This window comes from Hemicordylus capensis, chromosome 4 (assembly GCF_027244095.1).
Source record: "Hemicordylus capensis ecotype Gifberg chromosome 4, rHemCap1.1.pri, whole genome shotgun sequence".
NCBI classification, from domain to species: Eukaryota; Metazoa; Chordata; class Lepidosauria; order Squamata; family Cordylidae; genus Hemicordylus; species Hemicordylus capensis.
Genome location: NC_069660.1, coordinates 80,802,597 through 81,069,309, shown reverse-complemented (window position 1 = coordinate 81,069,309; position 266,713 = coordinate 80,802,597). Strand labels below are relative to the sequence as shown.

The 266,713-nt window shown below is 44.6% G+C and overlaps 4 protein-coding genes and 1 long non-coding RNA gene across 8 annotated transcripts; 3 read left to right on the top strand and 2 right to left on the bottom strand.

Moving 5' to 3' along the window:
- The first annotated feature begins 119,257 nt into the window (after nt 1-119,257).
- Nucleotides 119,258-120,894, top strand: KCNA10 (potassium voltage-gated channel subfamily A member 10). Its single transcript, XM_053248148.1, has one exon. It carries the CDS (start codon nt 119,258-119,260, stop codon nt 120,809-120,811), a length of 1,554 nt encoding a protein of 517 aa, XP_053104123.1. The 3' UTR covers nt 120,812-120,894.
- Nucleotides 120,895-139,055: 18,161 nt separating this feature from the next.
- On the top strand, nt 139,056-214,110 carry LOC128321918 (adhesion G protein-coupled receptor E3-like). Of its 3 annotated transcripts, XM_053242453.1 has the most exons (17): nt 139,056-139,124; nt 140,599-140,631; nt 154,729-154,791; nt 156,988-157,134; nt 157,926-157,996; nt 170,028-170,123; nt 179,773-179,944; nt 189,927-190,046; nt 193,002-193,198; nt 193,991-194,161; nt 196,276-196,470; nt 199,430-199,665; nt 200,701-200,767; nt 201,915-202,006; nt 206,369-206,537; nt 212,214-212,312; nt 213,787-214,110. In XM_053242453.1, exons 1-17 carry the CDS (start codon nt 139,094-139,096, stop codon nt 213,868-213,870), a joined length of 2,043 nt encoding a protein of 680 aa, XP_053098428.1. In that variant the 5' UTR covers nt 139,056-139,093; the 3' UTR covers nt 213,871-214,110. The 3 variants fall into 3 exon arrangements, 2 of the variants coding, with proteins under 2 accessions (XP_053098428.1, XP_053098429.1); XR_008305417.1 differs by lacking the exon at nt 206,369-206,537 and having other exon boundaries at nt 213,787-213,801; XM_053242454.1 differs by lacking the exon at nt 196,276-196,470.
- A 3,837-nt stretch (nt 214,111-217,947) lies between these two features.
- On the bottom strand, nt 217,948-235,768 carry LOC128323759 (embryonic pepsinogen-like). The gene is made up of 9 exons (XM_053247469.1): nt 235,713-235,768; nt 233,700-233,862; nt 231,403-231,520; nt 229,790-229,908; nt 226,399-226,598; nt 223,743-223,856; nt 223,130-223,274; nt 221,458-221,571; nt 217,948-218,070 (listed from the first exon to the last, which is right to left on the bottom strand). The coding sequence occupies exons 1-9, from the start codon at nt 235,766-235,768 to the stop codon at nt 217,948-217,950; spliced, it is 1,152 nt and encodes a 383-aa protein (XP_053103444.1).
- LOC128323761 (uncharacterized) lies at nt 219,605-220,355 on the top strand. Its single transcript, XR_008306456.1, has 2 exons — nt 219,605-219,742; nt 219,920-220,355. It is a non-coding gene; the product is annotated as an uncharacterized LOC128323761 (long non-coding RNA).
- A 12,274-nt stretch (nt 235,769-248,042) lies between the features above and the next one.
- Nucleotides 248,043-261,746, bottom strand: PROK1 (prokineticin 1). Of its 2 annotated transcripts, XM_053248932.1 has the most exons (4): nt 261,509-261,746; nt 257,545-257,562; nt 249,863-249,988; nt 248,043-248,920 (listed from the first exon to the last, which is right to left on the bottom strand). In XM_053248932.1, exons 1-4 carry the CDS (start codon nt 261,578-261,580, stop codon nt 248,801-248,803), a joined length of 336 nt encoding a protein of 111 aa, XP_053104907.1. In that variant the 5' UTR covers nt 261,581-261,746; the 3' UTR covers nt 248,043-248,800. The 2 variants fall into 2 exon arrangements, with proteins under 2 accessions (XP_053104907.1, XP_053104908.1); XM_053248933.1 differs by lacking the exon at nt 257,545-257,562 and having other exon boundaries at nt 261,509-261,742.
- Nucleotides 261,747-266,713: the final 4,967 nt, after the last annotated feature.

Sequence of the window (266,713 nt, the reverse complement as noted above, 5' to 3'; positions counted from 1 at the left end):
CTCTCAGCCCTATCTTGGAGAAGCCAGGGAGGGAACTGGAAACCTTCTGCTCTTCCCAGAGCGGCTTCATCCCCTGAGGGGAATATCTTGCAGTGCTCACACATCAAGTCTCCCATTCAGATGCAACCAGGGCAGACCCTGCTTAGCTATGCGGACAAGTCATGCTTACTACCACAAGACCAGCTCTCCTCTCCTCTAAGATGATAGAACACTGCTGTGTAGGAAGAATTAAGATGCCCTAATACACAATGATTTTTCCCCCTATAACACCTCTCCAAAGTGAGTAATTTTAGGCTGCTTTGAACTCAAGAGGGATTTGCTTCAAGAAAAGATGTAGTTATAACTAATCCAAATGAAAAATCAGGAGCAGCCCTTGACTGAAAAGGATATCTACAAACCAGGACTCATTATTTCCCCTAGCCACACCATTAAGTCTGCATGGGTGTTTACAAAGACACAAAGATTTTTCTTCTCTTTTCAGTGTCTTTTTGGATTATGAGATAATAAATATAAAATTGTAAATCTGTATAAGGGGACGGGGTTTACAGCTTGCAATAAACCTGCCAAGGCCCAATCTCAGAGAAGTGTAAGAAAAACTCTGTAAGATGTGTATGTAATTATTGTAAACAGCTGAGCTATTAGCACTGGTATAAGCAGGCTTCAAATACATGGAAATGCAGTCAGTAATCCATGTCCTACTGCTAATAAGGCGGTTTGGCACATTTACATAATTTAAAATAGACAGCAATATTTGCAGGCTAATTATTCTGGCAGGCAAACACAAAGGGCTTCCTTCGCTTACACAAAAGGCCTTTTGGCCCTACGATGCACAGTGGTTGCTCAGGGCCAATGAGCTTGATTGCAGAGAACAGCTGATCCCCTACCGAGCACAGGCTGGCTGGTTATGCTTGTGGTAGGTGACCTACTTTCCTGCATTTCCTTCTCTGAGCTCTTCCTTGTTGTCAACCCAAGGCCCAGGAGACACCCTCTCCCCGATCAACAGCCGCTCATATATATGTAAAACGCTCTCAGACAAATTACAAAGGATCCTTCCTGAGCTTCATCCTGCTTTGTGCTAAAAATCCATGCTGTTTAATGTTTTGTGGTTTGGCTTCCATTTGCCTAGGTCCTTCCTTTGAAAATGCCACTGTCCTGTGAGCCACCCAGAGGTCCTACTAGACTTGGAAAAGAATATTCTCCTGCATTATTTAGAATAGGAGAGAATTTTTCAGAGAATTATTCTACCCATTCTAATAAATGCATTGGAGAATATTCTTTTACAAGTCTAAGTTCAACAGCAAAGTACATCAGAGGTTGTCACTGATGGATGTTATGTGTTATAGTATAATAATAATCTTGTGCCCTTGTGTGCCTTATTGAGATATCACCTTTTTCATACTGTTGTGAGCCATGAGCTCATATTTCCTTTAGGCTTTACCTGGTCAAAGATGGGGGAACTGATGGGCAATTTTGGTTGCCCTTTGTGAAGAGTTTGTCTTGGGCTGCATGCATCACTAGGGTAGGAGAAGACTGAAGGTACAAGAAAACCACAGGGCTCTGTGGGCACCAGGAGTCAAAAATGACATGATGGCACACTTTACCTTTTACCCAAAAAGAAGAGGACTCTGAATTTAAGATGCCCCCCCCTTCTAATATCAAAGAACTTGGGAGGAAAGCTAGTCTTGGATTCAGGTAAATATGGTTATATACCAGTTTAACTGTCATGGCTTACCCAAAGAATCCTGGGAATTGTAGTTTGGTGAGGCTGCTGAATATTATTTGTTACAAATTCCTAGCCTTCTTCATGGAACTACACTCCTGGAAGAGAGAATAACAGTTAAGCCAGCTCATATATGCTATGAGAAATTAGTTTATACAATCTGAACTGTGGGGTGGAGGATAAGGGACCCAAACTGGAACTGTTTGATGTTATCTGGCAGAGTAGCTAAAGGTCAAACTATACACTACTTAAGAACATAAGAACAGCCCTGCTGGATCAGGCCCAAGGCCTATCTAGTCCAGCATCCTGTTTCACATAGTGCCCCCCCAGATGCCTCTGAGAAGCACACAGGCAAGAGGTGAGGGAAAGCCCTCTCTCCTGCTGTTTCTCCCCTGCAACTAGTATTTAGAGGCATCTTGCTTCTGAGACTGGAGGTGACCCATAGTCACCAGACTAGTAGCCAGTGATAGAACCGTCCTCCATGAATTTGTCTAAGCCCCTTTTAAAGCCATCCAAGTTAGTGGCCATCACCACATCCTATGGCAGAGAATTCCATAGATTAATTATGTCCTGTGTGAAAAAGTACATCCTTTTATTGGTCCTAAATTTCCTGGCCATCACTTACATGGGATGAGCTCTGTTTCTAGTGTTGTGAGAGGCAGAACATTTTTCTCTCTGTCCACTCTTTCTACTCCATGTATAATTTTATAAACTCTATCATCCCCTAAAGGAAACCAGTCCTCTGAGGTGAGCAGACACACCAAGTCTGGAGTGGAGGGCTGGTCTACCCGCCGATCCCAATTGGTAGACGAACTCTCCCCAGACAAATGGGCCTCAAAATATCACCATTTTCCTGGGGAGAGCTGATCTACCAATTGGTCGGCTGACTTCAGAGGACTGGTCTACCCAGTAGACCAGTCCTCCAAGGTGGGCTGACACACTAAGTCTGGAGGGGAGGGCTAGTCTACCTGCCAACTGGTAGACCAGCTCTCCCCAGAAAAAAAGCATCAATTTCAGGCCTGTTTCCCCAACACAACAGGCATCAAAATGGTGCTCAAATCACCCAGATTGATTCAGGTTGAATCAGGGGTGATTCTCTTTGATTCTGAATCAAGCCCTTTATTTTGAGGGTGATCTGATTTGACGTCAGATCACCGAATTGCCACCGATCTGAGTGGAATCGATTTGAGGTTGAATTGAATTGCACAACCCTAATATCCAATGCTGCACAGTGAGAAGGAGGGAGTAGGGGTGGGACAGAATTAAGAACAATGCCAAGGACTTTTGACTCTTGTGCTGTAGCCAGAAAAACAAATGTCTCCCTTTCGTAGACTATTTTGAAAAAGAGATCAGTGTCTCCAGTCAGATGCCAGGTTTTTTGAGAGGCTATGTACTTTGAAGCGGCAGCCTATTGACAGTGCCATCCTATCCTTAACTAATGCTCACTGGATGAGGATAGATTACCTATTAAAACCCTTTGCACCAGCAAAACATAAATATGTGCTGGCACAGTGAATTTATGCTGGTGTGGTGAGGGATGGTCCTTCCATGAGACAGAGTGATGCAGTCAACTCAGTAGTGGGGATGAACACAGGCAGTGGCAAGTGACCATGTGAGTCCACTGCTGTCCACTGCCACGGCCACTGCCCTCCCTCAGTCCCACTGGGGCATGCTGCTGTGGAAGAAACAAGCTTCATGCTCTGTTTTGGGTACCTTTGACAGGCTTTTGTTAAAAGCTTTTCAGCTGAGAAGGACCAAAGAGTTATAAGCTGCCCCCACTGGCTTTCTAAGCACAAGTGCTTTAGGTGCATCTTGAGGCAGATGCAAGGCTCAACAGCAAAGGTAGTACACCAACTACAGCCCATTTATACACTTTCCAACAGTATTATCAGCAGTTTAATAAAACTCTGCACATGCTTTTAGAAATGGAATTCTCCACTGGTCAAGTCATATAGCTTATACAGCAGTAAGAGGATGTTTTAACCAAATGTCAACATGTTTTTAAGTTTCCTTGCAGTCTTCTGCTGATGGAGCAGTAACTGTTTACCAGAGACTGTTTACCAAGAGCGTAACACCTTAGCTCACCCCTCCTATTCTCTTTTGGGCACATACAGCCAGGTCAAGAGAAGGCTTTTGTGGTCTTTGTTTTCATTTGCTTCCACACTGTTCATTCCTTCCTGCCACTTACTCCACCGGAGAATAGCTCTTCTTTCTCTTTCCCTGACTTGAGCTAGGTGACTACATGTGAGCACTGTATGATATTCCCTTAGGGGATGGGGGTCATAGCTCAGTGGAAGGGCATCTGTATACTTGTATGCAGAAGGGCCCAGGTTTACTCCCAGGCATCTCCAATCATAGTATCAAATCACAGGACACCATCGTCAGTATATACGCCCGAGTCAGGGAACATACTTCTCAAATATGGAAGCATGTAGATCTTAGATTACACATGGGGTAATTCTGGCAAAAGGGCACTTGGCACAAAGCTCAAATAACTAAAGCTAACAACACAGTATGAAGGACAGATTACTAACACTTGTTATCTCAGTATCCATTATAGGTACTCTGCTTCAAGACTCTAGACATAAACAACTATCAGGAATCTCAATTCCACTGGAGCTAAGAAGACAAGGCGTACCACACAGGTAAGCAAGGGAGGGAGCTCACCAGGGAGGGGTGAGCAAAACTCCTGTGCAGCATCCCTGTGTGTTCCCACCCCTAATGCTATGTGGATCACAAGCATGGCCTGCAACAGAAGCAGAAGGGACCTGTGCAAAGCCAGTTTGTCCCTGTGTGGGGTTGTCACTGTTGTCCTTCCAGGACTCATGTGCCTTTCCAGAGTGCATGACATATGGTGATGTAAGAGTGCATCAGTGCCCTTAATGGAGATGCAGTGATGGGGGTATTGCAGATATTGCTCCTCTGCCTGTCAGATTTCCTGGGCAGAGGGCCCTTGTGGGAACAAAAAGGTTGGCCACTCCAGGCCTCCACATTGCTTTTAGAATTTCAGCACTGATGCTGTTCAGTGAAAACGCCGATTGTTCCAGCTTTCCTGCTCTTCTAATGAGGGTTAGCAAACAGGGTCCTCAGCAGCACTCCCTCGCCCCACTTGCCGTTACTTACCTTGGGTGGCTTCAGGATGGGACACAAGGATGACTTCAGGATGGGAGGGAATCTTAGGAAGGCGACTCTGATTGTGGGAATTAAAAAAAAAATGCTTAGAATGGGCCATATCAACGTCTCTGCCAGTATAGCATCCTAAACGGAGTAAGTACTTTTTCTCTGGACAGAGATGCTGTGCATTTAACAGCTGCATGACAGACAGACTTCAATAAGTATAGCTTTTCCTGTCATGGAACTAACAGGAAACCCTAATGAGGGTTATCAAACAGGGTCCTCAGCACTCCCCCACGCTTGTTGTTGCTTACCTTGGCTGGCTTCATGATGGGACACAATGGCAGGGGAACCTTAGGGAGGGTACTCTCCCCCACCCCCGCTTTATTGCACTAAGATTAGAGTGTATAGAAATGATCAAGGATAGTAATAATACATGTGAATATAACTGGGGGGAAAGAAAGAAAAATCTCTTAAACATTGCTTAAACATAATGATACAACCAACACAGGAGAGAAAGTGAAGAAACACACACACAAAAGATTATAATACAACATTGGAAGGACAAATCCACTCCTGAACTGCAACTTTGTTTATGCTTTGGAACATTCTATACCCTTGAAGAAAGTGTGTGTGTGTACACACACCTTCTTCAAGGATATATAATGTTCCAAAGCATAAACAATTCATTAAAGTTTGACCAGATTGCTGAAAATTCCTCTTTGCCTTGCTGATGAAAAATGATCAGTTCAAATGCTGACAGGGAGCACATATCAGTGATCCAAAGTTGCAGTTCAGGAGTGGATTTGTCCTTCCAATGTTGTATTATAATCCTTTTGGCAACACCCCAAGTGCGAAGAGTCCACAGTTCTTGATGTAATTCTAGATCCCATATGCTGGGGATGTACCCCAACAAAATGTGAACCTCCTTAACAGGCAACGATAACTGCAATGTCATATTAAGTACCTTATGAATTTCAAGCCAAAATAGTGCAATAACTGGACAGGACCAAAACATATGCATAAGCGTATCCTCATACAGATTACACCTCTAACATCTAGAAGTCTTCAGCCATCCCTTATTAAACATTCTCTGAGATATCCAACAAACACGGACACCTAAATAAAGGTTTCTGCTGTATTTGCTGCATTTTGAGATATAAAGAGGTGTGTTTCTTTGTCTTCAAAGCAACCTACCATTGTTTTAATAAGTTAGGTAATCAAGGTCATTGTTCCAAAGATCTTGGATATAATCGATATCAATCATCAATATCTTTAAGTTTCTGATAGGGCAGGTTTACAGGCTTAGGTGCATCCAACAGCTGTTCCAAGTCTAATAATAAAAATGGAGTTTCAGAAGCTGCAATCACATCAGGACCAAAAAGCCATGATAGTAAATGCTTTAGCTGAATAAACTGCCAGCTAACATTTGAGGGTATATCAAACTCAGCTCTCATAGTTTAAAAAGATTTAGAAACGGCTTTATAAGTTATCAATTGATCTAATGTAATGACCTTTCAGGAGGCCCAACAGAAAGATTTATGAGCAATCTTCAAACAGGGATTCACCCACAACGTGAGCTTTCATGCCAGAAAGGATCAAAACCATTCTAGAACTCAGACACATTCTCCATATATGCCTTGTGGCTTTAACCACCGGTAATGACTCAGATCCACTAACAAATGATGAACCGAGCACCTGCTAAGGTTTCAGTGGGGTCAAATAATAACTCTTGAGCTGTGCCCAAGGTGAGGCTGAGACCTGGGACTCATTGTTCCAGTCAAAGACTGAAGATAAAATAAATGCCAAATGATAAGCCTGAAAATGTGGAATATTAAATCCGCCTTTTTCAATAGGTAGCTGAAATTTACCAAGTGAAAATCTGGGCAGGTGTCCTTGACATAAGAAGTTATTGACTAATTTATAAACTTGCTTAAAATATGATGAAGGTATAAGAACTGGAAGACCTCTTAAAATATGTATGAACCTCAGTGTTAGATTCATCTTAACCAAATTTATTTTGCCCTAGATACTCTTGGGCAGAGGGCCCTTGTGGGAACAAAAAGATTGGCTACTCTAGGCCTCCACATTGCTTTTAGAATTTTAGCACTGATGCTGTTCAGTGAAAACACTGATTGTTCCAGCTTTCTTGCTCTTCTAATGAGGGTTAGCAAATAGGGTCCTCAGCAGCACTCCCCCGCCCCACTTATCATTGCTTACCTTTGCTGGTTTCAGGATGGGGCACAAGGATGGCTTCAGAATGGGAGGGAACCTTAGGGAGGCAACTCTGATTCTAGGAATCAAAAATAAATGCTTAGAATGGGCCATATCAACGTCTCTGCCAGCATAGCATCCTAAAGGGAGTAAGTACTTTTTCTCTGGACAGAGATGCTGTGCATTTAAAAGCTGCATGACAGACAGACTTCAATAAGTATAGCTTTTCCTGTCATGGAACTGCAGATGAGGAAAGCAGAACTTGTCAAATTCCTGCCATGTTCAAGGCATGGAACATGTCAGGAAAAAGGTAGCAACCCCAGTCCCAAAACACGCTGGCATTGCATGGATCTTAAACCATGTTGCAGCCTGGTAGGCCCGTGCAAATGGCTCTGATTTACCAGTTAACTGGCAAATGAACTTTCCTCCACTCTTATTACCTCCTGCAACATCAGAGCACCAAAACTGAATAGTGAAAACTGCAAGGAATCCTCTACACCTAGGAATGGGAAATGGCTTAAAAGAATGCAACAAACAATTATCAGCAGAATCTGTACCAGAGGCATGAGTAGTATTAAGTCAAACATCTCCTAGATCTATATGACTGAGGAGCAGTACAAAGCTATTCAGCAGTTCCTCATGAATAACGTATAAGGCTTTGCCCTGCACAGCATCTTTGCTCTTAGCTGCTTTGGTTTTCCTTCTTGATTCCTGTGCACCTGGAATTGTCATATCAGAACTAGATTCCTAAGGACATGTTTTACACAGGAGAGTAGAATAGGCTTAATTCACAAAGCACCTGCTCCTTTCCTTGCAAAAATGCAGAGTGCAGGGGATTTGAAGTGGATCTTCTTTTCATTACACTCAGGATTTGACTTTAAAAAAAACACAACACTTCACATATGCCCTTTTCTCCTTGGTTAATTTAAAGTTTCAAGCTGCAGCATTAAACATGCTTTCCTGGGAGTAACCACCATTGAATACAATGGGATTTACTTTTCAGTAAACATGAAATGGTTTGCATTGCCCATATCCACACAAATAATGCACTTCTGCAAATGAGCCCATCCATACAACCAGACAGGCACCAGGGGGAAGGCTGCTCTCCATGTACCTTCCCCCCAGACAATTATTTTAGGAGTCTTGGGCACACTGCTGTGCGCCCTCACAATCTGTGCGTCCTGACGATCTGGATACCTCTGGGTATCCCACAATGCACCATGCACTGAGCACTGTCAGTGTGGTGTAGTGGTTAGAGTGCTGGACTAAGACCAGGGAGACCTGAGTTCAAATCCCCATTCAGCCATGATACTAGCTGGGTGACTCTGGGCCAGTCACTTCTCTCTCAGCCCAACCTACTTCACAGGGTTGTTGTGAGGAGAAACTCAAGTATGTAGTACACCGCTCTGGGCTCCTTGGAGGAAGAGCAGGATATAAAATTAAAATAAATAATAATAAAAACTGGGCTAAAAAGCTGGGCTAAGTGAAGCTGCCCCACAGGGATTGGGCCCGATTCTGGCAGTTCTCACGTGCAGCCTAACCCAGGCTGGGTTTCCCTAGCCTGGGTTAGGTTGCTCACAAGAACAGCCTTAATATGAACAACAAGAAAGAAAATTAGGCCTTAGAATAAATATCAAAGGAAAGAATAAGAATGTTTAGATCAAATCACTATGAGTTTAACAAAAGTGGTTGTAGTAGATTACTCCAATTTGCAGAGAAGATAACGGATATCTTAGAAGAAAGACTATTTTAGTTTCAGTAAAGTGTTTGTATGAGGACCACATCGGTGGCCCATATAGCAAGTTACGTGAAAAATTAGTTACCAAACGGAATAGTGGAGGAAGGGGCCAAAGAAGTCCCATTTTGCTTTTTAAAATATGGTATGAGGCTTTTCTGAAGCTGGTGAGCTGAGCTGGCCAAAGTGCTGAAATGTGAAATCCCTGAAGGAAGACTTTTAAAACATGGAGCTGCAACCAATACTGCACACAGCAGCAAAGTCCTCCCTGCCCTCTTTCTCCAAATACTTGAAGGGAAGAACAGTGACTTAAGCTGCATGTATCTTTCCTTTATAAATAAATTACCGTATTGATGTTACTTTATGTTCCTATAAATAAATAGCTGTTTGTTGAGAAGCAAGGATTTCTGCACTGAGTTAATTCTGATGATTCTACATTACTCCGCATTGCCTCATGGCTTGGTCTGGTTACAGGAATAAGTACTATATATAATTTAATGTATTTAAAATATATAAGGTTGCTTTTCAATATGGATTTTGAAAACAATGTACAACAATATGTGTGCATATGTGTATATACAGACAGACAGACAGACATACTTGGAAGTACATATTCAGGATGAGACCGGAGGAAGGCAGAAAACTTGGGATGCAAACCTAGTAATATGACATAGGTTGTCTTTCAGGAGCCAAAGCACTCCTAAATACAACTCATTTGGAAAGGTGGTTGTTGTTCAGGTGTGGGGTGTTGGAAACAGTCGTCACTTTCATCTATTTCCCTCTTCATGGCCATACATTAAATATCCAAAATGTTGGTCACTTGGAAAGGCCTTTAGAATGTGAATGCTGCTAGGGACCACTCAGTTTCCCAAAAAATCTTCACCCAATCATGGTGACTGAAATCTCTAAGACTATGTAATATACTGAATAAATTTAAGGTAGAAAACAGCTGCTGCTTATTTCCTATTGGCATGTGACTCTATGTACACTTGAAGCAAACATGCACTGAGTTTCTGGACTGGTATATCATTTGTACAGCACATACAGTACATTTCAGGTCATCAGTGGACATACAGTGAACTTCTATTTCAATGGCAGTTGGTATTTAGGCATGTCATGACAGCTAATAAATTTGCTTTCCTTATCCATAAAATGAAATAAGAGGATCTCGGGAAACCCCAGTGTGTGTGTGTGTGTGTATCTATATACATTTTGTACCTGGGTGGAACTGCAGAATGTTAACTACCCTAACATTATTGTAAATTTTTATTTCGGTGTTTAGCCTTCAGACTTCTGTGGGAAGCTCCTTATTTGGACTTTGAAAACTGATTACAGATTAGAATTGCCTGGATCAAACCCAGCTCTTTAGCCATGTCCATCAAAAAAACAAACAAACAAACAAACAAAAAACAGAGCTAGACAAAACAAAACAAGCAAGCAAGCAACACATGTGTCCTTACAGCTCCCTCCCTCCTTCCCTGCCTCAGACAGACAGACAGACACACATACACTGCATGCATAAGATGCACCGCCTCCCTCTATCATACACAAGTGCAGAATATACCAAAACTGCCTTTATGCATTCAGCAGAGTTAAACAAGCTCAACCAGTGCTTTTGGTTTGCTTGTACGTTGTGTGATTTCCGAAGGGGTTAAATATGTTGTTCTGCACTGCAGCTGCCACTGCAGTCCGTGATGTTCAGGAATCCTCTTCCCTTTGCTCTCATCAATACCAATACTGCCACCTGCTCAGTGTGAAATGCAAAGTCATGGCTTGAAAATTAGATACTTACTTCCCATAAAAAGAGATGTGCAAGAAATAAGATTACACGATGCCTTGGGGGTGAGTTAACATTGGTAAGATTGTTTACACCATTCATTGTCATGTCACTTTTGGCTAATACAGATTCTTGCTTGTTAGACAATCTGATGAAGGTCCTAATCCTGAGGAGAGATTTTTCATTTTGAAGCAAACCTGAGACTATCCCGCACAAGGAGATGGTGCTGATTATATCCCATTGTGAACCAGCAGCATGTTTGGATAGGCAAGTCCATCAGATGCCTTAATGGAACTTGTATTCTGGGGATAACATGGCCTTGGGTAGGCAGGCAGATCCATACACTGAAGGACTCCTGTAAGAGTTGCACAGAAAAGAAAATTCCACCAGTTGTGGCTTTATACAGTGCGTTCTATTACTGCACATTTGATCACATTCTAGTAGTATGAAAAGCCATATAAGGAATTTTCCCTTCTAGAGGTGTGTATTTATTTTTGGAATGAATGAAAACCAAATCAAATGCTGGCCAAAACTAATGTGTGCTGGGACTCAAATTATTATTATTATTTAGAATATTTATATACCACTTTCCAACAACAACAACAACACTGTTCACAACATGATTTACATAGCAACGGGAATGAGAAGATGGTTCCCTGCCCCAAAGAGGCTCACAGTCTAGACAGAGACACAAGGGAGATACCAACAAGAGCTGCTGGAAGGGATGCTTCACTTGACTGAATAAGGACAGTTGTTCTCCTTCTGTTTAATATAAGAGAGCCACTGCTTTAGTTCAGGGTTCAACCATTTTGGGGGTGGGGGAATAGGGTTTGTTTGTTTTTTAAAGCACCCCCTTCTTGTTTTTAATTTCTAACTCTTACCATAGGGTTTTGCCACCACTTCTGTAATTTTTTCATGGCAGTGGCCATTTTATATTTTTACTCATACTGCCCTGCATCTCAGGAGAATGATGGGTTAATGAAGTGGCAACCACTTGGAGGTAGCGTGCAGTGGAGCTCCTGTTGCCACTGCCACAGGTGGCAGTGAAAACTGTTTATATAGTTGGGACCTTCTGAATGGGTCCCAAGATAGAGGAGACCTAAAAAAATGAAAAATGTTGGAATGAACACTCTTACTCCCTTCTATGAAATTTCCACAGACTATCCTAAGGGCAACTTTCATATTTCAGCTCCCAGCTCTTCTTTTTTGTGGTGAAATGCAGGCTTAAGACTGGCACCTCTGCTGTAAGAATAGAAATTGAGTGCTTGCCCTTTCTAAGACATCCTCAATTTAACAAAGGAGGATTCGCATACCATAAGCAGAATTCAGGAATGAGATCTTCTTCCCTGCACAGATCCTATGGTCACATGCTTCCAGGAGCACAATCCAACATCTGCACAATTTCACATCTGTGTGTGCCCTGGTGTTTGCCCTCTGCAGGGATGTGGTGGATGTCATACCCTAGGCTTATCACCTCCCTAATGAGTATGGTATGTCTTTGATTACAGGAGAGCAGATTCTTTTAGATGTTCTCTTTTGGGATTCACGCCCTTAGTACACACATTAAATGTTGGCACATTGCTTTTTGGCTTTCCACATTTCCAGTCATCTGTTAAAATGGCATTGTGCCCAGTCACACTTTCAAAAGTTGCAATAGAAACTCACCAAATATACACAGTCATTCAGACAGGCAAGACAAGCAGGAAAACACAGGAAGTTTTCTCTCTTGGTCGATAAAAAAGCCTGGCATATGGGGGATAGACAAACTTTTGCAATAGGAGGAAATGTCTCATGGCAGAACATAAGAAGGAAAACAGCAAGAAACATGATTCACCTAGTATTTCCAGAATCATGCCTAGTCAGAATACAAGATGTGGACTTGCCACTTATTTTTATATGGTTGTATTATGTTATTCTCAGTATTAATATCCATTTATTCCTAACTTTTAACAACAACAACAACAACAACAACAACAACAACAAATAACAATTCAATTTATATACCACCCTTCTTAAAGTGGCTCAGGGCAGTTTACACTAAAATAAAAAATCAAAATTGATTGGTTCAATTTTGAACCAATCTTTGAAAACAGATTAAAATTACAATTAAAACTAAATATCATTAAAAGCCAGGTTAAAAAGATGGGTCTAAAGTTCCCCTGAGGGCCTCCAAGGAAGACAATCCTCATATCCATGGGGAGTGTGTTTCACAACCTAGGGGAGACAATAGAGAAGGCCCTATTCCAGTTTGCCACCAGATGAACCAGTGGCATTCGAAGATGGACCCCTCCTGATGATCTCAATGAGTGATGGGGATCTTGTAGAGAAAGGTGCTCTTTGTACCTTGTATTCTGGTGCTCTTTGTACCCCATGTATTCTGCTTTCCTTTTAATTTTTTATAACTTATTGCACTGAAATTTTCAGAAAGTAATTCATAATGGCTGACATACAGACTAACATTGCACTGGACAAAACATGTTCCCTGCATGCAATGAGGGAGAGCTTATTTCTGCTGATGTCCCCTTCCCTCTGCAGCCTCTTGAAAATATGTCCTGGAGAGTTGTGGGATCCTCAGGTGTTGGAAGTGAAGGACTATGCACTGTCTCTTGTCTCAATGACATAGGAGGACAGACTAGTGAGTCAGAGGGGTAGAGGGTCAAGACATTGGTCATCCCTTCTCTACTACTCTGACACTATTCCTTTGATATGTAGATTGCTACTCTCAGGGACTTCCTTCTTTCCTTCCTGCCACTTCTTCTTCCCTTCTCTTCCCTTCCTTCTCCCTTGCAACATGCAAGCTCCTCTCTCCCTGCACCATGTGTGCAGAGATGCAGAATCCATCTGCATCCAGCTAGTTAGATAGATTAGAGATCCTATCTCTCCACTTTACTATCTAGAATGGAGTTCTCTAATAAATACTCCTTATATTGATTTGAAACTATGAACCGGCTCCAAGTTATTTTACTCTCAGCATACATGCATGCCTAGCCAAATTCTGCTGTGTTGTGCCTCTGTGCACTCTGCTATAATGAAAAAGGGTTTCTATTACCAGAGAGAATTCCCAACATCAGGGACATATTTTCAGGAGGCACAGACATACAGTAGGCTGCCACTGGACATCCACTGAAACACAGTAGCCCCTCACTGGTTATCCATAATTCTATGGGACATGTCCACACTGCATATTTACAGGTATGTGCCTCTGCTCTGTATTGCTCACAATGGCAAACACGCACATGACACACGGCATGGCTGCCATATGCCATGGGAATATCACTTTTACTGTCCTGCTCAGTGGGAACTGGCCAGCTTTTGCTTGCATTGCTTCCTTGTAGCCAGTTGCTAATTCACGAGGATTTCCCTACTTACAGGCTTATGGTATCATTTTAAATGTTTTGAAGGTGAAGGTTCTAATCAAAGGCTTTCCTACCAGGGCTGGCCCATCCATATAGGTGGCCTAAGTGGTCACCTAGGACATCAAGTTTTAAGGGGCACCCCAACTGCCGCCCCCACCAGGACCCTTCAGTGATAAGGTGGCAGTGGAGAAGGAGTCAGAGCGACTGGGGGAGGGGGGGTGGGCCATGGCGAGCGGGCGCCCCAGTGAAGGGGCACCAACTCGCCTCCAGCACTCAGGTACACGTGAGTCGTATACCACCTTCCTGGCGCTGAGGGTGTGGTGCAGAATGATTCAGAACTTGAGGGCTATAAAGGAGGAGGAGGAACTCGCCCCTGTGTATGTGCACTGATCCTGGTCACCAGGCATGCACAGGGCTCCGCACTGCTCATCTGGGGTGAGGGGAGAGCGCCAAAGTAACAGTTTGCCTAGGGCACCAAAAACCCTAGGGCTGTTCCTGTTCCAGATTACACGAAACGCTCTCATCGATATGATACCCTGTGCTTGTCGCTTCCCCCCACTGTGTGGATAACTTTGTGTGGAATATGTGGTATGGGTGATGCCATATAAGTGGGCCATGAGGCAAAGATGTCTTGACTGAAAGTACCATTGTGGAGAAATAATTAAGGGAATCCCAGCTGCAGCAAGCACATATAGATGTAAGCCAAGCAATGTGTGTGGCTCTGAGCTGAATACCTGCTGAAAGAGGCAAGGCAGATCTGATTCCCTGCAATGCAGCTTTCAAACTCTGCTGCGGAGTATCAGATAGAGGAATAACAACAAGTGAAGAAGAAGAAAAAACGCATAGAGCAATCAAGTCTTTTTCTCCCATATGCATTGTGGCATAAGCTCTCTTTCCATAATGTTAACCATACAAAGCTGTTATTTCCTATAGCTTCTGTAAATGATCAGCTATAGCTGGCTTGTGGCAACGAAGTGTTTTAAGCGTGACATCAGTTTGCCATGAATACTGAAATAAAATCATCACCCCATCTTTTCTTAATTCATTTGATTCAGCTAGGCCTAGAGATGCTGACCTTTTTAGGTTTCAGGACCTTTGCTCCTGAAACCTAATGTTTTCCAAAGACATTTACATGATCTAGATGTTTCAGGCTGTTTTTTTGCCATCTAGTGCCCCTGCTCCTCAAACATAAATGAAAGTGGTGAATCATAAATTTGAGTTAAAGCAACAATAAAGCAGAGCAGCAGCAACAAATGTGTTCAGTACATGACAATACGTTTCCTATTAAGAGAAGACTGGAATGCTGACATGTTTCTCTAAGTTATTATTCTATATAATCATACAACATTTTAGGATTCAAAAGACAAACATTTTGCTTTCGGGCTCCCCCACTTGTCTCTTTTCTTACGTTACAGTGTGGAAGAAAATACAATGCTGCTTGAAACTATTTTTCACAAAATGCCTTGTGTAATCAGTGCTATGTTGATGTCTTATGCTTTGTCTATGCTGCTGTGCCTATGTATGCTATGCCTATATAGCTTCTATGTACTAGAAGCTATATAAGCTTTTTCTCTCGAGTTCTTATCTCATATTAATTGTCATTATAATACCCTCGTGAGCACAAACTCATGATGCAGCATAATTTTTGAATTTGGAGCCTTGCACACGACAGTTTCCTCCTACAGCTGTAGCAAATTTAGCCAAGCCTTTGTCGTAGAGCAATCTCACGTGTGGAGAAGAAAAATGCTGAATCATCCTCTCTCACACTTTCACCCACAAAGGCTGTTCCTTTAAAACTTTCCTGTTTCCCCAGTAGCTTAGTTGCTGCCATCACACCCACTTTATAACGCCCCCCGTTTAATCCCGCCCCCCCCGGTGGGGGCGAAATTCCAGGGAACCCTCTTTCTATTTACCAATTGAAAAGTACAAAACAGATAAACAAACAACCTTCCACATGCAGGCCTACACGTAATGAGAAAACTTGGTAGAGTTGCTGAGCAATCAAATTTGGGACATGTGTTGCACCAGAGCAAACCCCTTCCCAGCCCGGCTTTCCTGATTTAAAAATCCACTCAAGAGGCTGGTTAAAAGTGCACAGAACAAAAAGAAAAATAAACTTTATTCAAACTATTACAGACTGCTTCCATCTGAGGCTTTCTCAGCTTTTAGTTACAGGTAAAAGGAACACTCAGTAGCTACAAGAATACTTCAAAAAGCACCCTCAGATGATATTGGGGCAGCACACTTTAAAATGTGTGGTTACCCAGTTGCAAAGAACATAGATGTAAGAAAAGACAAAAAGTACCTTTAAGAGTTTACAGAGACTTTTGCAATGCCCTGTCGGAATGGCAGAGGTTCAGCATTTCTTAGCTTAGTTGCATTACAGACAAAACACCCTAGAACAGTTGTAAGGATATGCAAGGCACACAATAGCAAAAATAAGTTTCTGATGCAAACTGACAAGCAAACGGTTCCCTAGACCAAATTTCCAGAAGCCAGAAAGCCCTGGCTTCTTTCTTCCTTGAACTCACCCTAACTCCGTGATTAAGAATTCAAGCCCTACAGCCATATCTTCCGAGGGCTGCAGTCATCCCTTTTACAGCCATTTCCACTGGCTGCATGTCCTGTTCTCTCCTCCAGCCTAGCTTCTTCACCCTAAAGGAACTCTCTCTTCCTGCCTCATGGCCCTCTAGGACCCACCCACCATGTGCTGAGTGGCTGATATCTAGATGTCACCGTCTGTCAGTCAGGACAGGGTTCACTTCTGGTTAACTCTTTAGGGGAAAGGAGGGCTGATCAGTGCCTGATAGTTATAGGGACATAGCGAGCTTCCTGGGGGTCATGGGACAAAGTGCAGGAAGGGGCCCCCATCACGTGCACAAAGTGTGTGCACGTCCCAGCACGCCAAGCCATGCCCCCCAAGCCATGCCCCCTATGTCTGACATAAGACACAAGGGGGTAGGGCAACCTACCTACCCCCAAGCTCCTAGTTGCCCCACATCTCCCCATCATCAGCACCACCACTCACCAGGACTTCCCCCTGCTTTCGCGAGACCGCCCCCTAGTTTTTTTTAAAGATACCTTGCCACGCTGCTGCTCCTGCCTCCTTGGGGGGCTTCAAGTTATCTGTGGATTTGCCCCGCTGCTGCTGCTCCCACCACCCCGCCGATATTTCTCATCTTCACTGCCGGGGGGGTGGGGGGAGCTGAGCGGAGCAGGCCACCCCTGTGGTGGTGGCAGCAGGCACTGCGGCTGGTGGGCCTCTTTGGCCTGCGCAGTTTGAGTACAGATGTCACATGCCTGTGATGTCAGGGGCATGCGACATCCATACTTAAACTGCACAGTCGTGCAGAAGAGGACTACCAGCCACAGTGCCCACCACTGCCGCCACAGGGGGGTGGTGGCCTGCTCCACTCAGCTTACCCCCCACACCCCGAAAGTGAAGATGAGAAATATCAGCGGGGTGGCGGACAGTGGTGGCATCGGCGGCGGAGCAGCAGTGGCACTGCGGAAGATATGACGAGGAGGCCTAATAGTGTGATCCACTTTTACCCTCTGCACATGCAAACATCTATACACTGCTTATATCCATGCATTAAAAGGATTCATCTTAAGCCTCTCTAGCTTTAAACTTTAATAACCCTGTACTCCTGTTTTTTTATTGAAAACTGTGTATCCATCTGCATTCCTGTATTCGTATTTTGAGTTTATATTACTATGCCAATTAGTACAGCTAGGCACCGATAAGGTTTACTTAAAACATATGCGTTAGTCACCCACCTGGAGCAGGGAGGATGGGAAGAAGCGCTGCCTGGGATGGGAATGTGCTTGGCTGCTGGCCAAGCGCCTTGGTCTCACGCAGGCTACTGATAAGCGGGGGGGGGGGGGGCAACAGCCCCTTTCTCGGTGCTGCTTATGAGAGATGTAACAGTCTAAGAAAGACACACAGACACCCTAGTGATTTGGAGCTTCAGCGTAGACCGAGATCCGGGAAGGTGCTACGCACCAACCGGCGTTACAGGGGCCACAACCTTTTCCTTGCCAAGGGGGCTCCCTGATGAAAAAGATCACGTCAGATCAGGGATGTATGCTTTATCATTTGTTCTGTAATCCTCTTTAAACCATTATTCAGCTTTGTCTAATAAAACCACTTTGGCATTTATTTTTTATTTTTACATTTTATATCCCGCTCTTCCTCCAAAGAGCCCAGAGCGGTGTACTACATACTTAAGTTTCTCTTCGCAAGAACCCTGTGAAGTAGGTTAGGCTGACAGAGAAGTGACTGGCTCAGAGTCACCGATTTGAGCTTATTGCCTCCGAATCCCACCAAAAACGTGTGGACACCAGGCCACCGGTGCCAATACACCCCACTTGTCAAATGGACGCTACGCCTATGCCCCTAACCTAACTACTAGGTTGTGAGAGGTTGTCTACCTGAAGCAATCTGCAACAAGTTGAAATTTACAGTTTAAATATTCTTGCTTATGTTTGCTTTTTAGAGCTTGAACCTAGCTGTTTCACTTGATCACTTGGGGGTGAAGAGAGACAGAACATAAGCAAATACTCTAAGTGCATCCTTCAGCTGCTGGTTGAACCCAGCTTTCTCCTAGCTTTGTAACTGGGCAGACATGCACTATGGCAAATCAAATGCTGGCTCAGCCATCAGTCTCGCCCTTCCTCCATGTTTCAGGCAGGCTAGCCACCCCTTCCCCCCACCTCAAGGTGTTGTAGGTACATCTCTCAACTTAGCTATTCATTTGCTGCCTTACTAATTAAAACAATCAGTAATGTTCTTTTAAATATATATATATTTATATATATATGCAAAACTGCTGTGGGGTGGGTGGGATATCTTGGTGCCATCATAAATGCTAGCCAATCAGCAGCGTGCACAGCCAGTTTCTGCTGCAAATTCGCAGAACTGCTTTGAGAACTTTTGTTGAAAGATGGTATATAATATTAATAACAATAACAACAACAATGATAGCAATAACAACAAAAGCAATGATCCTGGAGAAGAAAGGTATGTTTGGATTGAATGCAATAAGAGTGCTTCTAAATTGGCCTCATTGCTCTAAAACTGTTACATCAGTCTTCACTCTCATTTGCTTAAACTTGTACAGGCAGGGACATAGGAAACTAGGCATAGGAAGCCTGGCAGCAGCAGCCCCAGAACAAGATGGGAGGGGTGGATGCTGCCCCTGCCCTCTTCCTTGCTGGGTGCACTAGCCTGCGCTGGCCAAACTCCTTCTGGTTGCATGGAGAGCTGGTCTTGTGGTAGCAAGCATGACTAGTCCCCATAGCTAAGCAGGGTCCAACCTGGTTGCATTTGAATGGGAGACCACACATGAGCACAGTAAGATATTCCCCTCAGGGGATGGAGCCGCTCTGGAAAGAGCAGAAGTTTCCAGGTTGCCTCCCTGGCTTCTCCAAGATAGGGTTGAGAGAGATTCCTGCCTGCAACCTTGGAGAAGCCACTGCCAGTCTGTGAAGACAATACTGAGCTAGATAGACCAATGGTCTGACTCAGTATACGGCAGCTTCCTTTGTTCTTTTGTTCTTTGTTCCATGCAGGGTGTGTGGTTGGTGCTGGGTACCAATGCACAGACCATCCAGCCGGCCAGCCTCATTCTCCCTTGCAAATGAGGGAGAGGAAGAAAGCACTCCACTGGGCTGGTGAAGAAAGCACTGGCCAGCTGGATGGGGCCTGTGTGTGGCAGCAACAACAAGAGGTGGGCCTGGCAGCAGATAACAACTCTGGAAGGGCAGGGTGGATGCAGTACAGTCTTTTAAAGCCACTGTGGCTAGGGATGATGTAGTCCAACATCTGGGGACCAAAGGTTAGGAACACCTATTATCTATCACAGGGCTGCACAACTGTGGCCCTCCTGCAGTTGTTGGACTACAACTCCCATCATCCTCAGCCACAGAGGCCAATTGTCAGGGATGATGGGCAGGACTCAGGAAGTCCACTAGTCTAGTAGTCTGTGATGAGTGAAAAATAATGCCTGATGAATGAAAAAATCCTGGCAAGTAAAGTACTAATATAGCTTGACAAGTTTCTGTTTGATTTGTGAACAAAGACAACATTTCTTGACCCCAGATGATGGGAGTTGTAGTCCAACGTCTGTAGGAGGGCCAAAATTGTGCAGCCCTAAATGCTTGACTAACAAGCAGAAGGTTGCAGGTTCGAATCCCTGCTAGTACTATATCAGGTAGCAGCGATATAGGAAGATGCTGAAAGGCATCATCTCATATTGCGTGGGAGGAGGCAATGGTAAACCCCTCCTGAATTCTACCAAAAGAAAACCACAGGGCTCTGTGGGTGCCAGGAGTCGAAAACTGACTTGATGGCACACTTTGGGGCTATTCTCACGACCAACAAAAATCGGGCTAGCCTTGTTGGTCGTCAGAACCACCGGGCTCGCAGCCGAGCCCAGTGGTTCTAGAGCGGCTAAGCCGCTCGAGAACCCCTGGCAAAAAGCAGGTTTGTGGAGCAAGCGCTCCTGCAAACCTGCTTTTTGCAATTGTGAGTAGCCATGGCGTGCCTTCGAGCCACGCCTACTCATGAATAGACCCCTGGCCGGGAGGTTTAAAAGCAGCCTCCCGGCTTCGGGGTCTCCCCAGTATGCCCTTCGCGCTCACGCAGAACATACTGGGGCTTGCGAGGACCGCACAGCCCCCGCTCCCCCCACCCCCCTGCTGGCTCTGTCTCGGGGCCGGCCATCATGTGGGCGGCCGATCCGGCCGCCCAGGGCTCCCTGCCCGCTCGTGAGCAGGGAAAGCGGGCTTAGCCCGCTCTTCCCGCTCACCAGACGAAAACGGGTCTCACTGATCGTGAGACCCGGTCCTTTACCTTTTACTTTACCTGTACTCTATCACTATTGGAACATGATTGCTTGTAGTTACTGATGGCTTTTTTGTGTGCAGTGCAATTCAGAGCAATTTTTGAACCAGACTATACAACTTGCCCTGCTGTGTTATAAACAGCTTGCTCTGCATTTCTTCTCCTACAGCAGGAATATCATCTCAGATATTCTTATGGGGGCACTTCTTCATTATACTGTTCTAATGACAGGTGGAAAGATTGTTTTGTCTGCAAAAATGCATAGAGACCATTCACATGATCGAGTGGATGGGTGGGCTGCTCAAACTCCCCTTATCCCCAGACAAGCACAAACATGCTGCTGAGAGCATGGACTCGTGCTCCCAGATGATCCATGCTGTGCCATGCAGGGACACATCTCAGCCTCCAGATTTCCCGCCATGCACTGTGCCACGAGCATGGTGCATTGACAGGATCCAGTCAGATGGGTGCTCTAGGCACCCGTCTCTGTGTCTCCTCGAGTTGCGTACAGCTAGAGGAGACACACGAGCCTGCTTGCTCCCTTAACCTCAGCTTAGAGATGGGCTTGGGAGCAGAGTAAGGCTGGGCGGGAGCACCGGGATCCATGTGGATCCTGGCACACCACATGAACAGCCTAGCCCAGGCAAGGCAGCCCGAGCCTGGACTAGGCTGCTCATGAGAACAACCTCATACTCTTTTTGGTGTTCAGGTCTCTCACTTATATTGGTGGAGGCTCCAATGAAGTCTATGGAACAATTGTTTTGTATTTGAGCAATAGAATAGGAATCTGCAGTGTAGAGCAGAATCAAATGGACTCCACTATATTTTAAACTAAACACTCTCTTGAGAGCCAGTCATTCTGCCATCCCATCTCAGACCAAAACAATGATGACGGTGAACAAACTATTTGGTTTATCCTTTGCAAACATTCTGCATTAATGCATAAAACAGGAAGGGTTCTGATACCCCATAGGAGATGTTATAGCCCTCTAGAGCCCTTTTCTCATTGATCCAAGAGAGAACAAATAATTTGTGAAGTGCATCATCATCCAAAAGCAATTGCTTCTCTTCCCCACCCCATCTGTTCAACTTAGGTTCAAAATGGATGTCAGACAAACAAAAATACAATTACAATAAATTGCAATACAGGCCTCAGAAAGAAACATCTCCATCTATGCCAATGCTGTCTTGAGCAATAATGTAACCAATCAAGAGATCATACACTGGACTGGAAAGGAATTGTCTGTAATCAATTCTGATATAAATAAATCTTTGTTTGTTTATTTATAGTGGCTGGAATATGATCCAGATTACCAATGGCATCTTGAGGTAGTTGTGATATAGGAAAGAAAGAATGAAATAAGATTTTACATTGCAGATGTGTAACAGTCACCCAATAATTTTGCCATGTCTGAGCTACTAATGAAAAACTGTCATGGGAGGCTGCACATTATATTGGATAAATGGCCAGGGATGGGGAAAGGGCATCTTAGCTGTTTTCTTGTGAACAATTTTTCTAATCAAAATCACCTCCAAAATGGTGTTGCATCTGCTGTCGGGAGCATATGGGTACTACTTATATCTTTCCCCCTGGATACAAAGCCAGACCTTTCCCTTCTCCTCCCACTATCAACACAAATCGCAATCTTTCCCCTTCATCGCCCCTTACCTGATGTGGAGGTGGCAGCAAGTGGCACTGATGTTCGAGCTTCTGCTCATCTCTCTGCTCTCACTGCCTGAAGTGAGCATAGAATGTAGCAACAGGAAGTGTGAGTTCACACTTCCTGTTGCTCTGTGCCTCACTCCCTACAGGCAAAGTGGAGAAGATGGCAGCAGTAGCTGTCCACTTCATTCCACCACCCGAGGCGACTGCTTCACAGGGTAGTAATGGAAGGATTGGCCCTGACCACATAAACAAACAATATCTGAATTGTTTGCATTCTCATCTATGACCTCTTGATTGTGATTGTATTATTGCTCAAGACAATGACATTAGTGGAGATGTTGCTTTCTGAGGCCTGTGTTACAATTTCTTGTAAATGTATTTGTATTTTTATAATGCAAACCTGAAGATAAATTCAGATCCGCCCCCCCCCCCCCGCCAAATCTTCACTGAATGGCAGTTAACATGTTCTGGGGGGAAATGTAGGATTCAACTTATCAGAATCAACCAGTGCTAGTTGGACAAAGTGTAGAAATCTGATTTGCCCAAAGAGCATTGGCTGCAGAGATTATGATGAATTGGAGACCCTGAGACAACCTCGTTCTGCTGGATCCCCACCACATGGCAACTACAAACATTAGTTTGTATTTCTTAAAAATGTTTGAATGTTTACCCTTTTTTTTTTCAGTCTGTGGGTAGTTTTGAAGCATCCTACAACTGTACTTCATTGGCTTATTTATTTTATTACATTTTTATACTTATCTTCCTCAAAGGAGCCCAGAGCAATATAATAAAGCAGCGTGGTGTGGGGGCGGAGAGTAATTTGGATGGGGTCATGAGATCACCCATAACCCCTGGGTAAAGAGGCACCTTTTAGAGTGGTTGCTCTCTTATATTTAGTGCAGGTGGGATTGGGGGTGGTACTGAACCTATTCAGCCCAGCATAGAGTCCCTCCCAGTGGATGTTGCAGGCATCTGTCTGGTGTTTCTTTTTAGACTGTAAGCCCTTTGGGAACAGGGAACAATCTTGTTCCTTTTCCTTTGTAAAACCACTTTGAGGTTGTGTGTTTTTTGGTTGAAAAGTGATATATAAATTACATACATACATAATCTTATTCATAGATCTAAATATTTGTGCTAGGAAATTCTGAAAATTGCATTGTTTTGGAATTACTGCAAATAAAAATTTTATTTTATCCCCTGCTACTGGGCAAAGAGGCTCCTTTTACCGTGGTGATTCTCTTTATTTAGCAGGGGGAGAGTAACTTGCCCTATCCACCCCCAGCACGGTACTTCCAGTGACTGTTGCTGGTGTGTGTTCTATGTTTCTTTTTAGAATGTGAGAGCCCTTTGGGGACAGGGAGCCATCTTATTTGTTTTATTTCTCTTTGTAAACCGCCCTAAGCCATTTTTGGAAGGACGGTATAGAAATCGAATTAATAATAATAATAATAATAATAATAATAATAATTATTATTATTATTATTATTCTAACAATAAGTATTGTCTAGATAAGAGCTACCCAACTTCAGGCCCCACGGTTTATTTTTATTTATTATCATATTTCTATACAACTTGATATAGACATTTGTTTCTATACCACCTGATTTGTTTCTATACCGCCATATTTCTACACACTTGTTGATATAGACATATAGACAGTTATTGAACTATAACTCATGTCATTTCTGACTATTGGCCACTGCTGGTGGGGATGATGGGAGTTGTAGTCCAACAATAGTTGGAAGGCTGAAGTTCTGTTCTAGATGGTAGGAAAATGTGCATTTTGAACTTGGGATTTCCAAGGCTACGAGGTCACATGAAACCATATAAGGTGCCTAGAAATGAAAGTTTGGGGTGGTATACAGATTTGACAAACAAACAAACAAATAAATAAATATATAATTCACCATAGTCCACAGAACTTTACTATATTCTAAGAAACAAGTTCGTCTTTCACATAATATTGCTGTGATGGTGTTTTAAAGTAGCATTTCCTGAAGGTGAGCAATACATGTGTGAACAGAACTATAGCAGCCGTTTTAGATTTGGATGGGAAGCCGGGCTTGAGTGTCAGGATCTTGACCTCATATTACTTCAGGGTGGTTGATTTCTGTTTGTGGACTTGCTTCTGCACCCATAATGAGCTTGTCTGCATTTTCAGTGAACTTGTAGATCAATGGTTAGAAAGATACCATAAATCTCCACTGCCCTCTATAGAAAACTGTCTGGTTCTCTATAGAAAACTGCCTCGTACCTGTTCTGATGAACTTCCCACTGCTTAAAAGTGGGGAGCATAATACAGTCCAAAGCCAATGTACATGTTTTCATCTGTCAGATACTGGAGAGGATGGGTATATATATGCATGCTCTCCTTTTCAAGCAGAAAAAAGTCTCTTGAGGGCTACTTATTCAGGAGGTGTTCTATTTCTGAAAGCACAACAGACTGGAGATTAATCCACCAAGCATCAGCCTATCCTGCTTGAGAGCCAGCATCAAGGATGAAGAGCCTTTGTTTTGGGGAGGTAAAGAGGCATTGCAAATAGCAGCAAAGAGTCTCCTCTCAGATGGTTAATCAGGACAAAGCCTGACTGTCTTCCCTTGCCTGCATGTTGGGACTTGCCATGTGAGTCTGTGGAAAGGGATGGAAATGGAACAGAATAACGGAGGGGACAAGGCAGGCAGCAGCTTCCTCCAAGGAAGGGAGAGGAGCTGGCAGCTGGGATTCAGCCTTGAGTCAAGATGCTGCCATGAGAACTGTTGATGAATTCTTTAAGTGTAAACAGAGCCGGTGCTCCATGCTGCCCAGCAGCCCCTGTAGCAGAGGCCTCTGCCACTCACATAAGAACATAAGAACAGCCCTGCTGGATCAGGCCCAAGGCCCATCTAGTCCAGCATCCTGTTTCGCACAGTGGCCCACCAGATGCTGCTGGAAGCCACAGGGAGGAGTTGAGGGCGTGCCCTCTCTCCTGCTGTTACTCCCCTGCAACTGGTACTCAGAGGCATCCAGCCTTTGAGGCTGGAGGTGGCCCACAGCCCTCTGACTAGTAGCCGTTGATAGACCTCACCTGGCTCCTACAGAGGCGAGCCCCTGCCAGTGGCCAGGTGAGTTGCAGAGGCAATTCCCTGCTGCAGGGGCTTCTGGGTGGCATGGAGCACTGGCTCCGTTTACACTTAAAGATGCCACCTGCCTGCCCCCCCGGAGGTGTGTTCACGGGCCGTGCCTGCCCTGTAGAGATCATGTTTTTGTTTGTGTGTGTGTGCGCGCGCATGTGTGCATGCGTACACACATACTTCAATATTACTCTTGAGACAGACTATTAGTCACTGGCATACACTCAGACTACTGATTTCAATAGCACTACTCATTAGTAACTTGTTTTATAGCTGCTTTCCTAATACACACAAGGAAATTTTATGTTGTTTGTAAGGAGGCTGGCACCACCAAATGATAAAATCCTCAGCACCAACTCCTTGAGAAGGGACAACTCACTTGCTATGTGCATGTATTGAAGATGTTCAGCTACCCTGTTTGTGCATGGCCATCCATTAGTTATGTAAGGTTTAAGTTCAGTAAGCACTTGATCAGCATTGAAGACGTGATCCCTCCATGAGTGGAAGAAGCTATTTGAGCAATGACTACTCCTTCATCCTCATTTTCTGGTATCTCCTCTTGGCCTGGAAATGGAAGTCAAGATAAACAATCTGCAGTTGCATTCCGAAGATCTGGAAGATATTCCACCTGGAAATCAAAATCTATAAGTCTGCCGATCCATTTGGTTATTCTTGGGGTTGCTTGACTTGATCCCCGAGTAGTAAATAAAGCAGATAGCGTTTATGGTCTGACCTTACAGTGAATTTTCTGTCCCACAAGTCAGTCCTGAAGTGCCTCACTACCCAGAAACATGCTAGAGCTTCTTTTTCAGTGACAGAATACATCTACTCTGAAGCAGTAAGCACTCTGGAAGCAAAGACAACAGTAACTTCGCTGTTCCCTTTTTGCTGGGTCAAGATGGCATCCAAACCATATTCAGAAGCATCAGTGGTTACAATAGTGTGCCTGTTGGTGTCAAAATGAGTGAGAGAAGGGCTTTCAGCGATAGCCTTTCAGGATGCAAGGAAAACTAGCCTTGCAGGATGCATCCCAGTTAAATGCTACATTCTTTTTAAAAAGAAGATGCAATAGAACAACTTTGGAGGCAAATTGTCTAACAAATTTAGACTAATACTCACACAGGCTGTTCACATGCGCAGCCTAGCCCATGTGTGAAGTGCTGGGATCAAGTCCGATCATGGTGCTGCCCCCATCCAAACCCAGGTTTTTAACCCAGCATTTAACTGAGGTTAAGTAGACCTATGGTCTGGAAACTTCAGTTAGTTCAGAATGCGGCAGCCAGATTGGTCTCTGGGGCAACCCGGAGAGACCATATTATGCCAGTTTTGAAACAGTTACACTGGCTGCCGATATGTTTCCGGGCAAAATACAAAGTGCTGGTTATTACCTTTAAAGCCCTGAATGGCTTAGATCCGAGATATCTTAGAGAGCGCCTTCTTTTACATGATCCCCACCGCATGTTAAGGTAATCTGAGGAGGTCCATCTCCAGTTACCACTGGTTCGTTTGGTGGCAACTCAGAGGTGGGCCTTCTCTGTAGCTGCTCCCAGGCTGTGGAATGCACTCTAAGCAGAAATCCACAATCCTAATTCCTCACTGACCTTCAAGAGAGCCCTTAAAACCCATCTGGCCTGGCCTTTCAGGGTTTTTAATTAGTTTTAATTGTTTTAATGTTAACCTGGTTTTCAGGGTTTTAATTGTTTTGTAAGATCTTTTAAAATTGGTGTTTATATTTATATTTCTGTTTTTAATTGTAAACCGCCCTGAGCCATTTTGGAAGGGCAGTATAACAATCAAATAAATAAATAAAAATAATAATAAATAATTGAAAGATATGAAAGACAAGAAGCTGAAGAATGAAAACACCAAACAGTATCTGATCCAAAAATATCACCTAGATTCAAGGAAAATTAGAGAAGTCCTGGAAATAATAAAGCAGCAAATAACAGCAGTGTCAAAGAAGATTAGCAGATACAAAGCCAGAATTACACAACACAAGCAGAATCTCCAATTCCAGTCGAATCAGAGACGTTTCTACCAAAGCATAGAAGGAGAAACTGCAAGAAACACAGAAACACCAAATAAAGAAGAAACAGTGCAATTCTGGGGGAAATTATGAGACAATGCAATAGATTATAATAAAAAAGCAGGCTGGGTGAAAGAGGTCAAAAAATGTAACCAACAAATGCAAGATCTAATAATAACACCAGAATTAATAAGTGAAAGAGCAAAGAAAATTAAAAATTGGACTGCATCAGGCGACGATGAACTTAATGGCTTTTGGCTTAAACACCTAACAATAAACAACTATCAAAACAGTTCAATCACATTTTGCAAGGAGGTGATATTGAACAATGGCTAAGAACTGGGAAAACTCATCTCATAATTAAAGACCCAGCAAAAGGATCCGTTCCAAGTAATTATAGACCAATAACCTGCCTGCCAACCATGTTCAAATTATTAACTGGAATAATAGCAGATGAAGTGATGCAACACTTATTAACTAACGAACAGCTGCCTGCCTACCATGTTCAAATTATCAACTGGAATAATAGCAGATGAAGTGATGCAACACTTATTAACTAACAAACAGCTTCCAGTTGAACAGAAAGGAAATTGCCCGAACACCAGAGGCACAAAAGACCAGCTACTGATTGACAAAATGATTTTAGAAAATTGCAAGAGAAGAAAAACAAATCTAAGTGTTGCATGGGTTGACTACAAGAAAGCCTTCGACTCATTGCCTCACACATGGATACTAAAATGTTTAGAAACAACTAGTGTCAGCAAAAACATTCAGATATTTATTTAAAAAGCAATGAGCATGTGGAGTACACAGTTAACAATCAATGGTGAGACACTTGGACAGGTTAGCATTAGAAGAGGCATTTTCCAAGGGGACTCACTATCCCCTTTGTTGTTTGTAATCGCCATGACTCCACTTTCACAAATACTAAACAGAACAGGCCTCGGATACCAAACATCTAAAACATCAAGTAAAATCAACCATCTCCTGTACATGGACGATCTGAAGTTGTATGGAAAGTCCCAGTCAGAAATCGAATCACTGCTAAACACTGTCCGTATACTCAATAGCGATTTAGCAATGGAGTTTGGACTAGACAAGTGAGCTGCATTAATAAGGAACAGAGGAAAAATAAGAAAAACAGGAATCGAACTGCCCAATGGAAGCAACATCCTTTTTGTGACGCATACACTTTCCCTTCTGCAGTATGTCCTTTGTATGCCAGGACAGCAGTGAATTATCAATTTGTGGCAACAGAGGAACCTTCATACCCCCATGGATGGATGGATGGATGGATGGATGGATGTCCTATGCCCCATGGGTGGATGTACATCGGTGCAGATCTGATGTAGTGAGCAGTTTCTTGTAAAGTAGATGGGGAATGATAGTGTATGGATAGCCAGAATCAGCCAGCATCCGTACTTCATGGCCATTAAGTTTCACTTGACCATGTGGAGAAGCAGGCTCTGACTCTGTCACACTTTGTCATGAAGTGGTTCATCTGCCTCATCGTTATCATTTAGTGAATGATGAATGGAGTGGACAGCAAACTTCCAAACTTTAGCAAAGTGTCCCCCACTTTTGCACCTGTTGCAAGTGGCCTTCCATGCAGGACATTGAGCAAAACTGGCTTTGTGGGCAGAGTCTCCATATTGGTAGCATTCGTAGCTCCTCCTCTCTTGTGCTTCCACTGTCTGGGGCAGTGCCATGTGAGAAGATTAGGTTTGGAAGGATTTAGACTGAACAGCCTGGATTTCAAGAAGTGGGTTTTGGGGTAACAAAGAGAGCAATTGGGCACAAAGATAATTTCCCTCCTTCCTGGCCATCTCTATAACTCCATCCAAGTTAAGTTCCCACTCCAATAGCAGTTTTTCATGCAGCTGGGAGCAATTTGTTTTCATAAGAATCTGATCTCTGATAATTTCATCAGTAAAGTTGGCAGACTCAGATTAAGGCACACCGTGCTGTATATACTGATCAATAGATTCATCAGAGATCTAGAACAGAACTTGTAATATTCAGTAATCACATTCCAAGTAGGGTTGAAATGATCATCGAAGGCTTGAAGAGCAACTTCATAGGAACTGGCATCCCCTTCCAAGTTGGCAGGAAAGGGCAAGTGATTCTCTGGCCTTCAGGAGGGCCCAGGCAGTGAAGCAATATAGCCTTCTGCTTTGCTGGAGTAAAATCAGGGCTCTGTATGGTGAGGAGGTAATTGCAGAAATAGGACCTCCATTGTTTCCAGGGAAGAGCAGACTCTCCTGGGCTGGACAGAAAAAATGGTGCTGTTGGGATCTAAGCCATGCTGCAGTGGGCATCTAGTGAACAACAGAGTCCAGGAACAGAGTCCAGGCTAGGCTAGGCAGGCTATGGGGTGGGGACTGCCTTGGTTGGGCTGATGGATTATCTCCAATTGGGAATGGACAGAGGAAGTGTGGCTCTGTTGGTCATTTTGGACCTCTCGGCAACTTTCGATCCTATCAACCATAGTATCCTTCTGGAGCGTCTGAGTGGGTTGGGGGTGGGAGGCACTGCCTTGCAGTGGTTCTACCTCTTGGGCAGATTCCAGATGGTGTCCCTCGGGGGCAGTCATACTACAAAATCTGAACTTCGGTGTGGTATCCCTCAGGGCTCCATATTGTCTCCAATGTTTTTTAACATCTACATGAATCCGCTGAGAGAGATCATCAGGAGATTTGGTGCAGGATGTTGTCAGTATGCTGAAGACACCCAAATCATTTTCTCCATGTCAATATCATCAGAAGAAGGCATAACCTCCCTGAATGCCTGACTGGTGGCGGTGATGGGCTAGATGAGGGATAACAAACCGAGGCTGATTTGTTTGTTTGTTTAACACATTTGAATACTGCCCAAAACACAAGTCTCTGGGCCAAATGTTTTATACCTGCTTCCCTCATACAGACAAGGAAATCTTATGTGGATTTAACTAAAGGTTTATTCAGCAACAACTCCATTTTCTCTTTTCCTTTCCCTCCCTTTCCCTTTCTGACTCCTCCCCCACACCCTCTACTACAGGATCCCCCTTGGGACAAATGCCCAAACAAATGGCAGAAGGTAACTGGATAGGATACAGCATAACTTAATCTGGAAGTAAGCCAGTAACTAATAGCCTCTGATCAGGAGGCAATGGAGCTATGTCCTAATCACTAGCCAGTGAGTTGGGAAGGCAGGAGGGCCCTGAGGATACCTTACAGGCCGTAAAAGTACTCTCAGGGGGTTGTTTACTCCTAGTTAGGAACCACTGCCTTAATGCAATATTAAACAACGAATCTTTAGAAAAGTTGCCTTCAGAAAATTGTTGATAGGTTTTCCAAACGTATCCTTTATTTTGGGGGTCATTTTGATGGTCTGTAAGAGGATACTATGAGATTAAAAGAATGAATGTAACAATAAAATGAAACAGAATTCTAGAACAGCCCTAAGTGCTTCGAGGAGCTTCTCTCTCTCCCAGACTAGAATATCATTTTATGATGCTGTAGCTCAGTCTCTAAATATGTCCTATAAGTTACATATATGGTGATCTCACTGCTAAAAGACTGCGTTTGACCTTGAGATTATATTTTATTATTACCACTAATTATTCATACTTATGGAACACTGTACATATAAACATATGTCAAGACTTGCATAATTGTGACAGTTGAACTTTAAAAACCCATTGAAATAATCAGCCATTCGGAGGTTGGGGACCACACCACTAGCAAGCTTATTTATGCAATACATTAATTAGCTTAATCAAACAGTCAGGTTTTAGGACTCAAGAAGATTCTGAGGCCCCTTACTTTAGTTTCCTGATCAAAGCAGGAGCCAGCTTTTCTAATGTATGTACATATGACTACCATATGGAGACCACCATATTCAAGTGGGAGCCATTGAATTAATGGCTTACAGGAGTACCTGTTGAATTAATGGCTTAAGTGGTACTAGTCTCTTAAAGGACTACCTTCAGGGAATACATGGTTTTTGGTACTTGTCCTTGGTAAAATCATTGTCTCTGTTTTGCCATTTGGAGAATGCCTTGTTAAAATATTGTGTGAGTCACACATGAAAGTAAATGCCTGTGCATGAACACTAGTGCCATGCATAGCCTCACATTTCACAAGCTGCAGACGTTGTGTGGTATATATACTGAATTTGTTGGTAACATATTGTACAATAATTATCCTTATCAAGTAAATCTGTACCAAAATAACAATTACCTTCCTGGCATTCAAATTAGCTGAGGACAGGCTGCCGCAGAATAAATGCACCATACTGCAGGCAGTCAAGAGCCTTCAACAATGGGCAGCATCCTGACTTGTAGTTTTGTAATGGAAGACATTACAATTGTGAATGGAAGACATTCCACTTGCACAAGGGGCCATTTTCACCAATCCTCCCTTCCCTCTGCAGCCTGCAGTGACACTGAGCTTGGGGGACCCTCAACAGGAATTTTTTTGAAGGTGCAAAGAGCATCAGAAGGAAGAGACGATTGTCAAGAATTGCCCCTATCCCCTTGCACAAGCGGAACATCTTCCACTCACTACTATTTAGGAAGCTGCTCAGTGTGCAGTAATGGAAGGCACACGTGTTACGTGTCATGTGTTATGTGGTTTTGCTTGAAGTTTTAATTAGGGATGTGCGAAACGTTTCGGACACAAAACATTTTGTACCCAAAACAGCCTGTTTCGGGTGTTTTGTAGACAAAACAAAACACCCATTTTCCAGATCCAAAAGTTTTGTATACAAAACAAAACGTCCCTCTTTCGGCTACAAAACGTTTTGTTGTTTCGGACCTCCATTTTGTGGTGATCTCTGAGTCAGTCTCCATTTTGTGTTTGACATCTTTTTGAATTTCCCACCCTTCCAGCCTTCTGATCGGTGACCTAAATCATGGCCTGACCTGCTGACAATTCCCTCCTTGTTCCACATTGGCTCTTTTGCTTCTTGCCACTCTTTACTGACCCCACATTGGCCAGGGGAAGGGTTGCTAACCCATGGGGTGCTGGGTTCTGTTGATTCTGTGGTGTTCTGAGTGTAGATTTTCTGGTAGCATATGAGAGTGGATTCTTGTTTTTCACTGAAAATCTCATATGCTACCAGAGAATCTACAATGAACACCTCAGAACAACAAAACCCAGTGCCCCACGGGCTTGTGGGTATGGGGGTGGTTGGCACCCTCTGTGCACTACACAACCCCTCACTCTGGGCAACCCCAGTGCCCCCCAAGTGGAATTATGGGGCTGCTGAAACCTAAACCTCCATTATTCCCTATGGGAGAAATCTTAGACACGTAAACTTCATCAAATCACAAAAGATCAGCCCTTTGCCCAATTTCTTTGAAATAATTCTGGAAGTTTCCTTGCCCCCATTGGGCACTACCACCCACCACACTCCACTCTGGGTCATCCCTTTCCCCTTGATTTGAAGCAATACGTTTGCTGGAAGCTCCATTATTCCCTATGGGAAAATTCTTAAAGATGTGTAAACTTAAAAAACTCACAAAAAATCAGCCCTTTGCCTAATTCCTTTTAAATTTGGCTGCTAGCTTCCACCCATTGGACGCCGCCACCACCAGCCACTCTTTTTGCCCTGGGACCCTTTTTAAAAATCCAAATCGATTCGGATTTGGATTTGGAAAATTCAGCTGCAAAACAAAAGAGGGCTGATTCGGATTCAGAAAATTTGGGTACAAAACAAAATGGGGGTGTTTCAATTCGGATACAAATCGAAACAAGAAAATTCCAAAATGCACACCCCTAGTTTTAATGCTGTGTTGTCAGCTGCCCAGAGGACAATTTGTTATGGGGCAGCTAACATATAGAGGCTATTCTCATGATGGGGAAAAACTGGACTAGAGGAGTCCAGCCCGGTATCCCCCCATTGTGAGAACCACTAGGCTTGTGGGTGAGCCCGGTGGTTTTCTGGTGGCTAGTCCACCAAAGTAGCCCTCCCCTTAAACGGGGTTAGTGGAGTGAGCGCTCCGCTAACCCCTTTTTCCCAGTCATGAGTTGCCACAGTGTGGCTCCATGCCACAGCGACTCACAAGGATACCCCCACCAGGAGGTTAAAACAAGCCTCCCAGTCTCAGGGGTCTACCCAGGATGCCCCCCACACTTGTGTGGGGCATTCTGGGACTTTTGGGAGCCGGGTGGCCTCTGATCCTTACAGCCCCTACCGGCTCCAGTAGTTGTGTGGGCGGCTGATCTGGCTGCCCAGCAACCAGCAACTGCTCGTCTGCGAGGAGAGCAGGCTAAGCCCCCTTCCCTGCAGAGCATGGTAAGGCTCTCCGCCAGGGGCGTAGCAAGGCTGGAGTGGGCCCAGAGACAAGATTTTAAAATGGCGCCCCCTCACTGAAGCTCAGCTCATGAAGTAAAGAAATCTTAAATGAGGCTGAATAGTGGTAACAAAAAGCAGAGTAAAATTTATATATATATATAATCTCTGTGCCACAATAGAACATCATCCTAAATTATTTTTTAAAAGGTTTTGTAAATTGTGGACAATAGCAATAGCACTTACATTTATATACCACTCTATAGCTGGAAGCTCTCTAAGCAGTTTACAATGATTTAGCATATTGCCCCCCAACATTCTGGGTACTCATTTTACCGACCTCGGAAGGATGGAAGGCTGAGTCAACCTTGAGCCCCTGGTCAGGATCGATCTTGTAACCTTCTGGTTACAGGGCAGCAGTTTTACCACTGCGCCACCAGGGGCTCATTCGATGCAAGTCATTTAATGGTACTAGAGAAAGACATGCTGTTCTGGTAGCTCCAGGTCTTAACACTCACATCAGTTTGGGAGGATGAATACAACTGAAGGAAGCCCGGGCGGGTGCGCGGCTGGGGGAGTCAGTCATATGACTTGCCTCTGGGGGGGGCTCCCAAGGCAGTGGGCCCCCAGACAGCTGTCTCCCCTTGCCCTATTATAGTTACGCCCCTGTTGGCAACCCTAACCTCAGGGGTGTAGCAAGGTTGGAGTGGGCCCAGAGATAAGATTTTAAAATGGGCCCCTCGCTGATCTACACACACAAACACACTTCACAATATATAGTGCACTCACACTCACATCCCCATTATGAATACAGTAAATATCTAGTTCACATTTAATCTAGTTCACAGGGGCGGATCTAGCAGGAAATTACAGGGGGTGCAACAAGAATTTTCCCCCTATAAAAGATTCCTCCCTCGCCATATAATTATTGGGGCTTGGATTTTCTCTTTCTTCCAAATGGGGGGCGGGGGGTGGAGCACAAGACACCAGGAGAACCAATAGGGCTGGGAGAAAAGTTAACACTGTTTTTACTGTCTGCTACTGCTGATCTCCAAGAGACTCAACATAATTCATAGGGAGTGCAGGTGGGGAGTCATATGATGTGCCTCTGGGGGCCCCTCAAGGCAGTGGGGCCCTGAGACAACTGTCTCCCCTTGCCTAATGGTAGTTACGCCCCTGCTCTCCACACTGCTCGTGTGGAAAGCCTCATAAAGTTGTATGAAGAAGAAGAAGAAGAAGAAGAAGAAGAAGAAGAAGAAGAAGAAGAAGAAGAAGAAGAAGAAGAAGAAGAAGAAGACGCTGCTCTTGGTATACTAACAGAAACATCACAAGCACTTCCCTATTCCTATCTCTGAAATATTGGTAGGTATGCCACGATATGTCACACAAGCCTGAATAAGACTGTGGTCTGGGTTGCAACTTAGTTGCATTCTGAACTGATCATGTGACCACTTCACCACATCTGAACTCCTCAAGGATGTGCTCAACCCACATTTTTACTTTCCAGTTTGGAATTCTGAATCTAAACTGCATCAAGCCCCCAATCTACCCCAAGTGTAGTGCTGATAAATTTGTGCTCAGAGGTTTTGCTGCATAAACAATAACTGACAGGTGGCTTTACACTGGATGAAGATCAATAAACTGAAGCTCCATCCTGGCAAGGCAGAGGTATTGTTGGTAGGAGGTATGTCATGGTAAGTGGAAGTGTTCAACTTTTCTGGCTGGGTTTACATTGGGGCTTTCTCCATCCAGTTTATTGTCCTTGTCCCTTACCAGCACCAAGGCTATTATGATTCAACGTCTTAGAGACATTGAGTACCAACACCTTGTCTCCCTAGCGAATATATGTTGTTCTCCCATATATCTTGGTATTTCCCTCCCTGCTTGAAATCATCCTGCTAAATATCTCTCCACCCTCCATCTGGTTAAATTGAGGTCAGCCTTTGCAAGAGCCAGGCTGAATGTCCTACCCTCTGCCTTGCTCCTTAGAAGGTTTTATAAGGATTCCTCTGTTTCGGGGCTATGTTCTTGTGGAGAGGGCTGCTTAGAAACAGTTGCTCATGTGCTTTTGTACTGCCCCCTGTTTTGCAATTCAAGGAAATAATTATTGATCCCTTTATTTGTTCAGTTTAAAGGCAGGCCTGACTCGTTTTACCTTAATTTATGTCTTGCTGATGTTAATGTGGGTATTACTAAACTGGTTGCTAAATTTTTATATGGGGCTATGAAACTGACCTCTTGTCATGGGGTTCTATGAGGCCGATTGTATATCTTTTAGTTATTTTATGCTGTATACTTATGCCTGGTAATAGTTTAAAGTTTTAATTTTGTTTGGCTTATGGCCATAAATAAAATGATTCTGATTCTGGCTGGGTTTACAGGTTATTCTAGATGGTTTTCAGGTTATTCTAGATGGTTTTTTGGCAGTCTTGTGGTACTCATAGATCCAGGTTTGCCACTGGCTGCCAATGTGGTGTTAGTGGCATGGAGCACCTTTCACCAGCAGAGGCTGGTGCACCAGCTGTGGCTCTTCCTGGCCAGAAGCAGCCTGGTTACGGTTGCTCTGGTAACCTTAACCTGCAGATTAGACTACTGCAGTGCGTTGTATGCTTTGAAACTGCAGCTGTGGGGTTGCATGGAAACTGCAGATAGTTCAAAACACAGCTTCCAGGCTACTTAATGGGATTGGGCCTTGGGAAAATATCTGTCCTTAAACAGCTCAGCTGGGCCCACTTCTGAGCACCATTCAAAGTGCTGGTGCTTACCTTTCTAGCACCATATGGCTTATCACCTGGGTACCAGAAAGAACATCTCCTACATCAAGTTGCTCATTTACTGAGTTCAACTTTGAAAGCCCCGCTCTGGTTGTTCCTGCTGTCTGAGGAGAAGGGAGTGGTGACTAGGGAGAGGGCCTTCTTGGTTTTAGCTCTCTCTTTTGGAATTTTCTCCCCAATAAGTTTTTAACATGGGGCTTTAACTTGCATCTCCTCCAGAATGGAGGTGTGTGTGTGTGTTCACATATTGGCCAGATTTACCCCGAAGTCCCTGTGATTTATTGGGGAGTAGTTCACACACAATTTGGGTTTTTCACTGTGTGTTAGAGTGTAGCCCAATTTATATCTGGGGTTGCATCAGTTTTTTGGGACTACTTCGAGTTCGCAGTAAAGCCTCCCAGTAAACTCGTGGTAAAGCCTGCTGTGTGTAAAAGTCCCAGGGAAGAGTGCCTGGCCCTCACTCCAAAGTCATTTCAGCACCAGGCATAGACCCTTTCCTCCCTGCCTTTTCATTTTGATGAGGATGTTTTAATGCTGCCATGTTTTTATTTTATCCACTGTGTTGTCTTACTGCTCCTTTATGATTATGAAGATCAGAAGAACAGAAGGACAGTAGTAACAATATTACAAATACTTCACATTGTTGTGCATTTTGCTTTGTAAGGGATCATTTCATGGAATAGTTTTTCACCCAAATGTAATCTTTTCTTCTTAACAGATCATAAAATAAACCCGGTAAAACACCCCCCCCCCCCGCAAAAAAAAAAACACAACTCATGCTTTTTTTCTGGCTCTCTAAACTTTACATATAATGATATCAAATTGATTTTGCAACATTTTTTATACTCTGCAGTCCTTTGGAAACATCATACCTGTTATTTACCTTCGCTGTCTCAGCCACCTTGTTGAAGAGTCTGTAAAAAATAGTTTCACAAAGAATGGTTTTCAAGCTAAGAAAGGCATTCAGCTCTCCTTGGCATGGATTCTGCACTTTATTTTTCAGGTCAGTGGGTTAAAATTACACCAAATCACACACTGCTAGTCCAGAATATAGTGGCTGCATGCATTTCACTCAAGACACTAGTTGTGAATTTGTTTCCATCACAGTTCAATGTGCCGGTTAACCTTTTAAACCCTAAACAGCTTATTACACAGCACTGACACCCACCAAGAGGATGCAGTGGAACAGTTCAACCAGTTGTGGCCCTTAATACCTTGGTAGAACTTCCAACAACTGAATGCATAACATTAATTGTACTGGTGGCGGGGGGGGAGATATGACATATTTATATATCCTTGTTTTCAGACTCAGGGGTTATTTAGATAGGAATCTCTTGAATTTCCTGATGTCCACCAATGGTAATCAAATCCTATGTCTCTTTCCTTGAAAAAATTGGCATGTCATTCTCAACATTTTATTACAAAATTTTCCATGATTTTCATAGGCTGACTGACTACTTCCTATTTATAAGTATTTCTGCTGCTCAGTTTGTTATCTGCTGGTTGTTGTTTTTAGCTATTGATGTTTTGTGATTGTATTGATTATTTTGTATTTGTGCATTAAATTCTTCATCAAGTTTCTGTTGTGCAGGATATATATTTTAGAACGGCATTCCAGTTTCCTTCTAGTGCTACAATGCTACCGTACTCCTGCTATTGTAACTAGCCTCATTTTGAAGGAAGAAATGGCTTCAAGGACACCTGATGTGTGTAGTCAGTTTTGTCAATCTTTCATTAATTTGCTGCAGTTCTGGCTGCGATATTTCGCCCTTGTCTTTGGTGAAGTATAGAGGGCAATCACATATTGATATTTTTCCCAGCCAGAACAAACCACCAACTAATTATGAGCCAGATTCCTTGGAACCATCCCTGCTTTCTCAGCAGTATCTTGGTACCTAACTTCTCACATTCTATTTTATTTTGTTCCAAGTTCACATTGCCAAACAAACTTTGCATATTCCATTGAACAGAACATACAACCGCCCCCGCACCGACCGCTGGCTTTCATATTTTCTTTCCAAATTGGGCCAACTTTTCACCCTGATCAAGCAACGACTATGGATATGCAGAGGGAAACTGCTTGATACATGTATCCTTCTGGGCTGGGGTATGTATCACAACAGTCATTTGGGGGTGGTTGATCTATAGCTGTGGGAGATAACTTGCTGGGAGCCTGTGTGTGTAGAAGCTAAATGTAGAACCACTTACATAAAATATAGGGCAGGCCATATAAAAACATGACAATCTGATATTGAGGGAGAAGTGTTTTGATTGTTTTAATGTTGTTTTTAGAATATTGGTTTTTTTAAAAAAATTAAATAGTCGTGTTTTAAATTTCTTGTTTTTGTTTTTAACTAAAGTTTTACCTTTGTTTGTATCTTGTTGTAAACTGCCCAGAGACGTACGTTTTGGGCGGTATAAAAATAAGTCAAATAAATAAATAATAAATACCACTGCCTCATCTACACGGTTAAAACTGTGAGATGTTTTTGAAATATGAAGATATGAAGCAAAACCATCACACTGAGTAATAAATGAATAGTTCCTCTCTCAGGCTATATTTAAACATCATTGTATTCAAATAAAGTTAGTCATGACTAAACACCATTGAAATCCAAGTTAATTATTACGTATTTAAATCTTGTTAATTTCAATGGGATTTAGTTACAACTAGCTTTCTTTGAGTGCAAACTTTTATAAAGTGCTCCCCACTCCTCCAAGCAGTGAGGGACTCAGGGGGGCAGTGCTACTAGATTTATTTTCCTTTGGATGGAAGCAGAGGCTTATTGAGCCCTTTCACATTATCATATGGGGGTGGTTGCAGAAGTAAAGAGCTCCTACTCTAGCAAAACCTTGGATCTGCAAACTCAACATACAGATGATCCAAGCATCAGTGGTCTCCATTACTGAAATCGGGAGCTGGGTCATCCAAGGAGTGAAAGAGAATGCATTGTGCTACTGGTAGACTGGCAATCCTGATTACATCATCAGCTGCTGCCCCCTGATTGGCTACTGTCATGGCCAGGTATCAACCAACCCCATGATTTAAGAGGCTTTAATGCTGCCACCAAGTCTGTCTTACTCCAGCTTTCTCCACTATGATAAATAATTAAACAGTCCCCCAGACCTTTGTCTCATACCCAACTTGGGTAAAGTGGTGGGGCAATTAAGTGTGGGGTGGGGAATACAACACGGTGACCGCATGAGATCTGAATTAAATATGTAGTTTTATTTGCAGGGGAGTAATCCAATCTTATATGTCACCTTAAGTGGCGCAGAGGGGAAATGCTTGACTAACAAGCAGAAGGTTGCCAGTTCGAATCCCCACTGAAACACCTATATCGGGCAGCAGCGATATAGGAAGATGCTGAAAGGCATCATCTCATACTGCACAGGAGGAGGCAATGGTAAACCCCTCCTGTATTCTACCAAAAGAAAACCACAGGGCTCTGTGGGCGCCAGGAGTCGAAATCAACTTGACGGCACTCTTTACCTTTACCTTTAATCCAATCTTATAAATGTGCTGAGGTATTTCTGTTATAAAAGGACAATAACCATAAGAGCAAAGGACAAAATAAAATGGGATAAGCACATCCTATTCTGAACTGAACTCTAATAGTCAGTCTCACCAAGAGCTCCCTTAGTCATCTCTTCCTCCTCCAGCTCTTCTGTTCCTTCTTCCAACATCACTTCTGGCAACAACCCTGTCTCTGGCAATGGCAACCCTATCTGACTTGCTGTCCCTAAACTCTGCCTTTTTATCTTCCCCCCACCTCTCAAATAGTCAGTCAGGAGTTTCGATTTTGTTTGACCTTTCCCCTGCTTTAACTGTTTGTTTTGGGCAGCAACAACTCCCAAACTAAACTTCTGACCTTTTTCTTGTTTCTGGCTTGGTCACCGAAATTTACCAGTTTGAACTTTTAATCTTTGTATAAACAACCAAAAGAAGAAAAACATCCCTGACCTTTTAACCTCTGCTTTTCTCTCAAGCAAGCATTTTGAAACACAACACAGAATGTGGGATTTAGCTCAAACCTCCCCAGCCACAAAGGGCAGGAGGCGGGACCAGCCCCACTGAAGGCATTGCAAGCAAAGGATCATAGACTGTGCTTTGAAGAGCAGCACATTCACAGATGCCAAGCCCTGTAGCCACAGCACTCTATTACAATCATGGCTGCTGCTTCCCGAGATCTGCTACCCAAAGTAAATGCACCCAAATTACCAAAACATTGTGGTAGGAGTGCTCACTTTTTGTCCTATTTGGGTAAAAAGCAGGATAGAGGATGTAGGTTACCCAGATTTGAGTGAGCTTGGTTGGAGGGATTCCCATAAGTTCACACAACCATGAACCCCTGGGTATACTGCCTTCTACCATCTTTTTCACGATTGTGTGAATGGTCTCGTGATAGAAGTCTCATTGCAGGTTTATGATGAGGCTCTACACATGATCAGTGTGCAGAGCTGGTGCGGGTTTGGCAGGGAAGGCGGGTCAAGCCCACTCTCCTCGCAGATGATCTAACAACGAACCCTGGGCAGCCGGATTGGCTGCCCACATGACTGCCAGCTCCGTCATGGTAGCCGGTAGGGGTGGCGGGGATTGGGGGCTGCCCAGCCCTGGAAGTCCCAGGTTGCCCTGTGCAATTGTGCAGGGCATTCTGGGGAGACCCCCTGAGGCTGGTAGGCTGGTTGTAGCCTCCTGATCGGGGGTCTACTCACGTGCCACCACAGCACAGAAGTGTGCAGCGGCGGCAGCACACAATCAACCAAACAAGGTTAATGGAGTGCTCGCTTCATTAACCTCATTTATGGGGAGGGGTTGGTGGGCAGGCTAGCCGCTGGGGAGCCACCAGGCCCACCTGTGAGCCCGGTGGTTCTCACGGTGGGGAAAAAATGGGCTGCGCTCTCTTAGCTCGGTTTCCCTCCATCATGAGAATAGACTTCATGTATTTGTAATGTTTTCTTCATTTACAGATATGAAAGCAGAGTATCTGTGGATAGTAACAGGCATTCCTATACAGCAGAAGATTCCCCAGAAAGCAAATTGGAAGGTCCTTGGGCTGCACCCCCAGTTTCAGCTAGCACCAGCAAGAAACTCTCAGTTATCCCCACCTCTTCAAAACAAAAAAAAACAAAAAACCCAAAGAACTCTGCGAACCCCTATTTCTGCTAATCTGAAATTGCCTGTCCATTGCTCTCCTTGCTGATCCATAGCTCTCCTCTCAGGGCTGAGCTGTAGTCAGCAGTCAGGGTGGAGCCAGGAGTTGTCAGATGACTTGTCAGGTGAGCCCAGGGGCGTATCTAGGGTAGGGCAGGCAGGGCACGTGCCCCGGGCACCACTTGAAGGGGGGCGCCATTTTGTAAAATTTTTAAAAAACTAAAAATGGCTACCAAAAACAAAATGGCCACAGTGCATGCTCAAATGGCCTCTGTGAGGCCCTAGGTCATGCCAGGCCTTGCAGAAGTGATTTGAGCATGTGCGGTGGCCATTTTGTTTTCAGTGGCCTTTTTTTTTTAAAGATTATTTTTAAAAATGGCCACAGCACATGCTCAAATGGTACCTGCAAGGCCCTAGAGGCCAGCAGGGTGAGGGGGAACCTTTGCAACCCCCCCCCCAGCCTTTGAACCCCCCAAAAATATTTTATATTATACACTGTACACATATTCACATTGGCACTATGTACAGAGAATCAGGGATTGTGAATACTGAGCTGACGCTTATGACCTAGGATTGTATTCATTTGCTCTTACTTTGCTTCTTGTGATAAGTGAGTTAAATGTGATGTCTTGCTAATATGGCTATTAATGGTGAGTTTGTCTTTGAATCAGTGTGAAATCCTTAATATTAAGGCCCACTGGGAGTTTCTTGCTCTCTTTCTCTCTTTTTAACTGTCTTTCTGAAATACTAGAATATATTCCAAGCAGTGACACAGTTTACTCTGCAAATCCTTTAATTATTTTCAGAGTTTCTGGGAAAAGTCAAATTCTCCATTTATTTTTAAAACTTATGTAATAGTGATGCTACAATGCATAGTAGAGAATTAGACAGGCACTTCTGTTTAGTTTTCCAAGTACACCTCCACATAGTATTTGGGTATTTCATGAGCCCCAGCATACTGAAATTTGTAGTTTTCCAGCATTTTTTGGTCTGGCTACATCCACTGCTAAATAGTTTTTGAAATATTAAAAGATTAACGAGCCTGACTTGTATTTTTGAGCTGATATTATGGTAAAGTTATCTGAAAGATGGGTGTCAGATGTTTGGACAGGGGGCGCAATTTCAGTGTTTGCCCTAGGTGCTATTTTCCCTAGATACGCCTCTGGGTGAGCCTCTAGGCAGGAATGAGATCAGGGAGACAACAGTTGTCCAGGTAAGGTCCTGGCCCAAACTGGAAGCTTCTACAGGCCTTCCTGTGTAGGGAGGCCGAATGGCCAGCCGGGATGGATAGAATCAGCCCAGAACCTAGGAACTCTTATAGCCCCAACAGATACTTGGGATCTCTCCCAGTGGCAGTTGCTGGTGTCTACCTTGCGTTTTGTTTTTAGATCGTGTACCCTTTAGGGACAGTGAACCACTTTATTAATTATCATTAATTATTATTCTCTATGTATACCACTTTGACAACTTTTTTTGGTTGAAAAATGGAATATAGATAACAATAACAACATGCCTTCTTGCAGTCAATCTTCACTCTGCTTGAAAGTTAGGATCCAATTTCTGATGGTCATCACATCAGTGAGCATAGTGATTTTGTTCTGCAAAATTACCAAGGATTCTACTGTAGGAATTCTCCATGGTAAATAAAATCGCCATTGCCAAGATAAAAGGAAAGGCATGAATAATTCAAACCTCAGTCTTTTTTATCCAGCCCTGCTGTAAATATTTTAATAGTTCTAGGCTAAGATATGATCTGTTCAGTGCTAAGGCACAGATACACAGAGGGAGGCTATTCTCATGGTCATGCAAAATCGGGCTCAGGGAGCCTAGCCCGATTTTGCATGCACGTGAGAACCAACGGGCTCGCGGCCGAGCCTGGTCTCACAAAAGTGGGTCACCTGCTTAAACAACCCTTCCCTAAGCCCAGCCTAGTGGAGTGAGTGCTCCACTAACCCGGGCTTTCCGATCATGAGTTACTGCGCCGCGGCAACTCATGAGTAGACCCCCAACTGGGAGGCTCAGGGGTCTTTCCAGCATGCCCTGTGCACCCGCGCAGGGCATGCTGGAGCTCCTGGGGCTGCGTGGCCCCCGATCCTCCCAGCCCCCGCCAGCTCCGTAATGGAGCCAGCAGTTGTGTGGGCGGCTGCTTCGGTCACCCGGAGCAGACTGCCTGCTCGTGTGTGGGGAGAGTGGGCTAAGGCCGTTCTCCCGGCTAACCCTCCCCAGGTGGTTCCCACTGATTGTGGGAACCACCTCTGTAAGTGAATGAAGAGGAAAACATCACCGAGTACAGAATGGTGAAAATCAGTCACTCACAAACCCTCTTACTAGTTTATTCCACAGCCCTAACTTTGGGGGGAATTCTGAAAAGAATGAATTCCAGATGATAATAGAATTGTCAACTCTTTTAATCAATTGCTTGAGTTGCAACCTGTCTATCTCTTGATTTACCTATGTTATTGTGTTGGTAACAAAAGGAAAGAACTGGCAAGAAGTGTGGGTGCAACTGGAAGTGTAGTTTTCAGGAATCTTCACTGGGACTTTAGCTTATCCATCCAAGTTTCTTATGGGACCCTACCATAAATATATCATTGGGCACTGTGGACCTTCTTGATGCATCTGGAGTTGCAGTACCTCTTTGTCTGTGCTCTGACAGCTAAATTTTTGCATTGCATGGCAAAAGGTAGACTTAAGAATTAGGGTTGTTGTGGTTTTTTAAAGGCAGAGTGTTCCTGCCTCCCACTCTCATGAGATTATGATGATTTACTATATAGGGACATAGGAAGCTTCCATATACCAAGTCGCACCATTGGTCCATGTGTCTCAGTATCGTCTGCACCAGTGCTTCTCACCCTTTTGCATTTATCAAAGAACCTGGGTGCCACTATGATAGAAACAAAAAGCCCACTTTCCCCAAGATGGATATTTACAGGCATTTTGTTATTATATTTATTATTTATGGTAATTTTTAAGGACATAAAGATCGCAGTAGTATTGTTGGGAGTAAATTTCATTGCTATGACTTTAAAACAAACAAAAATAATAATTCCATTAGTAGTTTATGGAGAGGTGAACTCAAATCACTTTAGTCCTTACTGGCTCATTCTCATAGGGCAGACTATACTGGCAGGTGGACATGGGAATTGAGGGAAAGGAAATTCCTATGCCTCCTTCAGACTTAGAGCCTCCATTATTTCTGGAAAAGAGGTGTAAGTCCCACCCAGCTATCAACTCTCCTGCTGGACAGTTGCATCATGCTTACAGCCTTCATCTGAAGCAGTGAAGTCTGTAAGCATGTTGGAAGGCGACTGCGTAAGCAGGAGGCTCCTGCACCCAAGTGCGCCTGAATGATTGACAGTAACATGGGAGTTCTGCATCTTTTTTTGGAGGCTGTAATCAAGTACAGCCTCCATTTTATAACATCTGAAAGAGGCTTTAGTAATTGTCATGGAAACCTTGCATCCACCTAAACTACTTCTGTGTCCCACCAGTGGTACATGAACCATCTCTTGAGAACCACTGGTCTACACTGACTGGTAGTGGCTCTCCACGTTTTCGGACAGGAATATTTCCCAGTGGGGATGTGCACAAATCGGAAATCTCAATTCGATTCAAGTTTGAATCAAAACATGTTATTTCAATATGAACACGAATTGAATCAGCCCTAAACAGGCCAATTCGATTGGGACTTGGTTCGATTTGAATTGAATCCAAATCAATTTGACGTGTATGGTGGAAGGGAAGGGGAGGAGAGCCTCTTTTCAGCCTTATTTTTAAAAAGAAAAGAAAGAGGCACTGGGGCGCCAGGGAATTATCTTTGCAGTGCAGAGCGCACTCTGTGTGTGGGGGGGGGGGGGGCGGGGCAGTGACCTGACCCGCCATTCCCCTGCAGCCCACTGGCTGCTGTACACTCTGCAGTTACTGCTCCCAGGAGTGGTTCAAAGGTTCCTCTGTGCCTCTTGTTTTTAAAAGCAGCAGCCAATAGGCTGCAGGGGGATGGTGAGTTGGGTTGCCACCTTCTCCACCCACTATGGGCTCTGCTCAGCAAATGTGATTTCCCGGTAAACCCCCCCCCCCGTGCCTCTTTGTTTAAAAAACAAACAAACAAAAAGATGAAAGTAGGTTCTCCTCTCCCTCCCTCCCTCACCATTTCCCCCATACAGGTTGAATCAATTCAGATCTGTTCAAATCGGGCTGATTTGATCCGACCTCAAATCAAATCAGCCCTTTTAGTGCTTATTCTTTTTTAATCACTCACATTGGCCAGATTCGAGTCAAATCGATTAGAATATGAATAGATTTGCACATCCCTATTTCCCAGCCCTACCAGGAGATGCCAGGGACTGAGCCTGGGACCTTCTGCATCCAAAGCAGATGTCCTCCCACTGAGCTATGAATCAGTCTGCAGGGTTTTTTCCCCTTCGCTAGACTCAAACTAAACATAATGATCATGTTCTCATGATCAAGAAAGTGGATAGCTGAAGAGTGGTCAGCTGTGCATGTGGCAGTGGAAATCCTGGTTGGAGGACGAGGAAGTGATCTTATGTGAGGCATGATAATAGTTGGGTGCCACACTGAGCACCCAATCAGCAATCTTAGATTTGATGTACAGCAATAGCTGTAGTTGCTCAGTGCAGTGCCCAACTACAATCACACTTTGCACACAATTTCTACCAGGATACCTGAGGGACTGCCTGCTCCCAAGGGTTGCTGCCCACTTGACGAGGTCATCTGAGGGTGCTCTGCTCCAGGTGCCGACAATGAGGGAGGCTCAGTTGTCGTGCATGCAGGACAGGGCCTTCTCTGTTGCTGCACCAAGACTCTGGAATGCTCTCCCAGTGGCTATTTGCTTCTCAGACTCCATCACAGCTTTTAGAAAGCATGTTAAATCTTGGCTTTTTACCCAGGCTTTTATATGATTGTCTCTGCTGCTGCTCTTTGTACTTTGTATTGCTTTTATGCTTGTGTTTTAAATTTTTAATCAGATTTGTTTTATATTTTTAGTTTAATATTTTAATTGTGCCTTTTTTACAATCTTGTTTTTAAATTTTGCTGTAAACAGCCTTGGGTTTGTTTTAATGAAAGGCGGTATATAAATTTAAAAATAAATAAATAAATAAATAAATACTGCCACACAAATGGTTTTTGGGAGCATGCATAGCTCTGAATCTTAGATGGCACCTCCTCAGACTAACTTTCTTGATTGTAAGAACATGGCCAATGGCTGACATCCACAGGTGCTATGTGAGTGCACATGTGCTACAGATATGATTGAATAACTCAGCATTGGTGATCACACACAGGTGATGCAAGTTTCACCAGTTTCCCCTTCTCCTGGAAGCACTCTTTTCCACATGAAAATATGTCCCTGAGGGAGGCTTGGCACACAGGGACATATTTTTAGTTGGCACCAGGGAGGCCAGTGGGGAGGGTGGGAACCATTGGAGACCTCCCATGGTTGCGGTAGAACCCATTGGAGGCCACCAGACCTGGCAGTAATTTTTTTTTAAGTTTTTTTTTTTAAGTTTTAGGAACCCTTGAGCTGGACCTGAAATGGTTTGGCCTCAAACTGAATTGGGGCCCAGCTTGATGTGCATGGAACTGAACCAGGCCTGGTTTGGTTTGATTCTGTTTTGATTCAAACCAAACTGTGCTCCCTGGTTCCAAGCACACCTGTACTCAGCGTGAGCACCAGTGCTGTGTTAGTCTGGAATTCTTTATGTAGCATGAGTATTGTGTTAATCAGGATGTTGGCCAACATATAAGAGCAGTGAACAAACATATAACTTACATCAAAATATACCTAATGTCAACATATACCTAATATCAGAATGTATGATCATACACATATGTAATCACTTTCATATATATCTGCAAGTTTCACATGCATTTGCTATTCCAAATAAGGATTACTTTGTATCTCAGAAACTTTGGAATTCAGTGACACATATTTTCCTTTCTGATCAAAATATGACTGCATCATCCATTTGCAAAATCTGAAAAAGAAATCTAAGGTTTGCAAATGTTCAGTACATCTGTGCATCCGCCTCTCCAACATCAACATCCATATTCCAAAAAACATGTCACAAAAAAGCTTTTTGGCTGTCTTCATGCCCAGCAATGTCAAAATATAATTTCCAGAAACTTCTGATGTGCTGTCCTGAAGTTCAGTTTTGAAGTCTCTATACATACCAGAGCTGTAAGTAGGAATATTTCCAATATATTATGATACCCACCCCAATTATAACTCAGCATGTTTGTAAGTAGGGTGTACATTATGTGATTCATAAGCACAAAACTGCATACCTTCCATAGATTTCCATAGCATGGAATAGAGAAATACCCCTGAGAAATTAGTACCCATATATAAGAATCACTAAGCAGGAATATCTATATCTATATCTATATCTATATCTATATCTATTTCTATTTCTATTTCTATTTCTATCTATCTATTCCAGAAATATGTAGGGTTGCTAGAAAATTTCCAGAGCATGGCTGTAGCAATGAACATTACAGCCCACAATGAAATACACAAAATAAAGGGAAACACATAGCAAGGGACATCCCTACAAGTATGGGTGACAATAGACATCTCGCAGCTATTCAATAACAATTGTGTTTCATGGTCAGTGTAATGGAGGACATCACCCTACTCCACCTCTCCATATTTATTTTATTTTTTAAAATGTCTATCCCATTCTGTCAGGCAGAAGCTTCTTAGAGCAAACTAACAACATAATTTAAAGCACAACAACTATGCATAATAAGACAGCATTAAAAACCAAATCAGGAAAAATATAGAAGTCAGGTTAATAAGAAGGGTTGAAATACAGTGGCTGACATCCAGACTAGTGCGGCACTGATGCTTTGAGGGAGGGATGATTTTCACTGATTCCCCTCTTCCCTCTCAAACCAACTACGCTCCCTCCAAATATGAACCAAGTATCACATATTTTCAGGAGGCACAGTGAGATTCAGAGGGAAAGATAGATTTTGAAAATTGCTCCTCCCCCATAGCATCTGTCTGGATATCAGCCAACGTGTAAAAGGCCTGTGCAAATAAAAAGGGATATCAGGCTTGGTGCCAGGCAAGCCTCTGTAGGGAGGAAATCCAAAGCCGAGGTGCCACAACTGGAAAGCCCAGATCCACACCCGTACCTCCCTCTACTACAAAGGTAGACAACCTTAGCTCTCCAGATGTTGTTGAACTACAATTTTCATGCTTGGGATGCTGGGAGTTGTAGTTCAACAACAGCTGAAGAGCTGGTTGCCTATCCATGCTCTAGTAGGTCCCCACTCATCTAACTTCAGAAGGCATGGGGACGCAAAGCAGGGTGAGCTTATTAGCTGAGAAAGTTAATGTGGGAGAATGAGCCCTTGAGGGAACCCTATTGCCAAGACATTTAGGGCTTTAAAGCTTAAAACCAGCACCTTGAACTAGGCTTGGAAATGTGCCAGGTGTCAGTGTTTAACACTGACAAAATAAGGTCGTTTTCATGACCACTTACCCTGGCAGTGGGAAGGTGGGCTGAGAGGCAGGTTCCTACCTGACTCCTTGCAAATGAGCAGGACATTCTACAGAATGTCGCCACTCGCACGCCCTTAGGCACGTGGGGCGGCGAGTGGCAGAGCGCTGGCAGGAGGGTGGAAAGCTGCACTGGGCCCTCTGGGAGCCCAGCATGAAGCACACGAGCCATCTTGCTGCCTGAGATGGTGGCAGGCCAGTTGGGAACCCTGCTACCTGGGGTGGTCATCCACACGATTGCCTACTGAGGTGGAACAAATGGCAAGTTCATTCTACCTAGATAAAGACCCAGGTGGAGGACCTGGGCTCCCCAGGTCTGGAGCAGCCAGGACCAGATGACATGAGGTGCCTGGGTTATCCCAGGGTTATCCCAGGCAGCTTGTGTCATGTGAATAACTTTGATGTGTTCCATATGCCCAGTCCCAGTCAACAATCCAGTTGCCATCTTTTATACTAACAGTTGCTTCCAAAACATCAAGGGTAGCCCCATTTACAGCACATTGCAGTAATCCAGTGGAATGGCTGTCACTGAAACTAATTTTGCACATACCCCAAAAATGTTCTACAATACATGCACAACAGAGGAGGAGCAATTTTTGGCAATCTCCCCTTCTCTCTGTAGCCCACTGGGCCTCCTGAAAGTAAGTCCCTGAGGACTGTGGAGCTCTCAAGAACATATTTGGGGAGGCAAAATGGGCTACAAAAGGAATGGGAGATAGCCAAAAATCATCTCCCGTCTGTTCACAAATAATGTTCTTCAGTGTGCATGCAGTGTTAGTCTGGATGTTAAGGCTAAACATCCATGTTACCAGAGTATGAATAATTGTGGCCAAAGTGTCCTTGAATAGAGAGATCAGAGCTGGTGCATCAGCCTTAGGTGGTATAAGTGCCTTATGTCACTGAGGCCATTTCAGCCTGCAAAGACAGAGCTGGTCCTTCAAAGGGAGTGGAACCCTGTCCAGACACATCTTCCAAAACCAGTGGATCACCTTCCAACAGAATCTCCATCTTATTGGGACTGAGCTTTAGTTTATTGTTCCTCATGTAGTCTGTCACTGATTCCAGACATACAATGCATTAATTTAGAGTAGAGATTGCATTACAGTAGTAGAGATTGCTCCTATACATTTAACAGATGTATAGATGAGAGAATTTCAGTCAGTGCACACCACAGCAGTGATCAGGGAGCTGAAAACCACCTGCTAGAATTCTCCCATCCACACAAGTGTTAAAAGTTATAAAGTTCTCATGTTCAAACGGTGGCTATCCCTGTTACAAATGCATTTGCTTCTGCCATTTTCAGTGCTCTGAAATGAGCCATCTCTTAAAAAAAATAAAAAAAAACTCTTATAATGCTCTGACATGGCTGACAGCCATAAAACCTGACACAATGATGCTGTAAGGATAGTTTTGAAATTTTGTTGACAGCATTTCCTAGGAGTCAATAAACTGTAAAATAAAACAAGCAATGGTCTCTCATCCCACTGTGCTGAATCTTATCTCCAAAAGCTTTTGCTTTGCTATCATCAGCAAACATTGCTGTACTCTGTTGAGTATTCCCTTTCATCCAGAGGCAGTTTTCTACTGGTTCTCCCCCGTCTGCTCCAGAGAGCTGGAAAAGGCACACTCACCTTCTGTGCTGCAGCATCTACAATGCATTGTTTCTGATGTACCATGTAGGAAGCTGTCAGGCCATTGGTCCATCTAGCTCAATATTTACACAGACTGCCAGCAGCTTCTTCAGGGTTACAGGCAGGAGTCTCTTTCTCAACGCTATTTGGAGATGCCTGGGAGGGAACTTGGAACATTCTGCATCTTCTTTTATCAGTTATCACTGGAGAGGCAGGGGAGGAGACATTGAGCTGCTGCTGCTCAGAGTGGCAGCTAGTTACACATTTGGAAGTTGTCTACTAACAAAATTCCAAAACTTCTACTAATGACAACATTATCATTCAAATCCATTCCACAAAGTTGGTTATTTGGCTCCCCCTTCAGATGCCATCTTCACCTCCTTTTACCGAAGCTGTAGACAAGTGATAGGTTCCCGGCCACAAAAAAGTTGTAGGTAGTTGCAAGAGGATTGGGATAGGACTACTGCTTGTTGTTGTCTGTACTCACCCCACATTCACCTCTGGCAAACAGCATTTTGTACTGTTTCAAAAAAAATGCAAAATATGTTTGGTCATGGGCATTGAGGGCAGGGGGATGTATATGCACTATGGGAAATCAAAGTTCTCTGACATTACTTTCTTAGCAATTGTTTATCTCCAGCCTGAATTAAAAGTTGTTCCTTCTTACTCTGAAGACATGAGTTGCTCATAATTTTTGTGCCGGACATGATGGTTTAATGCTCATATTGAAAGCAGTTAAACTTCATGAACAGCTGAGGAGTTGGCAAAACTGTTTCTGGACTACAATACAGACTGCAGGTGGTGGCTCACATTAGAAATGCCTCCCTGGAAGAAATGTTGTGCATACAGAAAACTAGCATGTAAAGAAGGAAGTGAAGCTAAAGTCCTTCTCTTTGACATACTGTATGTATGTTTCTATATGCAGGGTGTGTTCTGTTCAAAATGAAGGATCATGAAATCACGACGATACCACCTGCATCTGACATAGCTGTTTTAAAGCTGCTTCCCTCATAAAGAGTATATAAAGTTATATTATCTAGATTTAACTAAGACTTTATTCAGAACAACTCCATTTTCTCCTCTTTTTCCTCCCTTTCCTTTCTGACTCCACCCCACCCCACCCTCATCCCACGCACTCTCTACAGGATCCCCACTGGGACAAACTTCTAAACAACACAACATACAAGACTATTAGGTAGGATACAACAATAGCATAGTTTATAAATAGGAATTATAAATAGGCCCCATCCACCCCCGGCACAGTACTTCCAGTGACTGTTGCTGGTGTCTATCTTATGTTTCTTTTTAGATTGTGAGCCCTTTGGGGACAGGGATCTTATTTTATTTATTGATTATTTATCTGTGTAAAGTGCCCTGAGCCATTTTTGTGAGGGCAGTATAGAAATTGTATGTACGTATGTATGTATGAATGAATGAATAAATAAATAAATATGTTCAAGCATGCTCCAGCTGGGTACCCAGTTCATGGGAAATGGAAGCATGCTGGCTAATTGTGCCCTCCAGTGCCAACATGCTCTGTGACTACACCCTCTACTCTACCTGGGATCAGTGCTTGTCTGTAGAGGCAAGCCCTGAACTCAAGGACCGTTTCTCCCCATTATTTGGAAACTTGGCTGCCTAGCTTGCCAAATCATGGGATAGAGCATCTGCTTTGCATGCAGAAGGTCCCAGGTTCAATCTCTGGCAAGACTCTTGCCTGAAACCTTGGAGAGCCACTGTCACTGTCAGAGTAGACAATGCTGAAGTGGATGGATCAATGGTCCACCTGCCAAGATGTCCCTATTTTCTAGGGGTGTGCAATTCGGGATTTCGGGTGATTCGGCTCGGACCCGAACCGAATCACCCCTGTTCTGTTTTGTGCCCGAATCTGTGTCACCTGAATCACCCTTGATTCGGTTCGGATTCGGATTTAATCCGAATCCGAATCCGAATCGATTCAGGGGGGTAAAGTTTTTTCGAAGTTTTTTCTGAGGTGTGAATTCTCATTCTATCATAGCAAATGAGATTTTTTTCAATTAAACAACTCTCATGACCCCACATTCACTTTTTCACACTTTCCTTTACTATGAATAATATGAGGAAGTAATCAATTTAGCACACTTCACCTTATGAAGACAAACCTCATACAAATAAATTCACCATAATTCACCCCTCTGCCCAATCACTCTTAAATTGGGGATGGGTGGTAGCCTCCACCCATTAGGCACTATCTACCAGCCCACCCCACTCCTTTGGGGCAGATCCACTTTCTGCCCCCAATCTGCCCCAAAGACACCCAAACTTCAAAAATTCTCAAAAAATCAGCCCTCTGCCCAATCCCCCTGAAATTGGAGTGGTAGCCTCCACCCATTAGGCACTACCACCCCACCCCACTATTTTGGGGCAGATCCACTTTCTGCCCCCAAACTGCCCCAAAGTCACTAAAACTTCAAAAATTCTCAAAAAATCAGCCCTTTGTCCAAACCCCCTGAAATTGGGGTGGTAGCCTCCACCCATTAGGCACTACCACCCCACCTCACTATTCTGCCCCAGGCCCCACTTTCTGCCCCAATATGCCTCAATCTGCCCCAAAGATATGAAATTTTCAAAAATTTACCAAAAATCAGCCCTTTGCCCAATCCCCCTGAAATTGGGGTGGTAGCCTGCACCCATTAGACACTACCACCCCACCCCACTCCTTTTGCCCAGATCCCATGCTATGCCCCCGAACTGCCCCAAAGTCACTAAAACTTTAAAAAATCGCCAAAAATCAACCGTGAACCCAATCACCCGAATTTTTTGTGCCCGAAATTCGGGTGATTCGGCTCGTGCCCAAAAAATATTGGGGGATATCGGGGGTGATTCAGTTCAGCCCCGAATCACCCAAAATTGTTCGTTTCGGGCACAGATCGTTCTGTGCCCGAAATTTTTTGCACATCCCTACTATTTTCCCATTCCACAGGGACATGTTGGCAGGTATGCAGGGGTCTAACTCAGAAAATGGCAGCTTCCTATCTATTATATATTTACATCAGAATATGCTGTGGATAAGGTGTGGCTTTTTCTTTTTCTTTTGGTTTTTCTTTTCTTTTTCGTATTTTAAAGAAGAAATTCTGGATATAATAATCAGACTTTAACTGTTATTGTTCTGAACAGGTTTTTAATACTTGGTAATCAGATCAATAATTTAAAAATGACATGATGCCCAAGAGAAGCAGATCTTTCTCCGATTCAGATTTACCATAAATGGACGGGAAATTATTCAATAAAATGAATAATGTTGGAAGCTGGCACTCTACGAATTTCAAACTGTGCTTTTTAAAAAAACTTCCCTTTTGCAAGCACAATAATTTCCCCGCCCCCATATATATGTTTAAAAAATGTTCTATTATATATTTTAAGTTTGTTTGTGGATTTGTTTGTGTAAAATAAAGTTGCACTTCCTACCTACAAATACCAAGTTTTGCATATACAACCCCGCCACTTAAAGTCACTGAATGCACTACTATTTATATTGGGAATATAATGGGGGAAAGCTGTAAATAACTTTTTAAAACATTCAAATGACTTTGCTGGGTCAATAATGGGCCTCACCTACTCGTGTTCTATAAAGTGTCCCTGGGTTATGCTCTTGCCTCTGCAGACAAGTGCTGAATTTAGGGAAAACAGAGAGTGTAGCTACAGAGTGCATTGGTGCTGAGAAATGTGGCTAAACTGTAGACCCATTCATCACAAAATGAACTAAATGAAGTTCAGTTGTAGCCTTTCATAAAGTCTTTCATTTACCTATTTATTTTAGACTTGTATCTTTCCCACTGAAAGCTCAGGATGAGAGAATGAAGCTTAATGGAATCAGATAAAATGAAACCCAAATGCCTTCTTGCATCTCAGGCTGAGGTCCCATTGTTCTCAATTGTCATCATTAGTCATGCTGCTATGTAACAAACCAGAACATCACTGACAGATCAGGATATGATGGGTCATAACAATGATTCACCATAGTAGGAGAATTCACAGGAGATCTGGTTTATTTTGAGCACTGAAGTTGGGAAAGAAATATTATTTAACACAATTCTTTAAAATGTCACCTCTTGGGGACTGCCTGAGATGACAGGTTGAGAATATGCTGTTTATACATTATAGTGATATAACTGACAGGGGAAGTTAGGTGAAATTTCTGTGCAGTCATCCCCATATGAAGTTTCATGTGCAGACTATTTAAGTGAGGTCATGGTTCACCTGGTGTCCCCATGCTTTTATTCTGCCCTGTTGTTTGCACTTATTTCAGGGACAAACTAAATGATGCACAGATTGTGTTACTGAGGCTTGCATGTTAGTTTTTTGATATGTAAATTATAGCTATGCAGAGCCGTGATCTGGATTGGGACCATGGCAGAGGGAAGTGGGGCTTTTAACCCTTTGCCTTCATCATGGCCTTGATCCAGATTGTGTCTGTCCACCTCTTCTCCTAGCTGGTATTTGCTCTGGGAGTTAAGCTCTCATTGGCACCACTGATGAAAAATGAGAGAGATCGAGAGAGAGATAGAGATCCCATGCTGTATTCTACTGATGACTCTTACTACATAGAGCATTTTGCCATATGTGGATGAGACTTTTGCTTGAATATACTTCTCATATTTAAGTATATCAAGTATATCAGTGGATATACTCCACTGATTTCCACAAATTCAAGGTACCAGACAACATATACAATATATGATATGTTCCAGGGGAAACTAAGCGTATTTAGCCTCTCCTGATTTCAGTGGGTTCACTGAGCAACAAGGGCAGCAGCAGCCAGCTACCCCACCACCAGAGCCAAGCCAAAATAAGAGAAGCAGCATGGTTCACAAACATTATTCCAATTAATACCAAAAGCACTCTGAATATTTGTTTTTTGCAGGGAGAGAATGTGTAGTCGATTGAGGAAACCAGGTGACATTTCCTGTCTTCTTGTTCTGCACTGACAGGCAAGAAAATGCAAAGAAACACAGGGCAGGAAACCAGGAGGACTTGGAACCTGGAGATTCCCCACCCCCACCCCTTCCATTCAATTTGAAGGTCAAGAAAGCCCTTGCATTGCTAACAGTTTGAAAGGAGAGGGAGATTTGTTGGATAGGTGAAGTGCCTGTTTCTGCCTAGACATTTACTACAGCCGCTGACATTTTTGGGGAAATTTTGCATTGAAGAGATTGATGTTGTAGACATATTGTGTTGTAGACATTTTGTGTTGTAGAGATGTACTAGACAGAAATTAATGATGTGCATCTCTAGCAAGTGATTAAAGGGGCTACATCTATTGAATTTCTGTCTGGATATATCCCTCTCCAGCCCAATGTTAAGCTAAAAAATTAAGGCAAAGTGTGAATTTATAGAACCCAACTTGTACAGTCAGCATATATGCTAATTCCCCATTGGTTCATACCTATGGGTATACATGAAAATATGTTATATTGGCAATTCAAAAGATATAGGGACTCAGAGGAGTATTGCCAGCTGCACTGTAGATAACTATCAATGCCAATATGCATGAGCAACTTTTAAGAAGGAATTGTAGGTCCCAGCTCCACACTGGTATAACGTTGCTAAGTTTATATTGTTTTAATAAACTTGTAGTGAGTTTAATCACACTAATTGGTAGGGGTGTGCACGAACCCATAATTGCGGTTCGGTTCAAATTCGGACCACATTCAAACCAAACTGCCTCTTCCCCAAACCAGTTCAGTCAAACCAATCGGCTGGTCCAGTCTGTTTGACTGAACCAGTTCAGCTGTTCGAGCGGCTACACTTGTAAAGGGGAATCCTATAAGGATCCATTTTACAAGCAAAGGGATGGGGGAAACTTTGGATGTTCTAAACGGCAGTCTGGGGTGGGGGTAGCAGCGAAAGAAGTTGTTTAATGTTCTTACAGGCCTGGCGGCAGCCACCAACACCACAGCTCACCCCCTGACACAGCCCAAGCATGCAGCACTCCCTTTGTAGCAAGCCGCCTGCGCAGTGGTGGTGGGAATGACCAATGTCTTGACCCCTCTAGCCCTCTGACTCACCAGTCTGTCCCCCTCTGTCACTGAGACATGAGACAGCGCAGAGTCCTTCACTTCCAAGAGCAGCTGGGCCAGTAAGAACATTAAACAACTTCTTTTGCTGCGCCCCCTGACTCCGGCCACCCTTTTGATCCTGAATCAGTCCACTTCAATTGGACTTTGTTCAGTTCAATCACAGACGGAACCACCTCCAGTTCAGTTCATGATTGAGCCACCAAACCGGCCTTCAAGGCAAGCCAGTTTGGGATTGAATGGTTTGGGCATACCCCTACTTATCGGTGTCTGTCTCTTTTCTTCCTTACTGTCCACAAAGTAATATATTTTAAAAGCCATTAGAGGGCACAGATTCTGAGTGTACACAGAGTGTATTTCTCTTCATCAGACAATATGGCTGACAAGGTTCAAAAAAGGCTACCAGTTACTAGTGTCTGGAGGCAGAACAAAAAGAAAGACAAAGTACTACATTCTAAAAGCTGACAGAACATAGCCTCTGTCATCTGTGTCATGTGCTCTACAAAATAGGAGGAGAGGGATTCTTGGCATTCTTTGAAAAAACAAATCTCTTATGGGAGGCTGTAGATGTCAGAATTGTATGAGCGGATTATGCATGATAATATGGGGGTTATTTCCTCCTTTTAATAAGAAGCATTCCATTATGCCATCTCCATTATTTCAAAATATATATCCATTATTTCCCTCCTGACACATGTTTACAGTAAATTTTCCATGATCTTCTCTCTCTCTCTCTCTCTCTCTCTCCCAGATTGCAAAGGGAGCTTTCAATTACCTCCACCTCCATTTTGCAATGGACATTTCCACAATTTCCCCCCTCCATTTACATGGATATTTCCAGTATTCTTCCCCTCCATTCCTCAACATGATTTTCAAATATCACACCTCCCCCATTTTAAAAAAGTCCCCCCACTATTCCCTTCATCTTCCCCCCGGGATCTTTCCATTACTTCCCACACCTTAATTAATTAATTAATTAAATGCTAGTTGATATTTAATTAATTAAGTGCTGGTTATTTCCTTTAAAGCCCTGAACAGCTTAGGCCTAGGATACCTGAGAGAAAGCACCTGTCTCTGCAAGATCCCCACCACTCATTAAGATTATTAGCAGAGTTCTGTTTCTGGGTGCCATCAGTACAACCGGCAAATTGGGATCAGGCCTTCTCAGTAGCCCCCACTAGGTTATGGGACATGCTCCCCATGGGTATAGGAGGGTTATCCCTGGAGGCTTTCAAGAGAGTAATAAAGACTCCTTTAATTAATTAATTAATTTCATTTATATTCCACCCATACACAGATTGCTCACGGCAGTGCACAGCCAGAAATAAAACCATTTAAAATATTAAAATATTAACATAAAACATAAAATAGGACAGATGCTGTCTGCATCTCTGTGCACACATGGTGCAGCAGCGAGAGGCAAGTGTGTGTGTTAGGGAGAAGAGAGGAAGAGAGGAAGGGAAGCAGGAAGTAAGTAAGTCCCATTTAAGATATCAACATAAAACTCATTTAAAACCATTAAAACAACTTATTAAAAACCAGGCTGAAGAGGTGGGTCTTTATGACTCCCGAAAGCCTCCAGGGATTACTCTCTTATACCCATGGGGAGTGTGTCTCATAACCTAGGGGCAGCTACTGAGAGGCTATGCTTTTAGAATGTAGTCCTTTGTCTTTCTTTTTGTTCTGCCTCCAGACACTAGTGGTTCATGGGCTGGCTTGGGGACTCTACTTGTAAAAGGGAATAAGGCGAAAGGGGGAGGGTGGTGAAAGGGGAATCCTTTACCTTGAAAATGAAGCCTACGTCTTCCCTCAAGCCTGACTATCACTAGACACTGAATCCGAGTCTGAAGGCAGTGAGGTATCATCTGGCTTTATGAAGAAGGGCTGGATGATGTCTTGAGGGTTGTTAAGGGTCTTGGGTCCTCTTGGTTGGTTCTGCATCCTGTTTTCCTCCTAATATGTGGCCTCAACCAGGGTTGACAGAGAGCCATGGCTGTGGGCCATGACAGTAGGGCCCTAGTAGGGATGTGCACAAAACAGATTTTGCAATTAATTTTTAGTTCAAAACAAATTGCAAGATTCTCGAATCAATTCCAGCTGTTTTGACAACTCAACCTTGAAACACTCGAAACGTTTTGAGTGTTTTGAGCACAATGTTGACTCCTGGGGAGAGCTGGTCTACTAATTGTTCGAGGGACAGCTGGTCTACTAATCGGGGTTGGCAGGCAGACCAGTCCTCCAAGGCTGGCCGACGCACTACGTATGAGGTGGAGAGACCTGGACTTCCCCCCACCTCACATCTGGTCTTCCCACCTCACATGGTGGGTCGACCAGCCCTCCACCCTAGACTTAGTGCATTAGCCTGCCGTGGAGGACTGGTAGACCAGTCCTCCGAGGCAGGCCAATGCGCTAATTCCAGAGGCCCATTTCAAGCTTGAATCAATTCGAGCTCGAATCAATTTGCACATCTCTAGTCCCTAGTATTGCCATTTTGCCCAGCACCTCCTAATGAATCCATGGCTGAGGAAGGATGGATCCAGGTCTCATGTGTCTAAATTCCACATTTGAGTCCCTCAACCATGCCAGTTGTCTTCTGCGATACACTGGCCCTTCTTCTTTCTGCTTGTACTTGTTCACTTTGCTTACTGCATTTTATTTGCACAAATTGCAGTGACAGAGATTGATGTGAAATGTGTACAGCTAGTTTTAAGAAGAATTAAATCATTCATAACTCTCTTGGGTTTGTTTGCCCCCCACACCACCACCTGCCACCAACAGCTCATTTGTTCAAAAAGCATGAGTTTATATTTCTAGCCTACCAACATATTTGCCACTAGAGGTCACCACATACCTATCTGAATCAGAGTCTGTATGCGACATTAACAAGATCCTTGGGGGTTTACATATTACATTGGATCTGCTGATCATGCTGTGGACAAACCCTGAAGAGCATGAGTTTCAGTGCAAGATCACCTATAGGCCAAAAATAAAGTTTTTTTTAATGGTATGTTTGTAAATTTGATTTTACACAGCAAAGGGTAAAGGAATACAGTTGACTAGAAAGCAAAGCTACAAAATGTGAGATAGACAGACTCCTAATGGGGTAACTAACTAGCCTAGCTTTTTACAATACGTGTTGGGCTTGTTCTCATGATCTGCAGCTAGATAGGAAGAGTGTCAAGCCAAACTTTTTGAGCTATGTGCACTCCTGAGAAATGGGCATGTGTCAGCAAACGTCAAGGTAGGAGGGGCAGGAAGAGATTGTCTGCTAGCCTATATCTGGTAGGATGGCAGGGGACATTTTTTTTCTGCCGCCCTCGTTACTAAGGGTGTGCATTTTGGAATTTTCTTGTTTCGATTTGTATCCGAATAGAAACACCCCCATTTTGTTTTGTACCCAAATTTTCTGAATCCGAATCAGCCCTGTTTTGTTTTGTAGCCGAATTTTCCAACTCCAAATCCGAATCGATTTGGATTTTTAAAAAGGGTCCCAGGGCAAAAAGAGTGGCTGCTGGTGGTGGCGTCCAATGGGTGGAAGCTAGCAGCCAAATTTCAAAGGAATTAGGCAAAGGGCTGATTTTTTTGTGAATTTTTTAAGTTTACACATCTTTAAGAATTTTCCCATAGGGAATAATGGAGCTTCCAGCAAACGTATTGCTTCAAATCAAGGGGAAAGGGATGACCCAGAGTGGAGTGTGGTGGGTGGTAGTGCCCAATGGGGGGCAAGGAAACTTCCAGAATTATTTCAAAGAAATTGGGCAAAGGGCTGATCTTTTGTGATTTGATGAAGTTTACGTGTCTAAGATTTCTCCCATAGGGAATAATGGAGGTTTAGGTTTCAGCAGCCCCATAATTCCACTTGGGGGGCACTGGGGTTGCCCAGAGTGAGGGGTTGTGTAGTGCACATCGGGTGCCAACCACCCCCATACCCACAAGCCCGTGGGGCACTGGGTTTTGTTGTTCTGAGGTGTTCATTGTAGATTCTCTGGTAGCATATGAGATTTTCAGTGAAAAACAAGAATCCACTCTCATATGCTACCAGAAAATCTACACTCAGAACACCACAGAATCAACAGAACCCAGCACCCCATGGGTTAGCAACCCTTCCCCTGGCCAATGTGGGGTCAGTAAAGAGTGGCAAGAAGCAAAAGAGCCAATGCGGAACAAGGAGGGGATTGTCAGCAGGTCAGGCCATGATTTAGGTCACCGATCAGAAGGCTGGAAGGGTGGGAAATTCAAAGAGATGTCAAACACAAAATGGAGACTGACTCAGAGAACACCACAAAATGGAGGTCCGAAACAACAAAACGTTTTGTAGCCGAAAGAGGGACGTTTTGTTTTGTATACAAAACTCTTGGATCTGGAAAATGGGTGTTTTGTTTTGTCTACAAAACACCCGAAACAGGCTGTTTTGGGTACAAAACGTTTTGTGTCCGAAACGTTTCGCACATCCCTACTCGTTACAGAGCTAGAGACACATTCCGGGTTGGCTGCCGCTGTCCTATTAAGATCAAGGCCTGCAGAAGACCACTTATTCCTCCTCCTTCCTCAATGTTTGCTGACACACACCCATTTCTCAGGAGCACGCACAGGGCTTGGGGCCTGGCCTTGGAGGAGCTAATCCCTCCTCCCCTGATTTAGCTCGTGAGAACCAGCCCATTATTTGTTGTAGTCAAAGGCTGTACAGTACCAACAATATTCGAGTGCAAGGATGTAACACAGGCAATTAATATCACTGTGCAGAAACAACATTGTTACATAAACCCCCGAAGTATCAAACTATAAGAATATGAGAACAGGTTACAATAAGTGCTCAGATTACAACACAGGTATCGCCACTGCAGCCAATTAAAAAACAACAACACTGAGGTGACCTTTTGCTGCAGCAACAGTGAACAGAGCCACCCTCTTTGTTATGTATTTATCTGTTGCATTTACATGGGATTTGATCTGGTACAAAGTAGAGTTTTTGAACAATAAATGAACAAATCCTTTTAAGTGTCTTGGTATAAATTGCAAGTTAAATAATACAGAAGGTCCTCTGATACTCTAAATCAGGACACACACACACACTTTTTGGATTGATTCACACTTTTCCTAAATGGGCAGGTTTGGAGTTTGTGAGTATTCCTGGAACCAGCATTGCTCCTGGATTCCCAGGTAGTGGCTGTGCCCCAGAGTACCTTTTACCTGCATTGTTTGGTTTAGTTTGCCAGTTATGTCTCTTCTAGAATATGTAGGCTCTCATCATACATGCCTTAGTGACTTCCAGACTAGACTATTGTAAGGCACTCTACATGGGGCTGCTCGGGAAGAAGATCCAGAAAACTCAGCTAGGCCAGAATACTGCTACTCAGTTGCAGATAAATGTAGCTCATTGTAATTATATTATACCAATTATAATGCAGCTGCACTAGTTACCAAATTGTTTTCAGGCTCAGTTCAAGGTAATATCTTTGACCCATAAAGTCCTAAATGGACTAAGGCCTGATTATCTCAAGGAACACTTCTTCCATATGATTTTTCTTCCATATGTTTCTGAGTTATAGCACTCAGTACTGTTCTCAGAGGTACTGCTAAGCTCCTTCTATCTCTCCAAAAAGCAGAACTTTTTGTGGGGCAGTCTCAGAACTCTGAAATGTCCTCCCACAGGAGGCCTATTTGTCCTCTTCCCTGGTGTTCTCTTGGAGACAGATGAAAACACTTTCCTTCTGCTGAGCTTCCGGGATCTAAGCTTTTAATAGCAGTGCATTTTGCTGCGGTTTCAGTTTTGATTGATTTTGTTTTATTGATAATTTAATTGGACTTTAGGATTTTATTTCGCATTTTAAAAGACCAACTATAAATATCATGAATAAATAAAATTAAAAAGCCACACATAACCTATCCTCAGATGGAATATTGACACAGTCTCCAGTTACCATACTCTATGTTGGCTGGAAGTGCAAGTGTAAAAGTCTGACATTCCAGGTGTTTAGCTCTGTTCAGCCATTTACACAGCCAATTTGAAGTGTAAAGGTAAAGTTGTGCTGTCAAGTTAGTGTCGACTCCTGGCTCCCACAGAGCCCTGTGGTTGTCTTTGGTAGAATACAGGAGGGGTTTACCATTGCCTTCTCCCCCGCAATATGAGACGATGCCTTTCAGCATCTTCCTATATCGCTGCTGCCTGATACAGGTGTTTCCCATAGCATACCAGTGGGGAGAAGTGTGCTGCCCCCCATTACATGGAGATATGTTCAAACTAGACAGTGGAGCTTAATCATCTTGAGAGCTTATGTTCCTAGTTCTTTCTTTTTGCTGGGCTTTTTTCTCAAGAGGATTGCATAAAGAATCCTAAACCAACATTTCAAATAGGACAGAGTATGTTTTGGAAACATAAGTGCAAGAGTTTAGCTACAATTGAACAAAGGGGACAAATGTTCCTGGGTCCCTGGGTGCGGGGGGTGGGGCACATTGTCTAGATGACAGCATGCTCTTTGCCCTTCTAGGGTTGCTACATTCCATTGCCTGAATATGGGACACAAGTGGGTGGGTGTGTCTTGGGGGCAGTGTCATTTGTGGGTGTGCTCATCCTAGAAGCCTGAATAGCAATGCATTTGTAACAACAACAAAACAAGCCCCATGAGTACACAAAGCATCTTGTTCACACAGACCATCTCATGTAGACATAGAGCAAGTGTCAGGTGAAAAAATAAGAGACTCTCCCAGGTTTACACACACACACACACACACACACACACACACACACACACACACACAGAAAATATCCCCACACCTTCCCCACTGAAAGCCTCACTGAAAGGCTTTTTTAATCTGCCCAAAGTGGTGAGTCAGTTAGCAGGAGTCTGTAGGTCTATTTACATTTGATAAGTAAACAATCGGCAACTTGCAAGATGTAAATAAAACCAGGCAATTGCTCCTGCAAGTTTGCAGAGCAACTGGGGCTTGCGGTTGTTGTTTCTTTTACATTATAATATGGACTTCACCCAGACTTCAAAGGGCTCAATGCAAATGCATTGAGGGATGAGGGAGAGCCAATAATAGGGGGGGGGATGGCATAACAAGAGATTTTGGCCTCAGATATACGGACTTCCCATTTAACATGGGACTGTTGGCCCTGACCTTTGTGCTTCTTTGAAGAAGATGGTGGAGGTGGTGGGAGGGCCCATCTTCACCTTTTGTCCCAGGGCCCATGCCAACCTTGCTTCAGTTCTGCATTAGTATTTAGAAGTGTTCACACAAACAACAGGTTTGGGGTTTTTTTAGATTGGGTGTGACTTGTACTCTGCTTCCAGAAAAGGAATGAGTTATTGTGCTCTGTAGCTGGATATGAACATATAAGCAATCTTATGTTGTCAGATCAGTTCATAAAAATAAAAATAAAAATTTGTACCCTACTTTTCCATCTCAGAATATACCCAGTGAGACTTACATCAATGCATTTTTTTAAAAAAAGGAATATCATAAGTTTCAACTTCAAATTTCAACTTTAAAGTTCAAAAATATCATAAATACACTAAAATAGAATAGTCAGTGCAACCCCCCTTCAAAAAAAAAAAAATCCAATATACAGCAGGTTTAAAAAAACACAACAATTTTCTCAAGTCTCAGAGAGAGAGAAAAGAAAGTTACAGCTCAGGTAAACCACAAGCCAGGCCAGACCAAAAGGTCTTAACTCTCCATCCCTCATGGAACACCATGAGGGCTGGAGCCAGATGGATCTCACAGGGTAGGGAGGAATCATCATTCTAATGGTGTTAGTACTCAAAGCAAAACCTCCTGTCTTGATCACAGTGGATGGGCAGGATTATAATGGAGAAGATACTCTTTTAGGAACCCGGTCCTCAAAGGCAGTATGCCCAGTACTTCAACTGTGCTAGGAAACAGATCAGCAGCCAAGGAATTGGATATAATTGTAGAATGATATACTTCAAAAATTGGCTTAAGTCAAATACTTCACTGTTGAGATTTTTACCTGTTGCAGGTCCAAAACATTTTTCAAAGCTGTGCATTACGGTAGCCCAACTCATGATGTATTGTTCCAACTTTCCCTGTACTGTCTATTCTGACTGGCAATGACTCTTCAAGACTTCAGGAAAAGGTCTCTCCCAGTCTTGATATTCCAAATCCCTGTAACTGGAGCTGTTGGTGCTTAAACTTGGGACTTTCTGCATGCACAACATAACCTTTCCAACTGAGCTATATGGCTTCTTCCCATTTTTTCAGAGGTGCCAGTTCAACCTCCTTGCACACGGCAAGAAGCAAACCATCCTATTTATTTACTTTATTTTTCTATGTAAACTACTGTGAGAACTTATATTGAAAAATGATACGTAAATATTAATTAGTAGTAATAGTAGTAACTCTGAACAGATCAGGTTGTAGTATACATATCCACTGTTTACACTAGCTGCCACCACTCTGCCAAATCTTTATGAACTCCACAGACAGGTGAAGATTCCTGTTACTGATCAAGTCATAAGGCCTATTCAGATTTACATTCCATTGTATATGCGTACAGGTGTCTGTACGTAATATACATGTTCTTGTGTTCACTTTGAAAGTGAATCTGGGTACAGATCCTCTCAAATACAGGGTACAAATAGAAAGTGTACTACTGTATGTGTATTGAACATACTGGCCAAATTTGCACATAACATGAAACTGAAGTTGAAGGGGCCTCCGGTTGAAATTTTTGTATGTCCGAATGTGTGCAACAACAGTTCGGACAGAAAATGGACCAATGGCTTTCCTCCCCAGACTCTGATTTGTACCTTTGGTTTGTAGTAGGTTTTGCCACAAAAAAGATCCCTACAAGGTTTTTTGTAGTAAAAAATCCTCCAGTTTTTTGCAATGCCAGCATTGTGTCTGAACCTGACACCGCAGTCTCACTCTTCAGCAACTGAAGTTGAGGGAGAAAGCTCCTGCCTCACTCTGGCTGTGATTGGCTGCCAGGGCTGTCCTTCAGTCAAGAAGGAAGCCCATGCAACCAGTTCCCCCTCCTCTCTTCAGTCTCGCTGACTGTAGAGAGAATGTTTTCCATTACAGCCAAATTCAGGTGTACGTATGAGTGTGTGTCTGTCTGTGTGTCTGTGTGTGTGTACAGGGGGAGGGGGGAGTGGATCCGTAGGTCCACTGGACCCGTGCTTCCACATTATGAGCAGATGCAGCCACTGTGTGAATAACTGCACAAGCATACAGATCTGCATGTGAGAATACTACGCACACACTGTATATGTGTTGAACATAATATGTGAGAAAGGGCTACAGTCACTGTGAAATGGATATGAATTTTGGCAGACAAATAGTTTCTGCTGATGAAAGGGAGCAATTCTTCTAGACGTCTCAGTGGTTTTTGAAACTATTGATCATCACCAGATCCTTCTGAATTGTTTATGTGGATTGGGGATGCAGGGCAATGCATTGCCATGTTTCTGCTGCCGCCTCACAAGCTGACACTAAAGTGTGGTGTCGGAGGGATCTAGCTTAATACATGAAATACAATAATTGTTCATTCTGCATAGAGTAAATTATACAAAGTTCAGGCTGCATTTTCTCCACAGGGCACTTCTCCTTCCATCCCTAGCAATTTTTCAGAAGAAAATGTGTAAGCAGGAGAAGGGGCTGTTTCATGAGTGACATGGCATAAAAACCTAATAGAGATTTGTGCACAGATTCGAAGCACAGATTTAGCACCTTTAAAAGTGAGGAGAGTAAATCTGTACCTGCTTCTCCACCACTCCACACAGCTTCCTGTTGTGGTGGCATGCCCCCCCCCCGCACCCCTTGCATGGCGGGGGCATGCACATGGCCACCGTGCATGCACAGAGGCCTTATGTGTGCCACTGCAATGCTGTTGCTGCTGCACAACGGGTGTTGGGGGCATGTCGCCACAGCAGGAAGCTGTGTGGAGCAGCAGAGGAGAAGGTACAGACCTGCTCTCCTCGCTTCTAAAGGTGTCGAATCTGTACTTTGAATCTGTGCATGAATCGAGATTTGTGCACATCCCTGCAGTCAGGTAGCTGCACACTCTGTTCTTACTCAGAAACCAGAGTGACATAGCAAGATCATGAGGAGTTTACAAGGTGGTACTTCAGTAGGAACAGCGTAATTATTAATGGCACCGTATCATTTTGGAAAGATAAGGTTTTTCCCTTCAAGGTCAACCGTTGGGTCCAGTATTAATTACTATATTTTGAAATGAAGCAGGGGGTGGTGAAGAGGAGAGAAGGTTTAGTTTCCCTGGTGATACCAAACTTGAGAGGATAGCATAGCAGAACTTCTAGAGTGAGACTGAAATGAAGCTTCAGAGCTTAGAGAGATTGGCTGTCAGTACTAGCATGAGGCCCAACAGGGATAGAGGCTAGGTGAGGTTGGAGGTGGAAATAGTGGCCCACCATAGTAGCATCATGCAAATAACACAGGGAATGAGGTTTCAGTTCCAACTGTACTACAGAATAATTCCATTCCCTGTACAACAGTGGCAACAAGTGGGAAACCTGTGACAAAATACTGCAGTTTAGTTCTAGCCCAGAACACTGATGCTTGTCATCAGAACTCCAGTCAGTCCAGAACAGGAGCCTTGTAGGGCAGTTTTGAGCTCTCGGAGAGGGGTTTTCAGGAGGTGAAGGTGGGAAAAGGACTCCTTTTCTCCCTTCCCACATCTCCCCAAACCTTTATTCATGGATATAAATGGATATAAATGTATAATAATAATAATAATAATAATAATAATAATAATAATAATAATAATAATTTTTCCCAGGTCCTTGGGAAGGACTCGATGTCTGGATAAAACAAACCAGTCAATAACACCTGTCTGACTGTGTAAACAAGGAATAATATTTATTCATATCCCATCTCTCTTAATTGTTCAAGGTGGTTTACAAAGAGCAAAAAAACAATTTTTTAAAAACCACACACCTGTACAACCCTCCCCACTGCGATACATAGAACTAAAGGGAGCACATCTGAGACAAGCTACTCACACAAAATCTGAGTGCTTTACTGTTATCGGTCAGCAGGTAGTGGTGGTCCAGAGAGTAGGAAAGGGAAAAGATGCTCCTTTTCCTTTCTCCTCTCCCGAAACCTCTCCATATACTGCTGAGAGGGCAGCTTTTTTAATCGCACCACACACACACACCTTCAGCATACTTAGCCCTTAGAGATTCATTTATGCCGGTCCCCTCCAATTTAATGCACATATCACCTTTCCAGATATATATTTATGTTTGGAGCAGTTTACGTCAAAAAAGACAATGCATGTATGAATGGACAAAAATATAAAAATACAAAAATAACAAATCAAAACAACTAATCCAATAATTAATCTAAACCACTATATCAATGACATAAACCATTCATACTAAAGCAATGATACGTATATATCAAGACATGCAAATATAACAACCCATTAAAGATATTTCATCAAATATCAGAACAATCAGTAACACAGGAAATCAATTCATAATGATTGGACTATAACAATATTTCAGAACTAACAATTCAATTATAAGCATAAAACCCAAGATTAAGCCTACAAAAATGGTGAGATAGACAATATCTTACAACAGGCCAAGGCATGCCAGCTGTACAATTGTGCATTGCACAATTGCAGGTCCTTTCTCTGTTACTCAAAATAAATAAATGGTCCCAAGTTCAAGTTAAGTCAGTGTAATCTTTCTTAGGATTTCATTGGACACTTCATTGACACCTCCCATCATCTGAGTCTGCCTTGTTACATGAAAGGCTAACACACATGACAGCAATACTGCAGACTGAAATAAAATGCCTTTCAGGGGCATAGCTTGTTTTCATGCAAATCTGCCTCCAGGTTTGCACTGATTCAATGGGAACATGACTGGGTGACTCAGGAGGAATCTGGAGGATCCTTTGATAGAGAAATGATGCAGTGTTGGGTGCCTCTGTTTTACTTTGGTTAAAAATAATTGAAGAGGAACAGGTAGCATCAAAATGTTTATGGGGATTACTGTAAAATGGACTAAGGATAAGAGGGTGGAAAATTTACACACACACACACACACACACACACACACACACACACACACCCACACACCTAAAAAAGGAAAGAGTCAAAATGAAAGAAAGAAAAGATAAGAAAAAGACAAAAGAAAGTGTCCCAGCAATAAAGACTTGGGGCTCATGTATGCCTGGAGGTCATACACTCAGTTGTAGAAACTCTTCTCCCTAAAATGTTTGAGTTATTATTATTATTATTATTATTATTACATTTATATCCCGCTCTTCCTCCAAGGAGCCCAGAGTGGTGTACTACATGCTTGAGTTTCTCCTCACAACAACCCTGTGACGTAGATTAGGCTGAGAAAGAAGTGACTGGCCCAGAGTCACCCAGCTAGTTTCGTGGCTGAATGGGGATTTGAACTCGGGTCTCCCCGGTCCTAGTCCACCACTCTAACCACTACACCACGCTGGCTCTATACCAGCGACCAGCATTTACTTATGGCTCTAAGTAAGTTACTCACTTACTTATACATTTATATCTTGCTCTTCCTCCAAGAGCCCAGAGCACTGAGTTACTCTCAGTGGGGAGGGAAACTCATTCTCTTTCCTCCTTTTTTATAACTTCAAAGAATCAAGGGTCTGAGCTCTGGCATTAAAAACTCGTTCTGGTTCTGGGGCTGAGGCTTGGCACAAAATAAGCTCTGGTAACCGTTCCAGGAAAGATGACACACTTAACTAAATGAACTTTGAAAATCTATCCTTTGTCAGCGCAGTGGGCTGACCTACCCTGACTATCCTTCTTCCATGATCAACTTGCATTGCTGACCCCAATTCATGGTCAAGTAACAGATTTTAGTTTCTTGCACTGATAACATGACACTGGCAGGCATCACACAACTGGGGTGAGGGAGAAGGACTGTTAAATTGACTTGCCATTGCAGCTGGCAGGCCAGCTCCTTCATAGCAATTGCAGGCCAGTCAGTCAAATAGTTAGCCAAGGCGAGCATCTTTTCTAGAGCATTCCCCTCTCCTTGCTGTTTAATCAATGTGTGTAATATTAACATTAAATTAACATTAATTTAAATTAACGTTTTTAAATTACCATCATTTGTTTATGTTAAACTGCCATACAAGGCATAAGTGCTGAGCCAGAAAAGAATGCAGCAAAGCTACTTTTTCCTCTCCCTGACCCAGCAATGCAGCAAGTGAGTAGCTTCTTACTAGCAAACTGGCTAACCTAACCTCCAAGGTCAGCTACCTGTCTGAGAAACACAAAGAGAAGGCTATTGGCAACTACTTCTTACCAGTATCAGCAGCCTTCTCTCTTTGCCAGATGGCAAGCAGGACACAGTCACAGCCAGTACATAGGAAGAACACTATCCTAGGAAGCTTGTGTTTCCATCCAGAGTTTCTGCTTTCAAATTCCTTGATTGTCAGGGTTTTGCCCCCTCCTCTCAAATAGGTAAGTAAGTCACAAGATATTGGGGAGGCACCTACTTCCTGAGGATCTGTTCATAACATATTAAGGACTAGAATTGCTGGTGACTTAACCAGCAGAAAAGATACTTGATATATTCACCAGTGACATGCTTTCCAGTGCATGCAGTACATTATTTCAACCTCTGGTTCTTCATCCAATCAGAATGGCATAACCGAGTTCCACAAAAATGAATGGCACTGAAGTATGCTTAACTTTCTTCATAGAGCCCTATCATGAGAAAGGGCTTGAAAGGCAGAGGAAGCCTTTTAAAAGCTTACGTCCCCCGCAGATGATCTGTTCCTCTTTGCTGGGTGCATAGATCGTGCACCCAAATGATCCTCCGTCGCTACTGGTAGCAGGGGAGTTTGGGGGGTGGGAGGCCCTTGGAATTCTTGTAATGCACTGCGCAAGTGCACGGTGCACTATGGAGATTCCCCCAGCACCAGCAGGGAGCCCTGCAGTTGATCGGAAAAACGAGGTCAAGGGAGCACTTGCTTCCTTAACCTTGTTTTGAAGGTGGGCTCCCTAAGCGGTTTTGTCCTTGTACTGCTGCCGGGAGCTGAGTGGCTCCTAATGCTTTTCATGTGCAGGCGAAACCAGGCTGGACTTCCTTAGTCCTGTTTTACCTGAGCATTAGAACAGCCTCAATATGTTACTTTTTAGGCTATAGTCCTAATGAGATAAATAGCCACCATTGGCTGGGGGTGGGGACAAATGTTCCCTTGCTACTGGAGTCTGGGGGCCCTCTGGAGGCCCCTTCCCCCCACAGGGCCCCCAGCCGGAGAACAAAGTGCTCACTGACTGGGAGAGGGTGATAGATGGCATATCCATGTTCCAGTGTTGGCCATGGCCCTTGCACCCATATCACAAACATGCCAATGCAGGGTGTGTGGTTGGCATCAGTACACAGATGTGCCGCCCATGGCCCTGTCCCAGCCAGCAAGTGCTTTGTTCACTTGCTGGGTGGTTTCCTTTCTCTCCCTCCACCCAGCTGGTGAACAAAGCACTCACCGGTGAGGAGAGGGAGATGGGAGCCCAGCAATGCCCCCTTCATTGATGTGCTTCTGATGCCAGTTCATAGGAACACAGTTGTGCTGCCTGTCACCACTCATAGCCCAAACAGATAGGTGCCACTGCCCGGTAATGGCAGGCTAGCAGCAGCAGTGGACTCCCATGAAGGCAAGCAGAGGGCAGGGTGCGGGGGTGGGGAAGTAGGCCTATCTGGCCCACCATCTAAGCTTGCCCGAGTGCTGCCACCAATCTTCCTACACCCCTGGTCCTAACACATTTACTAGTAAGGAAGACTGCTGTGGTGCTGTTCAAATCAGAGGCGTATCTAGGGAAAATAGCGCCTAGGGCAAGCACTGAAATTGCGTTCCTGTCCAAACATCTGATGCCCATCTTTCAGATAACTTTACCATAATATCAGCTCAAAAATACAAGTCAAACACGTTAATCTTTTAATATTTCAAAAACTATTTAGCAGTGGACATAGCCAGACCAAAAAATTCTAGAAAACTACAAATTTCAGTATGCTGGGGCTCATGAAATACCCAAATACTATGTGGAGGTGTACTTGGAAAACTAAACAGAAGTGCCTGTCTAATTCTCTACTATGCATTGTAGCATCACTATTACATAAGTTTTAAAAATAAATGGAGAATTTGACTTTTCCCAGATACTCTGAAAATAATTAAAGGATATGCAGAGTAAACTGTGTCACAGCTTGGACTATATTCTAGTATTTCAGAAAGACAGTTAAAATGAGAGCAAGAGAGCAAGGAACTCCCAGTGGGTATTAATACTAAGGATTTCACACTGATTCAAAGACAAAGTCACCATTAATAGCCATATTATTAAGACACCACATTTAGCTCACTTATCATAAGAAGCAAAGTAAGAGCAAATGAATACAATCCTAGGTCATAAGCATCAGCTCAGTATCCACAAGCCCTGATTCTCTGTACATAGTGCGAAACTGAATATGTGTACAGTGACATATTATATTAAATTGATTATTTTTTAATTGTAGCCCCTTTGGGATGCTTCCTATAGGCCATGGGGGGGGTGTCTGCAAAGGTTACCCCTCCTACCATTGGCCTCTAGGGCCTCACAGAGACCATTTGAGCATGTGCAGTGGCCATTTTTAAAAACAGTTTTAAAAAAAAAAGATGGCTGAAAACAAAATGGCTGCTGCAGATGCTCAAATGGCCTCTGCAAGGCCTGGCATGGCCTAGGGCCTCACAGAGGCCATTTGAGCATGCACAGTGGCCATTTTGTTTTTGGTGGCCATTTTTTAATTTTGTTAATTTTAAAAAATGGCGCCCCCCCTTCAAGTGGTGCCCGGGGCATGTGCCCTGCCTGCCCCACCCTAGATACGCCCTGGTTCAAATGTACCTGTAAGTAAGTAATATTGGATTCAGTGTTACTTAATATAGGGTCGTGCACAATGAATGGTGGGGAAATGGCTTGACTAGCAAGCCAGAGGTTGCCAGTTCGAATCCCCGCCGGTATGTTTCCCAGACTATGGGAAACACCTATATCGGGCAGTGGCGATATAGGAAGATGCTGAAAGGCATCATCTCATACTGCATGGGATATGGCAATGGTAAACCCCTCCTGTATTCTGCCAAAGACAACCTCTTTGTGGGCTCTGTGGGCACCACCCAGCTGCAAGTCTCATCAGAAGTCAGTGGTTTCTCCATGAAAATATACATAAGATTATGCTATTTAGTGTCAGGGACTTGCCCCTTTAAAAAAAAATACATTTAGGGATCTGGGACAAAGACTTACTGCAAGCATAAAGAATTAGAAGGCAAGTCAAATTATATTCCCACCTAGATCGAGGTTTTATACAGGTGCATAATTTATTTCCAGACCTGGGCTGAATCCACAATTGATTGATTTTAAATTGATTTAGCCCCTTGACTTCAATAAGATTAACTTAATTTTCAGTGCAGTTATACTGGCTTAAGTAATTTGTGGATCACATTGCCTGTCACTTAAGCAGACAAGAATACCCAGTCTCTGTTTGAGGCTTCTACATTTTGAGAACAATTCCTTTTAAAGTCTATGACAACATGAGGATTTGGTTTCACCAGTGTATAGAATTTCTGAATCTGAGTCTTAGCCAAGGCAAAGTCTTTCTAATGCTTATCTTTGTATCAGAGATAACAAGCAGACACTACTCACATCTGGGACAATTGGAGACCTCTCTGTCTTGCCCATATATTTTACTGCCCCTCAACTAGGATCACCTGAATTGTATTTGAGGTGAGTTGCTGAATATTTCAATTACATTTAATTTTAAGAAGAATTTATTCTTAGGTAATAATGGGGCAAAAACTTTTTAAAAATGTAGCAGATACGCACACAGTAGGTGTAGTAAAACAATCCCTTATGGGGTAGATCAATTATTTTAAATGGAAGAGTCACTTTCAGTCTGCTTCTTAAGTTTAACTTTTCTAGATTGAGTATCTTTCCAATTCTTCAGCCATGTACCTTGACACATTGAACTTAACAAAATCTTCCTGAACCAGAATTTTAAATAGCTTTGGGTTCCCCTTTCTCAGTAATTTGTGAAATGCTGGGGAAAGTGTCATTAAATTATTCCAATGCTATGTAGGTGAATTCTGTTATCACTGTGTTATTTTAAGGCAGGGGTGGCCAATTGCTGTTGTCTCAGAGGTAGCTTTTTTATCTGAGCTTTTTTATCTAAGCAGTTGTGGGGAGAAACGTATTTTGCTCTGTGTCCTGACCCCAGGCTAGGCCCTATAAAATAGTTGGGATCACCTAGTTGCAGTGGTGTGGCTGGATCAGGATCACCCCAGAGAAGGAAAACTCTGCCAACATTTGGAAACAATTTTCTTCTTTTTCTTATGAGTAAAAATTTGGACAAAATATTACCACACCTTGATCAAAAGTTGGTAGAGCCAGTGGGGGCCATCCCCATTACAGGCAGTGGAAAGCACTCATTCAGTTTTGGTATGGGATTTAATGAAAACCACAGAACCACATGAGATTTTTTAGAACACTTGGCTCAGTTATTTGAACATTATTAACTGAATATATTGGGATTCTTTCCCAGCTTCAGATATGCCAGAACAAGATGTAGTCCATTGCAATTCCACATTGTGACGGTGGCCAATGAGTTATATTTCTTAGTTATGTAGAAGATGGAATTTCCTCTCATGGATAAGATGTAGGGTAAGAACAGCTGCACTTGCTGAAAGTCCCTCTTTTATGGAAATATTAAAGTTAAAGAAGCCTTGTCCTCCATTGCATTTGTTTCCAAATTTGTTTCCCTTCTTACCTCCAGGGAACACTTTCCACATTGATGCCTTCTAAGGAAACCCTGAGCATCTGCTGTGGAACCCTTGTTTGTTGCAGAGGATTTGGGGGCATGTCCTAGGACTTTCATTGTCCCCTGAACAGAGAGTGTATCTGCCACACTGTAGCTGTGGCAGGGGAAGGTTCATCATGGTAGGCAAACTCTCCTACAGGGAAGCTTCTAAGGAGCCACAGAGTATACATCAAAAACAATTATTCTGGTGCATCTGGCTACCTTGTATCCATGAGAACAATGGTTCAAAGCAGTTATTTTTGTAAAGCTCTCTGTAGATGAGTTCTTGCAACATAATGAAAAGGTGTTATTTTTAAACTTCCCTGTGATTCTGTATTGGAAAGCCAACATGTTTTTGTATCTCAAAAAGAAATGAAAGCGCGTCTGTTGGCCAGATCTGATGTCATGTGGCGCAGCAATTAGAACAGTAATTAGACTATCAAGTGTCATAGAACAGAACATGACAAAAGCTCAGAGTGTGCTACCTTAGAAGTACACTGGAGATACATTAACATTAATCAGCTAATTTACTGTGTGGTTACTTTTGTGCAAGGACGTTCTTTTCAGTTTAGGAGTGTTCATCCAAGGACATTATCTCCAAAGAACTTTCATGGAAATCATTGGACTTGAATCAGGCCTTGTGTGCCCAAAAGGAAATTTACTACCAATAATGAATGTTAATATCATGATAATGGTATCCAGATGTACCATTAATTTTCTCTTCTGATTCATGTCTCACTCAAAACCTAGCCTCTTCAAGGCAAAGTATTAACAGTCATCCCTACTGGTTGTATCTGGTACAGATACTGGTTGTATCTGGGGTAGGGGGATTCCTGCGATGTCTGTGGCAGCTGTTCAGAGCTTATGGCACAGTGCCTATAATTGCATGGGAGTGGGGTGGGAATGCTTTCTACTGTGGAATGTCTGGACTTAATCATGTGGCTGGAAATTACAGAGAAATGACTTCCTACACAGTTAGATGCACTGTGTAGTAGGACAGCATGTTGTGCCCAGTCACCTACCCTTGATCTTGGCAGCATGCCATAGGTCTTATCAATAAATAACCGAAATATGGAATCAGGGAGTGCAGGGGGTATTACCTTTTCTCAATGAATGTTCATAGGGCATAAGGATTTTTAGCTCACACATACTACTCTTGGAGGTGATGAATACTTGCAAGGCTAAGCTTTAGGGCTTTCTTTGGTCTCTTTTGGAGTCATCATTGATGGTGGGATGTATAATTCAGAAATGCTCTGTTTGATTAGAGGCCATCCTTTTTGTCATGGTTTTCATGCATATTGTTTGGAGGTTTTCCTTGAAACAATGAGAGAGAGAACCTCAAAGATGCACTGAAGGTTCATCTCAATGGGAGAGATTAACCTCAAAGATATGAAGATTTATTGAATTCAACGAGTTTCCAGTCTCCTTAGATCTTAAAATGTGGCTAATACAGCAGAAAAAATTATTCTGTGTTTATTGGGCAGCTCAGAGAATGTTTAATAAGGGATGGCTGCAGACCTCTAGATGATGGAGGTGTAATCCGTATGAGGGTACACTTATGCATATGGTTTGGTCCTGTCTGGTTATTGCATCATTTTGGCTTGAAATTCACAAGGTATTTAATATGATAATGCGGTTATCATTGCCTATTAAGGATGTTCACATTTTGTTGGGGTACATCCCCAACATATGGAATCTAGAACTATATCAAGAATTGTGGATTCTTCACCAAAAGGATTGGGGTGTGTCGCCAAAAAGGATTATAATACAACACTGGAAGGACAAATTCACTCCTGAATTGCAACTTTGGTTTATGGATATGTATTCCCTGACAGCATTTGAACTTGTCTTTTTTCATCAGCAAGTTAAAGAAGAGGAATTTTCAGCGATCTGGTCTAACTTTAATGAATGGTTTATGCTTTGAAATATAAGATAAATATCCTTGAAGAAGGTGTCCCCCCTCTTTTCTTTATTTTCCTCTCATTTTCTCCTGTGTTGGTTGTATCTTATTATTTTTGAGCTATGTTTAAGGAATTTCTCTCCCCCTCCAGTCATAGTTGCATCATCATCATCATCATCATCATCATCATCATCCTTGATCATGTTTTTGTATTGTAATCTCATTGCAATAAAAGAAAAAAGTAAAAGGTTTTGAGTCAGCATCTCTTCTTCAGAGGCACTAACTCAAACACACTGGCTGCATTCACATGTAATGGGAAACTGGAATTAAATGGGGCAAAGATTGGATTTCTTGTACATCCCAATGCATGGAACGTCTGTCCTGTTCAAGAAGCAACCCAAGCTTTCCATCCTTAAACTCCATTTTGAACCCTAAGGTTGTTGTGAGTTTTGCTGCTCTTACCTGAGGTTTGCACTCAGTAGCATTACAACTGAATGCTGAACTGGAAGCAGCCTTCTCTGAGACCAGAGTTGAGGGAAGGAAGCTCCTCCCTCTCTGTGTTCCAATTGGCTGCTGTGGCTGTCCTTCGTGTGAAGGAGGGAGCCCAGCAGCCAGTTCCCACTCCTCTCTACAGTGTCTCTTACTGCAGTTTGGGTCCTGGTAGTTATAGCAGAATGTGGACAGGTTAGCGTGCATGGGGGTGAGGTGGAGTGGGCAGAACCATGCATCCATTGGACCTCAGTTCCGCTGGCTCAATATACTATATTTTCACCTTTGACGTTACCTCTCTCCTAGTGCCCTTCCTTTCCTTCCATTGTTTCAAGCTGCATTCTGGCCTCTGTAATATATACACACATGTTTGTGTGTGTGTGTTCATTTCCCTGGGCTTAGTTCTGTTTTATTTCTATTTTGATCTTGGGACTCAGCCCTGAAGCATATGTTTGTGAAGTAAAAACAAAGAGTATGGCAGGGAAATAACTTGCTTAGGGAGCAAGAGGTTGCTGGTTCGAATCCCTGCTGGTATGTTTCCCAGACTAAGGGAAACACCTATACCAGGCAGCTGCAATACAGGAAGATGCTGAAAGGCATAATCTCATACTGTGCAGGAGATAGCAATAGCAATAGCAATAGCACTTACATTTATATACCGCTCTATAGCTGGAAGCTCTCTAAGCGGTTTACAATGATTTAGCATATTGCCCCCAACATTCTGGGTACTCATTTTACCGACCTCGGAAGGATGGAAGGCTGAGTCAACCTTGAGCCCCTGGTCAGGATCGAACTTGTAACCTTCTGGTTACAGGGCGGCAGTTTTACCACTGCGCCACCAGGGGCTCATGATGACAATGGTAAACCCCTCCTGTATTCTACCAAAGAAAAACCACAGGGCTCAATGGTCACCAGGACTTGACACCAACTTGACCGCACAACTTTATCTTTACCTGGAACAAGAAATGTGTTTAACCCATTTTAGACAAGCCCAGGGTACCTGCATTCGGGATTCCCATAATCTAATCTCAACTGCAGAGTGCTTTTTTCACCACTGAATAATTGCAGAGTATCCACAGCAGATCTGGAACCTGGGCAGTCAGAGAGTGTGGCTAGCAGGCTGGTGGGTGTTTTAGAAATTAACCTCTGCTTTGGCATGCTGCTGGACTGAGTGCAAGGGCTCCTGAGACATGGTTCTTTAGGAAGTAGTTCATGATTTGTTTTGAGCTAAGGTGTAATGTGGAATTATATTAGATATTGAAATTGCTGAGATGTTAAGAACATAAGAACATAAGAACAGCCCTGCTGGATCAGGCCCAAGGCCCATCTAGTCCAGCATCCTGTTTCGCACAGTGGCCCACCAGATGCTGCTGGAAGCCACAGGCAGGAGTTGAGGGCGTGCCCTCTCTCCTGCCATTACTCCCCATTACATGTTCTTGTATGACAAAAATAGTATGGCTGTGCATTGCATCAAACTAATAATTGGATCCAAGGCAATGCAAACTCTATCAAAGCATTTTTAAATGTCTCTGATATCAGTAACCTATTTGATACCATACTGAAGCGTACTGGTATGTAGGATGGAGGATGTAGGGCTTACCTGAGCCAGCTTCTTTGAAGAAATTGGCTGCCTTCTGGCAGTGGCATTGGCAGCATTTCAAAACAAATCTTTCCCTTCCTGGTGCCACCTTAGAATGCATCAGGAAAGGAATCAGCATTATAACATATATAGTTCTATATGTATGTATATAATTACAGGGCATGGCCATTATTCCCCCCCGTAATGCACTAAGAAATTTATTTCTTTATTATTCATTTATTTATTTGATTTCTATACCGCACTTCCAAAAATGGCTCAGAGCAGTTTACACAGAGGAATAATACATAAATAAGATGGATCCCTGTCCCCAAAGGACTCATAATCTAAAAAGAAACATAAGATAGACATCAGCAACAGTCACTGGAGGTACTGTGCTGGCGGTGGATAGGGCCAGTTACTCTCCCCCTGCTAAATGAATGAATGCAATGTCATGATAGTGCTTCCTTTCCAGGTGCATTCTAGGACATCACCAGGCAATATGAAACACCACTTCTGCCAAAAAGCAGATTATTTCTTTAAAGATGGTGGCTCTTTCCTAATGGTTATTGGCTCAATGCCATCCTGACCACCTTCTGCATCATTAGCATGATGCAAAAATGGCCAGGACCAGGCCAATAATTTGGCCCATGCACAGCCTAAAAAAAAGTGGTGCCTGAATCAGTGTATGGAGTATTCCTTATCTGTCTGTCTAATATATTTTTATACTGTTAGGAAAATTAGTTTCAAGACAGCTTACAAATGAAAAAAACCCAGCACAAAATTACAAAGTTTCAAATCTTATATTACAAGTTACAAACTTGCTATAAAAATGATGAGCCATACAAGGCCTGTTCAGACAATACATCTGACTAGCCACCCCGCCATCCTATGCTACAGAACATGAGCACACAAATCCTGCTCCCTCACAGTGTGCCTTTCCACAACCTCATAATCATGTCATAATCATTCAAACCATCCTCCCCATATGATTTAAAAACATTAATTTTCTCAGCTCCAGGTGGTCTTGGAGGAAACTGATTATCTAGACCCATTTCAAACTGGCTTTCAAGCGGGTTATTGGGTGGAGACTGCCTTGGTCAGCCTGATGGATGATCTCCAATTGGGAATTGACAGAGGAAGTGTGACTCTGTTGGTCCTTTTGGATCTCTCGGTAGCTTTCGATACTATCAACAATAGTATCCTTCTGGAACGTCTGAGGGGGTTGGGGGTTGGAGGCACTGTTTTACAGTAGTTCCGCTCCTACCTTACGGACAGATTCCAGATGGTGTCGATTGGAAACTGTTGCTCTTCAAAATCTGAGCTTAAGTATGGTGTCTCTCAAGGCTCCGTTCTTTCTCCAATGCTTTTTAACATCTACATGAAACCGCTGGGAGAGATCATCGGGGGATTTGGAGCTGGGTGTTACCAGTATGCTGATGACACCCAGATCTACTTCTCCATGCCAACTTCTTCAGGAGCTGGCATATCCTCCCTAAATGCCTGCCTGGAAGCAGTAATGGGCTGGAAGAGGGAGAATAAACTGAAGCTGAATCTAGATAAGATGGAGGTACTTCTGGATTCACACCTCTCCCTGATTTCTCAGGTTGAGGTGGTGGCCAGAGGTGCTTTCTATCAGCTTTGGCTGATACGCCAGTTGCACCCGTTTCTCGAGATCAATGACCTCAAAACAGTGGTACATTTGTTGGTAACCTCCAGACTTGACTTCTGTAATGCGCTCTACGTGGGGCTGCTTTTGTACATAGTCCGAAAACTTCAGTTGGTTCAGAATGTGGCAGTCAGGCTCATCTCTGGGTCATCCACATTACTCCTCTGCTGATGGAGCTTCACTGGCTGCCAATAGGTTTCTGGACAAAATACAAAGTGCTAGTTGTAACTCACAAAGCCCTAAATGGCTTAGGCCCTGGGTATCTGAGAGAGCGTCTTCTTCACTATGACCCATACCGCCCATTGGGGTCATCTGAGGAGGTTCGGTCGCTGCCCTGAGATTGTGGAATGTGCTCCCTGCTGAGGTACGATCCTCCCCATCTCTGGTAATTTTTAAAAAACACCTGAAAACTCATCTTTTCAACCAAGCTTTCCCAGCATTTTAAAATTGTCTGTTTTTAATTTTATGGCTGTTTTTACATTGTTGCCTTGTTTTAACTTTGATATGTGTTTTAATTGTTTTTATGTTAACTGCCCAGAGATGAAAGTTTGGGCAGTATAGAAGTTTAATAAACAAACAAACAAACAAACAAACAAACAACTGCACTATTTATTTATTTATTTATTTATTTATTTATTTATTTATTTATTTATTTGGTTTATATACCATTCCTCCAAAAATTGCTTAGGGCAGTTTACAACAAATAAAAACAATTAAAATCAATTAACAGTTAAGATCAAAACTAGATCAATTAAAATCATAGAAACATTAAAAACATGAACATTAAAATCATTTAAAACCAGTATTAAAAATTTAAACCATGAATCTATTTCAAAGCCTGGGTGAATAAATGTGTCTTCAGGACCTTTTAAAAAGTTGCCAGAGATGGGGAGGCTCTTATTTCAACAGGGAGTGCATTCCAAAGTGCAGGGGCAGCAACGGATAAGGCCTGTTCCTGAGTAGCTGCCAGGCGAGTTGGTGGCAACTGCAGGCGTACCTCTCTAGATGATCTCAACAGGTGGTAGGGCTCATGGTGAAGAAGATGTTCTTTTAAATACCCAGGGCCTAAACTGTTTAGGGCTTTATAGGTAATAACCAACGCCTTGTATTTTGCCCAGAAATGTATTGGCAGCCAGTATAATTCTTTCAATACAGGAGTGATATGGTCTCTCCTAGATGATCCAGAGACCAACCTGGCCACCACATTCTGGACCAACTGCAGTTTCTGGACTGTGTACAAAGGCAGCCCCATATAGAGTGCATTGAAGTAATCCAACCTAGAGGTTACCAGCATATGTACCACTGTTTTGAAGTCGTTCATCTCAAGAAATGTATGGACGCAGCTGGCGTATCAGTTGAAGCTGATAAAGAGCATCTCTGGCCACCGCCTCAACTTGGGATACCAGGGAGAGATTCGGATCCAGAAGCACCCCCAGACTGCGAACCTGCTCCTTCTGGGGGAGCATGACCCCATCCAGAATTGGCAGATCAATATTGACTCCCGAGTTCTGACCCTGCACAATAAGTACTTCCGTCTTATCTGGATTCAGCCTCAGTTTGTTATCCCTCATCCAGCCCATTACTGCCTCCAAGCAGGCATTAGGGAACTGAACTGAACTCATTTATTAACAGTCAATGACCAAATAAACACTACAGCAAAGAACAATACTGTACAATACAATAACATAAGTAAAAAATTAAAATCCAGTTTGCAGCCACCTTATTTTACATGCCTCCGAACAAAAACAAGCAATCCTGTGAGTAACTTCTGAAAGCAGCAGAGACTAATAAAATACTCAAGGTTGTGAAAGCCAATAGGAGGGATTGGCTTGTGCATGGGATAAAGCCATAATTAGTAGGGATAAAGGCTCAGCATTAAAGACTGAGACATTTTTCTTGTAATAAACTAGGTAATGACAAGAACCATGTACTGTAACAAAAAGTAAGCACCCAAACCCAACCACAAGGCAGGGTGTAACTACTAAAAAGAGGTAGCTGTGGTGAGCTTTGAACTGGCTAGAAACCACAAGGCACTGAACATCTGTAAGTTGCAGAAACAAGGGTGGCTCTGGAAGGGGGACAAGGGGGCAAGCATCCCCCGACAAGTAGTTTGCCCCCCCACCAATGGCCCTCATTTCTATTTCAGAAATCTAATATGTGGGACACAGCTTGCCCACCCAGAAATGCTCATTGGACCTTCTGTGCTCCTTTTTAATATTTTTCTGTTGTACCACTGAAACCATGAGCTCTATAGAAAAACAGAGTGAGGAGCTTGAGGGAGGAGGCCACAAGAAAAAGGTGAACCAAAAGGCTTGAAGAAGGGTAGGTACAAGGAAGAACTAGGCAGTCGAGATAAACCAGTCGTAAAGGGCAATAAAACACATGACTGAATATGGTCTTTGATTCCTATAAGATGGGGCTTTAAAGATGTGTCTCGATGAGTAGACAAGGCTGGCCATTTCTGCCAGCCTGTGCACTATGCATGCTTTCTGTCTGTCATTATTGTTGCAGTCTATTTTGTCTCCACATACTGCTTAGTTTAAACCAAGGTTTTGGAATGTGCTCTCTGCTGAAATAAGAGTCTCCCCCCTCTGAAAACTTTTTAAAAGGCAGTCAAAACACATTTGATAAGTAAGTAAGTAAGTAAGTTCTTCACTCAGGCTTTTAATTAGATTTACAAATATTAATAGTTTTTAAACCCTTTTACTGATTTTAAATCATTCTAAATCATGTTGATGTTTTAATTTTGTTTTAATTTGTATTTGACTGTACAGCGCCCAGAGACATAAATTTTGGGCAGCATATAAATGTGCTAAATAAATAAATAATGAAATAAATTAACTGGGTGTTATGATTAAATGCTTTGCCCTTGTCTTAACTTGGAGAGTGCTTTCAGGTGCCACTAGGTGGCTCCATTTCCTTTTCCTAGAACAACATCACTAGAGCCCCAAAGAATGTTCAAGCTAAGATTCAGAGCCCTTAAAGGTTTCCTGATTGAGACCCTCTCAGCTTTCCTGCAGTTTTGTATTGCTTTTAAGTTTCTTTGCCAGCAAATTTATAAAGTGCAAAAATACAGTTAAAAAACCTAGTAGTGGAGTTTTTCTGATCCAATAGGTGACAGGCATTTTGTAGAGATGAGGTTCTGCCCTCATGCATTAAGGGGTAGAGTTCATGCAGGGCTTACTGGATTTCTAATGGGCTTAGTTGGGTCTGGCAGATGCTTCTACCTTCAGGCTAGAGGTAGCCAGATCCTTGGAGTCACCCCACCCCACTGGAGAATCATCCTGCAAAATGTGGACATTTTCATTGCCAGTGTTGTCCCAAAAATGGGGTACGTGCCTGGCGTGCAAGAGTCAATGAACACGCCAAGGATGGAAATCTTTCTAAATTTATTCTGTGCAGAATAAAGGTGCTGAGGATCGCTCCCAAAGCAAGCGCGCCACGGCAACTTAGCATCAAATTTATGTAGAAAAACTTGCAAAATTCCAGTCACCCCATCCTCCGCTGGCTTCCCCCTCCCCTCCCTGCTAGTTCTGAAGTATTTAGATACATAAGCAAACATTCTTTAGCATACCCATCACTCTATAACTTGCTTTGTGTATTCTGTTATCTCCTGCGATCACAGAACAAAAGGGCCATTCTCCCTTCTTTCTTATGGGAAGTAGGGGTGTGCAAACAGGTTTGATATCAAACGTGTTTGACGATGAACCGGTTTGGTCCGACCGTTCGGGGTTGAACCGAACCATCCCCTGTTCGGTTCGACCCTGGACCGAACACCCCCAAATGTTGTGGGGTGTGTGTGCAATCTTGATTTTGTAAAAAGTAAGAATAAAAAATAACTTTTTAAAACCATTTACTCCCCTTGGGGGAGTTCCTGGAGGCAGCAGGGTGTATGTGTGTGTCCACGGAGGTTCCCACTTCGCCGCCGCCGGCCTTCAAAATGACCCCCACGGCCGGTTTGGCCGCTCTTTGGACGGTTTCCAGCCTTGGCCCAGCAGCCATTATGGAGGTCGTGTGCCTGCGCACATGACCTCCGCGTAGCCCGGGCCACGTAGAGACCATGTATGCAGGCGCACAGCCTCTATAATGGCCACCGGGTGAAGGTTGAAAACCGGCCGTAGAGCGGCCAAACCGACCGAGGGGGTCATTTTGAAGGCCGGCAGGAGGAGGGGGAACCTCTGCAGATGCCCCCGCTGCCTCGAGGAACTCCTCCGAAGGGCGTAAAAGGTAAAAAAAGTTTGTTTGTTTGTTTGTTTGTTTTTAAAGAAAAACAAAATCAAGATCACAAATCCCCCCGTACTGAACTGAACCCAGAGGCGGGGGGTTGAGGGGGTGCGGGACCAAACTGGCCCAGTTGGGTTTGAGGCCAGTCCGGCCTCAGACCAAACCAGGCCAGCCGGTTCCGTGCACATCTCTAATGAGAAGCAGAGGTAATTCACACACTAATGGCTAATTTGTTGCAAGCAAGCTAGAAACTAATCAGGCTTAGCTGACTGCTGCATCCACATTTTAGCTTAGTGTGACCTTACATACAAGGAAGGGGTAATGGCTGCACCCTGGCCAATCAACCGAATGGATTATTTATTTATTATTATTTATTTATTACATTTCTATACCTCCCCATCCAAAGGCTCTGGGTGGTTCACAGGAAGTAAAAAACAAAAACAAACACCATTTAAAACAAACTGCTTAATACTTTATAAAAACAAATTGAAAACAGTTCAGAGCCATTTCAACCCAATTAAAAATACTTAAGAACAATTTTAAAATCTTGGAAGCCCAGGCCAAACAAGTAAGTCTTTACGGCTCTCTTGAAGGCCAACAATGAGCCCAATTGACAGATATCTGCTGGCAGTGCATTCCACAGGCCAGGAGCAGCTACAGAGAAGGCCCGTTTCTGAGATGTCACCAGGCATGCCGTTGGTAACTGGAGACGGACCTCTCCGGATGACCTCAACATGCAGTGGGTATCATACAGAAGAAGGTGCTCTCTAAGGTAACCCAGACCTAAGCCATTCAGGGCATTAAAGGTGATAACCAGCACTTTGTATTTTGCCTGGAAACATATTGGCAGTCAATGCAAATGTTTGAGAAAAGGCATAATAGAACTGAAAGAGAGAGGATGGGGTTGCCCCACATCATGGCTTAATAGCCAGTCCTGACATCTTTGTGCAAGCTGTAAGCTCTGTGGAACAAATTTGGGCTTTTCCACACACACCCCCACACACCCCCACTGTATTATAAGGAAAGAGATTTCTGAGTGATCAAGTATCCCAATATAAGAATAAACCAAAATTTCAAAGGTTGAGAATATTAACTATCCTAGTACAAGTAAGCCTCCATGTTCACATTTCTGCTTAATATAATATTGCCACTGATAAAGAGTGCACTGCGATATTTGAAATGAAACGGTTTTCCTAGGGCAGACCCCTGTGTCATTGTGAAACCCTATTTAGTTCCACTTAACTGACATCAGGCTCTAACGGCTGCTGCTGGTTTTTAGCTGCTGTGGACATTCTGCCTTTTATCTGTGATCTCTAATCTCTCTCATTATTAAATTACAGACTGACCTGGTTAATCCGTGGTTGATTCATATGCACTGAATGTCTGGGTATCAGAAAGACTTCATCCATCTCATGGCATGTACTGTGTGTACCAGGTTATTTGTTAATCTGATTTTTATTTATAAAACAAAAATCTGAATAAAGTATGCAAACTGAGGGTGGATTAAGCAGGTCTGGCTGTCATTGCTCACACACAATCCTCTGTGTCTGAGATTTCAGGGTGATATGGCTTCGGCAGGCACTGGCAATACTGGGTGAGAATCTGTTTCACAGTAAGACTCTTTTCTGACAGTATAAGGAGACTAAGACCCGGTTCACATGTTCTTAAAAGGTCAAATGTTTCTAATGAAGAAGTCGTTGCAATCTCACATGTGTTATCTCCTCTGACGCTATGCTGCTGATTCAGGCTCCATACTGGTGTTAGTAATACAACTGCTCCCTTGCAGGCAATAAATACAGGTCTGCAACCGGGTGTCTTCAAGACCAAGGTGGGAAGGACAGTCTGAAGTCTGGGTTCTGCTTAAGAGGACAGTGCACAATTAATTCACTGTGTCTGAATACAGCATACTTTGGATGAGGATGAAGCCTCATGTTAACTGGAGCAGTGGCAGAAAATTGCAGAGCTGAGCCATTATAAATTTGAGTTTAGTAGTTTCAGTTTGTAGCCACTTAATGGTGCAGCGGGAAAATGACTTGACTAGCAAGCCAAAGGTTGCCGGTTTGAATCCCCACTGGTATGTTGGAACAGCTATATCGGGCAGCAGTGATATAGGAAGATGCTGAAAGGCATCATCTGATACTGCGCGGGAGGAGGCAATGGTAACAGAGGCATATCTAGGGAAAATAGCGCCTAGGGCAAGCATTGAAATTGCGCCCTCTGTCCAAACATCTGACACCTATCTTTCAGATAACTTTACCATAATATCAGCTGAAAAATACAAGACTGAAGGTCACATACAATTCATATATCTGAATATGTGTACAGTGACTTATATTATTATTTTTTTAAAAATTACCTGTAGCCCCTTTGGGGGGCTTCCTAAAGGCCATGGGGGGGTCTTCAAAGGTTCCCCCTTCCCCCTGCTGGCCTCGAGGGCCTCACAGGGACCATTTGAGCATGTGCGGTGGCCTTTTTTTTTAAAAAAAATTTTTTAATGGCAGCTGAAAACAAAATGGCCACCACGCATGCTCAAATGGCCTCTGTGAGGCCTGATATGGCCTAGGGCCTCACAGAGGCCATTTGAGCATGAGCGGTGGCCATTTTGTTTTCGTCAGGCTTTAAAAAAAATAATAATTAATTTTAAGAAATGGCACCCCCTTCAAGTGGCGCCTGGGGGACGTGCCCTGCCTGCCCCACCCTAGATATGCCCCTGAATGGTAAACCCCTCCTGTATTCTACCAAAGACAACCACAGGGCTCTGTGGTTGCCAGGAGCAGACACCGACTCGACAGCACACTTTTCCTTTAGTTCTAGTTCAGATTCATAAATAACTTTTATTTGCAATTAAGTTACTTACTCTACAAACTGAACTGGTTTGGTAACTCTTCTGCTTGCAAAGTAACGTTATAAAATGAATATAATGAGCCCTTTCTCATGATTACGTGAGAGGGCTACCAGGCAGGCAGTGGGGAAGGTTGCTCAAACTTACCTCCCCCGCAGCTGATCCATTAGACAGTCACTGGCTTTTCCTGGCAGTGAGGAGGGTCAGGGGCTGGGATGCACCCAGCCCCCAGATGCATTGCACAAGTGTGCAGTGCATTTTGAGGATCCCGCCATGCTGACTGGGTGTCTGCTCTTGTGTCAATGCCCTGTGGTGTCGATGCATGATTAGTTAGCTTTGATTATAAGTGGCCTCACACCCTTAACTTCAGTACATGGGCGGGTCTCTTTCGTGGGTTTGCTGCTGAGGTGCCCCCGGCAGTCATTTATGTGGCTGCCGGCAGTTCTCACGAGCAGCCAAGACCAGCTTCCTTAGCCTGGTTGTGGCTGCATATGAGAACAGCCTAAATGATTGCTGGAGAGCTTAGGGCAGGATATTTCTTTATCTGCCCGAACTACAGCGGAAGTACACAGGTACTTCCGCTGTACCTGTGCACTGTTAATTAATGTTGTCGGAGACATGGAGTTTAAGTTCCAAATAAAGTAGTTTATTTAGGAAATCCATTAGGGAGATAGATGGAGACCTACATGCCTCATTGCTAGCTACATACAGGAAGTGGAGAAGGGGAGAAGATGGAAGTCTCTCTCTCAGGTGAGAGAATGAAACCTGAGACTATCGGTCTAACAAAAGGGAATCATAGTAGAAAAAGCTTGGTCAGGGGGAGAATGCCCTTACTGGCTCTCTCTACCTCTTAATGCCCCTAGTGGTCAATAGGGTTGCTGATGCTCAGAGTCAATGCCATCAGGAGCTGAACAGGGATGTGCACACAAAGTGTTTTGTGCACATCCTGGTGCAGGGGGGCGGGGAGAGCGAGCGCTTTAAGAGGGGAGGAAAGCAGGTCTTACCTGCTCCTCCATGGCGCCCCAGCCACCTCAGTGTGGTGCCCCGCGGCTCACAGTTCACACACAGTGTGTGTGTTACATTCATTCATTCCAAGTAGCATCTGACATGCTCTGTCAAGTGACACCATGTCTTGTTTTATTTATTTATTCAAAATATTTATACCCTGCCCCTCCAGGGCACTACCGCTCGGGGCAGCTCAGCAGTCTTTGTTGCTGGTGGACTGTTTCCTTGTCAGAGACACGTGTGCTTGACAGGAGGCTGGTCAGGGCTCCTCGTTCTCGGCCGCCACGTCGCTCCAATGTTTGCATTGACATCTGTAAATTTCATCAGGTTTAATTCCTGTAAGATTTTTGTATGTTGCCTTAATCTACTGTCACATGACAGTAGAAAACCAAAATTTGTAAGTCATTCTGAAAAGTTGACTCGGTGTGTTTGAGCACACAGCAGCCAAACTGATGTCGGCCCACAAGCCTTGAATAAATGGGAGATGTTGGGGCAAAGCAAGGAACTGGCAGTCGATGGACACACATCTACACACTCGCAGAGACGGTTCTGTGCTATCTGCTCTGGAGCTTTCTTCTCTGCCAGCAGACAATTGCACATGGCGAGACTGCCAGAAGTCAATGGATGTTAGCATTGGAAGGCTAATATATTGATCACCCAGACTTCTCAGTTAACAGTACCTACCTGAATGCCTTAATGGAATTGCCTTTCCTGACTGTGGAAAAATTGATGTGTGTGACTTGGTATGAATCAATGCTCTATTGTAACTAATGGAGCACTGCTCATTAACACACACATTAGCAGCCTTGCATTAGCATTTAATGTATTTGGTACATTTTTTGTAACATCCTATTTTCTTTTTCATCCATCTGTCATATGCAATGACAGAGGAGAGCTGGTCTTATGGTAGCAAGCATGACTTGTCCCCTTAGCTAAGCAGGGTCCACCCTTGTTGCATATGAATGGGAGACTTGATGTGTGAGCACTGTAAGATATTCCCCTTAGAGGGTGGAGCCGCTCTGGGAAAAGCATCTAGGTTCCAAGTTCCTTCCCTGGCATCTCCAAGATAGGGCAGAGAGAGATTCCTGCCTGCAACCTTGGAGAAGCTGCTGCCAGTCTGTGTGGACAATCCTGAGCTAGATGGACTTATAGTCTGACTCAGTATATGGCAGCTTCTTATGTTCCTACGTTCCTATGCAATGAGATGCATGTAATGAATATGAAATATGTAGCCCATAGTTTAAAGATTCTATTAACTTCTAGTAACGATCAAATGCTTTTGGAAGTAGAGCATCCGTGCCAAGAGAGCCCTGTTTGTTGTGCATTGTAATAAACCTAACTTGTGGAACTCATTGCTCCAGTATAGTAGTGAAGCAAATAACAGGATTTAAAGGAAAATAAATATTAACTAAGTGGATAAAAAGTGAGCTAATCCACAGCTTCATTATAGGAGCTTGTTTGTTTATTTATTTATTTATTTAGAAAGGATATAAGCCCCTCCCAGTGTTATAGCATGAGCCATAACAGCTGACTGAAAGGCAATCAAGAGAAAGCTGTTCTTGGGAGCAGATTATTGCACTATCATCCACCCACAGGATTTCTTCACACCTTTCTCCAAGACAGCTGGCTCTGGCCACTGGGACAGGATCCTGGATGAAAATGGTCTACTTATTAGATCTAGAGTGGCAACGATATCTGACTCAAAGTAAATGTACCATAGTGCTGGGAGTCTGCTCTCCCTGTGTTCTCAGGCAAGAGGTAGGCACACCAACTAATCAAGCATTTCTTCAGAGTGTGTGAATTAATCTTTGCTTGTGTTCTCCTTTAAAACAGGTCTTTAGGATGAGATGCTATATTCTCTTTTAGACGTGGAAAATTCGCAAACATGATCGCTACTTTCTCCTGCCTGTGGTACTCTCCCCACTGCGGAAGAATGAGTAGCATCAGGGATTATCTGTAATATTATCTGAGTAAAAGCCCTCAGACCCAACGTCATTCTGAGGGCCTCTTCACACCTTATGCTTAATAGTATGCAGTATTTCTATACAGTGGCTGACATGAGGAGGGACATTACTCAGAGCTGTCCCATTGAAATTAAAAACAAGTTCGGCATTGTCTAACTTCTCCTTTTAATTTTAATGGAACTACTCTGAATAATTTTCCTGATCACGTCAGCCAGTATTTATATCAAATGTACAGAATTTATACCTGCAAAAATATGTTACAGCTTCATCTAAGAATGCAATGTGTGTACATGAGGCAGGTGGGACTGGCTGTTGTTCCTGTGTACACATGTAGTGGCAACTGTATTTGCCTGATGTGAGATTTTCCTTTTTCTCATTGTTGCTATGCATAATGCAGCCACCTTTAATGCTCCAAGGGACCAAGAGAGCATGCAGCAACTGGGGCCTGTCTTGAACCATTCCTGATGTCATTTCCAAGTAGACCAAAATCAAAGTAGTCAAATTTTCTCACATGAATTATCTGTGCCTATTCTTTCTTTTCCCTCCCCACTGTATCATTTCCCTCAGTCTTGAAATTCAGAGTGTATGTTCTTTGGGGCAGGGGCCTGTCCCTTGCTTACTCTTTTAAATGTGCCTTGCACACTGATAGTGTCTGTTATGTGCAAACGGAGTGGTTGTGAGATAGATGTATCTAATTCTCATCTAATTCTGCAGTCGAGGTGGCTTATGTAGTCCTGGTTACTGCAATAAATAGATACATGTGAAGCACTCTGAACATATGCTATATAAAATAACTGCCAATTATTGTTATATAAATAATATTATTCCTCTGTATGAGCCGTTGCCCAGTCTCCCTCATGTAGTGGGTCAAAATTAGAATCTTGCTTCCTACATAGATGGAACAGGATGGTAGGTGAGAAGAAAAGAAGAAGAATTGTGCTCTGTGGCTAGCCTCCTATCGCAGTGCCCCAGAGCATTGAAAAGGTATAACTTAAGGTTCAGGGCTGGATGAGGACTGATGCTAAACAACAGCATGAAAGAATGGCATCATGAAACCACACAGTGGGGCAAAACAAAAACCCATTCAACATTAATGTTCAGCTCATGAGACCTGGATTTGGGTGCTTTGAAACAACAGTGGCTCCAGGAAAATTGTGACTTTTCAGTACTCCAACTTGGAAGACTACATTTGGTGGGGGTGGGGTGGCTAGCTCCTCGAGAAATAGGGAAATATTTCTGCTCTGCCTCTGGTGATGCTTATTTGCTTGTTCGAGTAAATGTGTCTGGTCTGCTCTACAAGTATATAGAAAGTTGTGTTAACTCTGGTTCACTGAGCAGTTAGAGAGAGCTGATATTAAAGGGATGGAATGGGATAAGAGGCGAGGCTGTTCCAGGGTTTATTTGATCTTACCTGCCGCATTTGCCAAGCCTGGCTTCCTCTGCAACATCTTTCCAATACAGGTTTACTGTGTCCGAGCATTAACTGTACTTCCCAGCTCCTCTTCCGGAGACCAGCCAATCACAACAGGCAATAAGATAAAAGTCTTCTCTTTTGTGTGGAAAAACGGGGCAGATAAAGTGCTGGACTTCAGCACCATGTGCTACCACATCCTCCTCGGCACCAGCTATCCAGATGCAAAGTTAACAAAACAGCTGAAGCGAGCTTTGTCAATTACACTGTGTGCTTGCTGTCTTTATCCTATTTGGAAGAACTTTTCAAGGGCAGATGCAAATGATCTCGGTTTCCTTCTCTACCCTTTAAAAAAATTATATTGTTTAATGTGGCAGATGCATAGAGCTGTGATGGGTCTCAGACTTGTACCGGTAAGTCCTGAGGTTTAATCTGTTGCAAAGGGTTACTTGTTTTAAAAACTCACTAAGCGTCTTGACTAAGCAATTGGAGTAGGGGGAAGGAAAGGCATTGCTGCATCTGTTTGGGTGCTTATTTTTTCATTTACATTGTGGGTAATGGTCATTGACAAAACCAGAGACCTCCACTTGTTTGAAGCTTAACTTGTTTTATATAACTGTATTTTGAGATGGGGCAAGGGCGGGGGGGGGGCATGTCGAGGAAGAGAAAGCACAGCATAAATATACTAATTTGCAGATAGAATTTGATGGGGAAAACACCCTACCTCCTAAAATGACCTTTATTTTTTCCATTGGGGGATTTAAGATAAAGGGTATTAGTTAATCAGATTCTGGGAAGCAGATGTTAGATTATTTTCAAAGAGGGGTAAATGAGACAACCTTCCATTTCAAATCATCACTGGAAACTAAGTAACGTATTGCGGGTTTGCATATTGCTTTGTGGCTTTGCAAAGGCATTGTATACATGACCGCTGAAAGGGGTGTCAGCAGATATCACTACACAGACAAGGAGCCTCTGGTTTTTGTGTTGAGTTGCAAGTAAAGTTTTACAGTCCAGTGGTGTATTGCCTTACATCAGCAATAGGAATAATATAGTCAAAAATAGGAGCATATCTGTATGGGACTATTAGTGTGTGTGTGGGGATGGGTGAGTGGTGGGGTGGGTATGTGCCTGATGCATTGATTTATGACAAGGTGTCTGGGGAAGCAGCTTGCTTGGGGAGCAAGAGGCTGTTAGTTCAGACCTTCACCGGTGTGCTTCCCAGACTGTGCCTAGTAAATATATATTTGTAGTCGCCTATATCAGACAGCAGCAATATTGGAAGGTTCTGGAGGCAGATGCTCACTTCAGTGACAAGGCAAAAGGCATAATCTCATACTGCATGAGAGGAAGGCAATGGTAAACCCCTCCTGTATTCTACCAAGGAAACCACATGGCTCTGTTGTCGCCAGGAGTCAACACCGACACAACTGAACAATCTTTCCTTTTCTTTTCCCCACATTGGGTCCCCAGATGTTGTTGGACCACAAATCTCATCATTCTCAGTCACAGTGGTCTTTGGTCAATGAGGCTGGGGGTGATGGGAGTTGTAGTCTAACAACATCTGGGAACTCAGAGTTAGGATCCTTTGGTTTAGGGAATGTAGAACAGAACAGCACAGAGTATTGATCTATGCTCATCTTCTGGTAATCTACATAGCAGTTGCAAATGGTCTAAGGCATGATCCATTGGGAAGTTCTTCTGTGAGCATCCCATTGAAATTCTGTCACCAATACTTTTTAAGATCTACATGAAACCTCTGGGTGAGGTCATCAGGAAGTTTGGTGCTGGGTGTTATCAGTATGCTGATGACACCCAAATCTACTTCTCCTCTTCATCTTTATCATCAGGAAATGGCACTCATTCTCTAAATGCTGCCTACAGGCAGTAATGGGCTGGATGAGGGATAACAAATTGAAGCTGAATCCAAGCAAGATGGAGGTGCTCATTGTAGGGGCTCAGAATCTGAGGGATGAGATAGATCTTCCTGTGCTGCATGGGGTTACACTCCCCCAGAAGAAGCAGGTGCACAGCTTGGGAGTACTCCTGGACCTAGGCCTCACCCTGGTATCTGCTTTTCTGCTGGGGGGAAAAAAGCTGAAAGCAAATTAAAACAAAGCTCCATAGGCCTTGACACAGCACCATATTATCCAACAAAGCCTGGCTCCATGGCTTCCACAAGTTACTTGTTTACTTACAAGTAAGCCCAGCTCAGCAAGGCCCCCCTGCTACATTAATTAGAAGTTTGTTCTTTGCAAGTTCTGTCAGTTTCATTGCTTCCTGTTCAGAGCTGCTGTGGAATTAATGATGAATTGCCCTTTAATTAATTATCTGTTCTAATGGTGGTGAGGTTTCCTTTCATCCAATAATGCAACAAAACCAGCAATTAACTGCTCCCAGTGAGGAACAGAAGCTGTCAAATTAAGAGGTAATTCAGCACTAATCCCTTAGGTGCATTGTATAGGAAGCAATAAGATGAGCTCAACCTGAAAATAGGCAGCATTTAATTAAAAGCACAACAGCTCTTAAAACTATTATTTTTTTAAAAAACAGATTTTTTTTTGTTGCGGCTGTTGTTCAGTGGTAGAATATCTGCTTTGCATGCAGAAGGTCCCAGCTTCAAGCCCTGGCACCTCCAGGTAGGACCAACAGAGACTTCTGCTTGAAACCTTCAGCTTTTGGCTATTGAGTGGCTCTTGGCTCTCTCTTCAGGTTGCTGCTGTGTTTGTTTTATTTTCAGGTTGTTTTATTGAAATTAGGACAAAATGCTAACCACTCTGGAATCTTGGGACAAAAGATGGTATAAAAATATAACAAACAAACAAACAAAATAATGTTTATTGTTTGATTCACCCTACTACCCATCCAGTAGGTACAGGCGGAATGCTAGCATGCAAACTAGCTATGCTTCCAGCACACTCCACAGCCATGACCTCTGGCCTCCCTGGGTTCGGTGCTTGTCTGCAGAGACAGACCCAGGGAGGCACTCTACTCATGATTAAGAATGTTGGGCAGCCAGCATTCCATCATATTCAGCACTTGCCTCTGCAGTTAAGCACTGAACCCAGGAAGAATTGGAATCACTAGCTGACCCCACACAGAGCATCTGTGTGCTCTTTGAGGCCGGTGGTTACCTCTCCCCCCACCACCTTCTGCCCCAGTCTCTGCTTCCTAACCATGGCCGGCCCGTTCCAGGCCCAGCCGCATCTCCTCCCCACCACCACTTCTGGTCTCTCCCCCCCCCCACTTTCTTTCCCTCCTCCTGGGCCTTGCCTCCAGAGGCGTATCTAGGGGAAATAGTGCCTAGGGCAAGCACTGAAATTGCGCTCCCTGTCCAAACAGCTGACACCCATCTTTCAGATAACTTTACCATAATATCAGCTGAAAAATACAAGTCAAGCTCACTAATCTTTTAATATTTCAAAAACTATTTAGCAGTGGACGTACCTAGGCCAAAAAATGCTGGAAAACTACAAATTTCAGTATGCTGGGGCTCATGAAATACCCAAATACTATGTGGAGCTGTACTTGGAAAACTAAACAGAAGTGCCTGTCTAATTCTCTACTATGCATTGTAGCATCACTATTACATAAGTTTTTAAAAAATGGAAAATTTGGCTTTCCCCAGATACTCTGAAAATAATTAAAGGATATGCAGAGTAAACTGCGTCTCTGCTTGGAATATCTATTATATTAATTCTCCTGGGTGTGCCTTGGAATGTGTGTCCCGGAGCCCAGCTGATTGGCTTGGCAGCGGACTCGCCTGATTGGCTGAGGTGCATTGGTTGCTGCCGCCGCGGCCCAGCCATGGAGGCCCGAGGTGGTGGCCCGGCCTTGGAGGCAAGGCTGAGGAGGGGGGAAAGAAAGGGGGGGAGAAGTGGCAGTGGGGAGGAGAGGTGGCTGGGCCTGGAAGCAGAGACTGGGGCAGAAGTGGGGGGAAAGGTAACCACCAGCCCCAAAGAGTGCACAGATGCTCTGTGCGGGGTTGGCTAGTATTCTAGTATTTCAGAAAGGCCGTTAAAAGAGAGAAAGAGAGCAAGAAACTTCCAGTGGGCCTTAATACTAAGGATTTCACACTGATTCAAAGACAAACTCACCATTAATAGCCATATTATTAAGACATCACATTTAACTCACTTATCACAAGAAGCAAAGTAAGAACAAATGAATACAATTGTAGCTCATAAGCTTCAGCTCAGTATTCACAAGCCCTGACTCTGTACGTAGTGCCAAATTGAATATGTGTACAGTGACTTATATTAATTTTTTTTAAAAAAAATTACCCGTAGTCCCTTTTGGGGGCTTTCTAAAGGCCGTGGGGGGGGGGCTGCAAAGGTTCCCCCCTCTGTTGTCCTCTAGGGCCTCACAGGGACCATTTCAGCATGTGCAATGGCCATCTTTTAAAATATTTTTTTTTTAAAAAAATGGCTGCTGAAAACAAAATGGCTGCTGCGCATGCTCAAATGGCCTCTGCAAGGCCTGACATGGCCTAGGGCCTCACAGAGGCCATTTGAGCATGCACAGTGGCCATTTTGTTTTCAGCAGCCATTTTTAAAATTTTTAAATTTTACAAAAATGGTGCCCCCCTTCAAGTGGCGCCCGGGGCACGTGCCCTGCCTGCCCTACCCTAGATACACCCCTGCTTGCCTCCGCAGCTGGGCTGGGCCTGCTGCCACCTCTGGCCACTGTGGCTGGCCCGCTGCCGCCATGGCAGCCAATCCTCCTGGGTACACCTCAGCCAATCAGGCGCCTCCGCCGCCTAGCCAATCAGCTGGGACCTGTGATGCACATTCCATGGCACACCCAGGAGAATTAATATAATAGATAGCTATGGGAGGTGTTGGCAGAGATGTGCACAAAACCACCTGGCCCGGTTCGGTACAAGTTCAAACCAAACTCAGTTTGGTTTTGGCCCCCTTCGAACCCACCCCTTCAGTCTGGTTTGAGGGTTTTTTTTAAAAAAGCCTTAATTTTTTTTAAAAAAAAACATACTCCCTCTCGGGGGGCTTCTCCAAGGTGATGGTGGTAGGGTCCGCAGAGATTCCCCCTACGCCCACTGGCCTTCCTTCCTTTAAAATTCTCCCGGTTCGGGCATGTTCAGCCCTTTCTGGGCCTATTACCTGGCGTGGCTGCCTTTTTGGAGGCCGCCGCACCTGCACAGTGGGACCCTGCGTGGCTACCTGAGACATCATACTCTTAAGGGGCCAGGATGTCCCTGAAATGGGCCAACTGGCCCATGGGAGACGGGAGGAGGCCATTAGGGGGAGGGGGAACCACCAGAGACAGGAGGGGGAACAGGAGGGGGAACCACCAGAGACCCCCCAATGGCTGCATCACCCCCCACTCAAGGCCACCAAAGTCCTTGACGGCAGTAAGTCGGCCTTTATTTTTTTCAAATTTACAAAGCGCTTGCACCCCTGAACTGGACTTGAACTTGTTCAATACTCAAACCAAGCTGGGTCCCTAGTTCAGGGTACCAGAACTGAACATGCCTGGTTTGGTTCAAATCCAGTTCAGATTTGGACAGACCGGTTTTGTGCACAACCCTTACTCCTTGAATACAGCCCCCCCCCCATACCAGTGGTGCAAGTCAGTTGAGAAACTTGAGCTACTGTTGCTTCATCCAGCACCACATCCCCATCTACAAATGGGAGCCTCTCCTAGAGGTCCCTGCATCATCATGGGGCTACAGAATGCTCCCAGTGACCAATGGGATGCTCTGGAGAAGGAGGACCTGCAGTGTGCTTCTCTTAGCCAAGATATTTGTGTAGAATCCAGAAGAAAGAGTTGTGGTCAGTGTTCTCTCTAATTCTTTTCAACTGTATGCAGAATGAGTTTTGTTCTGGGTGGCAGTATCAAGGCAGTGTGCGCGCACATATATTCAGAGTGGGTCCTTCCTGATTCAACCTGAGCGGGATCTAAAATTGACTGAGCAGACATCAAAAAACATGTGAGTGTGCGTGCACGCGCATGCCCTAGAGGGAGCACACTGGTTGTAGTATGCAAGGACAAGACAGTGGAATAGAATCAGGGATATTAATAGTTTAATGAGACAACTATTATTTACAAAGAGGCAAGTGCAGTCTGCTTCAGTGCTCTTGCTGCTGGCTTTTTTTTAGCCCCACCTCTGCTCCAGGACTGGAATAAAAAGTATCTAAAGCAGCATTCAAAAGCTGGCCTGGATCAATGAATGGATTAACCAAAAACACCACCACTTGCATGGCAGCTCCTCCTCCAACCCTTCCCATCAGCCACCCTCCGCTTTGCCACCTGCCTTCTACCTCCGCTGCCTGCCTGCTTAGGGCCTGCCCACTTCTGCCACTTGCTAGCACTTCCAACAAGGTGTGCTAGCAAGCAGGGTTGCAGGAGTGGTGATGATGGTGGCAGATTGCAAGAAGCAGGAGTGGCAGTAGGGTGCTGCCGGGGTGAGTGGGGAGGCCATGACCCTGTGCCCCACCAGGTGGGGTGGGGAGAGACACAGTCCTTGGTACTAGCTACACCCTTGTTCCCTCTCCTGCCATTGGTCTCTGGCAACTGATGGTTAGTGGCATAATGTTTCTGAACCTGGTCAGAGCATTAGACCATCAAAACTAGTAGCCATTGATAGATTTGTTCTCCACAAATCTGTTCAGATGCCTTCTAAAGCCAACACACTACTGTCCATCACAGCATCCTGTAGCAGTGAATTCCACAAATTAATTATACTTATTCTCTCAGCATTACATACCCATTTAAGGAAATGAGGATTTTTATGCAACTGGCCACTGATCACCATTTAATGGCAGCCCAAATATGCTGTTTGGGGTGGCTACATTATCCTAGCTTTTGGTAGGGCCTATACCAAAGGCCAAACAACACCTAGGGCAAAGCTACTATTACTGAAAACAGGTCACTGGTAACACTATGTATATACCAGGGAGCTGTGCTACATTCTCTCCCTTGGTATGCCTTAACAAATATTCTTATGATGATAATGGTACTTCAGTGCTGCACCAAAGTAGCCACTGGCATTCCTCTCCCCATCCTAATGGAGGGTGGTAGAGCTTGTTCAGCATCTGTAGGTACAAATTACTGATGAGCCTTATCTGTATGTATTGGTTACAGTGTGCAGCGGTCACCACCACCACCACTGCCTTTTCTAGTTGGCAGTGCACTCAAGATGGTAATACAATATACTGTTGTCTGAGAACAGTAAAAGGAAGATAAAGTTCAGCACAAACAGCCTTTCTGGGGCCCAAGAACACATTGGATGTGGCCTTCCTCTTGTTCTTCCTTTACCACACGGTTGCCCTACCTGATGCACTGCTTCACTGCAAAGCAGGGGCCCTATGCACTCGTATGCAGGTGCTTTCCAAGTGGGTATGTCGTACAGGGGGAATAGACCAAACTGGTTCTATGTCGAACCCCACCCAGGTTCAGCTCAACGCCGAACTGAACCCCCCCCCCCAAGTTTGAGAGTTTGATGAGCCTTTAAAAAAAATTTAACACCCCCTCTTAGGGGGCTGAGTTGTCAGCCATTTCTGAGGTTGCCGCACATGCGCTGGGCCACTTGCGTGGCTGGAACCTGTTTGTGGGCCCCATTTGCGGGCAATGCAAGTGGCTCATGCACATGCATGGCAGTCTAAAAAATGGCCCCGAAATGGGGCAAACTGGCCTGTAGGAGACTGGGGACTGGGAGGCCAGTGGGGGGAGGGGGAACTGTGGGGCTGCAGCCTCAGGTTAACATCTGGGGGAAGTGTGGGCAGGATTGGGACTCCTGAGTGACTCAGCTGCTCCTTGGGTCACCTGCTCAGTTTTGGGCTTTATAGGAAGGCTCCTTGTGGCGGCGGGCCCACCATCGGCAGGGTCACCACCAAAGGGGTGACACCAAAGGGGGTCACCCCTTTGGGGGAGCCACTTCGGGGGAGAACGAGGGTGAGGGTTAGAGGGCTTCTGTTTAATTAGTTTTAAGCTGTTTTAGACTTGGGTTGAAGTTGCTGTAATGTGTTTGGGTTCTTCTGGAGATGGGGGGGACAGGGAGTGCCTTTGTTGATTATGGGGCAGCTATCCTGGTGGTGGTGGGGAATAGAAGTAATGTTGGTAGGTCAGCAGGCCGTTCCAGGGGAAGGTTAGTCAGAAATTTAATAGCTGTCTCCCGTTTCGGCTGTCCTGCCAACTCTGTGACCTCGGGGAGCACTGCCAACAACCCACATAGCCTTGCTCCTCTGTAATGCCAGGTCGGTCCAAAATAAATCTGAACTCATCCATGATTTGATCATGGATGAAGGGGCTGACCTGGTATGTATTATTGATACTTGGTTGGGGGAGGCTAGTGGTCCAGTTTGGTCCCAGCTTCTCCTTCCAGGATATTCTGTAGAGGAGCAGGTGAGGGAACATGGGTGGGGACATGGAGTGGCTGTGGTCTATAACATCTCCTTTAGCAATAGCAATAGCACTTACATTTATATACCGCTCTATAGCCGAAGCTCTCTAAGCGGTTTACAATGATTTAGCATATTGCCCCCAATATTCTGGGTACTTTACTAGGGTCCCTGTTAGGGTATTGGACCATATTGACCATATCTCCTTTACTAGGGTCCCTGTTAGGGTATTGGACCATATTGAATGTGTGTACCTGAGTTTGGAGACCAGGGATAGATTGGGACTTCTGTTGGTGTACCGATCGCCCCGCTACCCAGCAGAATCCTTTACTGAGCTCACGGACTTGGTCGCGGAACTCATGTTGGAGTCTCCCAGACTTTGGTGCTGGGGGACTTCAATGTTCATTTCAGTATCAATTTGTCTGGGGCAGCTCAGGAGTTCATAGTGGCCATGACAACTATGGGCCTATCCCAAGCGGTCTCTGGACCGATCCATATTGCAGGTCACACGCTTGATTTGGTCTTTTACTCTGATCAGGGTGGTGTTCTGTGGGTGGAGACTCCTGTGATTTCCCCATTGTCATGGATGGGCCACCATCTGGTTAAGGTTGGACTTACAACCATTTCCCACCTCCGCAGGGGCAAGGGGCCCATTATAATGGTATGCCCAAAGAGGTTATTGGATCCAGTAAGATTCCAAGAAGCCTTGGAGAGATTCAATGTTGGCTTTGCCGGTGATCCTGTTGATGCCCTGGTTGAGAATTGGAACAACTTGCTCACCAGGGCAGTAGACATGATTATTCTCAAGCATCCTCTTCAAACCGCTTCAAATTTGGCTCCTTGGTATACGGAAGATCTACAGGGGCTGAAGCTACAAGTTAGGTGACTGAAGCGCAAGTGGAGAAAGACTCGACTCAAATCCAACAGATTGCGACATAGAACACATCTGAAGATCTATGCTCAGGGAATACGTGCGGCAAAGAGGCGGTTCTTTTCTGCCCGTATTGCCTCTGCAAGTTCACGTCCAGTGGAGTTGTTCAGGGTTGTGAGGGGACTAATATCTTCTCCCCCTCCCTTGAACCAAAATTTGGAGTCATCAGTTACCCACTGTGATGTGTTTAAAGAGTTTTTCGCAGATAACATCTCTCGGATTGGGGCCGACCTAAATGGAGACTCCACAATTAATTTGATGTCTGAGCTAGAGCTGCCCAACAACTCCTCTTATGTGATTCAACTGGATCAGTTTCAGTTTGTGACTCCTGAGGATGTGGACAAGCTGCTTGGAGCGACGAGGCCTTCCACTCGTTCTCTTGACCCTTGTCCAACATGGCTTGTTTGATCTAGCAGGGAGGTTGTTGTAGGCAGCCTGGTGGAAATCATAAATGCTTCTCTGGGGGAGGGCAGGATGCCTGCTTGTCTTAAGGAGGCAATCATTAGACCTTTTCTAAAGAAGCCTGCATTAGATCCCTTGGAGCTGAGCAATTATAGCCCTGTTTCCAACCTCCCATGGCTAGGCAAGGTAATTGAGAAGGTGGTGCCCTCTCAGGTCCAGTCAGTCTGGGAGGAAACTGATTATCTAGACCATTTCAAACTGGTTTTTGGGCGGGCTATGGGATGGAGACTGCATTGGTCAGCCTGATGGATGATCTCCAATTGGGAATTGACAGAGGAAGTGTGACTCTGTTGGTCCTTTTGGATCTCTTGGTGGCTTTCGATACTATCAACAATAGTATCCTTCTGGAACGTCTGAGGGGGTTGGGGGTGGGAGGCACTGTTTTACAGTAGTTCCGCTCCTACCTTTCGGACAGATTCCAGATAGTGTCGATTGGAGACTGATGCTCTTCAAAATCTGAGCTTAAGTATGGTGTCCCTCAAGGCTCCGTTCTTTCTCCAATGCTTTTTAACATCTACATGAAACCGCTGGGAGAGATCATCGGGGGATTTGGAGCTGGGTGTTATCGGTATGCTGATGACATTCAGATCTACTGCTCCGTGTCAACTTCTTCAGGAGCTGGCATATCCTCCCTAAATGCTTGGAAGCAGTAATGGGCTGGAAGAGGGAGAATAAACTGAAGCTGAATCCAGATAAGACGGAGGTACTTATTGTGTGGGGTCAGAACTCTGGTGACGATTTTGACCTACCTGTTCCAGATGGGGTCACACTTCCCCCAAAGGAACAAGTTCGCAGTCTGGGAGTACTTCTGGATTCACACCTCTACTTGATTTCTCAGGTTGAGGCGGTGGCCACAGGGGTGCTTTCTTTCAGCTCCGGCTCATATGCCAGCTGCACCCATTTCTTGAGATCAATGACCTCAAAACGGTGGTACATCTGTTGGTAATTTCCAGACTTGACTTCTGTAATGTGCTCTATGTGGGGCTGACTTTGTACCTAGTTCAGAAATTTCAGTTGGTTCAGAATGCGGCAGCCAGATTGGTCTCTGGGTCATTTCAAAGAGACCATGTTACTCCTTTACTGATGGAGCTACACTGGCTGTCAATAGATTTCTGGACAAAATACTAAGCGCTAGTTATAACTTATAAAGCCCTAAATGGCTTAGGCCCTGGGTATTTAAGAGAGCGTCTTCTTCACAACGAGCCCCACCGCCCATTGAGGTCATCTGAGGAGGTCTGTCTCCAGTTACCGCCAACTAGTTTGGTGGCTACACAGAGAGGGGCCTTCTCAGTCACTGCCCCAAGATTGTGGAATGTGCTCCCTGCTGAGATACGATCTTCCCCATCTCTTGCATTTAAAAACAAACAAACACCTGAAAACCCATCATTTTGCCCAAGTTTTCTCAGCTTCCTTAATTTTTTTGGTTTTAATCTCTGGTTTATTTTTAAATTGTTAAATTGTTTTTAAGTTTTTTGTATATGTTATAAACTGGTTTTATGCTATTGTTAACTGCCCAGAGATGAAAGTTTGGGGCAGTGTACAAATTTGATAGATAGATAGATAGATAGATAGTAACTGCCAGAGACCTCCCTGAGGCTGTAGCACCACCCTCCAAGGCCACCAACGTCCTTGGTGGTGATGTCAGCCTTTATCTTTTTCAAATTTACAAAGTTCTGGCACGTTTGAACCAGCCCTAACTGGCCCGGGGGATTCGGCTTGACCTCGAGCCAAACTGGGCCTGGTCTGAAGTCAAGCTCTCAAGCCAGGCCTGTTGGAGATCGAACTGGCTCAAGGTCGAGCCGGTTCATACATCCCTATCAAGGAGTTGCCCAGCCAGGTGGCATGACCAAGCCAACCCCTGATGGTGTTCCTGAATGTTCCTCGATTTCTCTTTCACATACTATCCTGTATTAACCATTGGCACACACAAAAAGCATGAGACACTCAAGGGCACGTTTTAGTGAAATTACTTGAAAAATTATAGGCACCTCGTTCCTCACATAGCTGGCTCTAGGGACACCTCCTGGTGACAACAACATGGCTTCATGTCAATTACACTTTCAGTAATGTCTAAACTGGGAATTAAAGGCATCTTCCCCTCATAGTTACTAGTAGGGGAAACAGCACAAAATTCCCTCAGCTCTACACTGTGCAATTTTAATACAGTCTTCTGGTAAGGGTTTAAACCCTGACAAGGGTTTTAACTAAACATCCCACAGCAAAGAATTCAACTAGGATTTATGAGATCAACCTTTTTTTTTTTTAAAGAAGGGACTATGGCTGTGATATTTGTTTTATGAAATCCAGTGAGGGACTAGAGAGATCTATGAATCTTGGTTCTTCACTTGATGTTTATCGTATGGTTACCATGTCTCTCTTCTCAAAGTGGGAGAAACCTATATGGTATATTATAGAAAGTGCTTTCTAATTACACAGATCAAGCACATTATTTGGGGGCATTTTCTATTAATTGCTTTGTGTTTGCTCCTGACATATGCCACAGAGGTTAGGTAAGGAGCAGTGAAAAGACATCTGACTAATTGCTCATGTCATAAAGCAGTAAAGTCTTTGTCAGCTTTGTCTTCCTTTCTTCTCAGAGTCTGAGAGAGAAGCATGTTTGGGAGAGGTGTGGCTGGTTGTGGTTTGCTACTGTCCCTGCTTCTCCAGCTCCAGCAATACAGGTTTTCAGGGCTGGCCCACCCACTAGGCAGATTTAAGTGGTCTCCTAGGACACTAATTCTGGGGGCAGGGGGAGGGTGGTAGTTGAGCGAGTAGGGCCCATCTCCTAGCGGGTCTCTGGCTTGCTTTCCTCCTCCCCCGCCCTCTGCTCCCCTGTGCACTCTGCTCCACTTCTCCCTGCCTCACTCCATTCTGCTTCTGCTGTGGCTGCTCGGGAGGAGCCTCCATCCTGGTTTCTCAAGTGTCCCGATCCCAAAGTAATTGGGTGTAGTCAGACCTGGGTGCTTTCCAGACTAGCTGCTGGAACGGCAGCAAAATGCCTCTGTTCGGGCAAGTCACATTCAGGGTGTAAACAGCAGGGGCAGCAGTCTCACAGCGAAAGAACAGCAACTTTTTCCAGTCGGATGTACAACATCCTTACTCTACACCACAGCTATTAAATTCGTAACAAAGGCATTGGAAATGTGAACAGCACCCTGCTGTCCCCGTAGGGACTGTGGTGTCATGACACAGAAAGTATGCAAGCACACTTTCAAGATATGTCTTGACCCCATTGTAGGGTCTAGTCTGGAAAGCGCCCTGGTTGGTTACAGAGGAAAACTTTTTGCAGTGCTATTAAAAGCTGCCTCTTAGGCAGACAGAGAGTTTGGTCAGCCCTGAGGATTCCAGGGCTGAGAAGAGGGAGGCAGCAGCAGCAGTGTCACGCGGGAGACCGGGGTTCGGCCCTCCACACTCACGCGTCTGTGTGGACTTCTCTTTCACTCCAGCAGTAGAGGAAGGGCAAGCATTGGGCAGGTTCCAAGCTCCTCAACTCTTTTCCCGCTATCATTGTATCCCCAAACCAGTGTGGGCTAGTCATTTGCTCGTCATCCATGTGGACCGGTCATTCCAGCCGGTGAATGGACAGACTGCATGGCTGAAGTTAAAGCCAGGACTCTGCCCTTCTCAGCTGAGGGCACACCAAAGTCCAACTTAACCTAGGGCGCGTGCACACACACAAATGTAAATGTTACAGTGAGTGAGACAAGCTAATATTCCAGTCACTGGCTCACATCCCGACTAAATTTCTCATGAATACTCCCATAGAAATTAATGGGACAAGTGCACTTGTCCAACCAAGACTACCCTCCATCTACCCAAAACCAAAGACTACTAATTTTATGATTATTTACATACCACTTTTCAAGAAAAGCAGAGGGAAAGAAGACAAGGAGCAAGTTGGCAGAGGAGGGCACAGAGACAATAGGAGGACGAGAAAGCCTCGATCAGAGTGGCAAACTGGAGCTTGTCATCATTCAGGAGCAGAATGTGGAATGACACGGAGGAGGCACTTGTACTTTGCACCATTTCTGCTGCTCCTGCCACCCTTTTCTCCACTCTGGTATCTTGGGGATGTGGGGAGACAGGCTGGATGCCATCTGGAAAAGCCCGGCTTTCATACAGGGACTGGCAGGCTGGGAAGCGTGCAGCGGTGGTGGCTGAGGAGGTGGGACTAGAGAGCACTGAGCAACATGCTCCCCTTGTGCTCCCTTCCAGGCCACCAGTTGCCTCAACTAGAACTGCATGCTGCTTTATGCTCTGTCTTTCTTTTCGGCCATGCATGCAGGCTGCCCAAGACTCAGAGGAGCAGGCAGCCAGCCTGTGTGTGTGACCAAGAAGAGAGATGGAATGGAAAGTAGCACACTCAGCTCTAGGCTGTGATTCACCATGACTGGGACTGAGTGTGCTGTTTTCCACGCTGTCTCTTCTTGATGGCTCCACATGCAGGCTGCCCACCATCTCTCCTGAGTAGGGTTGCCAACAGCCCTGGATTACACGGGACATCCTGTATTTCCTGGGGGAAAGGGCTGTCCTGTCCAGGATGTCATTTCCCCCATATTTTGGCTCTGCTACATGCAGGAGGAGTGGCGTGGGTGGGTGGGAAGGCAAGGAGGTGAGCTGAGGGGAGGCAGGAATAGCCAACGGTGTTGGAAATCCTCTGTGGTGAGAGAATCCCTTTCTCATTATAGCAGAGTGCACAGAGGCACAACACAGCGGAATTTAGTTAGGCATGCGTGTATGCTGAGAGTAAAGTAACTTGGAGCCCATTCATAGTTTCAAATCAATATATAAGGCATTTATTAAGGAACTCCATTCTAGATAGGAAAGTGAGGAGTTAGGATCTCTAATCTATCTATCTAGCTGGATGCAGATGGATTCTGCATCTTCTCTGCACACATGGTGCAGGGAGAGGAGCTAGCCATGTTGCAAGGTAGAAGGGCAGGTAGGGAAGAGAGAGAGGAAGGAAGTTAATCCCTAAGAGTAGCAATCTACATATCCAAAGGGAAAGTGTCAGAACAGTAGAGAAGGGATGACCAATGTCTTGACCCTCCAGCCCTCTGACTTACTAGTCTGTCCTCCACTGTCTGAGACAAGAGACAGCGCAAAGTCCTTTAACTTCCAACACCCCCTCTCGATGTCTCGTGACTCAGTTCACAAGATTCATTTTCTCTCTCAGCTTTTCAAAGCGGTGTCTTGGTAGTGGCTTAGTTTGATCTTCTTGCTTTATGTAGTTCTCTTCCATTGGAGTTGGTGTAGGATTCGCATTTCCCAGTCTGAGCAGGTTTATCAAGTCTTTAATTTTCTGTTCTTGGTTGATGAGGAAACTTCCATCTTTCTCTCTTTGTACTTGAATGCCCAAGTAGTGTGCCATGTTGCCAAGTTGCTTGACTTCCACATCTCTGTTCAGATGATGCATTATTTTCTTTCTGTCATCTGGATTTTCCTAGGCAAGAATCAAATCATCAACATACACCAAAATGTAGGTCCACTTGCCATCTATGCACCTCGTGTATAGGCAGGGATCCGCGTTGCTCCTTTTGAAGTTTGCTTGAAGCAGCATATCATTTAGTTTTATGTTCCATGCTCTGGCAGCCTGTTTTAAACCATAAATGCTCTTTTGCAGTTTGCATACATAGTCCTCTTTGCCTTTCTCTAAGAAACCTGGTGGTTGTTGCATGTAAACGTCCGCTTCCAGTTTGCCATGCAAGAATGCAGTTTTCATGTCTAGGTGTTCAACATGCATTCCGTTGCTAGCAGCAATACTTAACAGAGTCCTTACTGTGGTATGTTTAACCACTGGTGCAAAGGTTTCATCATAATCTTCTCCATATTTCTGTGAATATCCTTTTGCTACTAATCTGGCTTTGTAGCACTGAATCTCGCCATCAGCATCATGTTTGAGTTTGAAAACCCATTTGCAGCCTATAACTTGCCTTCCTTGAGGTAACTTAGTAAGAGTCCAGGTTTTGTTTTTCTGTAGAGCCTCAATCTCTTCAATTGCAGCTTGTTTCCACTTCTGGGCTTCTGGTTGTGGTAGCTGGGATATTTCCTCCCATGATGAAGGTTCTGGTTGTTCCGCCGTTCTTGTGAGGTAGGACAGTCTCGGAGCTGGAACACCTCTGTTTGAGCGCGTTGATCGCCTCACCTCACCCTCTGTGGTCTCTCCCATTATCTCAGATGCGTCTGGTGGATTGCTGGGGGTCTCTGTGTCGAGTGTGGTTGGTTCTGGATCTGCTGTCTCCTCCTCCTCAATTCCTCTGAGATCAAGAAACATAATCCAATCATCAGGGTGCTTAGTCTGGTTGCTTGCTTTGGTGTAGGCCCCCTCTGAAGGTGTAGCTCTTTCATTCTCATCAAAATACACCGCTCTGCTTACGGTTATCTTGTTGGTGTCAGGATCCAGAATTCTGTAGCCATTTTTCTTTAGCAGTCTTCTCAGCAGCTGTGGTTCCATCTGCGGGTGTGTGTGTGTGTCTTCCTCAGTAACTTTTTCGAGTCCTTCAGCGCACAATGCAAGCCTCAGTCTGGTTTTCCATTCCAAATAATTGTCTGCATTCAGGATAGTCAGCCTGAGTTTTCCCTCTAGGTAAGTAGTGATCCTCACTGGCTCCCAAAGGTAGTTGCTGCAGTTTAGCAATTCAAAGTGTCCACGCTAGATCTCACTGGATCTCCTGGAACAAACCTAACTCTCTGGTTGCAGTACACGCAGCGGAAGCGTACTGGGCCCATAACCTGTTGGAAATTCTTTGTGGTGAGAGATTCCCTTTCTCATTATAGCAGAGTGCACAGAGGCACAACACAGCGGAATTTAGTTAGGCATGCGTGTGTGCTGAGAGTAAAGTAAATTGGAGCCAATTCATAGTTTCAAATAAATATATAAGGCATTTATTAAGGAACTCCATTCTAGATAGGTAAGTGATCTCTAATCTATTCCTTTAACGGGACTGTGCAGAAAGAGCAAGCAGGGGGGCCAGGAGGTGAGGAGAGGCTGTGGGCCAGCAGCATGCCTTTAAAAAGCATTCCACCTTTCTGATTTGTCCAGGAGAGTAGCAACAGCAACAGCAACAGTGAGCTTCAGGATGTTGTCATGGGAAGGGTGTCTGGCAGGCAGGCAGTGTGTCAGGGAAGGAGTTGGCTTCTGATGCCCATGCACTTCATTACAAGGAGCCCACTGAGAGGTTCTGCTGTGCAGGGCATAGTATACTCCATGCACTACGGCTCGGAGGAGGACTAAGCTGTTCATGACTGGAGGTAGGAGCTTCCCAAAGTAAAGAGTAAATTTTCCATTCTCCATCCCCTCCTCAGGCCAGCCTAAAACCCTCCTTGCTCTGCAGAGGCAGAACTTCTCTATATGGATGGAGTTCTCACATGGTGCCAAGCCCAGCCCCTGAGATGGCTCTGTCCCCAAGACCCCAAGACGATGTGTCTTGTATTCGGGTAACATAATTTGGCAACCCTACTCCTGAGGCTCAGGAGAGTGAGCAGGCAACCTGCATGTGTGGCCATCAAGAAGAGAGACAGAGTGAAAAGTGGCACGCTTAGCCCTAGTCGTCGCAACTTGCAGCCTGGGAGGGAGCACAAGGTGATGTGGGGAGTGCATTGCTCAGTGCTCTCTAGTCCCATCTACTCTGCCCCACTGCTGCATGCTGCTTCCCAGCCTGCCAGTCCCTCCTGGGAAGCTGGGCTTTCCCAGATGGCTTCTGGCTCCCCATCCCCACCCCTGAACTACCAAGTTGGGGGAAAGCATGGCAAGAGCAGCAGAAAAGGCACACAGTGCAAGCACCTCTTTCCTGGATGCCGGTTCAACATTTAAATCACAGCACAAGCGGTACCACCAGGGACTCTTCAAGTGGTACCACCAGAGGTATGCCTACCACTGGTTGGGAACCCCTGTAATATGGCATTGGTTCCTGGGCAGCTGCCTGGCTTGCAGACATTTAGCCTTGTGTGGAGATGATGGGGAAAACATAATCTGTTAAATTTCTTCAGGTTCTGCCAGCCAATGGTTGGAATTAAAGGCATTTAATTTTAAAATTAAAGGTATTTAAGGAATCTTACCAGATTTCTTTTAGATCTATTTATCTATTTATTTATTTGATTTATATACCGCCCTTCCAAAATGGCTCAGGGTGGTTTACAGCAAGATAAAAACAATTAAAACCAGTTAAAAATTAAAATCAAAACTATAAAAACAGAATAAAACCATTTATTTATTTATTTATTTATTTATTTGAGACATTTAATATACTGCCCACTCCAAAGACTGTGGGCAGTGTACAACAATAGGCAAACAGGCAACATTAAAAATTACATTACATTAATAATTAAAAATTATTAAAGAACTAAAGTAACTACCAGAAAACAGAAAAACAAACTACAGGGCAAAGGCCTAGCGAAAAAGAAAAGTCTTCAATAGCGATTTGAAGATTGGTAAGGAAGGTGCTAGCCGGATCTGTAGGGGGAGAGAGTTCCAAAGGAGCAGGGCAGCAACTGAAAAGGCCCTTTCATAGATCCTAGAGCCCCAAACATCTCGGAAATCAGGGACTGACAGAAGGGCCATCTGAGCTGATCTAACCGGATGGGATGTAACTGGATGGGAGAGGCGGGTCTGTAGGTAGACAGGCGCCAGGCCCCACAAGGCTTTGAAGGTCAGAACTAGGACCTTAAATTGAGTTCGGAAGTGAATAGGCAACCAGTGCAATGACTGTAGGAGAGGTGTTACCCTGCCATATTTTCTGGCACCCATGAGTAGACAAGCCGCTGCATTCTGGACCCACTGCAGCTTCTTGATTGTCCTCAAAGGTAACCCTAGATAGAGAGCGTTACAATAGTCTAAACGGGAGATAACAAGGGGTCACTGTCATTCATGCCTGCCAATCAAGGTAAGGGCGTAATTGGTGAACCAGATGAAGCTGGGCAAAAGCACTTCTGGCCACAGCTTCTACCTGCTGCTAAGGCAGGAGGCGCAAGTCCAAAAGGACCCCCAAATCACGAACAAGCTCTTTTGAGGGCAGTGCCACCCCATCTAAAACAAGGTTCACATCCAGCTGTTGGCCGTTACAAGGGCTGAATAAATTAATTCAGTCTTAGTGGGATTCAGTCTGAGCTTGTTTTGATTCATCCAATTAAACATTCAAACAGCTAAAAACCCTGGGAAACCAGGGCAACCATTTAAAACAATTTAAAACAGTTAACAGTAGTTAAAAAAAACCCTGGAAGGCCAGGCCAAACAGATAGGTTTTAAGGACTCTCCTGAAAGACAGTAATGAACTCAAATTACGGATTTCTGCTGGGAGTACCTTCCATGGCCCAGGAGCAGCTACAGAGAAGGCCTGCCTCTGAGTCACCACCAGACGAACCAGTGGTAATTGGAGATGGACCTCCTCACATGCGGTGGGGATCATGCAGAAGAAGGCACTCTTTAAGATAACTCGGACCTAAGCTGTTCAGGGCTTTAAAGGTAATAAACAGCACTTTGTATTTTGCCCAGAAACATATTGGCAGCCAGTGTAACTGTTTCAAGACAGGCATGGTGGCGCCCGTGGTGGCGCAGTGGTAAAACTGCTGCCCTGTAACCAGAAGGTTGCAAGTTCGATCCTGACCAAGGGCTCAAGGTTGACTCAGCCTTCCATCCTTCCGAGGTCGGTAAAATGAGTACCCAGAATGTTGGGGGGCAGAATGCTAAATCATTGTAAACCGCTTAGAGAGCTTCCAGCTATAGAGCGGTATATAAATGTAAGTGCTATTGCTATTGCTATAATATGGTCTCTCTGGGTTGCCCCAGAGACCAATCTGGCTGCCACATTTTGAACTGAAGTTTCCAAACTACTTACAAAGGCAGCCTCATGTAGAGCGTATTGCAATAGCTGAGCCGGGAGGTTACCAGCTGATGCACCACTGTTTTGAGGTCATCCTCTTTAAGGAATGGGCACAGCTGTTGAATCAACTGGGGCTGTTAGAAAGCACTTCTGGCCATGGCCTCCACCTGAGATACCAGGGTGAGGCCTGGGTCCTGGAGTACTCCCAAGCTGCACACCTGCTCCTTCTGGGGGAATGTAACCCCATCCAGCACAGGAAGATGTAACTTAGCCCTCAGATTCTGAGCCCCCACAATGAGCACCTCCATCTTGCTTGGATTCAGCTTCAGATTGTTATCCCTCATCCAGCCCATTACTGTCTGTAGGCAGGCATTTAGAGAATGAGTGCCATTTCCTGAAGATGAAAAGGAGAAGTAGATTTGGGTGTCATCCGCATACTGATAACACTCAGCACCAAATCTCCCGATGACCTCACCCAGCAGTTTCATGTAGATATTGAAAAGCATTGGTGATAGGATGGAGCTCTGAGGGACTCCATATAACATCTCCTGTTTTGAGGAGCACATGTCATCAAGCTCTACCACCTGGAATCTACCTGAGAGGTAGGAGCAGAACCACTGCAAAGCAGTGCCCCCTATCCCCAACTCCCCAGGTGATCCAGAAGGATATCATGGTTGATGGTATCGAACACCGTCGAGAGATCCAGAAGAACCAGCAAAGTCACACTCCCTCTGTCAATTCCCCAGTAGAGGTCATCCATCAGGCCGACCAAGGCTGTCTCTACCCCATAGCCAGCTCTAAAGCCAGTTTGAAATAGATCTAGAATAGATAATCGGTTTCCTCCAAAACCACCTGGAGCTGGTCGGCTACCATCCTCTCAATCACCTTACCCAACCAAGGGAGATTGGAGATTGGCCTGTAACTATCCATCGCTAAGGGGTCCAGGGAAGGCTTCTTAAGTAGTGGTCTAACCATTGCCTCCTTCAAACAAGGAGGCACCCTACTCTCCCTTAGTGATGTGTTTATGATATTAACTAGGCCATCTCCAACAATCTCCCTGCTAGATAGAAGCAGCCAAGTTGGGCAAGGATCTAGAGCACAGGTGGTAGGCCGCACCGCCCCAAGCAGCTTGTCCAAATCCTCAGGAGTCACAGATTGTAATTGATCCAATCTAATACTGCAAGAGGGATTGCTGGACACCTCCTCCATAGACCTTGCAGAAATAGTGGAGTTTCAAAAAACCCAAATATGCTCTCTGTTTGTTTGAAGATGTGAGAGATCAGATGTGAGAGATTTGTATTTATTAATTAAAAGATTTAATATTCCACCCAATCCACAGACCCAGGGCAGTGTGCAAAGCAAGAACAGCATCCTAGACAACAACAACAACAAACAAAAAAACAAACAAGCCTTAAATTAAAGGGCAAACACTTGGCAGAAAAGAAATGTCTTCAATAAGGATTTAAAGACTGAAAGAGAGGAAGCAGACCGAATCCAGGGAGTGAGAGAGTTGCAGAATGGGGCAGAAACAGAGAAAGCCCTTCCATGGGCGCTAGCAGAGATCTCTGAGAAGATCTCACAGGATGGGACAGGACTGGCCGGGAGAGGCAGTCCTGAAGGTAAACAAGTGCTAAGCTCTGAAGGGTTTTAAAGGTGAGAACCAGAACTTTGAATTGCACCCAGAAGCAGATAGGTAACCATTGCAGCAACTGCAAAAGAGGTGTCACACTATCTTATCTTCTAGCACCCATAAGCAGGTGGGCCACCACATTCTGGACCAACTGAAGCTTGCGGGTTGTCTTCAAAGGCAACCCCAGTTAGAGTGCATTACAGAAATCCAAATGAGAGATGACAAGGGCATGAGTTACCATTGTCAGGGCCTGCCAGTCAAGATAGGGCCACAACTGCTGCACCAGCCAAAGCTGGGCAAAGGCACCTCTGGCCACAGCCTCCACCTGCAGCTCAAGCAGGAGCTGCAAGTCCAAGAGGACCCCCAAGTTGCGGACTACCTCCTTCAAGGGCAGCGTAACCCCATCCAAAGAAAGACTCAAACTTGGCAATTGGCCAGGTTGAGAAGTAAGCAAAAGCAACTCAGTTTGAGTGGGATTAAATCTGACCTTGTTTTGGCCCATCCGGATCCTAACAGCCTCCAGACACTGAGCAAGCACAGAAACAGCATCTCTGGAGTGGCCTTGGGTGGTGATATCCAATGGGGTATCATCGGCATATTGATGGAAGCTCACCCACAGCTGATGGATTACCTGTCTCCGCAGTTTCATGTAGATGCTAAAAAGAATGGGTGCAAGAACCAAGCCCTGAGGGACCCCATAGAGGAGTGGCCACAGGGCAGAGCACTCACCACCAATGCACACCGACTGAAAGTGCCTGCTAAGGAAGGAACGGAACCACTGCAAAACAGTGCCCCCAATATCCAACCCATGCAGGCGCTGTTGTTTGTTCCAAATGAACAAACAACAACAAAAACCCAACAACCCTGGGTCATTCTTTACTAGGGTGATCTGCTGAATCATGTGAAATTTTGTGTGCTCTGCTTCTCACTTGGCTGCCTTCTCCACCATCTAAAATGAGAGCACACCCCAGAGTCCCTGTAGCATTGTAAGGAACTCTGGGATGTTTTCAGATATGGGTGGGGGCCAGCAGCACATGCTGCCTCTGAACCAGATGGGTCCCATGCACAAGTAGCTCATGAGCCAAAAAGCCAATATGACTTTCCAGTCCTTTAGAAAGTAGTTACCTTATAAGAGAAGGAAGAAACAGAGGAAAAGATTGCAGATTGCAGTTCTATTGTTAAGGACAAAGAGATCTCCTATATCAGGGGAAGGCAACCTTTGACACTCCAGCTATTGTTGAACTACAATTCCCATCATCCCCAGCAACAATAATGTGGTTAAAGTGCCAAGGGTTGCCTAATCTTGTCCTGTGATGTCAGCTCAAGAAGAGTTTGACCAGGCTTTACTAGTCTTATCTAAATTTGTTGAGAGCTTGGTACCATGGTCAACAGAAACCTGTACATGGCTAGCTAGCACTTCAGCACAGAGCTCAGAAAGGAAGGAATAAATCTTCCCAATTCTTCCTCTTCTGCTTAAGAGGACATTTCAGAGGCAGGATTCAGCAGTAGCCCTTATGGATGAGACATGCTGGCATAAAAGAAGGGTTTTATGAGAGCAGATCAGCCACTGGTTAAGCGGGAGGGAATTCCCTAAGCTAAAGCAAAGCAGAGAATAGGGACCATCCTTATGAAGGAAAAAGAATATGTATCATCCTTACAAACACAGAATGTTACATCTACATTCATCCAATGTGTCTTATTTAAGATTGCTCCCGAGCCATAACTTAACTAGTCTGTTGCCATAACTGAAAGATGCAAAAATGTATGTGTTGTAGAGCGAAATCCAGCAGAGTAATTCTTCAAAGAGTGCTGGGTGAATCACACAGCATGCTTCTGTAGTGCATGCCCATGCACTAAAGCCTCATATGGGAGTGGTGGTTGGTTGTATTTGTGTAGCAGACTGGGCATCAGCTTGCTGCAAAGGCTGTGTGTTGTGAATACAAATATAGAATGTCCCAGCACAGTATCTTTTCCAGTGGGTGTTTGCTGGCACAGAATTTAATGTTCAAATCTCAATTCCAAATTCAGATATTTTGAATCTCTTATCCAGTGTTTGCTGGTACCTCCCTTAAGTATTTTTTATTTTAGATTGTGAGCCATTTTGGGACAGAAACCAGTGTTGTTATTTTTGCTGTAAACCTTTTTGATAACATTTGTTGTTGTTGAAAAGTGCTATGTGAGTATTTATTTATTTATCATCATCATCATCATCATCCATAATAAAAATAATCCTATATAATAAAACCCTAAGGTACCTGCATCCGTGTCTCTTGCAGGTGTTCTGCGCATGCGTGGCGCGTGCGGACACAGCAACGGAAACTACGCACACAACTGCGTGCGTAGTTACCATCTCTGCGTCGTAGGTCCGCGCTCTTCTAGCGCCCATTAATGTAACAGGCTTAATGTCTAGTTAATAATAAACATTTAACAGTTGTCTAAATAATAAAAATGAACATAGTGCTGCCACAATAAACTCAGCCCCTTCATAAGAAAATGGTACCCTGATGAAGATATGAAGCTGTCATACTGAATCAGTCAAGGGGTCTATCCAGAACCTTTCTCAACAATCTAAAGTTGCCACAGCTACATTTTATTCTTAGCACAAAATAATGCAGGCACAAGGTGAAGAAAGAAGAATCATGCCTGAGACCCCACCACATACTGAAGTACTTGTTCCACATAGTAATAACAACATACACGGATATGTGGTCCGTTCCACTTCCCATGAGCATTCCCAGAATGTTCATTCCCATTTACCGTGGCTAACTGTGAGTTCGAAATTGCCCCCCCCCCCCACCAAAAAAACTGTTGGAGATGGAATTCCAGTGCATCGACCTTTTGTACCAACTATTCTAATGACCACTAGGGGCATTGGGAGTGGAGGTAGTGAGTGAGGGTCTCCTTACCTGTCCCTGCTTACCTCTACTTTATACCCCCTGCTATGACTCATCAGGTACTTCCTGTAGCGAGTCAGTCTTCTTCCTTTCCTCTCAGAGAGCAGATGGAAACATCTCTCCCTCTCCCTACATATCCATTATGTAGCTGATAGATAGGACTAGGTCTTTCCTATCTCAAATGAACTTCACCAGTTAATCTATTTAGTTTAGATTGTACGACCATCTCTATGCTTGTTCTTTAAATAACTAAACCCTGTAGTCTACTCTGCAACTGGAGTGGGTATCACTAAATAATCACAAACCCCAACCAAAAACGATGCAAAAAGTGGCTTTTTTTACCCAGTCAAAAATCGGGCTACGCGCTAATGAAATGAAAACCCAAATCATGTGAGGACTGGAGTGCTCCCGATAGCTCACATGGACTTTGTGGTAAATCTGGCCAATATGTGAATACACACCCTCCATTCTGGATGAGAAACAAGCTAAAAGCCCTGTCTGGAAATGTTCCAGGTGAAAAACATAATGCCGCAGTGCTGAGAAAATACAATATCCTTGCAGCAGAAGGATACCTTGAAGGAAGAGGTCTGGGCAATGCACAACAAGTAGTAACAACTGCATAGTAATTGCACTAAAACACTGATTGTGCAGAAAGTCTCCCCATGAAGGCTTTACTTCATGTTCAGGACCCAATTTAACACCATATCTGTGGGTGGGAAGGATTACAATTAGTCTGGCTAGCTTGTGCCATCTGCTACTTTGCACTTTTTAAAAGGCTAGGTGAAAATACTCATGTTGGAGTGGTATTCTAGGAGAATACTTACCCACTTGCAGCACAATCCTATCCATGTTCACTAAGAACTCTTGAGTAAATGTGTTTAGGATTGCAGTCTACAGTGTTAAAATAAATAGGAACAAAATGACATAGGCATGAGAATTCATTGTGTATCTCACTGTGCTGTTTCTGATTAATCCATTCCTTGATCCAGGACAACTCTTGAATGGTGCTTTGGTTACTATTTTGTCCAGTCCTGGACTGTGGGCAGGGCAGAAAGCGAACCAGCAGAATACAAAAGAAGTTTGTGTTTGTCTTGCGGTACGCAAAAGAACCAGAAGACTTTATTTAATAAATTCTAATTATGCTGTCTTGTGGATTCTGGATTCTACATTCACAAGGAAAATTCATACAGTATTTTACATTCAAATTTCAGGTTCCACATTCAGTTCTTGAGAACTTTGACTTTCTTCATGAAAATTCAGAATCCAAGCATTTGAGTGAAAAATATCGCATGCAGATTTGAAGTTTTAAAATCCCTCTCAATTTATGTCAGTCTCCATGTGAATACATTCCACCCTGCAGTGAAAAGTGCCATATGTATTGATGATAAGTTCTGTTTTTATTATATTAATTTCTTTCTCCAAAGGTCCACATTTTATTAGTGCTGCAAAATTTCTCTGTGATTCTTGGTGGGCCATTCAAATGTTGGCTTCACTAGATGCTAGTTTGTACTAGGTTGTACTAGGATGAATTCCATAACTGTGGTTTTCTTTTTAATGGTTTGTTTTGGCACACTGAATTTTTCCAGTATATGTTAATACTGAGATACAATGCACACAGCTGCCTTGCATTGTACCAGTTCCTTTTTTTTAAATGCTTGTTGCCCTTGAAACTCTGTTGATCTCTGTGCCCATGGAGAACAATTTGTCTGACTGCAATAAGTAGAACTTTTACATTTTTTCTCAATATAAAGAAAAATGCAAAACTGCAGTTTCTCTTTGTGGAGAGGAAGCCAGACCACGGCTGACTTTCTCACCAAAAGCAGATGTTAAGGAATAGTGGCTGCCCTGCCATCAGCTGAGTAAGTCTCGACTCATCTAAACTAACCACAGAGGAAGTGCTGGCTCAAGGGGTTGTGGCACCCTTGGTCAGTTTTGGCTCTGGTGCCCCCCTCCTATTTGCTCCAGTGCCCCCCTTCCCAGGCAGTGGTTGGAAGCCTGAGGGGGGCTGAGGAGCCCCCCAAGCTCCTCCTTTCCTGACCAGTTGCCTCTGCAGTGCCTCTGGTGGTGGCTGCACAGCCATGGCATCTTGGACAGCCTGCTGCCAGCCCCTCCTCAGTGAGCCTCACCCCATTGCCCCAGCAACTGAGGTTCAATGCCCCACTATCCCGCCTCCTCCTCCTCCTCCTCTCAGCCCTCCCCCCTTTATTTTTCTAATGGTGGCAGCAGCAGCAGAACAGTGACAGAAGGTGACACCTCTTTCCCCCCAACTCTGGTTCTGATTGGCTGCCCTGCACCCCACAGATTGGATGTGGCAGCATCATGTGGCGGGCCTCCCTGGCAGTGACTCATCCAGTCAGCTGTTTGCTGGTGGAGATGGCTGGGGAGGAAGAAAGGGACAGGACGGGAAGGGATTGGATGGAAGCAAGAGAGCAAATGAAAAAAAGAGGGGGGATGGGGAAGGAAGAGGAGGAGTCTTGCTCTTGCCACAGCCAGAGAGGGAGAATTGGTTCTCTCACTTTCACGAGACAGTCAATTTTCCCACTCTGGCTATAGCAAGAGCCAACACAGCAGCAGTGGGGAAAGGTGGTAATGGGGTCAGAGGCTAGAGGCTGCACACCTTAGAGGGAACACGATGGTGCCCCTAAACCTCTGCACCCTTAGCTGGTGCCACTTTGGCTACCACCTTAAGCCGGACCTGCATGGAGGGTTCTGTTGCTCCTGGTGGCCTCAGCTTGATGTACATCTTGCATAATTGTTCATGCCTGAGTTCTGATCCAAACTAAGCTTCTTTGAGTGAATTTTGGGTGCAAAAAACAAGGCTGAAGTGAAAGTGAAAAACTTACAAATGCCCCAGGCAGCCTCATTTGAATCTCTCATTTGCAGGGATAATCTACAGTGTCAGGGAAAAGAGCAGAGGCAATGGATTTATGGGAACTGCCCAAGACTCTGCTCCTGTTCTACACTGTAACCTTGGGCACTGTAAACTGTGCTGGGAGTTCACAAACTGTGTTGTAATAATGAGTGCATGCAAAACACCTACTACAATCCTCCCTGGAAGGGATAATAGTCGCAGTACTAAGTAATAGCATTAGGTAATTAATTTTGTTTGTTTAAAAAAAGAGTGATCCTGAATCCAGATTTATTTTATTTTTTGCAAGCAAGGGAGTGACACATATGCATAAATCCTCTCTGTCTCTCTGTCTGCTTACTTGCAGATCATCATAGCGTGGGAAAGACGCAAGCTGCTGGTTTCAAACCTGGGGATTTATGCTGCTAATCTGATTACCCCCATATGATGGACGTGTCCACTTGGAAGGAAATGGAGGTGTCACTGGTCAGTTTTGACAACACCGATGAGGTAGCAGAAGATCCTTGTTTTTCAAATGATCTCAATGCTGCTGGCCAATCGCACAAAGGGCGTCCGAGCTGTGCCAGCCTCCTGTCCAACTGGAGAATTCTCATCAATAGTGAGAACACCAACAATGAAACCATATTCTCCAAATTGCCTGCTGAATTCAGTGACCACCTGGGGGCAGAGAATGTGGGCATGGACGAGGGCGACCAGAGAGTCATCATCAACATTGCTGGGCTGAGGTTTGAGACACAGCTCAAGACACTTAATCAGTTTCCAGAGACCCTACTTGGAGACCCTGAGAAGAGGATACATTACTTTGATTCAATGAGAAATGAGTACTTCTTTGACAGGAACAGGCCCAGTTTTGATGGGATACTATATTATTATCAATCTGGGGGGAAAATCCGGCGCCCAGCCAATGTCCCTATAGATGTCTTCGCTGATGAGATTACTTTTTATGAGCTGGGTGAAGAAGCCATGGACCAGTTCAGAGAAGATGAAGGCTTCATCAAAGACCCCATCACTCTCCTGCCAACCAATGATTTTTACAAGCAGTTCTGGCTACTGTTTGAGTACCCTGAAAGCTCTAGTGCAGCCAGGGGTGTAGCTTTGGTCTCTGTCCTGGTTATTGTCATCTCTATTATAATTTTCTGTGTAGAGACCTTACCTGAGTTCAGAGATGAAAGGGAGCTTAAGGATATCAAGGATGAATCTAATAACCTAACCAAAGCCATTGTGGCCCCTAATACTTTCACAGATCCTTTCTTTGTGATAGAAACTGCTTGCATCATCTGGTTCTCCTTCGAGCTGATGGTCAGATTCATTGTTTGCCCCAGCAAGGCTGAGTTCTTCAAGAATATAATGAACATCATTGATATTGTGTCCATCATTCCTTATTTTGTGACCCTCGCCACTGAGCTGATTCAGCACAATGAGCTAAATGGCCAACAGAACATGTCCCTGGCCATCCTTCGGATTATCCGTTTGGTCAGGGTCTTCCGTATCTTCAAGCTTTCCCGGCACTCCAAAGGGCTACAGATCTTGGGGCAGACTCTCAAGGCCAGCATGAGAGAGTTGGGCTTACTCATCTTCTTCCTTTTTATTGGGGTCATACTGTTTTCTAGTGCCATCTTCTTTGCAGAAGTGGACGAACCACAATCACATTTCTCCAGCATACCTGATGGCTTTTGGTGGGCTGTGGTCACCATGACGACTGTTGGCTATGGAGACATGTGTCCTACGACCCTGGGGGGGAAGATAGTGGGGACTCTGTGTGCTATAGCAGGGGTGCTCACCATTGCACTTCCTGTGCCAGTTATTGTCTCCAACTTTAACTATTTCTACCACAGGGAGACAGAGAATGAAGAAAGACAAATATTACCTAGGGAGGTAGAGAGAATACTCACCAGTGTGGTTACAGGGAATGGGAGTATGGACTCCCTGAACAACTCAAATGAAAATTACTCTCGAGACAAGACAAAAAAATATTGAGCAATCCCAGAAGATAGAAGCTCTGAGGGGTCTGAGGGGCTCTGACTGATTGACTGATATACCATGACCACTGTGTAACTCCCCCCACCCTTTTTTAAAACATAACTTCATTTTGGTTTTTTAGTCTTTCATTTTTGCTATCTTTGATTTCTTGTGACTTTTCAAATAAATGGAGTATTTCTTATCTCTCCTTCCTGATCCTCTGTCTCTTTTTACAATCAAATTCTAGGCTGCCTAATATTTTGTTTCTCTGCTTTGTTATCAATACTTGTTTCTTAATGTAAGAATTTATGTTCGAAAGTGTTCAATTTCCTTTAAAAATGATGCCTGTAAGCCCTTTCCCTTAATCTCAGATCTGTGGTGGCCATGGACACCTTGGGTGCTTCCACACAAGTGGGCTTATGGCCGATTGTCTACAAATGAAGGGGTGATGCTTATTTTAATTGCTGCTAATCCAAACAGATGAGCAGGAACTTCACGGGAGGGTGAGCTACTATTGTGCCAAATTTGAGTTGGAAGCTGCAAGCCCTGCAACAGGAATGATCTCTTCAGTGATATACTTCCTGTTGTGTTTCCTGTTGGCTGACCACTGTCACTGATCCCAGCAATGCTTGGAGGTGTCCTTAGCAGTAAGGGGGAGGCATTCTGCAAATGTTCAGAGGTGTTCTCTGTTTCATTATTATTTCATAATTTCAGGGCTGAATCCTGATATTTAATTGTAGCTGTCCTTGAAGATATCATTAAAATATCATGTATTTTCATTAAGGAAAAGTCATTTGACCAAGAGATGAAATTTCACAAACATTCTCAAGACAGTACTTAAGAATGATAAATGGTAACATTTTGTATTTAAGAATGATAACTGTAAATTCAAATGAAAAAATCAGGAATTTTCACTGGGTATAAAAAACAGAATTTCTATATAATTGCATAACTGTCCTCCCATGATGCATAGGCATTAGGTAACCATGAAGTAAGCAGAAATCTTTGGAGTGACTCCAGCTACAAAAATGTTACTCTTAGCTACATAGTTGTTAATTCATTGACCATATAAATTTTGTCTTTCTTAAAAAAAAAAAAAAAGAATAGTGCCAGCTTTTGCACTATTAATCAATGTCTGTAGCAATTAAATGCTAAGGTTAGTTTTTAAATCACAATGCAAATTTAGAAAGAAATTCTGAAACTTGTCAAAAAGGGAGAGGGGGATAGGGAGACATCATTTTTTATTTCTAGACTAGAACATTAGTGTCAAATTCTACAAGCTGCACAATTTGACAGCAGCAACCTTAATTGCAAAGAATTCCCTACAGTGTAATAATGATCAGGGAACACCAAAAGTCAGTATGTTTGGAAGCCAATATATCCCTGCATCACCCAGACTTGTACCTCGATGAGAGTCAATGAGAAAGTGCTAAGTAATATATAGCCACTATCCCAAATCTTCATTGTGTGTGTATATTAGGCCATATTAATTGCTGGGGTAACCAAATGCTGCTTCATTGTCCTCAGTGGATTTTTCACTCAGGGTGCCATTTTAGGAGGAGGAAGAGAACAATCCCCTTTCCCATTTCAACTATATCTCTGATTAATATGAATTATTAAGAAAACCAAGAATAATCAGAATAAGTGATCTTAAAATGAACTTATTTTATGCAGTTTAGTTTTGAATATATCCAGGAGCAAAAATCAGACATATCAAATATGTGGAACATAGGAAGCTGCCATACACTGTCAGACCATTGGTCTATCTAGCTCAGTATTGTCTTCACAGACTGGCAGCGGCTTCTCCAAGGTTGCAGGCAGGAATCTCAATTAAAAAAATCTTGTCCTATTAAAAAAAAAATCTTGTCCTATCTTGGAGAAGCCAGGGAGGGATCTGGAGACCTTCTGCTCTTCCCAGAGCGGCTCCATCCCCTGAGGGGAACATCTTGCAGTGCTCACACGTCTAGTCTCCCATTCATAGGCAACCATGGCTGACCTTGCTAAGCTAAGGGTTAGTCATGCCTGCTACCACAAAACCAGCTCTTCTCCCTACATAAGATGTGATTTTGGTCTCTCCCCTCACCTTGCTGAAATCTAAATGGCTCCCCTGTTCTCAGTCAAATGATGCAGTGTAATTCTTTCAAAGTGGAATCTGTGCACTCAGGATAAGGAGCAGAAAGAGGAAACATGCTTAAAGCTGGACTACTTCATGAGCAGGATCCATGGCACTTATTTCCAAGGAAAATTAAATATCGTAAATCCTGCCAGCTGAGCATTATGACCGTATATGTTTGTCTAATTATTAACCCAGCCCCAGATTTCCTAGTTTATTTTAGGAATGCTATAGGCGATTAAATAGGAAAGCACCTGTAAGAGCCAAGTAGTAGGTCCCTTTTTTGTACTTCACTCTTCGATAAGGTTCTTCTTTTCCCTGTCCCTAAGCTTCACCAGTGTTTCTGCCCTTGGTCCTGTCCTCAGTTTGCTTATCATTTCCAGGTCTCTTTTTCTCTCTATCCTTTCATCTCTTCTCCTGTCTCATATTGCTTGGCTCAGCTTCATTTTCCCACTTCCTCACTTTCGCTTTCCAACTTCCCTACTTTCTTAGTCTCTTGCTATGTAATACAGAGTAAAGTCAGACTAACACTTGTCACATTTCAGTAATTTCCCTTTTTCTTTCACTTTCCTGGTACTAATCTTCTTCATGCATTTCTCTTACATGTGCACTTTTCCTTCCAGAACTGCAGGCTTGAGAATTTTGTCCAGAATAATTGTGTAAAATCGTATACAAGCTTGTGGTGCAGTGGGGAAGCAGCTTGCCTGGGGAGCAAGAGGCTGTTAGTTCGAATCCCCACCGGTGTGCTTCCCAGATTCTGCCTAGTAAATATATATTTGTAGTCGCCTATATTGGGCAGCAGCGATATAGGAAGGTGCTGGAGGCGGATGTTCACTTCAGTGACAATGGCAAAGGCATCATCTCATACTGCATGAGAGGAAGGCAATGGTAAATCACCCCATATTCTACCAAGAAAACCACATGGCTCTTAGGTCACCAGAGTCAACACTGACTCAACAGCACAATCTTTCCTTTCCTTTCCTTTCCACACAGTGACCAGCCACACTAGAGTGCACCAGCTCCTAAATGCAAGGGATCCTGTCTTGTTTTGAATTTGGTTACCTTACAGTCATCATTAGGTTCTTTTCTAGGAATCATGCAGTGGGTACCTTACATCTGATCTACAGATGGCCCTCATTATGGGAGATGGCCCTCCCATATCCGCGGTTTTGTGTATGCACTATTGGGTCTTAAAGACCCAGTTTCATTATCCATGGGTAGAACAATAGGTGGAATTCACCTATCTGTGGTTTTGAGAGGCTGGAAATGACTTCCAATGTCATTTTCCAGCAGAGAGCCATTCTGTGGCTCTGTTTTGTTTTGTTTTTTAACAAAAAAATTTTTTGGTGAATATTCAACCATTTTCAGGGTTTCGGGGGGGCATTGCTGGAGACTTGGAGAATAAGATACTGTCATTTTCTTCTCTTGCTTTTTGCCCTCCTTGCTTTTCACCCCCCCCGCCCTTTTTCTTTGTTTAGGAACCTAACCCCCCAATTCCCATTGATGCAAGGTTTGGTTATTTGCAGCTTCCTTCTTTGCGCCTATTGGTGAGAATGGAACCCCCGGAAATAACAATGGCCACCTGTATTCACATGCATGTTTGATGCATACAGGAGCGCACCCCCACCCCCATTTCTTCTTCAGAAAGATTATAGTATTCAATGAGTCAAATGAGCACATCCTAGATCTCCATTCTGCCTCCTAGAGAGGAAGAAGTCCAATATGTGATGGACAAACAGTTTATGATCAGAAGTAGTTGCACCTCTTTGAAGAGGTTTCCACAGTCCTGGTCTCTCCGTGCCTTAACTCCTCTCCTTGGCCACATTTACATCAACATTTATTTCAGTTCAACAAACACATTGGTATTTATTCAGACCGAATTTCATTTATTCTGACCAAATTTCATTCAGTTAAGAACACGCCTGAAATTCTGTGCATGATGGTCCCCTGTATATAGCTAGCTGGCGATGTGCAGCTGTGATCATGCATGGAATGGAATTACTTGCATGCTACTGCAAATGGCTTCCCCCCACCTTTTTATTTATCGTTTTAAAAACAACCACTGTGACTTTTGCAGCGGAATGCAAAAAGTTCAGTCTAGCATGATTGTGGCTGCAAGTGATCAGATGACTGTGTGCAGCCAGCCCATAGGTGCAGGATTTCCAGGAGGTCACAACATGCCCAATGCTCATGTGAATTGGCCTTGAGAGAGGAGTTAAAATGGAGCAAGCAGGAGTATAGACTCCTCTCTAAAGGGGTAAACATACCTCTGGTCCTGAAATGTGAAAGAGCTGGAGGCTGGAGTGTTCAAACACAACCAAGCTGATATCAAAAAGCAAAACATCTAGGTGGTCATGGCTCCCAAGTCTGTCTCCTATGAAAGGATGGATTGGGGTGTAGGTGCTGACTTGTCTCTTCTATACCTCTCTTCATTGTTGATTATAACCAGAAAACCTCTCCTCTGTATGTGAAATCCTTTTCCTCCAGGTTTCTGGGAATCTCTTCTTTTTCCTCTCAGTTGCTATGACAACCATGAGAAGGTCAATTAGATAACGGATGTGTATCTAGGGATTAGATGTCAGATGGTTAGCAGCCTGGCTTGATAGATAGACAGATTTTCCTCAATTTTTACAACTTTACTGTCCTAGCAACTCATTACATTCCATTGCAATAAAATAATAGATATAATTCAACTTCCTTCAAATAACAGAAGCATGTGTTTTATATGCTTGGATTATTCAAGCTATTTAGTTCTCCACTAAAAATTTCAAAATGTTTCACATTTTAAGGAAAAAACATTAAAAAGAACAAAAAATCCACTCCTGACTGAATGCCAAGTTTCTACTGAAAGCAAATATACAAAGGTCAGGCTAACTCTGAAAGCTGAATGAATATCTATGAAAGCAAGGGTGGCAAATACAGTGTCCCCTTTTCTATTTTGGGATCCTAAATGTAAGCTGCTCTGATGATTATAGAATTATAGGAGTGGAAAAGGACTGATCAAGCCCCAATAACAGCCACTGCACACTGAGACCGGATGCACAGATCAAAGTCTAGCACATTGCATTAATTAATCCAGTAAAATGACTTTCTAAGGCCCTAAAGGGTATAGAAATGCCTCTAGTCTCAACAATAACAGCTCTGACACCCTCCTCCCAAAGAAAATTACTACTACTACTACCACTACCACCTGATGGGATGTCTGATTCACAGACTCACCACCAAGATTAAGGACATATATCAGTCTACATTTGGGTGTAGAGGTATGGCTATCTGTACCTTTGACCACCTCAGTCTATTATAATTCTATTAGTATAGCATCCAGCAGCAATATAGAACAGAAAATCTGAGTACACCAGAATACTGTAAACCTAAATGTTCTAGTAATAATGTATCTGTTCACAATTAGTTTATTTAAAATATTTGTCCCTCATCTCTTAATTACAGGGATTCATGAGGCAGCTAACAAATATAAAATCACAATAGGCTTAAAAGAATATCGCCCACATGAAACAATCAGCAACATAAACCAAATACAAAAGCATCAGCAAGTGGTACTTTTGAAATCAACACAGAGCAACATTCTTAGGTCAATGAGGGAGGGAATCTGACTAACAGGGAGGGAGAGGAGAAGGGCGCTGCAGAGGAGAGGCACCATGGCCAAGAAGGCCCTGCTCACTGGTGCCATCCATTTCATTTCAGAAGGTAAGGCATTCTGAGCAGGGCCTCTGAAGAAGATGTTAACGGTTGGGAGGAGGTGGTCCTTCAGGTACTCTGGTCCCAAGCCATGTAGGATGTTAAAGTTTAAAACCAGCACTCTGAACTCTGTCCAGAATGAAACAAGTTAACCATGACTTAATAATCATGACTGAATCAATAGAAAGATTTCACAGAGAGAGAAGAAATATTAACAACTAGCTGACCTGGCACAGCGCATCTGCGCCCCTAGTTCTCCCCCCCAGCCCCATTTCATTTTCCCCCAGCCTCATTTTATCCCCCCCCACCCCATTTTGTCCCCCCCTGCTCCATTTCCCCCAGCAGCGAACTGGCCTGGCCACCGCTCCTCCTCCCCGCTGCTTTTCCTGGTGGGCCGGGCCATCCTTCATTTTGGCCGGCAGGTGGGCTAGAGAGGGAGTGCGCTGCCCTCTCTGCTGCCCGCCCGCCGCCATAGTTTTCTTGCCCGCCCACCAGCTGCTTTTTCTGCCTGGCGGCGGCAGCAACCATTCACCACCATTCTTTCCCCCACTGGCTGGCCAGCTGCTGCTGCCGTCCCCATTTTCTTGCCGTACCCGTGGTTATCTGGCAGCTGCTTGCATACTCTTGTAAGAGCTGCCACACATGGGATTAGCTACGGGTATGTCTTAGAGAATTAAATATATAGATCAGTTTAAGATGAGAAATACAGTAGGGCAATGAGAGTGTAAACATGTTCTAGAGAAGGGAATAGACGAGGGTCCCACACAATCTTTTTGCCCTGGGCTTGTTGGCATGCTTTCCAGGTGGCAGTAGTGATGGTGGCTTCAGCCTCGGCCAGAAGATCTTGAAAATCAAGTGAGGGGGGAGCAAGATGATCTCACAGATCAGGCATCCAGTATTGTCCACCCATCTGCTGTCCTCGCACTTTCCCCCTCAGACAGGGATGGATGGATGTCTTTTTTTTTGAAGGCGATTCCTCACTGGACTCAGCTGTTGGCTGTCCCTCAGGTCTCTCTTCAGAAATACAGCAGGCTTCTGGACTGGACCCAGGTCGACTTCAATCCCTGGCTGGGGGAATCCACTGGTGAAAGTGAGATGGTGTGATCAGGTATGGAATAATACTGACCTCATGCTTAATGGTAGTGTGGAAGCACCACAACTGCTTTAAACTTTTCAGAAATATTGCTGGCACCGTTGCTGCTGCCATTGTCATGTTTCCTATTAAACCTGACCTTCACTACAGCCTCTGGTGTGGCATTAATGCTACCACAACTCTGCAATCCTCGGATTAGCTGGCTAAGCAGTGACACTGGAATGGCTAAACCTTAGGCTGGTGTGAGAGCTATGACATCTGCCCTGGAAGTCCTCCTCCTTAATTACATGTGTGGGTGTAGGCTGCAGTTGCTCAGGGGTGAGGTAAAGAGACTCAGCACATGCTTAGAGGTACTTGCTATTCACATACTACAGGATTTAGCCCTGGTGCTGAAAACAGATTCTGGAGATGAGTCACAAATAATTAAGTCCTTGGCAGGGTACCATTTCCTCTAGTAATAGATTGTTCTCTTCTCACTTTTCCTCAGACAGATCACTCAGTTTCCAGAGCTCTGGCCAGCCTGTTTTCCCTCAGAGTCTACAGGTGATACAGTACTCTTTTTGACAGAAAAGCTAAGCAGTCCGAGCCCCAGGAGGGGTTGCATCACTATCCTCTATAATAAAAGGCTTAGGTGTGATCCCATGTCTCTCTGCCCGTGTCTTTCTCGGCCGTTCTGGGCGTGCGTGGAGTGCATACCCAGAATGTCCGAGAAAGATACGGCCGCAGGCACCAGGCGGCCATGTTGGCTCTTGGTGCAAAAGGAGGAGAAGCGGGGACCGGGGAGGGCGGAGGTGGCAGCGGCGGGACTGGCCCTGCTGCTGAAGTGGCCGTATGGAGCCTGGCGGCCATGAGGGAGAAAGGAGGAGGAGAAATGGGGACCGGGGAGGGTGGAGGCGGCAGCGGTGGGACCGGCCCTGCCGCTGAAGCAGCCGTATGGCGCCTGGCGGCCATGAGGGAGAAGGGAGAATGAGAAATGGGGACCGGGGAGGGCGGAGGTGGCAGCGGCGGGACCGGCCCTGCCGCTGAAGTGGCCGTATGGAGCCTGGCGGCCATGAGGGAGAAGGGAGGATGAGAAATGGGGACCGGGGAGGGCGGAGGCGGCAGCGGTGGGACTGGCCCTGCCACTGAAGCGGCCGTGTGGAGACTGGCGGCCATGAGGGAGAAGGGAGGAGGAGAAATGGGGACCGGGGAGGGCGGAGGCGGCAGCGGCGAGACCGGACCTGCCGCTGAAGTGGCCGTATGGAGCCTGGCGGCCATGAGGGAGAAGGGAGGAGGAGAAACGGGGACCGGGGAGGGCAGAGGCAGCAGCGGCGAGACCGGACCTGCCTCTGAAGCGGCCGTATGGAGCCTGGCATCCATGAGGGAGAAGGGAGGAGGAGAAAACTAGCACACCCACCACTAGAGCCCATTATTTAAACGGGCTTAAAAATACTAGTTCTTTATACATTACTATTAGCACTGCTCAGCAAACAACATATATATATAGACGGGCCAGGCATGGGATGAGTGCATCGCAACTCTTGCAAGACCTTGTGAGAGTTTGTGCATTTGGGCGGGAGAATGTGAGGAAAGTGGCGGGTGGGCGGGCGGGCGGGAGTCCGGCAGGGAGAGAAAGCTGCCAGTGGCCAAGTGGCAAAGAGTTCAGCGGCAAGCAGCCTGGTTGTGGGGGGGAGAAGTGGCCTGGCAGGGGGAGAGCAGGAGAGGGTGGGGCAGAAGGTGGGGGAGGGGGGAACCATCCCCCCCAAAAGGTGCACAGATGCTCTGTGCGGGTTCAGCTAGTAATTTATAATATCACTTCTTTAGCATTAACTTGGTAACAAACATGTCACAGGAGAGCTATTAGGAGCAGCAGCCATTTCCTGCTGCAAGATGAGGCAGTCACCTCAGGCAGTGGATTATTAGGGCACCAATAGGGCAGCGAGATGCTCTCTGCTACAGCCATTGGAGTAGCTCTTTGAGAACCATCTAACTCAGGCCTGCACAACATAAGGCCCAGGGGCCGGATTTGGCCTGCAGGGACTATTTTACTGGCCCCCAGGTATCCTGCAGCAACACAGGAGCTGGAAATTGCTTTATAGAGGCATCCTGTGCATGCTTTCTCAGAATTATGCTCCATGGTGTTCCCAGTGAGGCTTACTCCCATGTAAGCATGCCTAGCATTACAGCCTGAAAGCGACAACAAATCTAAGGAGAGGATTTGGCATTTGTTTGGGGCTGGCATGCACTCTAGGGGCCCCACTGATTGAGCAGGGACAGGACCTTTTCTCTGGCCACTATCCTTAGTTAAAACTATGGGTCCATTGACTGGGGGAATAGATCCACAAGTAACTAATAATATTTTTAATGTTAATGTAATGTGCTAAAAATTGGACCTCAGCCCCTGCATGCCAAGTTGTGGATGATTCCGGCCCACTAGGGCATTTGAGTTGTGCAGCCCTGATCTAACCCATATGAGCTTTATAGGAGCACCTCACCTCACACTCCTTGCAAAGCTTGCAAGGAACACAAGGAGAGAAGGGGAAATCTGCTGGCAACTTTCCCTTTCCCTTGTGCACTTTCAAAGCTTGCAAGGGTTGGTTTTGAAAGGGGGCTGGTCCCCACCAGGGATGTGGGGGCATCTCAGGTGCCCCAATACCTTGGACCACCCTTGAGCACATAACCTGGGAGAATGTCAGTTCTGAAGAACAGGTTTGAGGAACTCAAGGTCATGATTTCTTTCTTTTACTCTTTCCCCACTGCCGAATGCTGACACCAAATGGGAGATCAGTAGAGCAGATGAAGCCTTCAGTGGAACGAGAGGAATGAATGAAAGAGAATTATTTTCAAAGCAGAAAGGCTAACATCAGGGAACAATGGGCTTGGGATGTGAAAGCCTTAAGGATTTCCAACAAAGCAGTAAGAACATGGACTCAGTGGCTGACTTCCTCACTCAAAGCAGAGGCTCAGTCTGCCATGCGACTCCACAGTGTTTAGTAATGCAGAATCACACTGCACACGTGTGGGCAATTTTCACCAATACCCCCTCCCCCTGGAAGTTCTCTGTATGACCCTGAGGGTTGCATAATCCCTGGGGAGCTATTTCTGGGTTGCACGGAGAGCTTCTGGGGAAGGGGGATTATCTAAAATTGCCACACACCTCTCCCCACCCCGCATGCACAGCATGACTCTGCATTACTAAACACTGCTGAAGCACTCTGCACCTCCACACTGTTAGTGAGGATGTCGGCCAGTGGCATCCATTGTGCTTGTTCTTAGATGAAGGTTGGCTGACAGCAGATGAAGGAATGGCCTGAACGAAGTTTGTAAACTATTGCATGAATATTATTAGAGTGCCAACCAGTAGAAATTAATGTTAATCCATGTGCATTTGCTCCAATTAAGACCACATGGTTACAAGCAGTAATTTATTGGGAGCAACTACTTGCAAGCAAGACAGGACCACTGAATTAGAAAAAGGAAGATAGGGGTGTAGTAAATGGATGAAGAGGCCCCAACAGTCACCTTAAATGTGTGCAAACAGGTTTAGTCTTAGCTGCTGTGCATGTTAGCAGGAGGGAACTGAAGGTCAGACTCTGCTTCCTTTAGGGCTGTGCAGGCTGGGGGTATTTTCAGCCTGGTTTGGGCAGTCTGAGTTCGAAACGGACCACCCCCGTTCAAAGAATTGGCTTGGAGGCCCCCTTGGGGGTAATACAAGTAAAGGGGATTTCCTCCTAGACTAAGAAGGGGGTTTACGAAAGGGAAATATTTACCTTTAGTTTCCCACCAGCAGGGATGGCGGAAGCAGCCACGGTGGTGACATCGGAGAGACTAGAGGAACACGGATGGCTGATTGTGCAAGAAGATGCCTCCTTTCTTGCAATAGGCATCCTTATTGGGTTGGCGCCGGCTCCCCCACCGCCATAACGATATCCAAATATTTGTAGCTGTTGACCACAAGAGGTCACTGCAGTGCTTATAAATAAAGTGGTGATAATGGCAAAATTGGCAGGTAGCCCTGCTGCTTCATGAGGGGAAAAGAGAGGAAAAACTTCACAATGTCTCAAAAAAATAAATAAATTTCAAATTTTTCAGAACCCTTCTTAAAGGTAATTTTTACAACAAATGTAAAAAATCAACAACAATCTGTGTGTGTCTGTGTGTATGTGAGAAAAGATGTTTCAATGCATGATGGGAAAGTCGCAAAATCTGCAGTTTGCCATGGTCTTAAGTGTGCAAATTTAATTAAATTACATCTAAGTGCAAAACAGATTTCAGGCTACACCAAGGGCTATGGGAATAGGGAAACTTTTATATTCTCTGTTTGAAATCATAGAAGTCAAGAGTAAATTTAAGCTCATTCTTACATTTAATTGGGGAACACACATGTAAGTCAGAGAGCAGAAGTAGAGAGGAAAATGTGGTAGTCCTTATATCAGCAAATCTGATGGCACACTAGGTCAGGAGCTCCCAACCTTTTCAGACAACCCTCTACCCTACAGAGATTGTGTGTGCGCGTGCGTGTGTGCGCCTACACAAATTGAAATGCCACAGTTATGAAACAGGGTACTCCAGTCACTTGCTTACATCCAGACTGAGTTACTCATGAATAACTCATGAGTATCCCCATTGAAATTAGTAGGAAAAGTTAGCTTGCTCCATTAATTTGAATGAGGCAGCTTATGAGTAACTTCATCTGGATATAAGCTAGTGCCTGGAGTACCTTGTCTCATAACTGTAACATTAAATGTATGTGTGTTGTGTGTGTGTGTGTGTGCGCGCATACACACACGGATATGTGTAAAAACACAAATTTAAGTGTTACATTTAGGGAGGCAGCAGGGGCATAGCTAGAGGAGAAGGGGCCCGTGTTCACTCCTCTCCCCAGTGGCCCCTTGGAGTGAGGGATATACTGAAGAAAATAGGGAGGAGTGGACTTGGGGGCCCCTCAGGAGCTGGGCCCCCCGGGTTCTTTGAACCTATCAGCTCAATTATAGCTTCACCCTGGGAGTCTCTTCGGGTTGTCTCAGAAACCAATCTGCCTGTCTCATTCTGCACCAGTTGTTGCTTGTGGATTACGTATGAAGGCAGCCTCTCACGTAGAATGCATTACAGTGTCAAGTGGTTGGAAAAAAAGGCTGACACTCCACACCATGGAACACTGGCATTAGGGACCTGTCAGGATTGCTGTACACATGGCTGGCAGTCTGATGGTGTTTTGCAACAGAGAAATTGCACAACTTAAAAACTGTCTGCACAGTTGCACAGTACGACATCCATTGTTTCCAATGGAAGCAGTGCTGCACAACTGCGGAGATGCTGTTTTAAGTCATTGCAAAACTACACTGGATCTCTAATGGTGGTGTTCTGATGTGCGGAATGTTGGCTAATGCATTTCTTGTGCCTTTTGTAGCAAAATATGGTGAGCCAGCACAGGTTACATGCAATCTGGCTTGCACATTAGAAACATGCAGTCTAACCTAGCCCACAGTTTGTGTCACTGTTTGAGGAAGCAGGGCAGATTTCCTGTACTATTTTTGCTATCACAGATTTTCCTCAGATATTCATAGTATTATAAAAGAACATTGACTCCCAGGATTGAAAGTAAGCTGCAGAAAGTGTCCATAATTTTCAGGCAATGCACACAAATGGGGAAGTCTACTAACGAGCAAAGTGCCTTTAAAAAAACAAAGGAAGGATATGGCAGAGTCAGAAACCAAATTCTCCCTAATTTGGTTACTTGCTAAAAATACCTTGGTCTATGTATATACTGCTGATTAACTTGGAAAGAAATGAAACGTTTCATAGAATGACTCCAGTTTGAAGCCCTGTTCAGTAGTTATGGAATTTGGGGACACTGTTACTGAGTTCTGATCAGAGGATTTTCTCCATGAGTACAGTTTTTCTCTCTGCATACAAACACTGTGACCGTGGAGAGTGAGGGGGAGTGGTTTTATACCATGTCAGTGCAGGGATGGAGCATGTGGGCACACCCTCAGGAATGCTGTATGCAAACACAATATCAAAAGCTTCAGTAATGACTGAACAGGGCTTGAGTCCAAAGATTCAAGACTAGAGTCGTTCTGTAAAATTCTGGATAAGGGTGTCCAGCTGTCTACCTTCTTGCATTAGGCATCCTTATCCTGTTTCAGGGCCTCTGCCAAGGCAGGGCCAGGACCACACTAGATCCGGACAGCTTCCAGGGCCAAGACTTTGGACAGCAGGTGATCTGGAGCTGAGTATTGCAACACAGATGAGAACATTGCTCCTGCAACTTCTTGTAGCAACTGCTGTTTCTTCTATCTTCTACCTGCACCAGGTGAATTGGCCCCATCACTCCTCTAGAAAGGGCTTCTCTAGAAAAAAGACCTTGCCTGATTTTTCAAGAACTGCCTCTAGCAATGCTGGGGCCCTCTGCTAAGGACTCCTTTGAGTTAGATGATGAAGGCAGGTCAGTGTCCTTGGGTCATGGAGTTGGTGCTGACATGGGTTTCCCTGGTTACCCTGGTGTGGGAGCCCAACAGGGCATCACCCAGGGCCTGCATTTTAGGGTCTTCCCACCCATCTCATCCCCTAAACTTTCTGCACTGTCCTCCATATGTGTGGCTGTGGGGGGCCTCCTGGATCTGGAGTCACAACAATCCTCCTGTAGAATTTGTCTGGGAACGCCACCTTTGTATAGATCTCTTGATCGCAAGAGACTAATGTTCCTGGGAGATCACCTAGGAAGTGACAGCTTTTCTCCCAGGAAGAGTGTCTGAGGGGAAAAGAAGAGAATTCAACTGCTCTTATATGTCAAAGATATTCTGTTACAGAACAAGTTTAATCTATGTAATATTGAATATATCATCTTACTGAGAGAACAGCTGTCTGTCTTGGAGATTTACATGAGTATGAAATGGGTATAATGCTAATTTCTTCTCCTAAAGAATTTTGGGATTTTTAGTTTTGTGAAATAATTATTTGGTAGAAATTCCTAAATTCTTCATGGAACTGCAAGTCCCGGTACCTCTTTATTGTTAGCTATGACGGTGAAATGACTTGAAACTTGTTTAAAGATATAGTGTAGCTGAGCTCTTAATCTGGTAGCTATTTAACCATGAGTTTTCAAGACAATATATGACTATGTCTAGTGCAGAGAATGATACTTGCTTTGCTTTTTGCTTTTTCATGCAATTTGTTTGCTATGTAAACTGTTGAGGGGGTATGAGGAGAAACATTAAAGTCCTCACATAGCAGACTGTTTTGTTCTGGTGGTAAAGAAGTTTAGCTCAAGAAATTATCAAAAGACAGTAGGTTGAGTTCAAAAAAGAAATAAAGATATATTAAGAAACTAAAACATCACATACTGAGAGAGAGAGCCATTGAACTACATACCCAAGAGACACTAGCCTTCAACAACAGCTGAACAGTTCTAACTGATTCTTAACTGACCAAGACAGACCTATTAACATCTCATCATGGCTCTAATGGCCAAAGGAGGTTACTGCGGTGCTAAGAGCAATGCTTCAGAACTCTCTATGTTAGAACTCTCACTTCTAACATAAACCCCTTTGGAAACTTTTAAAAGCAAGAAATAATAATAATAAATATAATAAACAAACAAATAAATAAGTGATGATGATGGTGATGATGATGATATCTACATGTTCATACACCCATCATTTCATAATGCTTTGTTCCAAATAGTCCCTCATTTAGAGGGCTTTTTATTCATTTTTAGATTCCAGGAATTGAGGGGTATACTCACTATGTAGCATCCAAACTAAGTTAGTCATGACTAAGCACCATTGAAATGAATGTTCCTGGGAGTCAGTCATAACTAACTTGTTTGACTGATTTTAGCGGTGCTTAGTCATGCCTAATTAGTCTGGATGTTGTCCATTATCTTTGCAAAGCACCCCCCACCGCCCTAACGATATGAAAATATTTGTGGCTATTGACCACAAGAGGTCACTGTAGTGCTTATAAATAAAGCAATGGTAATGGCAAAAATGGCAGGTAGCCCTCCTGCTTCATTAGGGGGAAAGCGAGGGGAAACTCCAAATTTCACAACATAGCGGAAAAAGCTCAGGTTCTTCAGAACCCTTCTTCAAGGTAATTTTTAGATCAAATGTAAAAATCAACAACAATTTGCAGGGACATACTGTCAATAAGACAAGGGAGACAAATGTCTCCTTGCCCACTGCCTCTGACGAGCCCCCAACAGGGGCCCGTGTTTGCCGTTCTCACCAGTGGCCCCTTGGAGTGAGGGATATAATGAAGAAAACAGGGAGGAGTGGAGTTGGGGGGCCCCTCAGGAGCTGGGGGTCCCGGGTTCTTTGACCCTATCTGCTCAATTATAGCTTTCAGGGGCGTAGCAAGGCTAGAGTGGGCCCAGAGATGAGATTTTAAAATGGAACCCTCACTGCCTTCCTCTCCTTCTCCTGGCGGGATGTCTCTGCTAACTATCCCAGCTAGTTACAAGGTGTAAATAACAGCAGAACCAACTAATTCAACAGAATCAATGAAGAACTTTAATCATTGCACATATATTTTAATGGAGTTGTATTGTATTTTGACTTTTGTAAACCAACTAATAATAAATAATAATAATCTCTCACTGCTTGGCATTAACTGCAAGCCTACTATTTAGAAGAATATTGTAACTCTATTTTAAGACTGGGAAGTCACCTTAGGGCTGCACCCAAACACTTCTCCTCATAGTAAAATTTAGTAGGACATACTCCCGGGTAAAGCCTACTCAAGGAACATGTTAAAATGAAGTAATGATAAAGCACTACCTTTCTCAAGGCTTCATTTCAAGATAAGGCTATTGCTGCCTTTCCAAGGGTTAGCAGCTCTCTCTATGCCCCTCCCCATTCCACCTCCCCAACCATGCCAAGTGGAAAAGTTTACTTTTGGGGCAGAGGCATTGCGTCAGCTTGCTGCTCGGAGCAACATTTTAACCCCCTCAGCAGCCCAATGAGTACTATTAGGGAAGAGGCGGGTGCCTTTAAGGAAGGCAGAAACAAGTTAAGGGCTGGGGGTGCAAATACGTGCACACACGAGGACTCCCTCCTCGTTCTCCAGCTTATTTTTCTAGCTCTCACCTTTGAGAAACTCAGAGGGTCCAGCTGCTCAGAGGAAGCGAGTGGGGCCAGCTCCATCCGAAAGAGGGTGCGGAGCTGCGTAGAGGCGTGGGAAGCCTTCTCCGCACTCATGAGTGCTCCCCAGAGCTGTGACTCCGGCGGTGGCGGCGGTGGCAGTGGTGGATACCCCTCCACCCGGCCGGACTCAGCAGCAAGAATAGCAGGACATGCCCCAAAGAAGAGGAGCCTCTGCTGCTGTTGTTGCGGCTCCTGAGTCCTGCTGCTGCCGCTGCAGCCACCAAAGACTTCTTCCACGCTGCCACCCACATGGGATGGAAGTGAGTGCGTGAAGGAGAAAAGAGGAAGCCGAGTGCTTTGGGCAGAGGCGTAACTATAGGGGGGGCAGGGGGGGGCACGTGCCCCGGGCGCCATCTTTTCTGGTCACGTGGGGGGCGCTGCCATGACCAAATTCTTTTTTAATTTTTTTTTAAAAAATTGTTAATACAAATGTTTCCTGCTCAGTGCAGCAGTGCTGCAGCAGTCAAGGGAGCGCGTTGGTGCCCCCTTCCCCATGAGCGGTCCCTTCCGTGCCGCCTGCACCCCCCCATTGCTTTGCTGGCACCTGGCGGCCAGTCAGTGGCCTGGCTTGGCGGCGGCAGTGGGCACTTGTGAGGAAAAACCTAAGTATAATGTAGTATGTTGGGGGGCGGCGGGGGGGGGGCACGGGGGGCACCATTTCAGTGCTTGCCCCGGGTGCCATTTTCCCTAGTTACGCCTCTGGCTTTGGGACCCAGCAACCAGACTGACTGGTGGAAAGAGCCTGATTTTTATGTCCTTTCAGTGTAGTTTTAATTTGATGTTTGTGGTGCAATGTTTTCATCCACATGTACTTGTTTGTTGCTTTGAGCAGTCCTTTAGAAAAGTGGGGTGGGGGCAAAAATGTTGAAAAGAAATAAATATAAATGAACAAGCCTACCCTGGTTAGAATGTGCATTCAGATCAAAACTGGTGTCCCCACCAGTCTTGGTGTCAATACTGTCCCCACCAGTCTTTCTGTTTGTCCCCACCAGTCTTTCTGTCTTGCATTGCCAATACACATACGTGTGCATACAAATATCATCCCATCAAAGGCGCTTCTAATGGGTGGGGTATATTAAAAAGCCTTTAACGCGAGAACGAATTGAGCATTTCTGTTTAATGAGCAGACTTGGATTAGCCATAACAACAACCCAGAAATCTTCATTATGATACAATGTTAATGGCACTGGCATGCCCCGTTTAAAAGAAAAGTAACACGTGTGGGAGGTCTGTTGCCAGAAGCAAATGCCCTTATTGAAGGCAAAGGCACAGAGCTACTTTGGACTTGGCACTTACAGGAGTCAAGTTGCACCCTGGAGTACCCTTTCCTAGCAGCGCCTTAGTTTGCTGGCTTCGCCTCGCCTAGGTGTGCATGGAAGAGCCTCCCATTTCCTTTGCTCTGTTGCCTGTGTGTGATAGAATGGCTACTCCCTTTCTTTGCTGCTGCCGCCCCCTCCCCCAGATTGCTAAAGGAGTGAAATTCTCTGGTGATGGTCGCTGCTGATTCGCCCTCTCGCCCTCCCCCTCTGAGTAATGAGGCTGTCCTAGCATGAGATGACGAAAAGGAGAGAGAGGGGAGAAGGAGGCAGATCTGCGGCTTCTTTCTGCTGCTCCGGGGACTCCTTTTTTCCTCTTCAGCAGCGCCAAGCACCGAATTGCATCCTGTCACCTTCTGCCGGGCCCGCCCTGGCCAGTCCCCATAGAGGCACAAGGAAGCGATTGATTTGATTGGGAAAGAGGGAGGAACTTTGTCCCTTCCTGCTGCTCGGGTCCGTTCGCTGGCCACTGCTCCCCTCCTCTTCGTTTGCCTGCCAGCAGCCACAGCGGCGCAGCAGAGTCTTGCCGTCTGAGGGTGGCCGAGCAGAAGCAAGGGGCCTCCTAGGGGGCCCTTTGAGGCAGCCAGGCCGGGAGACAACTGTCTCCCCTTGCCTAATGAACGGTACGCCCCAATAGCTTCACCCTGGGAGGCAGGCTCTTACAGATCAAGAATCACTTGAGTAGAGAGTCACTGCCAGTTAGAGAGCACAGTGCTGAGCTAGTTAGACCAATGGTCTGAGACAGAGTAATGGCAGTTACGACTGTTGACAGGAAGAGCTACAAAGCTATCTATGTCTTTTGAATACTTATCTTTTGAATATTTATCTCAAGATTCTGGGAACTGGGAGTTATGCAAATTTTGGTTTTAAAAGAGAGAGAGCTGCACTCAGCACTTTCAAGTTCCTTTAACTCTGAGTCCCGGGCATTAAAAAAGCAAAGTCACTGCAAGCAAGATCATGAGGAGCACACTCTACTGCCTGATACTGGGTGAGTATGAAATACCGAAACTAACAAAGCCGGAATAGGCAGCGAACTAAGCAACCCACGGGAAAGCAATCCAAATCCTGGTCCCAGAAGGGGGTGTTGTAGGCAGGGATAACAAGAAGTCTTCTGTGAACATATGAAGCTATCTTCATATGTTCATAGCTATCTTCATAGTCAGACCATTGGTCTATAATATGACTCCATGTGCCTCAGTTTTGTCCACACAGACTGGCAACAGCTCTCCAGGGTTTCATACAGGGGTGTGTCACATCCCTACCTGGAGATGCCATGGATTCTTAATATTCTTAACCCGGGATCTTCTGCATCCACTACAGTCAATCCCAGGTTAAATGGTCTAAAATGTAATTCAAATGTTAAATTTGACTTTAAAGTTATAACACTTTAAACTCAGATGCTGACAATGTCTTTGAATTATCATGCTGTTATTAGAATATATTCTTCCTATTGGCACTGATCCTTACATATTATATGAATATAAGTTTATGTCCATGCTGGGCTTTGGGGTGGAGAAAACAGATACACTGATCCAGTGCATCTGATCCCTGCAGACTGCACTTCTATTGGGATGGCAGCAAGCTGGCTCCTTTCTGCTCCCTACCTTGCAGAAGGGAAATGGAGTGGAGCTGGTGCAAAGGCTGTGCAGTTCACACAGCCAAGGTAGAATATCAGGGAGGATTCTTTTAGATCATTCCATGCTTAATGACTGAGAAACTTCCCCCAAGTTCTTCATGAACTGGAGGCAGGAGCAATTCCCATGTTTATATGAAACCAGCATGATTTATTTTCATGTACAGCTTGTTAGGATCGAGGTGCACAAGAGTTCGCAGTCACAGTCTCTTCAGCCCATGTCAGATTGGCTTCAGTGGGTGACACCATAAGCTGCATTTGACCAAAGCAGCTGTAGTGACTCTGTTTCCAATGGAAGTGGAAGATCCTAGTCAATTCCAGAAAAACCAGAATGTTATGCCAGGGTACTAGACAAAATCAAAAATCCAAAAAGGTTTGTGGCATGAGTTTTCATAAGGAGGAACCGATTAACTTTTATTAGATAGCATTTAAGGCTGCATTTACAAAAGCAATCAACAGTGGATATCTTACCATTTCCCAAGAAAATGTGGTCATATACAAAAGAAGGTGGAGTGGCAATAATTGTGAGTGGATATCACAGTATGCTAGTGCTTCCAGGCTTGGGTAGCATTCAGTTACTACATCAAATGCCTTTTTGCCTAATTCTCCAGCATTTGCTGCCTCAACAATCTTTCTTAACAGATGGTGTTTAAAAACAACAGCAACAACTTTGCTTCGTTCTGTAATGGCATAAATAACTAACCATTGTTATGTTTTATGTTATTAATTGTTTCAAATCTTGTTGTTTTAAATAAATATGTTTTCTTTAAAGAGGGCGTTTCTTTAAACAGATCCATTTAACATCATATTGTTTCCTTATTTATCCCAGGTCTTGGAGTTCTTATCAGTGCAGATGGAACAGGTAGAATATATTTATGTGTTGGTGGGTGGAGTGGGTGGTAATCAATAAAGAGTAACTGAAGTGCCTTTTATCCATTCCAGCTCATTTTCTTTGCAATCAAAGTCTGTCATCTATCATGTTTTCAATATTCTGCCATGACCATAACACCTTTTAATTATTATTTTTTTAAAGAGACAGCTATGAGGCTCACCCTGGAAAGGCAGATGAGAGTTAGTCTGGGAGGGGATCTGGTCTTATGGTAGCAAGCATGAATTGTTCCATTTGCTAAGCAGGGTCCACCCTGTTTTGCATTTGAATGGGAGACTACATGAGTGAGCACTGCAAGGTATTTCGCTTAAGGGATGGGGCTGCTCTGGGCAGAGCACCTGCATGCTGGCATACAGAAGGTTCCACATTCCCTCCCTGGCATCTCCACATCAGAGCTGAGAGAGAGACTCCTGCCTGTAACCTTGGAGAAGCTGCTGACAGTCAGTGTAGACAATACTGAGCTAGATGAAACCAATGGTCTGACTCAGTAACTGCTATGTTCCTATTTCTGTTGTGCAGATAGTACTCACTTAAACTCAGTGAAACAGGCAGTGTAATCCTAACCATGTTTGCTCAAAATTAAGCCCCAATGAGTTTGATGGGACTTATTTCCTTGTATGTGTACATAGGATTGTGGCATTAAGCTGCAATCCTGTGCATAGTTACCTGGAAGCAAACCCCACTGAATACATTGAGCAGCATTCAAATTAAGTTAGTCATAACTAAGTCCCAATAAAATGAATGGGAAGTTAGTTATAGCTAACTTGTCCCATTGATTTCAATGGTGCTTAGTTAGGACTAACTAGTCTGTGAGGCTCAAAGGTAAAGGGTGCCATTGAGTCAGTGTCGACTCCTGGTGACCACAGAGCCCTGTGGTTGTCTTTGGTGGAATACAGGACGGGGTTTACCATTGCAGTATGAGATGATGCCTTTCACCATCATCCTATATCACTGCTGTCCGATATAGGAGTTCCCCATAGTCTGGGAATCATACCAGTGGGGATTTGAACCGGCAACCTCGGGCTTGCTAGTCAAGTCATTTTCCCGCTGCATCATTAGGTGGTTACTTTCAAGTAAATATGCACCGGATATACAGGTTAGTTCAGACATTTGTCCTTCAGGTAAAAGCTAATGCAAGATGAGGCAAGGCTATGGATTTCGGAACTGCGTGTACCTACCAGTATGTGTCAGAAGTAATGTATGACCTATTTGTGCATACAGAAGGATGGAAAGATTGCAGAGCAGAAATCATGACAACTGCATACATTTGTACAAATAGATCACATAGATCCTCGAGTTACACATGTGTGACCCGCACATCTTCTAGGGTCACTCTCTTTCCCTGCTCTGTCTGTCTGTGTGTGTGTTTGTGTGTGTGTGTGTGTGTGTATGCATTATGCATGCTTTTGTGGGGAAGAAAAATGGTGGAATTGGTCCTTTGTGTAGTAATAGGTCTGCCAGATTAAATAGGGGACTGGGCTAATCTGGCTTTAATAACTATGTAGAGGGACATAACCAGCTGGTGAACTTTTCCTATCATAATGCTGTAGTCTTAAAAGAATCTGTGCCTCTCAGAATTCTCTAATCTGAAAGAGGATTGTAACCATGACCTATGCTGAGTCTTTCAACCCAGATATGCGATCAGTATCCATTGCAATGAGCATTGACTTGAGCCAATAGCTGTGTTCTGGGCAGAGGCGCTCTTACCCCAAGGCTTCAGGGCCAAAGTCCAGGGCCTCTTGGGGCCTGGGGGCCTAATCCACTTTCGTCTGTCCCAGGTGGAATGGTCTCTGCGCTGCTGGCCCACACTGTGTCGGGCAGCCGAGCATGACTGTGACCTGTGCTGTGTGCCAAACATTACCTCTGTTTTAGAGACAGAGGGGGGAGTGGGGAAAGAAATATGTGGAATGGGGCTGTGTTGTGTATTGAAATATTTCTGCTAATGCATATTTGCATAAATATACCTGGTTTTTTCATTCTTGTGAGCTCAATTGTTGTTTGTGCCCTCAAGAACTCATGTGTTGAAAATACTGTGTGTGTCATGGTGTGTGTGTGTGTGTGTGTGTGTGTGTGTGTGTAGGGGGATGATGTTTAACTTGCAGCACGGGGGGTGGGGGCTCTAAAGGTCTTTAGGGCCAGGCTCCAAAAGTACCCAGGTGCTTTGCTGCTGATCTCTGGAATCAAAGTTGAGAGACGAAAGAACTTCAGTTTGAATAATTGCCAGAGCAGATTTCCTCTATTCCATGCTGTTATTGTTCCACAGATTTATCTGGACTTGTGTTCTCCTCTTCCACTGCTTCTCCTAAATTCCAACAAGTTTAGCAGAAGATTTTTCGGAGTTCAGCAGGCAGGCTGCAGACTGATAGTCCGGAGACAGCCAAGATGGGAGTGTGAAAGGAATTGAAATACAATCCAGTTTGATTAAGGCTTTGTTGGTTTTAATTGTTAATATGGCACTGTTACTTTAGAAAGGAAAGCCTAGTGGAACTCTGGGGAAAGGGAGGGGGAAACCACAGAATAGCTCTAGGGTTGGCCTAGACCAGGGGTGCACAACTCAAATGATCCAGGGGGCCAGAAACAACCATGAGGATGTATGGGGATGGAGGAGGGCAACAAGCTTGTAAAAGCATCTGCTGAGCTGTGAAGCAATAAAAGTTTGATTTTTTTTTTCACATTCTCCTAGCATTGTGGATACAGAACAATTCTCCTAGTATTGTGGATACGTAACAGATGCAGGCGTAAAACAGTAGGGATGTGCGGTTCGGTCCGGATCCGGACCAGTTCGTCCTGAACCGGTCCGGATCCGGCGGTTTGATCCCGGACCGAATCGGGCCCTTCTGGGACCGAGCCGGACCGAATCCGAGCCGGTTCGGTACCGAACCGGCTCGGGTTTACCGAACCGGTTCGGGAACGCCATTGCCAGTCTCTGAGTGTCTCTTAAAAGTTTCAAGTGTGTCCTCCATTTTGTGTCTCCTTCCCGAAACTTTTGCTCCTCCTTGCATCCATTTTGTGATGCTATTTCCAGGCATTGTATTGGCTGTGCTATTGATCCTTGATTGGCCAGAATGAGTCCTTTGGTCTGGTAGGCTGCTTGGCTGTTGCACTGTTGAGAGCTGGCACCCTGTTGGCCGTGGGGGGAGTGCAAAGGTGGGGGCTCCCAAAGGAGGGAATTTCAAACCTATATAAACCCAAGCCTCTTCTCTGGAAACTTCTCTTGGCTGCAGTTGTGGGATCATCTCTGAGACCTTGCTTGCTCTTTTGCTGCTGGTGTCTGCTGTGAGTCCCTGCTGACTGTGTGTCACATTAGTGTGTGTCTGTCTCTCTGCTCTCTCTGTGTGTTGTTGTGTGCCACCTTGTCCATCTGCCCTCTGTCTGTCTCTGTCCAAACCTCTTTAATACTTTCCCCTCAACTTTTTCCAACTTTCCCTGTTGTGTTTTCTGTTCTCTTCACCCTTTCTCTCTCAACCCTTCTCCCAAAGTTTTGGCTTGCCCTCCTCCCCCCCCAACCCCCCCCCCATCTTCTGCATTGCTTTCCTGTTTTTGTGCCTTGCCTGACTTTTGTTCCACTTTTTGAGTTTCATTCAATTATTGCTTCTGTGTAAATTTATATATTTGCTGATTTTGGTTTTTAATTAATAACTTCTGCTATTGTTATTGCTGGCTGCCTGTCTGAGTTGTGTTCCTGAGGATTTAGTTTATATTATTGCTGCAATTGGATTCCTTGTGTTCTGATTTTGATTGTTAATTTGTTCCCCTCTGGCCCTGCTCCTAGCTTCCCCCCTCCCTCCCTCCCTCCCTCCCTCCCTCCCTCCCACCCAGATAAGATTGTTTCCCTCCTGTGCTGCTGCCTGTTGAGTCTTGCATTCTTTGGATTTCTTTGTGGAATTAGGTTCTGGTTTTGGTTTTGCTCCCTGTGTGTGTCCCACCCACTCCCCCAGTCCCTCCCCCTGGTAGTTGTTACACACACACACCCCGCCCTGAGACTTTCTGGCTGCCCTTTGGTTTCGTTTTTTTTTACTTTGTGTATAGATTCTTTTGATTCAAATTTGATTGTTCCCCTGTGTGGCCCTCTGCTCCCAGCTTCCCCCTCCCTCCCCTCCAGAAACCCACTCCCCCCACTGCCACCTCCTCCTCCTCCACTCCTGCCCTGCCTGCCCCCTCCCACCCAGACTGAGTGTTGTTCCCCATCCTCCCTGGTGCTGCTGCTGCCTGTTGAGTCCTGTCTTAGTTACTTTGGTTTTTTGTGTGAAATCAATTAGCTTCTTTTGGTTCTGGTTTTGCTGTGTGTGTGTCCCATTCCTCCCTGCTGGTTGTTGTTGGTTCCTCCCCCCCCCCCCGACTTTCTGCCCATTGGTCCCAGGTGTTTTTTTTTGGACTTTTTTTCATATTGTTTGGTTTGCTTTGATTGATTGATTCATTGATTGTTCCCCTCTCTGTGTGGCCCTCTGCTCTGCTCCCAGCTTCCCCCCTCCCTCCCCTCCAGAAACCCACTCCCCCCACTGCCACCTCCTCCTCCTCCACTCCTGCCCTGCCTGCCCCCTCCCACCCAGACTGAGTGTTGTTCCCCATCCTCCCTGGTGCTGCTGCTGCCTGTTGAGTCCTGTCTTAGTTACTTTGGTTTTTTGTGTGAAATCAATTAGCTTCTTTTGGTTCTGGTTTTGCTGTGTGTGTGTGTGTGTGTCCCATTCCTCCCTGCTGGTTGTTGTTGGTTCCTCCCCCCCCCAACTTTCTGCCCATTGGTCCCAGGTTTTTTTTTTTTTGGACTTTTTTTCATATTGTTTGGTTTGCTTTGATTGATTCATTGATTGTTCCCCTCTCTGTGTGGCCCTCTGCTCTGCTCCCAGCTTCCCCCTCCCTCCCCTCCAGAAACCCACTCCCCCCACTGCCACCTCCTCCTCCTCCACTCCTGCCCTGCCTGCCCCCTCCCACCCAGATTCATCCCCCTTTACGCATACTAATCCCCCCAAAACACACCCTGCCCTCTGGTCTCTCCCCCTCTTGCCCCCCAACTCCCTGCTACATACCCCAGACCCCCTGAAACACACTCCACCTCCCAAACACCCTCTGGTCTCTCCCCCTCTTTCCCCCCTGACTCCCCGCTACATACCCCAGACCCCCTGAAACACACTCCACCTCCCAAACACCCTCTAGTCTCTCCCCCTCTTGCCCCCCTGACTCCCCGCTACATACCCCAGACCCCCTGAAACACACTCCACCTCCCAAACACCCTCTGTTGGTCTCTCCCCCTCTTTCCCCCCTGACTCCCCGCTACATACCCCAGACCCCCTGAAACACACTCCACCTCCCAAACACCCTCTGTTGGTCTCTCCCCCTCTTGCCCCCCTGACTCCCCGCTACATACCCCAGACCCCCTGAAACACACTCCACCTCCCAAACACCCTCTGTTGGTCTCTCCCCCTCTTGGAACCGTCACTGCTGCTGCTGCTGTCCTCCTCCCACACCCGAATCCCCCTCCCTGCTGCTACATTACAGCTCCTCCTCTCTTCTTCCTCTCTCTCTCTCTTTCTCTCTCCTCATCCCTTCACTTCTTCTTCCTCCCACAGCTGCAGCCACACAGTATCCTACCTCCGACCTCACCTGGAGGTCCCCGCCATCGGTTTTTTTTTCTTTTGAAAGTTGTTTTATTTCATTTGTCTCTGCTTGGGGGTGAGTTGAGCAACAACACATAAATAGTGTGGTCTCCTCACTTCTGCCCCTCCATTGTTGAACTACCCCGGTTGCCTGTGCCTCGTGCGGCCGCCCTGTTGTGTCCCAGCCCAGGGGGTTGGCTGGCGGCGGCGCATCCGTGACCAGCAGTGAGCGGCAGGAGAAGGACCGGAAGAAGAGGGGTTAGTGCGTGTGCAATTGTGCACCTTTTGTTGCCCCCTTTCTCTCCCTAGCTGGCGGTTTTAAATAGGGACACCCCTATCTTGAAATGCATTTGGGTGTGGGGAGGAGGGAGAGGAGATGTACCGTTGCAACTTGTGTCTTCATGCCCAATAAAGAAATTGCTGCTGTGTGTTGCGTTGCATTGCATGCGTCTTGCAGGTGGTTTTTGAACAGGTGCCTTCTTCCAGAGTGTTTCCTTGCCTCTGGGGCAGTCTGAGTGGGGTCAGGGGATCGGATGCTGCCACTACATGCTGGGCCAATGCCACGCCAGAGTGTTTCCTTGCCTCTGGGGCAGTCTGAGTGGGGTCAGGGGATCGGATGCTGCCACTACATGCTGGGCCAATGCCACGCCAGAGTGCTTCCTTGCCTCTGGGGCAGTCTGAGTGGGGTCCTGGGTTCTGATGCTGCCACTACATGCTGGGCCAATGCCCCGCCAGAGTGCTTCCTTGCCTCTGGGGCAGTCTGAGTGGGGTCCTGGGTTCTGATGCTGCCACTACATGCTGGGCCAATGCCACGCCAGAGTGCTTCCTTGCCTCTGGGGCAGTCTGAGTGGGGTCCTGGGTTCTGATGCTGCCACTACATGCTGGGCCCATGCCATGCCAGAGTGCTTCCTTGCCTCTGGGGCAGTCTGAGTGGGGTCAGGGGATCGGATGCTGCCACTACATGCTGGGCCAATGCCACGCCAGAGTGCTTCCTTGCCTCTGGGGCAGTCTGAGTGGGGTCCTGGGTTCTGATGCTGCCACTACATGCTGGGCCCATGCCATGCCAGAGTGCTTCCTTGCCTCTGGGGCAGTCTGAGTGGGGTCCTGGGTTCTGATGCTGCCACTACATGCTGGGCCAATACACACATATGATGATGATCATGATGTTCAATCCATGAGGCTGCCATCAAGTGTTTGCTGCTGCTTGCTTGCCATGGCATTGGGCGGGCAGAGTCACAGAGTGGGTGGGTTCAACCTCTGTGTAGGTGTGACTGGGTTCTGGTTTGGGTTGTGTGCAATTTAGAGTCACTAAATAGGCTGCATTGAGTTTGATGCTCCCCCCACAGGAGCATTACTTGAGAACCACCCCCCAGAACCCACACTTTGTGTTCCAGTTCACTAAATAAGGGTTTCCTCCTTTGATCTGCAGGTTCCCAAGCATTGACTGCGTCCCTCCCCCACCCCCGGTAGGTGCTGTGCCCTCCCCCCATCCACTCCCCCCCCCCAAAAAGTTAAAAACTTGCCACCCACACCACAACTACTCCACCCAACTGCCCGTGCCACCCTCCCACACCAGGGGTCCACCCTTTAACCCCCTATTTTTTAAAAAAACCCTCCCAGACCCATCTCCCCAATTGGCTTGGTGGTTGACTCCCAAATTCTAAAAGGACACCCTCCCCCTCACTTCGATTGGCTTCCCCCCCATATCAAAAAGTCTTCCTTTCCCCCCAATTGGCTTCCTTTTTTGAAAACAAACTTCCCCCCCCGCCGCCTCCAAATCAGTTGCTTTTTTTTTGGCCCCTAAGCCCTTCCAAATTATTTTTTTGACCCTGTCTGGCCTTCCTCCTAAAGTCTCCCTCCTTCTGACCTAGCAGCATGTCTGAGCGCCGTGTGGCGCGCAGGGCTCGCTCAAGGCTGGCAGGCAGAGGTGGGAGAGGCCAGGTGCGGGGTGAGCCTGTGGCATGGGGAGGGAGAGGACGCGGGGAGCCTGAGGACACCCCAGTTCTCCCCATTGGAGAATTCTTTGCTCCGGCCCCATCTTTGGTGCGCAGGATTCAGTTCCCCATGCCTGCTGCCACCAATCGCGGCAGAGGCAGAGGCACCGTTAGGGCTGTGGCGGGTCCCTCCTCGCCGGCGGCACCAGGTGCTGCTGAGGTACCACCAGTTGTTGAGGTGGAGGAGACTGTGGAGTTGGAAGAGCAGGTAGAGGGCGGTGAGGACCGTGCGGCTGGCAGCGATGCAGCCAGGTTCTCCCTCCCTCTGGGGCCCCTTCCCCCTATCCTTTCGCCGCTCAGTGGGGCCCCCCCTCGTGAAGCCCGACACTCTGGTGGGGAGCGGTCTGGCGAGGTGGTGGAGGAGAGGCCTGCCTCTCCGATGCCAGTTGAGCCGGGCCCTTCCTCCGCTGTGGAGGGCGGAAGGGGCGGGTTGGGTGGCAGCAGTGGGCAGGCAGCAGCGGCCGCCCCCCCCCCAGGACTGCAGCCACCCTGCGAGAAACGGCCTAGGATGGCGCCCAGGGTGCAGGAGGCCAAGGGCAGTGGTGCATGGGTGCATTTTGAGGTCCCTCAAGATGCCCCATTCCACGCCCGCTGTGTCCACTGCAGGATGCTTGTCAGCCGTGGAAGGGACCCTGCGCACCTGGGTACGACGCCTATGTGGAGACACCTAGAGCGTCACCACCCAGGTCTCAGGGGACAGGCTGGCAGCGCTAGTGCGCCTTGTGCATCTGCCACTAGGGCGGGCAGCGGCAGTGTGCCAGCCAGCAGGCAGGCTACACTGCCCGACCAGCGGTGGACGCAGTCCTCGGGCAGCCAGCGTATTGTTCGCGTGGACCATCATCACCTCACCCGCCTCATAGGGGAGATGATTTCCACCGATGACCAGCCGTTTCAGGTGGTCGAGAACAACGGCTTCCGCCGGATTCTCCAATACCTGGCTCCCGAATACGTCATCCCCTCAAGGACCACGTTCAGCCGGAATGTGGTCCCCTCCCTGTACCGCCGGTGCAGGGAGCTCGTGTCGGCCGAGCTGCGTGCAGCTCCGGCCGGGACAAGCGTGCATTTCACGACTGACCTCTGGACCAGTGTCAGTGGGATGCACGCTTCTTTCCTGGCCCTCACTGCCCACTGGTGGGGACCGGAGAGTGAGGGGGCCTCCGCGGGCGATGCTTCCGGGTCCGGAGCGGCTCCCGCTGCACTACGGCACAGGTGTGGACACGAGGCACACCGCGGAGGAGGTGGCGGCCGTACTCGACCGCCAGATAGAGGAGTGGATTGGCGGGTGTCCACACCTCTCCCGCGGCTTCATTGTCACCGACAATGGAGCCAACGTTACCGCCGCTGTTGAGACAGTAATGGACTGTGTGAACATACGGTGTATGGCACACACGCTCCATCTGACCGTCAGGGACGCCCTTGGCCTTAAGGAGCTGAAGGCGTCCCAGGAGAAGGGGGCCCGCCCCATCCCAGCTGCTGTTGCTGCCACGGCCACGCTTGTGGATAAGTCTCGCAAGCTGGCCGCCCACTTCCACCGCAGCGAGAAGTCCAGGAGACTGCTTCGCCAGAAGCAGGATGACCTTGGCCTTCCTCGCCATCTCATCCCTACGGATGTGGAGACGCGGTGGAACTCCACCTTCCTCCTGTTCCAGCGCCTGTTGGAGCAGGAGAGAGCCCTTGTCGCCCTGGCGAGGGACGAGTCCTTGGATGTCTGCGACTTCTCGAACGCAGAGTGGAAGCAGATGCCCGAGGTGGTGTCGGCACTCGAGCCCTTCCAGCTTGCCACGAAGGGCTTGTGTGGCGACACCACTCCCTTGAGCCAGGCGCTGCCCACAGCTGTTGGTCTCGAGAAGCTGATGGGTGGACTCCATATCTCTCTGACCACGCCAGAGGGTCGTGCTCTGGCTGGGAGGCTGAGGTTTGGGGTTGACAAGCGGCTCGTTGATGTGCTGGGAGACAGGGAGGAGTATGTCCTCGCTTGTCTCTGTCACCCAGCCCTCAAGGGCAATGCCGTGAGTGCCGACGAATTGCCCAGGTGGAAGGGCATCCTGGTCGAGAAGGTTAGGGAGGAGGAGGCCGCTAGGGCCCGCAGAGACCAGGGTGTTGGTAGTGGTGCGGGGGCAGCCCTCGCGGCCCAACCCGCACCCAGCAGCAGCATGGGCGGCCAGCCGGCGTCAGCTTCCCCTTCCCCTCCCTCTTCCCAGTCCAGCAGCGCGGCATCCCAGGCGGCGCCATCGCAGCAGCCACTTGCTACCGACTCGAGATCCGCCCAGTGGTTTCAGCGGTTCTGCTATGGCGCCATGCCTGGTATGCGGGAGGCTCGACCTGCCAGGCCCCCCTCCAGTGCTGAGCAATGCGTTGCGCAGTACTTGGAGGAGCCTGTGGAGGGAGACGGCGTGGACTGCGCACAGTTCTGGGCGAGCCGCCGCCAAGTCTGGCCAGACCTGGCGGTGGTGGCTGTGCGCCTCCTCTCCTGCCCCCCAACCAGTGTCCAGAGCGAGCGGGTGTTTTCACGTGCCGAGGACGTGGTGACACCCTCTCGCTCCCGCTTGGACCCTGGTCTGGTGGAGCAGCTGGTCTTCCTTAAGGTGAACCTCCCCCTGTTGGGCTACCCCAAGCTGGAGTTTGAGCTGGGCGAGTGATTACCGTGGGTTGCCCCATGGTTGGTCACCTGCCTGGCTCGACCTCTGTGCTTATCCCTACCCTCCCCCCTTCCACCTCTAGCTGAGCTGACGTGACAGATGTTGAGCCGTGCCAGCCAGTCGCAGCATGTAGTGTGCCCACACAGAGATGCAGTTGTAGTAGTAGTTGTAGTGCTGCGACTGGCCAGATGTTTACAATGCCCACGCCCACCTAAAAAGAAACCCAATGCTGACCAGCACAGGCCCTTTATCTATCCACCTGTCAGCATTTGGGGACCTGGCGTGGGCACGGCACACCCCCCCAAAGTAGCACAGCCCACGGAGTACTAGACTTAGCGGCAGCGGCGGGTATACATTCTAAAATGCAGTGTAGATATGTAAATACTGTATGTAAATAAACATGTAAATAATTTTTTCTTTAAAAACCCCATGTTAAAATCAAGCCTCAAAATTATGCAAAAGAAAGAAAAAAAGGTGACAAAGGGAGAACAAAATGATGAATGCCAAATGAATTGATTTTATTGAAAATGTTGCCAGAAATCATGTGTGGGGGGCTTGGTTTACATGGAGAAAATGATTGGATGATTTTTTCTAATGAAACGAATGAATTATTATCATCTTATGTTCATCTTGATTGTGGTCACTGTTGATGTTGGCTGATGGCAAAAAACCCAAAACCATCAGAATAGCAATGAACTGGCTGCCAACACAACATATTGATTGATAACTGTGCAGGGGGGGAATTGGGTCTGTGTGTGTGTGTGAGGTGCAGGCTCAGTCTGTCTCTTCCTGTTGTGTGTCTGTCTGTCTGTCTGTCTGTGTGAATGGATGCCTAGCACTGTCTCTGTGTGTGGATGCTTCCTGTGTGTGGTGTGGTGTGTGTCTGTCTACATGTTTTTTCCTCCCCCCTCCAACTCCCTCCCCCCATGCCTCCCTCCATCCCTCCCCTCTCATCCTCCCCCCTTCCTCTTCACCACCTTCCATCCTCCCTCCCTTCCAGCCCACCACCGCCTCACCTGCCCCCAACCCCGGTCTGGCAGATGATGAGAGTCTGGTCTCTCCCACCGAAGCACACACGTGAGCACGTGTGTGCACAAATATGTGGCTGAGCAACTCTGAGCCGGACCCTCCCCCCCTTCAATCCCCTCTACATCCCTCTCCCCCTCCCCTTTCCTCCCCCCTGCCTCCCTCCCTGCCTCCCTCCCTCCCCCCTCCTAGCTAGCAGCGCACACATACACAGTACACACACACAAAACACCTGTGGTGGCAAACACCACCAGCACACATGCACTCACACTGGTGCCACCACCTGCCTTGGGCCTCTCTGTGTCCTTGAGCAAATATGTGGTGGTGGACCAGAGAAGCATTTCTTTCCAGCAAGGCAAAAGGCATGCACTCACTGCACACACACACACACACGAAGAAGAGGTGAAAAGACGAGAAGAGGCAACTTCTAGAACCAGCAGCAGCAGGTGAGTGTCGTGTAATTGTGTTGCTTCCCAAGGCCACTGCCCATGCTCAATGCTCAGTCTGCTGAAACTAAAGAACTAGCCACAATCATCCTTCCTCACACGCAGCGCAGCGCAGCTCAGCTCAGCTCAGCTGCACAGCACACTGACTAACTAGACACTACAGCTGGTGGTAGAAAAAACAGAAGTCTAGATTCTAGAAGATGTCCTGGTGGATTTTAAACTTTCAAATCTGTGCTAGGATTGCCTCGCCGCCTCCTCCTCCTCCTCCTCCTGCCTGTAATTGTGCCCTCTCCCCTTGCAGTTGCGCCGTCGTGATGGGTTGGTGATGTGCGTGCGCCGTCTACTTAGCTCTCTCCTCCTCATGTTGGCTGGGCTTGCCAGGCACTGGCTGGCAGCAGCTGTTGGCTGTGTGCTAGTCTCAGGCTGTGGCGCGCATGACTGGACTGGGAATGTGATTGTAGCGGAAACACTGTTTGTGGTGGTAGCAGTAGTAGCTGTTGCTGTTGCTGGGCTGGTGGCTGCTGGCCTGTGCTGACTCTGCGCACTTGGTCTGGTCTGGTAATTTGGATGCAGATGTAGGGTGTGTGTGCATCATCCATGGGGAGCAGCAGAGCAGAGCAGAGCAGAGCAGGTTGGCTGGCTTCTGTCTGTCGGGCCTAGTCAGTGGCAGGCACTGAGTGAGGCGGTGGTTTCTTTGGGCATCACATCACCCATCATGCAGAGTGGCAGGTCTGCTGCTCTGCTGCTCCGCCTCCTGCTTCTTCTCTGTGTGTGCTGCTCTTGTGCTTAGTGTGCTTCTCCGCTGCTGCTGCTGTGCTGGCAGGCAGCACAGCAGTGGCCTTTTTGTTAGATCAGAGAGTGGGTGTTGTCTCTCTGAGTGTCCTCCTCTTACTTGCTTGGATAGGAGTGGTGGTAGTAGGTAGGCATTAAGATGGACTGACTAGGTGTTACGTGTTAGGGCGCCCAGAGAGAGGCGCCAAAAAGATGGGGTGGCAATTGTTGGGTTGCTCCTAGTATTATTGGTTAATTTTTGAAGAAAATTTTTTTTCCATTGGCTAGAATGGGGGTTTAGGGCTGCCCCAGACCCACCTCTGTGGGGTGGCAGCACCGCCAAAGTGGGTCCAGGGCCATGGCAAAAATGCCCTCAGTCCCTCCCAGCAATCCCCGTAGAGATAGGAGTGATGGTTCTGTTGTTTTTCTGAGGTGTTCTGAGTGAGTGTGGATTCTGTGATAGCAAATGAGAGTGGATTCATGGTGTCTCATTGGAAATCTCATTAGCTATCATAGAATCTACACTCAGAACACCTCAGAAAAACAACAGAACCATCACTCCTATCTCTACGGGGATTGCTGGGAGGGACTGAGGGCATTTTTGCCATGGCCCCGGACCCACTTTGGGGGTTCTGCCACCCCACAGAGGTGGGTCGGGGGCAGCCCTAAACCCCCATTCTAGCCAATGGAAAAAATTTTTTTCTTCAAAAATTCACCAATAATACTAGGAGCCACCAATTACCTTGAGATTTTTGGGGTGGAGGACACCCATGGGTGGCTACCACCCACCCCAGCTTTTTGCCCCTAAGGGCTCCACATTGTGAGTTATGGGCAAAAATTAATTTAAAAAAAAATTGTAAAAAATCAGAGGAAGGTCCAATCGACTTGAAATTTGGGTGGCAGGTAGAACACAATGTCCCCTTCAAAACCAGCCACTTTTTGTGATCCGAACCAGTTCGGTTCGGATCCGAACCGGTTCAAAACCGAACTGGACCGGGGGGTGGTCCGGCAAAACCAAAACCGAACCACCCCGGTCCGGTCCGGACCCGGTTCGGACCCAAACCGAACCGGGAGAACCGGTTTTATGCACATCCCTATAAAACACGATGACGGTAATCTGGAAGCTGGTTAACATCATGCAGGAGACCAACAAACTAGAAACACAGAGAGAGGAAAAGGCAGCCTCTCAACAACAAGTTGAACAGCCTGCTGTTCAGAGCAGGCTGGAGTGCGGGCCAGTGCAACAGGAGAAGCTAAGCCTCCTGTCCCTCCAGGCTTGCAGGGAACTTCTCTCCCTGCAAGCCTGCAGATGCTCTTCCCAGAGTGGCCCCATTGGAAGATGTTACAGTGCTCACATGTTGTCTCCCATTCTAATGCAAACCAGGGCAGACCCTGCTTAGCAAAAGGGACATTTCATGCTTGCCACCACAAGACCAGCCCTCCTCCCCCTGTGATGCAATGATATGTACGGTTGCATCAAAATGGCTTTTCTGCAGTGTTTCACAATGTGCACATGTGTATTGGTATTGGATGACAGTAATCAGTCTTGCGGAACAAGATCCTGCTTACAATAGAAAAATAACAGGAAACCCTTCTTTTGTAGGAGCAGCTGAGCCACAGAAGCTGTGGTATGAGGACATTCTAAACAGTGTTGTGGAGATATCAGGTATGTTTTTGTTGGAAATTCTCTGTGGTGAGAGAATCCCTTTCTCATTATAGCAGAGTGCACAGAGACACAACACAGCGGTAGTTTAGTTAGGCATGCGTGTGTGCTGAGAGTAAAGTAACTTGGAGCCAACTCATAGTTTCAAATCAATATAAAAGGCATTTATTAAGGAACTCCATTCTAGATAGGAAAGTGAGGATTTAGGATCTCTAATCTATCTATCTATCTGGATGCAGATGGATTCTGCATCCTCTCTGCACATTTGGTGCAGGGAGAGAGCCTTGCCATGTTGCAAGGTAGGCGGGCAGGTAGCAAGAGAGAGGAAGGAAGTTTGAATCCCCTGAGATTAGCAATCTACACATCAAAGGGATAGCATCAGAGCAGTGGAGAAGTGATGACAAATGTCTTGACCCTCTAGCCCTCTGACTTACTAGTCTGTCCTCCACTGTCTGAGACAAGAGACAGCGCAAAGTCCTTTAACTTTCCAACATTTTAGGTCATGTCTGCATCATTAGCACCTATAAATCCCATGCCACAGTAAGTAAGGGGGAAGTCACAGGATACATTATACCTTTGGATCAGTGCAGGATTATTTAATGTTATTCCTGACACTGTGCATATGCTTAGAGAATGCAGTTGCATTGACCTCACTGCACAGTGTAGGTTGCATGGCTTAATCGACCACTGGCATGCATTTGATTGTTTCCCCTCCCCACCTGCTTTACCACAGGTATTTACCACAGGGAGGTTATCCTCCCTGGCACCTCTGATTTCCTGTCACCACTTATTTGGTGTCAACCGCTGCCACCATCACTGCTGTTCCACCTGATTTTCATGTCCTGTCACTGCCTTTTTGAAAGGCAAAGGGTAGGGAACAAGGCAAAACTGTGGAGCAGTGGAGTGGTGGTTTAGGTGGACCACCACTCTCTTCCATATTTTCACACTTGGCCTTTTGAAAAGGCAGTGAATGGGCTGGGCTGGGTGGGTGGAGGAGCATCATTAGAAGCAGTGCTATCACCAGATAGGAAAGGAGCAGTTTGGTTGGTGATGTGATCAGTGGAGATAGGTACAGGGTGCCCACTGCTGCCTTTGCCAATCCTTTGCCTGTCCCACCACATTAGCAGCCTGGCTCTAAGCTGCTGATGTCATTGAGTTATGCTGAATGCAGCTGGCCAGCATCTTCTGTCTCAAAGACCAACATGCAACACCTGCTGGTAAGGATGTTGGGCCCATTCCCCTTCAGTTGTCACTCAAAAGTGGTGAGTTCCTGCTATTTCCTTCCCCACACACCACATTAGTTACTGCTTTTTGTGACTCAAAATCTGTTCAGAGGGAATCAAGCCAACATAAAAGACAATTTGAAAATGACGGCATGGTCTTTCAACTCTAGCTGATTATTTTTCCCTTTCTGAACAAATTTTGGCTGGAAGGCTCTACACTACTTAGTTCTATTGCATAGCAAATCAGAAGCACCCTTGTGGCCACCAAAATTTACTTAAACTGCACCAGTTCTTCTGAACTACTGAGTTGTCCTGGATGAAGGGCGACACAACCACATGTTAAAGTCATTCACATCACCAGCCTTACTTGGGCTTGCACAGCCCTACCTGGGTAGAGCTAGTTGTATGGAGCGCTGGGATTGGTCACAATCCCGATGCTCTACACTGGGGTAGCCTGGATTTTCTACCTGAGCTAATAATGAGGTATAAGGGGACAAGCACACCCTTCTACCCGACTCCCTGGTCGTGTGAATACTCGGGCTGCCTGCAGACCAGGCATCCATTGAGCTGAGTGGCAAGAGCACCCAGCAGCAGGGAACTCCCCTCCCGCAATGCACTGCACTCCTCACATGGTGCATTGTGTGATGTGGGAGTCCACAGCCTGCTTTCCCTCCACCCCCTCAATGCTTCCAGAGCGCTCATGAACCACTCATGTGAGCACGTGGCACTGGGAAGCCCGGGAGCAATGCCAGTCAGTCATGTCGGGGGAAGCAGGAAGGCTCCTGCCTTCCCCAGGCCAGGAAAGTTTGATCATGTGAACAACCTTATTGTTTAATTTAGCTTGAGCTGAACTGAATTTTTGTCAATAAAATACCTGGTTTCTTCTTCCGGGATTTTGTTTAAATTCAGATACAATACAAAATACTGTTTATCCCATAGCTAAAAAAAGAGACAGTTGTAAATGTTTATTTTCCAGAATTTTTTTCTGAAAATGCCACTGATGGCAGTGACAACATATCAACCTGTGTTTCTGCTCGTTATGGTGTCCCCTGTGCCTGCCAAGAAGGCTATAGAAGGACATCGAAAGTTTTCTACCAATCCAGTGCTGAGTATCTTTGTGAGCGTAAGTATATACATTTGCATCACCTTTAAAATGCAACTTCAAGAAGCAAAATTATGCACAAGTAATCCTAATTAGACACAGATACCGTAGGGGGTGAGTCAGCTTTACACTATGTCAAGGTTTCAAGTTCCCTCCCTGGCTTCTACAAGATAGGGCTGATAGAGATTCCTGCTTGCAACCTTGGAGAAGCCACTGCCAGTCTGTGTAGACAATACTGGGCTAGATGGACCAATGGTCTGACTCAGTATATGGCAGCTTCCTATGTTCCTTCATGCTTCATAAGAAAGCTGCTCCAGGCCCCTGATCATCTTGCTTGACCGCTTCACCTTTTCCAGGCCTACAATGTCCTTCTTTATATGGTGACCAAAACTGGACACAATACTCCAGATATGGCCATACCATAGATTTGTACAAGGGCATTATAATATTAGCATTTTTATTTTCAATCTCCTTCCTAATGATTCCTAGCATGGAATTTGCCTTTTTCACACACTTAGTGCTTTTTGCCTTTTTCACACATTTGCCTTTTTCACACACTTTTGCCACACACTTAGTCAATACTTCCAACGAGCTGTCCACCATGACCCCAAGATCTCTGTCCTGGTCAGTCTCCGATGGCTCAGACCCAATCAGAGTATATGTGAAATTGTGGGTTTTCTTGCCCAAATATGAATCAGTTTACTCTTGCTTGCATTGCATTTGCCATTTTGATGCCCACATATCCAGTGTGGAAATATCCTTTTGGATCCTTTTTAGAGATCATACAGTTTTACATGATGTTTTCCTCACAGGAATTCCCTATCAATGCAAATTGGATCCAGGGAATGAAAATGCAAATATGTGTTTGAATGCAACAAAACAAGTAAGTCTGCCATATCCAAAATGTGAAATAAGCATAGTGTTTGAAGCAAGATATCATGTTGGTTTCACTAAATATGGCACAGAAAATGATATCTATTATTAGGTAAATTGTTTATTAGCAAGCATTGCAGCTATCTCATCCTGACAGCACAGTTATCAGGTGTAGGTATTTCTTACTTCCCACCTTTTCCCTGTGCACCTCACATACCCATAGTAGTCAAAGCTAAAGCCTGGGGATCAGGTATCATAAAGGAGTGGCCTATCAAAGTTGTATATAAACCTCTATAAGTTGTATATAAACCTTTATATACAAACCTCTATAACTTTGATATACTTGATCTTACAGTGATGTCAAAACTTTAACTGTTGGTCATATAACACTATGTTCTTACTGAGTCAAGCAAAACAAACAAAAACAAAGGACCGGGTCTCACGATCAGTGAGACCCAGTTTGGGGCAGTGAGCAGGAAGAGCGGGCTAAGCCCGCTCTCCCTGCTCACAAGCAGGCAGGGAGCCCTGGGCGGCCGGATTGGCTGCCCACACGATGGCCGGCTTAGAGATGGAGCTGGTGGGGGGAGCAGGGGCCGCGTGGCCCCCGCCAGCCCCAGTATGCCTTGCGCAAGCGCGCAGGGCATACTGGGGAGACCTCCGAGCTGGGAGGCTGCTTTTAAGCCTCCCGGCTGGGGGTCTACTCATGAGTAGGTACTGCGCGAAGGCGCACCACGGCTACTCATGATCGCAAAAAGCATGTTTGCAGGAGCGCTCGCTCCGCAAACCTGCTTTTTGCCAGGGGTTCTCGAGCGGGTTAGCTGCTCCAGAACCACCGGGCTCGGCTGCGAGCCTGGTGGTTCTGATGACCAACAAAAATCGGGCTAGCCTCTGCTAGCCCGATTTTTGTTGGTCGTGAGAATAGCTCCCAAAACTGGCATAGGTTCTCCTTTTAAATAAAATTGGTAATCTATCGCCTCCCAACTTTCCTCCCCAAAGCTTCAGTGCTAAGTGTAAAACAGATGTTATTACTATTTTGCTCATTCTCTGTGTTTCTGTATAACTGGGAACAAAGGAGGGCAGGAAGAGTTTGGGAAGGAAAATCACTTTGGTTCACCTGCTGCTCACTCCCTTAATTTACTGATGAAGTACATCAGTCAAAGATGAATGTTAAAAATGAATATGTGTCTTCTTCCATTGTGCTGGTAAGTTCTTTTTCAAAAGGGGGTGGAAGAGATTTTGTGAACTGGGCTGTTGAAACAAGAGAAGCTGAGAGGGAAGAGGAAACCAGGAGTGGATTTCTTGTACTGAAAAGTCTGAGCTCAGAGGAAACCTCCTTCTGAATTCTAAGCGTGAGGAGAGATGAGAGACTGCAGTTGCTCAATGAAGAGGAAAATACACTCTGCATGTGTTCAGGGATGCTTTTCTTCATAGATTCCAAGACTGTAGTATGAAGAGGATCAGAAAGAGAGAGGTGTTGAGGCTTGAATCTGTGTGGGACACACATCTCCTTAATTCTAAGACCACCTAAGCACAAAACACCAAACCAGAGACAAGCAAGCCAGAGGTTCCATTTCATGTTCTTCCGAATGCATGAAACCATGGTTTCATCACAAAAGCGACCCAAGGTTTTTGAATTGAAACTGTAATTGGAACCCTCAGTTTGTAGTGAGTTTTGCTGCTCCAACCTGAGGTTTGAATCATGTCATCCAAATTCTGCTGCCTCTGTAACCTGGTTTTTGTGCAGTGGCTGCTGCCAAAACAACAGAGAGGGTGTCTCAGACCAGCCCAGGAATGTACCAGCTCTATGCCTGCCATGCTTCTCACTGACCACCTCTTGCCTCGCCCACTGCTGTCTCTGCATTCCTCCAGTCATTGCCCAGCAACATGGATGCAGTGTTGCCATGTCCCAAGTTTAACAGCACGTCAAAGGGAAAAGCTCTTTGACATTGGTGGATGCCCCCTTTCCACTGTGTTCCATGTTCCCCCCTTTGGCAATCTGCAGGAAAAGGAAATGGGAAGACAAGGTGGGCTCTTTGTGGAGACATCTCCACAAATCAAGTGATCACGAAGTATTTGCACAAGCACATGCAGTCCTGGTGGCACCACGAACTGGGCAACCTGGTTGCTTCCTGTCATGAGCCTGCCTACCTGGTTTAACCGCTTGTAAATCAAGGACATAGTAGCCGGTTGTAAATGTGTCTCAGATTTCAGCTTTACTGCAAAACAATCAGTCTAGACAAACAGTCAGTCCCAGAACACAGAAACAATTAGTCCATGCACAAAAATTTCCATCGACTCAAATAAACCAGACCTTCCTACAAAGTTTCAGAGGTCTAGATTCCAAAATAATAATTCATCCAACAAGAGTCATGCAAGCGGATTAGACGTGTTATCTCCAGCACTCCACTCATGGCACAAGCTGCAGAATTTATAGCCAGGTGCACCCAATCCCCACTCCACCCCCAGTAGCTGCCACAAATTCAATCAGTCTCTTATTGCCTTCTTGCTGATAACTGGCTACTCCTTCCACATGGGGCCAGCCCATCCATCAAGCAAAGCTAAGGCAGTCACCTCAGGTGGCAGTTTATTTGGGGCAGGGGGTGGTGGCCAGTACTGACTCCCCGCTTCCTCTGCCTCCATGTACACTGGATTTGAAAAGGAGAAGGAGGGAGAAGGAGGTGGCTGCTTCCCATCAGCTGCCACTCCTCACCCCAATCCCTGCTCAGTATCCAACACACGTAGCGCTAAAGAGTCCCATCACCTCCCTCCCCATTCGAGAGAGAGGCAAGCAAACTTCCCAGCCCCACGCAAACTGGATAATAAATGGATGGGCTGCATGCACCCTGATTAAGCATCAGGGAGCACATGCACCTCTCATTTAGTATCCAGCTTGTGTGGTGCGGGGAAGTTTGCCTCTCTACTTGCAGGAAAGAGGTGAACTTCCCAGCACCACATGAGCTGGATACTAAGTGAGAGGCCCACATGCTCCCTGCATCAGCCCCTCAGCCCACAAGATGAATTTGGTTCAACTAGCTGAATGAAAGAATATTAACTCTCCAGTAGCAAGTGCCAAAGAGCTGGAAAACCTGTGACAACAGAACTCCCCACTTCTCCCAACAGCTGAAGATAGGCTGCCAATGCATCCTGATGTAAAAAGAGGCCCTTGCATGGAAGACCCCAACTTGCTAGCAGCTTCAAACCCTACTTATTGACTGATTTGATTTGATTTATATACCGCAGTTCCAAAGGGGGCTCAGGGTGGTTTACATTAAAATAAAAACAATTAAAATCAATTAACGATTAAAATAAAAAACCAGTTAAAAGCAAATTACAATTACAATTAAAACTAGATAACTTTAGAACATCATGTTATATCATTAAAAGCCAGGCTTAAAAGATGGGCCTTTGTGGTTCTACTGAAGGCCTCCAATGAAGACAATCCTCTTATATCCACAGGGAGAGCATACAACCTACAGGCAACAACAGAGAAGGCCCTATCCCAGGTTGCCACCAGATGAACTGGTGGCACCAGAAGACAGACCCCTCTTGAGAAAAGACCCCGGTTCCATAAAAGTGGTCTCCTGGAATAGTGCTGGGTGGCAGCATAAGTTTGTGGATAATAATTTTGAGCAATATCTGAAAAACGTTGCTGCCCTCTTTTTGCAGGAAACATGGTGCCCGCAGGATTCTTCTTTATTATACTTACAGGGCTTCCGCAGTTTTGCTCTACCAGCCCTCAGACAGGGTCTCCATGGGAAAGCAAGTAGAGGGCTATTCAAATTAATCTCAGTGGAGCTTGAGGGAGATGTTAACCAAAGGGACTGGTCTGATAGTGAGTATATACAGGCAGTTCCTAAAGTGAGCAAATATCTGGGATCCATTCTTTGCAGTAATGTATATCTCCCTGTGGGCAGGAATTCTAATTTGTGGCTCCGAGTCTGGTCCTCCTTACAAACTTTGTTAGAGAAAGTTGAGCAGCTGCTGCCAGATACTGATGTTCTTCTAACTGGGGATTTCAATGCTAGGGTTGGCCAGAATATAAATAGCTTTTAAAAAAGAAACACAGACTAGTTTAGAGAACTTGTGGTTATCTTAATTAAGTATGGGGTTTCCCTCCTGAATCTGGCTTTCAGATTTGGACTTCACAGTTTTCACAGTACTGACTATGATAACTTGCATGGATTATACACTTTTAAAAGTGCTAACAGTGCCAGTGTCATAGGTTACATTTTGGTATCTGACATTCCTTTCACGGATCCATTATTTCGACATACATAATAGATCAGAGAGCGACCATCTGCCCTTGGTCATGGCCTTTTCTGCATGTACTGTGCTCTGTTCTGTAATATGTCATAAATTACAAGGCTGTGCCCAAGGTAAACAATGCCTTAAATGGAGTACTGCTCTTAATGAGGTTACTGACTAAACTGCACTCTAATCTCACGGCCAGGGTGAAAGTGGGCCAAAAAGGATCTCTAGCCGACCCCATTTTATTAAACAGAGGAGGCAAACAGGGATGTCTGTTGGTTCCCTTTTTGTTTAATTTTTATATCAATTATATAGTACAGGCCATGGAGTCTCAGAAATTCTCCTCCTTACTTAATGGGCGCAAAGTCTCAATCTTGATGTATGCTGATGATATGGCACGTATATCCTGTGTCGAGATCGGACTAAGAAGAATGCTAGTCAGATCGGCAAGGAGGAGAAGTTGAGGATCAACTATGATAAAACAAAAGTGGCTGTTTTGGGTACCAGTAGAATCAAACAAAGATGGACAATTAACATTCAGCAAATAGAGCAATGCTCCTCCTTAAAATATTTGGGTGCCTCCTTTCAGAAATCTCTATCTTGGCCAGTCCATCTTAATGCAGTACTATTAACGGGATGTACGAAACGTTTTGAATACAAAACATTCTGTATCCAAAACAGCCCGTTTTGGGTGTTTTGTAGACAAAACAAACACTCATTTTCCAGATCCAAAAGTTTTGTATACAAAACAAAACGTCCCTGTTTCGGCTATAAAACGTTTTGTTGTTTTGGACCTCCATTTTGTGGTGATCTCTGAGTCAGTCTCCATTTTGTGTTTGACATCTCTTTGAATTTCCCACCCTTCCAGCCTTCTGATCGGTGACCTAAAGCATGGGCTGACCTGCTGATAATTCCATCCTTGTTCCCCATTGGCTCTTTTGCTTATTGCCACTCTTTACTTACCCCACATTGGCCAGGGGAAGGATCGAAGAAGGGGCAAGGGTGGGGAGAGTTCAAGGAGGGGTTTTCAATTCATTCAGCAAGTTAGTAGTTGCCATTCTGCCTTTCTGCCTGATTGACGGGGGGGGGGGGAGAGAGAAAGCGAGAGAGAACTAGTTTGCTGCATTGCATTCCTCAAGTTGCCACGATGCCATGCCATTGCCTATGCCTGCCTTGTTGCCAGCCTGAGCCCAGCCTGCTATGGCTACTGCATGTCAGCCTGGGAATGGATTCAGGGGCAGAAGAGTGGGTTGGGTGGTAGTGCCCCAATGGGTGCCTGCCAGTCAGCCACCATTCAGATTCCAAAGGAACTGGGCAAAGGGCTGATTATTTGTGATTTGTTAAAAATTTATGCGTCTTCTAGATTTTTCCTCATAGGGAATAGTGGAGGTTTCAGCAGCCCCATAACTCCACTTGGGGGCCACCAGGGTGGCCCAGAGCGAGTGGTGGTATAGTGCACATAGGGTGCGAACCACCCCCATGGGGTGCTAACCCATGGGGTGCTGGGTTCTGTTGTTTCTGGGGTGTTCTGTGTGTAGATTTTCTGGTAGCTTATGAGAGTGGATTCCTGTTTTTCACTGAAAATCTCATATGCTACCAGAGAATCTACACTGAGCACCTCAGAATCAACAAAATCCAATACCCACGGGCTTGTGGTTATGGGGGTGGTTGGCACCCTATGTGCACTACACAACCACTCACTCTGGGCAACCCCAGTGCCCCCCAAGTGGAATTATGGGGCTGCTGAAGCCTCCATTATTCCCTATGGGAGGAATCTTAAAGACACATAAACTTCAACAAATCACAAAAAATCAGACCTTTGCCCAATTCCTTTGAAATAATTCTGGTATATTCCTTGCCCCTATTGGGCACTATCACCCACCACACTCCACTCTAGGCCATCCCTTTCCCCTTTATGTGAAGCGATAAATTTGCTGGAATCCCCATTATTCCCTATGGGAAAATTCTTAAAGACACATACACTTTTTTAAAAATCACCAAAAAAATCAGCCCTTTGCCCAATTCCTTTGAAATTTGGTTGGTAGCTTCCACCCATTGGACACTACCACCACCCACTCTTTTTGCCCTGGGACCCTTTTTAAAATCCAAATTGATTCGGATTCTGAAAATTCGGCTACAAAACAAAACAGGGCTGATTCGGATTCAGTAAACTTGGGTACAAAACAAAACAAGGGTGTTTTGATTCGGATACAAATCAAAACAAGAAAATTCCAAAATGCACACCCCTAGATTTCCCCCATATTTTGGCTCTGCTACATGCAGGAGGAGTGGCGTGGGTGGGTGGGAAGGCAAGGAGGTGAGCGGTGGGGAGGCAGGAATAGCCAGTGGTGTTGGAAATTCCAAAATGCACACCTCTAAACTGTACAGTGGGGATCATTTTAAAATTCTTCTTCTCTGGCGGGTGGGGGTAGTAAATTAATATCTCCTGCACTCAGAATATTTTGGGCAATGTAATCCTGCAGGTTTTGTATAGGGCAGAGATTTGGGTGTGGAATGTGAAATTGAGTGAGAAATTAGAAACAATCCAGAACAATTTCCTAAGGAAGATTCTGGGCCTTCCCATGGGCACCTGTTGCTCAACTAAGTGTGGAGGCAAGGTTGCCCTCAATTACTGTTAAAGTCCATCTGATACTGCTAATATATTTTAAGAAACTTGACAACCTTCTGGAAGACCATCTCGTTCAATCATGCTATTGGTACTACCAAGAGGGGAATCAGTGGGCAGATATGCTCTTCCATATTCTACAAATGTACTCTCTGCCTTCACTTAAGAACTTAAGTCCTGGGGTGGGGTGGGGGGGAATCTGTGATTGGCTCCTTGAATGGGACGCCAGCTGAGATGCTGGTTTGGTCCAACATTCAAAGTTCTCCCTATAGTATCCTCACTTCAAGAAAAACAGATACTCTTTGCAGTACCTACTCAGCTTCCAGCGCACCACTAAGGAAGTCATTTACCAGTTTATATTTTCAAACCATCCCCTTGGCATATCTTGAGGGTAGATTTCCCATGAAACAGCACCTCTGCCTCTGTGGCCAGGGGCAAGTGGAGGACATTAAACATGATGTTCTATACTGTCCTTTTTATGGAACAATAAGAGAAAAAATACTGGATCTGATCATTCACGGGTTCTGAAACAGAATGTGTTAATTACTTGCTGGCTGATGTGTTTCCTTATGATAGTTATGAAGCGGTCATTTTTGCTTTATTGTCTTTTAAAATTAGGAAGAGAACTGTATCTGCTAGCCCTGCTACACTTCTGGCTAAGTTGTAGTTTCAGGACTAGCTCTCTTATTCATGTTGTATCCGTCAGAGTTGTAACTACAGTTACAATTTAGGATTATAGCTCTTTTTATTTTCATGCCTGTTGTTTAGTTAGTTATGTTTTTTAAAAACTGTTTTACTATGTCTTATCCGGTTTTCTTTAAGCATGATGTATTTGCTATCACATTTTATGTTTTATGTTGTTTTATTGTGATTTAATATGTGTCTTATGATCTGTGGTTATAACAATAAAACTTACTCTCTAACACATCTCTTATTTAGCAACTAGCTTACGCTGAGCTAGTAGCCTCTCTCTACACTGGAGGAGAGGAGCAAACTTCCCAGCATCCTGCGAGCTGGATACTAAATGAGAGGCTTCTATACACCCCAGTTAGGCATCAGAGTACACAAGCGCATTTAGTACCTAGCTCATGCAGTGCTGGGACGTTCGGTTGCCACTCTCCTTGCTAGAATGAAGAGGGAGGCGATCAAACTTAGTGCTGTGTGTGCTATTGGAGGGCAGAGAGTGGCTGTGAAGGAGTGTGGCTGAGGTGGAGTCCTGCTCTCCCCCAGCCCTGCACCCTCCTAGAGAAGGCCCTGATGCTTGCTGGTGCACTGTGGAGTAAGGGGAGCATTTGGTGCCCTCCTCAGGTACCAAAGATTTTGAGCTCCTTCTAGCACTATCCCCACATTATATTTAATGCATGTACAACCTGTCTACAGTGTACACACATGCAATTACTCACACATTATGTTCAACACATGTATAGTCATATACTTCCTATCTGTACCCTGCACTGAAGGGGCCTGTTTGGTGATGGGGTCTTAGCTCAGTGACAGAGCACCTGCTTTGTATGCAGAAGGTCTCAAGTTCATCCTCTGGCATCTCTGGGTAAGGCTGGGGAAGACTCCAGCCTGAAACCGGTGCTTCCAGTCAGTGCAGACAGTAGGGATGTACACAGGGGTGTATCTAGGGGTAGGGCAGGCAGGGCACGTGCCCTGAGCACCACTTGAAGGGGGGCGCCATTTTGTAAAATTGATTTTTTTTTAAAAAAAAGGCTGCCAAAAACATAATGGCCACCGTGCATGCTCAAATGGCCTCTGTGAGGCCCTAGGTCTTGCCAGGCCTTGCAGAGGCCATTTGAACATGCGTGGTGGCCATTTTGTTTTCAGTGGCCATTTTTAAAAAAAAGATTTTTTAAAATGGCCACTGCACATGCTCAAATGGTCCCTGTGAGGCCCTAGAGACCAGTGGGGGGAGAAGGAACCTTTGCAAGCCCCCCCAGCCTTTAGGAAGCCCCCCGAAGGGGCTACAGGTAAAAAAATAATAATATATAATATAAGTCACTGTACACATATTCAGATTGGCACTATGTACAGAGAATCAGGGCTTGTGAATACTGAGCTGATGCTTATGAGCTAGGATTGTATTCATTTGCTCTTATTTTGCTTCTTGTGATAAGTGAGTTAAATGTGATGTCTTGCTAATACGGCTATTAATGGTGAATTTGTCTTTGAATCAGTGTGAAATCCTTAGTATTAAGCCCCACTGGGAGTTTCTTGCTCTCTTTCTCTCATTTTAACTGTCTTTCTGAAAGACTAGAATATATTCCAAGCAGTGACACAGTTTACTCTGCATATCCTTTAATTATTTTCAGAGTATCTGGGAAAAGTCAAATTCTCCATTTATTTTTAAAACTTATGTAATGGTGATGCTACAATACATAGCAGAGAATTAGACAGGCACTTCTGTTTAGTTTTCCAAGTACACCTCCACATAGTATTTGGGTATTTCATGAGCCCCCACATACTGAAATTTGTAGTTTTCCAGCATTTTTTGGTCTGGCTATGTCCACTGCCAAATAGTTTTTGAAAGATTAAAAGATTAATGAGCCTGACTTGTATTTTTCAGCTGATATGATGGTAAAGTTATCTCAAAGATGGGTGTCAGATGCTTGGACAGGGGGCACAATTTCAGTGTTTGCCCTAGGCACTATTTTCCCTAGATACGCCTCTGGATGTACACCAAATTGCTTTAGCACCATCCCAACAGCAGTGAGGGGTTCCCTTAAGAAGAGGCAGGCAGGTCCGACCTGCCCCTCCTGGAAACCTCCACTGCCCCACACCACTCCATTGTGGCGCTGTTCTCAGAAAAACCTCTCTACGGAAGCAGCAGCCCATGCTGCCCTCTCCTTTAAACCGCCCTGCTGCAGCAACGGGATGCTTCCCCCAGCATCCCTTGTGCAGCGTCGGCACGCAAATGGTGCCAGCGCATGCGTCCACGCCATGTGTGGGGCCAGCAACAGCATGCTGGCCCCCTGAAATGGCATCAATGCATGCGCTGATGCCACTTGCATGTCGATGTCATGTGTGTGGGATGCTGGGGGGAACATCCCGTCGTTGCGGCAGGGGGGTTTAAAGGAGATGGCGGCATCGGCTGCTGCTTCCACAGAGGGTTTTTTCTGAGAACAGCGCAGGGGTGGTGCAGGGCAGTGGAGGCTTCCAGGAGGGACAGGTCGGACCTGCCCGCCTCAATTTAAAGGAACCCCGCGCCTAAAGATAGATAGATAAGTTTATTCAGTCATTGACCAGCAAACATTTACAATAAACCAGTATGTATTTTACAAATAATATAACAGAACCTGGCCATAACAGAGATAATATCAGTGTCCACATTATTTAAAAGATAATTTAAATAAAATTCATCAGACTAGCCAGGCAAATTATCTAACATAGGAGATATAAGTCTTAAACGGGGTTCACTATAAAAATCACAATGAAGAATAACATGCGAGGTGGATTCTATAACCCCTTTGCCACATGGACAAAGTTGTAAAAATAGCGGAACTCCCTTAAACCTGCCTTCCAATACTGCTGTAGGGAGAACATTTAAACGCACTAAAGTAAGGGCTCATCTAAATTTAGGGACAAGCACCACATCAAAGTACTTAGCTGGTTTAAGATTAGTAGCTTGACTCCCTAAGTATAAACCCTGCTTGATCCATGCGCCTTCTTGTTGAACTTGTACCTGTATATCCAGGACATGTTGCTTAACTAGCTTCCTGGCTTGCTCAATTCCTACAGTATGCAAATTCTCTACGGAGAGGCCAAAAAAAGAAAATTCCCTCAACACAGCTCGTTTCCAGCTGGAATTAAAACTATCATTCATAGCCAAAAAGGCTAAGCCCACCTGTCCAAAACTCAATTTTAACCGAAACTGAAAAATACAGCACCAGTATAAAGATTACATCCTAATAAGCCCAACTTCTCTTCTGATGACAGCATTATGAGCACAACACGGTACCTGCAAAATGCATCTAATAAATTTAGCCTGGATAGCCTCAAACAGGGCTCCATATAAAAGCAAAGGCAGTACTTTGGCTGTATAAAGTCTCACTGTAGCAGGTATAAAAGTAGCACCATGTGTAAAATGGTAAGATTTAATCTTATTTATGAGCAATTGAGCAGACTGCCTGATGGAGTTAAAATGGGCATTTCTAGAGCCAACAGAGTGAAACGTAATTCCTAGATATTTAAAGGAATTAACCTGCTCAATCTTGTGTCCTTGAATGGACCAATTGTAACACCTAGCTTGCTTGGCAAACACTAAGACTTCAGTTTTACTGTAGTTTATTTCAATAGAGTCTTGGTTACAAAATGATGAGAACAGTCTTAGGGCACGCTTAAAGCCTACAGGTCTCTGTGAGAAAATAGCCATGTCATCTGCATATAATAATATGGAGACATGCCTATCGGCTAGCTTAGGTGGATGAATAGAAAGGGTAGACAAACAAGTGACCACCGAATTAACATAGATGTTAAACAGAATAGGAGCAAGTATACAGCCCTGACGTACTCCTCTAAAAGTTGGAATTTTGACTACTGGGAGCTGAATCATTTCGGCACCTCCTCAAAGAGGCGCCGAAATGATTTGGGCATGTCCCTAGTAGACAGTACTGAGCTAGACAGACCAATGGTTTGACTCAGTATAAGGCAGCCTCCTAGGTTCTTGTATATCTCAGTTCACGGTTAAAATGAAATGTACTGTTGTTCACACAAAATCATGCACATGTGTACAGATATCTGTATGCACATACAACATTATGTCTGAATAGGGCTTCTGTCTTTACAGATCTTTCCTTTAGTACTTCCCTTTTACTAGGGGGAAGTTACCATGGGAACAATCTCAGCCAACCCAAGTTTCTTTCACTTCCTTCTTTTGAAAACTATGAAAACACATGTACTGTAGTAACCCATATGCACAGCTACCCCACCCCCCACCTTTTTATTTTTCCAGTGAAGAGTTTTGCTTGCTAGTACCTTCACTTTCTAGACAGGCTTGCTTGCAAAACCTTTGCAGCAATAATTCTGTTTATGTCTATGACAACTTCAGAGTTACTCCAGTACTTCTCACAGCCTAGCCAGTGACTGTTTGAATTGTGCGTAGTTTACTTTTCTCTTTACCATGTGTTCTCTGCCAACATAGCATTTTCTTCTTCTTCTCTCCTAGAATGACAGTAATCATAACTACTGCTTAGCAATGAGGTCTACCATCAGTATCTTGCAATCTGCCTGTGAAAATGGCAGATCATCAGCTTCCTTGAAGGTAAGAATAAAAAAGAACTACAGGTATTTCCAGATAGATGGCTTTTTTGCCTTAGTTTTCATGGATCTGTGCAATGAACTATATGCAGAGCCATAGCTGGGTTCTTGTACTAGCTCATGCCCACACTAAAGGCAGAGAATTGGGAAATACTGTGGGTTGGGGTCAGTCCCACTAAAGATTATTATTATTATTTTATTTAAATCACACTGTCACTCACTTCTGGTTTAGTGCATTTCTTACTTAACAGATCTCTGCAGCATTCACCTCCCCCACTTCTACCGAGACTCACACAGATCCTGGTGTGGATGTGTCTCCTGGTTCTCTGAATTTTGTTGTTGATCTCTTAATAAACCAATTCCTGAAATTCTGCTGAATTGCCCCCTTTTCTCCTGCCCAATCATTCCCTTTGATTGACTTGGCTGCAATCTTATGCATATTTTCCTGAGAGTAAATCCCACTGAATTTAGTGGGACTTTAGTGGGGTGGCCACAGAGAAGGCCCGGCCCCAACTCACCACCAAACAAGCCAGCAACCACCATAACCAAACCTCTCCAAGTGATCTTAACAGGCAACAGGGTTCATGAAAGAGAAGGCACTATCTTAAGTACCCTGGTCCCAACCTTTTGAGGACTTTACAGGTAATAACCAGCACTTTGTATTTCGCTCAGAAACATATCAACAGCCCGTGCAGTTCTTTTAAAATCGGTGTTATGTGGTCCCTTCAGGGTTGTCCCAGAGACCAATCCGGCTGCCGCATTCTGAACTAATTGTATTTTCTGGACTATGTACAATGGCAGCCCTACATAGAGTGAATTACAATAGTCAAGCCTGGAGGTTATCAGCATATGCACCACTGTTTTAAGGTTATTTACTTCCAGAGATGGGTGTAGCTGATGTATCAGCTGAAGTGGATAAAAAGCGCTCCTGGCCACTGCCTCAACCTGAGAAACCAGATAAAGTTTTGGATATAGGAGCAATCCCAAGCTATTCAGGCAGGGTGTAACCCTATCTAGAACCGGCAGATCTAAACCATCTCTTGGATCCTGATACCCCACAGTCAGTACCTCCATCTTATTTGGATTCAACTTCAGTTCAACTTCCCTCATCTAGTCCATTACCACCTTCAGGCAGGCATTTAGGGAAGTTATGCCATTTCCCGATGAGGTCATTATGGAGCAAAATGGGTGTCATCAGCATATTGATAACACCCTGCACCAAACCTCCTGATGATCTCTCTCAGCAGTTTCATGTAGATGTTAAAGACGATTGGAGACAGTATGGAGCCTTGTGGAACTCCATACTTTCGTTCTCACTTTGCAGAACAGCAGGCTTCAAGCGACACCATCTAGAATCTACCAGAGAGGTAGGAACGGAACCACAGTAAAATAGTGCAACCCAATCCCACCTACTTCAGGCAACTCTGAAGGATACCATGGTCAATTGTATCAAAACCTGCCAAGAGATCCAAAAGGATCAGCAGAGTCACACTCCCTCTGCCAATAGCCAATTGGAGATCATCCATAAGAACATAAAAACAGCCCTGAGGGATCAAGCCCATGGCCTATCTAGCCCAGCATCCTGTTTCACACAGTGGCCCACCAGATGCACCCAAGAAGCTCACAGGAGTGGGCAAGGGCTTGCCCTCTCTCCTGCTGTTGCTCCCCTGCAAATGGTATTTAGCAGCATCATGCCTCTGAGGCTGAAGGTGGTCTATAACCACCAGATAGTAGCCATTGATAGACCTGTCCTCCATGACTTTGTCTAAGCCCCTTTGGAAGCCATCCAAGCTAGTGGATGGATCCAAGCAACCACTTGAAAGCCAGTTTGAAATGGGTCTATATGATCTGTATCATCCAAAACTGTCTGGATCTGAGAGGTCACCACCTGCTCAATTCCCATGCCCAACCATGGTAGTTTAGAAATGGGTCTGTAAGCTAACTCCAAGGGATACAATACAGGTTTTTTTTTTCCCCAAATAAGGTCTAATGATAGCCTCCTTAAGACAAGGAGGCATCCTGCCCTCCCTCAGAGAAGTATTTATACTATTTACCAGGCTCTCTCTGATAATACAATTACTAGATGAGATAAGCCAAGTTGTAGGATGCACAGTCCGAAGCAGTTTGTCCACATCCTCAGGAGTCTCAAAATGAAAGTGACCAATCTAATCATATAAGAGGAGTTGCTGGACACCTCCACAGTAGACTCTGCAGCAACTCGGGATGTGCCCGAATCATTTTGGCGCCACTTTGAGGAGGCACCGAAATGATTCAGCTACCAGTAGCCAAACATTTTCATGCAGGGTGAGGGGTTCCTTTAAAAGGAGGCAGGCAGGTCTCAGCAAATCACCAAATGTAGCATACAATTAAGAATTAGGGCCATGAATGTATTTCTCTGTGAGATGCTGTAAGACCAAACTATTATCAATTGTAGATCTTCCAGCTCTAAAGTCCTCCTGTTCATCTTCAAGTATATTCTCCTGATCAAGTCAGTCACAGAGCTTCTAAATTTGCTAATTATATTCAAAAGACTTATAAGTCTATAATTAGCAGGGTCATTTCTGCTGCACTTTTTGTAAATTGGGGCAACTGTAGCCACACCCCTGTACTCTGGGATGTGCACTTAGTTGTCTTTATGGATAAATAATGATGCTAAGACAGGGGCACATCAATCAACATTGGCCTTAATTAGCTCTACTAGAATAAAATTGTTACCCAGCACTTTACCACACTTTAGTTGGTTTATCAATTGATTAATCTTGTCAATCAACACAGGGGCCAGTGATGTATTTGATCAGCAGATAGATCTAATAAAGTAGTAGAGGTACATTGATCTCCATATAGTGAATGAAAATAAGACTCCCATGCTTTTATCGCTATGCAGCAAGTCAGCTGGGGTAAACCAGAATCAGGGTGTCCTGCAGTGATTAATCAGAAGGAGGAAGAATAATTCATTTTGACTGCTGTGATCAGTTGCTGACAATTAGAGCCTAAAGTGGCCCTTTTCTTCTTTTTAAAAAAGAGCTTTATAATTTCTTTTGATTCCCAGCATATTTTGTCCAGAACTGGATGTAGATTCCTGTTTTATGCCAAATGTAGGGGTTAATTAACACTTCCTTGGCAGTAACACAATCATGGTCAAACCATTTCTTAGATGAATAATCATGTCAGACAGACCTCACATTTGTCTTTACAACAAACATCAGAAACAAACGTTTCTGAATGAGCACTTCATATAATTCCATTACATTTTTGGCAGGGGATGATGGTTCTATACAGCTCTCTAAAGTGCTCGTATGTAGAATATTACTGGCAGCTGACTTGTACCATTTGGCAACCAACACATTCACTTGTCCATTCCATTTGACCCATGAGGGTCCCTTCATGGTATCATTCAATTAACTACAACAAAGTACCAAGGGCAGATGGTCACTTTCAGGCTTAACGATTATTTCAAAGTGAGAGATCTTAGAAATCAGGTCACAAGAAATCATCAAATAATCTACAGTTGAGAGTTTCCGCCCGGACTAAAATGAAAATTGGCCCAGGCGATCACCCTGAGCAGCACCATTCAAGATAAATAAATATTGCCTGTTCACCAATATGATAATTAACTAACTAAATAAATAAATGCACATATTGCTGCTTAGGATGCTTCTGACTGTGGAGATTCGGCTTCTCTCTGCACAGACGTTGCTTGTGCTGTGTCCTCAAAATGCTGCCCTAGTCTAGACGTCAGCCAGTGCTCCTTTGATGTGGATTAAAGTGGCTCCTGTGTTTAAAGTGTTGGCTCACCTGCCAACAGGGCCAGACTGGGGGCACTGAGAGGGTGGTGGAATGTATGTGGGGAGGGTGCTGGGTTTTGAGCAGAATGGGTACTTAAGGGTAGAAGTATTCACTGCTGCCGAGTGCGGTGGGGCACAGGGGTGCCCCGTGGGTGGGACGCACCAGGAATATGCCCTGTTGCCCTGTGGGCCAGTCCAAGCCTGCCTGCCAATCAGCTGTGAGGTGGGGGGCGGGGCTTGCACAGGAGCCTGTCAGGAAGGCTTAGCCATTCACTCCCTTCCAATCCCTTGCAGCCACAGGTAGCAGTTTGTTGCTCCCCACCCCCGCCCCAGTTGTGCACACACAACAGCACTAATCTAAGTTAAGGTACAGAGGTTGTCTGGTCTGGCCAAGGTGGTAGTGGGTGGAATTGGAAGGGGAGGCATGTGTGGAAAGGCAAAAGGCAAGCAGGGGAGGAAGGAGGAAAGGAAGCAGGCATGTGTTCTCCATGTGGATTTTTCCTACTCTATCGTCCCCCCCCCCACTTCTGTCTTTTTAATAGTGGAGCAAACTAAACTGCTTTAGTGCCTTAGAAAAATTAGAAATGAGCATATTTATTGTGTGTAGCTTTTGAATGGCTGAGCTCTCTCTCTCTCTGGCTCTTGTATTGAATTTATTTTGCCAGAGTTGTTCTTCTCGCTGCAACAACGTAGGTGGGGGGTGGGGGAGGAGCGGGAAGAATTTTTTAAGTCCTTTCTTTCCCCTGGTTCTTTTGTGCCAAAAAGGAGATGCTGCTGGCAAGGTGGGGAGGTCTTGTTGCTTTGTCTCCAGAGTCTAGCCAGAGGATGGAGACTGAGAGTTCCTCTGCAGCTAACACACCTTGAGCTTCCTCTGGGTGTAAAGGCAAAAAGAGCTCCTGCAAGTCATTGACTGTGGTGTGGCCAGCTTGGGGCTCTTTTGCCATTGCTGGTGGACTATTGCTCCCATCATTCCCAGCTGTTGTGACTCAGGATGATAGGATTGATAGTCCAACTGCAGCTAGAAACTCCCAGGTTGGCTATCCTTGATCTGGGGAATAGTTAGGGCAAGCAAAAGGTAAATAGAGATTTGCTTGTAGGTTGCTGGATGATGCATGATTTTGATTCCCACCTTTCTTCTTAACATTATTTATTTTGTTTTAAGAACTTGATGATGCTCCCCTCGCTCCCCCTCCCTCCATGTGCTTCTGCAGCAGCAACCAGAACAGCTTACAAATAAACATCCACCATGAAGTGTAAAATACTTGCAGGGGGACATTTTATTCGGTTTTTATATGTAAACTAATTTGAGAACTTTTTAGCTGAAAAGTGGTATAATATAATTATTTCTAAATAATAACAATGCTGGCATTATTCAATATTTTTATACTTATATTCTGCTCTTCCTCCAAGGAGCCAATAGCATACACACACACACACACACACACACACACACACACACACACACACGTGTGCTGGGGGTGGGGGTGGGGTGAGGGGAATGGATGGGGCCAGGAGGTATATGCGATGGTAATGGTAATTGCATGCGCATATATATATATATATATATATATATATATATATATATATATATATATATATAAAATAACATATACTCACTGATACTCAGGCTCTTGATTACCATTGCATATTACATATACCTCCTTCCCCACACCCCACCCCCAGCGCTAAACTTGTATACCTCATTCAGGCAATGAAATGTTGGCAACCCTAGCCCCAGGTCATGCAACAAAGTTTTTTTTTTTTTAATGAAAAATGTTGCTTAGATTTCCTGCAAAATTGTTCATAAGAATCAGTGTTCATGTTGGAATAAACTGCCAAGTGGAAATACTTTTTCTGCAGCTTCTCCTTCCTGAAAAGCTGCTGTGCAGTTTCCTATTATGTATTATAGAAAAGGATGGGTGGAAGTCAATTAGGGAACAGTATATTTAGGCTGAGGTGCTCTAACCCCCAGACCTTGGGGCCCTGGTCCATGGCCTCCAAGGTCCAGGGGGCCCTCCAAATGGCTGTGGGGGCTCCTACAGCCATCCTGTGCTTGCCCACCATGCTGTGGCTAACCTACGTGCTGTTTTTTTAAAAAAGCCGCCGCATGGCTGAGGAGTGGCTGCAAGGGGGGGAGCCAAATAGTCAAACTTCTCTCCCCCCCCCCGGCAGTGGTGGCGATGGGGAGTGACTTCTGGGCACATCCTCTCTGCCCATTGGCTGCTGTGAACTGTGAGGCGCGCCTGTGCACAGGGCCGCAGACACTCTGTGTCTGTGATTCTGGGGATGGCAGAGTATTGAATGCAAAACATGCAGTGCCTGTAGAATCCAGGGCAAAAATGCAAAAATGCAGTATGTTTTAGCTGCTTAATGCAGTATAATGTTCAGTTTAATTTTCAGTATGATTATTTTGAGTTAATTGAGTAGAATTACAGGCATAGGTAGGGACTATTTTTTAAAGGGTGAAAATAAGGAGCAAGGACTACTTGAGTGTTTTGCCTGCTTAATCATGAATGTATGCACAAAATTGAGATTAATTGGCACAAAGAAAAAAGCCTGTGTGTGATCTTGTGTAAGTTTCAGTGATGAGATAGAGGGGAGTAAGAAGGATTTTGTGAAGGTGGTTGTTCATGCCGGCCAGTGAATTGCTGTGAAATGAATACCTAACTTATATATTACACCTTAGTTTAAAGAATATACATACGGATCTCTCTCTCTCTCTCTCTCTCTCTCTCTCTCTCTCTCTCTCTCTCTCACACACACACACACACACACACACACACACACACACACACACCCCTCATTCAGTTCTGGACATGTAAAGGTTAAGTGTGCTATTGAGTTGGTGTCTACTCCTGGTGACCACAGAGCCCTGTGGTTGTCTTGGGTAGAATACAGGAGGGGTTTACCATTGCCATCTCCCATGCAGTATGAGATTATGCTTTTCAGCATCTTCCATGTAGCATGTGTATAAATGTGGTTTAGTGGTTAGAGTGCTGGACTAGGACTGGGGAGACCTGAGTTCAAATCCCCATTCAGCCATGAAACTAGCTGGGTGACTCTGGGCCAGTCACTTCTCTCTCAGCCTAACCTACTTCACAGGGTTGTTGTGAAAGAGAAACTTAAGTATGTAGTACACCACTCTGGGCTCCTTGGAGGAAGAGCAGGATATAAATGTAGTAATAATCTGTAAGGGACAGAGGAGCCATGAGATTTCATAACCCCATGAGAAATGAACCTGTTCTTCTATATGCCATAAATAATATAGCTTGAGAGGCAGATACTTATCTCTTCTCAGCTATCCTGGAGACCTTACTTCTTGTAAAGTCAGAGCCAGAGGTGAGGGGCTGGAGGTGAGATATAATGTTTTTGTGTGCCACACTGTGCATGGCGCATTATTTGCGTGTAGGAACATAGAAAGATAGGAAGCTGCCATATACTGAGTCAGACCATTGGTCTATCTAGCTCAGTATTGTCTTCACAGACTGGCAGCAGCTTCTCCAAGGTTGCAGGCAGGAATCTCTCTTAGCCCTCTTTGGAGAAGCCAGGGAGGGAACTTGAAACCTTCTGCTTTTCCCAGAGCAGCTTCATCCCCTGGGGGGAATCTCTTCCAGTGCTCACACATCAAGTGTCCCATTCATATGCAACCAGAGCAGAGCTTGCTTAGCTAAGGGGACAAGTCATGCTTGCCAGCACAAGACCAGCTCTCCTCCTATTGTATCAGTTTGAATCTGTAACTGACATTTCCATCAGTTCCCCCAATTGTCCTTTCAAGTGGCAAACAATCACAGAAGCTGATGACAAAGGTGTGCTGTCCCTTTAAATGCCACAGGCCTTGGATGGTTCTAAGCCAGGCCTGCCTTCTGACAGCTAGGATGGATTCTTCAGCCCTGAATTTTTCAAACAGGCTTGGCTGCTGTTCCCTGATGGCTTGCTTGAATTCTTGCAGTCCTCAATCTGGTCTCTCTTATTTTATTTTATTTTATTTTATTTTATTTTATTTATAGATTTATATACCGCCCTTCCAAAATGGCTCAGGGTGGTTCACAACATGATAAACAATTAAAACAAATTAACAATTAAAATCAAACTATTAAAACTGGGTAGCCATTCCCCAGGTCATCAGTATCTAGCCAGCAATGACTCTCTTCCCTGGTAAACTGACTTCCTGAAAGGGAACAGGCACCATAGCTCTTTGCCTGCCCTTCCTCCTTCAGCTCTGACTCCATCTTCAGCCTTCTTCCTAAGACTTCCGTCCCATGCAGTATCTTCCACCCAATCTGCCTGGAACCCCCATCACAGGCCCGTGTGTGTGTGTGTGTGTGTGAGAGAGAGTGAAAGAGAGTGATGTGCACACACTGCCTTGATAGTGCTGTGCTGCCCAGAACAAAACTCTTTCTGCTCACTGATGGTAAGAATTAAAGGGAACGCTGGTGGGAGGGCACGCATCTCATAGAAACTGGTGGGGAGAGAGAACTTAAAACAGTGCTATTGTAGGACTGAAGGGAAGATTATCAAGTGACTTATAGAGTGAATTAAGATGCCATCCACTTCAGTTTCTAACTATCCTGCAGGAACTGGGCTACACAGGAACACATATATCCAAACTATTTTATTAGCATAGAATTGTGCTTTCTTGATAGTTACAAGTGATACTTCATTTGAAGTATTTATAGTAACCTATAAGTAACAGAGCCAGCGTGGTGTAGTGGTTAGAGTGCTGGACTAGGACCGGGGAGACCCGAGTTCAAATCCCCATTCAGCCATGATACTAGCTGGGTGGCTCTGGGCCAGTCACTTCTCTCTCAGCCTAACCTACTTCACAGGGTTGTTGTGAAGAGAAACCTAAGTATGTAGTACACCACTCTGGGCTCCTTGGACAAAGAGCGGGATATAAATGCAAAATAATAATAAAATAAAAATAATATATAATACATAATACATAATTATATTATATACAATGTTATGTACATAATTACATAAAATCTTTGTGTATTAAATTTTGAATACACACTAATTGTATTTCAAATTTTTATTTTCCATGATAACTAAGGGCGCTCAACAGAGTGTTGCATCTGGGCGCCAGATCCCCTAGAGCTGGCCCTGCCTGTGCAGTTCACAGCAGCCGCTGGGCAGAGAGGACAGCAGCCATGGTCCAGAGAGGTGAGGTCTTCTAGTTAGGGATGTGCACAAGCCAGTTCAGTGCTTCCTTTGGGAAGCACCGAACCAGCTAGGGCCCCCACACCTGATGGGAATGCAGGGGCAGTTCCCTTAAGAAGCAGGGAAGCAGGTCCTTACCGGCTCCACTAGCTGCCCCGCCACTTTTCTGGGCACAGCGCTCACTCTAGCGAAGGCTGCATGTGGCTGCAGTGCTGTTTGCTGCATCCGACGGAGGGTGTGCAGGTTGCAGGGAACAGTGCTGAGCCATGCATGGCCTTTGCTAGCGCAAGCACCACACCCAGAAAAGCGGCAGGGCAGCCGTGGAGCGGGTAAGGACCTGCTTCCCTGCTTCTTAAGGGAACTGTTCCCTGCCCCGCCCATGTCCGCATGAGCCATTCATGCACATCCCTACTTCTAGTCAATTTCCAGATCTTAGTCTTGCCAACTACTGCTTCGGTGACCCAAGTTGAATAGAATATTTCATGGTGGACATGCAGATATTCCTAGGTGCCTAAGTAATATTTTTTTTACACCTAAGTTTATCTACACAAACACATATACACCTGTGATTCATCGAGTACCAAACTGAAACTGATCTATAGACACTAAGTATATTTCGAAAATGTCTTTCTTAGTTAAAATCTTCTGCAAATTAAAACTGAGATTCTAAACGGTTGTGAGATCTGTTTGCTTTTTGCAATGTTGCAGGAAACCGCAAAATCCTTTGACACTTTCAGCAATGCTCTGTCGCAGATTAAAATGAAGAATGAGATTGTATCAGCTGTGACATTTGCTCTGAAAGGAGTAAGCACAACTGCATTAACAACTGCTCTTGCATCACCAGACAAACCAACACAGACAATCACTTCTGAGTTAGTAGGTAAGGAAAACAGTACTTTCATTTCATTTTCTTCTTTTTTATGTTATAAAAGTGTTTTATACTGATGACACTAAGAAGTTCACAGTATCCTAGTTCTTCTTTCCTTTTTATTTGATTTTATTTTGTTTCTGCCTCTTTGTACTATTGTTGTGATAAAATAGCAGTCCAAACAATAGGCATTATTCAGAACTGGATGCAAGTGACTGATTGTCTTGATGCTCTTGTCATGGACAAATCATTCCATGGCAAAGGTTCAGATTCTTATGGCCCATGACCTCTGCAGGGGTGGGTACCAGTTAGAATGGTATGTCTTTGGAGACTAATGAATTCACTTGGTTTCCCAGTTTAATGGTGGTACCTCTACGCACACCAGTGCCGCTAAATTGAATGCCACTCGATCTTCCATGGCAATCAGGAAATTTTTCTGGGCACAAGGTGGTGGCTATATTCCGGCAGCTAATAAAGCCTTTCAGGCTAAAGTGATACCTCAGCTGCTATATGGGATTCAGGTTAGACCACCAAAAGACTTACAAGCTTTAGAAAAAGTACAATCGGGCTTTCTGAGATCACTATTGGGGGTACCAAAATGTGTCCCGAACTCCTTAATACGGCTGGAGATTGGGCTATGGAAATTGGAGACCAGGGCCTGGCTGCTCATAATCCTGTATTGGATTAAGACTTATCTTTACCCGGCAGGACTTATACCTCATCTCCTTGCCGCTACCCCACAACCCCGTTGGTGTATGATGGTTGAGGAAAGACTCCGGAAGATGGGCTTCTGCCCAGTACAATTGTTAGAACAGGGCGAGTCAACAGCAAGATCCCTAGTCAAACAAAGGCTTAGGGACATAAATTTCCAGGAGGAAAGGGCCTCCGTAAATAGGCCGCTACAATTCCTAAGCACTAAGAAAGACTGGGTCACAGCCTCTTATTTCTATACAATCTATTCACCAAAGCTGCGCTGGGCGTTTACAAGAGCTCGCTTGAATGCTTTACCCTCAGCGATGCTAGTAGGGAAATTTGAGAGAAAACCCTATGAGGAGAGACTATGCCTTTGCGGAGCTGCTCCCGAAACACTGACGCATTTACTGTTACACTGCCCACTTTATACAGATGAAAGAGATTTATTTTTATCTCAGTATCTGAAAGATCTCCAAAGCCACTCAGTGGAGACAATTCTTATATGCTTATTAGAAGACAGGGACCCAACAATATCCCTGGCGGTTGCTAAATTGTGTTACACATTGACCAAACTAAGAGAAGCTAGAGCACAGCAATTGGTTACTGTCAAAGATTCCTGATTTTATATATTCGATGACATTTTAGACTTTGTTTCCATTATTTTCTTTTTACTGTGTATATTCTGTGTATATTGATGTTTGATCTAAGATCGTAAATAAACAACAACAACAACTTGGTTTCCCAAACTCTTGTGGGAAATTACCCTTTGACATTAATATGTTTATATATTACTGCCTGGTTGATTTCTGGAATGGCCATTGGTAACTGAAATAGTTGTTTGTAGATGTCTCTTCTGTGTAGACACCAGACATTCCTTTAGTTTACTTGGGAGCCAAACACCAGACTAGAGCACAAGTTGCAGAAAGGTCATGCAAACCGAAACTGAGGGATAATGACATCCCCACCATCACCACAAGGTGATGGCGAATTAAAACAACAACCTGTTTCCTATTACCATTGGTTCTGCTCAGTGCTATCCAGAAGAATTGTTTCTGTTTCCAGTAGGGAAATACTAACTTGAAACAGGAACATAAATTTGAAAAAAATATACCCTTCTGTTTTCAACCATTGGCCTCTGGAACTTTCTGTGTTGAACTTTATCTATAAGATTAGGGGTGGGTACAGAACTGGCATAGGCGGTTTGGTTCGAATTTGAACCAAATCCAAACTGAACCTCCCGGTCTGCGAGTCAGTTTGTTAGAATTGGCAGCAGTTCAGTTTGTTCTGTCAAACTGGGCTGAACCAATTTGCTTGTAAATTTGCTTTACAAACAAGGGGGGGGGGGTTCCTCTAAAAAGTGGTTGGCGGCGGGGGAGGACACCTTACTGGTTGTGGCAGTGGCTGTGGTGGTAGTTGTTGCGGTAGCTCCTCGGCACCAGCTGGGGTGACTCCACAGCAGGGGCCCCTCTCAGCCCCACCAGCACTCCCCCTACGCCGTGGGCCAGGGGGCAGTCTGATCTCAGCCTCCACACCTGCATGACCTTGCATGGTGATGTAAATGACCTCCTTGCATGTGGGGAGGCCAGAACTGGGCTGCCCGCCAGCCCACAGTGGGGAGGGGGAGAGTGCCGGTGGGGCCCAGAGGGGCTGCTGCCGCCACAGTGGAACTGCCTCCACCACTGCAGGGAGCCACCGCCACAGCCGCCATGATAGCCGGTAAGGTACACTTTCACCCACCCCGCTCTGAACCCCTTTTAAAATAGGGAATCCCCCTTTGCTTATCAAGGAGAATCCTTACTGGATTCCTCTTTACAAGCAAGGCAATCAAATTGGGCCAAAGTGGTTTGATCCAGGCCCGGTTCAATTCGAACTTGGACTGTCCCCCTCTTTGGAGAGCCAGTCAGGTTTGAGCTCGAATGGGCCAGTTCAAATAAAACCAGTTCTGCACATCCCTATATAATATTGCTCATATCTGATATAGCACCACAGTTGAGGAAGCACCTAACTAGAGGTAACATTGGTATTCTGATCCCAGTCTTTTATGGTTGATTAAATGAGACTATTGTGATGGCTGCTGGATTACTGCTCTTTGTTAAGCTGATTGATTCTTCATTATTAGAGACAGAGAGATGACCAGTTCATATTTCTTCAGTAGGAAACTAATGGGAAGGTTTTCCTTAATATCCTGTAATCAGAGTCTCTCTAATCTTTGGGAGGTGACACCCTTTGGGAGAAGTGGAGAGATGCCTTTCCTGTTTGCAACAACTTTGAATTAGGATGCAGGCAGAGGCAGATAGAGCTGAGTTTTTAGCTGAAATTATCTGTGTTAGAACTAGCATGGGAAGCTGTGGGAGTCTGCACTGTTGCTTTGGGAAATCTGATGCAGGATCAGTGTTTTAAATTTTGCCGGGTTTTTAGAGCACAGATGCAAGCTTATATCTGTAAGCAAACAACTATTGCAAAGATACCATAAATTTCCAATGCTCTCTCTCATCCAAAGGAAGCTAAACCCTACAATGCTATACTAGTAATTCTCACTGCTCAGGCAAGTAAGGAACACTTAACACTGTTATCAATGGTGAAATATTGTTTCCTTGGAAAAAAACTGTGAGCATGAGAATGAGTGAATAACAACACTTCTGAAACAAATCAAAGGCATCCTAACAGCAGAAGAATTGAGGGGTATAAAGATGAGTTGATGGCAGAGGTGTAACAATAGGGGGGGCAGGGGGGCACGTGCCCCCGGCGCCATCCCGGCGGGTCACGTGGGAGGCGGCAAAAAGTGGCTTCCCCCCACCGCACCCCCTGGATCGCCCGCCGAGTGTGGCGGCGGGCGTGCGGCGGCGATTTGGTGGTGGCGGGTCGCCTGCGGCGTTGGCGATGGCCTGTACTAGTAGCGGGCCGAGCGGCGGTGCGGCGGCGCGGCGGATCACCCACCGAGGACTAGTGCAGAGCAGCGCCGAGCCTGCCTTCTGGCCTGGCGCCGCTTCCCAACTGCGCAGGCGTGCAGTGCCTGGCGCGCCTGCGCAGTTGGGAAGCGGCGCCGGGCCAGAAGGCAGGCTCGGCGCCGCTCTGCACTAGTCCTCGGCAGGCGATCCACCGCGCCGCCGCTCAGCCCGCTACTAGTACAGGCCATCACCAATGCCGTGGGCGACCCGCCACCGCCGCCTGGCCCGCCACCGCCAAATCGCCGCTGCATGCCCGCCGCCGAATTGCCACCGAATCTTCGCCACCACTGGCGATCTGCCGCCTGGGGGGCGCCACGCCGCCGCCAGGTATGTGGGGGCCGAGGGGGCGGCAGGGGGGGCGCCCTGGGCGCCGTTCTCCCCTGATACGCCACTGGTTGATGGAGTCAAAGAACTACATGCATTTGCAAGAAACATCAAAAGAACTGGTGGATCCACATGAAGATTGTCACCAAAAGGCTGCTTGGTTGGAAGGAGTGGGTGTCTGATAATATAATTCATTGCCATCAGCAAGCTTCATTGGAAGCAGTTCATACTTACAGAACTTCTGTGGATGGGCCTACAAGGCTTTGGGTTCTTGATATCCTGTCTGAGTAAGGCTGTACCCATGGGGAATTCACAGGAAGTAAGTCAGGGAGTGGTCTAGAACAGAAAGCAAGAACAATGGACTAACAGGCCAAGACTGTGGATCCATTCCAAAGATCCAGACCAAATCCAGAAACCAAGAGTGGTCCAATGTAGAATTTTCAGAGCCCTGTATAGATTCCAGGAAAAAAAATTGTAATGATAAGGGCTCGGTGCTGAATCCTTATATATCTTATGCACCTGACTATGCCTCCTAGGCCTTGCTGACTTGCCAAGGAATTGGGGAGACTTATGCACTAGCCTTCTAGCTTGGAATCTGAAACTCTATCTCTTCTCTATTGTTATCCTGCACCTGGCATGCTATTTGCAGTGTGAATTGGTTCAGCCTAAAGCAGCAACAACAAATATTTATATACTACATTTCAACAAAATTTTCTAAAGTGGTTTACATAGAGAAATAATAAATAAATAAGATGGATGAATAATAAATAAAGCAAGGCTCTTAGTGGCAGTATCCAGCTCTGAGGTCTCTAGTCTGGGGGTCTCTGGCTCAGGGGGCCCTTGATTGTAGGACTCAGGCTCATTTTCAAGGCCCCATCTGTGCTTCTGGATCCTCTGATCCACCTGACCCCTCTCCTTTTGAGTTAGTGTCTAGATTGCTACTAATGGTCTGGGTAATGTTTGACTGCACATGCCTAGAATCTCACTTAATGCTTAAAGTGGAAACATAATTTGTTGGGGAAATAGTGGTTGGTTCACATAATTCAGCCAAGCATTAAGATAAACTTATATGCCAAACCAGTAGGGATGTGCATGAACCAAGGTTCGTGCACTGGTTCGGGGCTGCATGGAAGGCTACAACATTCTGACCACCGTGAGGAGGGCTGTCATGGAGAGGGCCACACCATGCTAGCCAATGCATATGGTGCCTATACATGTGTGGACATGTGTGTGCTGGCATGATGTGTGGGTTCTTTGTGACAGCGCCATTGCAGCAGGAAGCTGTATGTGGCATCAGAGAGCAGGTAAGGCCTCCTCTTTTTAAAGATCCTGCTCACCGCTCCCCTCCCCACAGCACCAAACTGGTTCAGGCCTCGTCCAAACTGGTTTGGCATCGAAACAGTGCATGAACTTTGGTTTGTACACATCCCTACAAACCAGGTCATTGCAAACTTTGGCAGCATCCCTAATTATATGTTAATATCTACAGAGTTCTGTCTGCCATTTCCATCATATCTGGGAACATTGGTTTTGGTTCTGAATCAGTGGGGACCATGGTAGACTGGATGAGAACTAGCAGATTGAAACTGAATCCAGATAAGATATGATAATGGCTTGTAGACCATGAGTCCAAGGGGAGTGAGATTTTTCTGTAATGCAGGGGTTCTCAAACTTGGGTTCCCGGATTTTTTGGATTACCATCATCCCTAGCCACAGTGTCCAAGGCCGTTGTGGCTGGTGATGGTGGGAGTTGTAGTCAAGCATCTAGAGACCTAAATTTGAGAACCCCTGCTGTAATGGATGGGACCTTGCTTCCCATTCATTACAATAGAATGTTCACAGTCTGTGAGTCTGCTCTTGGACCCAAAGTTGCTCCTAGCTTCCCAAGTGGTAGTCGTGGCTAAGTACTTATTTTAAAATGGGAGATATTCCTGCAGATATATATAGCCTTTAAGTCAGCAGCAGGCCTCCCTCCAGTTATACCATCTGGAAATCCTTCCCCTCTGACCGCCGGTTACGGTTCAAGAAACTACTAGTCTGATAACTCAATTAAAACTGGGTAAAGTGCCCGGTTTGGATTTGATATCAGGGGAGTTATTAAAGGCAGAGGTTGATGGGTGGGCACCGGTCTTAGCCAGTCTTTTTACATATATAGATCAGGCTGTGCAAATCTGAGAAGAATGGAATACGGCCGTTATTGTTCCAATATTCAAAAGTGGTCAGTGCTCCAATCCTGCGAATTATCATCCAATAAGTTTGTTAAGTATAATAAGAAAAATGTACACAAGACATCTATGTCAAAAGCTTATTGAGTGGGCGGAGCAGAAAAATGTTCTTAGAGAGGACCAGGCTGGCTCTCGACTTGGTCGTTCCACACTGGACCAGGCCTTAGTTTTGCAGCACCTCACAGAATATCAGTAACAATGCCTCCTTATATGCGGCATTTATCGACTTCCAAGCTGCCTTTGACTCAGTTCATAGATCTTGTTTATGGAATAAACTGGCCAAAACTTCAATAGACCTTCGCCTACCCTCACTCATTCACATGCTGTATGAAAATACCTTTGTGAGAGTTAAGTGCGATACTATTGGCCATTTATCTGATCCAGTTTCCACACAGAGGGGGGTTAAACAAGGTTGTATTTTAGCTCCCTTTCTCCTCAACTTTTATATTAATTTTTTAATTCCCCTCCTGGATAGACCTGTTGTTCATCAACAAAAGCTAGCAGGTAGACCTACTTCTATACTGCTATATGCTGACGATGTGGTTATATTATCTACAACACTCATTGGCATGCGAAGAGCCTAGAGAATACTCACGCAATTTTGTGAGAATGAATCTCTTATCATTAATACCCAAAAGTCTAAACTCGTGGTATTTGGTAAGAGACCGAAAAATCATAAATGGGTAATAAATGGCATCAGGGTTCAACAGGTTAAAACTTATAAATATTTAGGTATTGTTTTTCACTCTAGAGGGTCGTGGAAACTGCATTATGAGTATGTGGCAGAAAGTGCCCAGAGGAGTGCAACTGCAGTAAAAAAACTGCAATAAACTGCAGTAAAAAATTTATATACGAAAGGTGGATATTATATTCCGGCAGCCCTCAAGGTGCTCCAGGCAAAAATATTAGCCCAAATGTTATATGGGATTCAGATCTTCCCTACAGGTAACTTTTCTATATTGGAAGCTGTTCAGACGGGCTTCCTTCGGGCTATTTTTTATCTTCCTAAATGTGTTTCCAATGCTGCTTTACACCTTGAAACTGGAGTGATTAGAGTTGAAACCCAGGCATGGTTATATCTGATTAACTTCTGACTTAAACTCCAGGCCCCCACTTGGGCCTTGTGCCATTAGTGTTGGAAGATGAATTCCAGTCATCCTGGCGAAATAATTCACAGGTCATCTTTGGTAAGTGTGGGTTTTCATGGCAATATCTGTCATCTTTAACACCTGATGTTGCTAAAAAGATAGTTCTCTTTGTTTCTCCATATCTAGCACTAAGTTTGATTACTGCAAAGAACACTTTAGGCAGTTTTTTGAACTATCCCCAGCCAGCAGGATATTTGATACACCTGACCACTTTAAGTCATGGAAGAGCTTTCTCACAGGCACACTTTAACGTGTTACCTTCTGCGGTGTTAGAAGGGAGGTTTAAGGGAATTCCCTTAAGGAATCGGTTATGCCCTTGTGGCGCTGGAGTTGTTGAATCAGTAGTGTGTGTCCTTTTACACTGTGCCTTTTATAGGTTCTGTCTATATGGATATAACCTATTTTAAAAGACAAAACAGGTTATTCTGATGATTTTTATGTTTCTTATTTTTTAATGGATTGCCATGCGGAGGTTACAGAGAGGATTGCAAGATTCTGTGTTGCAGCATGTAAAATGAGATGAGATGAACGTAGCTGTGTATGACCTTGCCATCTTTATAACTCAGTTGTATATAATTTATTATTTTGACGTTGTATATTTTTATTGTATTGTATTGTTTTTATTCCTTGTTTGTTTTCTGGTCATGGACCGTAATAATAAATTTGATTTGATTTGATTACTTATTTTAAAGGTTTCTTCAGAGACTAATACTGCATCTATCTATATCTATATCTATCTATCTATCTATCTATGTATCTATCTATCTATTCATTCATTCATTCATTTATTAAGACGGTATAATGGTGATGAGATACACATCTTCCAAAATCTACAATCTTCTTTTTCAAAGACCTCTTTAATGCATAAATAAAACATAAAGACAGATGTTCACTGATAGCAGATGTTTTGATGTGAAGTTTCCATAGCACTGAAGTTGATGTGTCACACTGAAACATCTGCTATCTTTGAACATCTGTTTTTATGTTTTATTTACACATTAAAGAGGTCTTTGAAAAAGAAGTTTATTTATTTATTTAGTTAGTTAGTTAGTTAGTGCATTTTTTAAAATACTACCCCATATACAAATCTCTGGGTGGCTTCCAATTTCAAACAACAAACAACAATTAAAACATTATATCAATTAGAACAGTTTAAAAGATAAAAATTAAAAAATTAAAACTTAAAACTGTAACTTATGGACGAAAAGCCTGATTAAACAGGTATGTTTTCAGATTTTTCTTTTAAAAATTCAGAGATGGGGAGGCTCTAATTTTGTTTGAGAATGTGCTCCAAAGTCCTGGGGCAGCCCTGAAAAAGAACCGGGTTAGAGTCGCCACTCAACGAACTGGTAATCACCACAAATGGAGCTCCCCTGATTATATTAATAGGCTGCAGTGTTCACGGAGAAGAAGGCATTCTCTTTAAATACCTTGCACCTATGCCAGTTAGGGTCTCATTTTAAAAGAAATTATTGAATACATTTGTGTTTTAAACGGGCTTCCCATTAATGTAGTGACTGTGTTTATACTCTGTATCTTATTGCATTGCTTTTATGGTTTGAGGGATTTCAGTTGATATTTTAAACTGGATTTATGTGATGTTGATCTTCTTGTTAGCTGCTTTGCTTTTTGTTTCATAAAGTAAAAGTGGAATATAAATACTATAAATAAATTGGAACTCCACAGAGCACTTTCTGTCACTAGCTGGGGGAAATGGGCATTTTCTCAGTGATTTTCTCATCAGCTTGAATTTATTTATTTATTTATCTATCCATTCAATTTCTATACCGCCCTTCCAAAAATGGCTCAGGGCGGTTTACACAGATAAATAAATAATAAATAAATAAATAAGATGGCTCCCTGTCCCCGAAGGGCTCACAATCTAAAAAAATGCTGGACAAATGAAAGAAATACTTCCTTCAAAAAAGCTGTGTGGTTTCCTCATAACATTAACAAATGAGTGCAAACATCTTCTATATATTTAACTCTCTAAGATGTACCATGGCTAATCCCATGCATGACAGCTCTCGCGAGAGTTCAGAGAGCTGCCGGATAGCCATGGGTACAGGTGGGAGGGAACAAAATGGTGGACTGGCCAGCAGGGGGGAAAGCGGTGGTGGCCAGGTGGCGGCAGGGATGGAAGGATGATGGATGAGCAGAAGAAGGTGGCGATGGCAGGGGGGCATGACATCGGGTGGGCCAAAAGGGAGGAGTGCCTGGGGGTGGGAAGGAGATGATGGCGGCGGGCAGGCAGTGCAGCCTCCCTCTCTGGCCCGCCTGCCAGCCAAAAGGCAGGAGCATCCGGCGGGGGGCGGAGGAGGAGAAGCGTCGTCTGGCTGTGGATGGGAAGCAGCAGCCAGCCTGGCTGGCTGCGGAGGTATAATGAGCTGGTGGGGGGGGGGGAGAATGAACTGGGGTGGGGGAAAGAATGAACTTGGGCTGAATGGGGGAGAGAAGGAGAACTAGGGGCGCAGATGCTCTGTGTCAGATCAGCTAGTTTTATGTATTGCATTAAAAACTGATCATCTGATAAAAACTCATAGTTAGTAGCAATACATTCGATACATATCCAGGAACTCAAATCTCTAATTTGCTTATTTTAATTGTGTGAAATCAAGGTGCTACCCTGTTTTGTTTTTGTTTTGGCCTGTTTTAGCTATTCAAACACATCTCATCAGTAAAGAGCAGATTTCAAAAAACCAAATTCTCAAATTAGAAGCAAGAGGAGATAGAATGGCCATTCATCCCAGTGCTGTGACTAACTCAGTCGCCAAAGGTAAGCTCTCTACTGATTCTCAAGTAACATCCATGCAAATATTCAAGAACACCAACAACAGCCTCTTACTCCCTTTTAATCCTTCAGAAGAGATACTCACACATCCCCTTTCTTTTGAGAAAGCAGACTGTTTTCTTACAGTCATCCCTTGCCAATTGTGATAGTTCCATTCTAGCAAAATTCCTCAGTTGGCAAAATTGTGGATGGCAAGACTAAGAAGTCTATGGGAATTAGGGGGTTAGGGAAACCATGGTCGCGAATGCCCCTTAGAAAAAAGGGGACAATTTTTTAAGGCACTTAAAATCATTAAAAATCACTAGGAGTCACTAAGAAGAATGAGCATGGTGAACCTCAGGACAAATTTGGAACCACTTAAATTCAACAAGCATCACCAAAGAATGAGCAGATTGAACCTCAGGTTAATAGGAAGGAAGAATTTGGAACTACCAAAAATCACTTAAATTCACTAACTCCCTCCATCCCCCCCCTCTCCCCCCTGCACTTCTCTTCATTTCTCTTCCTCTCTTCTGTGTCTGTCTGTCTGTCTGACTCTCTCCTTCGTCTCCATCTCTCTTGTGCTTCTCATGATCCAAAACGCGCAATAACTCGTGCATACTCAAGTCGCGGTAAGAGAGACCGCCTACAAAATCCATACACACATACTTCAAACTGCGTTAGACACCGCATTGGTGAGGGATGACTGTATTGACCAGTTTTGACCAGTTTTGACCAGTTTTGTTGACTGTTTTCATTAGAGCAAAAACATAATTTCTCTGGTACAAACTTGACACAGGCCTCTTCCTGCCTATAAAAGTCATAGATTATTTATTGGTGTCCTTTAGCTCTTTAAGTCCCTTTCTTATGTTTCTGTATTTATTGCAAAACATGTCAGTTTGGGATATATGTCTATTAAGTATGCATGAGTGATAAATTCCCTGTATATGCTGCTCCCCGTTCTTGGCCCACATTTTGCACAATGCTACAGGGGTAGAAGAAGGGCTCAAAAAGTATTAGGAGCCCAGAGCTCCCAAGATTAATGGTGAAGAGTCTACTCTGTACCATATATCTCCCCCACATCTTGTAGCTTTTCCTCTAGCCTACTGAAATTTATCTTCTCTCTCTCTCTCTCTTGTAGCAGGCTCAAGAAAGTAATATACGTTTGCAGCATGTCAGTAATAATGCCCAGAGGATCTTTGCAAATGCATTGTTAGATATTGTGCCATTCCAGCTATTAGTGTTCATGCACAGTTGGAACACTGTGTTCTACATCACTAGAAGGATGATGGTTAGGCATCAATATGGAGTCTGTTTTCCGTCAACTGATCACTCATATTCTGAACAAACTGGTGCATGATCCAAAACTGCAAATGGGCAAACCTTAACATTGTTCAAACAGTTATCAACAATTTAAAATAATCTGAACAAGGCATGTCTGGTGGACAGAGGAGTCTCGGGGAGGGAGAGGGGGTGCAGTGAGCTTCAGAGGGAAGGGGAGCAACAAAAAATGTTCCCTCCCTCAGAGCTCATGCTGCCCATTCGCTGCACCAGAGCTTTGCTAGTCTGGATGTTGACTGATGGCTTTATCTGTCAAGTCTAATATTCTCTCTCTATCCCTAAGTCAGCGGCACAACTTTTTAATGCTTCTCTAGCATTAGATTGATTCCTTTTTGCATTAGAAATACAGATCAAGCTCTGGGTGTGCAAAAGAACTTCTGCATCTAGTCTACAGCAATTTAGTGGCAAGCTGGAACTACAGGAAGCATTTAATCCTGGCATTGTATGTTGAGTTTTGTAGACAGGGCAGAGCATGGTGGCCTTGCCTTCTGCTGCTCCTGCCATGAAGACAGTTGTATGACTCACACAGGCCCACTTTAGGGAATTTGTGGCTTTACAAGAAGAGGATGCACTTGAACCACACACAGGACTCCCCAAATAGCCACATGTCAATGTCCTTTTTTGTGGTGATGGCAGCAGTTCCTTTCCCCTTCCTCATCTTGTTCTCCTCCAGCAGATGGACAGTGTGCTGATCAGGCTGAGAGATGCTAGTTTAATTCAGCTGGGCTGGGTGCTTTCTAGACTGTGCCGGAGGCAGTGGTGTATAATCCTACAGCAAACCCTAATGTTTGGAAGCCGGAGTTAGCCATCGGATTTTATACCATTTCCTCCCATGCTGAGGCTTTGAGAGGAGAGGAGCGGGTGGGTGATGTGGCGGCTTTTCCTCCCCCCTCCCCCCCTCCCGGATCAGTGAACTTGTGCAAGAGCATCGGGCCATTTCAATTACTCACAAGAGTAATAATAAAACACTCAGGTACACACACATACACATGCACACACACACACCTCTTAAAGGCACAAAGGGGAAATACAGCTGCAATCCTATGCACTCTACTTGGAAGGAGTCCATTGAAATAAATTGTTTTCTTCTGAGTAAACCCAGCAAGCCTGCAAACTGTTCTCAAAACTTTTTTAAAAAACACCAGCTACTATTTTATCACGCACAGACAACACTTTAAGCCTGAAACGTTAAGATAATGTCTGAATACAGACTGCGACTGTGCAAACTGCACCTTGCTGTTCCCACATGCAAGACGGTGTCAAAACCCAGATCGTACGAATGCACACCAAGCCTATATGTAGTGAAGCAATTTTAAGTTCCCATCTGGAAAGCACCCAAGAGCAGATTAGCCACCAAGGGAAGAAAGTATCTTCTCTTCCCTCTCAGCCTGGATGATGGCAAAGGTGGGGGGAAGATGTGCCTATGCATGGTAGAGCCTAAGGGGTGAGAAGATCCTCTGTCCTGTACACTTGTCCAAACAAAGAAAAGCAGATGCCGCTCCTCCCACTGAAAACAAGTGTTTCTTCACTGATCCTTTTGTTACCAGCATCTAGCCAAAGTTTTGGAAATAATGTGCCCTTTCCTTGTTCTGACCCTGATCTTCCTTATGTCTCCTGGAGATTCTGTTGCTGTAGCTTTTATATCATTCAGTGGACTGGGATCATTCCTAAGAGGAGATTTTCTGCAGAATAAGACTCTGCTGAGTGGCAGGAACCTAGAAAGCATTCATTTGAACTCCAGGGTGGTGAGTGCTTCCAGCAGCAAGCAGACGGAGAAGCTTCCCAGCCCTGTCAACCTCACTTTTGAACACCTTGAGGTGTGTGAACGATGTCCGTGGAGGAGATTGGGAAATGTCAAACATTATTTTCTATCCATCTTATGAATACATGATGGCTTACACATGTGCAGCAAAGCAGGCATGTGTGCAGATGTTCTGTTCTAAAGTAGCACTTCGCACTTACATTTATATACCGCTCTATAGCCAGAGCTCTCTAAGCGGTTTACAATGATTTAGCATATTGCCCCCCAACATTCTGGGTACTCATTTTACCGACCTCGGAAGGATGGAAGGCTGAGTCAACCTTGAGCCCCTGGTCAGGATCGAACTTGTAACCTTCTGGTTACAGGGCAGCAGTTTTACCACTGCGCCACCAGGGGCTCTTGTAAAGTAGTATAGGCATGCATGGGAAGGAGGTGATTTTCACTGATCTCCCCTTCCCGCTTAAGCATTCTTTGATACCTGAAAAAATATCCCTGAGAGTCATGCAGCCCTCAGGGACATATCTGTTAGTCGCACAGAGTGCTTCATAGGGACGGGAAGATCAGCAATCATTACCCCGCTTGTGTGCAATCTTACTCTGGAACAGAACAGCTGCATATGTGATTCCTTTGCTGTGTATACTCAACATTATGATGTTCTGAACTGAACTCTGTGTTTTGTAGTAAGCTTTGTGCCCTGCTAGTCAAACCCATATAGTCTTTTTCCTTGTCTTACATTTGCATTTGATGCCTCTTAGTTTTAAGTCACCCTAATCTGTGAATTAAAGGGAAACAAAGCTATCAGTTTTTTATGCACTTTCTATATATCTCGCTTAAACTCTTCTTGCAGAACAAAGGTAATGTGGCAGATGTTATTTGTGTGCATCTGAACACTGCCGAAGCGGATGGTGCCTGGTCTACTGAGGGCTGTCAGTGTCTCCATTCTAACAGCACTCATTCAGACTGCAGTTGCCAGTACATGTCTAGTTTTGCTGTGCTGATGTCCTCTGTTCCTATGAAGGTACGTTTCTTAAGAAGTTCTCAGTCTTCTACTGCAGGAAACAGTGAGACAGAACTGCCCAGGACACAGGTAAAATGATTATTCTTGAACTTGCGAAACTCAAGGCATTCACAGACCACTATTACAGCCTGCAGTTCTCAAACCAGTAGAGTGTAGCATAACTAAGATTAGTGAAGCTACACTTGAGTTACTGGTGCAGAAACACATCCACAGAATACCAGTGTGAAAATACTGCCCGTTTCTCTACCGTTGCTAATGATCAATTTTATTTCTATCGTATGTAGAGAATATTGGCTTGAAAACTGTTTGGGTGTTTGGATATTTCACTCAGAATCAGTGGATCAGAGAGACTAGTGGTTGAACGTACAGATGTGTGAGACCTGCTGAACCATGTTGCAAGTCTTCTCAGATCATTTCTGGCTTACCTCAAAATTCTTCAGAAGTTCCTCCTGAGACGGATTCCCACCCCACCTCACCCCACCCCACTCATTTTGTTTACTTTAGATGAAATCTTTTGGCCCTAAAGTTGTGCAGAATATGCAGTGATTGAAGATTGAGTTGATGCTGGCAGATTTTAAAACTGTTTTCTTCTGAAGTTGTGTATGATTGCTTCAGAAAGCTGGGGCTTCTTAAAATCAACAGGATGACTTGAGAATAAGTTATTTCCTTTGTATTATACTAGTAAATGAGGCCTGTCATTGAAGGAGCAAAATCATTTTGCCATTTTGCATAAAAAACATTTACAGCTTTCCCCATGCCTGTTCCCCAAGCCTGCTAAAAAGTAAAGTATTCAGCTACTTTAAGAGGCAGGTATCTGCAAAATTTGGTATCTGTAGGTACTTGGGAAGTATGACTTTATTTGCACAAACAAATTTACAAACAAACTCTTCAAAATATATAATAGATACACTTTTACACTTAATAGATACAAAATATATAATAGATACACATATATGTACAGTAAGATATTTGTTTTATTAATGTGCTTGCAAAAGGGAGTTTAAAAACAGTTTAAAATGTGTAGCATGTCAGCTTCAAACATTATTCCATAATTACCATATATGGTCAAGTTGAATCTGAGAAAGATCTTCTGCTTCTCTTAGGCATGATGTCATGTTTGAATTATTGATCTGATTATTGAATGTTAAAAATCTGTTCAGAACAATAACAGTTAAAATCTGATGATTATATTCAGAACTTCTAAAAAATAATTTTAAAAATATTAAAACATTACCTCAGCATATTTCAGTGTAAAAAGTAGTGCATTTGGCTAGGATTGTGTGCGCAGAATTTGTTATCTGTAGGTAATCAGGAAGTATGACTTTCTGATTACCTTTCTTTTGCCTATTAAGGTGGAGCATTGCTTAGTACGAAGAAAGGTTAGAGAGACTTTATATATATATAGAGAGAGATAAACTCAAACCCAGTGTAAATGGTAGGGAAGAGCTAAAGGAGGCTGTGAAGTATATTGGCTGCTAAGGAGTATGTGGTGTGTAGGAACACAGACATACAGCTGTGTGAACTTGGCTCTCTTGGTCCTTTTTCTCTCTCCCCGCCCACCTCATTTGTTGATTGAAATTACTGCCAGAGTGTATGTAATTAAAACTGTGAACCATATAAGCAGGTGACCCACAGAAACAGGAACAACACTGAGGCTGGCGTTTGACGCCGAAACATCTGTTTTTCTTATGCTTTTAGCAACATTTTTACAAGGTTTTATCATCCGTTTTTATACAATAGGTCTTAAAGAAATACTTGGGAGTCCTTTTGAATCTGCGTATTGCATTGCCAGTTTACTAATTTATCCGAAGTATGATTTTCTGTCGCACAAATACACCCACCAACTGTCTCTTCAAAATATATAATAGATGTAACGCATAAATATTCAGTGGATAATACATTTTAAACATTTCAACAAGATGCTTAGCACATGATTCTAGCCAATGCACCATTGCGACCAGTAGACTGAGATTTACGCCTGCTGAATAATTGTTCCTTTAAGTGCACACCAAATTAGGTAGATAAAGTTTAAAAGTAACGTGCTTGTCAAAATTAGAACAAATAAAGAAAGAAAGGCGATTTTTGGTCCTGAGAGCAACTTTCTTGTGTCACAGGGACACCCAGCCCTCACGATTATCAGCAACATTGGACTGTCTGTCTCAATCATCTGCCTCTTCTTGTCCATCATCACGTTTATCTTTTGCCATTCCATCCAAAGCAGCAGCACATTCATTCACCTGCAGCTGAGCCTGTTCCTCTTCTTTGCTGACCTCCTCTTCATAATGGGAATAGACAAGGCATACAATAAGGTACTCCTGAGCATCCGAAAATCATATTATGAAATGCTTTGCTCACCAACACCACATTCACATCCAGTTGTGCTTTTTACTCTGCTTAGAGTGAGGTTTGGTTTTTAACTTTGACTTAATTAAGACAACTAGGCCTATTTTTGCCCAAATGTTTCTCCTCCTGTTTGAGAGAGTGTGCTAGGCACTAAAGAACTGACTCACAAATACAGAAAATTTCCCCTAAAGATATGATACTGGAGCAATGTTTCCACCCCCACCCCCCTCATATCAATCTACGATTGGTCCACCTTAAGTGGTACAGTGGGGAAATGCTTGACTAACAAGCAGAAGGTTACCGGTTCGAATCCCCGCTGGTACTATATCGGGCAGCAGCGATATAGGAAAGATGCTGAAAGGCATCATCTCATACTGCGCGGGAGGAGGCAATGGTAAACCCCTCCTGTATTCTACCAAAGAAAACCACAGGGCTCTGTCGGCACCAGGAGTCAAAATCGACTTTACCTCTACTGTTTCATTGGAAGAGCAATATCATGTCCTATTCTTCATGTAGTGGAGAAGTGGCAATACCTTGATATAAAGGGGGATGCTGGTAGTACTGAAAGGGCAGAGACATGAATTTTAAGCAAGGTTGGTCTGGTGTCAAACGCCAAATCATGCTGCTTCTAATCTGAAAAAAAATTAAGTGGTGCCGTCGAGTCACTGTCGACTCCTGGCAACCACAGAGCCACGTGGTTTTCTTTGGTAGAACACTGGAGGGGTTTACGATTGCCTCCTCATCTCCAGTATGAGATGATGCCTTTCAGCATCTTCCTATATTGCTACTGCCCGATATAGGTGTTTCCCATAGTCTGGGAAACATACCAGCGGGGATTCGAACCAGCAGCCTCTTGCTCCCTAGACAAGTTACTTCCCCGCTGTGAAAGCAATGTAGATATTCTGCTCCGAGAGACTAGAGCAGGTCTGTCAATTGTGCCATATGCTGTCTGGGGTGTTGAATTGCTGCTTTGCAATGCTATCTAGTAGACCTGTCTCATACCTGTCTCACATTCTGATCACCATACCTCAAAAAGGACATTATAGAACTGGAGAAGGTGCAGAAGAGGGCAACCAAGATGATCAGAGACCTTCCTTACGAGGCAAGGCTACGACACCTGGGGGCTTTTTAGTTTAGAAAAAATATGACTGAGGGGCAACATGATAGAGGTCTATAAAATTATGTAAGGTGTAGAGAGAGAGAAATTCTTCTCCCTCTCGCATAACACTAGAAGCAGTGGTCATCCCATGAATCTGATTGCCAAGAAATTTAGGACCCACAGAAGGAAGTACTTTTTCACACAACACAGATTTGACCTATGGAATTCTCTGCTACAAGATATGGTGACAGCCACCAGCCTGGATGGCTTTAAAAAGGGCTTAGATAAATTCGTGGAGGACAAGTCTATCAATGGCTACTATTCTGGTGGCTATAGGCTACCTCCAGCCTCCGAGGCAAGATGCTTCTAAATTCCAGTTGCAGGGGAGCAACAGCAGAAGACAGAGCTATACTTAGGGTGGGGCGACCAGAGCAATTGCCCCCAGGCCCATGCTCCCCCAGCCCCCCCCTTTTTCTCCCCTCTCTCCCTTCCTCCCTTCCTTTCCAGCCATGCTTATTTTCGCAGGAGCTGGGAGTGGGGTGGAGAGAGAGTCTGAGGCTCCCGCTCAGTGAGTTGAACTGTGGGCAGGGCACCGGCAGCAGAGCCTCGAGAATGGGCCTGGGGCACACTCTTTCCCCTCCCCATCAGGACTCTGGCCCTTGAGCTCCCAGTGGCACGTGTCTGAACCAGATTCTTGGGAAGGTAGCGAGAAAGCTGCGGGCAGGAGGACAGGCAAGCAAATGCAGCTTGTGAGAAGTGGGTGAGGGCTGGCAGACAGGGGTGGCGCCCTCCACCCTGCAGAACTGGCTGGCTTGTTCCTCGCAGGCAGCAGCAGTGTGGCAGGCAAGTGCCCATGCAGGGGTGTCCATACAGCCCCATCCCCAGCTGCAGTGCACAAGACTTTGGCTCCCTGGCACATGACTCCGGCTGCTGGAGTCCCTCTAGGCTTCAGCTCCCTGCCCCCAATTATTAGGTCACTTCTGGAAGAGGACAGAGGCTGGGAAGAAGGGCCGGAGTCCTGGGTTCTCCTTAGAGGGAGCACAACCTGAGCTCCACGGAGTCAAAAGCAAGAGGGAAAGGAGAAGGGGAGGGAAAAGCCTCCTGAGTCTTGTGCAGGAAAGACACTTTTTGCAGGGGCAGGGGAAGAGCAAAACATGTTTTGGGGACTGAAAATATGGGTTATTAGGTTTTGGGGGGGGAGATCTGGACCCCTGATCATGACACCCACACCCACCCACCCCATCAAATGTTAAGGATGCCCTGCACAAGCTGATTCACCCTCAGCCCCACACACCCCAAGTAGGGTTGCCATATTCTGGCTTTCCAGATCCGGTTGCCTAATTTGCATAGTGTGTAAATTGTCTTGAAAATAATTTTTGAGCAGAATAGTGAATGCACGTTTTGCTCCATAACTCTGCTTCTATAAGGGCTAGAAAGAAAGAAAGAAAGAAAAAAAGAAAGAAAGAAAGAAAGGAAGGAAGGAAGATTAAATCTGGGCAAATCTAGGTGGGCTAAGCAATCTTGGTGAGAGATGCTTAAAATCTGGGTGAAACCTGGAATTCTGGGGAGCATGGCAACTCTACCCCCAAGGGACAGCCCTGGCAGGAGGGAGGGCATGCCCTCAGCTCTTGCCTGTGGGCTTCCCAGAGGCATCTGCTGGGCCACTGTGGGAAACAGGATGCTGGACTGGATGGGCCTTGGGCCTGATGTAGCAGGGCTGCCCTTATGTTCTTCTCCCACTTTGGATTCCTTTCCAAAGCCAGCAGTGTAAATGTAGTGCAAAGATCACATCTTGGCAAAAGGTTTGTGTTTTATTTCTGATCCAGGTCCTGTGCTCAGTGATAGCTGGGATGCTGCAGTACCTCTTTCTGGGCTGTTTTGTGTGGATGTTCTTGGAAGGTATAAATCTCTACCTCATTGTCAAGAATCTGAAAGTTGCAAATTACAGTGGTGCCAGCAAGCGTGTGAAGATATCCATGTACCTTTGTGGCTATGGGGTCCCTCTCATGATAGTAGCCATTTCTGCAGCAGTTGTTCCTGGGGCCTATGGAACTCATTATCAGTAAGTGCTGGATGTAATGAAGGTTTGTACTAAGAGAGCTGTGGTGTAGTGGTTAGAGTGTTTGACTAGTGCTGCAGAGACATGGGTTCAAATCCCCACTAAGCTGTGAAGCGGTGATAAAGGGTCAGACAGTCACTGTCTCTCAGCTTACCCACCTCATTGGGGTGGCTGTGAGGATAAAATAGCAGGAGAACCAAGAACAGTACCCTGAGCTCCTTGGAGGAGGGATGGGAAATAATAATAAACAGATGAATTAACACCAGTCCCTGCAAAGATCTCTCTTCAAAGCCTATGAAATCATGTGGAGTGCACGTGTAACAGTGGAACATCTTTCATTTACATGCCAGTCTTAAACACATTTATTTCAAAGCAAGTCCCACTGACTTAAATTGAACTTATTAAAAGTATATGTGCTTGGAATCACACTTTTATAGTGACTCCCATAACATTCACAAAGGATCCTTTACCACAATGATTATTACCAGTCGTGTTGATATTCATATCACCAGCCACCAGGTGGCACAAGAGTTCCCATTGGTAAATGACTAGAATACAGGAAGGGGCTGTTGGGGCAATCCAATGCATAAGATTGACAGATCATAACTGAAATCATTAGACAATCATGGGCTGCTTTCTAACTCTGTTACATTCTGCCAAGAACAAGCTGTGCCTTGTTCTGCTTAAAAGCCTAGAACTATGCTCTCCTTAAGCCTTCAGATATCACATATCCTCCTAATCCATACCCAGGATAGGAGTTCCTGCTATGATTTCTCACATGAATGCTTCCAGACAATCTGAACTGAGAGCCTGTTTAATAAATGTAGGCTGAGGCTGATTGATGTGAACATGTGTGCTATGATCAGAGAAAAGTATTCTGTGTTGTCCAGTGCACTTTTATGCAGGTATACTCAGAAGTAAATCTCATTGTGTTTGTGTTCAGTCATAATTACTCTCATGTAAGTGTGTATAGGACTGCAGTCTTAAGTGATTATGGATTCTTCCAGAGTTCTTCTGATGATTTTTCTTTCTTTCTAGCTGCTGGCTTGATACCGAAAAAGGTTTTACCTGGAGCTTTCTGGGACCTGTTTGTGCCATAATTGTGGTGGGTAAAAACTGGCTTTTAAATTCTCTAGGAACAGCAAAATGAAAGGATTTTACAGAATCTAGTCTGGGCTGAGAAGCAGAAGAAAGAAACACAGAAACTGCTTCAAATTCCACTGAAATCAATGAAGCAATGAAGTATTGAGCTGTCTTTTTTTCTTTTCTTTTTTAACGGTGTTGCTCAAAGGAAGCTGATATGGGTAGCAATCTTGAGGTTGGAGGAAATTCTTTAGAAGTAACAAAAGGGAACCAGCAATTGTGAGGAAAACCTCAATTTCCTCTATTTGCAGAGAATTCATACCTTTACAACTCTTGCTCATATCTGCAGGTTTTAAGGGACAGAGAGGAAAGAGGGGTGGCAACTAGATCTTTTGCCTTGGGGTGAGCCATCCTGGATTTGCTGCACATTTATCGCTGCTAAAGGAAAAGAAGCCATTTATGGACTGAGAGGCAGAAATGTTAGTATTGTGACCCCTGGCTAGGACTGAATAGCTTTCCTTTCACTAAACCACAAGCTTCCAAAAGTGAAACCCACTTTGGCTTGCTTTTGTTTCAGATCTAAAGGTAAAGTGTGCCATTGAGTCGGCGTTGACTCCTGGCAACCACAGAGCCCTGTGGTTGTCTTTGGTAAAATACAGAGGGGTTTACCATTGCTTCCTCCCTCACAGTATGATATGATGCCTTTCAGCATCTTCCTATATTGCTGCTACCCAATACAGGTGTTTCCCATAGTCTGGGAAACATACTAGTGGGATTAGAACCGGCAGCCTCTGGATTGCTTGTCAAGTCATTTCCCTGCTGCGCAATTAGGTGGCTGTTTTAGATCTAGAGTTCATCTAATCCTAAAGTTGTGGCAGTCTCCAGTGTCGGGTTCCCCTCCTGAATCCTGAAAGTCAGATTTACATTTGCTCTAGAGTCTTCATACAACTAGCTATCAATGTTATACAAGATTTCCTTTATACTTATAGATTAGAAATAGCTCTACCCATATCACTAGGGCAAGAGTATGTGAAGGTGATCTTCACATTTTTACATGATGGTAATTGTGGATTATTCCATTCATGACTGAGCTAGGTTAAGATAATTTTGTTTCACAATTTCTAGTAGAAGCTTTTTGAACCTATCTTTTCAAATTTTTTTAAAATCAGATCAACAGTGTTCTTTTCTGCCTTATTCTGAAGATTTTGCATGAGAAGATGTCATCCCTCAATTCAAAGATAAGCACTCTGAAAAATACCAGGTAAACCAACCACAAAGTAGAATGTGGCATATAGGGAAGTGAGACAGCCTAGGTGCCCAGTTGCCTCTGGTGACTTACGAACTGGGCCTGGCAGTTGCCATGTATATTTATTTATTATTATTATTTATTTATTGAATTTATATACCGCCTAGTATAAAAATCTCTTGTTGAAAAATTGGAGAATCTCTTTCAATCCTAGAGCTCAGCTCTGGAAGATATTAAGTATTCATCCTACACAGAGTGGCTGTGAGCACATGAAGAACTTTTAAGCAATCACAATCAGTGGTCATGATTCATTGGAGGATGGATGGGCTCCCATCAGAGATTATGGCTGGTAAATTGGCTTGGCACCTCTTAAGCACTGCTTAGGAGATGGCAAGGAGAGAAAACCAGATCAGAGGATGCATACATGAGAACAGGATCCCTCCCCTCACTATTGCATTCAGGCATCCATCTCTCTTCCTCCTTCCAAGTTAAGTCTTATAAAATCTGCCTGGCTCCCAACATTTAGCAAAACACACTGGTGCTTATGAGCTGTTGCCATGTGTTGGGGTCATGGACATTATGAAGCCATAATGGCAACTTAGCAAAGAGGGTGAAAGAAGGAGCCTGTCCTTTGTCCTGCTACCTGAAAGCTAGCCTCTCTTCATCGAAATATTGGAGCATCTTACACACATCAGTGCCATTAACCCTAGAAGCTGTCACACTAGTCTGGGTGCCAAAGTGGTCAACCTGGACGTTTGGTGTGCCAGACGTTTTTATCATTTTTTAAAAAAATACCTCCTTTATGTGCAGATGCCCAAACCAGATGATGCCACTCTGTGCCATCTTTCGGCAAGTTGAGATATTCGGCTCCAAAGTTTTGGTAACCAAGGAAGCTGGAAATGCTCATGCAGCAAGTGTTGCTCTTCAAAAAAACTCTATGTCTAGGCACTAATAAACGGTTAGAATTCATGGCAAATGACTGGGATATCAAGGGACTCAACAGTTTCAATTCAACTCGTGAATATTCAATTAGTGCAGTGAAATAATTTCCTCCCCCTCCTCCCCCGCTTCTCCAGACAAGGTGTATATTGCAGCAAGTGTGTGCTGATTTAGAGCAAATGTCATGATTTCCCTTGCCATGGTGTAGAAGTGTACAAGAGTGTTTAGCTACAAAACATTTACACCAGTTGGCGCTGCAAGGCTGAACAGAATGACAGTAATAAAGGCTATTCACATGAGCAGCCTAACCCAGTGATAGACTGCTCATGTGCAGCACTGGGATCTATGCGGATCCGAGCACTGCCTGCCTAACCTGTTAATGGAACAGATCTCGTGGTAATAAACCTTACTTTCAACCCCAACCTTTAACCAGGATTAAGGGCGCAGCCCGATGCCGGGGACATGTGGGTGCTTGGGCTGTGTGCAGCCCGAGCACGCACAGAGGCCAGGAGGCATCATGTGGAAGCATGATCCTCACTTTCTACCATCAAGGAAGGATTGTAGGGGGGGAAGGTAAGTTTGGCTCAGCCTTCCCCCCCTGCCCACCTGGCAGTTGTGTGCATAGCCTTATTTTTTTGATGAATTCCAAGATTTGTTTTGGAGTACATTTGATGGGATTCCAGTTGGAACCAAACATTTTGTTTCATCACATACCCAACCAAAATGAGTTGGATCCAGTAATGGTGGATCAGTTTGCAGCTGAATCCCATCTCGTAGTGTGGAGGTGGTAAACCTGTGCAAAATTGGACCATGTCCAATTTTACCACAATCAGAGGGATTCGGAGAGAGTCTGAACCCAAACATAAACACCACAGTTCAGATCAGACTTCTCCAACCCTTTTCAGAAATATTTCCAGAGCTCCAAATGGCAGTGAGAGGTTGTTGGTTTTTTAAATGCAATTGCAGATGGCAGAGGGAGGGGGGAAACCCATCTTCTACCTACTATCTGCCTGCCTGCCCATGCATATCTCATCTTCTCATCAAGTCCTGCCCCCAACCGCCCAAGTTTTTAGCCCTTTTTTACTCACATTAGCAGCTGCCAGCCGATTTCCAGATTTCTTTTGCAATTCTCTGGTGTGAGATAATTTCCCTTTAGTCTCTAATGTTACCTCACTTCCCCTGAGACTTTCTGTTATTATGTTTGTTTTCTTCCAGTTTCACAGTGAGTATCTGCAGTTACTTTTAAAAGCTTTAAAATGTTTTTGTCCATCCCCAACCCTGATTCTGATCCCAATCATGACCTGATTTTGAGAAGGGTCCAAAGAACCCTGAACCAACATTTTCGGGTTGAACAAGATTGGGTTGGATCCAATCCTGACTTTTGCACGCATGCACAGGCCTAGGAGGTGGGCATGTTTGACATTTGCCCTGAGTGATTCTGCAGTCGGCGGTAGTGAGAGTTGTGATGCACATGAACGTGCCTTTGCAGTTTTCAGGGACCACACTTTAAGTCTTGTTGCTGACAGTCTGCATTTATGTGGCTAGAGCAGCTGCTAACCTGTGTTGTAGCCTCACTGAGAACATCTTCAAAGCATTCTCCCTCCATTCCCACTCTGTGAAATATGAAGCCTTGTTTTGACTTCTCAATCACACTTCCTTTCCCAGCACCACAGGCAGTGGGCCACAGAGTCACAGCCAGACACAGAATGGGCTGCTAACAGTTTTTGCACAATCTCTCTGTATTTCTCCATTTTGCCAGTGACTTTGTCTGCCTTGGCTTTCTGCTTCCATAGTTACTTCCCCTTCCATAGTAAACTTCCGGTAGTAGTACACTAGCAAAACAAACACACCACTGTCATGGGAAATACCTCGGAATCACACCTTTCTGAAGAAACACCTGTGGCAGCATAGCTCACTTGCTGTAACAGCATAATGCCCGCTTCCTCATTTGTTCTAAGCTCTGTGTGTTGAGACAGTGCCACATAGGACCTAAGTGGGTACTTTGAACTTCCAGTTCCCACAAGTACATTGTCCATGCATTTTTCTTGACATACTCGACAGTTTTTGAATATATTATATTAATAATTTGCTTTTTGTTCTCAGTGAACACAACTTGCTTTGTTGGTAAAGGAACCTGTTTCAAAAGTCTGAGGTTTCTTGTTGCAGCTTTATCTTGTTCTTTCTCTGAAGCAGACTTGATACTGTACTTATAATACTGATCAAACGCTCTGTAGACAGTGGTCTGTGCAAGCCTATATCACACATTGTCATTGATTAACAAAAAAGGTGCATTGCTTCATCGTCATTGCTGTCTCATATACATGTCCATCTCCCACTTTAATCGATTTTCTCACAGCTGCCATGGTGACTACATTTTATCAGACAATGCAGCCACACCCATGTGCAATTTTCTGCAGCCCTGTAATATGCAGTCACAGCTGCACTAATTTAATGTGCACCAGCTGAATTAAAATTGTTGATTTCCTGTATGTCCTAGTCATATGCCATGAGTTCTAACCATTTATTGATCCCTAGAGATAGAGATAGATACTCACACACACTCACTCTCACACACTCGCTGTGTGATCTTTTCTAATTCTCTGTGTTACTGAAACTGGAGCTGAATATCTCAAATTGCCCAAAGGTTATGAAATGGCATTACCTGGTTTGGGCATCTGCACATAAAGGAGAGAGAAAAACAATGATAAAATGTTTGGCACAACAAAATTCCTGGTTGATGCAAAATAATATCCCAACTACCGGGTACTGGGAGGATGCCAATTCCAGTAAATGGGAAAATTCTGGGTTCCTGCAGAGTCTGTGACTGAACTGATACTAAATCTAGTTCCACATTTTCCCCTGAGAGGCTTTCTTTCCTTTGCCAGTCCCATTAGTAGCTTAGCTTGTCTGAATCCTCTCTTTTCTTGTAAAAAAAACAGGCTTCACAATAGCCTCTGGTCTCCTTCCATCAAATATATGTGAGGATGAATAGCGTTAATGAGAGCCACTGAAAGAGAGAGTGGTTTCAGAGTGGCTCAGACATGGCTCCCTGGCATTGTCCTCTTTTGTCTATTTTATTTATTTATTTGGTGTATTTGTGTACCACTCCAAACCTGCATCTCTGGTTTACAACTCAATAAAAACAACAATTAAAACAAATTCACATTAAAATCTATTTAAAAGCTTGGGTGAACAGAGGTGTTTTAAACAGTTTCTGTCAGAGATGGGGAATCAGGGAGTGGATCCCAAAGCTTTGGGGTAGCAACGAAGACAGCCCGACCCTGAGTAGCCACAAGATGAGCTGGTGGCAAGTGCAGGTGGACCTCCCTGGATGATCAATGGGGCTCATAACGAAGAAGGCATTAAAAAAAAAACCTGGACCTAAACTTTTTAGGGCTATATTTGGTTGATATCCACAACTGTCATCCTCTATTGCAGGTCACTGACAGTGAAGGCCATATCCCATGTCTTCATTCTGGGTGTGACTTGGTGCTTTGGCCTCTTTCAGTATGGCCCAATGGCAGAAATAATGAAATACCTGTTCATCCTCACCAACAGTGTGCAGGGGGCCTTCATCTTCCTAGTGCACTGCCTGCTCAACAAAAAGGTGATATATGGGGCAAGAGGGAGAAGCAACATTAAATAAAGTGTGGGGTTGTCATATGTTATGAGAAGAAGCTTAATGGAGACACTTTCAAGACTGGCCCCAGGCTTTTCTGGGTCCCTGGCAAAGAGACAATCCGCACTCTCCTGGTCTTACCCTAGGCTTCCGGGTCTGGCTCTTTCCCCCTCTCCCTGTGGTGAATGGGGCATGTCCTCACCTCTTGCCTGTGGGCTTCCCAGAGGCATCTGGTGGACCACTGTGTGAAACAGGATGCTGGACTAAATAGGGCTTTGGCCTGATCCAACAGGGCTGCTGTTTTGTCATTATAAGAACATAAGAAAAGCCTTGCTGGATCAGGCCCAAGGCCCATTTAGTCCAACATCCTGCTTCACACAGAGGCCCACCAGATGCCACTAGGAGCCTGCAGGCAGGAGTTGAGGGCATGCCCCCTCTCCTGCTGTTATTCCCCTGCAACTGGTACTCAGAGGCATCCTGCCTTTGAGGCTGGAGGTGGCCTATAGCCCTCTGACTAGTAGCCATTGATATACCTCTTCGCCATGAAGTTATCCAAACCCCTCTTAAAGCCATTCAGGTTGTTAACTGTCACCACATCTTGTGGCAGAGAATTCCACACGTTGATTATGCGCATGGTTCAGGAACAGGTACGCTCAGTATCTTCTGCCATGACGACAAACACAAAGTACTCATTTAGCTTCTCTGGGTTTTTCATCCCATTGTGCATCACTTTACACTTGCCAACACTGAACAGCATTAGCCATTTTGTTGCCCACTCACCAAGTTTGAAGAGATCCTTTTGGAGCTCCTCACAATCCATTTGGGATTTCACTATCCTAAATAGTTTGGTATCATCTGCAAATTTGGCCAACTTGCTGCTTACCCCTACTTCTAGATCATTTATGAATAAATTTTAAAGCACCGGTCCCAGTACAGATCCCTGGGAGACCCCACTGCTTACTTCCCTCCATTGTGAAAACTCGCCATTTATACCTACCCTCTGTTTCTTGTCTTTCAACCAGTTAGCAATCCACACATGTACTTGTCCCCTTATCCCATGACTGCTAAGTTTCCTCAGGAGTCTTTGATGAGGAACTTTGTCAAAAGCTTTTTGGAAGTCCAGGTATACTATGTCAACTGGATCACCTTGATCCACACACTTGTTGACACTCTCAAAGAACTCCAAAAGGTTTGTGAGGCAGAAGCCATGCTGGTTCTCTCCCAGCAGGGCCTGTTCTTCTACGTGCTTTACAATTTTATCCTTGAGAATGCTTTCCATCAATTTGCCTGGAATGGACGTTAAGCTAACTGGCCTGTAATTTCCTGGATCACCCCTGGATGCTTTTTTGAAAATCGGTGTTACATTTGCTACTTTCCAGTCCTCCGGTACAGAGCTTGATTGCAGGGATAAGTTATATATTTTAGCAAGGAGGTTGGCAATTTCACATTTGAGTTCTGTGAGGACTCTTGGATGGATGCCACCCAGCCTTCTCTGCGTTTTTCATCCCAATGTGCATCACTTTACACTTGCCAACACAGAACCGCATTAGTAATTTTGTCGCCAACTCACTCAGTTTGGAGAGATCCTTTTGGAGCTCCTCACAATCTGTTTTGGATTTCACTACCAGAAAGAGTTTGGTATCGTCTGCAGATTTGACCACCTCACTGCTTACCCCTACTTCTAGATCATTTATGAATAAATTAAAAAGCACCGGTCCCAGTACAGATCCCTGGGGGACCCCACCTCTTACTTCCCTCCATTGTGAAAACTCTCCATTTATACCTACCCTCTGTTTCCTGTCTTTCAACCAGTTAGCAATCCACACATGTACTTGTCCCCTTATCCCATGACTCTAAGTTTTCTCAAGAGTCTTTGATGAGGAACTTTGTCAAAAGCTTTTTGGAAGTCCAGGTATACTATGTCAACTGGATCACCTTGATCCACACACTTGTTGACACTCTCAAAGATCTCCAAAAGATTTGTGAGACAAGATTTACAGATATGATATGGCAGAAGCCATGCTGGTTCTCCCCCAGGAGGGCCACCTGTTCTATGTGCTTTACAATTTTATCCTTGAGGATGCTTTTCATCAATTTGCCTGGAACAGACATTAAGCTAACTGGCCTGTAATTTCCCCGATGGCCCCTGGATGCTTTTTTGAAAATTGGTGTCACATTTGCTACTTTCCAGTCCTCCAGTACAGAGCCTGATTGTAGGGATAAGTTATATATTTTTGCAAGCAGGTCGACAATTTCACATTTGAGTTTGTCTGGCTTTGGGAAGGAGGAGTTCTCCAAAGTGACTTTTCTGCTCTTTTGCAGTGAATTATAGGTGTGGGCGTTGCCTCAGAGTTGGGGAAGGGAAGAAGTTTATTCACTCCCCTCCTTCACCTATCAGTGGAAGCCAAAAGCCTGAACTCCTGTCCAGGAGACTGTCAGGCCCACAAACCCTGTCCTGACTGATCTGCTCATCCTCGGCAGCCTCTGCCTTAAATAAATCCCTGCATCTCAGACACTCCTCCTCGCTTTCAGCCTGCTCTGTCTTCCCTGGCCAGGCACGTGTCCTGGACACCCAATCCCTGGCCTCCAAAGGGTGCTCATTCCCCAACTCCACACCCTGCCTTATCACTCCTCCAGCTGCTTGCAGCTGTGGAGCTGTTATCCTGGCTATTCCCTCTCCACCAATCTGTTGCCTCTTGGGTGACACCTGCCCACCCCCCAGCAGCTGGTGCATGTCTCTCTGAATCCTCTCTGGCTTCTGAGAGGTAATTGCCAGGGCTGTCCTGGCGTCTGGAGCTCTTGGCATTCTACCGGCTGGCTGGGCACACCTCCCTGTCTCAGGGAGGAGGGGAGGAAACCCCAACAGAGTTCTTTAAGGACTCTTGGATGGATGCCGTCTGGCCCTGGTGATTTGCTAGTTTTCAATTTTTCCAGACAGTTTAGAACATCAAACCTTGTCACTTCTATCTGACTCAGTTCTTTAGCCTCTGTCCCCGAAAAGCCTGGTTCAGGTATATGCATTGCTCAGTATCCTCTGCCATGAAAACAGATGCAAAGAACTCATTTAGCTTCTCTGCAACCTCCATATCCTCCTTAATAATCCCTTTCACTCCCTCATTGTCTCATGGTCCAACCAGCCCCTGGCAGGTTTCCTGCATCTGATGTATTTAAAGAAGTTTTTGTTATTCCCCTTGATGCTTTTAGCTAAATGTTCCTCAAACTCTCTTTTCACCTCCCTTATTGTCACCTTGCATTTCTTTTGCCAGAGTTTGTGTTCCTTTTTATTTATTACTATTTATTATTAAAACTTTTATACTGCCCTTCCAAAAGGCTCAGGGCGGTTTACATTAAAACACCATTAAAATCAGTTAATAAGTAAAACAAAAATTATAAAGCATAAAAACAATGATTAACAATTAAAAACATCATAAAACCACAATTAAATAATCAGAACAGTTTAAAATTTTTAAAAAGCTGAGAAAGCCTGGTTGAAGAGATGTGTTTTCAGGGTGGTTTTTTTTTTTGAAAATTGCCAGATATGGGGAGGATCGTATCTCAGCAGGGAGAGCATTCCACAGTCTCGGGGCAGCAGCTGAGAAGGTCTGTCTCTGTGTAGCCACCAAACGAGTTGGTGGCAACTGGAGACGGACCTCCTCAAGAGACCTCAATGGGTGGTGGGGCTCATAGTGAAGAAGATGCTCTCTTTTTGTTCTCTTCATTTAGACAGGCCTTCCAATTTCAGAAGTCTTCTTCTCCTTTATGGCTTCCTTGACTTTACCTGTTAGCCATGCTGACGTCCTCCTGGACTTAGTGGTACCTTTATTCCTTTTTGGTATAAATTCTAACTGGGCTTCTAGTACTGTGGTTTTGAGTAAAAAATTCTATGCATTCTTGAGTGAAGTGACTCTCCTGATTTTCCCTTTTAGTTTTCTTTTCATCATACTTCTCATTTTGGAGAAGTTTCCTCTTCTGAAATTCAAAGTGTCTATGCTAGACTTCCTTGGTGATTCTCTCCCCGCATGTATGCTGAATTTGATCGCACTATGGTCACTGTTCCCTAATGGGTTGATGACACTGACATCACGCACCAGGTCCTGGGTGCCACTCAGAATTAAGTCCAAGGTCACCTTCTCTCTGGTTGGTTCCAAGACCAACTGTTCTAGGGCACAGTCATTCAGCGTATCTAGAAATTTGGCCTCTTTGTCGTTACCTGACTGTGAATTTACCCAGTCTATGTATGGGTAATTGAAGTCACCCATTATTACTGCCCTGCCTCTCCTTGACACCTCCCTGATTTCCTTCTGCAACTATTATGTTCTAATGAGCTGGAGCAGAGCAAGAAGATGGTGTAGTGTACCCAAGGGTTGCCATATTCTAGCTTTCCAGATCTGGGTGCCTAATTTGCATATTATATACATTGGCTTGAAAATAATCTTTGAGCAGAATATTGACTGCATTTTGTGCTCAATTATCCACCTGCTTCTACAAGAGCTAGAGCTTAGCTTTTTTTTCTCCTGCTTTTTTTTTTTTTTAATGAAAGCCGAAATCCGGGCAAATCTGGGTTGGCTAAGCAATCTGGGTGAGATGCTTAAAATCTGGTGGAAACCCAGAATAGAGTGGCATGGCAACTCTACAACTGTACTTGAGCAAGGAGGGATGACTAGGAGGAGAGTCAGAATAATATTTTGTAGAGAAGCAAGAAATGGCATGATCGAGGACAGCATGGAGTGGCAAAAAGAGGGAGGCAAGTAATGGGAGAGGATAGGAGAAAAAAGAGTCATTGGTGTTGTGGCAATCACACAAAAGTTGTATAGTGGAGTGGGAAGCAGGTGGCAAGTAGGACACATTACAGGCAAATGTTGGGTAGAGAGGGGATATTCAGAGATGTGAGGGGGCACTATTTTGGGAGAGGAGAGGAGAGGAGAGGAGAGGAGAGGAAAGGTTGTGCTGTTGAGGCAGTGTTGACTCCTGGCGACCACAGAGCCATGTGGTTTTCTTGGTAGAATATAGGAGGGGTTTACCATTGCCATCTCCTGAGCAGTATGAGATGGTGCCTTTCAGCACCTTCCTATATCGCTGTTGCCCGATATAGGAGTTTCCCATATTCTGGGTGAGATGCTTAAAATCTGGTGGAAACCCGAAATTTCGGGGGGCATGGCAACTCTCCAACGGTACTTGAGCAAGGAGGAATGACTAGGAGGAGAGGGGAGCCATACTCTGGGAAACTCCATATTCTGGGACTCCCATATTCTGGGAAACTCACCAGCAGGGATCCAAACAGCAGGGATTCAAACAGGGATTCAAACTCACCAGCAGAGATTTAAACCAACAGCCTCCTGCTCTCTAGGCAGGTTGCTTCCCTGCTCCGCCATTAGGTGGCTAACACTGTTTTGGGCAGAGGCAATTCATGCTGTGAAGCAGTGAATCACTGAGTGATGAGTCATCAAACCAAGTGCTCTCAAGTGTTATGCAAACATGTGTGAATCAGCCCTCACAAATGCTGAGATCAAGAACTGGCAGGATGGTGTAAATCAATACAGTGGGAGAAGTAGAAAACACATTCAGTGCCAGTACATCCTTTTAGGAGCATGCGGGATGAGAGAACACCATTACAGTGGCAGAATAGATTGTTTCCACTCAGTGACTCTGTGTTTTGGATCCCAGGTGAGAGAAACGTATCGCCATTGGATTTGTTGCGGAAAAGATACCCAGCCTCCTGTTTCTGATATATCTATGACTTCTGTTCCCTCCAGCATTCCTGTGGTAAGATAGATGCATGAGCTAAAGATTTTATCAAACAGCAGTGAAATGGGTAACCTGCCTCCATCAGCTCCTATGTCATCAAGTATTCTGAGGATAATTCCTAGGCCAGGGGTAGACAACCTTGCTTTTCAGCTGTAGTTAAACTACAACTAATAACTACAAATAAATTGTGGCTGGGGATGATGGGTGTTGTAGTTCAACAACAGCTGGAAAGCCAAGATGGTCTACTCCTGGCCTAGGAAATGTTTTCAGGGTCACAGTGCTACATCATCTCCCAGTGCATTGTGGGGAGGGAAATGGTGCCCTCTCTTCTGAGCATGTTGTGTCATGCTCTGGGGATTCCAGGAAGGCAGATGGAGCCAGTTGATGGAGAAACAAATGGTGTTTGTAGTACTGCTGTTGCTGCCCACAGAAGTGGTGGTGGCTTTTTCAGCCCTAAGCAATAAAAATGCTTCTGCTTTAGGTAAGCGACCTTTACATATACAAAAACTGTTGGGGGGGTCCCTTCTAAAAAAAAAAAAAAAAGATAGGGTTTCTAACCCTTCCATACATCCCAAAATCATAATAATTTTGGCATAAATGCTGGGGTTGAATAAATTTTGCCCAGAACTGGAAGAAACTCCATGTAGATGAAGTCAGAGTTTAACTAGGGAGTCAAACCAAGCCATCAGAATGCTGCCTCCTGAAAAATTATTTCAGGTGTATGTCCCGATATATTATTTATAGAAGTATTTTAGGGCATCAGGAATTCATGGAAAGTGCCAGTGCTTGTACATTCAAAAACAAACATCTGTAGAAACCTGAAGACGGAAGCCAGTGTGGTTCTAAAAAGTGCTACTTTTAAAATTATGAGAGCAGAAGGTCAGTGTGCAGAGGTATACCTAGGTAATTTTGGAGCCGAGACCTAAAGGCCTTTTGGGGGTCCTACTCCGTGCGATCAGGTGGAGCAGGCCCAGCCGCAGGAGCTGGGTTGGGCAGGCGGAGCAGCCCCCACCAAACCAAGCTCCCCTCCCCCCTGCACAACAGGAGATCAGGCAGGTCCTCGGCGTCCCTGCCCCACCCCCACAACAAGAGATCAGGTGGGCAGGCTGGCTGCACAGGTTGTAAGCTTGCATGGTCGGCGGGAGGATGGGCTGCTGCAGGGTGTAGCGCAGGCCGGTGGCACAGCCATCACCTGCGGGACATGGGGTAGGGGCGGGCGCCCAGGTGGTGGAGGATTGGACTTCAGACTGGAAGTCCAGTCCAAAGAGCACCACTGTAAGTGTGTGTTATGAAAATGGCAGCTCTCACAATATGACTATTCCAGTCACATGCCAGATCACTAATCATCTTTTTAAAGGGGAAGGAGGAGGATAGAATTTTTGGCTAAAGCAGGCAGACTCCCCTTCCCTACGCTTTTATACTGCATGCTGCTTATGTATCTAGCTCATGGCCTATTTCATGTATTAATTAAGGCCTCTTTTTCCGTTTCCAGGTAAACCTACAAAATACTTCACCAAAGCAACAAGGGATAACATGGGGGGAGGAAGCTTCATCATCCACGACACTTCCTCATTAATTTCCTATATCGATCTCATCCTCCCTGTCAAAGCACAACAGAAAGGAGAGACTTCAGACTTTACAGAACTGCTCTTTTTCATATCCAGGCAATTGTTTGCCTGCTGCTTTTGCTGCTTGATCTTTAAAGTATTCCAGAAGTCGAGAACCATGTAGCTGAGATCCTGATTAAGCCGCTCCCTGTTGCTATTACCATCCTCTCTAAAAATATAATAATAAAATATAAAAGCAATGCAGAATAGATCACATTCCTCTGGCACATTCCATTTAAGTGAAAAGCCTGTGTTCTCTTAACAAAGCAGTGGGCTTGGATTGAACAAATCCAGAGGACAGGAGTAATGATTTTGAGGGGAGTTGTAGTTATCTCTGGCGGTAGTGCCTTGGCAACAGTATAACCCTAATGGCAATAATCAATTACCTTTGGTAGCCCTGATCAAATTTGTACCTGTAGATTCTCATTTCTAGCTGAGGTTTCTGAGGCCGGAGGAATCGCTGCTGCCCTTCCATACCCAGGGCTCTCACAACCATGCTGGCACAGAAGATGAATTCAATTAGTAATTGCACCTACTTCCACTTGTCCTGAAATGTAGGTGGAGATGCCCACCCCACACAAATGTGGTGACCCTTGAGCCTGATCTAGGTTTGCTTTTGTTTTTTGTTTTACCTTGGAATGTGTAATGCAATATGAAGAGCAAATGAGGACTGCAGAAGGATGTATTTAGACTGTAGAGATCAATCCCTCCCCCTTAAGAGCCATATAAATTGCTCATTCAGTGCCAGTTGTCAGTGGACCAGGGCCAATACACAGGAATTTTGCGCATCTGGTGATTCTGTTTGAAGCCTGTCTGCAGTCCAGGATTCAATGTGTCTTGAATACAGATCATGCGTATCAGTTATCATGAGCACAGACTGATTTAATGCTTCACTTTTCTAACCATACTGGCCTACCTTACAGGGCTGTTGTAAGGATTCAAGATAATGCACAAGAAGCATTTGAAATACACTTAATAACAATAATACTTGCATTTCTCATCTTAGTTTCTGAGATACAAAATTAGGGCCCATGCTGAAGTAATGTGAATTGAGTCTTTATTCAAGTTGTAGTCAAGAATGTGACGAAGCAGTTGTCTGATGACTAGCTGTCCAGCAGATGGGTTGTGTGGCAAAACAATCAGAAGACTCCTTCACCAAACACAATTAATTGTGCCCGCCATGTTGAAAAGATTGTCTACAACACATTGTCCCTTAAATTTCAGCTTCTTAGAATATGAAATGGAGATGAGAGGAAGAGAAAGCAGGTATCACTCAAGGCAGGGGTTCTCAAACTTGGGACTAGGGGAGAGGGGGCCTGTGCTCGCCCCTCTCCCCAGCAGCCCCTCAGAGTGAGGGAGATAATGGAGCTGGGGGGCCCTCAGGAGCTGGGGAGCCCGGGTTCTTTCAGCCCATCCGCTCAATTATAGCTACACCCCTGGTTGGAGTACAGCTCCCATCCGCAGCTACAATTTATTGCAGCTGGGCTAGGGATGTTGGGTGCTTTGATCACCTCACTCTAGAGCAGGGATTCTCAACGTGTGGGTCCCCAGATGTTGTTGGACTTCAACTCCCATAATTCCCAACCAAAGGCCACTGGGGCTGAGGATTATGGGAGTTGAAGTCCAATAACATCTGGGGACCCACACGTTGAGAAACCCTGCTCTAGAGAAACATTGAAGAAGGGTGGAATATGGGATAGTCCTGTGACCTCGTCTAATTGTGATCGTGCTTCAGGAGCACCTGTATTTCTGGCAAACTCTCCAGTATTGCACATGGAGTTGCTGCTATTGGGTACTATTTTAAGGCATTAAAAAGAAAACACATTATGACAACTGCTTTTAGGGCACCCTGCTTTTTCATAAACCTGAACGTAGGTGTATCCAAGTATGAGCCCTGGGATCTTGATGAATCTTGCCTCCCACTACTGAGCTCTCAAATGGCACCCCAGGTTCACTTGCATTAACTGCAGGCTTTTGCATGTGCTTTTGGACCATTTTTAATATATTATCTTGCATACACATTTGAAACGAATAGTCTTCAACTCATACACGCCATAACAATACTAAAGACATCAGGCAGGTATTACATTTAAAAGGACATAAAGTTGCTATTACTTCAAATACAGTGCTATGGTATAATATTTATAGCAGTGGTGGTGGTAGTATTAGTAGTAGTATAATGCAATTTGAGTTACACGAACAATTATAGCACAAATCTATGGTGCGGCCACATTTGGAGTTCTGCATACAGTTCTGGTCACCACATAAAACTATACTCTTAGAGAACACTGTCCAGTTACATACAGGGGCAGATTAAGCTTTTTGCCACCTGCCGAAACCCAAAAAGGGCTGAAAACAGCCCAACCTGTCATTTGGGAGGCAGGTGGACCCATGGGACCAGGAGCTCATGCTGCCATCGCCGCCACCATTCTGCCCTGTGCATGAAGACAGCCCAACCCTGTCATGATTTGGGAGGCAGGCAGGGCCCACTAGGAGCTCTTGCCACCATCCCTGTTGTGCTGCCACCATGCAGCAGTGGTTTTAAAAGGTATTAAAAACAGATTTGATTCCCCCCCGCAAGATTTGCTGCCCCTCAAAATTTGCCGCCATAGGCAAGTGCCTATAGTGCCTATGCATTAATCCACCCCTGGTTACATAGGGAGTTATAAAACTCAATCAATAAAACTATATCTATATACACACAACAAGTCATTCAGGTGGTCTCTATATCAAGTTTAAAAGTCCAGTAGTCCAAAAGTTCATCAATAAGATGGGGAAAGTGCAAGTCAATCTTCCCAATGTCTTGTTTTAGCCGAGGGATAACATATAGGTTTGCCAGCATCTGTTCATGGATATACTGTTAGATCTTAATTCAGTGGTACAATCAGGTGTATCCAATTTTAGTGTGAGAAAGGTCAGACTCTATTTAAGCCATTCAGCTAGAACTAGCAAAGAAAGCTGAAGGGAGTAGCTAACAGTAGCCCTATCCTTAGATTTGGTAGAAGTAAACAGTATGCAGGAAGTACTCCATATAATCTTTGGGGAAGCTTATATTTGGGGAAAGCAACAGATTATTATGTTTACACTATGATGGATATCAGTTTTTATTAAGGTTTATCATTTTGTTTGATTGTTTTAGTCCACTTTGGATTTTCATGTGGCAATTTGTATTACACTATATTGGTTACCAGCCTCTGTTGAGATAGCTTATCCATCATGTTTTGTCTTATAGTGATATTTTGTTAAATAGTACATTTGCCACTGAAGAAGACTCAATTAGAGTTGAAATGTGTCTGGTAACAGTATATTCATGAACAGATGCTGGCAAAGCTATATGTTATTCCTCGTCTTAAAAAAAAGACATTGGGAAGATTGACTTGAACTATATATGTATATATATATATATGGAATCTTTTTGATGCCTTGACTTATTGCTGAATCCATATAGGGTTTTGTTTTTAAAGGTGCAGATGAAGGCAACCAAGATGATCAGGGTCCTGGAGCACCACCTGGAGGCAAGGCTACAGCAATTAGGGCTTTTTAGTTTGGAAAAGAGGCAATTACAGGGACACATGATAGAGGTGTATACAATTATGCAAGTGGACAGAGATAAATTTTTCTCCCTCTCTCACAACACTAGGAGCAGGGGTCATCCTATGAAACTGATGTCCAGGAAATTTAAGACCAACAAAAGGAAGTACTTTTTCACACAGCGCATAATTAACCTATGGAATTCTCTGCCATGAGATGTGGTGATGGCCACTAGCTTCGATAGCTTTAAAAGGGGCTTGGACAAATTCAAAGAGGACAGGTCTATCAATGGCTACTAGTCTGGGGCATCCAGCCTCAGAGGCAAGATGCTTCTAAATACTAGTTGCAGAGGAACAACAGCAAGAGAGAGGACATGCCCTCACCTCTTGCATGTGGGCTTCTCATAACATCTGGTGGGTCACTGTGTGAAACAGGATGCTGAACTAGATAGGCTTTGGTTCTGATCCAGCAGGGCTGTTCTTATGTACTTGCTGTTGTTTCAAGGCACAATTATTCTAAACTGCCTTTGCCAGGCCAACACGGTCGTGTCCTCTGTCAAAAACACTGAAGTATTCTCTTATGAACACATCTCCTAGGATCCAGAGGTCTCCAGGTAAGTTTTGGAAACCACTGATGCACTCTCTTTGATTTACCTAGAGATGGAAGAAAAAGGATAGTTATCAGATGCAGGCAATTCTCCATATGTACCATTCAAGAAATTTAGTTTGATGAGGATTCTTGACAAATCCAGAGAATAGGAAGTGTATTCTCCCCAACCAAAAAACTCCCAAAAGAAAATGAGGTTAAATAATCAAGAAGCACAATACTGTTGGGTTGTGTGGTGCTGTTTTGTATTGTACTATTGTGCATTATGTATTCAGTATATTCATAATGTGGCATCCAAATCAGTAAGAATTAGCAAATTGTGCAAGCAAAGTGTTCAAAAGTTGCAGAAAAGCCCCAGAATTACAAACATTATTTTTCGGCTTGCAAAAAACATTGAATTGTAGTGCAGTCCTGTCCTCAGATTAAGACAGCTGAGCAAGAATGGGATTGCTATTTAATTCCTTTGTGCTAGTTGAAAAAAACATTGTGACAGTGTAGTGGATTTGCACTGGTATAGTGATGCTGTTGTATCCTTATGGCAGAAGGACACTGCCAGCACGATGGGGTGGAGGTGAGTGGGGAGCACAGTTTCATTGGAATTCTGTGCTTGCTCAGTGGTCAGTCCTGCCCATAATGATGACATAACATTATGCATGCAGAAGAGATCCCACACAAAAATGGAGAGCCCCAACAACTGCCTCCCACTTCTGCTTCCCAGTCATGACAGGGGATAGGGTTCTAATTAATGCAGCATCCAATTATAGCACCACACTAAGAGTATATGAACCCAAGGAAGAGAGCAGAGTTCCTATCTCAAGAAGTACAGCATGAAGCTCCAGCTACCACCATGTCTAAAGATCTATGGACACACAAATGGCAAAATATGGGACGTGGTTATTGGAAACTTTGGCAAAAAGGTACCTAGCACAACAATAAACAGCCAAGACTAGAAACAACAAATATAGGGGCAGTATATTATATATAAATACTGTACAATAGTACATCAGCCAAGCAACATTGCATTTGTGCAATCTGCGTAAGTAGCACTAGCTGTGCAAATGCCAAACTTGTGTAAATTTCATTACACCAGAGTAAGCTTATTGGAAATAATGGGCTTGTGTTTGTGTAACACAATTTGCACAGTTTTGGCATCTGCATAATTAGTACTACATATGCAAATTGTGCAAATGCAACGTTACTAGGTAGTGTTGTGCAGTATGTCAGCCAGGAAGAACAGATAAATAGCTCTTGTATCCTTAAAACCCTGACAGATCCTCTGCCATAGGATTCCACAAACTCCCAATGAACCTCGACTCCACTGCTGGGACTGCAAGGACAAGGTGTGCAAAACACTCAAACACAATAAAGAGTGTCTCCTTCTTCCTCCCTACAATGAAGAGAAACTTAATACTGGCTTAGGATCCCCTTACTTCAGGTAGTAGCAGGGCATAGGGTGACTGCATGCAAGGGAGCCCCATTGGCTGCTGGCTGCAAACCCAGATGAGCTTCCACCAGGAATTGGGGTAGGGAGGAGAAACACGGCTGTTGGTGAACACCAAGCATTGCATTGCATTCCACTCCACTCAGTTGCTGGTCCTGACCAAGCATGATGTGTTCTTCTTTGCAGAAACAGAGCCAGTCACATGGCAGCAGAACAAACAGCTGCTAGAAATAGAGTTTCCATGCAGCTGCCTGCAGTGTTAGGTGAGTATTGTTTATCACTGAATATTAACATCGCCCAAGAGGTGAATCCTCAACTGTAGGCACCAAGGGAACTACTAGGTCAATGTACACCCAACCAGAGAGTAGAGAGCCTGGCTGGGGAATGTTACCATTATGCCTCACAGTATCCCTGCCTCTCTCTCTCTTTTCTCTCCTCAGGCAGCCATCTAACAGGCACAGAGGCAAAGAAGCTGCATTGAAGTAGGCAGCCTACAAGCAAGGCTGACAGTAGCAGTAGTGCGAGACCAGCTGCTCATTTGTGGGGCAGTCCCTGTTTTCCTCCCAGGACTCCTGTACTTTCGGAAGCTACTTGACAGATAGAAATTCAGCCAAAACCAGCCCCCCATGAAGGTGCAGTAATGGGGATGCTGCTTCTGTTACTCTTCTGTCTGATGTGCCGATTTCAAAGATATCGGCTGAAATTTTTTTAGACTGGCATAGGAGATAATATTTCAGAGAATTATCCTACCCATTCTATTAAATGTATTGGAGAATATTCCTTCACAGAGCTAGAATCCCCATGGCACTATGAAGCTATCAGAAGAACTCACTCCAGAACTGATAATGTTGTTCGATAAAAGCATCGATTGTTTTAGATGTGTGTCTTTTTGGATTTGGATTAGCAGATTGAGAGCCTTCCTGCAGGGTTACTCACCCCTTTCCAATATTTTTGCTTGCTGGACATGCAAAAAGTGGGCTTTTCCTTGGGGGGGGGGCTCCACATGTACACCTCCAAAGCATGGCCAAAACCCTCATCTCCTGTTCCCTATTGCATTGCCTCTTCCTACTGAGCTGGCAGCTAAGTGGTAGCTTGCTCTTCACACTCCCCCTCCCACCTCTCCAGGGAGTTATTTGCACATGGCTTCATGCTGTGGGATAAATGTTGAGCAAAGCCACTTTGATTTACACTCGCAGCATTGAGGGAAGCAGCCCCTCCCCTCTGCTCTCAGGTTTTGTTTTGATGCAAGTTCACAAAGTGTTTTCCTTCTAGCCGGGGTGGGGGGAGAGATTACTAAAGAGTTACATCTGCATTTGTAAAGAGAGTATCCCTCTTATCATGCTAATGATTCTGCATCAGTGCCTCTCCCTATTTGCTCCAGCATTTTTCAGAAAAAGTAGCTTAAAACCAGCATTTTAAAAACCCAGAAATACCTCGAGATAAGCCAGAATTCGCAAGATAAAGCCCGACCTGTGTGTGGAGTGGGACCAAGGATCTTGAAGGGACTTCGGGGTAAGCTTGGCTGGTGCACACACTCTCTCCAGAAGGAGATTCGGGGTAGAAGCCCTGTCTGTGAAGCCTCCAGGGACCCTTCACTTTTTGTCCCAGGGCCAGCTCCAAGGTTGGTCCCCAAGACTACATGCATATTAGCTTTGGTGATGAGGATAGATGGGGCAGTTTGCTTTACAACAAGGCAATTGCCAGAGAAAAAAATTGGGGATTCATCTCTTATTAGGGATACAATTTTCTGAATTTGGGGTAGGCTTTTCTGCTATACAATAGACAGGCCTGCTATCACAGATCCTGCTATTATGTCCTGTCAGCATAACTAATATGATTTCTTCTCAATGCATTTTCCCTTTTCTTCCTGTGTTTTTCAGACTATGTATTCATAAATGCTTTGTGGTTTTAACCTACACAAAACCCTTTTCAACCTGTGTCCCTGAGATGAGTAAGCATTCTCCACAGACTGGGGAACAGATCCATTATGTACCTGATCAGTGTAGGCAGATGGGGTCAGAGGATAATGGATTCCATTGATCACAAAAACAACATCCGGCATATTGGGGAGGTTACTGCAGCTGACGTCATACTGCAAGGGATAAGGAAGAGATGTTATTCTGATAATGAATAAGCTAATAAATAAAATTAATGCAATTTGTTAGAGGAAAACCCCAGAAATGTAGCATCATTATTTTGGAGACAAACAAGGAAGCTCAGAAGACCAGATCTGACACTTTAAGTGATGTCTCGAACATTCTGGGAAACAATTCTAACTGTCCAGGTCTGCACAGTTCTGAAAAGCACATTGGAAGGGATGTGGTGAGAATTGCATGTGTTTTCACTGCATCCCCGCCCTGAACACATGAGATGGGCATGGGCTCTGTTCATCTTATCTGGCTCATAGTGGCACAGAAACAGCTCTCTGAACATTCCAAATAAGTAAACCCAGAGCTTCTCATCTTATTCTCATCAACAGAACCATAGCCTGATCAATTTAGATAGTACAGCACAAAATGTTAAACTCTGACCTGAGACAAGATTCCTCATTCTGAGGGTGGTAGTGCTGGCATGCTAAAGTACTAGATCTGTGCATTAAGTTAAAGATGATTGTTTGAGGGAAAGAAAACCTCATTCAGATATGTCAATACAAATATTTTAAGAAAGTCAATAGCACAAAATAGTAAAAGTCAAGTCTTTCTTGCTATGCATGGTGGACCCTTCTGAGAACTCACTATTTAGCAAAGCATGTTGGGAAAGCCCAAAGTACATACAAAAGTGCCCATCCGTTAACTTCTGGCTCTCTTTCTTAGATGTCACTATAAAATGCCTATTGTGCTGGTGTGTACTATATGATTGAATTCTTATCTGAATGTAGTATTATTGGTTTGCTTGTATTTCTGATCAACGATCGTAATAAAGTTATTCATTCATACAAAATGCAATAGGGTCATGGCAGATTCTCTAGTGGCGTTGATCACTTGAAAACTGTAGGGATCACTTCAACACTTGCCTCTGTGAAATTGGTTAGAGAGAGGCTGTCGTGGATCATTCTACATCAGGACCAAAGAAGGAGGTCAGCTGCTAAGAGTCAATAAAGCCTCTTAGAGTGGATGCCATCAATTCATCTAATTGTGTGAATTTAGCCAGAGGCGTAACTAGGGAAAATGGCGCCCGGGGCAAGCACTGAAATGGCGCCCCCCCGCGCCCCCAACATACTACATTATACTTAGGTTTTTCCTCACAAGCGCCCACTGCCGCCGCCATGCCAGGCCACTGACTGGCCGCCAGGCGCCAGCAAAGCAATGGGGGGGGGCACAGGCGATGCGGAAGGGACCGCTCATGGGGGAGGGGGCGCTGACGTGCTCCCTTGACTGCTGCAGCGCTGCTGCACTGAGCAGGAAACATTTGTATTAACAAAAAATTTAAAAAAAATTAAAGAAATTTTTTTTGTCATGGCGGCGCCCCCCACGTGACCAGAAAAGATGGCACCCGGGGCACGTGCCCCCCCTGCCCCCCCTATAGTTACGCCTCTGAATTTAGCTAAATTTGAACCCTCCCTGACTGATGGTATTGATTCTAAAATGACAAGGATTATCTTCCGACTGCACTGAAGAGACAATGGCAAAGAATAAGGGATTTTATCTTACCTCGCCATTCAGGCCTGGAGTAGCTCCAATAGCTTTTTGCAGGCTACTTATTTCAGCTTCTGGGCCGGCCAAAAGGGAGGTGCCTGTGTCAACAATAGCTGGACAGCCACCACTGCAGGCAATCGCCTGGCCATTCACTAGAATGCTGAGGAAAAGGAAGTGTTGAGATGCTGACATTCTTATGTATTTGAAACACTACAGCTATAGTTGATATGATAGCCGTGCCCTTAGGAAGTCATGTTGCTCCATTTACATTCTGGGCAGATAGTTGGTAACACTCTCAGCCATATAGCCAGTGTTCAGTCACAGCCTACATATGCAATTGTGGAAGGCAATAAAAGCAATGAACTATTTAAATAATACAGATGCCATGCCATATAGATACTGGATGCAATTAATGAAATATGACAATATAGGAGTATATGGATTTTCTTGCCCTCCCTCCTTCAATTCCTTTCACTTTGTAGCCCATTTATCTGAAGATAAATGGGCTACAAACTTTCAACAGAAAATTGCTTGACAGAACTTTTTAAATTTTTATAAAAATATTGTATCACATTTTATATTATTTTAGGTGCCCAATAAGCTCATAATACTAATAATTACTGCTTACCCATCCACTGCAATCTGCCAGTAACCTTGTTTTGTGACAGGTATCCAATTAATGGAACCAGTATAGTGAGAATCATCAATGGCACCCAAAGTGAGCACACTCCCAGTTTTTTCTCTGAAATGTGAAGGTATGATAGATTGTTAGCAAGGCATTCTTACACTTATGTATCTCATTACATGTATCACATTTCTTTACTTCTATCCAAATGTCTCCGTTTCAAGAGAGAGAAGATAGGTTTATAATCTCTTGCATTTCATTGGATCAACATCTGTTGGTGAATATAAAGGTTTTTAGAACTCTCATGTCATTCTGGCTGAGAAAATTTACATTTCATAGGAACACAGGAAGCTGCCTTCTACCAAACCAGATCATTTGTCCATCTTACTCAGTATGGTCTACATAGCTTTGGCCCTTCAGCTCTTTTTGGACTGCAACACCCATACTCCTCAGCCACAGTCACCAGTAGTCAAATATGGGAGTTGTAGTCCAGCATTTGCAGGAGCGTCAAAGTTGTGCAGTGACTGTCAGCAGCTTTCTATGGTTACAGGCAGGAGTCTCTCTTAACCCAGCCTGGAGGTGCCAGGGAGTGAACCCAGGACATTTTGCATACAGATGCTCTTTTACTGAGCTATGGTCCCATGCCCTAAGGGCAGTGCTCACACATAGTCTCCCATCCAAATGAAAACCAATGCAGACCGTGCTTAACAAAGGAGACAATTCATGCTTGCTGCCACAAGACCAGCTCTCCTCCAGGAGAAATAAAAGATGACTATTTATTTATTTATTTATTTGTTTATTATATTTACTTAAAATGGGACTTTTCAAACTTGAAGTCCAACTCCCATTATTCCTGGCCACCATGGCCAAAGGAGTTCTTGTCCAACAACATCGGAGGACCCAAGTTTAAGAATCCGTGATTTGTTTCTTCACAGCAGGCCCATCCTAACATCTCCTCCAACTATTTAAATTCAGAAATGCCTATGTAAAAGTTGGATCTTCCAAAATCATGGGTTCTTTTGACATTAAGTGATGTTGGCTATGTGGGACAGTATTGCAGTTGAGAATGTCATGCCCCCAGATCTGGGAGCATCCCCAACTGAAGGATGAGGTAGACTGCTCAGGGGGTGAAGACAGAGTAGGAAGACCATATGACCCAGGCCCTGGGCAGTCCTGCACCACTGCAACTCCCTGCACTAGGAGAACCAGGGGAATCTAAGCCAGCACCTCCATCACAACCCAAGGACACAGCCTTGCCTTCATCCTCTGACTCACAAGAGTTCCCTGAGGACCTGACAGCCCTTGTAGTGGCCTCTCTGAGTGCTGCTGGAGCCAGAAAAACATGCAAGACTTCCTTAAGACAGACAGCCTTCCCTAGGGAAGGGACGTGGGTGGCCAATTCACTCTGCTTCAGTAACAGCCGAACTATAACTAACACTGATAGTCTGCCTCAACCAGCTTCTGGAGCAACATCCCTCCTTTGTGGCTAAGCCCAGTGCCGAGATTACCTCCGATGCCTCCTCAGATGACGCCTCCTGAGACTGAATCCCAGAGGATGAAAACTGCAGAGGAAGACTCCAAGACCCTTGCCACAGATATCAGGGAGGCTGAACCACTTGGTCAGAGTCTGGAGGGGCATCCCACAGACCCACACCTCCAGGAGCCCCCCAATAATGTCCACAGGTATGAGATGGGAGAGAAAATCCAAATGGGTCCTGATTCTGTGGAGTCCTCAGGACCTAGCTCTGCTCCTGATGCCTCTGTCAAGGAGACCAGCCAAATGGAGAGTGGGGGTCCAGCCACAGACTCCCCTCGAAAAAAGTCACCTCCCTCTCTCCATCCAAAATCCAGGAGAGGTGCCAACACCAGATTCAGCTGGAGTTTCAGCAGTGGCGTAGAAGCAGCAGGCTGGCACTTGCTGTCTCAGCTGGGAGAGGTCTACTCAGAAGGAGGGGTCTACTTGGGAGAATGACTTGCCACCATGGCCAGGTACCGGGGATTGAGCCTGAGAGGCTTGAGGAAGGGTGGAGATCTGGGGGCCTCCATTTAATCTTCAGTGCAGTGGTACAATGAGTTTGCTGGTTCAGCAGCTTGCATAGTGGTGCTTTCCAGATCCTGGAACAGCCTTGTTCCTGGAGATTTGAATTTTCTGTGTCCGCTAACTGCCGGCCTGAACGTCCCGTGCTCCCAGGCCTGACTTCTGTAGGTTCCATCTTACCTGCCTAGAGGTCAGCCCACTCCTTCTCTCCCTCTAGCCTGCACCTACAGAAGAATAGCCATTTTGCCTAGCGCTGCCTGCTGCTTGGGTTTAGGGTTACATGACACCCAATTCATGTGGATTCCTGCTGGGAGCTAGCCAAGGTCCTGACCCCCTTTCACCTTGGAGCTGCCTGAGCCTCATATCCTTCCTGGCCCCCTGCCTCAGCAGAGATCCCAGCTTGGCCTAGGGCAGGACATAGAGGCATTGTTCAACGCAGGCCCAGCACAACAGCAGCCACCTTCCTTAGGACATAGATTTATTTACAAGATGCAGTCAGCAGGCAAAGCAGTGACCACTGTGTACTGTAAAGTCATCTCAGGTACATTTCATTTCAATGTTCCTTCTATCTATGCACAACTAATTATATCACTCTTAATTTTATAGTGAAAGATTACTTACCGGCTGAGATAAACAGAAAACAAATCTTGCTGCACTAGGCCCAAGTTCATCAAGTTGTCAAAGACAGGAGTTGCTCCGCCAGAAGCAATCGACGGATAGGCTAAGCCCAGGATCCCATCAAATTTAGCATTGGCAAAGACGCTGCCAGGCTCGCTTGTGCTTAAGCCAAATATCTGATTGGTACTGGTAAGACCGGAGACCTGAGAGAAACAAATGCTCTCTTTATTTCTAAATCAAGTTGGTGAAACACAAAGCAGACTTTCACTTATGTCACAGGCCCTGTTCACACTGTGGGGCCATTTACACGAGCAGCAGGGGGCGGGAGAACTGTTCCAACTCACCTTCCACCAACACAGTCATGGAAATGCTGCTGGGAGTGTGGAACATGCTCTCAGATGATCCGTGCTGCACCACACTGTCCTGGCAGATGGGTTAAGGGAGTGCTTGCTCCCTTAACCTCGGCTAAGAGCCGGGCTTAGGAGTAGGGTTAAGCTGGGTGGGAGCGCCGGGATCCATGCTGATCCTGGCACTCCACATGAGCAGCTGCATTATGTTCAAGAACAAACAACAAATATTTATATACCGCTTTTCAACAAAAGTTTCCAAAGTGGTTTACACAGAGAAATAATCAATAAATAAGGATGGATCCCTGTCCCCAAAGGGCTCACAATCTAAACAGAAACATAAGATAGACACCAGCAACAGTCACTGGAGGTACTTTGCTGGGGGTGGATAGGGCCAGTTACTCACTCCCTTCTAAATAAAGAGAATCACCACATTAAAAAGGCATCTCTTTGCCTAGTTAGCAGTGTTGTATGGTCAACACACACACAGTAGCATACTTCCTATCAGTACCCTGCATTTGAAGGTACCTGAACCCAGGTTCACTTTTAAACTGAAGGCATATGCAGTCATGCACACAAAAACATACATGTGTGTACAGACCCTTGTATTCAAGTACAACATGACACCACATAACTTCTGAATAAGGCTACAAGCCAATGTATGTTTGCTTGAAAGAAAACCCAGCGGGATTTCTGAGTAACTACACATACTTGGATTGGGCTCTAAGGCCCTTTCTAGACAATAACATTGAAAATTGTAAACCACACTGAAATTGTATATAGGATGGTATGAAAATATAATAAACAAACAAACAAACAAACAAATAAAATGGGTAATCTGGACGAGTGTGAGGTCATCACACAAACATAGAAAACTAAATGGCTGACATGTTCCGCAGCCCTCTGGTGATGGCTTGAGCATCCTTATCCTGAAGACTTCTTGCACAATGGACCAAGTGCAGAGCAGGAATGATTTTCTCCTCTCTCCCCTCCCTCCAAAAGCCCTTGCCACTTGTATAAATATGTTCCTGAGGGTTGCACATCCCTCAGGAACATATTTATACAAATGGAATTTGCTTCTGGAGGGAAGGGAAAGGCACAAACATAGCTCCCCCATTCTCCCCCATGCCTGGTCCGCTGCACAAAGAAGTCTTCAGCACAGGGACTCTGAAGGCTCCTTGCAAACCTGCAGCAATCCTTCCATTGCTGAAGGGCTGTGGAGAATGTTGACCAACAATAACAGTGGTTGACGCATCCAGCCCAATGTTACTTCTTCATAATGCTGCTCAGCTCAGCTGCTGGGCCCTTCGGAAGCAGCAACAGGGCTGCACAAGCAGTAGTGCTGCAGATTTCTCCATTGTCCTGATTCAGGAAATCTGTGGAAATGCTGCTTGCACAACCATCTGCTTTGTGCAGCACTGATGCCACCTTTCAAGGGTGCAGCATTCCCACAGTGCAACCAACCTATGTAAAAGGCAATTATCATGATAACTAGTAGCCAGCATAATGGTTAACTAGTGCATGCTGACTTTTAGCCACACTGCCATGTCCTAAGCTGGCCATGTGAATGCTGGTATCATGTACAGAACTCAGCGTGAACTGGCTCCTTGCCAGGGTGGGAGCTACCAATGTTCCACTATGCACATAGAACATGGGCCACTAGGGACACTGGATCCGCTGGGGTGGGGCACCATTGTGGGCCCCATCATTCACCTCCACCCCACTCATCTCACTTTCCTCTGCTTGCCAGCTGGCTCACAAGGTCAGAAGCTAGAAGGCCCCATTTTGTAAGCGAAAGAGGACATTCCTGCTTCTGACTCCATGAGCCAGCTGGGAATGGAAGGCATGCATACACCCTGTATCTGCATCAGGGCACATGTGTGCCTTCCATTCCCAGCTGGCTCACAGGGTCAGAAGCAGAATGGCCCCATTCTGCTTGATGAATGGGGCCTTCCAGCTTCCGACCCTGCAAGCCAGCTGGCAAACAGTGATGGCTAACAGGAGCAGCAGGAGAGAGGCAGCACCAGCAAGGCACTGCAGGTGGCAGGAGCAGCAGCAAGGCATTGCCAACGGTGGGCAGGGAGCCAGTCCATGAGGCACTGCTGGGGGGCACCCGTGTGAACATGGGCCCTCCAGCCCTTCCTGAACATGGGCCCTCCAGCCCTTCCTGTGCCACTGCTTGCATGCCATCATTAACTGAGCAATATGAGATTTGACCCATTACTGATATATTTTATAAACATTTAAATTCCATGGTTCAGCTTAACACTAAAATGCTCAATGTGGCTTATATGAGATAAAATACACTAAAATAAACTATACAGATTGCATTAAAAACAATGATATAAGAAGAAAAAAGTTTCTTTCTATATTGTTAGCTTGAGTTTCGCTTCCACTCCAGTGTGCAATGAGATCATCGATCTGCAAAAAGGGTGCAGAGTGTAGAGCACAGGATGGCCCTTTTAAAATTTGAAGATGAACCTTCATTAGAAGGGCTGATTGTGGCTTGCAACCCATTAAGTTTACTTTCTGGATCAATAGCTTTTCCTCTGCACCCTTTCTGGAATCATTCTCATACAGAGCTCATTCTGAAAGCTTCCCTTTTGTCAGATTACTTCCACTCTGCACCTATCTTTAATTTTATGTCTTTATGACAACTCAGTATACCTGTTTATTCAGAAGTAAGTCCCATCCATCTCAATAGACTTTACTTCCAGGTAAGTGTCTTTGGGATTTGCAGCTATCACATTATACTGCTTTGATTCTAGCAACACCCATTGAAAAATAAGCTTTTGCATTATGTATTTTGTTATGAATTCCTTGCATACATAACTTTAGGAAAAAAATAATGTTACTGGGCTTTGATGCTGCTTTAAAGTTAGACTCCTAGCATTCAAGCAGTCTGTGAAGCACACAGACCTGTTCTGATGCACACAAAAGACAGTCGCTTACAGCCTTTCCTGCCCAGCTTGCCCTGTATTCATTCATTCATTCATTTATTCATTCAATTTCTATACTGCCCTTCCAAAATGGCTCAGGCAGCTTACCAGCACCGTGTCGTATCCCAAGATCCCTGTCATGCTTCCTGTGCCATACTGAATGGATACTGTCCGTTGTGTCCTTCTGAAGGTGGAAGACTGAGATGGGCTAAACCTGTTATGGCCTTCTGAAATTGGAAACAAAACATTTCACAGCTTTTGGTTTAGAGCAGATATCAAGCAGACTTACAATATACATTTCCCCTCTGTCATGTCAGCCACTGAGGTCAGAGGATCTTACTCCTAGGTGAATGCGCAGAGGACTTTGAGCTGAATCACATGCGTGTAATGCTGGGTTTTCTGGCTGTGAAATAATGATCAACATCCAGCAAAGCATTAAGTGTCTGCAGGGGTGCAGCTAGGTAATGTCAGGGTATGGATCTAATGGTGTTATCACCCTGCCTTGTCATGGGGTTTGGGGCAGACTTGAGGATGTGCATGCTGCTGCTTCTGTTAAGCCAGGGATTCTCAAACTTGGGTCCTCAGGTGTTATTGGACTTCAGCTCCCATAATCCCCAACCAAAGGCCACTGAGGCTGGGGATTATGGGAGTTGAAGTCCAATAACACCTGAGGACCCAAGTTTGAGAATCCCTGTGTTAAACACATGTTCAGAGGCCCTCTCATCCTTGGCATTTGTTCATACCTTCCCTATTAATGTGTCTCCATGCTGGAGAAAACATCATCTGAATCACTTCACTTGATTATGCCCCCTGCCCTCAACAGTAATATGCATTACTTCAGTTGTGAAGCACACAGGGTATTGTGTGTGTGTGCGCGGGCACATTCAGGGGAAGAACCTTCAAGACTCCTAAAGCCATGTGTGGCAGGGCTCCTGAATAGTCACATATGAGTTTCCTTGGCGCATACGAAGCAAATATGCCAGCTGACTTGCATATATGCCTATTCAGGGTCAGACATATGCCTTAATGGATCATTTTCTTGGGTCATTGTCCACCTCTCTAAATGTTTCGTAATCTTCACACATAAGACCAGCCAGTGTTAAAACTAAACTTTGTAATACTAGCCTCATTCATGGCTCAAGGCTATTGTTGGCCCTACAAGGCTATTGTAAGACTCTTCCTTAAGGAGGTGATAAACAAAGACAATTAGCACTTCTGAGATGCAAGGAGGACAAGTGAGAAACTCTGCAAACTGCTTGTAGGCAACAGGCAATTGGCTTTAGTGGGGGATTTAATGAGCTGCTTTCATATTTACTGGAAACTTTGATGATAAACAGCGGAGTTGTACCCAAAGATCCACTGGTAACAGCACTGCTTTGAGTCTGGAATGCTGTGCTGTAGGACTGTCTGCTACACACTTCAAAGGTTCAAAATGGGCAGTTGTGTGCAACCGGCACTTCTGCAGGTTTCCCCCTTCAAGACAGTCAGGAAACTTGCAGTACTGCTGGTTGCACAACCACCATTTTGTGCAGCCCTGATGCTACCTTTGAAGATCACAGCCCCACATAGAACATGCAAATGCTATGCATCATGTCAGCCATTGAGCCGGTATTTTTTATGCCAGTTCATGGTCCCACCCACCACTTTTTAAAGTCAAAGATAACATGATTAACTCCGTTGCAGGATGTGCTTGAATTGCCTTGATGTAGTCAGTTACTTACGACATGCTGTGCTAATGCAGTGGACAGAGGGTACCCAGAGATTAGATGATCCAGTGTCAAACACAACAGTGAAGTTCTGCGGTGGGGTTCCGATGTCGATTGTTCCATAGTATTCTGTCTATTAATCCATAAAGCAAACATACTTAACAAGGTTTTCTTTCCTTTTGTAGATTTTCAAACATTTTAGTTGCATATAGATGTGTGTGATTATCACAAGAAACCTTGAGTGCTTCATAAGGGAGAATGTAAATGCAAATTACATTAAACCTGTCACTAATTTGTGGGCTTAACACTGGAAATAAGCTGGAAGTGCCCCCGTACAGGGGCACAGGGAGCTTACCTGCAGCCAGAGGACGAAGTCCTTCTGCTGGCTCCCACCTCCCTTTTGATGCTTAATTGATGACACAAAGCACATGCATGCATGCCCCAAGTCACACCCCCTGCATTGGATGTCAGATGTGGGGGGCGTGGCCAATACTGGGGATGGGGCCAGTCAGCTCCTGCAGAGTTTCCCCTGTCAGTGGTTTTTCTCTATCACAGTGGAAGTGGCACAGGTTGCAGGGAAAGGAGTGCCCAGTCAGTAATTCAACGAACCAAACCGTTGATTGGGACTGCAGGGGCTGTCAGGCCCTGTCCCCGTTATTGGCCACACCCCTGCATCTGATGTCAGATGCAAGGGGCATGGCCTCAGGGGGTCCATTCAGACCTCTCTCATCCTCCCCAGTCAGCATTTCATTGAAATGCTGACTGGCTGGGCTTTCCTCACTGGCTGGGGAGGAGAGAGTGTGCCTCATGCTCCCAGCTGGTGAGCACTTTCTTTGCTGGCTGGGTGTGGGAGGGGGCAAAGGAGTGCCCTGGCTGAGGGCGCAACCCCCCCACCAGACCCTGACAGCCAAGGGACAGTTGGCCCCCTTGCTCCCTTGCTCCCACACCCCTGCCCCTGTGAGACAGAAAAAGCAGCAATTGTAAGGGCTCAATCCACCCTGAGACTACACTGCATTGGGAGGGGGTTCTAACACTTCCCCCTGTGCCATTTTTTCTATTGGAATTAGGAGCCAGCATAAGTTGGTCTCTTTTTCTTGCCCTGCCCCCACCCGACCCCCTTTTTCTTTTCTTTTTTGAAATAATGTCACCAGCACAGGGAGTAACACACATCAGGCCTTTTCTTCAATGTGCACCCAGACACAAAACATGCAGTCCCCCCACTCCAAAATGTGCTGCTCTGAAAGAACATTTGTGCAGTTCAAACAGCCAAGTAATGCAAAAGTTGTATTATGGTAGATGGTGTAAAAAGTGATTGCTAACAATGCAAAACATAAAGCAAGTACCCCTGGCTCCTCCAGATCCCAAAGCCTAATCAAGCGTACCCCCAGTTCTCCACCATTCCCACCAAAGACTCCTCCTGCAGACTCCACTGCTCCTCCCCACAGAGGCTTCACCAGTTAATAGAACACTCTTCTGCAACAGTAGCATCAATTTCTCAGTTCGGAGGATTTTCTCTGTGGGCATCTAAATGCCATGGAATGTGACTCTAGGCAACAAAATGTGTGTGCAAAGAAAATGCACAAGTGTGTGCTGTAGTGGCACATGCTCTGTGCGTGAATTACGCTCCCGTAAGATTGTGCAGTTCTGAATTTTCCTTTTAAAAAGCTCTGATACATATCATAGCAGGGAAAATATGTACTTTTGCTCAGGGGAAGCATACTAGAAACTTTGGACAAGATGTAGCCAAAGTTCAGTATATTTACGCCTCATTAATTTCAGTGAGAAAGAGAAGCCTGTGGAATCACATAGACTTCCGTTTTAACTGTTTGGGCACAACCCAGCAAACGTTAGTCATGACTTCAGCTCCATAGAATTCAACAGGTCTTTCTGTTAGTCTTGACTTCCATTCTATTGTTTTAAATGGGATTTAGTCCTGACTCCATTTGTTGCATTATGCCCATTAGGCCTGTCCTCTCGGTAGGGTGAATTGGGGCAATTGCGCCATCCTGGACCCTGTTCCATTTAAAACTTAAATGGCCTGTATGAACACATCTCAGCTAAGGGGCATCCACATGGGCTATTTGGAATTTCAGTGGTGAGCCCCTGCATCTCACTGTTAAAGGGCCCCACACACGCGCTGATTTGCCCTAGGCAAATGGGACCAACCCACCATGAACTGTCCCGAGCCCATTATATTGTTAACTCCCTGATGTAACCAGAAATAGCAGAATGAATCTGACTTGAGCATCACAAAAACTTTTAGCAACTGTTGTTCAGTAGCACAAGAAATTGGTAACAACAAATCTACTCACATCTAAGAAGTTCAGAAGTGGCTCATTAGCTATCAGGGTGGCTTTAGTAAAAGCTGGTTGATATTTTGTACCAATGTCATAATTATAGCGCTGTAGAAAGTTTTCCAGCAGATTTTTCTCTCGGAGATGCTCTCTCAGTTTCTTCCCTCTCTCCAATGGAATCCTAGTACACGACAAACAAAAGTAGTTACTCGGTTTTTCTGCTTAGAGATGTGCTCACTTTAAATCAACCGTTCTATTCCTTAAACAAAAACATAAATATAGGTTTTGTGTTCTCATCCTATTCCATCTCTTAACTAACAGATCTAAGCTCTTCTAAAATTAAAGTACTTAGGCTGCAATTCTAAATGCACTAACTAGAAATTCAATCCCATTCAATACAGTGCAACTTATTTCTGAATAAATGTGCACAGGAATGTGCTGTAAGGGAATCAAATGGAAAGACCACAACCACTTGGCACAATCAAAGGCTTTTTCAGCATCCAGAAATGCCAATATGGGCTGAAGTCCTGCACACAGTTGCTCATAAGTTCCACTGAAGTCAAGGAGACTTACACAACTGTGATGGATGGTCAGAATGGCACCAAAGGGCAAATCACAATTTGATCTTCTTTAACTTTAACACAATCTAATGGCTTTAATGTTCATTAAGATGATTAGGAGGGGTCCATCTTCGGGTGCCACCAGTTCATCTAGTCACCACCAGATGAACCTAGGATCGGGCCTTCTTAGTTGTAGCCCCTGGGTTGTAGAACACACTTTATGGAGGCCTTCAGGAGAGCCTTAAAGACCCATCTTTTAAGCCTGGCTTTTAATGATATCTAGTTTAAATTTTAATTTTAATCTGGTTATATATATATATATATATATATATATATATATATATATATATATATAATTTTTTAATTGTTTTAGTATGTATTTTTAATTTTAATGTAAACCATCCTGAGTCACTTTAGGAAGTGCAAACAAACAAACTTGTTGCAATGTTAAAGCAGTTTAAAACGAAAAACAGAAAAGACCTTGTAGAAGTATATGTGTTCAGTATTTGACTGACATGAAATTAACTCTTCCCAATCCACTGAGTTGTCTTTCATTTCATTTAGTGTGAACAATGCTTGGGGTTGGGTAGATAACAGGCTTGTGATATCTCCTTTTCTTTTTAAAAAATAGAACCTTTTCTAATACAGCTCACCAATTGGAGCCAAATGTAAAAACAGTGGCTCAAGCGAATGGACATACACTACAAATTAAAGAAGAGGGTGCTCTGAACACATGCTCAATCCAGGCATTTGATTTCAGTACCAGAACTGAGCTCACATTCCCTTCCCACAAACATCCACTACTGGTTTCCCCCCAGACCTCTTCATTTCAGAAGCCTAATTTAGGGAAACAAAGTTTTTTGTTGCTGTTGCCATTGTTAGATAGCTGGAAGAAAGAAATCCTAGATAATCAATTGCCAATTACTCAACAGATCTATCAGTAGATCCTACTATCTTCTGCTCATCCCTTCCCTGCCTTCAATTGTGCTATTATGCCTTTAATAGCTGAATGGCCGAGAATGGCTTAGATGTCCCACCTTCTCCCACCACTGCAGACTTATGCTACACAATAAGTTTCAGGTGCTGAACTTCAGCCTGATGCTCAACTATTTAGCAGGGGGAGAGTAACTGGCCCTATCCACCCCCCAGCCCAGTACTTCCAGTGACTATTGCTGGTGTCTATCTTATGTTTCTTTTTAGATTGTGAGCCCTTTAGGGACAGGGATCCATCTTATTTATTATTTCTCTATGTAAACCGCCCAGAGCCATTTTTGGAAAGGTGGTATAGAAACTGAATGAAAATGAATGAATGAACTATTGAAGGCAACACACCCTGTTGGCTTAGAAGCTAGTCACACTGTTTCAAACATTTGTATCTGAAGATATAATTAACTCTTCTCTTATTACTTGAGTAATCAGAAAAAAAATAGCTATCCGTGAAGAAAGTATCAGTAACAAATTGATTACTTACTTAACGAGACACTCAGAGAGTGCAACAATGGTGAAGAGAACTGCAAGGTGCTTCATCCTGCTCATTCAAGGAAGACTGCTCCAATCGCTTTGATGCATGTAGTATGCAATTCTGTTATTTTATAGCATACAGAATGGAAAGACCCACCTATTTCAGTAGTCCAGCCCATTCCTGCCAGCTAAAAAGGGAAGCAAGCAACCCATCACATTACTTTGCAAACATGTTGCAACTGCCTCCAGCAAATAACAGTGATTGTAAATATTATCAAGAACCCCAGTCCACTCATATCCAAGGTGGCACTGGATATTTTCAGAGCAAATGAGTCAGCCATGACCTGATCCTAAGTGCTTACCATAGATTATACCAACTACTTGCTTAGGTACCATAATTTTAGAATAAGGTTTTGGAATGTTCTGTCAGAATGAAGGCAGGCATTGTGATACAGATGGTTAGGTAGGAAGAGGGTGTGTGTGTGTGTGTGTGTGTGTGTGTGTGTGTGTGTGTGTGTGTGTATTTTCTTGGTTGGCACAAGTAATTCAAATGAGGAATGATCACCGGTCTAGAAGTCTACAATGCCAGCCCAAAGAGTTTAATCTTTGCCAAACTGTTATTCAAACATAGCATCAGTTTAAAAACTGGAGCACAGGATGTATGTTTTATGTATTTCCTGTGGCTGTTTCTGCACCTTGCCAGCATTTGGGCTGCCTGTTATTTTCTTGTCCCACCACATGTGACAGGGAAGAGTCTGTTGCTCTGTGTTAGATCATACGTTTGGCATGCAGAAGGTCCCAGGTTCAGTTTCTGGCATCTCTAGGTAGGATTGGCAGGACTGATAGGACTGAAGCCATGCAGAATTGCTGCCCATCAGGGTAGAAAATATTGAGCTAGATAGATCAGTGGTCGGACTCAGTATGTCAGCTTCATATGTTCATAGTGGAAGGACTGTTATGTTGAGCCTCACTGCTGAAAGTGTTGAGGAGGCAAAATAATCAAAGTAGTTGTACTATACATTCGTATTTGGTTGAGACTGCCATGGTTGGCCTGATCTCCAACTGGCTTTCGACATAGGGAGTGTGACTCTGCTGATCCTTTTGGATTTCTCTGCAGCTTTCGATACCATCAACCATGGTATCCTTCTGGACTGCCTGAAGTAAATAGGATTGGGTGGCACTGTTATACAGTGGTTCTGTTCATACCTCTCCGGTAGGTTCCAGATGCTGTCGCTTGGAGACTGCTGTTCTGCAAAGCGAGAACTAAAGTGTGGAGTTCCACAAGGCTCCATACTGTCTCCAGTGATCTTTAACATGTACATGAAACCACTGGGAGAGATCATCAGGAGGTTTGGTGTCAGGTGTTATCAATATGCTGATGACACCCAGATCTATTTCTCCATGTCACCCACATCAGGAAATGGCATCTCTTCTCTAAATGCATGCTTGGAGGCAGTATTGGGCTGGATGAGGGATAACAAACTGAAGTTGACTCCGAGTAAGATGGAGGTACTGACTGTGTGGTGTGGGGACCTGAGAGATAGTTTAGATCTGCCTCTTCTGAATGGGGTTACACTCCCTCTGAAAGATCAGCTCCGTAGTTTGGGAGTGCTCCTGGACCCAAAGCTCTCCCTGGTTTCTCAGGTTGAAGCAGTGGCCAGGAGCACTTTTATCAGTTTTGACTGATACAACAGCTATGTCCATTTCTGGAGGTAAAGGACCTTAAAACAGTGGTACATATGCTGGTAACCTCCAGGCTTGACGACTATAATGCACTCTACATGGGGATGCCTTTTTATGTAGTCCGGAAAGTACAATTGGTACAGAATGCGGCAGCCAGATTGGTCTCTGGGACAACTCAAATGGACTGCATAACACCAGTTTTGAAAGAACTGCACTGGCTGCCAATATGTTTCAAAGTGCTGGTTATACGGCTTGGGTCCAGTCTATTTAAGAGAGCACTTCCTTTGTCATGAATCCTAACACCATTTACGATTTTCTGGAGAGGTCTGGTTGCAATTGCCACCAGCTCATTTGATGGCAACCCAGGACCAGGCTTTCTCTGTGGCTGCCCCAGGACTTTGGAATATGCTCCCTCTGAAATAAGAGCATCTCCTTCTCTGTTTGTTTTCAGTAAGACTCCCAAGACTCACCTGTTATCACTGGCTTTTAATTAGAATTAATTGTAATAATTTGTTTTAATAATTATTTTATGCTATTGTTTTTAATTCTGTTTTATGCTACTGTTTTAATTGTTTTGTGTATTTTTCTCTTGCTAATTTTAAAGTATTGTTTTAAATTTTGTACATCACCTAGAGATGTATATATCAGGTGGTATAAAAACATGATCAATCAATCAACAAATTTGATGATCCAGCTTGGTAGGTGTCCCAGAGAACCATCTGGGGAATCAATAAGCATCTTTCTCTGTGCCCCAGTGCACTGTCATCCATCCATCCATCCCCAGTGGTACTGGGGTCATATTGCACAAGCCATAGGTTTCCACTGAGCTGTATGCCCATGGCCATGCCAATGTGTAATATTACTTCAGCATCACTGCACAGGATGGATGACTGTCATCCACTGAGAAGTCACATTGGTATGGGCATGACCATGTGCATACAGCTCAGTGGAAACACTTGACTTGTGCACTATGACACAGGATGTATGAGAATCTATCTGTCTTTAGATCGTTATTCATTATCCTAAATATGTTTATTCAGAAGTAAAAATACTTAGCACAGAGTTCAATATGACTTAGTCCTGTGTAAGTGTGAATCAAATGGCAGCCTTAGTTTTTGCTAAAGACAGATACTGTAACTTTTAAGATAGGAAAAGATTTTCGGCTAGTGTTCTCCTTGTCCTTGGTATATTTCTAGGCATTGTATCTCCAGAGCAAATATACTACTCATTTTCACTCCATGACACCATTTTAAGACTTATGATTGTGAGCCCATTGTGGACAGGAAGGAATCCATCTTATTTATTTATTTATTATTTCTCAGTGTAAACTGCCCTGAGGCATTTTTGGAAGGGTGTTCTAGAAACTGAATGAATGAATGAATGAATGAATATTATTTATTTATTTATTCATTACATTTGTACACCGCCCCAAGCTTTCGTCTCTGGGTGGTTTAAAACAAGTTTAAAACACAATTTAACAATTTAAAAGGTTTCTTGGGTGATTTGTATCTGAATGTACTGTGAACCTTCAGCAGTCTACACAGCCTCCTTAATTTTGATTAGTGCATTATGGCCAGAGGGGTTTGTGTGAAAGTTAATTAGCAGTGCAAGCCTATGCATGTTTATTCAGTAATGAGGCCCATGAAGTTCAATGGGGCAGACTTCCTGGTCATTGTGTTTGAGAGTGTAACCCACTGACTGGCCCACACAACTGGGCAGTGAGGTAGGATGCGCGTGTGTAGTTTATTTTGCTGTCAATGGTTTCTTGACTCCTCCCTCTGCCATTCACCCAGTCCATGGCTGTTTCTTTGCTGCTTTTAATCATCTGTTTTTAATCTGTATGTTTAAAAACACCCTAAGAAGGTTTTTAAAAGAAAGAAAGAAAGAAAGAAAGAAAGAAAGAAAGAAAGAAAGAAAGAAAGGAAGGAAGGAAGGAAGGAAGGTAGGTATGGGTGGGCTGGTAGGTGGGCAGATATAGAAGATACTCCCCCCACCCACCCAGAAGCTGCAATAGTGGGGGGGGGAACCCTGCTGCCATTTTGGAACTCCGGAGAGCTCCGATTTTCTCTGAACAGTGTTGGAGAACTCTGACCCCAACTAGGCTTTCATAAGTCAGAGTCGGAGTATCCCCAAAACCTTCTGACCTGGCCCATGCCAGGCAAGCTCCAAGCTCCCCAACCCAACCCTGAGCACCCAAGCAAGGCGTGGGAGCACCACAGGGAAGCTGTGCTCCTCTGGGCGGGCGAGCTGCATGCCCAGAGACCAACTACTGATCATCTGCAGGGAAGGGAAGATTAACTCTCCTTCCCCACAGTTAGCCTCAAAGCTCTTCTCACTGATTGTGAGAAGAGCTTCAAGAAGTCACATTTCACAGGGTGGAAATGAAGGGAGACTACAATAAAGGTTAGTAGTTGCTCCGGTCACATGAATGCAGATGTGTCAGCAATGAAATTTAAAGTGTGGTCCTTGAAAACTGCAAAGATACATTCATGTGCACCAAAACTAGCTTCACTACCACCGACTATAGAATCATTGAGGGAAAGTGTCAAATGTGCCCATTTCCAAACCATGATGTGGAAGTTGCAAACTCTGATCTGTTGGAGATGGAGTTCCAGTGCATTGATCTTTTGTACCAACTATCCTAATGACCACTAGGGGCATTGGGAGTAGAAGTAGCTAGTAGGGGTCTCCTTTACCTGTCTCTGCTTTCCTCTACTCTATGACCCCAGCTTTGACTCCTCAGGTACTTCCTGTAGTGAGTCAGTCCTCTTCCTTTCCTCCTAGAGAGAAGATGGAAATATATATCTCTCTCCCTACCTATTCATTATGTAGCTGATAGATAGGATAGGTCTTTCCTATCTCAAATGTACTTCACTAATAAATCAATCTAGTTTATATTCTACAGTGATCTCCATGCGTGTTACTTAAATAGCTGCAACTACTAAACTCTTCACTCAACTGGCGTGGTAGCTTCCTTGGTGCTTTGCTCAATAATCACAAAATCCCACCATGATCCACCTTCACTGGATCCAATTCATTTTAGTTGGGTACGTGATGAATCAAAATGCTTGGGTCCAGCTGGAATCCCACCAAATGTATTCCAAAAGAAAACATTATCTACAGAGTGTTTGATTAGCATTATAAGTACAGTATCATGTCTGCTTCAGGGAAAGAACAGGATAAAGCTGCATCAAGAAACCTCAGACTTTTGAAACAGGTTACGTAGGTACATAGGAAGCTGCCATATACTGAGTCAGACCCTTGGTCTATCTAGCTCAGTATTGTCTTCACAGACTGGCAGTGGCTTCTCCAAGGTTGCAGGCAGGAATCTCTCTCTCAGCCCTATCTTGGAGACGCCAGGGAGGGAACTTGAAACATTCTACTCTTTCCAGAGCGGCTCCACCCCCTGAGGGGAATATTTCACAGTGCTCACGCTTCTAGTCTCTCATTCATATGCAACCAGGGCAGACCCTGCTTAGCTAAGGGAATAAGTCATGCTTGCTACCACAAGATCATTTCTCTTCTCTCTTTACCAGCAAAGCAAGTGGTGTTCAATGAAAACAAAAAGCAAATTATATAATATATTCAAAAATTGTTGAGTATGTCATGGAAAATGCATGAAAAACATGCCTGTGGGGACTGGAAGTTCAAAGTACCCACTCAGGTTTCAACACAGAGAGCTTAGAACAAATGAGGAAGCAGGCATTATGCTGTTACAGCAAGTGAGCTATGCTGCCACGGTGTTTCTTCAGAAAGGTGTGATTCCGGGGGATTTCCCATGACAGTGGTGTGTTTGTTTTGCTAGTGTACTACTACCGGAAGTTTACTATGGAAGGGGAAGTAATTATGGAAGCAGCAAGCTAAGGCAGACTAAATCACCGACAGAGGAAGCAGCAAATCTGATCAGGAAGACCTCTCACTTAAACAGCAGGGCTTTCCATACATTTCAGTACCACTCATGCTCAGACTGGCCCACAGGGCAACAGGGCATAATCCCGCTGCGCCTCACCTGCGGGGCGCCCCTGTGCCCGGCCATACTCAGCAACAGTGAATACTTCCACCCTTAAGTACCCATTCTGCTCAAACCCCTGAGCCCTCCCCACATACATTCCACTGCCCTCTCAGTGCCCCCAGTCCGGCCCTGGTACCACTAGAAAGGTTAAGCACTGATTGGTTCCAAATTCAGCCTGTGAACAGAAATGCTTTCACACAGAATGTGCCACTGATTTGTGATAAATAGTACCGAAGCAGCTAGGTGCAAATTAGCAAGCTTTTCCAAAAGTTGATTGCATTTTCCCCACATCCACATCCACAGGCAGGGGCGTATCTAGGGTAGGGCAGGCAGGGCACGTGCCCTGGGCGCCACTTGAAGGGGGGGCACCATTTTGTAAAATTAATTTTTTTTTTTAAGGCTGGCAAAAACAAAATGGCCACTGTGCATGGTCAAATGGCCTCTGTGAGGCCCTAGGTCATGCCAGGCCTTGCAGAGGCCATTTGAGCATGCACAATGGCCATTTTGTTTTCAGCAGCCATTTTTTTAAAAAAAAGATTATTTTTAAAAATGGCCACCGCACATGCTCAACTGGTCCCTGCGAGGCCCTAGAGGCCAGCGGGGGGAGGGGGAACCTTTGCAGACACCCCCCCCCAACAGCCTTTAGGAAGCCCCCTGAAGGGGCCACAGGTAAATTTTTTAAAGAAAATTATATAATATAAGACACTGTACACATATTCAGATTGACACTATGTACAGAGAATCAGGGCTTGTGAATACTGAGCTGAAGCTTATGAGCTAGAATTGTATTCATTTGCTCTTACTTTGCTTCTTGTGATAAGCGAGTTAAATGTGATGTCTTAATAATATGGCTATTAATGGTGAGTTTGTCTTTGAATCCATGTAAAATCCTTAGTATTAACGTCCACTGGGAGTTTCTGGCTCTCTTTCTCTCATTTTAACTGTCTTTCTGAAAGACTAAAATATATTCCAAGCAGTGACACAGCTTACTCTGCATATCCTTTAATTATTTTCCAGAGTATCTGGGAAAAGTCCAATTTTAATTTTAAAACTTATGTAATAGTGATGCTACAATGCATAGTAGAGATTTAGACAGGAACTTCTGTTTAGTTTTCCAAGTACAGCTCCACATAGTATTTGGGTATTTCATGAGCTCCAGCATACTGAAATTTGTAGTTTTCCAGCCCTTTTTGGTCTGGCTATGTCCACTCCTAAATAGTTTTTGAAATATTAAAAGATTAACGAGCTTGACTTGTATTTTTCAGCTGATATTATGGTAAAGTTATCTGAAAGATGGGTGTCAGATGTTTGGACAGGGGGCGCAATTTCAGTGTTTGCCCTAGGCACTATTTTCCCTAGATACGCCTCTGTCCACAGGAATCCATCAAGGAAGTTGGAATGTATCAATTAGACTGAAAGGTGTCTCTACCACAACATTTAATGATGTTGTGGTAGTGTTTTTGTTTTTTAAAATTTTTTAGCTTAATTTTTAGAAAAAGTTTCTTTTTCTTCATTTTAGCTCCAGGAGCTAGTTTGATTAATATCAAATCAAATCAATTTTCTATTTGTCCTGTGGCAAATATCTACAAATATTTATAATAATATATCTCTCTCCTTCCCTCCCTCCCTCCCTCCCTCCCTCCCTCTCTCTTTCACCATATTATAGGTAAATCCAACTGACTTCATCAGATGTGTGTAATCCAGTGACAAACCCTTTGTGTAGACTCTGGTTTCTTTTCTCTCTTCTTGAATAAAAGAAGAGCATAGTATGGGTTTTTTGTTTATTTTAAAAAACTGATCTTAGGGAGAAACCCAGTTGTGGCTTGTGCTGTGATTCACTCGTAGCTGACTTGCTTCTGTGGTGAATGCTGCTGCAGGGGAAACTCAACACTCTTACTCTGGAGAGCATGAGATACAGGGTTGCTCTTCCATGAGTAGCAGTGGGTAGTGGTGCCTGACATTAGCTACTGACATCCTGTCAGCATTACTGCATTAGCTACTGATAGCAGCAGCCTGACACCAGCATGGTGCTGACATCATAGCCTCCATGACTCCACTGCTGCATTACAACACCTTCAAGCAAGGGCACTGAGTTCTTCTCCCCTCTGCAACACTCACCAGCGGAAGGCGGTAGGGATGTGCAAACTGGTTCAATTTTTTCTTTACAGGTTGTTTCTTGTTTTCACAGGTTCTCCCTTAGTTGCCTCCCCATTGTGTACTTTACTGCACTGTTTTTTATTGTATTGTATTGTTGTGGGTGGAGTGGGTGGGTAGGCTTGTTTTTAAAAGGGTCATGTTTAAATAGGGTTTCTTCCAAAAAAAAAAAAAAAAGTTCCCCCAATAGGTTTTTTAAAAGGTTTTTCCCCAATAGACCTTTTTAAAAAGTTTCCTCCCCAGTAGAGTTAAAAAAAAAAACACACACACAAAACCCCCCATTTTTAAAAACATTTCCCCCTTTTTTTAAAAAAAAAAGCCCCCAGGGTCTTCGGGAATGTTTGAGCGTCGTGTGGTGAGCAAAGCTTGCAGCAGGGTGGCAAGCAGAGGTGGGAGGGTTCCCCAAGCTGGTGCAGGAGGCCAGGGTGGGCAGGTAGAGAAGATGCCATCCTGGGGTCTCACAGGTCCCCATTGGTGAATTCTTTGGCCCAGGTGAGGTGGTGGCATGAAGGCTCTCCTATCCAGAGGAGCCTGCTGCCACTGAGCCAGGTCCTGGACCAATGGCGGGTCCATCGGGTGGTGCACCGCTGGGGCTGGGGCCCGGTGCAGAGCCTGGCAGTGTGGGGGGCTCTGCTGCCAGGGAAGCATCTTCCATGGCGGGAGTGGAGGGCAGGGGCTTGATGGCTGGCAGTGCAGCCAGATTTTCCCTCCCTCTTGCAGCCCCTCCAATGATCCTCTCACCACTCAGTGGGGGGCCCCTGATGATGCCCAGGTCATGGTGGAGTCCAGTTCTGGGTCCTCCCAGTCTGACTCTGAGGGGGAAGGGTATGTTGCTGAGGTTGAGGGGCAGCCCCTCCTCCAGTGAAGCCGGGCCCTTCTTCTTCCACACAGGGTGGAAAAGGGGTGGGTGATGGTGGTGGGCTAGCACCAGCAGTCCCCCAGGTCTGCTGTCACCCAAGAGGCCCAATATGGCACCCAGGGAATCGGAGGCCACCCAGAGCAATGATGTCTGGCAACATTTTGAGGTCCCTCAAGATGCCCCAAATGCTGCTCACTGTGTGCACTGCAGGGCACTGGTCAGTTGGGGCAAGGATGCTAAGCATTTCGGGACGACCTCCATGTGGCAACACATGCGACGGCATCATCTGGATCTTCTTGACTCTGCTGGCAGCGGTAGTGCACCTCATGTGCCTGTGACTAGCGCTGACAAGGGCAGTGTGCCAGCTTCCATGAAGCAGGGCACGCTGCCAGTCAAGCGGTGGATGCAGTCATCAGGCAAGAAGTGCCCTGGTCATGTGGGCCCACGTCTCCTCACCCGCCTCATAGGGGAGATGATAGCCACTGATAACCAGCCTTTTCAGGTGGTCGAGAACAACAGCTTCCGCTGGATACTACAGCTGCTAGCACCTGACTACACCATCCCCTCGAAGACCACATTCAGTCGGAATGTGGTCCCCTCCCTGTACAAGCAGCGCAGGGAGCTCGTGTCAAACATGGTACATGCAGCACCGGCTGGCACCAGTGCATTTCACCACTGAACTGTGGAACAGTATGAGTGGGGTGCACACTGCTTTCCTGGCCCTGACCACCCACTGGTGGGGTCTAGAGAGAGAGGGGACCTTTGGTGATGCCTCTGGCTCCAGCGTGTCCTACACCACATTTCAGCACAGGTGGGCTGTCTTGTATGTGGAGACCTTGGATGTCAATCACACCAAGGAGGAGGTGGCAGCCGTACTAGGCCACCAAACTGAGGAGTGGATAGGCAAGTTGCCACACCTCTCCCAGGGCTTCATCGTGACAGACAATGGCTCCAACGTAGGCAGTGGTAGAGTCAGCGTTGGAGTGTAACATCCTCTGCATGGTACACATGCTCCACCTGACTGTCAGGGACACCCTTGGCCTCAAGGTGGTGAAGGAGTCCAGGGAACATGGCCACCCTATGGTAGGTGCTGTTGCTGCCACAGCTGTGCTTGTGGAGAGGTCCCGCAAGATTGCAGCCCACTTCCACTGGAATTAGAAGTCCAGGTGCCTGCTTCGCGAGCGGCAGTGTGTCCATGTGCTTCCACAACATCTCATCCCCATGGATGTAGATACCCAGTGGAACTCCACCTTCCTCTTGTTCCTGCGCCTGCTGGAGCAGGAGGTGGCCCTCGATGACCTGGCGAGGAACGAACCCTTGGGCGTGTGTGACCTATGCAATGTGGTGTGGAAGCTCATGTCTGAGATGGTGTCGGCACTCGAGCCTTTCCTGTTTGCCATGAAGAGCTTGTGTGGCGAGACCACTCCTCTGAGCGAGGCCCTGCCCGTGGCTCTCCTCCTGGAGAAGCTGATGGGTGAATTCTGGACTTCACTGACCACGCCAGAGGGGCATGCTGTGGCTGGAAGGCTGAAGGCCGGGGTTGTCAACAGGCTGGTCAATAAGTTGGGTGACAGGGAGGAGTATGTCCTGGCTTGTCTCTGTGACCTGACCATCAAGGGCAATGTCGTTTGCGCTGATGACTTGCCCAGGTGGAGGGACCACCTGGTCGATAAGCGTTAGGGAAGAGGAAGTCATTAGGACTGGCAGAGACCAGGAGGGTGGTGATGGTGCACCCCCCGAGTATGCACAACCCACACCCAGCAGCAGCAGTGTGGGCGACCCTTCAGCTCCCACCCCTTCTTCTTCCAAGTCCGGCAGCGCAGCATCCCAGGCCACGGTCCCAACACAACAGGTAGTTCCTCTTGCTAAATCAGCCCAGTGGTTTAAATGGGTGTGCCTTGGCTCCTTGACCGGTTCATGGGAAGCTTGGTCTATCAGGCCCACCAGTGCTGCGCAATGCGTTGCCCAGTACTTGGAGGAGCCTGTGGAAGAAAACCCCAAGATGGATCACACGCAGTTCCGGGCAACCTGCCACCAAGTTTGTCCGGACCTGGCGGTGGTTGCTGTGTGCCTCCTCTCCTGCCTGCCAACCAGCGTCCAGAGTGAGCAGGTGTTTTCACATGCTGGCGACGTGGTAACACCCACTCGGTCTCAGTTGGACCCTGGCTTGGTCAAGCAGTTGGTTTTCCTCAAGGTTAACCTTCCCCTGCTGGGCTAGCCCAAGTAGGTGTAGCAGATCCTCCCCATGGTGCCGGTCACCTGCCCAGCAGCAGCTTCCGCTCATACTTCCCCTCCCCTTTTCCTCCTTCAGCCATGCCAAGTCGCAGCGTGCCTGCTAGTGCTCTGACTTGGCAACTGGATACACACCCTGACTGGTGTAACCCAATGCTGACCACAGCACTTGGGGGGGGGGGCGTGGGCACACACACAGACACTAGGTGTTTGTGCCAGTGTGTAAATATTTTTATGTGTGTTGTGTTGCTTGTTGTACATAGTTGACTTGTGGGGAGAGGGCAGCAGTACTGCCAAAACGTATGTTTGTAAATATTTCAGTGTGTGTAAATATGTGCTTGTGTAGATAGAAGTGTTGTGTGTGTTCATGTGTGGAGGTTTCTGTCTCTATCAGAGTGGCTTCTCTGGTCTGTATATATACGTGTATGGAGAGATCTTGATAGGGATTCATTGAGAGAACTCATACAGCCATCAAGAATCCAATTTGTGTTTGAACTTGCTGTGTATGAGTTTTCTCAATGAATCCCTATCAAGATCTCTCCATAAACACACACATATATATACAGACCAGACTCTGATAGAGATAGACTTGTTAAAAGGACAGGATCTAGGGGGAAAAAACCCTGGGGGGGAAACCATGAACACCACTGGCTTGGGGCTGCCTGGAGGGAGTTGTGGTACAACCCACTGTGCCCCCAGACCCACTTTGGGGTGCCCTGGCACCCCCCAAAAGGGGGGAATGGGCCTGCCTCAAATCCCCATTATTCCCTATGGGAGAAATGCAAAAATTGGAAAAACCTTCAAAAATTCCCCTGGGTGCCTACCAGTTTTGTGCCCCTAGGTGCTATACATAGGGAGTAATGGGTTGGTTTGAATCCCCATTATACCCTATGTAGAACCTTTTAGAACCTGTTCGAACTGGGTTCGAATTCGAACAGAACCCGGGGTGGGGGGTGCTTTGAGTAAAACCAAAACCAAACCTACCCACCCTGGTTCAAAGCTGGTTCAAATTTAAACCAAACAGGCCAAGCTGGTTTTGTGCACATCCCTAGAAGGTGGTAGTCTGTCAGCAGATCATCACCACTCAAGTCACATAAGGAGAAACCCCTTCCTCTATCTGCTGCCAGACAGATATTGGGTTGCCATAGATTTCTCTCATCTGTAATGTGTGGAAATGCCCTGATTCATTGTTCCACCATAAGGAGACTGGCACTCTAAGACATTTCATGCATTACCCTTGTCTTATATGAATTAGACAGCCACTGCATTAAACAACATGATCCATGTACTCACAGCAGGAAAGACTCACTCAGTTTTGATGTAAAAGTTATTTTGCACATAAAAAATAATTCCCATGTAGGAAATTGTAATATATGATGTATAAGGAGGACACAGTGGGGTAATACATTAAAGACCATTACATTTTAATGTACATGATCAAAGTATTGTTGACAGACCCTTGGGTTAAATTCAAAAGAAATTTTTAAAAGATATTGGGGAGACTTCCTCACACATTGAGCGGCTTCACACATAACATGGCAAGTAAGGTTGTCACAAGTCCCCCGTTCTCGAAGCATGCATGGGACCCAGTGTTGAGATGGCATTGCTGACATTGGACAAGTCATCCAAACCCGTCATTGTCTGCATATTCTACCCCACTTGTAGTTCCGAAAATGACATCTGTAACCTAGATTTGAAGTAGGTTATGGATGTCAGGCTTGAAATCACTAATAAGGCAGAATATGACAATGCTGGAGGGTTTGGATGACACAACCAACCAGTGTTGGCATAGCTAATCCATTATTGGAAGTCAGGCATCTATGCACAGTGCACACTCCAGAACTGGGGGCTGGCAGCAACCTTACTTGCCACATTACATGTGAAGCTGCCCATTAACAATTGTGATCCTAACTTACATTTCAGACTCTGAAATTTTGCCTAGTTTGCAAGCACAATGCTTGCATGTTGATATTGAGAGGATAAGTCACTGACTGCTTTAATTGCTGTATATGCATTTAAATTAATGGATAATACTTGTGTAAATGGACAATGCTTGTGTCATTGTCTTCAAAGGTGAAGGAGACAGAAGATTGTATTTAAATGGTTTGAACTGCAGGGATCTGTGGGCAGGAAAGACGATGAAACTCTTCCTTTTGTATTAAAAGTCCATGCTTTTGAAATCTACTGAACATCGGTATCGGCCATCAATGAATTTGGAGCAGATGAAGTTTGCCAAGCATGGACAGGTATGATGCTGCCGTTTTCCAAAGAAAGGGACCTTTAAGAGAAAATAAAATAATAATAAAGAAAATTAATAATATGCCTATGGTACCACCTAAGAAAACAGATGAATGAGGATAAACAAAGATTGAAAAGGCCCAAAGTTAAATAAATGCCAATTCTTGACCCATTGAATTCAAGATGTATGGTAGACTGTGCCATATGGTATAAAAGCTTAGATATAAGTAAAAATGGCTGTGTGGTATTAACAATTCTGGAGATGTTGGCTGTTAGAGAGGATTTAGTAACCCCTCAAGATGACATTTTACCATATTGTGAGCTTATTGTTCCTAAGACAAAAACCTTCCTTATCCATACTAAGCCATCTAAACTTGCACCTAAAGACTTGGTGGCTTAATACAAAATGTAGATTAACAAAGTGGAGGGTGGAACACTTGATTATTTTTGTGAAAACTTATGTAACGTCTGATGTTATGTTATTGGCAGTTGACTGCAATCACATAACTCATACAAGGGAAAGAAAGCAGATTTCTAGTATCAGCGGTAGTCAGACCTGGCCTTGCCATCGCTAAAAGAAATTAGGTACAATTCTGGCCTATGATACATGGGCTGCAGGAGATGATGTTCCCAAGTGATGCTCAGTTTCTACACCTTCCATTAAATATTAATAATGCCCATAGGATTGTACCTAAAGGCCATCTTGAGTGTTCTAGATCTGGAAAATGCTCCATTATGGCCTCCTTTATCTGAAAAGGAATATTGATTGGATGTCTATCAAAAGCAATGCAAAATGTCAGCCTGTGTATCTATTTATTCAGAAATTCAGTAATATGCTGTGGACATTTGTGTTTCACAATTCTATGGATTTTAAAGCAAATCCATAAAACTAATTATGTTGCATTCGTTACAAAAACTGGGCATCAGCAGTCATCAAAAACTTTAGGGAGTGGTTAATGGGCTATGAGCCACTTGCAAATACCTTGTGGCTGATGGGATGGCATTCATCTCCCTCTTGCCCTAATGGAGTACACATCCGGAGCCCACGGATCCACAAGCTGATGGCACAGCATGTCCCACCTCCACACTGGAGATCTCTCTCACAGGCCTAGAAGAAAGGCACCACAGAATTAATTATGTTGATTGTACAAAGGGATTAATGCTATTTCTGCTAATGAATTGACAGAAGCTGAATGTGAAAGAGTATTAATACAATTTAAAACTGCTCATCTCTGGTGAAGAGCTTTTTAGGATAGGTGGGAAACTGTTGAGATTGAGATAAGTCAAGAGGTGGAAAAATAGTCATGTTGGCAGATGGTCATAATGGCCTTCATGATCAACACATTTTCTATTAGCCTTGAACATTTAAAGAGTTATAGCATCCAGTGGTCTCTTTATAGCCTGACTGGATAACCATAAATCTAAGGGTTGGTTCTCATGATCTCAAGGATGTTTGGGAATTGGGAGATCCGTGAACCATGCACATTCCTGATCTCTGATAATTCTGATTAGTCCCCTGCTAACTGGACAAAGAGGCACCTTTTACCGTGGTGATTCTCTTTATTTAGCAGGGGGAGAGTAACTGCCCCTGTCCACCCTCAGCACAGTACCTCCAGTGACTGTTGCTAGTGTCTATCTTGTTGTTTTTTTAGAATGTTAGCCCTTTGGGGACAGGGAGCCATTTTTTAAATTTATTATTTCTCTGTGTAAACCGCCCTGAGCCATTTTTGGAAGGGCAGTATAGAAATCGAATTAATAATAATAATAATAATAATAAGAAGAAGAAGAAGAAGAAGAAGAAGAAGAAGAACCCAGAAATTTTCAGCAATGTCAGGTTGGCGCCATGCCAATCTGACATTTAATCAGGATCAGCAACCCTAGATCAGATTCCAGATTACCGATCCCAGATAAGTATTGGGTGGGTGCAGCGCCAACCCGACATTGCAGGAAATGTCCAGGTTCTTATGATCAGAAATCAGGATTGTGCACAGTTGATCGACCACCTGATTCCCAATCAGCCGGCCTCATGCAGGTTGTGAAAAAACCCACCCAAAGTGTGGCGTGAAAAAGGCAGCATGTCACTGCTTACTGATCACCTTACTACTGTCGGCCACAAACTAGAAATCCACACAACTAAATTCTAAATCTTGTAGGGTTTTCCCACAACAACCCCACTAATATCACTGCACCCCTTATATGTCATGCCATTTTTGAAACCTGAAAAAACTTCTAGATGTGTTTGTGAGGAGGGGTTGATATGAGGAAACGGTTGTAGAGAACAAAGGTCAAAAGTCAGTGCCAGTGCATCTGACCCCCTTGAACATACCTAAAGGAATCTTACCCTCTGGATTGTGATGGTAGAGAGACATCTTATGGCATCTTATAGCTATGGCATCTTAGGGATTCAATATTGAGGTATTTGAAAGCAATAGTCTACTTCATTAAAAGCTTAGCAGCTGACATACCATGCAGAGCTCCGTCCTTGAGAGAGGTGCATGCGCTGCTTGCGAGCCACTCTTCAGCCTGCCCACACTGCTTGTGAAGGTAGTCCCATTGCTGGGGGGCTAGGGCAGGTCTGGCCTGATCTAACATTGTCTCTCCCCCCAATTTTTTTTAAACAAATGTTTTTTTAAATAACTGAATGTTTGGTGCACTTAGGACTGATGGGGGCAGATAAGCCCCCCCTACCCCCCCATTTAAAAAAAACCCTTTTAGGCTGGCTACAAGCCTGTATGAAAGTGTGGCTGCTTAGGCCCTGAGCAGTGCCTACTAAGGAGTGTGTCATTGCAGCTGTGATGCTACTGCCATTGGAGTAGGCATAGGCACACTCCTTAGTAGGCACAGAGCAGCCCTGCCTTTGCAATCTGTGTGCATGGACTGTAGAGGGCTCATGAGCAATGGACCTCTGCGTGATATGTCAGCCAACTGAATTAAGATGAGACAGAATTGATGAAGACATGGCCAATAGCCAACGAATAAACCAAATAGAAAGCATAGAAATGAAAACTGATGGAAATTCTTCCTGATTGTAGTTCATCTTTGTGTGGGATGTTGATATATCACATTTCAATTCATAGCTGCCAAAATGCTAATCTCTAGGAGGTGTTTGATGATGCCTAACTTTCTGAGAAAGTCTGTGGAATTATGCAGAGTCTGAGATGTTGGTCTAAAGGCAGAGTCAACATTGTCATATTTTGTCTCCCATTATGTTTCTTCTGAGAAAAAGTACAATCATGGTAAAGAGTAGAGCCTTCTATCACTGTGGAGCCAGGACGACTAATGAAAAGTAGGGGGCCATAATAGCATGAATAGACCTTAAAACTGTTGAGGAATATGTAATCCATACAGAGGTGCACCTAAGTAATGTTGGAGTCTGGACCTAAAGGCCTTTGGACCCAACCCCCCAACCCCACTGCAAGTTAAGCATCCTCCTCCTACACACACACACACACACACACACACACACACACACACAGAGTGACACGTAGTATTTTTAACACGTGGGCACAAAAAGTAACTGAACTCACAAGAATGTAAGAATATAAGACAGGCATATATGTGCAAATATGCATCAGCAGGAAAATTTCAACACACAACTTAACATATTCCCTTCCCATATATTTCTTTCCCCACTCTGTCTCTAAAGCATCCGGTGCAGGTCACAATCGCACTCGCCCACCTGGTGCAGTGCGGGCCAGTGATGACACCATCCAGGATAGACTAAAGAGGATTTGGGGACCCCCAGGGGGTGTGGAGGCCCTGGATTTCAGCCTGGAAGTCCAGAGGTAAGAGCACCTCTGAATCTATAGCCACTATGGAGTCCCATCAAAAACTCAGAAATGGTATAGCTAATAGAAGGCCAGTTTATACAGCCACTGGGTGTATGAGAAGAGCTGAGAAATCATTTCAAAATCCTGTGCATGCCACCATCTAACCGGTGATGGTATTTTCAAGTGGCTTCCCTCATGCACCCACCAGCCATCATGTAGCCATAATAGTTAAGCCGTGTGAGTCAGCCCCAAGTTCTTCACTAAAGGTTTCATCATCTCAGCATGTTGGCAAGTCTGCTTAAACAGCAGCGGCAATCCATCTGAGAACAGAGGAGCAGTATCATGGCACGCTTAAAACAAGTTTTCTTTTCATTTGTTATAGCAGGGGTGGGTCTACTATTGTGCAGCTGTGTTCTGAGAACACAAGCCACTTGAGAAGAGGGTCTCAGGAGAGGGGTTGTGGTGAGCAATATGGAGGGCGGGGGAGGGAGAGAGATATGCTGTGAAGAAGAGAAAGAATGTGTGCCAGAGATGCCCGTGTGCCAGAGATGCCCATGTGCCTGTTGGAGCTAGGACCCTGGCAGCATCAGTTCTCAGCTGCAATGTCTCATAGTGACCACTGGAGGGTTTTAGGGTCATGGATAAAAGTGCTGGACTACCCCCCATTTTGTTCTACCAATGTTAGTCTCCATTTCGTCCCTTGAGAGATGACTATTTGTTTTAGTCTCTCTCTTCAGCCATGAGCAACAGCTGAAATTAAGCTGCAGGCCTTTTCACATTTGTTTGTAACCTTTTCTTTAGATAAATCCTTGTAGTTCTAGCCTCACCTCAGAGACACTCAAGCAGCAGGAAGACAAAGGAGAGCGAGGAACTTCTTTCTGAGGGTGATCACCTTAGCCTCAGCCCCAGTCAGTCAGCCCCCCCACCCCCCCCCCCAAGCCCAGTCCCTTAGGAGTGCAGAAGCAGAGGCAGGGAAAAGTGAGGGGTGGAAGGAAAAGTTGGGGAAGGTGAGCCCAATGGTTGGCATCATGAAGAGGGTGCCTACCCTGGGGCTTGACCTGGTCACCCACCAGCTGCAGCAGCGGGAGCAGCAAAAAGCATAATCTTCCACAAATATTTGGGATCACCTTGGATTTCAAAAGAGGAAAGTGCTTGCATGAAGATAGATAGTTGCCATGCAAAAGACCACTCATGAGATAAACTGTAACATTCTATAAAGCCTGCTGAGTCTTAAGTTAGCAGGAGGGGGAAAGTCCCCCTTTAAAAAATGCCTATGGTCTCCCTTGCAAAAAAGGGGGAGAAGCTAGATTCAATTCCTGAACATGGTCCCCTTCAGACCTTGTTAGGCAACTATGTTAAAAGAAGGAAAAAGAAACTGGGCATCATGACAAAATGAAGGAACTTCTCCGGGGACTACTTTTGTGCAGGAAGGGACAGGACACCAAAATAGCAATAAATATGTTATTTAAAAGGGGAAGGAAAACAAAGCAAGTAAAGTCACGGAGTTACTGCTGTCCTCTCTTATTAGGAGGAGAATGGAGCAACATTGCTATTATGATGAAGTTGTGATGATGCAGAAAGAACTTGAAACAGATGGTAGTTATACAGCTTTGCGCCTTCCAGAAGCCACAGGGCTATCAGTGAAATTCTTACATTTCCTGCAGTAAGGGAAGTGGGAATTATCTTAACAAAGAGACTATTGCTACCACTGATTTGAGGTGAGTTCTAAACATTTGGCAATAATTGGAGGTCAGCAAAATTGTTAACTTACAACTTAAAGATCATCTGGATCAGTGAGTTGAAAAATAGATTACCCTCAGGGCTGATGACCTTTGCCTGCAATGTTTTTCTAAGGGTATGGAAGCAATCAACTGCCTTGCGGCTGAGGAAATTGTTAATGGAGAAACAGACCTATTACCTGTAGGGGTGGACAATGGTATTTTCTGGCCTCTTCTATTTGTCTAGCTAATTTCAGACCAGTTCTGGATGGAGACATGTTGGGAAAGTGGTTTGCATCACAGCAGCCAGGCCATGGGGAAAATGCCGACATATTTTCCCATGCTTCATGTCGGAGATCACATAGCCAGCCATTTCTGCTCAGGGATAAAATGACTAATGGCATCTCCTCCTTCTTACTGCATATACACAATCTAGTTGGCTTAACTGCTGGAACTCCCTTTCAAAGACTTCTGAAATCATGGCTGTCTGAAGAGGGGCTAGGGGAGGTGGCCACCAGGGTGCAATACTGCAGCAACAGAGACTCATCTAGTTTTGGCAGGGCTGGAACAATATTGATTCATCATGGTGAAGGCAAAGTGTGCCATCGAGTCGGTGTTGACTCCTGGTGACCGCAGAGCCCTGTGGCTGTCTTTGGTAGAATGTAGGAGGGGCTTACTATTGCCTCCTCCCATGCAGTATGAGATGATGCCTTTTAGCATCTTCCTATATCACTGCTGCCCGATATAGGTGTTCCCCATAGTCTGGCAACTTGGCTTGCTAGTCAAGTCATTTCCCACTGCGCCATTAGGTGGAGGGCCCTGCTAATTATTTTTGCCCTGCACCCTACAAAATCATGAGACAAGCCCTGCCTGGAATTGTATTTATATCAGGGTGCTAGAATTTATTTAAAGAAATCCCAGCATCCTCAATCCTGGGTTCCATCTTGAATGGAATCCAATTCAAGGATTCATTCAGTTAAGCACTGCCTAGAGGTGTACATAACAGACGGTATAAAAATATGACAAACAAACAAACAAACCAACAAACCCCATGAACCAACCAGCACTGCATTGGTTCGAGATATGCTTGCATTTTGCCTGGCATCCAATTTCAATTTATATGTGGTCACCACAGCAAAACCACCTGTGGCATCCTATATTTGAAAACAAACAAGGTGACAAGCAGAAACATGCCAGCTGGCCATGCCCCACAGCATGAACGTCCTTCATGGTCATGGCCATCATGTTAGGAATATGGGAAAATAGCAAGCTACCAAGAAGCTACCTTTTACCAAGATATCATTGGTCCACCTAGCTCAGTATTGTCTATACAAACTGGCAGCAGCTTTTCCAAGGTTGCAGGCAGGAATCTCTCTCAGCCCTATCTTGGAGATGCCAGGGAGGGAACTTAGAAACTTCTGCATGCAAACATACAGATGCTCTTCCCAGAGTGGCCCCATCCCCTAAGGAGAATATCTTACATTGCTCATATGTAGTCTCCCATTCGAATGCAACCAGGGCAGAGCCTGCTTAGCAAAGGGGACCATTTATGCTTGCTAACACAAGACCAGCTGGGGTACATCGTTTGTCTTAGGTGGATCGTGCTGAATCTGGGGTATTTCTTCTCCATGATTTCATCATTCCAAACCAAAGGGAGGAAGTATTGCAAGGTCCTGGATCGCCCACTTCAGACAAATACAGAGCCTGAGGATGCAGGGGGTGTGGCTATGGAGAGCATTGGCATTGGGAGGCCTATCTAGTTGGTCTGCTCCCACTCTGTCTATAGGTGCACTTTACCCAGTTACAGAACACTTGAGGAGAGCTTAAGTATGCATGCCATCTTGCTGTTTGTGGATTCTTGGCTCTGAAAATGACTCAATTGTGAGGAGCACAATAGGGTTACTGCAGGCTGTACTGGTGACCTCAAAGGGCCTGATAAGTTCCTAAGGCCTTATACTGTGATACCCCTTCCCTGTCCTCCAATTCCAGGTGCGGGTGTATTGTGATTAATCAAGAAAGAACAAGCTCATATGCTTAGTGCTTCACATATTCTGGGGATTTCCTCTAGCTAGCATAATAAACAGGTTCTGGGCTAGGTCTCCATGTGCCAGACACAAACTATCCTCCATGCTTCTATTAGTTCTTACTAAATCTTATTCTCTGCTCTGAAAATACCTCCGGCAAAGGCTCACCTGTTCACCCTTTGGGGGAAAATATAAGATAAACTGGTGAATGTGGTGAAAGTATAAGGGGAGTTGGGGGTATAATGGATCCTGCCTTGAGCAATGAGTTGGAGGAGACGTCATAAGATCTCTTCCGACCATAAATGCCTGTGGCGATAAAATATTTTTTCTCTTAGCAGTTTACAAGAGTAGCTCTAAAGTGGGTTAACCTTTTTAAAATATCCACTTCCACTGTCACTCAAAAATTGCCTGACTCACTTACGCACCACAGCTGTGACAATTTATATAGATAAAAGTCAGGACAAATACGTAATAATGCAATTTCCTGCATCTGTTAAAATTCAAATAGTTTAAATTAAGTAAAGATGGGGAAAAATAAGTATCAGTCTTTTTCAAGAACTGTGAAACAAATAAAAATCAAATTCTGCCAAGCTTATTCATGAGTCGTCATGTGCTGAAGCCATCAGAATTATTCAGGGAATAGGAAGTAACCCATCAAGAATGAGGCTATCAGCACCCAGTTATTAGAATTCAAACAGTAGCAGTTCTTGTTTAATTCTTTTCTTGTTCAAGGAGGGGGCTCTATAATGCATTGTGGTTGAAATACTTGTAGATGATATTTGTTTTTCAATTGATTGGCTTCTGTTTTAAAACTATGTAAACTCCTTAAATAAGCTCTTGAGCAACTTCATTTCTCTCTATAAAACGGAATGTCTGTTTGTCTGCCTGTTCACTATACATTCCCACACCCTTTGAGCTATTGGTACCAAACTTTGCAAAGTGACTTCCTAGGACCCTACGAGTAACATAGGGTACCTGGGAACCCCCACAACCACCTTGCACAGACAGACAGATGGCTATACAATGGGTATATCCACAAAACGGATATGGATGCAATAACAAAGAGAAACATGCACCATAAGCCTGAACAACGTCAGGTACTCAAAGCTAGTTATGAATAGAACACAGATTTTTCACAAAGAACAGACTCACCTTGAAAGACTCCAAACTCTATGAAGTTCACAACAATTCAAGAGCGAAAGGGAACATGATTTTCCATTTAAAAATTATTATTGTTGTTATTTCAGCAAAAAAAAAAGTTATCAAAGCAGTTTACATAGGAAAGGAATAAGAGTAAGAACAAGATGATTTCCTGTCCCCAAAGGGCTCACCATCTAAAAATAAACACAAGGTAAACATCAGCAACCACCACTGAAGGGGTTGTGCTGGGGTTGAATAGGAACAGTTTAGCCTCCTGGAACTTTCCCAGACAGCAGGCTTTTCTGTAGGTTTACTGCAAGGCTTTACTATGATTTTGAATTTGTCCCCCCACAAAAAAAACCTGATGTGAAAAATGGATTTTTTTTTACCCCGGACATATATCGGGCTAGGCTTTAACATGCATGAAAAACCTGAATCATGTGTGAAGTGCTCCCCAATATCTTGAATGGACTTTGGTGCAAATCCAGCCAATGTGTCTGTGGATGCTGGGAGTTGTAGCTCAGCAACATCTGGCAGATCCCAAGTTAAGAACCACTGCCCTAAGGGGAGTGCTCACATGTTGTCACCCACCCAAATGCAAACTAAGGCAGACCCTGCTTAGCAAAGGGGACCATTCATGCTTGCTACCATAAGATCAGCTCTCCTCTTTAATGGAACCTTTGTCTTTAACTGAATAGTTGTCTGGCAGTATTGCATTCTTAGGCGGTGGGGGAATCCAAACCTGCTAATGTTGAAATATATCAATGTACAATGGCTGACATCCAGACTAAGAAAGCACTGGTGCAAACCTGCCAACATGTCCCTATTTTCCTATTCAGGTGAATGGGAAAATAGGGACATGTTGGCAAGTGTACTGGTGGTGCTGATAAAGCTGCACTGATGCTACAGATGAGGGGTGATTTCCATCAATCTTCCCTTCCTTCTGAAACTAATTGTGACTTCCCCCTCAGGGGACATGTATTGCATGACACTCAGGGACATATTTTCATTGCACCAATGCTTCATTATTCTGGATGTCAGCCAGTATATGCTTTCTAATCTTCATTAGATTTCCTGCTTCAGGAGGAAAATGTGTACATCCTCTATTTATATCATGATCTTCAGCCATAGAATCATTATAGTCCTTTGCTGAGATTCCACACTTAAAATTTTACATAGGACCTCTTCAGATATATTCTGATGACTCCCAGAAATATGGTTAAAAATATCATGTGGTGCAAACTGCAGATGGAGGATTGCATGCTTGAATATTTTCTCACACAAAACCTCTACACACACACACACACACACACACACACACACACACACACACACACACACCTATCTCTCAAGGCCAGTTAGAATTCCTTTCTTTTACAAACCAACTTTACAAGATAATGATAACACATTATCATTATGTTTCAATGTAGATTCCACATTGAAATCTACCATCTCCTCATCATGGAAATGTTAATATTTGCCTCTGCAGCTCAACCCAAATGGTTCATTTCCATGTAGATAAGGAAATATCTTGGGTCAGGTCATAGCCAATGGGAATGAAGGGAATGATACATTGGAATGTGCCATGTAAATGATATTCCAGCGTTCCATGGAGAGGGTGCTTCACCCCTTGCCACTCAGCTGGCCTCTTGTGCATGCCCAGCCACCATTTGAGGAATCAGCACAGCAAAAACATGGAGGACAGCTGAACAGTGGGGGGAGGGTACCCTCCCTGCAGGATGCTGAGTTGGCTGCCACCAGGGCACATTAGATGCCAGGTGCTGGCAACGGATAAGATCACCGCTTTTTAAAGTTATATTCTGCAGCCCCCAAGGCAGGGCTTTCCAGCAGCTACTGCTGTTTATGTGACCAGGACTAGCCCTACCATTAGGTAGAGAGCTATGGCCCACTTTAGGCAGCATATTTTGTGCATGATTAAAGGGCACCACAATAATCAATTCTATGCATATTTACTCCAAAGTAAGTCTCAATGTTGAATTCAGTGGGGCTTCCTCCCCAGTAGATGTGCATAGGATTGCAGCTTCAGGGCTGAACCACACGTACTTTGCAAGTGCGTTTGGGTTTTAAAAAACAACAAATAATATAGTGTGGGCCCAATCCAGATTGGTACCATTGCATGGGAGAGGAGGCTTTAATATTTAGCCCCTGCCATGGTCCTCATCCAAATCACTCCCTCCACTCCACACAGCTATTTGCCAGAAATAATAACTATTCCACTGGGCCATTGGGACTGTGTGGGGCAAAGGATCGGGACTCCCTCATGCTGCAATCCAAATCCAGATCACACACTCCCACAACTGTGTTTAGCGTTTGTTTGTTTGTTTGTTTGTTTGTTTGTTTTTCAAAGCATGCAATTGCAAAGCAAATGCTCAGAGTGACTGACATCTAGTCTGGCCCTCTGTTCATTGTTACAGTTTTACTAATCGGTTTCTCTGCCTCAGGCATGAAAGTATCTTGGGCCATCTCTGTACAGAACACTGTTTCTTTAAATACACATCTATAACAAACAACATGGTAAGCTGCCTTTAAATCAGTGGAGTTTTGCGACCAGCTTCAAAATGACAGAATTTCACTTGGGAATTGATGTAGATATTATGGCAGTCATCTAAGATGTGCAAATAATAGTGGCCTGTTTGTGTGAGCCCTGTAGTGCCTGATAGAGAGGGGCTCATGGAATGTTGCTGGGGCCACTGTCACGATTAAAAATCGTGTACGATTTTCTGATCGGAGACAGAGCTGCTTTCCGTGAGTTCCTGCATCAGATGCTATTTAGCAGTTTGTGGGGAGGGGAATCCAGACAAATGTAGCTGTTTTAACACGTAGCAACTGTATCAGCTCTGAGTTGATAACTAAGAAAGCATGTTTGTAAGCAGCATTGAGCTGCAAGAAAGCAGTATAAAATATTTCAACAAATAATTATTTATGAAGTTACAATCCCATAAATCATTTATGTCTTATTTTATGAAGACATAACATTTTATGAAGTATTTTAAACAAATTAGTTTGATTTATGCTAGCAGCTGAGAGTGGCATATAAGTGTGTATTTATAGTGATGATGGAAGGAATACATATACATCACAAAAACTAAGCAAGTTTTACTATTCAGCTGTGCTAGTCAACCCTGCATTTTAAAAAATGAAAATAATTCCGCATTATTTTTATTTGCATGCTAAATCTTGAGCTTTTAAAGAACCTGGTGGTCTCTTTTTGAACATTTTCTCTTAAAGCAAAGTTTTTCAGCTGGTTCCATAATCATGAGAGCTGGGACATCATGAAAAGCTCAAGATATTATGAAATTTACAAAAAATATCATAATTGTTGCTGTTAATTTGTTTATTCTTTTTGGGTTTTCGGCAGAATTGCTTTTTTAAAAAAATCTGAAGTTACAAACTATTGACTTATTTTCTTGACTAGTATAAGGAACAATTTTACTTCTGTATTAAAAATGGAACACATACCAACATTTCTCATAGCTATTTTTTCTTACATCCTGGCTCTCAACACATTAATATACACATCGCTCTAACCACACTAACACATGAACACACCACATTACATTGGTTTTAACTGGGCTTACTCGCACAGCATAACTTTACTACTGGAGTGTTAGACTTAAACACTGGAATAAAAATGTGATAGCCATGGTCATTTATGTCAGCTACCAATGTAAGGGAATAGTTCTGGAATTGCTTCTGAAAGTACTGCAGCAACATTTAGTGAACAGATACCATCACAGATAACTGATCAAGATTTTAGCTTTTTAAACATATTAACTACATTTTGGTCTCCTGTCAACAAGACCTTTGCTCAGGGGATTAGGCTGCTTGCTTTCTCCTCTCCCACATTTGCCAAAATCCTGCAAATAGAACACAAGTTCACAACACATGGTCACTGGTCTCAGACATCCTCAACGATTAGAATTAGACAAGCAAGATTTTTTAAAAAAATACTTACCCCTGTGATCACAGCACACTTGTAGAAGGTGGTTAAGAGAAAGAAACAAAATATTTGGATAACTATTTTCATGATGCTTGAGAAAATTAGTGAGTCTTTGTCTTTTCCCTCCCTCTAACACTCCCTCTCTCATGTCACAGTTATGCTGTGCTGCCGTGAACCCCTCTTCTCCTCCCTGTCTTGCTAGATGCTCAGTAAGATCTGATCACATCCCCCTCTCCTGGCTCTCTATTTAACATCTCAGCCCCTCTCAGCCTCTTTTGCTGATGTGATACTTTGATGTAAGTATCCTTACCATTGTGATGTAAGTATCCTTGCCACGGGATGAGACTTGAATCTATAATACTGTGAAATAAGAAGAAGAGCACAGCAGCTTTTGGGTCTTTGAACTATTTAGTTGGTGTGGAATTGGGAGATGCATAATTTCTAAGGTGGTTATTCTTTCTTTATTCTGTTGGTGGTATTATTCTCATGAATAATACTGAAATGGATTCTGGCAGTTTGAATTATTTTTATGTGTGAATCCATCATTTGTATATGCATCTTTAGGCCTTTGGGACTGGGCATTCTTTTAAAAATAATGGCTGACATACCCTGCCTGTGCTGTTGCAGGCATCTAAAACACATGCCCACATTGCTGCACAACAGGGCTGTTCCACCTCTACTTACAGTTGCACAATCACATGTTGCAATATGACTTGCATTGGGAATAATGCAAGTTGTGTCGCAACATGCAACTGTGTAATACTAAGTAGTAGTGAAACAGCCTTGCTGCACAGCAACATGGCACTGTGTTTTAGATTATTGCAGTGATGCAGGTGGTTCTGAACCACTATCGTTACACTGTGGGACATGTCAGCCAATAACTAGTATGATAATAGCTATTCTGTTCAAATCACTCAAGCTGATCATGTTGGAGCTAGGGCCCTGGCAGCATCAGCTCTCAGCTGCAATGTCTCATAGTGACCACTGGGGTGGGTGGGTGTGGTTAGGGTCATGGATAAAAGTACTGGACTCCTCCCCTCTTTGTTCTTCAAGTGTTAGTCTCAATTTTGTCTCTCCAGAGATGGCTGTTTGTTTTGGTCTCTCTCTTCAGCCATGAGCTACAGCTGAAATAAAGTTGCAGGCTTTTTCACATATTCTTTTGTAACTTCTAAATAAATCCATGTTGTTCTTCAAACTTAAAGAACTGTATCCAGACCTCCAGATGATTGAAAAGTTGCAAAGTCCTGAGTATGAACTCTGGTCTTTCAAGGTGGAGATGCTCCTCAAGAGTCTGGTCCATACAGTGTTCTGCATACCCAGCATCCTGCAGATGCAGGAAAGGAGCAGAAAGAATGGGACAGAGCAGATGAAAAGGCATCAGGGATGATTTGCTTGGCGGTGAGTGACCCAATCTTAGTGCATCTAAGAGACAAAGAAAATGCAAAGAATATATGGGAAACTCTGAAGGGGTTATATAAAAAGAAGTCTGTGGTTTCCAAAGTGCATCAAGTAAGAAAACTGAGCAATAAAAGTCTTAGAGAAGGAGAAATTCTGTCCAAGCACATAAATGGAATGTTAGAAATATCTAGACAACTGCAAGCTCAAGAAGTAATAATGCCACATGCAGTTTTGATAGGATTGCTGTTGAATAGTTTGCCACATTACTTTGATAGTGTGACTAGTGCCTTGAAAGTCAAGAAGGATGCAGACTTACAATTTTTAATTAACCATCTAGAGGACTTGTAATTAACCATCTAGAGGAAGGGATGATTGGCAACCAAAGGAAAGTGAAGAAAATGCATTTAGAACCTTGCAAAGAAATAAGAGATGCTTTATTTGTGGAAGCCCAAACACTTGCAGAATAAGTATCCCAAGAATAAAGAGTTTGCAGACAAAAGGCAAGCAAAACAAAGTTGCAAAGAGAGTGAGTCATCTGGGAACACAGAGTACAGAACTTACAAGTAATCAGGGACTAAAGCTAATAAGCAAAGGATATATCTTGCAAGAACAGATAAAGTTTTGGAAGCTAAGTCTGAGAAATGCAGCAGAGGTATTTGCATTGACTCAGGTGCTACAAGCAACCTGATTAGAGAAAGGAACAGATTTATAACCCTAGATACATTTTGTAAAATCCTTATATATTTGGCAGATGAAAAACTGATGCATGCAGAAGGGAAAGGATCTGCACAGTTGCCCTGCAAACTGGAGAAAGGAGAAACCATTGGATTAAAGATTGAAAAAGCTCCATATGTGCCTACTCTAGAAACAAATCTGATGTCTGTAAGATATGCTACAGAAAGGGGCTACAAAGTGAAATTTAAAGGAAGACACTGTTTCATTACTCATAAACATAAATTGCTTATGAAAGCAGTTTTACCAGAGAATGGATTGTTTGAAGGAGAATGTATGACTGAAAAAGCACACACAAAGGATGTCTGAATTTGTGGCACAGAAGGTTAGACCATAAAGATGCCAACATGATATGTCAGGCTGAAAAGTTGGATTTGATAAAAGGTCTAAAAATAGCCCCCTGCAGCACTAATTCAAAGTGTGCATGCTGTATAAGAGCAAAGGCAACACGGCCTGCTTTCCTTCCATTCAAAGAAAAAGAAACACAGCATTCTTCAGATCTGATTCACAGAGACGTTTGTGGACCTATACAAGTTAATACATCAGGAGGGAATAAACATGTTCGTACTTTCATTGATGACTATTCTAGATACACATATACATACCTGTTAAGTGAAAAGGGACAAGTACTAGAAAGACTTTTTTAAAATGTTGCAAGAGTGAGCAACAAATTTGGGAGAAAGCCACAGATCCTCCGCACTGACAATGGTGGCAAATACACTGGGAATGATGTCATAAGATTCCTAAAGCAGGAGGGCATTGGCACCAAAAGACCGCTCCTTATACTCTGGAGAAAAATGGAGTGGTGGAGAGAATGAACCATTCTCTGATAGAAATGATGAGTTGCATGCTTGTAGATGCTAGTTTGGCTACTAAATTTTGTGGAGAGGCAGTGATGACTGCTACTTACCTGCAAAACAGATGGCCAACAAAGGCCACAGGAACAATGCCACAAGGGTTATGGCATGGCAACAAGCCCACTTTGAGTCATATAAGAGTGTTTGGATCTAAAGTATACACCTATATACCAAAAGCCAAAAGGACCAAACTCAACTGTAGATCTGAGGAAGGAATGCTTGTTGGCTATTCCATAGGATGTAAAGGATATAGGATATTAGATCTTGCCACACAAACCATTAAAATATGCAATGTAGCATACTTCAATGAAAATGAAAAACCAACCACTAGTGAACTGCCAAACTTAGAGCCCAAGTTCAGTTGGAGAAAGAATCAAGGCAACCCTCCCCAGAGGGGAGTTCAAGGGGGTGCCGGACAGAACTGGACCAGTTGGTTCCATGCACAGCCCTAGACGCTACTGAGAAGGACTTACAAATATCATTGTGAATCAAATCCAAAACCTCACTGGATTGCCTTTTTGTGGTTGATGAATATGTGCCCCTTGTGGCTTTTGCATTAACACATTCAATCCATTTGACTTCAGATCTGCATGGTTTAACTTGTAGGTTTCTTGCCAATTGTTCTTTTACTAATTTTGATATGCATTCCTTGCTTGGATGCCCAAATTGGTGATGGCATAAATTCATGCAATTTTGTGTGCACACCCACTTGCAACATTAGCTTGCTCTCTTTTGCAATCTATTTCATACAGTTGATCATCTTTCAACATATCTTTCATTAGAACATTTCTTCCTTTGAAAATAAAGCAATGGTCCCTTCTGAAAAGAACTCTACATCCATGCCTTGTAGCTGTTTTTACACTCACTAAACTGTTTTGCTGGGCTAGGGCAGCCCAGCCTGGGCTAGGCTGCTTGTGTGCAGCACCATGATTGAGCCTGATCCCAGCACTGCCCACCCTCCTAACTTGATTTTATTCCTAGTGTTTAGCCAAGGTCAAGCAAATCCATGGTTCACTTAACCTTGGCAGGTGATCATCTGGGCAATTACCGCAGAGTTAAAAGGCTTTCTCCCTTTTAACTCAGCAGTGGCCCTGGGGGTTGGGGAGTGGCTGCACAGAGAATGGAATCTGCTCTGATGCAAGCAGCCACCGTGTTTGTGGTGCAGTGCATCCTGGGATGTCTGTGTGTGGAAGGTAAGTCCTCCTGCCTTTGGCTACAGGCTTCACCACACTGCCACTCATGTGGGCATGTGGTGCGGTGAGATCACAGACAGTCGCCACTCATCTCTAGGGAAGGGCTGGCAAGCTCTTGCCTTTCCCCCAACCTGCCCTCTCTTCTAGCTGAGGTTGTGTGAAATACCTCATTATGCTCCTGGAATACACACTTCATTCACTGTATTTGCACCAAGATCACACTTCAGATAAACTGTCCCTTTTCCTTCTGCAAAAATTTGCTGCCCATTAGCAAAGTATATAGGAGTGTTATATTCCATGCTTATTTTAGAGAAATCTTGCAAATTATTGAAGAAATGTGAAGTAGCTCCACTATCCAAATATATTTTGTTTCTACTTTGACTTGCATTAACCCTGTGCATAATTTATTTTGCAGCACACTATTTTTCATCTTTCTCAGAATCATTTTCATTACTTTCACTTTTTCATAGGCAAGTTTGTTTTAGAAAGTCAATTTTTCTGGAATTTAGTCTTATTCCCTTTTCTTTGTTGGCAATAATTCCTTTGCTCTTTACTAGGACAAGCATTCCTCAAATGCAAGGTGCTTTCACATATGAAACATTGCCTACCACCAGCAGCTTTGTGGGTTTGATTTTTAACTGATTCCTCCTTTTCCATTTGCTTTTTCAAATTAAATTCTTGCAAACATTCCTGCACAAAATTCTAAGTCACATTTTCTTTAATTTGCATAAAATTGACAATATTCTCGTATTATTTAGTCAAGGTATTAAGCAAAATTCCAATATGCTGGTTCAGGCATATTTATCTCCTGCCAATGCAAAAGTAATCCTGCAGTTACAATTCTTTCAGTATTCCCCAAAATGAGCACATGTGCACCTGCAAACTCTCTCCCTCTCTTAATCTTTTATTACACAATTGCCACATAAGAGAAACTTGACTGTTCATGGTTCTTTGTTGAAAGACATCCTTTAATCTTTCCCACATCTCTCTTGCTGTATTTTTGTCTTCTGTATTATAGATTAACTGATCACTCAGAGATA

What these genes read in the sequence shown, in the direction of transcription:
- KCNA10 (XM_053248148.1), top strand. Translation starts at nt 119,258, where the DNA reads ATGATGGACGTGTCCACTTGGAAGGAAATGGAGGTGTCACTGGTCAGT.
- LOC128321918 (XM_053242453.1), top strand. Translation starts at nt 139,094, where the DNA reads ATGAGGAGCACACTCTACTGCCTGATACTGG. An exon ending in TGTCCTCTGTTCCTATGAAG is followed by an intron (nt 194,162 to 196,275) that starts GTACGTTTCTTA and finishes CTTGTGTCACAG; the next exon opens with GGACACCCAGCCCTCACGAT. An exon ending in ACTGCCTGCTCAACAAAAAG is followed by an intron (nt 206,538 to 212,213) that starts GTGATATATGGG and finishes TTTGGATCCCAG; the next exon opens with GTGAGAGAAACGTATCGCCA.
- LOC128323759 (XM_053247469.1), bottom strand. Translation starts at nt 235,768, where the DNA reads ATGAAGCACCTTGCAGTTCTCTTCACCATTGTTGCACTCTCTGAGTGT. An exon ending in TTTTCTGTTTATCTCAGCCG is followed by an intron (nt 223,857 to 226,398) that starts GTAAGTAATCTT and finishes TTCACATTTCAG; the next exon opens with AGAAAAAACTGGGAGTGTGC. An exon ending in CTCCAGGCCTGAATGGCGAG is followed by an intron (nt 221,572 to 223,129) that starts GTAAGATAAAAT and finishes TATCCCTTGCAG; the next exon opens with TATGACGTCAGCTGCAGTAA.
- PROK1 (XM_053248932.1), bottom strand. Translation starts at nt 261,580, where the DNA reads ATGAAAATAGTTATCCAAATATTTTGTTTCTTTCTCTTAACCACCTTC. An exon ending in GCCATCCCATCAGCCACAAG is followed by an intron (nt 248,921 to 249,862) that starts GTATTTGCAAGT and finishes TTTCTCTTAAAG; the next exon opens with GTCCCTTTCTTTGGAAAACG.